The 280,616-nt window shown below is 43.6% G+C and overlaps 21 protein-coding genes, 2 long non-coding RNA genes and 7 other non-coding genes across 37 annotated transcripts; 20 read left to right on the plus strand and 10 right to left on the minus strand.

The window, feature by feature from the left end:
• The first annotated feature begins 517 nt into the window (after positions 1-517).
• lim2.1 (lens intrinsic membrane protein 2.1) lies at positions 518-5,299 on the plus strand. Its single transcript, XM_088940007.1, has 5 exons — positions 518-540; positions 1,237-1,412; positions 2,380-2,529; positions 3,641-3,775; positions 5,238-5,299. The coding sequence occupies exons 2-5, from the start codon at positions 1,238-1,240 to the stop codon at positions 5,297-5,299; spliced, it is 522 nt and encodes a 173-aa protein (XP_088796133.1). The 5' UTR covers positions 518-540; position 1,237.
• A 7,230-nt stretch (positions 5,300-12,529) lies between these two features.
• On the plus strand, positions 12,530-14,412 carry bsx (brain specific homeobox). Its single transcript, XM_088939886.1, has 3 exons — positions 12,530-12,803; positions 13,739-13,929; positions 14,147-14,412. Exons 1-3 carry the CDS (start codon positions 12,530-12,532, stop codon positions 14,393-14,395), a joined length of 714 nt encoding a protein of 237 aa, XP_088796012.1. The 3' UTR covers positions 14,396-14,412.
• A 7,932-nt stretch (positions 14,413-22,344) lies between these two features.
• Positions 22,345-46,471, minus strand: jhy (junctional cadherin complex regulator). The gene is made up of 8 exons (XM_088939331.1): positions 46,065-46,471; positions 40,810-41,605; positions 32,597-32,701; positions 28,924-29,591; positions 28,227-28,521; positions 24,156-24,242; positions 22,896-23,030; positions 22,345-22,554 (listed from the first exon to the last, which is right to left on the minus strand). The coding sequence occupies exons 1-8, from the start codon at positions 46,469-46,471 to the stop codon at positions 22,345-22,347; spliced, it is 2,703 nt and encodes a 900-aa protein (XP_088795457.1).
• A 2,193-nt stretch (positions 46,472-48,664) lies between these two features.
• On the minus strand, positions 48,665-53,888 carry hspa8 (heat shock protein 8). The gene is made up of 9 exons (XM_088939333.1): positions 53,738-53,888; positions 52,456-52,665; positions 52,049-52,254; positions 51,609-51,761; positions 50,738-51,293; positions 50,243-50,445; positions 49,780-49,978; positions 49,461-49,693; positions 48,665-49,246 (listed from the first exon to the last, which is right to left on the minus strand). Exons 2-9 carry the CDS (start codon positions 52,658-52,660, stop codon positions 49,052-49,054), a joined length of 1,950 nt encoding a protein of 649 aa, XP_088795459.1. The 5' UTR covers positions 52,661-52,665; positions 53,738-53,888; the 3' UTR covers positions 48,665-49,051.
• On the minus strand, positions 50,109-50,205 carry LOC148816869 (small nucleolar RNA SNORD14). Its single transcript, XR_016094739.1, has one exon. It is a non-coding gene; the product is annotated as a small nucleolar RNA SNORD14 (small nucleolar RNA).
• LOC148816870 (small nucleolar RNA SNORD14) lies at positions 50,522-50,618 on the minus strand. The gene has a single exon (XR_016094740.1). It is a non-coding gene; the product is annotated as a small nucleolar RNA SNORD14 (small nucleolar RNA).
• LOC148816871 (small nucleolar RNA SNORD14) lies at positions 51,367-51,463 on the minus strand. The gene has a single exon (XR_016094730.1). It is a non-coding gene; the product is annotated as a small nucleolar RNA SNORD14 (small nucleolar RNA).
• Positions 53,889-55,555: 1,667 nt separating the features above from the next.
• On the minus strand, positions 55,556-68,149 carry crtam (cytotoxic and regulatory T cell molecule). Its single transcript, XM_088939335.1, has 12 exons — positions 67,994-68,149; positions 65,251-65,391; positions 63,952-64,104; positions 63,421-63,540; positions 62,678-62,845; positions 61,296-61,403; positions 60,779-60,886; positions 59,202-59,303; positions 58,216-58,293; positions 56,748-56,888; positions 56,404-56,490; positions 55,556-56,061 (listed from the first exon to the last, which is right to left on the minus strand). The coding sequence occupies exons 1-12, from the start codon at positions 68,046-68,048 to the stop codon at positions 55,901-55,903; spliced, it is 1,422 nt and encodes a 473-aa protein (XP_088795461.1). The 5' UTR covers positions 68,049-68,149; the 3' UTR covers positions 55,556-55,900.
• Positions 68,150-73,712: 5,563 nt separating this feature from the next.
• Positions 73,713-80,113, plus strand: LOC148816873 (heat shock cognate 71 kDa protein). Its single transcript, XM_088939334.1, has 9 exons — positions 73,713-74,175; positions 75,717-75,926; positions 76,292-76,497; positions 76,854-77,006; positions 77,472-78,027; positions 78,317-78,519; positions 78,784-78,982; positions 79,069-79,301; positions 79,709-80,113. Exons 2-9 carry the CDS (start codon positions 75,722-75,724, stop codon positions 79,886-79,888), a joined length of 1,935 nt encoding a protein of 644 aa, XP_088795460.1. The 5' UTR covers positions 73,713-74,175; positions 75,717-75,721; the 3' UTR covers positions 79,889-80,113.
• On the plus strand, positions 76,105-76,201 carry LOC148816874 (small nucleolar RNA SNORD14). The gene has a single exon (XR_016094732.1). It is a non-coding gene; the product is annotated as a small nucleolar RNA SNORD14 (small nucleolar RNA).
• On the plus strand, positions 77,302-77,398 carry LOC148816875 (small nucleolar RNA SNORD14). Its single transcript, XR_016094741.1, has one exon. It is a non-coding gene; the product is annotated as a small nucleolar RNA SNORD14 (small nucleolar RNA).
• On the plus strand, positions 78,144-78,240 carry LOC148816876 (small nucleolar RNA SNORD14). The gene has a single exon (XR_016094742.1). It is a non-coding gene; the product is annotated as a small nucleolar RNA SNORD14 (small nucleolar RNA).
• Positions 78,557-78,653, plus strand: LOC148816877 (small nucleolar RNA SNORD14). Its single transcript, XR_016094731.1, has one exon. It is a non-coding gene; the product is annotated as a small nucleolar RNA SNORD14 (small nucleolar RNA).
• Positions 80,114-85,574: 5,461 nt separating the features above from the next.
• On the plus strand, positions 85,575-90,558 carry LOC148816878 (hepatic and glial cell adhesion molecule-like). 3 transcript variants are annotated; one of them, XM_088939337.1, is made up of 7 exons: positions 85,575-85,598; positions 85,681-85,765; positions 86,413-86,532; positions 87,670-88,008; positions 88,154-88,441; positions 88,983-89,108; positions 89,433-90,558. In XM_088939337.1, the coding sequence occupies exons 3-7, from the start codon at positions 86,478-86,480 to the stop codon at positions 89,489-89,491; spliced, it is 867 nt and encodes a 288-aa protein (XP_088795463.1). In that variant the 5' UTR covers positions 85,575-85,598; positions 85,681-85,765; positions 86,413-86,477; the 3' UTR covers positions 89,492-90,558. The 3 variants fall into 3 exon arrangements, with proteins under 3 accessions (XP_088795463.1, XP_088795462.1, XP_088795464.1); XM_088939336.1 differs by lacking the exon at positions 85,575-85,598 and adding an exon at positions 85,865-85,910 and having other exon boundaries at positions 85,613-85,765; XM_088939338.1 differs by lacking the exons at positions 85,575-85,598; positions 86,413-86,532 and having other exon boundaries at positions 85,720-85,765.
• A 1,000-nt stretch (positions 90,559-91,558) lies between these two features.
• zpr1 (ZPR1 zinc finger) lies at positions 91,559-100,442 on the plus strand. Its single transcript, XM_088939970.1, has 14 exons — positions 91,559-91,852; positions 92,377-92,538; positions 92,993-93,083; positions 93,569-93,639; positions 93,997-94,083; positions 94,870-94,992; positions 95,200-95,259; positions 95,699-95,765; positions 96,183-96,253; positions 96,575-96,664; positions 97,227-97,337; positions 98,013-98,102; positions 98,495-98,560; positions 99,502-100,442. The coding sequence occupies exons 1-14, from the start codon at positions 91,730-91,732 to the stop codon at positions 99,631-99,633; spliced, it is 1,344 nt and encodes a 447-aa protein (XP_088796096.1). The 5' UTR covers positions 91,559-91,729; the 3' UTR covers positions 99,634-100,442.
• Positions 100,443-101,109: 667 nt separating this feature from the next.
• On the minus strand, positions 101,110-102,368 carry h2ax1 (H2A.X variant histone family member 1). The gene has a single exon (XM_088939339.1). It carries the CDS (start codon positions 102,366-102,368, stop codon positions 101,982-101,984), a length of 387 nt encoding a protein of 128 aa, XP_088795465.1. The 3' UTR covers positions 101,110-101,981.
• Positions 102,369-102,770: 402 nt separating this feature from the next.
• hist2h2l (histone 2, H2, like) lies at positions 102,771-103,319 on the plus strand. The gene has a single exon (XM_088939341.1). The coding sequence runs from the start codon at positions 102,771-102,773 to the stop codon at positions 103,149-103,151; it is 381 nt and encodes a 126-aa protein (XP_088795467.1). The 3' UTR covers positions 103,152-103,319.
• A 5,255-nt stretch (positions 103,320-108,574) lies between these two features.
• LOC148816882 (zona pellucida-like domain-containing protein 1) lies at positions 108,575-118,107 on the plus strand. Its single transcript, XM_088939342.1, has 12 exons — positions 108,575-108,647; positions 109,188-109,308; positions 110,461-110,687; positions 111,208-111,392; positions 111,495-111,567; positions 112,122-112,219; positions 112,812-112,892; positions 113,301-113,472; positions 114,004-114,115; positions 115,058-115,084; positions 115,323-115,379; positions 116,976-118,107. Exons 2-12 carry the CDS (start codon positions 109,215-109,217, stop codon positions 117,122-117,124), a joined length of 1,275 nt encoding a protein of 424 aa, XP_088795468.1. The 5' UTR covers positions 108,575-108,647; positions 109,188-109,214; the 3' UTR covers positions 117,125-118,107.
• A 1,499-nt stretch (positions 118,108-119,606) lies between these two features.
• hyou1 (hypoxia up-regulated 1) lies at positions 119,607-136,012 on the minus strand. Of its 2 annotated transcripts, none has more exons than XM_088939343.1 (25): positions 135,180-136,012; positions 132,952-133,027; positions 132,220-132,313; positions 131,516-131,594; positions 130,703-130,857; positions 130,304-130,380; positions 129,847-130,028; positions 128,938-129,053; positions 128,292-128,478; positions 127,595-127,729; positions 127,405-127,487; positions 126,753-126,885; positions 126,454-126,641; positions 126,002-126,140; positions 125,782-125,839; positions 125,390-125,466; positions 125,029-125,205; positions 124,538-124,737; positions 124,143-124,230; positions 123,555-123,811; positions 123,207-123,291; positions 122,653-122,926; positions 122,372-122,503; positions 122,027-122,098; positions 119,607-120,930 (listed from the first exon to the last, which is right to left on the minus strand). In XM_088939343.1, the coding sequence occupies exons 1-24, from the start codon at positions 135,180-135,182 to the stop codon at positions 122,049-122,051; spliced, it is 3,045 nt and encodes a 1,014-aa protein (XP_088795469.1). In that variant the 5' UTR covers positions 135,183-136,012; the 3' UTR covers positions 119,607-120,930; positions 122,027-122,048. The 2 variants fall into 2 exon arrangements, with proteins under 2 accessions (XP_088795469.1, XP_088795470.1); XM_088939344.1 differs by having other exon boundaries at positions 135,019-135,245.
• Positions 136,013-136,532: 520 nt separating this feature from the next.
• Positions 136,533-147,308, plus strand: vps11 (VPS11 core subunit of CORVET and HOPS complexes). Its single transcript, XM_088939345.1, has 16 exons — positions 136,533-136,704; positions 137,684-137,832; positions 138,433-138,568; positions 138,952-139,115; positions 139,303-139,550; positions 139,665-139,866; positions 140,024-140,175; positions 140,671-140,857; positions 141,357-141,500; positions 142,140-142,325; positions 142,805-142,966; positions 143,877-144,010; positions 144,149-144,351; positions 144,926-145,097; positions 145,331-145,553; positions 146,169-147,308. Exons 1-16 carry the CDS (start codon positions 136,563-136,565, stop codon positions 146,340-146,342), a joined length of 2,778 nt encoding a protein of 925 aa, XP_088795471.1. The 5' UTR covers positions 136,533-136,562; the 3' UTR covers positions 146,343-147,308.
• An 833-nt stretch (positions 147,309-148,141) lies between these two features.
• On the plus strand, positions 148,142-158,863 carry ift46 (intraflagellar transport 46 homolog (Chlamydomonas)). Its single transcript, XM_088939732.1, has 12 exons — positions 148,142-148,190; positions 149,756-149,852; positions 150,317-150,393; positions 150,705-150,835; positions 152,323-152,397; positions 152,559-152,652; positions 153,538-153,666; positions 154,425-154,543; positions 155,223-155,289; positions 155,717-155,777; positions 155,956-156,041; positions 157,219-158,863. The coding sequence occupies exons 1-12, from the start codon at positions 148,161-148,163 to the stop codon at positions 157,309-157,311; spliced, it is 1,059 nt and encodes a 352-aa protein (XP_088795858.1). The 5' UTR covers positions 148,142-148,160; the 3' UTR covers positions 157,312-158,863.
• Positions 158,864-168,269: 9,406 nt separating this feature from the next.
• Positions 168,270-176,573, plus strand: LOC148816886 (hepatic and glial cell adhesion molecule-like). 3 transcript variants are annotated; one of them, XM_088939348.1, is made up of 9 exons: positions 168,270-168,638; positions 171,202-171,537; positions 171,900-172,163; positions 173,389-173,523; positions 173,619-173,643; positions 173,773-173,811; positions 174,116-174,154; positions 174,446-174,480; positions 175,195-176,573. In XM_088939348.1, exons 1-8 carry the CDS (start codon positions 168,512-168,514, stop codon positions 174,459-174,461), a joined length of 981 nt encoding a protein of 326 aa, XP_088795474.1. In that variant the 5' UTR covers positions 168,270-168,511; the 3' UTR covers positions 174,462-174,480; positions 175,195-176,573. The 3 variants fall into 3 exon arrangements, with proteins under 3 accessions (XP_088795474.1, XP_088795473.1, XP_088795472.1); XM_088939347.1 differs by having other exon boundaries at positions 173,623-173,643; XM_088939346.1 differs by having other exon boundaries at positions 173,623-173,643; positions 173,773-173,810; positions 174,106-174,154.
• A 6,332-nt stretch (positions 176,574-182,905) lies between these two features.
• Positions 182,906-191,750, plus strand: LOC148816887 (basement membrane-specific heparan sulfate proteoglycan core protein-like). The gene is made up of 8 exons (XM_088939637.1): positions 182,906-183,145; positions 183,428-183,539; positions 184,538-185,670; positions 185,899-186,225; positions 186,867-187,115; positions 189,079-189,204; positions 190,503-190,534; positions 191,304-191,750. Exons 3-8 carry the CDS (start codon positions 185,514-185,516, stop codon positions 191,442-191,444), a joined length of 1,032 nt encoding a protein of 343 aa, XP_088795763.1. The 5' UTR covers positions 182,906-183,145; positions 183,428-183,539; positions 184,538-185,513; the 3' UTR covers positions 191,445-191,750.
• A 984-nt stretch (positions 191,751-192,734) lies between these two features.
• Positions 192,735-195,723, plus strand: c1qa (complement C1q A chain). Of its 2 annotated transcripts, none has more exons than XM_088939639.1 (3): positions 192,735-192,845; positions 193,379-193,691; positions 194,539-195,723. In XM_088939639.1, exons 2-3 carry the CDS (start codon positions 193,520-193,522, stop codon positions 195,126-195,128), a joined length of 762 nt encoding a protein of 253 aa, XP_088795765.1. In that variant the 5' UTR covers positions 192,735-192,845; positions 193,379-193,519; the 3' UTR covers positions 195,129-195,723. The 2 variants fall into 2 exon arrangements, with proteins under 2 accessions (XP_088795765.1, XP_088795764.1); XM_088939638.1 differs by having other exon boundaries at positions 193,518-193,691.
• Positions 195,724-197,143: 1,420 nt separating this feature from the next.
• c1qc (complement C1q C chain) lies at positions 197,144-200,772 on the plus strand. 2 transcript variants are annotated; one of them, XM_088939409.1, is made up of 3 exons: positions 197,144-197,264; positions 198,034-198,286; positions 199,281-200,772. In XM_088939409.1, the coding sequence occupies exons 2-3, from the start codon at positions 198,127-198,129 to the stop codon at positions 199,835-199,837; spliced, it is 717 nt and encodes a 238-aa protein (XP_088795535.1). In that variant the 5' UTR covers positions 197,144-197,264; positions 198,034-198,126; the 3' UTR covers positions 199,838-200,772. The 2 variants fall into 2 exon arrangements, with proteins under 2 accessions (XP_088795535.1, XP_088795536.1); XM_088939410.1 differs by having other exon boundaries at positions 197,145-197,264; positions 198,119-198,286.
• A 533-nt stretch (positions 200,773-201,305) lies between these two features.
• Positions 201,306-203,946, plus strand: c1qb (complement C1q B chain). The gene is made up of 3 exons (XM_088939411.1): positions 201,306-201,403; positions 201,937-202,114; positions 202,691-203,946. The coding sequence occupies exons 2-3, from the start codon at positions 201,949-201,951 to the stop codon at positions 203,227-203,229; spliced, it is 705 nt and encodes a 234-aa protein (XP_088795537.1). The 5' UTR covers positions 201,306-201,403; positions 201,937-201,948; the 3' UTR covers positions 203,230-203,946.
• ttc36 (tetratricopeptide repeat domain 36) lies at positions 203,944-206,835 on the minus strand. The gene is made up of 3 exons (XM_088939412.1): positions 206,681-206,835; positions 205,642-205,830; positions 203,944-204,573 (listed from the first exon to the last, which is right to left on the minus strand). Exons 1-3 carry the CDS (start codon positions 206,781-206,783, stop codon positions 204,299-204,301), a joined length of 567 nt encoding a protein of 188 aa, XP_088795538.1. The 5' UTR covers positions 206,784-206,835; the 3' UTR covers positions 203,944-204,298.
• Positions 206,836-217,352: 10,517 nt separating this feature from the next.
• LOC148816892 (uncharacterized) lies at positions 217,353-220,103 on the plus strand. The gene is made up of 4 exons (XM_088939466.1): positions 217,353-217,404; positions 218,238-218,596; positions 219,398-219,518; positions 220,063-220,103. Exons 1-4 carry the CDS (start codon positions 217,353-217,355, stop codon positions 220,101-220,103), a joined length of 573 nt encoding a protein of 190 aa, XP_088795592.1.
• Positions 220,104-220,155: 52 nt separating this feature from the next.
• Positions 220,156-221,754, plus strand: LOC148816893 (uncharacterized). Its single transcript, XR_016094642.1, has 2 exons — positions 220,156-220,268; positions 221,266-221,754. It is a non-coding gene; the product is annotated as an uncharacterized LOC148816893 (long non-coding RNA).
• A 3,892-nt stretch (positions 221,755-225,646) lies between these two features.
• Positions 225,647-227,031, minus strand: LOC148816894 (uncharacterized). Its single transcript, XR_016094726.1, has 4 exons — positions 227,003-227,031; positions 226,783-226,863; positions 226,514-226,568; positions 225,647-226,113 (listed from the first exon to the last, which is right to left on the minus strand). It is a non-coding gene; the product is annotated as an uncharacterized LOC148816894 (long non-coding RNA).
• Between the last annotated feature and the right edge of the window lie 53,585 nt (positions 227,032-280,616).

Consider the following 280,616-nt stretch of genomic DNA (forward strand, 5'->3'; position numbering starts at 1 on the left):
GTTTAAATGCTAAAGAGAAGGGTAATTTTGAGCTTTGAAAAACAAAGACAGGGGATGTCAATGAATCAGGTTATGGGTGATTTGTTTCATGCGTCATGACACAGTTCACTTACAAGAACACACAACAATAAACAGAATGCATTTCTTTCTGTCATATATCTGTCTTCATTACTTTGTTACGCTTATTTTGCTGACAGTTGGGTAAGCACTTTCTTGGGACTGGACTAAACAAATAAGAAACACCCTGCATTTCAATCGCTTTGCATGTACATAAAGCCAGTTAGATTTACAACATTCACCAAACAGTAATTTCTTACTGAAGAAATGTATGCATCCATATTCTAATCCCCTTATCCAGCGCTCATTAGGGAAGCCTAATTTTAAATCAGTCGACGAGATGCTCAAGAACAGGAATTTACAGCAAGCGACTGGGAGGAAGAGCAGCTGTCCGATCCAGCAATCGCCTCTTCCTCCTCCACATAACTAAGAGACAAGACTTCCCCTCCCAGCGAACTCCGCTGCGCCCCCGTCTCGCCACCGGTCCTGCTGCCCTCTCCTCACAACTGGGCTGCCACCCCTCTCCCCCAGCAGGTGAAAGCCACAGTCACGCTGCGGACCTAGTCTGCCATCAGCTGAATAACCCACAGTGAGCACCAAGCTTGAACCTGCTTTGCCCGAACCTTAACGGCAAACAGCCACGGGCTCGGTCTTGGGCACCGGCGGGTTTCGACACGGGAAGATAGCATCGCCACCTGCTGGTCGTCACAAAACACATAACGGCTGCCATATATCAGACATTATGGGTTTCTTTGCCATGAGGAGAAGTCATAGTATAGCTCTTTCTGGTCTGCTTTTTAAGCATTTTTTTTTTTAAATGGATGTATGTCGGTTTTGATTTTGTCCTCAAAGGGTTTCGTTTTTTAACTTGCAGATAGGAAATTTAACATCTAGAAAAACATTTATTTAGTATAAGCTTCTACCCTCCATATCCTTTGAGACTGAAGTTCATTACCTAGATATCTGACTGCGAATTAACTTATTTTCATTCTTATTATGTATTTGGCTGATTCTCTTATCCAAACAGCAGCCGACTGGGCCTTTCCCAGGGGCCCTGTGAATGCAGTACCTTGATCAGGGGTTTACAGGAGCCGTGTCCCACCTAGGGGTTGAGTGATCAATCTGTTGCTGCTGTTTGCTTCTGTCCCTGACTCGCTGGTTCTGTCTGTCTTGATGCAGGATGTACAGTTTTATGGGAGGTGGGCTGTTCTGCGCTGGAGTGGGGAACATTCTCCTGATCGTTTCCACAGCAACAGATTATTGGATGCAGTACCGCCACTCAGGCAACTACATGCATCAGGGTTTATGGCGGTACTGTGTACCAGGAAAATGCTACTCGCACACTGAAAGCATCGGTAAGGCAGTCTGCGAACGCAGCCCTTCTCCCGCCGATCCTGTTCAATAGGAAACACAAATGCGGCCTCCCGAGATGCGTCTGCGATATTGCAAAAGGGTCTGGACAGGAAGTGAAAGTGCCCGTGAATTCAAATTTGAAACCTCAATTTTAAAAGAAGAGGTATTTCGTCAAAGCTGCGGTGCTTGTGCCCCTCACAGCTGCCTCTCCACATTGAAACAGTGCCAACAGCAGTATGAGACGGATTACATTCTGCATCAGAACCAGAAGCTCCTTAAGTTTCACTGTATGAATATGACATGGAAGTAAAACCTAAAATCTTGGACTAAAGTCAAAGTGGATTTTAAGCAATTTACCTAGTAGAAAATTACACGTCACACTATCACCACAGGCTAACAAGGTGATATAGCTTTAGCCACTGTATTTGTTACTTGTTCAATTCACCTTCTAACAATATTTTAATGCAAGCATTTAGTAAGGAGGAAAAACTATCTTATAAGCTGCATTAACAGATGGATTGAAACTGAAAAATAGGTAGTGAGACAATGTGTGCAAATGACAGATTAATTCTCCACTCCAGTGTCAATTTAAATTATGAAGCAAGGAGTGACTGGCTCTCACTATAGAGGCTATTTCTAAAACCTCTTGTGCTTGACCCTTATCCAGGCATTACAATATCTTAAACTGAATGTATCTGTGGCTCATATTACATGTTAATTCCAGTATCTACCAGATTGATCACTTGCACTGTACTTCCATCAGGTGTGACTGGGTAATTTACTGTTAATAGAGGAACAGAAAAATACAAAGATTTAACAGTGGGCAAATGCAAGCTCTTGACTTATATGGGACTGATAAGACAGACATGTTAAAGAGGCTTGTAGAAAGGCAAGCTAACTGTTTTATGTCTAATGTGTGAATCCAAGATCTGGATGTTTTTCTTTAACATGAAACTCCGCCTGTTCCAGCGTACTGGGATGCTACCCGCGCCTTCATGATTCTCTCCTTGCTGGCCTGTTTCATTGGCATCATCATCGGCATCATGGCTTTTGTCCACTACTCCTCCTTTGACAGATTTGACAAAACGTTCGCTGCAGGCATTCTCTTTTTCATCTCATGTGAGTTATTTCTCATGTATTTCCTGGCTTCTGTCATTGTGCCTACAGGGAACAAACAGCCATAGTACTTTTCAGAACAGCAAAAAGAACTGAAAAAGTTCTGTGTGCATTCAGTCCAGTTCTACAGTGTATGTAAAATCAGATAGTAATATATCTTACATTTAATGAGCATAAAAAGCTTATAAACTTGCTCTAAAAGTAGGAATCCTGCTGTTGCTATCAAAACAAATGGCACATGTTAGATGGGACAAATGATCTCTTCTTGCTGGTATTTTTTCCTGTAAACTGCAAAATTTGTAACATGACCAAAATGATATTTTTAGGCAAATTTTGTTTTTTCTAAGCAGTGCAATTGACGGCGAGTGCAATGAGGGTGACAGGAATGCAGTGGGGAATTGTGAATGTTTATTCCTTCGGAAAAAAGATGTGGGGGAGGAACTAAAAGCATTTTGATCCAGCTATTTCAAAGTTCTCCATGTTTGTTGGTAGGGGCTGGAGCTCATCACCTCCATGACCTCATCAGCATCAGTCAAACTCATCCTCTGGCCGTTGTCGGGGGACCTTTCAGCTGAAATATAGCAAAAATCTGAACTTCATGTAACTCTGAGAGACGTGCAAAGACATGAAGAAGTCATTCTAATGCAGTGGTCTTCCCTCCTGCTCCTGCCATTCAATCCAGTTAGTCATACAGCTCACCTGTTTCTTAAGATTACCAACACCTCCACATTGCTGAGGAATTAAGACAGTAGCCTGTTCAGTTTAGAGATCTCTGACTCCTTAAAGGCTGCAAGGTCATGGGATTTGGGGCCCAGATGATCTCTAAATTACTTAATTTAACACGTCCCGCACTTAAAAGATCACAAGGAAATTGCTCACGTTAATTAGGAATTAACGGTGATCTCGACATCCTGCTAAATATGGGTTCCTCGGTACCAGGACAGGAGAATCCGTTTCTAGGTCCCTGTATTGGCCAGGAAGATGCAGGGGAGTTAAAGGGAAATAAAAAGGAAAATATTTCAGGACATTCAGAACCAACAAGTCTGAAGATAGCTGCTCTTTTCATATTCTGTAATAATCACTAGCAGACGGTGTGTCTATTTTGTATTTTCAGGCCTGTTTGTCCTGCTGGCGATGGCTGTTTACACTGGAGTCACAGTGAACTACTACGGTAAAAGATATGGAAACTGGAGATTTTCCTGGTCTTACATCATTGGATGGGTGGCTGTAGTTCTCACTTTCTTTTCAGGTGGGTTTTTTGTAAGAGAACTCTATCAAAAATAGACTTCAACTATATTTCCATTCTATCCTTAATGTTGCACTAGGCTTTTTCATCTTCAGGTTGTTTCTCATTGCCAGCACGCTACATTTGCAATAACAGTATTTTGTCTGTTTTGTGAATTCTTCTGGCTAAATTTAACTGGGTAGCGCTATTTTAAGTTGGTTTTGTTACTAACGTACTGCTTCTTGATTGGGAAGAAATAATAATATATACATAATGCTGCATTAATTCAGAAAAAAAAACATAAAAATCAAATAGGGGAAAAAGCTTCATCTGACAGAAAACCAGTATATCCTTTTTCTAGTCGATTTACTTGAACCTCATTAACTGTTCTCAGAAGAAATGATAAAAACCAATCAATTGCTCATTTGTTGCTTAAAAATATAATTCAGTCTTTTTCAGTGTGTTGTTGGCAATGCTTTATCTTATATGGTATAAATTAATCTTAAATTGATGTGCAATTGCATATTAAATACTTGATGCCTTAATGCTTGCAATTAACATTTGACAAATTACAGAATCTGTAGGATAAGAATAGAAATAATGACATTGCTAGATCTAAGACCTCAATTACTCTAATATTCCCACTACACATTTTTGTGAGAGGATATTAATTGTGTCAAACACAAGGCTACAAACCTAAAGGAGACTTTTAACCACATAAAAGTTAATAATTAAAATTGAATGTATTACCTTTTTTAAAATAGCATCAAATTTGGACATTAAATGTAAGTTATAATGTATGATTTAATGTGAGATTAATTTGCAACTGCTTATTAATTTAATGTAGTTTATTGACGCAACAATAATAAAGTGTTGCCTAATTGCTTAGTGTTACAGAACACACAAGCAAAACTGAACATAAGATGCTACACTGACTGGATTTTTGCTGGATTTCAGTTATCAGATGACACAAACAGGAATTGTTTTCTCTTACTTATCAGTGAGGCAAAATGAATACCATACTGTATAGCTAAAGAGTCAACATATCATTTGAAAGTGATAGAGGTTCATTTATTAGTTGATGGTGATAAAACGTTTTTGAATGGCTTTGCTCAGGACAATACAGTACATGCTAAGACAGTTCTCACCTGTTGCAAGGCCAGTGGGTACTAAGGAAATCATCTTTAAAGACATTATTAGTTCAGTTCAAGACAGTTAGAATACCTCATGAATATCTTAAACAGCTAACTGGCATGCAATTTTTAAAATCAGTGTTTTACGATTTTCTGACCACTGGGAGGCATTTAATGCATAGCAGTCCCCACATCTGAACACTACAATTCACGGAAACTGTGGGCAAAAACGATTTACTGGTGCTAATGATCGACAGTGTTGATAGTTCATCTTTTAATTTTCTCTTGTTGAACAGGTCATCTCTCAGCTATTGTCGTTTTGTTTAATGAAATACGTATTTCATTTCTTCAAGGTATTTTCTACATGTGTGCCTATCGTATGCATGAATGCCCAAGAAGCTCCCATCCTCACTAGTAGAAGACACCATGAAAATCCCAATCTTTCTCCTGTGATAATGAACTAATTATGAACTTGTGCCCTGAACTGTAAGTCAAGGAACAAGTTTCCTAATTCCCCCCAGGAAACTGAATTCAGTAACTATTCAGTAACTAGAATAAAGAACTGTGAGAATAAATCTCTTCTCCTTTTTTTAAACTTAAAAAATTGAAAGGTCTAAAATAATGGATGTTTGGCTCACCGGTCTTTCTGCTGCTATTACTGTTAATTGTACACCACATAGTATAGAAACATCATGAAAATGTCAGTGTGACCTGAACCTAATTGAGATGCGTGGGAAGAAATATCTGTCGACCCAGGCCTGAATCTTCCTTTCTTGCATCATCACCTGAGCTGTCTGTTCACAAGATCAATGGAGCTAAACAAAACAGTAATCTGTGTAGTTTAACTGGTTTTTCAAATTCGTCAGAAAAAGACAGGAACAATATTTGATTGCCATATTTATCTAACATTTGATCCCAATGGAAACCCAGTACATGAATTACTTCCACTGGTCAGACGTTTTGATGAGACTGCAAAAGCTGGTGATAGAAAATGCTTCAAAAGGTCAGTACAGGATCTGCATTGCATTTGGAACACCTTTCAAAGTGCAAACGTTTATAAGATTTCTCAAGGTCTGCCCTATTATACTTCAATTTTTTTATACTGATATTTATTTTAATTCTGCAACGACTACTAGTTTTGGTTTAAAAATAAGGTCTAAATTAGATTCTAGCCTTAAAACTGTAACACAAAACATATTCAATTTACAGGTCAGGAGTAATTTTGACTTACAGTAATTCACATATTGGGGGTAGTTTATGAAGGATATCAAGTTTAAGGCAATTTCGCAGTGGACAACATCATCCAAGAACGGGATGCTTTGTGGATGTTTGGAACACTTGGTGAGAGAAGTCTGGCTTAGCCAGCCTCCTGGCCACAGAGTGAGGAGGCTCCAACCCCACTCAGACAGGAGAGGATGCCTGAGACAAATACAAGTTCAGCTTATGGAGCTGGATTACTGATGATGCTGATTGCTGTAGGTGCAGCTGTGTGAGACTGACTTGCGTGTGTTATCCCTCCCAAACTGCACTTAATAACTTTCATTTTGTGCCAAGAAAAACGTCTCCATTTTGAAGCTACAAGGAGAATGATTATTTCTGATTTTTACTGGTGTCATGTCTGTAATTGCTTCCTTTGAAACAATACCATAAACTGTTTAACAACACATATAAATTTAGGCCTAATCCTTAAAAAGGAAACATTATTAAACCTCACCCTGCCATTTAATGCTCATTTTGACCTCGTCACATACAGGACATTTTATAGCTAAAACCACATCTTTCAAGGTATTACGGATGCTTGCTTTTGTGTTAGGACTATGAATATGTTCCAAAAAAATGAAGAAAAATAAACCAACATAAATTTGTTGGCTTATTTTAGCAATGAAAGTATGATTTGTAAAAGAAAAGGGATTCCGAAGTTAAACGGGTAAGAAACACGGCTTCGAAGTACCGTATAAGGTTTCACAAGAGGGTTCAAAATCGATAAATCAATTACATATAAATACAACACTTAAACGGAGAGACGAAAGGGCAATAACATCTCCGTTTACTTCCAGAAACAGAGTCGGGCTTGCCTGTTCTCTGTTGTACACCTCTCAGAGCTGGGACAAGGGGTCACTGCTGTCTCTAAACTGCGTGTGTGCCGGCGACCCGTTCAAGAAGCCGTCCTGCGTTGCAACCGAGGCTTCTGCATCAGGCTACACCTTTCCGAGACGTCCGCTTGCAACGCAATGGCGAAGGGGGCTCAACAGCAACAAACACTGAACCGAAAATAGCAGTGCTGCTGCATTAGGTTTAAGAACCCTTCTAGAAGATGGTGCGACTGTTAAAGGTATTGGTCTACCCAGTAAATGTGTACGATCTTATAAAGTCACATTTACCATTAAAGCGGCAGGGATCCATTATTCCGTTTCAGTGTTGCTCCTTGCACTTTCTCAGCAGTTGGTCCACCATGTAAACGCAAGATATACTGTGATATAAATAAATACCCTTCCCAGGTGCTTGTGAACTAGTTGCATGGACTGACTTTTTGCTTCGGAGTCCCCTAGACTGTGAAAGCTGATTTTTTTTTTTTTCCCCCAACGCATTCTTCTCAGGAACGAGCATTTAACAGGCGTTTTTTTAGGATAATTAAATACGAGCCTCTGCACCTGTTTGCTCGTGTCACCTGATCTGGAGTTTCTTCCACGACGTCGTGCATTTGTGTCAAAGAGGTGTTTTTCGCCTCTTGCAGAATTTGCACGATACGAGCGCGGAACGTTTTGCATTGTCAGATGCTTAGCTGCGCCCCGTTTTGTTGTGTTAGGAAAGACTTCTTCTGCAACGCGACTCCTTAGGCTTTTCTTGATAATGAATGGTTAAATGTGCTTTTTGATGCTTAAAGAATGTTTACTGATTGTAAAATCAAATGAAAAGGGGGTTTCAATGGTTTGTGCATTTCATAAGAAAATATCAGACAGCTGGCCCTCTCAGTTTTCAGTACAAAGCAACAACCGTAGACACACACATCCTGTAGTTACTGTACAGTATGCGTAAACTGCACTCTCAAACACTGTACAGTAGGTCGCAATGTAGATGTCTCCCAGTTCTTGTGTTGCGAATGTAGATAAATAATAAAAAAACAGTTAAGATCCTGCTCTTTGGGAATGTCACCTCTGTTGATTTTTAGATGAGTTCGTATAACTTCCATAATGCAGATAATAAATGCTAATAAGACTATAAGAAAAATGTCGGAAAAAATCTCACCGTTCGCTTTATTTTAATATTTTCTTAAAAGCTGCTATTACGTGTGATATTACGGGTTTTTACATGCAGAAATGAACAGGTCGTTTATTATGGTGACGCTTTTCATTGCAGTACATGAACGTGTAGGTTAAAATGATTTGCGGCGCTTCGGAAGACACCCAAACTACACGTTCAAATGAATCGTTAATCGTTAAAATGTTATGCAAGTCGTTAGCATGTTGAAAATCACTTTGTCTGCGACCTGGAAGATTCCCAGCAAATCACTCTGGCTTTCACTGCTAACGCTCTTAGGATGAGCCGATTTCGCCGCGGTCGCTGAGCTCCTTGGCCACTCATCCCGCCCATCGCCCGAGACGAGCCCAGCGAGTTTGCGTCTGGTCGGGATTAGCGCGTCCCCTCTCCCCCGCTGCGCTACCCCTCCAGTTCACCTCCGAGCCTGCCCGGACCGCGGCCCCCTCGCCCCGCCGCGTCCTCTGACTCCCCTCGGGGGGTATATCTCCACAACTGCCCTCAGATCTCTTCAAAGGTGCCCCATCTCCTGAAATAACCTCACCACCTAAAAATAAAACTCAGGTGAATTATGAAAAGCCCACATAAAACATTTTCTGCTTTTTGATAAGGTTTACTACAACTTCTAATAAAATGGCAGTTGTATATATACCCTTTGATGTTTTATCCCTCGAGTGTTTATTTGTTTTTAAATTAAGCAATATGTTAATTGTACGTTTTACTCATTTCTTAATATGTACTTACTTTTAAACGTAATATACTGGCTGTACGTCTACGCATGATTTAAAATGTCATTGAAGGTTGGGAGCGTTTTAATAGTTTGCATTCAATATCGTTATTTTTTTTTTTTACACATTTGTGTCATTCATATAAAAATCGTCTCAAAAACTCGTACGCCGCTGTTTGAATACCCAAAAAAACAGTCGCTTCGCAGAAACAAAGAGGTATCAGAAAATACACGGAGAATTAATGCGACTTCAACTGTCAATTACACAGAAGTGAATAAGCTATTATTGCAAAACAAGAAAGGAAAGTCTAATCATTCCAGAATCTTTATTTAACATGATTATTCAGACCCACTTGAACTAAATCATGTTGTCAGATCAACAGTAATATTATGAAGTTAAAAGAAAAAGCTCTTTGTCAGCGTCCTAGGTGATTATTTATCAAAAGTATTTAAAATAAAAGAAACGTAATTAGAGTCAGTTTCGTGAGCTTCGGATCTCATAGGCGAACTGCCTTAAAGAGATCCGTCTATTCAAGACAATAAAGAACAAGCGCTTATTCAGAGCCGGATCAGACAAAGAATCTAAAAAAGGCTTCAAAAGAACAGATAAAAAGCCTTTATGTGCTTTAAAACCACAACATTACAAAACCACGGAAAACCTCAAAAACATATACGGTAATTACAGTATGTCTCTTCTTTTCTGCGTCTTATTAAGGAAAATGTTTCAGTGTACCACATATTAGCCCATATTCTCTAAGACAAAATGCTAGACACTGAATAATAACCTATTTTGAGCATTTGGAAATATATTCTTGGGCTTGTCTAAGGTCTTCTAATCATCTCTGTCGTTTTAAAGTTGTGTAAGGAGTTTTAAATTCTGATGAAAATTGTTTGATCTAAGCCTAGCGATCGGACCATTAGGGATAAATGTAGTTCGATTTCTGTCGTGTCTATTAAGTTTTACAAGCTAGATAAATGCTGGCAAAGAATCGAAGAAAGAGCGACATCACTGTTTTGTGGGGTTTGTTTGTGAATTAAGTTGCAAATTAGCTGAAACTAACGGGAGTCTTGCAGATATAAAAGTTGCATTTAATCCTTCAAGCTCCTTAGAAACGTGTCACTTAAAAAGTGACGCTGCTCGGTCGCTGCGCCGAATTTCACTTGATGAAATTGCTATTCAAAAAGCGGCTTATCTCTCCCTCTCGTACCATACACTGCGGCCGACAGGATTGATTCTCCTGACTGTCGGAGCTCTAAGACAATTTCATCACCATTAATTCATTTATTTTCCCATTTGCTCCTAAAAGCAACTAGTTACCCTGTTGTGACATTAATCTGCCTCCAAGGGAACAGATGCCGCACTCACTTCTAAACAGAGGTGTCGATTAATTTGACGGAATTGTACAAACAAGTATGAAATCTAATTAAAAAAAAATAAAAATAACAGGCATAAACACTTAAGCCCGCAGGCAACGTTTGACACAACAGCGTCATGTTAATAACGACAATGACAAATCTCTATGCTTTTAAGTCCCATTTGTTACGATATTTATGTTTATCGAAGATAGGAAGGTTGTGAATTCGGATTGAAGGTGTGCTAATATCTACAGTGCGTTTCCCAGTAACATTTGCACCAAGCAAAAGCGTGTTTTTTTTTATAAATGACATGTGCGAAATCATGTCTGTCATCTATTTCAGTGGCGCCCTTTGGAATGGGATAGTTTAGTGCTCTAATTATCAAGGCCGTCCTTTACAATCCCAGGCACGACATCCGAGGTCTTCAGAGGTCGCATATCAGCACTTCACCAATGGTGGTGAAAATAAAAAAACCTGAAGACGTACCCAACCACCGCTTAAGAACTGAGAGACGACACGTCACTGGTCAGTTTTCAGAACTGACAGAGAAGCGTGATGACCAGCACCTCCGAGAAGCGGTGTGGATTGAAGGCGACGTGAAAGGTTCTAACCACCTGTTTCACTGCGAGTGAGGGTTTTGTCCTGTGACGGTCTACGAGAGACACCTACACCCCTTCACCTCTTCTCACTGTGCTGAGACGTTCAGACAGATGCGCTCCGGCTTCTCTCTTGATCTTGATCTTGATCTTTTTTTTTTTCCACGCTTGGCACTAACTTGAACGCAAGCTTGGCAAGGCGAGAGAAAGAAACACAATTACAAAAATCTACTCCCTCCCTCTTTCAACCCCCCCACCCACAATTTTCGTGTTCATTAAAGCAGAGGCAGCACTGCCATTTGTAGTCACTTGAAGGTGCTCATCTATTTACCTTATACTCGCTCATACATATGGAACACATGTCTTACACTTGCTGGAGTAATGCACTTTTAAGACTAATTGAATCCAGTAATTAATTTGTTCTACCTGCCTGATCGAATGGAAATCCTGTCCTCGTGCCCAAGGATTAGCACTTGCCGGTCTAACATCTTCCCTAATTATCTAATAGCATTGCTGCGAGAATTCTGGCTGTATTAAAACACTTTCGGCATTAACTGCAGTGATTGGAAATGTGATGACAACTCGATTTCAACAAATTACGGCCCCAAACATGGAGATGGAACAGAAGTACCTACTTGTAATTTCCCAGAGTTTAATATCAATAATTAGAGCCAATTTAGCGGAAAATGAGCTGAAATTATCTCTTGGTATGTTTTAGTACAATGTAATAATGCCGGAAAACATACCCTCCCGGAGGAGAACACCGGACTGCGGGGGAAAAAAAAAAGTTTAACTTAAAGACCTTGGAGCGAAATGTGAAGGCCGCCGTGGCAGGGAATGATATGTGTCATTTATCGGTTCGTATGTATTTATTAGTTTATTTGATTCAGATTAAGTTTCGTGCAGCAATTGAATTTCCAAACTGCGGTACTCTGTAAACATATCAGAACGCTTAAAAGCTGAAGTCGCCTATAAAACAGACCGTGTAGTTTCGATAATTCGAAACAACAGTACTACTACTCCTCACTGATAATAATCCAACAGAAATGCTGTAATTACACCGTCTTTCAAAGAGTTTCATGTAGGTTACAGCGATATAAACATTAATATTTATATATAGTCAACTGTTTCAAGTACGTTATTAAACGCCAACTGGACAAGGATGATTATGAGTAGTGTAAACTCTGAGGCAGAAGCAGTGGCGTTCTCAAGGGTAGCTGTGTGTTGAGAAGGAAGGGAAAAAGAAGAAATAATGAAATGGCAATGTCTTAATTCACAGCGACTGCCGGAAAAAAAGGGGGGACTGTTTCATAAACAGGAGATAGTTTTTAAGCGTGCTGAGGTTCAAAGCGGTTTAAGAGGCTCCTCAGAATCGCTCGGGCTCCTCATGAAAGTCCGTTTCAGCACCATGGCGAGCGACCCGCCCTCTGCTGCCGTCAGTATAATTAATCCATATAGAACTAATTCAATCCCCGACCACGCCGTCGTGCCATTGGCTAATCGCAAATCTGTTCCACAATTTGTTGCCGTCGGTCCTCTACAATAAATACTAATCTACCTGGCTCTATCTACTCTGTTTCTTCACAGACGGTAAACTATAGCGTCCTCAAATTTAGAAGAACCTGGCTCGTTTTTTCGAACCCAGCTGCCGCGAGTGCAAGTAATATTCATCTCCGAACCCAAACACACTCAGGAACTGACAGTTTATTGCATGCTCGGATTGGATATGAATCTAAATTTTACATCGCCCGTCCATCAAATGCCCGCTCAGAGGCCGACGTCGTTCTTCATTGAAGATATTTTGCTGCACAAGCCCAAACCCCTGAGAGATGTGTTTCCTTCGCCCTTCACAAGTTCACTGGCATCCCGGGTGCCGCTTTTGGAGTATGGATACCCTCTGATGCCAACCCCTACTATACTGGCACCCCATCCTCATCATCCCCTGCATAAACCAGACCATCACCCCTATTTCCTCACCACCTCTGGTAAGTACAGAAACGGGCCTCAGAACGAGTGAGCTGTACATAAGTCAGATTCAGAAATAGCCTAGACAGTTAATGCTGTTATTAATGTTATTACGTGAAAATCGTCATCAGGTAACAGTATTTGTATCAACATTAATTTTGCCATCTGACTGTAAGACCTGCGGGGGGGGGGGGGGAAGTCAACTTAATAGTTCAGTAACACGGAAAACGTCCGCTCCACAACTTCTGTATGTGAAAATTATAAAACGCCATGTTACTTTTTCGGAAATGCACATTTTAACAATGCACGTATAAAAAAAACTAGGCACTGCAATAACAGAGAATGGGATTTAACTTTTTAAACTTTTTCTTTGCAAAACAAGAGTGAGGGAACATTACTATGGCGCCATCCTAATTAAATAATGGTTGAATGGAATTGTTTAATGATATTAACTGCATCGTTATTACTTTAATGGCTTGATCAAGCAAAAAAGTTCACAGTTAAAAAAAAAGTAAAATATGCGTTTTCCTTTATGTTCGGCCTAGCCATCCTGCATACAGTATCGTGATTGTGACAAATATCCTAAGAGCAAGCGGAAAGTTCAGTTAATCTTTGATCGCCAACATTATTTTTTATTGAACAATTTAAAACGAACTGCAGGCCATCTGTCTTTATGCTGCTTCGACTCTCGGGATGTCATTATTCTTAGGTCTGAATTGTCACACCACGAATGTATCGAAGAGAGCTTTTCATTTTTCCTTTTTTCATCGTTTTGCGACAACTCTCGACGTGATGTTTTTTTTTATTTGTATATTTTAAAATGAAAAGATTAAAAATGTTTCGAAATCATTTAAGCATCCACTGTTTGTTTTTTCGTTTTTATGAAAAGCTACGTTATCAGACCAGATTATAATAAATTCTTATTAACTAATCTTTTTTTATTTTATTTACTCAGGTATGCAGGTCCCGGCATTATTTCAACACCACCCGGAGTTGCCGGGAAAGCACTGCAGACGCAGAAAAGCCCGAACAGTGTTTTCCGACTCTCAGCTATCGGGTTTGGAAAAGAGATTTGAAATCCAGCGGTATCTGTCGACTCCAGAGCGAGTTGAGTTGGCAACAGCCCTCAGCCTTTCGGAAACACAGGTAAGAAAGCTGTCCTTCACTGTTCTTTTTTCTGAACCTACGTCGTTTATATGAAATAATTGCTAGTGTAATAATTATATGTTATTATCCATACTATTAATATGATAGGGGCTACCAATAGATATTTTTTTTAAGTGACACATCCTTACGCCGCGCCTATTCAAACATAACTAAATCAGATAAAACACATGTGTATTGAACCTCCTTTGTTACATAGGTAAAAACGTGGTTTCAGAACAGAAGGATGAAGCACAAAAAGCAACTTAGAAAAACGCAAGACGACCAGAAAAGTCCAAATGACTTGGATCAGTCTCTAGAGAACAACTCCAGCGAAAACGAAGGCAACGAGAAGATCTCTCTGGATGTCAAGACTGCGAGCGCCCAGAACACCTACATCCTGGAGGAAAACGAAGACGACGTCGATATTGAAGACGACGACATTTGTTCCCCTGAACACTTAATATAAGCGACTTTTATGTCAAGTTTTTGAACACTTTGCAGAATACCAAACAACACATTGTGACGACTTGGAAGAAGACAAAGGGGGGTTTATATTCCTAATAGTGGTGTAAGGTGCGATCTCAGCAAAAAAAAAAACAACAACATTTAAGCACTTCTGTGAAATATCCATATGATAAAATAGTACTTATTGTAAATTTCATAACGGAATATGAATAACACTTATGGAAATAGGTGAAATAGAGCACAGAAGCCGTGTCATCTTCTGGAGTCCCAAACTAATATAGTTTAAAATGTTTTTTTTAATATATTTTTCATGTCGACTTTTACAAAATGCAGGAACTGCCCTGCTATTGGTGATAATGACAATAGTTTAATGAACATCGAAACAAAAAGACGACTTTTTTTGTTGTTGAAAACAAGCAGGACAAGTTTCGAAATGGTGCAATTTAAATTGAGACCTTGAAACTTTTGTACTAATATTCCATTATTTTAACACAAACTGGCGTTGTACCTCATTGCACACAAATTTTCTCCTCTTTTTTGGGGGTGGTGTATTGATTAGGGTAGGGGGAGATTGAAATGTCTTTAAAAAATATTTTTTAAATCGCCGAAATTTTGTTCCCATGCTAAAGTATTGTGATACAAGTAAAATCATTTTGCAATAGTCTAAAATCAAGTAAGAATAATAAATGTCCAAGGAAACAGATAGTGTATTGCTTCTGCGCTTTAAATGTGATGTTAAGTCTCGTACGATGACTCAACACTCCTATACATTGTAAAGACAATCTGTAAAATATTATTTTTATGTTGTATATAAAACTTAACGGACATTTAACGCTCTGACAAAGTCTTGTGTTTAATTATAGAGCAATTTTATAGGTATCTTCTGTTGGTCTGTTGGCACTCGCATTGTAAGAAAGTGCATGCTTTCGCAAGACTTGTTTATGCTAGCTATGCAGTTAATTTAATGATTTGATTTTCATGTGCATTTTTATTTAATGTTTCGTTTTAATTAAAATTAAGAGCACGTGTTTTACATTTTGTTGTTTTTTGCGCTCGTATGTTTCTCCTGCCAAGTGTATTACTGTTAGATTTCTAACACCGTTATATAACTAAACTGAAATACGTAACGTATATATATGTACGTTAACTCTATTTACATACACACTGTTATATACATATGTTTCTCGGTAGAAATACCAATGATTAAAAATGTTTTACAAAGAGCAGGTCGGGCTAGATCTGTTTTCAAATCGTATAAAACAATGAGGAACTGTTTGCTTGCACAATTATAAAAAACACAAATATGCTACAGGTTTTCTTCCTAAACCGATCAAATGTTTTACATTCGCTTTCGTTCATTTGCGAGTACCCTTTGCTTAAAAAAAAAACATCGTTAATGTTTAACGTAGACGACGTTTCCTTTCCAGTGCAGTTTGGAAATAAAAAAGAAATTATGGTAATAATTTTAACTCCGAAACTGACACTTCGAACAACGTTTTATCTTCTCCTTTTCAGTAGTCGAAAATGCAAAAAAAGCTTCAGTGAAGCGACCGAGAATTAGCCTGTCAAACGTGGAGTAATGCAGTATTTATTTATATAGTGAAATCTTATATAAAGAAATAATTATGCGAAAAATAATGGAAAAAAATAATTAGGTACTGTATCTCATACAATCAACAAAAAATTCAATAGTTCCACTCCAAACAAAACAAAACAAAACTTTTTTATAGGAAACTATTTTGATTAAAAAAAATAAGTAAGTTATTTTCTGTTATTAACTAAACTAATTTACGGAAACATGCTTTTCAATCTCGGGGAGGATATTCTTAAACTTTCATCTTCGAGGGCCCATATCTTACCGGTTCCCAAGCTTCGTTAACCCACCTACGAAGCGACTTCAATTAAAATGATGTCGTGAGACCAGTTTTTGTTTTTGCTCGGTATGTTTTTAGTTGTTTTTTTGGGGGGGGGTGGGTCTTAAGATAAATGCGCAGGAATGAAAAGCAGTCACCAGGCCCCCAGTCACTGTTATTAAGCCGTGCGGAATTTTAAAACATCAGCCGTCGAATATTCATTAAGCTTTGCTGTACCTCCGGAAAGCAACATTTGTTACTCTCAGCGCTAACATCCGTATGATACTCCTTAACCTTTGATTCACGATCACGTTATGCTGCATCGCCGGGCTTTGATATAATGATTTAACCAATTTCAACGCCTTCGACAAGCCGCGGTTTATCGTATCGTACTTTATAACACAATGTCCCGAGCTTAATGTCGCCGGAGCCCCTTTTGGTCATGCTGTCAGACCCATAATTACAATGATACTTCAGTGGCAACTAACTACGGGATACCAGATGGTGTCTAAATATGCTCGACAGTCTCTTTAGAAATAATATCATTGGAAGTAGGGAAAAAAAACATATATGCATGTTGTAATCAAGCCCTTGAAAGAGAGGGGGTATCTGGGGTCCTTGGTGCATGTAACTAACGCTAGGCTGTACAGTCTGCTACCTGTTTTAATTGGAATCGCATAGCCATGCGGTCGCAACGTGAACACAACCAAGAGAAAGATATACCTCTTACCTGTAGTCTACTCTTTACATATTACGCCAATTCAGAAAACCAGCCGCGTTTCACGAGTCCTTGCTTTGATTGCGTTATGAAAGATTCCTGCACGTTTTTATTGTGTGCTGCCTGGTTTGATGGGTACAGTTGGTTTCTGGCGAGTCGTAGGCGCAGGGGGCTAGTTCAAGCCCGGGTCACGCTGAGCGGTTTGCGGTTCTCTCTGGTTTGCGCGCCTATAGCTGGTTTTGCACCGCAGCGGCCTGGCTGGGCGAAATCGTCTGAGCATTGGCGAAAGCAACACCGCTTCATTTTTTAGAAGGGACTGGCAAGACAGTGGCACTGAATCAAGCAGAGACGATCCTCCTCAGTTACACATTACTCCGTTGTTTAATGCAAATTTACTGTTAAAGTTATATGGATAACATTTCCCATATATGCGAACCGGAAAGCTCAAGATTGAAATTGGTCATTTTTTGTTCCATGCTTTTTTTTTTTTTACCTTGCAATTACTGTATTCATAATCTAAGTGCAAAAGTTTAAAAGCTTATACCTCGTTAAAAAGTTTAATCTATTTTAAAATTGGGGTGGAGAAAATTTGAATTAACAATAATTTCCAGACTTCTGAATTAATACTTCTCTCTTTGCCATTGTTATAATTTGCGTGTTGATGAAGTATTTATAACGTTTTCATGTGCTGACTTTCTTCCCTCCCTTGCAAACCGCTTCATGCTGAACTTTAGAGCTTATTCTCAGAATAACTTCAATTGTCCTAAACATTCTAAAAATATAGACACGTAAAAATGGTTAGAAAGTGATCAGAATAGAAGTCACAGCCAATTTAATTGAATACATTTCAGCAGGATCTGGATGAGCATGTTTAAAGGTTCATCTAGAAGCACGACAGGGAATTCTTTTAAAGAAAAGCCTAGGAAATGTGCTGCAAGACTCCATCCACAAAGAACTAAATAGAAACCTGTCTGGGATTTTACACCCAGCCCGAGCCTTAAGCTTTACCCTCCTTCTTCAGAAGATCAGTACACCTGTGCTGTTCCCTCACTGGAATGCTTGTGCTCATTGTTGTCACCTGAGTTGGTTTAGGAAACCTATTAACTGTTAATTGCAGAGAGGGGGGGTTTACAATTAAAGGGGAATAGGTAAAGCATGATTGTACTCATATCATTCCCTGTATGGTGTCTGATTTCAATATAGAACCTAGCCAATATTTCATAGTAGAATTTGTTTTCATGCTTTATTATCTTTTTATTTGCATATTACATTTGTCAGTTACATAGTCTACGAACAGGAGGAGAGTACGTCTAACTGTGAGTCTAACAGTATAATTTTTTGCAATGCTTCTACCAGTAGCCATCAGCCTGAAAGTAGAACACATTGTTAATACTTGCCCTTAATTTTCAGAGGGAAACTAAATATACCATTGGTTAGCTAATTATGCAATAAAAGGTGCTAAATCGCTTTTCTAAATTCTTCCTAAATGGACAAATGGGAATTTGTCTGAATTGTTATAATCATTAGTGAGGTACAGAATTTAAAATGATAGCACTAATAAACCATTATATATCTTTTTGACAATACTTTTTTGTCTACTTGCAAGTTCTATGAAACATTTGTAATTTTTTATTTAAAAATGAACATTTTCTTCCATTTACACTACACAGTACAGACTCCATCCTTGAATAACATGAGCTTTTAAGATGTTATATAACTTTATTTTGTGCAACTCTATTTTTGTTTTCCGCTTGTGTCTACACATGAATACACAGCCTGAGACATAATAAAGTACTGTACAGCTACAGGTTACATTTTGCTTCTATACAGGTAACATTTCTGCATTGAGATGGCAAACAAACTAAATTACATCACATTTTCTCCTGAACATCATCTTTATGAGACAATGTAGCCTCTTCTAAACACTGTAAGTGTCCCCTGTCCACAAGGAATCCCATGACCAAAGAAGAGTGAGACTCCTCTGTCCTGGTGTCCAGACAGTGAACCTCTGAAGCAGTGGACACAGCTTCTCTCTAGGCTTCACAGACACAAAACACAGAAGATATTGCAGTGGTGATTGGAAACAGGACATTCAAACTTTAAATGTACATGTCTGTATTGCAGTGATATAAGCCTTTATTCATATTACCCAGGTAATCTCAAAGGCTTTATTGTAGTTAATAAGAAAAGGATCTAAATCCAGTATTTGTTATAAAATATCTTTCAGCAGTGATACAAAAATGGGGTAATGCTGACACTGTTCTTTACTCATTACCTTTTATATATTCATTCATATTTAATTAAAATATTTAATGTCACAATTATAGAGAGACACCGACATTTATTTGATTCACTTAAATATAATTAGTGGGATGTGGCACACATTCATGTAAACATACTGTACCATGTAAACATTTATATTAACTGCACATTAGAAAATGTTTTTTTTATGAAACCAGTGAACTGTATTATTAGAAGACATTAGAAAAAAAAAACTTCAGGTTTATGGATAAATGACGAATGTTAATATTCTGTTTTTTATTAGGGTTACATAAGAGTGTTCCTGTGCAAACATATTCTAGCATCCTGTAAGAAAGAAATTCAATTGATGAGAATTACCATCTGGCTTTAGAAGATATTATTCTGGATTTAAAATACAACTATATCTGCAAATCTAGTACATTACATACAAATATATTAATTTACGCATTCTAAGGGTGGGAACTGCAAAGTTATTCTGGGGGAAAGAAAAAAACATATCAGACTCTTATCTTAATGAGTCCACCTGTACATTTTGTATTTTCTCCACACTGTCTATTTACAAGGCATCATCAAAAGCAGACTTGGTACCAAAACCAGAGATTTCAAACTTTTTTTTCTCTCACAGCAAACAGGTCTGTTAGATGTTTATCCCTTTCCTGCCTCATGAAATTTGTTTTGAGACCTTTATTGCTGCAGATGGAAGCTTGTAATTTTCTTCTATCTTTCTTTTTGTGTAAATTGTACCCTTTCAGCTTGTGAACAAAAAGAAGGAAAAGGGAAGCATTTGCATTAGTATTTAGCAAGAAGATCAAACGATCTTCAGTCCTTCTAGGTAGACAGCCTATACACATCTTTTGAAATTTCACCTTAGAAAAACACACACGCACAAAATGTATTCTTTTATAAGTAAATGGCAATGATTATGGAGCTTATATAGTCATTTAAATGTGTACCAGGAAGGCAGTTCACATTAATTTGGGAGGTTTACATTAATAGGTCTGATTTTTTCTTTCAAAGAGGATGTGCATTACTTTTCCCCTTTGAAAAGCAATTCATTTAATTTCAAAACGTGATTCTGATTTACTGAGAAAATAAAAAGCAGGGAGAGAATAGACAGTGCGGAAGGTGATCAATTAAGAGATTAAGCATTTTGCAACACATGGACGCATCTGCATTTTATTCTAATAGCAAGGCCATCAGCTCATTTTCAGGGGACTGCCGCCTACTTCAGCACAGTCCTCAGATCAAAGTGAGCACGTCTGCCCGCACTTTCTAATCTGAAAAAGGGATGCTAATTTAGCCTCCTTAATGTGTGGTGGTGAGAGACTCCTTCAATTAACTGAATTCTATAGCTAGGGGAAAATAAAAAGATGCAGAGAGAGTTGGTCTGGAAAGGCAGCATTTCTCATTAAATCAAAAGGTCCAGTATTCATTACCTCACGCATCTGAGGCTAAACACTAAAAACATAGAGCATCAAAGGAGGCCATGATGGGTTAAATAGAGACTATAATCTAATTAAAATATTACATATGAGTAAATAGCTCTTTGATATTCATCTAAAGGTTCCATTAAAGAAATAGGTGCTTGAGATTTGTATTATGGGGGGGATTATCACTTTTAAGTATGGAAAACAAGTTTGGGGGCTCTAATCAGAACTGCTTCAAAGTGTCATCATGTTTGTGATCCATTTTTTGTTTGTCTCGGGACCAGTAGAGCAAAAAAATAGGAAATATTGAGGAAGGTCATCAGGAACTGAAAAGATACTGGATTATTTGAGTTTAACCGTGGCACCAGGTGCAAGCAAAGGGAAGGAGAAGTGGAAAATGTAATTTAATTAATTGCTACCTCTTAAACGGAGACCAGCATACACTTCCCTCCATCCTTCAGATGTTGCAGTGGCTTCGTATATTGTCCACATCTTAATTTTGTGGATATACAGGGTATTTATGATATACACAACTAAATATAGTGGGACAAGAATAAATGTCCTGAGATTTGCGGATACTTTAATAACGTTATGAATTTCTTGTCTCTTTTCATCTTGTTTTTTAAGTGAGTGGCTCACTGCTATTCTTTCAAACTCAGAACTGTCATGCATCTTGGCTTGAAAATAGGACCACAAATGTCGGAAAATCAATGTAAATTTAATTTGAAAACTGGAAATCGAAAACTTCAGGATGGGAAGAGTGAATTAATTTGTACTGCACACTTATAAGTGGATTTCTTTGATAAGCAACTTTCTGCAATTTAAAACCATTTCATCATCTTAAATATACAATGCAATGTGCTGCTTCAATCTCAGAAGAATTTCAACTAATTAGACGAAAAATTGCAAATGTACCCATCACACAACATCCAAAGAAAAGCATTTTATATTTCCCCTAAAGTTGTATGATTATACAAATGGATTCTCATATGCAGTATACACTCATAATAAGAGAGCACAATAACATGGTGTGATCTGCTTGATATCCAATAGCTAACATGATGCTAATGTATTCACCCAGTGCAGAAAATTGAAGAGAGAGCTACTGTGTTTTTAAATATTCACTTTTCTGTTTTGTTTCTCACATACAGGACCTGTAGGCTTCAGGGGGCTGTCACTTCTAAAAGAAAGGCAATCAGTCTAACAACAACCAGCAGACAGAAGGAACGCATGCTCGACACTGCCACTTCACCGGATAGCTAAGAAAGTCATATGCTATTCTGTAGCCCAGGAGAAATCTTCCAGATCCTTTTACTTTATCATTATTCCCCAACACTTACACGGAAAACCCATGTATCTTACAAAGGTTATGCTGTATCACAAGGCACATCATAATTCCTGTATTTTTTAAAAATCTCAATCTGTACATGTAGTATACAACATTTGAAAGACCTACACGCAGTATATAATTTAGAACTCAGTAAATATTTAATTATACATCAACAAATCAGGACTTAATAATCAACACCAAGGTAGTGAGTTTACTGGTGCCATTGTCTGTGTGTTCTAGGACTGCAAAAAGTGCCTTCACTTCAAATAAGTGCTTAGTAATGTTGCCTCAGCATCTTGAAGAAGGATATTTAATGTGCAGTTCCTGTAAAAAACATCCTGATTTCAAATCCCAGATTGATTAAATGACATGTAAGGCTCTGAAATTGGCTACAACTTGTTTTTCCTCCTCATGCCTCTTCTGTAGCATCTCCAGTCTTGCCAGCTGTGACAGATCTACATCCTCCAGGTACAGAGCATGCTCATCATAGTCTTCCTTAGCTACTTTCTGGTTAGTCTTCGGCTGTGGAGGAGGTTTGGGTTTCGGGATGTTTTTGGCGTATTCCAAAGCCTGCAATATAGAGATAGCAGTGTCATTAATTATTCCAGGTTCACTGCATTGCTTTCAGATGTTAGACATAAAATTTCCTATATTTAAACAACTTAGCTGCTTTTATCACATGAGAGACCTAAGTGTTGGGAATATAGCAGGGCTGGATGTCCATATTCAATGGTATCTGTCCTGTAATTCCTGTTCATATGAGTAATGCGAAGTCATATCATCCTAAGCAAGCTTCCACATGCAGTTCCCCATCTACAGGAACTCATCTTACAGTGAATTAAGGCACTGAAGCGGACAGGTGTTAAGGCGACTGATTCCAGCTTTTTATTCTGTGTTGAGCAATATTTCACCTTTCTCCGGGGAGCTGCATCCTTCTTTCCACTAGCCACAGCGTTCTGCGTCGGGAAAGGGGGATTTTGACTCATCTTCTTGTTCTGTTCCCTGACCAGATCCGAATACTGCTTCTGCCGTTTCATTTTCCCAGCCTGGCGTCGTAAAAAAAAAAACAGAAAGCAAGCAGTCGAAGATGACAAAGGGATTTAATTAGCAAGACCATATTCTCTCACAAGGGTCTTCTCATTGTGTGATCTCTAGTACACCCAAAACAAAAATGTTCTCTGTGTTCTCATTATTTACACATTCACTTTGAGTCAACCCTTTTGAGACACAAAATTTCAGAAACAAAAACTGTTCCCAGACACATTATTTTTTTGAAACTCAAACTGAGGTCACACACTGGCAGATTAATAGGGGACTCTGTTCCATTTCACAATGCCCCACTCTCATTTGTGTTGTAAATTAATTGCAATTCACAGGGGATAATAATAATAATTATACAAAACTGTTTTCTTTAAATTCATTCAAAAAGTACTTGCATTGCGGTTACCTGCACCATTTAGACCATTTCATAACCTATTCACTGAGGACTGGATGAAATGGGAAACAGGTGGAAAATAAAATGAATACTATGCCAAACTTTTTATCTTTCATCTAAAATTATGTGATTGAACCTTTAGATGCAGCTGTTCACAAACCTTTTTTTTAATGAATACATGCTGTACTGTGCTCTTTAACTCTGGATTTTATTTCAATGAAAGTTTTCAATTCTGAATCCTTTTCCCTAGTATTTGCACTCCAGAAGGCCTAGGATACTAACACATGGCAAAACTGCACAGAGATTCATTAAACCGAGGTCAAGATGAAATCAAAACTTTTTAAATAATCTGGCTCAATTGCTTGAAAGTGGCTTTATCACACACTTCTTCATGGTTTTACCCAGTGGCATGAGAAAATGGGTCTGGCCACAAACTAAATCCAGTCCTAAATGGTGACTCTGCAGTCTCACTGTCCTCCAAGCCATTCAGTTTTCTCATCACCCTGCACGTCACCCGTCTGGAGAAACTCAATACACACTAGATCTGAGACACGAAGGAACGTAATGAGCAGTTATCAATATTATATTCATCATTACCATCATGAACATTTCTGAATGATGAGAGAGGTGACAGAAATGCCTTTCTACTCTCATAAACCTCACGAAGACCTTTTATGGCCTTTGTTGCATTAAATAAATCACAGGTGTTGGTTTAAATTCATGATACTGTACTTACAGTCTCTTCGGACACCAGGTTACTTGGTCCAAGGCCTCCCAGCTTAACGTCCTGCTTGAGAGTTCTGTAGTCCTTTAATGTGTAAGCCTTTAAGAAATTAAATCCAGAAAGTAAGTCAATAAATTGTATTTAAGGGGATATTATTAGTTATTTCTTGCATGCTGCATAGAATCATGTTGCATTTCAGAGCACATCACCCTTTATTTTTTTGTTTTATTGATTTTTCACATATTTGTTTTTTTACACAAGGCATGTTGCTCATAATTATAAATGTATCACCCGGACTGACTTTTTAACGTCTTCAACTGCAAAGCAAAAACAAAATGTTGATTGAAAACGTTTCTTCACAAATAGATCTCTGGGCTCTTAACTGAATAACTGGACATCACTAAAGTATGAGAAACAGCAAATTCAAAAAACAATATTTCGTGACATGGCTATTGATCAAGGAAGACTCGGTTATTTCATTTCCAGAGTTGTAAGACATGGTGCAATCTGTCATGTGCTGGACTGAGCAGTACCTCTGGACAGACCGATCACTAATCCCTTGTGTTAGCCTGCAGAGCACTGAGGCTGCAATACACAAGCAGTACAAAACAAAGGGGGTAATTATTTTAGATCAGACTGTCTCCTTTAGGGTTTTAACAAGGCCCCTGAATCGGCCATTGGTCACGGATACTGTAAGATTTGTGTTACTCTGAGCTGTTACCCCTACGGTTCCAATGCTGTTAGTGTATAAATGCATCCTTAAATCTCGTCAGACACAATGTTGGGGAATCTCAGTTAGAAAGCTCCAGACGCCCAAAGCAAAAATGGCTTAAAAGTTTTGAAGTGCCGTGGGGACAAATTCAATTATTTTATCAACTGACATGAAAAAAATGCGCTACATTTAAGTATTGGAAAAGTAAAAAACGAAACACTTAAAACATTTTTAAAAAAAGGACAAAAAAGGACTGTTTTTTATGTGTTATGGTTAAAAATCAAAACAAGTGAATTATACACTGCCCTTTATACCATAATTACTGATTTGTTAATAATCTCTGAATTAAAAGAATAGTATAGTATGTAAAGATGTTTGCATTTTACAAATTATTCAATTTAAAGACTTAAAAAGTTATGGATATTTATATTCTATATTGAAATAATCAGAAGCTTCACAACATTTACTGAAAATATATATATAATATATCATCTATAAATAAAATATTGAAAAAACACACTGAATGTTGAATTAGGTTATTGAGAAATGAACTGTGAGATGAACAGATTCAGAAAGGAGTGTTCAGTGTGTCACCTTTGTTCCAGTTCCACATCAAGGAGAAACAATACCCCAGTCAACGAATCAACCTTTTTTTATTTCATAATTACCAAATAACAAAATTTAGTCTTGATTTCAAATTTCAGATAGATTGGGATCATAGCTCTTAATCTACAGGGGTGTCGTGTGATCTAAAATATACACTGGAAACCTCAAGACCAAAATATTTATGTACGTCTCAGCTGTTGAAGTACAAGAACTGCAGTGTGAAATTTTTAGACTGCTCAGGAAGTCCAGCAAATGGCAAAAATAGTCACATTACAAGCACGTTTGCATCTTAGGAGCCTTGCACTTGAAAGACAGGGCTTTCTTCTAATCATATTATCATCTAATGCCGTCAGGATAATCTGCAGTGGCTACATCTTATGTCGTCACTTTATAGCAATTAACTACATCTTACATTACTCGTACAATTAACTTAGTTCACGCGTGGAAAAAAAAACTGTCAGCATGGTTGTTATATAAGTAGATACATTTCTGAATGGGTCACATTTTAGATCCATCTGAATGAAATGAAAACATTTATTTTTCTTCCCTAAACTGTTCCTTTTTCTTTGGTGCTTGATCAGATTTGCATTGCTCGTCCACAGAGAGCCTGATTAGTGGCACTTGGCCACCATGGACTTTGGTCAATGGTCTTTGTTGTGTTTTTCACTGGATTAGGATGTGCCATGCAAAAAGGGCCATCTCCTACCTCTTTGTATTGTGCTCAAATTACTTAATCCAAAGCTTAGAAAAGTCATTACTTGTTCTGAATCCTTCTGCTAGGATTTTTTCTCATTTTTGTTTGCTTTGTCATTTACAAAGACGAAGTTACTCAAACAAGAGTGAGTTGTCTGCAATCCTGACTATTGCAAAAATACTGCAAGCTTGACTAAGGAACAAAGAAGCCGAAGATGTGTGAAAGCTAGCACATCTGTGGCATATCATGAATCACAATAAGAACAAGCGTCAGTTTGTACCACCTTGTATCAACGTATAGTGATGGAAATTGAATCAGCAGGAGCAGCACAGGAGCAACTTCCAGATAGTGCTACATGTACTGTATAACAGGGGACCAACAACTCCTCATTCATATAGATAAATTATTAAAATTATGCTCTTGTGGGGAGGAAACTGTGTGGTATACCACACCAATTACAATGTGTCCTGTATGGTCTCGGGAATATTGTAACACAGTGGGCAACTCTCTCTTGTCTCATAAATGGTGAGCTGTGGGTCTGAATCCCCACTCTTGTACCCGTGAGCGAGGTGCTCCAGTGCTCCCAGCTGCGCAAACGGGGTCCTGTTTGGGGGTAGGCCCTGCGATGGATCAGTGGGGGGAGGTACTACACAATCAAATACAGGCTTGCGGGAGAGCCGGCGCCTATCTCGACTGCCAACAGGCACAAGGCAGGATCCACCCTGGACAGTGTCCCTGTCCACCTGGGCCAGTTTCCCAAGAAGCCAGTTAACTTACCAGCATGGCTCTGGACAGTGGGAAGGAACCGGAGCACCCTGGGGGGAGCCCAGACAAACACAGGGAGAACGTACAAACCCCACGCAGACAGACAGCACCCCAGGAACTGAAGCCAGGGCCCCAGTCCTGCCAGGCAGCCATGTGAGCCACCGCTCCAACACGCTGTCCCTTCACCCATGCTGCCAAATAAACTGTAACGCTGTATCTGCTGCAGGCTGTCCCCTTCTCTTTCAAATGCACACCATACATTTAGTACGATAGAGAGAATTAAGCTCAATAAAATAATCAACAAGATATATTCAGAGGCATTATTTACAGCATTAATTCGATGAGTAACTAGCCCAGTAAGAGTGCAGTTTTAATTTACCAGGAATATGTATGTAAATTAAGTAGCTATTAATTTTAGTGATGCTTCGAAAGCTTCTCATCTAACTCTGGCACTGCAACAGTCCCTTAATCACTGCGGCAGCAACTTTGTTAGATTATTAAATCAAGCTCTTTCTTAATTTATCACAGCGACTAAACAGCATCTAATTAGGGAAAGGCACATGGTGATCAAATGTAACTGTCACTTTCTGATGTGTTTGTGTAACTGCAAGAGTTACATTATCCCGCTGGAGGTTGGTTAGACTTCACAGACAGAACAAAATTAGTTTGGAATTGATTTCAGTCTCCTTCCCGCTGACTCACACTGCTTTACGCTACCTTTAGCTCACACTGGCTCAGAGGTGTGTTTTACTACAACGGAGCAGCATGCTGATGCAGTGGTCCGCATTGCTGCCTCGCAGCCCTGGGGCCCTGGGTTCGGAACCTGGGGTGCTGTCTGTGTGGAGTCCGTCTGCTCCCCTCATGTTCGCGGGGGTTTCCTTCAGGCGCTCCGGTTTCCTCCCACAGTCCAAAGACATGCCTCTGGGAAAACCGGCCCCCTGTGTGCGGGTGTGCCTGGTTCAGTGTCATGTGCTGGCGAGCAAACAACAGGTTGCTTATTGTGGTCTTACTGAAAATACAGACTGAGTGTAGGTAAACTGGGAGTCACAGGCCAGTGGCAATCTATCTGGCACAGGTATACAGTAAGGCAAATTGAAATCAGACTAATGAGACGGACTGAAACCTAACTTTCAGGCATGGTTAACAGCAACAACTCATCACTGCCACAGGTCAACAGTGTCAAAGAAAATAACACATCAATTTCCCTACGGGATTAATAAAGTATTATCTATCTATCTAAACCTCATTACTAAGCAAGATGGTCACTCCAAACATCCCACTTGAATAAATACACACACAGACTCACTTTGTAGTTTGCTCTCTCCCTCAGCTGCCTCTGTTTCTCCATCTGCGCCAGGTAGCCCTCGGAGCTGCTGCGGTGCATGGAGCTTTTCTGCTCCTCTGCAGCTTGGCCAGCGAGCTCAGAGTCCCTTCTTGTCGTTTGCCCAATAGGGGGCAGGACTGCACAGGACTTTGACCTCTGGGACCCTGGAGTAAAAGCAGGCCCCTCGGCTTCTTGACCAATCTGCTCTATCCACCAGTCGCCTGGAGAGAAGGCTGGGCATTGCCCATGAGGCGGCAGCAGTTGTCTGGGTACGGGTCTGCAACACAGAGAAAATAGCTCTTACTGCATCACAATATGAGCCTTCACAGTTGTTAAGGCACCATGAGACGGACTGAAACCTAACTTTCAGGCATGGTTAACACCAACAACTCATCACTGTCAGAGGTCAACAGTGTTACAGTGAAACAGTGAAAATTATTAGCTTTTAATCAATGCACTGTATAAAAATAAAAAAACTAAACATACATAACTGCACCACACAAAACATGTGTCTGACTCATAAAAAATGCAGGTAATTTTGTACTATGGTTTAGTTCCATGACAAATGATTCTCTAACTCACATCTGAGCTCAGTGCAGAACCCTTTAGCCTGCTCTCTGCACTGAAAATCAAACCAGCCACTTTTCCGTGCTCCTGCACACCTACAAGAAAAACCCACCTCGCTCCGTCCATCCTTGTGTCACCGGAGTCCTGCTGATACCAGGGAGCTTCCCCCTTCCTTGGCCAGTGGTTTCCATGTTCCTGCAGGAACGCAGGGCTGTGGAGTCTGGGGCGGCCCAGGGACTTGTTGTAAGGAGGAAATGGTGGAAGCAGTGCAGCCCTGGGAGACCAGGAGTACTGCTGAGGACTGTGGCTGGAGAACATCTCAGCCGGATTCGTTTGGTCTCCGAAACAAGCACCGACCTGCGGCCTGTCTTTCCCTGGGTAGCGGTGGGGGGAAGTCAGGTTGACGTTCATGTGCGGGTGATCCTGATTCGCAAAAGGCACAAAATCAGCAGACGTGTTGAGGTTGATGTTCAAGTTCACCGTAGGGGCCGCCTGGGAGAGGGGAGTTCTGCTGGACCAGTGTGCAGCAGACACCACGGAGGAGTGGGAACTGCCTGTTTTCAGCGTCCTGTCAAGCTCATCAATACGTAAAACACCTGCATGACCCATATCAGGGGGGATTTCACGTATTTCTGGGACAAATCGCTCTTCGGGTACCTTCAGCAGTGTCTTCTGGCTCTGTCTTCCACTGGGGATCTGGAAGCCAGGCTTGTACGGGGCCTTTGCACTGGCATCGTGATGCTTTCCTTGCTTCTCTGACATTCTTTTGTTTTTGTATCCCTAAGAAAGACAATATCTGATCAACACACAACGTGGTGAAGATGGACACACACATCAGGTAAGATTTGAAAGCCATATCTGCAGTTCTCAGGTTGAAATAAGACATTGTCATATGGTTTGTCTTCAAAAGCAATATGTAGAAGGAACTTTTAGAAGATAACGAATGTGTATATTTACCGCAAGACATATGTATTATTTGTTGTCACTAAAGCAGACCAAGCTCTTTCTTCACCAGAACGTTATCAGTTTAAGTATTTTGGGGTTAGCACTGTGGCAAAACTGTTCCTGAGTAGGAGGATTAAGGAACCCAGTCTCTGCTCATTTTGGAAAATTCTGATTCAGCATATCCGGTTAATCTATAAGCACATCTTTGGAGGTGCAAGGAAACCAGAGCAAGAGGGAAACAAACATGCAAATATGGGAGCACATGCAAACTCAACATAGAAGGTGCCACAGTCCAGAACCAAATTCAGGACTGGGGCTGTGAAGCAACAGCTTTAATTGCTACCATCCTGCACACAAAAATACACTCATCTGAATTTTTTTAAAACATGAAAAAGACTTACTTTTTGTGGTGGGGGATGTAATATATATATTTAGTAGTGAAATTAAAGCTTTTAAAAAATGCAATCAAATCATGATCTGTAATTTATACAGTGTTTAGATTGCTTTTGTTAAGAGCCTGTAAAACAAACTACCAGCACTGGTACTTCCATTAGCATGATTAGCTAAAGAAGTCTCAATTTATTTCATATGCAGGATGATAAGCAAAATAATGGAAACTCAAGAGAAGATAACTGAATCTTATTATGAGCAGACATGAGACAGAGCTGCTCTGTGCAGGTTAGTAAACAGGAATAGGTCAGTGCTAATAGGATAAAGGTTCATGCACTCATATAAATATAGCCGAGGGTGGCAACTGAAGAAGATGACTCGATCAGAGCAAAGCATGTTTACAAAATAATAATTCCGAAGAGACTATTGTACGGTATGGTCGCTAATATTCCCTAACTTTCAGGATTGTCAAAACCTCCCCAAAAGGTGTAGCTGTGCAGTGTACCATTACTTTAATCTCTGATTCCACCACCCTCCACCCAACTATACAATTTCTTAAAATAATTCTTCATTCCTCTCTTTTGTGGAGCTGTCCACAAAACAGCTACAGTCAAATGAACTTCTTGACTCCAAGACTGTAACCCGTAATGCTGGAGGGTGCTAGGAGTTTGGAAATCTTGGCCATTATCCTGATTACTTTGAATTACGGGTGCTTGGATATTTACCTACCACATGCTGTCATATGAAATATGTTGTAGACCCGTTGTTTGTTGGGTCAGATTATTCAGTATCAAGGACTTGGATTTCACTGCTGTGCATACATCTCGATCTATATACTGACCAGATTAGATTCAACTGCTGTGGTTCCTCCACTTTCCAAGTACAGTATCTGTCTGATATTAAGCTATGGATGTAACAGAAAAAGAAGCATGCTTTGATAAGACCAAGGTTATGCTCATAGGTTACCACACCAACTTTGTAAAGTTGCTGACTTCAGTGTTGTTGTTGACAGTGCTATAATCAAACCTGGGAAGTTACAAACTTTGAATGATGTGCTAGGAATCTCTTTCTTATATCTGCATGACATTGCTTGATGGATCTTTCTGTCTGATGTTTAACGTTTGTAAGTGTCTTTATTTTATCAAGATTAGACTCCTGTAACACCTTACTTTCTGAAGTACTGTATACTCTAAGGTACTAAACAGTTGTCTGTATGTCCATAAAACCAACTCAGTGGCCTGCGTCCTATGTAAAAATTTCCAACTCTGCATCAGCACATTACTCCAATCCTCTGTAAATTGCTCTAGCTCCCAGTGAAATTTAGAGTGGACTTTAAGGTTCTTCTGCTCACATACTTTAAAAGGCAGTGATTGGACTTGCTTACATATAATGGCACTGAATTGTCTAGCTCCAGACTATCTTAAGCACTTATTGCTTGAGTGTAGGCCAGCTCTTAACCTCACTCAGCTGAAGACCAGGCTCAGCACAATGGGCAGTAGAGATTCTCATGTGCAACACCATGTCAATAGAGCTCAAATCAGAGACTCTGGGATGGCTGACCGGATCTTTCTCTTTATTAAAGTGTTTAATATATCATTTAGTCTTACTCTTAGTTTCACCAAGTCAAATTCCCATACTTTTTTCTTTCGCTTCCATTTCGCTTCTTTTGTGTATTACATTTATTTGTGCTTTTTGGTCCCTGTTGTAACAGCATTAATACTGACATTACCACGGCCACAAAAATTAAATACATAAAATGTATTACATGTATGCACATAAAGCTTACAATACAATGTAAGCTTGTATGTACAAATACCTGCATTGCATTCTATAGTATTCTATAGTATGAAACAAATCTGCAATTTATTTGAATAACAGCCAATTCTGCCATTTAAGAGGACAAACACTTACACTCTTTTCATTGGATATGCATGGATTGCTCAGCATCTTCAAAACAATGATGCATTTTCATTCCCTCTTATCGGCAAAATAAGATATTATTCTGAGACATGGGAGATTCCATTGTTTTCTGTGATGAAAATGGGTAGATAAAGCGTTCTTTTCTTGGACAGTCACAAACAGGTCAAAAACTGAGAGCCGTCCGTCCAGCTCGTCTAGCCCATTGGACAGCTTGTAGTTAAATGATTCAAGAATTTCTCCCCGATTATGTGCTTCGACGACACTGCCCAGGCAGCTTGTCCCACACCCCACAGCCCGAGAGGTAGAGGAGTGCCTCCTGAGCGCGGTTTTAAACGCAGGTCCCGAGTCAGCCAGGCACACGCATGAAACCTGTGGTGAACTCAACGGCGCCTGGCCTCAATGCGTGAATTTAAAATATGGCAGAAAGAATAATTAACAAGAAAAGTCATTAAGGCAATGCCACAGTGGGGGTGTAAAGGTATATGGTTTGCCCAATAAGAAAAGTTGGAATGAAGTCATTTAAACTTTACCACCAGCTTCTGTGTTCTTTGTTGCCACATTTGCTCAGGGTCAAAGATGTCTTCATGGCTCTGCTGACTGCTGATGCTGCTGAGCTCTTCTGCAACTCCAGGTTCCTGTAAAAGGAACAACACATAATTCCTGTGAGAGACTGTTTTCTCTCTGAGAAAAGAGATCCTGTTTCAACCCCAGTCTTATTTTTAAAATATTTTGCCGTTGCGACATTTAGGTTTAAGCAATACACTTTGTCCTGCATCCCATGACCAATATTTGAAATCACATGAGTACTACTGTAAAAAAATAAAAATAAAAATGTGTAAGGATAGATTGAAACTAAGGTTCCCTGAATTTAAAAGGATGAAACGTACATTAGGTCAATGTCTTTGAATTCTAAGAGAAAAGATTCTGCTTTCCTAGGTATTTTTTTTCTGCACTATTCAATGCAAAAAAAAAGATTCCACTCAAAAGCAAGGAACCTCTTTTCTGAAAGCACATACTGTATAGTGTTTTACAATGCATCTCAGCTCACAAAGAAGATTGCAAAATAATGTTCTTTTATCTCTGGAAGGGGAAAAACTGACTATCAGTAGAAGTTAAATGAGTGATATAACAAATGTAGGCCTATAGCTTGTTTATGTACTGTAAATTATCTTGCCTCTCAGCTGCCACACCAAAAAGCTGCTTAAAGAAGAAAATGTTGTAAAATAAAGTCACAAAATAACTGACTTAGAACATAACACATATTGTACAATATATATATTCCTATCATTTGTACTATATATATATATTTCTATCATTTTTTTCTATTTCTACAGGGATCAATAAAAAAAAAACACATCTGTGCTTTGATAGTTTTTATTCTTATGTGTTGGCTGCTTTTTTAACACCACAGATCAAAGCACTTGACAACATTTGCTTTTAATGCTGTAATGAAAATCATTTAGTTAACTTCTGGTCCCTTTGGTTGCTAAGAACTATCTGAGTTCAATCGATGATATTGACAGCTTGAAGAGTTCTTCAGTGAATACTACTAATTCTAAAAGTGCCTGTGAATAGGCTAAGGTCACAGAAAATCATGCTGTAGTGAGTGAATTAAGCTGTAATATATCCATCAATAAAGGGTTTGCCATGCTGATCTATCTATTTACTGAAAGGGCAGTTAGGCAGGGGACTAGGTTCACTGTGGGGCTAAAATCTTCAAATCAAGTGTGTACAGATGAGAGGAAAAACCCTTTATTTGTCCTTTTGGTCATTCTTGGATAAAACAAGACGGTTTGTACTGTATTTAGTGTGGAGTCCAGCATTTTAAATTTCATGCATGTTTAAAATTAGGAATGTACAAAATTCTTGACTTCAAGTGTGTACATACACAAATCACACTGGTTTGCATTGAAGAGCTTCAGTTAAAAGTTAAAACATTTTGTTTTATCCTACAAAATTATATAAGAGATAATACATTCCATATTTTCACAAAATATCCCCAGCGATCCACAAATACCACCTAAATCACACACATGCACAGTTATAGATTGTTTGACGTTGTTTAGAAAATCAACACAATCTGAAGGTTAGTCCTTTTCATACTTTCCAGACTTTATTGCTGCCGTACAAATGCCACACAAGTCAAATAAAATAAAAATACTAAGAAATGTATCTGGTGTAACATCTCTATACTTGATAGTTATTGTAGGTGTAATCTAGTCTAGTTGTACCACAAAGGTTACTTGTACTGTCTTACTGCATAACAAGGACCCAGACATACCATTACACTTAGTATTAGAATTATTAAAATTGTATTACTCACTTACTGTACGTGACAGTCATATAAAATAGAATTTGAATTTTGAAAAAAGAATTTATTAAGACTTTTTTTTTAAATCACTCTAAAAACATATCAATATTCTCTACTAGCAAAATTAGTGGGTTAAAAACCCCAACCTGCTAGCCAGACAGGCACAGCTCCCCCGCGGCCCTGTATTGAATAAAATGGATGGATGAGCCACATAGTGGTGGTGTGGTTAGCATAGCTGCATCGCAGCGCTGGGGCCCTGGGTTCAATTCCTGGGGTACCGTCTGTGTGGAGGTTGTATGTTCTCCCCATGTTCATGTGGGTTTCCTCTGGGTGCTCCAGTTTTCTCCCACGTCTTCAACCGTGGACCTTGGCACAAGTCGCTCATGCCCCTAACCAGGTGGGCTTCACCTCTCCGTGCCGCCCTGCGGCTGCACAGAGGCAGCTCCGGGCACAGCGCAGGGCGGCCAGGCTGCCGCGGCAGGTGTTGATGGCTTAGTGGCGGGCACCGCACACCTCCTCATTATCTCTTCGAAAGTGAAACAGGGCTCAACCTCTGCCCACGCTCCTGCGCGCGGCTTTTGTGAACCATTTTAATAATCCCAATCAAATTGAGAAAATGATCAAATGAAATTGCATTTCGAGCATCATAAGCTGTGTAATGTCTATTCTGCTGAATTGAGGCCCATAATTGCTTCTCCACAGACAAGACACAACAAAGCCGGCAATCATGGCATGTCATTCTCCCCTGGACTTGGAAACACAGCTTTGCAATGAAGACTTCAAAGGCTTGTGGTTCTTGAATTGCATTTGGCTGCTATTGTTGCAGCCCAGGCAATCCTGATTAGGTGTTTACACTGAGGGAAGGCGTACAGTAGCGGAGAGCCCGAGAGCCTTGGTCTAGAGCTATTAAGAAATTGTACATTATGTTCCTAGCTTTGAAGTGAGGGTCTGAGGGATGGCAAGGAACTCAGGCTGAGTGCAGTGGCAGAAGATTGCTCCACTACTTCTGTCTTTATCAAAGGAGCTTGACAGGATCTCATCATGACTTTGGACCCACTGGCAAAAGTTGGAGCATTATGAGATTGTGTACGTTTAATAACATCCCTAATTATCAGGGTGTAATGAGCCAGAAACTCCTGCCAAGGACCAAATAGTGCTTCTCCATAACCCAAAGAGCTCAGTCAGATGTGGTCTCTAAAACCATTAGAAGTAGTGATGACTTCTATAAAATCGATTTGATTGTTTCCAATATTTTTGCCTTCGTCTACTGCTTTTTAAGATCACGGTTCAAATATCAAACTAAATGAAACATGGATAATAAGAGAATAAGAGAAAACTGGAATGTTACTTAGAGAAATTGAAGACACTTAAGTGCGCTTTTTTTAGAAATTAAAAAAAGGATCACAAATTGTGATGACTTCCTAGCACCTTTTATAGTATTTCTAGTCACCTGGCTACAGTTAAGTGTCTATGAAAACAAGTATCACAGGTCATTCAGTCTTTAGAAATGCTGACGTTATAAGTTAACCTTGATTGCCTTGAATTCTCCTGAGACAGGAGGCCAGTCTTTTGGTGTAGCAAATCCAATGTGCTTTAGACACATGTTAGATTTGGGAGGAAGTCTCTCTTTCTCTTTGGGAACCCCTAGGCCTGCTATATCACCCTACGTTAACTTTAGAATGGAAGACAAAAACATTCATTCACATGCCATTGAAGTGGGATTTTTATATGTGCTCATTTCATGTCCTTCTTAACCTGTAAAAACCCCTTGCTTGGTGTGTTTTTCTACCTACAGTGTATATACACAACAGAATTCAGCTGCCCGGGGATCAGTCTGCTTTTAACACTCTTTAGCTGGCTCACCGGGTCTTGAGTGGCCTAGCTCCAATGTACTGTATTTGACAGATCTGCTTGAGGGCCAAGACTGCTCGATATTTACAATTGACCCTAAATCACTTTGCACCCTCAAATCCAGACGGAATTCGGCGGGACAGTGGGAAGTTCACTGCTACACGCCAGTCCCAAGGAAAGGTGTGTCAGTATGCAGTAGTTCTGGCAGCAGGAGTGCGGGTTCAGATTTCCACTAGGGATGCTGTTGCTGCTGCTTGCGAACCTTGAAATTGATTGCCCAGAACTCCTTCAACAAGCTCCTCCATCTCTCTACAGTAGTATATTAGTACCAGAAGTATCCATTCTATCTCATTTTTATTTATTTTTTTTAGTTTTTTTTTGTTTGATATACATTGCTTTGGGACTCGTTTGTTAGAGGTGCAACATAAAATACATCAAAATGTATTACTACCATGTGCTGCCATTGCAAATGCAATATAAACTAATGATTGTATGATCACTGTATACCTATACACTCAAAGCATTTAGGCTTCAATATTTAGGCTTGGCAATAGATAGCAATAGGAATTCAAGAAAATTTGATTTTGAAAGATTCTGAAAGATTTGAAAATAGGGTACTGTAGAAATGCATTATTCCATTCTACGGAATGGACTGGGGTTTTAAAAGGCAGAGTTTTTTATCAATGATCAAGCTGTATTTACAGCTTTTATATTTCTAAATAAGAAAGGCAAAAGCCTTTTTTCCTCTAAAACATTGTTCATTGTGTTTTATTGATGATAAAAATGTGTACTTTATTGCCCTATTCAATGTAAGGGTTATGTTCAATTGCAAAAAGTTTCATAAAGTCTACTTTTTACTAATCCTAATAGCCTTCTCTTATAGTTTACAGATTTGAGCTCTATCTTGTACATCTGGTTTTCAAGATCTCAAACATCTATTTGGCGCTAAACAGAATGGGACATGGTGATGCTTGTGAAATGACAAGAGGTATAGTTGCTGTGTGATGAGTAAACAGATTTACCACGTATTGCACTGAAGTACAAATCTATTGGTATTAAACACAGAAGTGGCCTATTCAGCAATGCAATTTCATTCCACAATATAAGAGGCCAATTAAATACATCAGGTTGTTGCTCAAAGAACATAATTATGTATTTAAGTTCCAAGTGTTCACCGTAGTTTGATAAGCATGTTAATTTACCATTTCTGCAGAAATAATTCTTCAACCTTGTCTTGCAGAAAAACAAGATACTCACAGTCTCTGTAGGTTTTTGTTTTTGCATCTCCTTGGAACATTTAGTACAAGTGCTCTGGGCAATTGAAAGCACCATCACTTAAACCAATATATCACTTACTTTTTGAGCAGTGGCGAGAGCTGGCAGCAGCCTGGGTAATGCCGTTTTCCGATGTACATGATCCACAATCATTGGTACGTTAATGCGCTGAAGAAGCCTTTTCTAAATGTGAATGGGTGACAGGAGGCCTCCTCCAGAACACTCCGTCTGTCTAAAAGACTATGCTTGGACGCTGGAGAGGGAAAGCTCTGAAAGCAGAGATCAATTAGAGACTGCAGGATACACAGTCTGGGAGTGGGAAGCTGTGTTGTTCTTTCAATACGGCAGCATAAGCACTACTTGAATATGTAAATGCGAACAGTAAGAAGCATTATGACACTGCAGAGCTCAGATGGGTTGGCAGATATTGAAAATGTGGCAAACATACATGCAATATACAACTATAGAAGCTCCTAGTCAACTACACCGCCCTGCGCCAGGTGCTCAGATATCTAAGAGGCTATTGCTAACCATGTTACTCTATTTTGTTTAATAGTTGCCATTATTAAAAACAATCAATTCATAATGGGTACAGTATTGCCAGAGATATGTCATTTTCACTTGCCTTAGAAGGTATTATTAAAGGTATCAGGAGGTACCGCGTATAAATTATAAAGTGCCACTTTAAATCTAATTTTCCAATATACAGTAACTCAAAGATCAACTCATTTCAGTGAGGGGGGGAGGGGATAACAACATTACATTTAAATAAAGCATGTAACTGTAAACCTTTTGATACAAGCCTAAAATACTGCCTTGTCTTCATTGATTACTATTGAAGAGTGAATGTCTTTCCTGATCAGACAAGTACGCTGTATATAATAAAAAGGTAAATAAAGAGCTTCATCTACAAGGACTTTCACCTCAAAAGCACTTTCAAGAAAAGCAGTCCAATGTCTGCTCAATTATTATTTCTAGTTATAAAACAGAATAATTATAACAATTTAACACTGAAATTAAAGAGCTTGTTTTGTTAAATTTCATAAAGTAGAACAATCCAACTTTGTTGCTTGATCATACACATTTCTGAAACTAGAAATATTTTCCTCAGGGAAATTACTTTTTATCAAAAATTCAAGAAATGAGTGAGAAGGATTCTCACTTCTTCAACTGGACACACCTTAAAAATGGTTAAAAATAAATATCTGGATGATGTCAGAAATAGAAAAAGATGGGTAGACATTAAGATTCGAGCGAAATGTGTACGAATGTGTAAAATACCTTAAAGCAGACTCCAAACACTTAAAATGATTTAGTGGAGGAATCATCCAAAATACTAACCAATAAATCACCACATTATTATTTTAAGGAAATTCAGATAGACGTATTGTGACTAGATTGAGATTATATCAGCATCCCAGTGAGAGGGTAATAAATTTATTTTCCTTCACAAATGCACACCAACGTCATCAACCTGTAGAAATATATCAACTGAAGCAGTTTTGGAAATCAACCAAGCATCTTGAACAGGCTTTTGAATTTCTGTACAAAGACTGTCCATCAGTACTGTGACACTATAGCAGTATGACAATCTTTCCTTTCGATTATCCAAATACTGTATCTGATGTGATTACATGCCTTATTGTGCCAAATGTCCTTGTGTAAGTCAAATGCACCCATAAAAGTGCTTACTCAAAACAAATCAGACCGATATAATTTAAGTTACATATCTGTGGGGCAAACAAATTTCTTTTGTTTCTTCACTTTCCACACTCAACAGACCGTGAATGCAGGAGATTGGAGTGGGTTTTGTAATCTTTGCACGCCACCTAGTGCTTACGAAGAAGGACAAAAGCTCATCAAGGATTTTTGCTCATGTCAATTTGTCAACAGGCCTACCTGTGAAATAACTCAAGTTTTTTATTCCTCTGCTCATTAAACACAGTGATAGTATTTAAATAATTTAAAGACGATACTCCAAATTAGTATGTGAATGACCTTTAAAAACAGATAATCCACACCCAGTCTGAAAATGTGTTCATCATACCCCTCACTGTGTGCAGTTCCAAATGCAAGCATAAATTCAACGGTACACTCCGAAGCTTGTCAAGTGAAAGTAAATAAACTTCTCATTCACCTGGGGCCTTGAACTCCTGAGGAGTTCTCACGTTAGCCTGAAATACTAGTATTTATTCTACTATAATAACAAGTCAGATGAAGTTAAGTCACCCTGTATGCTGGGACAATACAACCAATTAGTCAGATTACCTGCAGTAATAAGATAAGATACATTTCTTAGTAGAGGGTGCCGTCACTGTCAGATGTGTACATTATTCATGAACAACTGGATCTAGTGGTACTTTCTAAACTGTATTGGTCAGTGTTTTGTGTACTTTGTCTTGTTTACAAATAAAACTTTGTGCAGTTTAAAAATACAACATCCATTTCACAGAACTTTAATGGCAGGAAATATAGTCCTAAAGATATAACTTCCTGCAGTTTTCTGTTTCGGAGTACCTATTGACCACCCTTAGAAAGCTAAATAAAAAGCCCAAAACATCTGCCAACAATGGCTGTTGTCATAACAATACTGTGAAAAGCTTTGAGAGACTGCAGTGTATTTTATTTGAAGTGGGTGCATATGTAAAGGAATCATAGGTGAAGTAATCCCAGTCCTGTCCTTCCAGGTTTATAAATAAATAGCAGATTTACTGCAATTGTTATGGGCTTTTCTGTGTACAATTATTACTTAATAGCGCAGTAATAAGAAGGTAATTATGACATAAGTGTTCATTGTCATTTAACACATTATTTTGATGACATTAACATTAGTTTGATATGATTACTGACCATTAAAAGACTGAGATTGCCAGTAATTGCACCCAGTGCTTTTTTCCTGTACACTATTGTTCAAAGTGCAGTAGAAATTTGCTCAGCATTTACGATTGTTCTGCTGTCTCTCAAATTATTTTCAATGTCCACAGAGTACCTACTATATTAAATAGTCACCAAAGCAGACTTCATACCTACCTGCTAATATGCAAATCCTATTACTGCTGTAAAGTCTATTCTACATTAGGAAAAAAGACTGAATTTTGAACAAACACTGAATTTTGAACCACTGATGAGAATTTAAATAACATTTTGATTACCGATTTCTGAGTGTCATACTTAGCTAGTATTTCCATATTTTATCAAGAAGAGAGGTAAAAATAAATAGTGTAAGGGAAGTTCCAAAACTCAATGGACTTTTAGTATACTGTGCAGAACGTTTTGCTCTACCCAGTATATATTTTTGTGACCCACCTGTCTTTTGCTGCCTTGCTCTGTCTTCTGACTGTGCGCCTGCAGGTATGATCTTTGATGTGCTGGCCTGACACCCAGGGTAAGCTTGTTCTGCTCCACAAAATCCTCTTGGGGTCTTGATTGCTTCGGATGGGAGTGGTGAGAACTGCGATTTGCCTTCCTGCGGTTGCTGTACTGCTGCCGATCTGTAACATCGCTGCTGCGTGCAGAGTCGTGCTGCAAGAAGCGCTCATACTCTTTCCTGTATCGCTCGTTCATGGCTTCATAACGCTCCTCTCCTCCAGCCAAGGACTCTTCGCCTTCGCCCGGTGGCTCTGCTTGTCCTTGTTTGTACAGGACTCTGTTTGCCTCGGGTCTCGTCGTGGAGCGCTGGCTCTCCTTTTCGTTGGACGGTCTGGGAGACCGTGGCCCATCTTCTCGTGCTTGTGCTTCTTCTAGTGATGACCCCTGTTGAAGAGCCTTATTGTGGTGCAGATGTTTCTGGTGGTGTGGTGTTGCTGGGTGCTTCAGTCTGGTGTCAGGAAGCTTTTCTGCCACCTTTCCAGACAAACTTACTGTAGGAGCTTTTTTGCCATTTATAGCATATTCCTTGGCTGTGATCTGACCCCTGTCTTCCTCCTCCCAGGGTTTATGAAGACGGTCCTCAGAGATTTCATAAGAATCTAGGAATAAATCTTCCTCTGGCTCCTGTGAAAGCTGGTTCCCGACGGCACCAAACGTCTGTGCTCCTTTCACATTCTCCCTCCAGTTAGGATCATAACGAAGCTCGGCATACTCATCCTCCAAATGGGCCTTCCTGCAGAAAAACAGAAACAGCAATGCAATATCACAGCAGAAAAATTAGGAATTTCACTTGGATGGAAAACAGGCAAAAAATAGATCATGTCGTCAGAATTACTAACATTGCAGAAAGAAAGATGGCTAAGTAAAACACTAAAAAGCAGCAACAGAATAAAGCTGCTTAATTACTGAAGGTTAAGATAAAATCCAAACACTACAGTGGCTCTGTGGCAGCCAGGCAATCTTAATGATGGCCTGTGAGCCTACAGCTTCTATCTTTGTGTTTCTCAATAGCAGGAAACTCGAGAGACAATTTTATTAAATCCTAATGCCCTAAGAGGGTGACCAAAGCCTATGCCTAAGAAATAAGATTTTTAACCTGCAATTTTCAGCTAATGAAACTGAATTAAAGCATTGATGTCCCTGAATTGAAATTGCTACCTAATGTGCTGCCTTTAACATCACAGAAAAGATCTCATTAAAATAATTAGTGGAGTAGTCCTTTGTTGTCCTGCTCTGAATCCGATGAGATGCACTTCTTGGCTTATATTGCCATATGTAGAAATACCTGGGTACAAAACACTTAAGTAAATGAGGGTAAAAGGGTAGGGAATTGGTTCATAATGACTGAATTAAAATGAGCCTGACACATTTTTAATTGACATACAGCTGTGTGCATGTCATAAATGTGCAATAAAACACAATAATTATTGATCTCAATTTCAGTTCTTTTCATCTAAATGCGAACAATCACACAGATGGATAGAAGGGTTTCACAGGAGGCTGAACGTAAAACAAAAAATAAAACTGAAACATGTTTTGGTGCTGTACACAGTACGAGGCATACGGTTCTGCTTCTCCTTCTGCACATCTGAAGGGCTTCTGTCCGTGAGGTCCTGAAATCCATGGTGTTTTCAAAATCATTTTAAACCTCGTGTACAACACAAAAACTTTTTTTTTGTCTTTTTTTAGTCTTACAGAAGTGAGACAGAAAGGAAGACCGCGGGCTGGCTCGCTGATGGGTCATTCCAGACTCCTAGAAAGGAGGGACTGACGGACACACGGGTGGACACATGGCAGCGCTCTTCAACGAGCTGTCGGCTAAACCCACAAAAAAAAAAACCGCACAGACACAAAAAAAAGCTCGATATGAAGCCTACAGGTCTCAGAGTTGTTGTCTGCGGAGCAGTGAGGTGTCCCAGTGGGTCCTCTGGAGTAAACTCAGCGATGGGGCAGTGAGAATATGAGTCTGGAGAGGCCCGTTGTGCCGCGCTGTGTGCAAGTGGGCCCCGTGGTGTGTGTGCGCCGGGGGTCACTGCGTCGGGACAAAACGAGTGTGGAGTGCCCCTCCAGGAGCTATCATCCACGCACAAAAAACCCCCCAACGAATGTCTCTTTATTCTGTTTGGAAATAAATGTTGTGCGGACAATAGATACTTCTATTAAGGGACTGGAAACAGATGTGGGGTCCTCACTTCAGATTCCAGAGAGGGTCTCGGCTGCTTATGCAAAAAAAAATAGACGTGCGCGTGTTAATGGACCGCGCCACGAGTGCTTGCTGTGATCACATCAAACAAAATGAAATCAAATTTCCATTAAATGGAGCCGGCCTCACAGAACGGACTAAAATTAGAGTTCTCTTCCCGTACAATTATGTCGCTTGCACTTACCACATATTCAATCGCTGGCCCTTGCGATGGTCGAGTAGGTGAATAAAAGCCTGCTGTTAATCATTTATGCTTTGTTTGTTATTAAGCAACAAATGCCACATTATTTTAAGAGTGTTCTGTAGTTAATTAAAAAAAAACCACCATCGTATTATCGGTTTAGCCCTCATTAAATTCCTCCAACAGAAACATTATTCTCAGTTTATAATTCATTAGCCCCATAAATATGAAGAAGTACACTTCTATTACAGCTAAAGTTAAGGCTTTTCCCCATATAATTGTACTGTAAAATTGGTTTCAGTTATTTCATTCTAGAACAATTACAAAACAGCTTCAGTTTGTTCATTAGGAACAGCATGCTGCTGAGCCTGTCTGAATGCTGAGGCTATACATTTTGAACAAAGACTTTATTTTTTGCTATTTTTCTGCTAGAAACAATTACTGTAATTTTGCGGTACAGCCTCTGTCATAAATATGTATGTGAGCTGAATCATAAACATTGAGCACTTTTAAAAGCATCCAATTTAAATTTCCTTTGCAATATTATATTTTAAAGTCCCACTTTATCTTTGCTTTGGCTACTTAAGAAACATACAATTCCTTGGTGTGTTATACATAAAATAAAATATGTACAGAAGGATCATTATATAACTATAACAGAGAGACTGTATAAGAAGCTGCAGTATATGCAACATTGAATGAAATAGTCAATAGTATTATGCTAACTGCTAACTTTGAAGGTACATTTGACAGAATAACAAGACTGGATAACAGCCACAAAGCATACCCAAATCTGAATCTGGCACAACTAACTGCACTGACGTTGAAATAAAACAGGAATGAAGAAAAACAAACATCTACAGTACCCCTCCTCTTTCTCGTACACTAATCACATCCTGATAGAAATATCACACTGGGATATCACACATCAGGATCTTTTGGCAGAGCAGCTATTTTCAGATGTTTTAACAGCCTCTCTAAGAAGCAATAACCATCCATCCACACGCACAAGCCAGCAGAACAAAAATCAACAACCAATAAGGACACAACTGTCTGCACAAATGAAGGACGACACAAACAACTGCAAATTGATACTGTCTGCATAAAAGGTGCTCTTTTACAGTGAAATACCGAAATCTGTAAGGTTTTTCTAACTCTGCATAAACTAAGCTTATGTACAAAATGTACTTTGCTGGTTGTACCCCAGGAAGAGACCAAACAAAACCCAGTGCATGTACTTATAATACGGTTCATCCCAGTACCCAGAAACAGTAGGGTGTACACAACAGGCTCCGTTGCTTAAGAAGGATGCAGTCTACATTTGCACGTATCATTTCTTATTTAACTCGCGTGAAATGAAAAGAAAATCAAATTAATAAATAAAATGTCCCCGCTGGGGCTCCCGGGGCCGAGTGACTGCAGAGTCCTGCCGGGGAATCAATACCTACAGATTGGGAAGCAGAGGGAGGCGGCTAGCGACGTTCCTCAGCGGAGCCACGAGCAGGAGCCCGGCTCCACTGAAGTGTGCTTTTACGCAGGTTTAACAGGCACGGTTCACGCTGTGCATTAGGCAACACATCACAGCTGGTACTGTTAGGGCTTCAGCAGCGGCCTGTCAATTCAGCGCTCGGTGGATTGAGGAAGGCAGAGACTGTTACCTATGAGCCACTTTGCACAGTCTCAGACGCAATCAGCCAGGAGATGAACTGCGCAGGAACACCGTCTGCTTTCTTTCACTCGGTTCACACAGGCAAAGGAGTAATAAGTGTGTGTTGAGATAAATGATACAGAAGCAACTCAATGGCAACTGTAACATACAGTGTATACAGAACACATACTGTATACAGCTTTGCAGATATTTTAGGCATATTACATTATTCTACCCTTTTAACTTAATGCTTTTTTCTGAAACTGAAATAGAAGGGGGGGAACCTCAGGAAACCTTATAAAAGGGTACAGCAGTACTATAATAATATGTTTAATTCACTTGTTTTTTAAAAAGTATTCAAGTGATTTTACACCAAGTTGATTTAAAGCACCCAATATTGCCAAAATGCGAAAGCAAATGGAACTGGTTTCATCACATCAGCCCTGATATTCATTAATAACGGGGGCAGCATTGTTTTCAACCTGATGTACAGAATCTCATCATGGTCCAAAAATCTTTTTTATCTTCTTTTAATAAAAAAACATTTCAGCTTCTTCATTGGAAGAATATTCATTAATATAGATTTTGTCCCGTTAACTTTAAAGATTGGACAGTTTATGAGCATTGTACAAACGATACGAAGACACATTGCACAGTAAAAAACAAGCAGCCCCACTTCAGCCACAAGACAGTACTCAGAGATTTCACATCACGACTTGAAGTTTAAAGTCACGATGGTGTCATCTAGTGGCCAAATGCATTATTACCACTATGAGCTAAGAGATTGCCCTGAAAAGGTGTGCACAAGAAAAAAATGCTTATATTGATAAGAGAACAACGCAGAAAATTGTGTTCCCACTTAATAGTGTTATTCCTAATCCTGTACTACTGGTAATGCTAACCACTGTGACACTGTGTTCCCTGGTTTGCTGTGTATTAAACAATTTTCATCATCACGCCATGTTGAATGCATGGAAACATGTTACGATGTCTTATGAGGTTGCTTTAATACATATTTACTCTCCAGCATTCAACTTAGACTTAAAAGTTATGTTTATTTATTTTTAACTCTTTCGTGTTAAATCTATGCTAGGTGTGTTTCATACTGTAAGTCATTTTTACAGAGGTTCCCCAGGAGAAGGGATGTTAATTGACTGTACCTGGGCTTGGGATTGCCTCTCTTCAAGGGGAAATCAGGTGCTTGGGTTCTGTCTGGAGCTGCTTTTCCCACTTTCTGCCGAAACGCAGCTTCATCAAGACTGTCGATCACAGAGCACTCCTCTTCCTCTTCCTCCTCCCTCTCCCCGCTATGATCGTGTCCTCCTGGGCCCCCACTCTCCTCCGCAAAGTTGGGGTTCACCACCTCCTCGTTCTCACGGATCCTCTTCTCAAGCTCCGACTGGTACTGCCTCTCCCGGGCTAAGCTCTCCGTGTCAGAGTCCAGGGAGTCCCAGAAGCTCAGGCGGACGCTGTCCTCGAAAGACGAAGGGCCTTCGGGCACCTCCTCCAGTCTGGCCCTGGGGTGCCCTGGCCTGGGCAGCTTCCTCCGACTGGCGCCGACACTCATCTCCAAACCTCCAGGAGCTGCAACCCCGGCCGTAATCCTTAATTACACCAGGAACGTAGGGAACGTTTCCTGAGAACCAAGAAGGCAAACAGCATTTGGGGGAGACTATCACATGAAAACCCATGGAGGAAGGGGTTTTGGCAACAGTACTGTGTTCTATTGTCGTATTATTGTATCATTTTGTTACACTGTACTGTGTTGACTTTGCCTGGCTGCTGTTGCACTGCAATTTCCCTCACAGGATTAATAACGTATCCATCTAGCTATCTACCAGTTTTGTTGGCAAATCTTACAAATTGAGGCCAATTTGCCAAAAAGGGGTGTGTGACCCCACTACCTGATTTAACACATTCTTCCCATCAGGCAAGGTGAAGCTAGATAGCACATGCAAAATCTATTAAATGTGAACTTGTCTCAGTAGATAACAGACCAACATCAAGACCTAGGTGGTTGGAAAGGTTCTGCTTATAGTTGAGAAAGCTGATCCAGAGCTACAGTGTCTTGCAAAGGCATTCAGACCCTTGATCAATTCTCTCATTTTACTGAATTACAAATCCTACATTGAAATTTAGATCTCTGTGATATTTTTATTTCTAGGCACTGGAATTCAAAAAATTAATTATTTTAATGCGACATTGTTTTATGTTAGAAAATATTCTTAAACATTCTTATTCTGAGGACAAAAAAAAAACTGAAATACGCTGTTTGCATAAGAATTAAATCCCCACATTTTAATATTTTGTAGAGACACCTTCTGCAGCATTAACAGCTTTAAGTCTTTTGGGGTAAGCATGCACCAGCTTTGCACACTGTCCAGGAGTGATTTTGGCCTATTCTTCCAGGCAGATTTGCTCCAGGTTGTTAGGGTTAGTCGGATGGCGCTTGTGCACCGTAATTTCCCATTAGTGTCTGAATAATACCCGAATAACTATCCATTTCTGCGTTCCGATAAAAGCGACATGTTGACGTTAATCCAGTTTAGGATAAACCCGAGGAAAACCGTCTTTAAAATGAATTACAAGTCACGAATACAAATTCCCTGCGCTGTCAGAGATGCCCTAGCCGAGACTCCTTGCATAAAGATCGGAAGTTGTCAACTTGTTTGCTACCTAATGCAACACATAAAACGGTTAATTCAGGCAAATCAAGGTCGGGGGATCTTAAAAATCAGTCATTTTCAATCTGGCAAGTAAGTTTGCAGAGTGCCGCATCAACTTCCTTTCCTCCGATACTGCAATTGTCCAGTAATATAGCTTTTGAAATACTCACCAGAACTGCGGGCAACATGGCGCAGAGGTGTCAACAGCGCCGCAACCATGGCAACGCGTAATCGTCATCACGTACAGCGCCGTGTGACGCGGCAGCCATGTTGGTGAGGGAAACATTCGATTCCCACGTGGTTCTGCAGCAGCTGGGTTGCTGGAAGCCTTTCAGTATCTCCCAGCTGATATCATGTTGCTTTAGCGCACACATCCTGGTTGACCAGCCTGTCCTGAACAGCGTGGCCTTTTGTAGAACATTTGATGCGAGATTTTCACTTCGTAAAAGACTTTGTGGAAGCTATGTTTGGTGAAACCTCCAATAAGGAATAGCAAAATTCCTTATAGTACTGCTGATTCCATGGTATTCAAGATGGATATTATATCCAGTGTCTTAAATGGGTTGTGTAAATATCAGAAGATGAGTGCTTTCAAACAGATTTTCCCCTCTAATTACACTGTTCCAATTCATTTGCCTTATTTAAAAATAGGTTGTAGCACCAAGAGTTACAGTTGTGTATTAAATGGGAGTTTTGTAGTACTTTGGTTCTTTAACATATATTCCCAGAGTGAAACGTGAATGTGAGCCTCATTTACCCTTCAAGGCAAATCCCAGAACACTCCAACCTTTGCTAGAGCAGTACTTTGGTTTCCCAGCTAGCTTCCAGAAGTCCATTCTGGCTGACCTTCACTCACCAGGTTACCTATTCCTAGTAGGACCATGGACAAATGCAAGGCAAGGGCAAACTCCAGGATGCCAATTTAAAAGAACCTTTTGAAAACTGGGAGTAAAAATAACACCCCCACCCTCAAAAAAAGTTTACAACTCAGTCATTCATCCCAAACCTGACCCAGACCTACTGGGTGTCCCCTTAATATCAAATGCTACCTTAAACAGTTAATGTGAAGCAAACATGAGAAAAAGACAAGTAACTTCAATATATACTCTTTATTTCAGAAACAGGCAATTTACTTTCAAGGCATTGAAACAGTGGGGGTGCAAATGCAACATCAGCCATTACCCATCAACATAAAAAAATGGACTGCTCAGGTACAGTACTTAAGGTAAACAGAGTGTCGAACAAACACATTGTATACAGTAATTTCAGTACTGATACAAAAATGCCCATGTCTTATTTGTCCTTTTGTGAATACTGTGGCACATGACACCTTTAAAGAACAATTAAGTGCTCTACCATCGGAAAACATCCGGACCGCCAAGCTCCCACATGTACGTTTAAAGACACCTGTACCACAGACAGCTCAAGTATCCTGCTCTCGTCAAAATAAAGAGGTAGTGGAAAACGGACAGTGGAGTGGCTTAATCCACTTCCTCAATGGTGGGTCCAGACGATCCTCCTCCGGAAGCTGCCCCTGCTCCTGGGAAACCGCCAGGCATTCCCTCGGGCATCCCCCCTGGCATGCCCCCGGCGCTCTGGTACAGCTTGGTGATGATGGGGTTGCACACCTTCTCCAGCTCCTTCTGCTGGTGCTCGTACTCCTCCTTCTCGGCCGTCTGGACACGAAAGGAAAATTGACAGATCAGAAACTAAATGCCATTCTGAGCTACTATGACCTCCACACCGTTCTTACAAACGCCTGCAAGAGTAATGAAGTGCTAACCAATTCAGTTAACATATGGGGGCAATAACTGCTCCCATTTATTTTTGAGAGCCTCTACATGCACTATACAGTGAGCCAAGTGATCAACTGAAGAGGCAAAACATTACCTGGTTCTTATCCAGCCAGCTGATGACTTCATTGCACTTGTCCAGGATCTTCTGCTTGTCCTCATCGCTGATCTTGCCCTTCAGCTTCTCGTCCTCAACGGTGGACTTCATGTTGAAGGCATAGGACTCCAGGGCGTTCTTGGATGAGACCTTGTCGCGCTGCACATCATCCTCAGCCTTGTACTTCTCGGCCTCCTGCACCATGCGCTCAATATCCTCCTTGCTCAGACGACCTGCATCCAGAAAAACAGCCCATGAAGTCAGACTGCTTTCATCACGGACAGCCTCACACTGAGCTGCAGGCTACTGAACCAAGTACCTTTGTCGTTGGTGATGGTGATCTTGTTCTCCTTGCCAGTGCTCTTGTCAACCGCAGACACGTTCATGATGCCGTTGGCATCGATGTCAAAAGTGACCTCGATCTGAGGAACACCACGGGGAGCTGGAGGGATGCCGGTCAGTTCAAACTTGCCCAGCAAGTTGTTGTCCTTGGTCATCGCTCTCTCACCTTCATAAACCTGTCAAGACATCCAGTAGCAATGTTACTACACTCAGTCATCAAAAACACCAACCTAAACAAGGTCGACCTCTGGAAATAAATAGGGAGGGGGAGCTCACAGGCGTCTCCAAGTAAATTTTAAAGAGGGTTCGCTCAGACATCCAAGGAAGGTACTTGGGCCATCTTTGGTCTCTCAACCTCTGGTGGAAACTACGAATGGCTTAGGAATAGACTTCATCACAGCGAACACTGACAGGGCTCCCATAAGCTGCAGTGTCCTTACCTGGATGAGAACACCTGGCTGGTTGTCAGAGTAGGTGGTGAAGGTCTGCGTCTGCTTGGTGGGGATGGTAGTGTTGCGCTTGATCAGGACAGTCATGACACCACCAGCAGTCTCGATACCCAGGGACAGAGGGGTGACGTCCAGCAGCAGCAGGTCCTGCACGTTCTCAGACTTGTCCCCAGACAGGATAGCAGCCTGGACAGCTGTACAGGGGACACAAAGTAGGTCGTTATTAACCAGGCAAGCTTTTACAAGAGAGGCTGACGCATTACTGTGCACTCGCTCAGACATCCAAGGAAGGTACTTGGGCCATCTTTGGTCTCTCAACCTCTGGTGGAAACTACGAATGGCTTAGGAATAGACTTCATCACAGCGAGATCCATTAGCGATTAATGACAACCGACAACCCGAACTGACATTGCTTCATGTAAAGTTTAAACAACCCGACCAAGGAGCTACAATTACAAACACTAGTCGGGTTTCTATTTTTATTACCTGCGCCATAAGCAACAGCCTCGTCAGGGTTGATGCTCTTGTTGAGCTCCTTGCCGTTGAAGAAGTCCTGTAGCAGCTTCTGGATCTTGGGGATGCGGGTGGAGCCGCCCACCAGCACGATGTCGTGGATCTGGGCCTTGTCCAGCTTGGCGTCGCGGAGGGACTTCTCCACCGGGTCCAGGGTGCCGCGGAACAGGTCCGCGTTCAGCTCCTCGAAGCGAGCCCGGGTGATGGAGGTGTAGAAGTCGATGCCCTCGTAGAGGGAGTCGATCTCGATACTGGCCTGGGTGCTGGAAGACAGGGTGCGCTTGGCTCTTTCGCAGGCGGTGCGGAGACGCCGGACAGCTCTCTTGTTGTCGCTGATGTCCTTCTTGTACTTGCGCTTGAACTCGGCGATGAAATGGTTGACCATGCGGTTGTCGAAGTCTTCTCCACCCAGATGGGTGTCTCCGGCAGTAGACTTCACTTCAAAGATCCCGTCCTCAATGGTCAGGATGGAGACGTCGAAGGTGCCCCCACCAAGATCGAAGATGAGGACATTTCTCTCTGCACCAACCTAACAAAAACCAGAAGACTTTATACTCGCAGTTCGGGGGCAGCATTTCAAGACGGGATTTTCAGATCAGTGTTCGCTCAGACATCCAAGGAAGGTACTTGGGCAATCTTTGGTCTCTCAACCTCTGGTGGAAACTACGAATGGCTTAGGAATAGACTTCATCACAGCGAACACACTCAATGTGGGCATAGGTTAAATCCGAGATTTTTTAAAATACAGGTCAAAATTACCCACTTTACATAGCATTACTACAATTTAAACAAAAGCACACTGTCAGTTTGTGTTGAAATGCACACAGCAGGGTTATGTAAATACCTTCTTGTCCAAGCCATAGGCAATAGCAGCAGCAGTTGGCTCATTAATGATCCGGAGCACATTAAGCCCAGAAATGGTGCCAGCATCCTTTGTAGCCTGGCGCTGAGAGTCGTTGAAGTATGCTGGCACAGTGATGACAGCATTGGTGACAGTCTGCATACAAAATAAAAGTTTGGTAAGATTGTGCAAGAACAGTCATTTAGCAGTTTTAGAGTATAGATGGAACTACCCAAAATGTGCTGCTGAAGCTAATGCACCATTTTAAAAAGTAGTAGGGTGAAATCCTAGATTGGCACCATGTAACTAATCAGACATGATAACTAAAATTGTATTTAGAAAATCTGTTTTACAACTATTCTCCTTAGCAATATTCACAGAAAAATCCAAGGAACTTCAAATATTTATCACCCCATTCCCTTGTGAAGTCACACAAAACTTACCTTCCCAAGATAAGCTTCCGCAATTTCCTTCATTTTGGTCAGCACCATGGAAGAGACTTCCTCGGGGTAGAAGGATTTGGTCTCGCCCTTGTACTCCACTTGAACCTTGGGACGGGTGGAGTCGTTGATGACTGTGAATGGCCAGTGCTTCATGTCCGATTGTACAACCGCATCGTCAAACCTGCGACCAATCAGTCTCTTGGCATCTGAAACAAACAAGCACTTTAAGCATAAGCAGCAGGCCTGGCGTAAAACACTTGGGCATTAAACTTTCTATTAACTATAGAAACCACACAAGGTAGGCCAGTGACTTGCACCATTAGTTTACTACCACTTCGACTCCAATGAAGCAAAAAGGGCAAAATTAACTTGTCTTCTACATACATCAGGAAATGTGCTTTGCTTACCAAATACAGTGTTCGTGGGGTTCATTGCAACCTGGTTCTTTGCTGCATCACCGATCAACCTCTCGGTGTCGGTGAAGGCAACATAACTGGGTGTGGTCCTGTTGCCCTGGTCATTGGCAATGATCTCCACTTTGCCATGTTGGAAGACACCTACACAGGAGTAGGTTGTGCCCAGATCGATTCCAACTGCTGGTCCCTTAGACATGATGCCTAAAAAAAAAAAAATATGCAACACTTAGGAAAGGACAGGCATCTCGGTTGACTTCCGCCTCTACAAAACCGCGATCTCGCTTCACGGAGGACACGGCGAGCAGACCGCCTCTGCCCTGCTCAACAGCTTCCAACCCGAACACGTGGGAGGAACATGGCGTCTCCACATGCGCTGCGGCAAACCGGAGGGATCCTCCCCTACCGCCCAGTCAAGCCTCCGGGGCCTCGGCGCCCGCACGCAGAGGGGGGGGGGGAAACCCCGCCCCGCCCCGGTTGCGTCACGGCTCGACGCGTCACGTCACCTTCTGGAAGCTTCCCGGCTCTCGGGAGCACGTGCCCTGCCCGCGGCTGCGCTTCCGCCTCCCGCTCCCCGGCTACAGCCGCCTCATCGCCCGCTTCGCTTAACCCCCCCAGACCGAGGCCGCCCCGGGCGCAGGCACGGCCCTCGGCAGGCGCTCCGACCGCGGCTTTCCACGCAGCTAGCCCTCGTTTTATTACAGTACAGACTTTAAGACATTTTGCCGCCCCTCCACCACCACACCAATCTCCCGAGTGTAAAAAAAAAAATAAAAGCCCCTCGTCTTTTCCTTAAGACGGCAGTTTTCTTGACGGCACAGGAGAGGTCCTGCTCCTCTCTGACAGGAGAGGAAGCAGCGGGACACACTTCACTCTTCCCGGGAGGAGTCGTCACCCACTCCCGGCGCTGGGAGCAACACCCGGCTGGTCCAACACGCAGAGGGCAGAGCCCGACCGAGCCGGCGGCCTGCGCCCGAAACAGGACGGCTCGCTCACGGGACCTTCAGCCAACCCGCCGAAGTGACAGGCGATAAAACAGCGCGACGTGTCTTTTTTTTTTGTTTGTTTGTTTGTTTGTTTTTGAGCTCCGGCTACTCGGCGATCGCTCGTACGAGGGGGGAAAAATGAAAGACACGGTTCCCTCCCCACCCTGCTCAAAAAGCTCCCGTTTCTAAACGCAGTCACCCGGCAGTTTCACAAGGCTGGGGGGAAAAAAAAAAATCGCACAGCCTAGAAAGGCCCTATCTAGTATTTTAGGCCGCCCGTGTGCTCTTACCGGTCGCAGGTGCTGATGGTCCGTTGAATTGAGCAAGCGGCCGCGGACTGGCCCCTGCGAGCCTTATAACCAGCGGGAAGGGAGCCTGCGGAACCTTCTAGAAGGGCACGCCAACCGCCCAGCCAATCGCACGACGCGGCCGGCGGTGACTGACAGGCGGCGTCCACCAGTCACCGCCCGGCGCGGCGGTGGCCCCGCCTCCCCCGCCCTCCTCCTTCCGGGGAGGAAGGGCGAGCAGATGGCCGCCCGGGCAACAGCAGAGGGAGTCGACGGGCCGGTTTGCGAGAAATTAATGGGGGGGGGTTAGCAGCCTATCCCTGGCGTGCCGGGAGGTTGTGTAACCAAGTTTGGGCGGTTCTAATAATATTGTTCAATGATGCAGAGGGAGTAAGAGGGGCGGGAGAAGAGGATGTCTTTGACAGTATTTTTTACTTTACGACACCGGCAATGTGTCCCAACAATGTGCCGCAAGGTATGGCTGGCCAGAATTATTTCTTAATCTATCTTCTTTTTTTTTTCTTCCACCCCCCAAACTCAGCCTACGAGTGTCCTGCCAGTACATAAGCCAACAGTGTATAATTAACAGGTATTGGTGTCGTTGCCCTCAGTCATGCCGCGGCGTGTCCGGGCCAGAGCCTCAGAAATGTCCCGTTTCCGGTTTCCTGGGCGTAAGCTCTGCGCAAGTCTCGGCTCCCGTGTCCCTCAACTGCATGAAGCCAATTTAGCCGATACAACAGATCCTGAAATTGTCCAGACGCGTTAAAGAATAAGACTAGCTGTTGTACCGCAGCTCGGTTGTTTTTCTTGCATTAGGAATGAAATCTCCCCCCCCCCCCAATTAACTGAAGTAATTTCTCCCCTGTCTAAACTCTTAGTAACAAATCCACTTATCCTTCTTAACCCTTCCGCTGAAGTCTTTTCGGTTTCATTTAACCACGAAAGCTTCACTTCCGCTTTGGGAAGTCTAGCACATTCGAGATTCAGTTTAACTTCGGATAACTGGTTTTACCCCCAGGCAGAAAAAAAAACCCAATGAAAAATGCACTGCCGTCTCTAAACAGTACTAACCGTCTGCGTTTCTTTTACAAGAAGCATAACACGGGGGCTGGAAATGGTTTTAACGAAAGGGGCGCCTTTAAAGGGAAACGTGAAATTACATTTTTTTAACCGACGTGGAGCCTCGCAAAAGTATGCGAAATACACTTCGGGAGAGCATCGCGAATCGTAAGAACCCGTAGGGAGGGGACGATGTACTGGGGCTGCTTTCCAGTGCAGGGTTTTGGCAAAGCGCTGCCGTTTCTCAAAACTGCATCCCTGTGCTGCTGCTGCAGGCGCCAGATTGTCATTCACTGCCGCTCTTAAACCATTTTCAACTGCGAGTTATGCCCATGGAGGATGTCCAAAAGAAAACAGCCCTTTCTAGGGCCGTCCAGCAGTTATGTACAGGTATGTTTCGGGTCAGTATTGGCTCATGAGTCATTGAAGCCGAATCTCTTGCTGCTACATGCATCAGGAATCCCCCACCACCACAACTGGGTGGTGAACTTTGAGCTCCTGACCTTTCATGATCGCTAAAATAGTTCTCAAACGATTTTGGCTTTGCTGCTGCTAAAAGATTGTGGTTGATACTTTTAGTATTATTCTAACTAATCACAGCATAGAAATAGAGGGCAATACCTATTAAACAATCATTAACAGGGCACCCCCCCCAGGAGCCTAAGAAACTGATTATAGTTCTAGGGGCCTCTTACTTCCAATAATATCAAAATTGGGCTTCCAGGGACTGATACCCTTCAAGGACAATTGGTAAACCAGGTAGGAAAATATGAATTTATTCTTTTCATGTAAAGAATACAATAAATATTACATATAAAACACCATTTACAAATTGACAAAACCATTTACAAAATGGTCCATACAGACTTGGTCCCATCATCAAGAAGACCAATACAATGTTAAGGGAGGATTAGTGAACAGCAGGCCAGGCCAACTGATCCCCGATCCCTTAAAATAGTTTGCGATAGCAGCCGATTCGTTAAGGCGGGGCTCTGGACACTGAACCGCTCCCGCAGTTCCAGGAAGCCACTCCTGCCTCTTCACAGTATCTGGCCCAGTGCAAAGTGCTCTGTGCAGTCAGCGTACAGGAGAACACGTCCCACAGTCCTACACTGCCGTCTCCCTTACAGTGTCCAAGCTGGCAGGGGGCGCCGGTTCCTCCACCGGTTCTGGGGTTTCCAGAATCTGGGGTGCTGCCTGTTCTGCGTCTTTCTCCGTTTCCGTGTGCACCTCAACGGTGTACTTCATGAAGGTGGTATTGTAAGGAACTGGGGAAAAAAAAAAGGCATAAATTAAATTTCCTTGTCTGCATACCAATTTAAACCCATAAGATGCGAGTATAGTGTATATACCCATAATATTTAAAATTTAATGGGACTTTGAGGGTTCCCTGAAGATGAGACTGCAAATTAAACTGTGGTACTTGCATGAAAGGAAATTCCCCCCCACCAATACAAGAAATAGTATATGGCCAATAAAGTGATCTCAAACTCAAAGTATAATTTAAAAATTTTCCAGATCACAGGGCCAAAAGCTCATGTTCTTAGTAGGTTTTTTTGCCTTCAATCATTTTCCCCAAATAAGAGCATTGACCTCTCACGAGGCATTACCTTGACCATTCTTCCTTTCTTGCACTTTGTCGTCGTTGCTCGATTTCGACTTGTTGCTCTCCAGGGACTGATCCCAGTCTTCATTTTCTGAATATGAAAGGGAACAGCAACAAAGAGGTGAACAACAGCATCACCCATGAATGAGCAGTCAGCCGGCTTTCGCTTACAGATCGACTACAGTTTGTCAGCTAGCATGTTGACGAGGTCCACCTGAGATGTCGGTGGTGCTTGACCTTAATTACTGAAATGCATTACTTTGAAAGATGCATTTCCTGCCAAGGCATTCCACCTCTGTACGAGATCCCTGTTGGAATGGGTGGTGCCACAACGGGGTAGTCCCTCACCTTTTTTCCACTGGGCGTGAGCTTTCCTCAACTTCGTCACGAAGAAAAGGACGACGACCAGCAGGCAGGCGATCAGGACTGTGACCAGGACGATGAGCACGGTGCCGTTCTTGCTCCGTCTCGTGCCATCGTGGCCTTCCGCTGGAAGGAAGCGCAGAGTCAGGGCGTTATTCACTGCAGAGCGGTCTTCCTTCGCGACCAGAAGCGCTGGACACGTTCAGTTACCCCCCCCCCCTTAGATCCCCACATGAGCACTCCTGGAGGACAGAGCGCCTTGTACTACTGAGGTTAATAGTTAATGGCTCAAGTTGAAATCTTCATTTTTAAGGCGTTTCCCCATTTGGAAGTGTATTATGCCACCAGGGCACGTTATTTAAACTAACATTTCAAAGGAGTTGACTTTTTCCATAATGAAAGTATGGGGTCATAGTAGTTGTGCACTGCATCTGTGGTTTGATCATATTTTTTTTTCCTCCCTCTTGAATCCCTGCAGCTTTAACATGCCATGGATCACACTGGTCCTTGAGTCAACAGCGCACTACAGCAGCCGTCTCCTTGAAGCATCATTCTGCATCACGCGACTGCCTTGGACCGGTGGAACACAGTAAGTGCGTGTCCGAGCACAATCAAACGATGGAACCAGAATGAGAATAAATTAAGTAGCATGGTCAACTTCTATAAAGTTTACAACTAAATACGTTTCCTTTGCATCAATACACGTGAATAGACCTTAATACCAAAATTTCACTTAAAATACAGGAAGCTAAACCACAAAGCAAGAACTGAGGACAGCTCACAAAAAAATGGGAGCAGCTGTTAAAGATCTAAAGTCATTTTAAACAAGAATAAAAAAAGTGGGAAATACGGTGAAGTTGCTTGCACCTTACGCCCAGTGATGAGCAGGGCAGTGCATCTCTTCTGCCTACTTAATTTTTTTCCACTGGTTTCCAACTTAAAAGCAGGTTTCCCCATTTCAGAATAAAATCCCATTGCAGTAACCGTGTCAATCACCAGTGAAGAAACACCATTTCCTTACAGGTGAGTTTTGGGAAATGTTTTACTCAAAGTTTGCAACTAAATCTAAAATGTCCCACTTGGACCGCTGTATGCTCAACTGAGATGTGCAAAAAAATCCTAAGCCGCCAGAAAGCCAGATCACTTTTAAATCAGATGCAACCAATGCTATTGTGATTAACCAAGTTATTACAAACAGTTATGGGAGGCGACATTCTTGATGTGCTGGGAAGAGCATTTCAGACCCATTAATTGACAGAGGAGCACAGAAAGATGAGGGCAACTTTTCACCCTGTGTGCAGGGAGTGTAGGAAGGGAAGAAGGGTCATTAAAATCACAGCCCCATAATCCCCACAGACTTTCTAGATGGACCAGGAGCATAAGTACAATTGCATGCATTGGTAATTAGACAAAAAGTCACAAAAAAAAAGCAAGAAATAATGGCTCTTCCTACCTTCCCCACTGGAGTTGGTGGTGGCATTTCCTTCTGCTAGTTCTGTTGCTGCAGGTACCGAGGATGTGTAGGTTTCATCTGAAAAGAGGATTTTAGAGTTTGAATAGAACATTAAGAAGTGCAGATTTAGGCAGTCCATTGTCCTTATGAATGGAAGTTAAAACGATATAGAATGAGCTTGTAGATCACACGACTGTTACACAAAGCCTTCGTTATAAATCATTTTTATTCAGCGGCAGTCTAAATACCACCCAGTCTTCCAGTTTAATGCTTCAGCCTTTTCTTGCCATACAGGCAGAAAAGCTTTAGCTTCGAGAAAGATTGTGAACGTAAGAAAAACAGGCTTATGAATATTGTGATGCAACTAGGGGCTGGCGAGAGGTAATGATAATCACTCAATGTAGCTCCGAGAAATAACCACAGCTTTTGATTTCTCTTAGTGTGGGATAAGCCCAGTCTTTCAGGAACGAGCTGCAATTCCAAATCCTCTCTGCCCGAGTCGGTTTCCGACCAGCAACTCCTACAACCAGCAGCGTAAACAAGTCGTGTGACTAAAACTATAAATCAAATCCGTGAGACAACCCGGGATCAACAACGAAAAGGTTACTTTTCCTCCTCTCACCGTCTTCTTCCAAACGCCCTCCACGCTTTCACAGAGATGATTTGCACAGTATCGGCTGCTCAGGGTGCGACTTATATAGCCTGGCGCGGAGCGCAGGTGTATCGGATTGTCTTGATGAGAGGTAGACCGTTTTCTTGGAACCTCCATTTTGAAAGTCCGGTCGGCCATCTTGTTAGAGGCCAGCTTTATATCAAATACCCGTAGCATATAATTAGGAAAATACCGTCCCCCTATAACTCTGCCCCTGTTGATCTTGCAATACCCATTTACTGCTTCTAGGGACAATTTCTAAAGGTGAAAATTATGACTATTGCATTTTAATTTGCAAAGTGACTTGTTTGGCTAGATGGCTCTGGTAACTTACTTGTGGCTGCAGTATAGGTGTAGTTTCTTGTTATTTCACGAATGTCTGTCTCAGGTGTTTGATGGTTTGATGTGCTGGTAAAATCAGTAGACAATGCTGCTGCTGAAAAAAGAGAAAATATTTTTATTAACTTATTTTTGTTTCTTTAGTGTAATCAAAAATAGCACAGACCTGCATAGCATGTTTTCATTACAAGTAAAGTAATGAAAGCAGTAAACAACCTAAATAAACTTCTTGTGACATATTTAACCAGGTACAAATGAGATCTTCAGGTGCTGCAACTTTAAAATAAAACCTAGAAAACCTTCAGAGACATCAGACCTCCAATTTCAGGACTGGACAGCACTGCAATGAAGTATTGAAATATTTAAAACACTGCTCTTAGGATCAGATCTGAACTATCATGATCTTTCTGTCTAATAAAAGAGTACTGTACACTCCGGCAACATCCCGTTACAGACATTGGCCAAAAAGGCAATTTTCTGGAATAAAACTGTTGTCCAGTTTGTGAGTCATTTCATAATATTTACAAATGAACAAATGATTGACTCCTTTAATATGTAACTCAGAGTGAAATGTATAATTGGTCTTCGAACTAGATGGGATTCTGGGATACACCAGATGAATCAGAATAATACTTTAATATTATTATTAATATCACCAAATTATTATCCTTGGAATTTTAATCTATAGGCAATTGTCTGATCTTGTAATGAATAATTATTCATGATGTGAAACAGAGGCAGAGTGGATGTGTCCTTTAGCTTTAGTTTGAAGACAAGAAAATTCTTCCTTGTGAAATGGGATATCTTTTTAAAAAACAGTTCATACTTATTAAATACAGTACATGTTTTTTTTTCCCATGCGAACAGAGAGACGAGAATGAGTAAGCAATCACTGGAACATGGGGTGCAGCTAATTTCACGATTGAGAGATGGAGAGATTGTGTTTCAGGAGGCGGTTGTGGATGTACAATACGGAACAAACTGCTAAGCAAACAGTCCTGTTGCGGATGCTGACTCATTCATTTCCTGAGTGCTGAACCTACCTACGTTTAATTTGTAGTCTTGCGTTGGAGATTTACACTTTTGCCACTAGGTGTCAATATGACACATATATTCAAGTAGGAGGCAATGAGGGCTTAAGGCTCTGTATTGAGTAGGTTGAAAGCCAGATTTTAATTATAATAGGGTGCGTTTAACTAAAACATTTAAAGAACAGGTTCAATATTAGATGTTTGTATGCTTTTTTGGTAATCCACATGTGTGTAAATTGTCCACTAGGTGCACCTCAGAATTGTACACAGTACTTTAACAGAAGTAACACTCTTTGTGCTAAGGTACAAGAACAATTCTATAAATGTCTATAGAAAGAGCATGTAAATTAGAGTTGAATATCTACTGTTTCTTTCAGAGGCTGCATTTAATGTTACTTATGCTGTTCACACAATAATATACTGAATTTAAAAAAAGAAACAGGCTTGAGTTCTGGCGCAGATATCGAATCTGTTCTTAAATGCAGCTTGCAACTTCTTTTTAGCTTGCAGAGCTGGTTCATTGTTTAATTTTGGTACTCACTCGCAGTTTCAGGAAGTCGGGTTGTTGTTTCCTGTGTGAGTGCAGACGGCGGCGAGGAGCCCCTACTGTACTCTTCAGTTGATGTCGAGCTGAGGCCTTTTTCTTCAGCTAAATAAGACACAAAATACTGTATGTAAGACTTGCTTCAGATGCCCTTTATCCCCTGGTGCAAAAAAGCTTGCTTAACCCAATAAATGTAACTTTATTCACCCAGCTATCTAATTCACTCCTCAAAGATGTTTTTTTTCTTCAGATTTTATTCATCTTTCTGTCTGTCTGGATGTGAGTAACACCCAAGACATTATACTGTCTGCTTTGTTGATGGATGAGGGCTCCTAATTCTAAAATGACTGCAAGAGAACGAGTGTGGTGTGGCCTGGCATATGCGCAGACCAAACAGACCACAGTCAGATCAGATTGCCACGTTCCGATGCTTATAACAATGAAACAATAGTACAATCTTGACAGTAATGTTCAACATCCCAAATGAAGCAGTACTTGTCTGCTTGAAACGTACTTTCTGTGCTGGAAGATAAGACTGTGGTTGTCTCTGACAGCGTCGCTGCAGTAGCTGCTGTGCTAGTGGAATAGCCGACTGTTGATGTTGAGAGTAGTCCTCTGTCATCTAAAAAAATGCATACACATGTGAAAACATATTTACTGTACAGGAACACAATATTAGTGCGTATTAAAGAATTCAAAACATCGAGAACATAGAGAGGCATAGTAAACTACTCTGGGCCACCTTATCCAAATTTTCACAAGAGTTTGTAGTGTTTTGCCTCTAAAACAAAGCAAAGTACCAGTACATTAAGCACTTTTTGCTTAGACTACTCATGCGGCTAATAGGAACACTGTCGGACACAGTTGAAAAAACGTTTTATTTGGTTTTTGTGTACAAAAGCCTCATCTACACGTAGAATATACTGTAAGTTTAGATGAAGCTAACGGAAGCAGTGGTGTACAGTTGTTAAGGAGGTGTGCTGCCTTGAGGTGAGGAAACCTGGCAGAACGATCCCCAAACAGCAGGCCACTTGCATCAGAGGAGCTGGCCTCAGTTTAAAATGCACAATAAACTAAAGTGAAAGTGCCATCAAAATTCTCCCCTTGCAACTTGACATTTCACACATGACACTGACTACAACTCATCAGAAGTCTCTCCTATTAGAAATCACGAGGTACAACTTTTTTTTTTCCCTTGACAGATGAAGTGCCCTGTGGCTGTCACCACACTGTTGTCATTACGAAATCTTAGACTGGCTGGAGGGAAAACACAGTCCAAATAAGGCGCACACAAGACAGCTCCGTCATCCCCATACACTAACCGCAATCCCCTGGCCCTCTTTCCTTCCCTCTGCAGCTCACCGCCCACTGGATGGCGAACATAATGAATTTATTGGAAACGCTGGTGCTTTCTCAGCTTTGGAACAACTTTGAACAACAGGAACAAGTTTGAATAAAGCTCTAGAAACTACATGACACAAGATACACTGTCCTGCCAAAAAAAGTCCGTTCATTTCTTTGTGTTTTTGATCTTCGTACGGCAGCTGAAGTAGCTGAAGTAGATAAGGAAACGCTGTGGGAGTATCAGAGAACACAGCAACAGAGAACACAGTTCATCCCAGTATCAGGTTTCGCACTGTTACCTTGACTAACCTTTCCAAATCGCCTGACCTGGTGTCCGCTGCCACTCTCTAATTCCATGATTGACACACACTGTGAAATCAGGAGCTATAAACTCTTGTTTTCTTGTAGGTTTACTTTGCCTGAAATAACGCAGGTTTATAACCTGCGAAGAACATGAATGTAAAGGCTTTTGCTGGGCCGTCCCCTAGTACAGAGATAAATATGTGTATGAGAAAATGTAAGAAATTCTGAGCGACCAACAGGAATACTTACAGCTCTTCTCCACAGTGAGGGAGGCCTTCAGATATGCCTGTGGATTATTCAGAGCTCCGTGCCGAACGATACATTCCACTGTCACTCTGCTCTTCTGAGATCTGATCACCAAGGTGCCCATTGAAGTGCATTTTGCGGTCTTTTCAACACAGTGATCCTGGGAGTATGCTAAATCAAATGAGGGAAACACAAACAAGCCGTCAGTTAGTTCAAGCCCACAGATCTACGTACATGTGGTATAATTTTATATCATAATCTACACTAATACAAAAACTGCTGTATGTTATTCTTAAATAGGACGTTTCACGCCAGAAATGAGACGCGTCAGTTTGAAATTTCATGATTCCTTTTACAAAACTTTAATTGATTATTTTTTACTACAGACAAGAACAACAAACACCATGAGCAGAAGCTAATCAGAGGGGAAATACAAAACTTTCACTTCATTTAATTTTGGTAGAGAGAATTGGATTCCAATTCCAGGGGAATTTACAGCATTTGGTATTTCACTGCCTCATTTCTGCATTTTGTGACCTTAGCCATTTTCCATGAGTGTGAGAAGTGCCCAAGAATTGTTATTATTTTTATCACAAGTCAGATTGAAACTTCTGAGTTTTCAAGGAAAACAACTTTTCTTATTTTTCAGAAATCATACAGTTCTCGTCCCGGTTAAAATCCCTTAAGCAAACGTGGAAAGTTAGAACATCCCAGGGCAGAAAGGAGGAAAATCACACAGTGCTTACTGTCCAGTTCTAATCCACCCTCAATCAGCCATGATATTCTGTGAGGAGAATAGCTTGCTTCTGCAGTGCACTTTATTATCTTTCTGCCTTTATCTTCGCTCATTTCCAGTGCTGGGCGACCTTGGGGGGTTATTGAGAAAGACAAATTAGTGCAAGATCCATCGAATTTCTTTTTTTTTTCAAAACAAAAATCTTTCCATAAATTAACTATATGAGTACCAGGACAGATTTTGAAACTTTTAGCAACAGAGTGGTGTCTGATTTACAAACCAGAGAATATACTGTGGCTTGATTCCTCACAATTGGAGAAGAAAATAGTTCTGATGCCAAGAAGAGAGTCTTAGTGCTCATGTTTTTTTAATATCAAAATGATTTCTAAGAATATGTAGATTTAAAGGTGTTTAAAAAGGCAATGTCAAAAAAGAGAAAACGTGAGGCAATGCAGATAATTTTGAAGTAGTTCCCTTTTCTACTCAAACTAGTCGTGGGGAGAAGTGTTTTAATGAGCAAACAGACAAATCAGTTAGTTACCTACAACCGTGACATTGACTGCCTTCGTTGTGACAGGATGAATGTAGTGTAGACACGTGTACAGGCCTCCATCTCCTGTGGTGACATTCGACAGAGTTACGGTAAACTCTGAGGGTGACCAGGTGGCAATTTTGTAGCGTTTGTCTCTGAGACCTACAAAACAAGAGTGAACATATGCACTTACGTTACTAATCTGAAAAGAAAAAATCAACAGCAGTCATTTTAAAGTACACACCACTGACATATTTTGAATATTGAATTAATGATGTCCTTTCTACCTTGCAAATATTTGATCCTAGACAGCTTTGCCTATGAGAGATCGGGAATTCTGCTTAAATCTTACTAGTTTTGTGCCTGTTCTGAGTAACCTAAGGCCTGCCAAGGCAAAATGCAAACGTTTTCATTGCCAGAAATTCTATCTCACTTCTACAGGCGACTGACACCTTCGGCGTCCATGAATGATCATGTCAATCCACTGGAACCTAAGTCTCGTGCTGAACCGCCCTGCACAAGAAAGATTACAAAGGAGAGCAGGCCTTCAGGCCCGTCTGAATGATTTGATGGTGAGCCACGAATTGATCCCATGATCTCATCCAGCCAGTTCTTGAAAGTAGCCAACACATCAGATTCCACAACATGGCAGGGTCACTTGTTCCAGGCCCCCACCATCCTTTGTGTAAAGAAGTAAGACTCAATCCATAACGGCCCAGAAGCACACCTCTGTAATTGACAGCGTGTGTGTTTGTGTGCTTTTTCCCAAAAATATCCAACTGACCATATTTTCTTTAAATTAAATGCACTCTCTGGGGTCTTTGATTTTCATAAAGAGCAGCTGGATTCGTTTTCTTCTTATTTGCATTTGCAGGTACTGGGCTCGGCGTCTTAAAGAGGTCATTTCTGGTCTTCTGGGCTTACTTTTCGCCATTGCCTTAACTGAAGGGGTGTGTGGACAGGAACCCCCTGCACAGGACTGTTCTTGTTTTCAGATACCGCAGAGGGGGCCTCGCTTAAAAAAGGTTCCACAGAGACTGGCCGATGTGGAAAGTTGACTGATTTAGAATAAGGGCGTCAGGGCCGAGAGTCTAGGGTAGTCAAACCATAGCTGACACAGAGCCCTGTCTGGTTTCCCACCATGCACAGGAAGCACGTAGGTACAGTAGATAAAAGACTGTCTGCTGCCGCAACAGTGGGCAACATTCGTGTGGGGGCATTTGATTACGTTTTCTGTAAGTGAAGGTGTCAACTGGACAATTTGCTATTAACCTTTATAGCGGAGAGACAGAGCTGTTACTCACTCACCTGTCATATTGTTAAAAAACACCACAAAGCCACGTGGGTTCTTCCACTCCAGGTGTGACCTGTCTTCAGAATCAATAGTGCAATTCAAAACGAGAGTCTCCCCCTCCATCACTGTCACATTCTCCGCCACCATAGAGCTCCCTGGGAAAAAGGAAGGAGGTTCTGTTCAATCTCTGGGCGGAGGAGAAGATGGCTCGGCTTTTTAAAAACAATGATTTATTAAGATGTGGCTCAGCCCAATCCTGGGCCAGGATTTCATTATCTTCTAACATGATGGGAGAAAAATTTCCTCTTAATCCAAGCTTCAGATTAGTCCAAAGCTTTCTATAAAATCAGATCCCATATACTGCCACTGCAAATCAACGGTCCCAGTGCATCCGCGTGCAGTATAATAAATATCAGCATACTGTACTGTGAACATGGAGTAGACGATCAATGTCAATATATACTGTACTGTACATAGGCTGCCCCTGCCAGAATAAATGTCATGTGTAATGTGTAAAGGTAACATAAAGAAGCACCATTGGGAAAACATCTTTAAAAGGTGAAGCCTTCTTCGAGAAGGCAGTTGCCAGTGGGTCAGTGGAGGCAGCAGCAGTGTGTGATTTAGGCCAAGTGTCTCCCACTCAGCTGGTTCAGAAACTGGGCCCAGTGTTGGAAAGTGAGCGCGGCGGAGAGCTAACCGTCCGCAGCCCTGTGGGCTACAGCTACACGCATCACACCCGCGAGTGTGGGGTCGGGGGGATGGGGACTTTTAGCTTTGCTGGTTTGGCTCGAGTGGCTGTCTTCACAGCAGGATGCCATGTGGTGGCACTACGAGCTAGAAAAGTCACGTGCAGAAATAATGTGAGAAACAATGCTTCCACCGCCTTGTGCGGCCATTAATTATAAGGGCTTTTCTTTTTTCTTGTAAATGGTGTGGTGGGCTTAGGGGATAAGGGGGCTAATTCACACCTTTTGCTGGTGGGCTGGGGAAAGTTTGCAGTGGAAAGGTCACAGGCATTTCTGCACCCCCTCTCTGTCTGAGACCACACTAATGTCCTGAAATTGCCACTCTTGTCTGACTCACAATGCAGAAAATACTTCTGCGTTCCACGGTCTTTGTTACTTGCCGAAGTACTAATTTTTACTGTCAACAACTACTGTAGGTGGCAAGAATCAAAGCCGACACCATGTAGCTGGATGGATTTCAGACAGAAATGAAGATATTTATAAAGAGTTTTGCACGTTGGAAAAGCCAAATTCAAGCAGCTGTGGTAGAATACAGTAGAATTTGCTTTCCGCTGTATACTGTATATTTCACATTTCCCTTTTCTCAAAGCGATGTTTACGTGAAAATAAATTGTTTAATCTGACAAATAATTCAAAATGAAAAGCTTACGTAATCCAAACTAGGCATCTGTCTATCTAATCAGTGCAGAGATCCCAGATGTGCAGTTTAATGCCTACCAAAGCTAGGGAAATCACGACACCCCTTCCGGACAGTGGTCAAGCTTCACACTGGGGTCAGAAGAGTCAGTAGACAAAGTGAGTCACTCGTTACTATTCAAAGCCAGCCTGTAGACAAATACTGTATTACATTCTGTAGTACTATCACCTTTCATGGCTTCTCTGTCTCTTCAGCTAGCAAGTGTCTTTCCCCACAGAATGTAATAATCAATGGGGAAAAAAGTCCTGGACTTTTTTCTCGGATTCTGTAACAGATTGCACATTTTGACAATTGTTTAATCATACATTATCATTATTATTTTTGTTGTGTTGTTATGGATACGTTAGGGCCGTTACACCGATAGAAGGTTTTTTGAATATACACAGTACAGGTAGATATATGCCGGGCTCTACTTTACTATAAGTGCTCTGAGTTTGGTTAAGGAAATCGCTGTTATCAATACTGTGAAATCTTCTGTTCAGGATGTGGGTTAATCTTTATCAATCCTATTGTACTGAACCACAAACACAGGAGAGAATTTACTTTTCTGTTTCAGACCACAGTTAGTTTTTGTGTCTGTATTGCCCCAATCGACCCTGAAACATAGGACACAGTTGTCCAGTGCGGTGAATTACTGGTTCCATTGCATGATTGTGTACTGGGAACAACAAGTGTGAAAATGTCTCAGCGGACAAAAACCGTTACCATTCTGACATATGGTATTTGCCTTGAGAATCTTACAGAATCTTACAGAGCTTACAGAATATCACTTGAATATCTAATTGTAAGTATTAACCAGTGCTGCCTTGTACTGTAAAAGAACTCGTAGTATTTTCTATATGAGTTAAGTGTGTTAATATTGTTGGAACTTGTTCCAAGTCCGAGGTGGTCACAGGTTCAGAATATCATGTGAATACTGTACAGGTAAACAGTCCAAGAGTACAAGAATCCACATAGCTTTTGGCAAAGTCCGTTGCAAGTTGCCCCAAAACAAAATCTTGGTTTCTGTTTACACAGCTGACCTCCTAGAAAACGTAGAGAAAAGCGTCTCTTATCCAGGATACAGGTGTAATAACCACTCTGGGACATGGACCAAAGACCCCTTGGTTAAGGGGTCTGAAATGATTCAGACCCTGAATCACTCCACACTGCTTTCTGTTTGACAAGGGGTACTGCAGAACTATTCCAATTAAATAAATACCATGAGTGGCATGTGTTTTACTCTATAGAATCACTATTCCTTATATCATACAGTACCTAGCTACAGTACATCAAGAAATTGCTTTTCAAAAATGAAGAATTGTTTCTACTTACCCTTTGCAGTCAGAAAAGCGAGACAGAGAGACAGCAGCCTCAGAGCCATGTTCATGCTGTGTGCAACAATCCCACAACATCAAATGCACTTCCTCTGTCTGCAGAGCTGTGAGAAGACTTAAAAAATGAGGGGGCTTCCGTGACATCATGAGCTCAACTGAGGTAACGGGTTTTCCGAATGACACTACAGACAAGTCCACACTCAAGTATGAGGGAGTAATGTTTTTATTTATGTCTTGTGCGCAAGTGAAGTCTCACCTTTTTACACTAGAGTGATCATTTAACCAGATTTCACATTAAACCTGATTTTTTCCTGATTGTTCTGTTTTGTTTTGTTTTTGTAACCAGAAATACTAATAAATATAACTGCTACACAATGGCAGTTTCACTGCAGCTGATTCAGTCACTCCTGTAATGTAAGTGTTGAGAATAATCACTTTACCAGAGCTACGTACTGTACATATCAAATTAGATTCTTACAGGGATGATATGTCCACTACTTTATGAAACAGAAGACAAACCTCACAGTCAAAAAGCCATGAAAACAAAAACGAAAGAAATATATTTCTATATATATTTACACGCCACTAGTTCATACAGGTTTTGTACAATGCAAATCTGGATAATTTAGTTTATGATCTATCATCAGTGAGAAGGACTGTTTTCTCTGCAGACAGGTACAGGACTTATCAATTATTAAATTACTTCACTGGCCTTTCACAGCAGTTATTCGAGGTGCCCCTGCTCTCTGATCAAACCCTTCTTCGTCTGTCTGTCCAGAAACAGACCCTACCCAGAGTAGGGGGTCAGGGAGTTGTCACCCCTGCTTCGGTCAGGACTGGGAAAACCAGTGGAGAGGCAGACCCCAAACACACAGCAGGCCTGATGGCCACAGCACCTTTCATCACGCGTTCCTTGCCAGCCGTGTTGATTGATTAACGAGGCAGCGCAGCGGCGACATGGTGGAGTGAGGGAAGGGAAGTGAGTATGTTTTATGTGGTCTGAGGAGAAGAAGAAAAACAATTCCATGCTTGAACCATCACTTTACTAGACTGCTGGTGTGTTAACACACTACATTTACAGTTAATTACTTTGGACTGTAAAATAACTCACCGGATGTATCGCTAAGACATGTCCTAGCTACATAATTTAGAAAAAAATGTTTTTAGAACGTTACTTGTACCCTAATTCTCAGAAGAGTAGAAATTAAAGGCAGAGGCTGATTTAATATTTAATATTTTAATATTTGTTAAAACAAGAAACAAAATCACACTGGGTTTAGCATAGCCTATTTTCTGTAGAGCCTGGCCTAAACATAACTAATAAGGAAAGAATAAGACAACAATACTTAATGTGCAGAATTTTTACTATTGACTTCCTCAAATGTATTCAGAGAACCAGGGAGGAGATACTGAGTTTATTGGGACTTTCCATTGTAGAAAGTGTTGTTTCACCTTCCTCCAAAAAGTGGGAAAAGCCCGAGTCACACAGCGAAAACTACAAGACAAGCAGGCACAACTCAAAAAGATGAGGACGGGCATTCAACCCTGAGTGTGGACACCCAGGTGACACAACGGGATTCACCAGACCAGTCGTCCACAAGCAGGGATGTGTCAGGCAAGTATCGAGACAGACCACCTTCTGACAAAAAGTGTTACAAGATTTGACAAGTTCATAAGTTAATTGATCTTGCATAATAAAATTAACTTTAACATATGTAGTGCTTAAAAATGCAGTCTCTATAAATTCATTCTGAAATAGTTATTACTTGAACAAAATTAAATTGTTACTAATTTTAACAAGTCTTATAGATACAATGTCCTTCAGAGTGCAAGTACGTGCAAGTACAAGACATTAACAGATATTCGTTCCCTCTGACCTGTTGGGTGGAGAAGAAAAATCAACAGACAAAAATGGAAAATGGCTGCATATCTTCAAATCAAGGGCTAGCAATCACAAATGGCTGCCTCACCTCTGTCCCCTGATCATGGGAACACCTAGTGTAAAACAGTCAGCCAAGTAATGTGCCCACACTGGAGTCCTGAAATTAAAATGTCACATTTAAGATTTGCCTGCAACCTTAACCCACTGCTACTAGTTTTGTTTCTGGAGGGACGGAGTGCAACAGCTAATGTCATTGTAGATGAAAGACTCAGTGAGGTGCAAATGAACAGCACAGCTAAAAGTACAGATAACCTGGGTATCAGAAATTCAATAGACAGTAGACCAGAGCAACCTACAGCCTTCGAGCATCAGTGTGGGAGCTCCATACTGGATTACATTAAAGCCAAAAGCTGAAAAGATTTAGAAGTAGACTTGTGTCTGGCCTCCATTAATGGAAGAGGTACAGTATGTATTATACTGTATTGCTTCCCAACTCCAGTCCTGGGCAATGTCCTTCTTTTTGAACCAGGGAGGGACATTAGAGGCGAGTTTGTAACTGAACCTTTCATCGACAGGAAAGGTGGAACAATGGAAAATGCGGATACCTGTGAACCTCTGCTGGAAATAAGGAGTTACAAGGCGTTTGGTTCCAGAGGACAGGATGGCAGCTCGTCACAAGGTAGACAAAGATTCTATCACACACACACTCACACCAGCGCCGGGTTTTCCAGAAGCCAGTTAAGCTACCAGTATGTTTTTGAACTGTCAGAAGAAACCAGATCGCCTGGAGGAAACATAGAAGAACATACCAATCCCATGCAGATAGCACACTAGGTCCAGAATTGAATCCAGGGCTTGAGCATTGTGAGGCAGCAGTATTAACAACTGTGCCACCATGCTGTCTGCAGCTGTCTACAGCTACTTAAAGCAAAAAAAAAAAGATAACCGTTTATTATATATATTTTTTAACAGGAAAATTGAGAATGGACAATTTATTTAATAATGTTTTGGGCAAAGGATCTTTAAACACATCCTGCCACGGGTGGTCAAGTGCTTTACTGTTCAATCAGTGGAAATGGCATGCTGGCTCGACATCACTGCAAATGCAAAGCCACAGTCCCAAGTCACACGTTTAAAAGGGTCTAATTTCCACCAGCGCTTACATGGCCTTTTGCAACCAAGGGCAGAGAAATATTGCGCCTCCTAAAAAGATTTGCTGTCGCTCCCCCTGGTGGCCCAAAGCACACACACGCGGTTTAAAACTGCCAGCCCCTCATTTCCTCATTCCTCCTTGAGCACTTACCCAGGAGTGACTTTCAGTCTAGAAAGAGCTGGATGAGATCCTTGGATCACTTGACTACAAACTACCAATGAGCTTAATGGACTAAATGGCCTCCTATTGTTTGTAGTTGTTCTTACGTTCTTATAAGGGTATATTAGAGCAGAAATCAGACAGGAGGTTTCAAAAACCCCCCTTGTCCTTCAGCCTGCCCAAGAATCTTCTTTTTCCAGGCAAATGGCTTCTTTTGCCAGAGGTATCGGCTAAGACATGGCCTTAGCTAAGCACGTTTGGAAGGGCGATACGGTTTCTGATTACAAAAGACTTTTATTACTAATGACTTATTTTTTACAACACAGAAAAACGGTCACTTACAGATCAGATTTCCGACACTCAGTTCTGAAATACAAATCAAACTTGGACACAGCTTGAAGCAGGTCAGAGACTCATATTTGCCCAAAATCAAAATGAGACCTCGAGGCTTGGAAGAAAACAGATTTAAGATGACTCGGGTGGCTTCCAGGTGTTGTCTATGGCCCCAGACAAAAACTCATGATGGAAAATAGACAAATATTTTGGGGAGCCAAATTTTTTTTTTGGGGGGGGGGCTTCATTAGTCTGTATAGTTTAATACAGAAAGTATCCCGGAAGTTTAGGTACGCACCTATGAAATATCAGATGAATAATCAAGTCACCTGAATACCCAGGTATTCTGTATCCTTCTGTTTCTGGCAGAGTTATCCTATACGCAGTTGCAGGATAGCTGGACCCTTTTCTGGCAAACAATAGGTGCAAGGCAGGATATGCCCTGGACACAGGCTGACCACAGGGCACACACACACCAGGGACAGCTTTCCCAGAAGACAGTTATCCTCCCAGAATGTCACTTGACTGTAAGAGGAAACCCCTGCGAACACTGGGAGAACATACAAACTCCACACAGATAGTGCCCCAGGAATCGAACCCAGGGCTCCAGGTCTGCCAGGCCCCTGGTGGGGATAGAACTAGCGATTGTTAAAAGCTCGCTTTTCACATTGAAAGTCAAGTACGCGAACTATAGAACTGTTCATATAACCGTCACACATACACTTACAAGAAAACGTTTGTGAACCCTTTGGATTTCTGCATTAATTACTCATAAAAAACTGAATCCCGGAAGGCCTGGATTAGGGTTGCTATGTCTTGTACAGTTGCACGAAAAAGTTTATGGACCCTTTGGAGTTACCTGGATTTCTGCATTAATTACTCATAAAAATGTGGTCTGATCTTCAACTAAGTCACAATAATAGACAAACACAATCTGCTTAAACTAATAACACTCAAACAATTGTACTTCTTCTTGTCAGTACTGAACACGCCGTTTAAACATTCACAGTCTAGGCTGGAAAACGTATGTGAACCTCTAGGCTAATGACCTCTCCAAAAGCTAATTGGAGTCAGGTGTTCCAATCAGTGAGATGAGATTGGAGGTGTGGGCTGGAGGTGCCCTGCCCTATAAAATAGGCACACAAAGGGTGGGATTTAACAGAGTCTGTGCTTCTCAAGAAAGAGAAGTGTTCATGTGAACCATGGCCCTATCAAAAGGAATATCAGAGGACCTTAGAAGAATTGTAGAGATGCATAAAGCTGGAAAAGGCTACAAAAGCACTTTTAAAGGCCTGTGAGTTCATCAATCCACAGTAAGACAAATTGTCTACAAAGGGAAGACATTCAGTGTCCTGGAATGGACAAGTCAGAGTCCAGACCTCAAACCAATTAAATTGCTGTGGCATGAGCTGAAGAGAGCTGTTTATTCAAGGAATCCTAAAAATACCAATGAACTGAAATGGATTTGTAAGGAGGAGTGGTCTAAAATTCCTCCAAACTGTTGTGTGAGTCTTATCAGCAGCTACAGCTGCATGTTTGGTGGAGGTTATTGCTGCTAAATGAGGTTCTACCAGTTACTAAATACAAGGGTTCACATACTTTTTCCAGCCTGGACTGTGAATGTTTAAACTGTTTAATATTGATAATTACAATTGTGTCATTAGTTTAAGCAGATTCTGTTTGTCTATTATTGTGACTTGGTTGAAGATCAGACCACATTTTTAAGTAATTAATGCCTTTGAAATCCAGGTAATTCCAAAGGGGTTCACAAATTTTCTTGCAACTGTAATAGAAGATCTTTCATCTAAAGACAATATACTTGAATTAATCACCCAGGTGGTCTCTGGTACAGGAGAATGGTTATGGGGTGTGTGACACTAGCTGGAAGAAACCCCAAAGCAGAGTTTCAGGGGTTTTCTGTTAGTTACTTTTGTTACATTTTTGGAGACGCCAACTGATTAACCAGAATATTCTGAGATGGTAACTGTATATGATTACGTAAGACTAACTGATACCTCCACTCACATTTCTGCATCAATGTTTTAGGAGCCCAGGGCTCAAACAGACACCTATCCGATTAGCAAGAGATCAGGTACCCTGAGAGGGCCAGACCCCTCTTCCTTTCCCCCAGTTTGGGCTCTTCTAAATCTTTTAGAGGTGAGTGGTTGAAACTTTTAACCCACGGATCCCGGGAGTGACGTTTTAAGTCGGATGCACGTACAGGGAAGGTGGCTGCAGGCTAAAAACTCGTTTTCTAATACTGACCGGTGATCTAATTTAAAGAAACCCGTGCGTCCCGGGTTTAGCCTTTTGCAACACGCATTTTAGGGGAGATATGGGAGACGGTCTCCAGGTGCCCGCACTGCATCTGCAGATCAGATGTATTGCTGAGGCCAAACCATTTTTTTTTTCTTCCTCCAGCGAATAGCGGGCCGGGTGTTATTTCTCGCGTCAGACGGTGCAGGCGACTGGGCCTGCGTGGAGGAAGGCGCTCCTTCTCCTGCCGGCGAGGAGCCTGATTGGTGCAGCCTGCGCCCGGAGATGCGGGCGGCGAGGTACTTAGCAAGACGCCGGTGTTGAAGTCGCTCTCAGTGTGCAGCTCAGGACGCAGGGTAGCAGCTCGGAAAGCGGTGCCAGACAGCAGCCCACGCAGGTAATTCTACTTCTGATCGTGCTCGGTCGGGGGGGGGGGACACCCTTCGTGGTCTTTCCCACTCCCGGATTTACTCTTTCCCATCAATCGATCGGTGAGATTTGGAGACCTATTTGGGGAGCTCTCGTGCTAATTAATTATTTTTTTTTGACCGTAATGGATGAGATGATCGGCCCAGCCGCAGTAACCTTTGTTCAGGTTGATGCAAACCCTGGACAAGCCAGGCGCTTAGGGAACTGGAGACAATGCCTCTACCCTGTGGTCCTTTTGCGGGGGTGGCGCGTCGTGCATAGTCCTCTTATCTTTCGGGGGGGAGGGTTAAAATATTCATGGTCGATGCTGCTGCTGCTGATCTTTGTTTGAAGGAGCAGTCGCTTCTCCCTGGCGATCACGCGGGACAGTGGGGTATCCCACAGCGGTCCGCAGAGAGGGTCACCCCCGTGCGCTTCCTCCGGGGGGGTTTAGGAAAGGAAGAGGGAGAGTCGGCGTCCTGCGGCACCTTCCCCGCGTGTCCTTGGTGGGGGGCACCGGGGATGAGCGCTGGTAATCGCATTATGTCTTTCTGCAGGTCCGCGGGCAGTCCGGGATGTGCAGTGTGCAGCCTTTTTTTTTTACACCGCCCTTTAAGAAGTCCCCCTCCCCATCCTCCATCCCCCATCCCCCCCACATGCGGTCTCGCACGTTGCGCAGGCTTTCAGCCGGGCGGTGCGCAAATGCGGCTGTGTCTGCTGACCCACGCAGGAAAAGCCGGTTACGGGTTTAAAAGGGTTTCGCCTTTTTTTATTTTGGTAGCGAAAACCGTCCACCCGCTCTCGTGACCACGTTGTACGAGTTGTCAGAAAAAAAAAAGAAGTATTATGCATTTTTTTTTATAAACGCAATGGGGGTTCGCAGGGGTTCGTCTCGTCTCCAGGAACCCTCGTGGAGTGCCGCGGGCTTCGTAACCCACGCAGTCACGATCAGCAAAAAAAAAAAATAGTTACAGTAACAATATTTGCGAGGTTCACTTTCTCTCAGGCTGTAGCAGATTGCGAATCGGCATCCCAGCTCTGTTCGGATAATTCCTCCTTCACCTGCTGGGGCGTTCGCTCTTTTAATTCTGGCATGGGGGGAAATGCAGTGATGTGATCTGGTTTGGGGTACAGGCTCTTTGCACGTCAGCGGGGAGGACTGGCTGGTTATGTGACCTTGTGTGACAACGAAGCCAGTTACATCATGGTTAACAATTTAACCCCATTGGGTGTACTTGCACCTTCAGAGTACTTCTTTAAGGGCTCAATACAAAGTATCGTGTTAAAGAAATGTAAAATTGTGTATAATCATAATTCTAGGCTTTTAGCGGTTTGTCTGGCCTGCAAAGGTAGGGGTATTGTATGCAGACTGCATGGTTTCAGAGAGCTTTTGTTGGGTAGGAAAATGATTTCTAATCTATTCGTTGTCCACCAGGGGGAGGTCTAACGCTTAGACTTCTGTGAGCAGGTAGGCGGTATCGCCCCCTATAGGCAATGTGGTGAATGTAGCTCTGTGTTTTCTTGTCTCAGAAACCATGTCTAAAGGAACAGCAGTTGGAATCGATCTGGGCACAACCTACTCCTGTGTAGGTGTCTTCCAGCATGGCAAAGTGGAGATCATTGCCAATGACCAGGGCAACAGGACCACACCCAGTTATGTTGCCTTCACCGACTCCGAGAGGCTGATCGGTGATGCAGCAAAGAACCAGGTTGCAATGAACCCCACGAACACTGTATTTGGTAAGTCTGGATTTCCGTTCAGTCTTGTACGATTGAAAGTGCAAAAAACACACTTGGTCCCTGATAACAAATTAAAATCTCGTATTTCATTTATTGGAGAAACTTCAGTTTTTCAGAAACAAAATTGAGTGCAATGCATGTGACTTCCAAATGAGAAGTTGCACCTCTTCCTCAGTGTTCACTGTGATGAAGTCTATTCCTAAGCCATTCGTAGTTTCCACCGGAGGTTGAGAGACCAAAGATGGCCCAAGTACCTTCCTTGGATGTCTGAGCGAGCACCTTTCTAGGTCCTTGTAGAGCAGAATTGTTTTTTTGTTTCTGGAAGTTGTTTTTTTCTGACTTGAATGTCACTTGATTTTTGACAGATGCTAAGCGCTTGATTGGCCGGAGGTTTGAGGATGCCGTGGTCCAGTCGGACATGAAGCACTGGCCGTTCACTGTGATCAGCGACAACGGGCGTCCCAAGGTGGAGGTTGAATACAAAGGGGAGACCAAGAGCTTCTACCCTGAGGAAGTCTCCTCCATGGTGCTAACCAAGATGAAGGAAATTGCAGAGGCTTACCTTGGAAAAGTGAGACATCATCCATTTTCTAACTGCTATATCCAGTACAGGTTTGCAGGGGAGCCGGCGCCTATCCCAGCAAGCAACAGGCACAAGGCAGGGTACACCCTGGACAGGACACCAGTCCATCGCAGGGCACAGGCACACAGCCACACACCCTCACACCAGGGCCAGTTATCCCACCAGCATGTCTTTGGGGTGTAGAAGGAAAACGGAGCACCTGGAGGAATCCCAAGGGAACATGGGGAGACCATACAAACTCCGTGCAGAAAGTGACATAATTGGATGAAAGTCTTTTAGAGGAGGTAATGAAACGTCTCTCCTCCAGTTTGAATTAAAAATGTATTGCCTCTTTTTTTTTCCAGACTGTCACCAACGCTGTCATAACTGTGCCAGCTTACTTCAACGATTCCCAGCGCCAGGCTACAAAGGATTCTGGGACTATTGCTGGCCTCAATGTACTGCGCATCATCAACGAACCCACCGCTGCTGCTATTGCCTATGGCTTGGACAAGAAGGTAGGTGTTTGCCCCATGGAGAGGCATTCAAGGTGAAAACTTCATTGACAGCTCTTCCCCTGATTGCTGTTATTGCAGTTGCCTTCTCTAAAAGTTCAGATTGTCGTGTGGAGTCTTCATTGAAAAAACTATCTTTAAATTTACTTATTCCTTTCTCTCAAAGTGACAAAAATACTCATTAATATGCACTACAAGCAAATAGAAAATAATTAAGCCTATAATTATTTGAGACCACAGGCTGACATACGTAAGAAGTTATAAAAAGAGGCTTTCTCATTCCCCCTCGCAAAGATGTTCGCTGTGATGAAGTCTATTCCTAAGCCATTCGTAGTTTCCACCAGAGGTTGAGAGACCAAAGATGGCCCAAGTACCTTCCTTGGATGTCTGAGCGAACACTGATCTGAAAATCCCGTCTTGAAATGCTGCCCCCGAACTGCGAGTATAAAGTCTTCTGGTTTTTGTTAGGTTGGTGCAGAGAGAAATGTCCTCATCTTCGATCTTGGCGGAGGCACCTTCGACGTCTCCATCCTGACCATTGAGGACGGGATCTTTGAAGTGAAGTCTACTGCCGGAGACACCCATCTGGGCGGAGAAGACTTCGACAACCGCATGGTCAACCATTTCATCGCCGAGTTCAAGCGCAAGTACAAGAAGGACATCAGCGACAACAAGAGAGCTGTCCGTCGTCTCCGCACCGCCTGCGAAAGAGCCAAGCGCACCCTGTCTTCCAGCACCCAGGCCAGTATCGAGATCGACTCCCTCTACGAGGGTATCGACTTCTACACCTCCATCACCCGGGCTCGCTTCGAGGAGCTGAACGCCGACCTGTTCCGCGGCACCCTGGACCCGGTGGAGAAGTCCCTCCGCGACGCCAAGCTGGACAAGGCCCAGATCCACGACATCGTGCTGGTGGGCGGCTCCACCCGCATCCCCAAGATCCAGAAGCTGCTACAGGACTTCTTCAACGGCAAGGAGCTCAACAAGAGCATCAACCCTGACGAGGCTGTTGCTTATGGTGCAGGTAATAAAAATAACCTGACTAGTGTTTGTAATTGTAGCTCCTTGGTCGGGTTGTTTAAACTTTACATGAAGCAATGTCAGTTCGGGTTGTCAGTTGTCATTAATCGCTAATGGATCTCGCTGTGATGAAGTCTATTCCTAAGCCATTCGTAGTTTCCACCAGAGGTTGAGAGACCAAAGATGGCCCAAGTACCTTCCTTGGATGTCTGAGCGAGTGCACAGTAATGCGTCAGCCTCTCTTGTAAAAGCTTGCCTGGTTAATAACGACCTACTTTGTGTCCCCTGTACAGCTGTCCAGGCTGCTATCCTGTCTGGGGACAAGTCTGAGAACGTGCAGGACCTGCTGCTGCTGGACGTCACCCCTCTGTCCCTGGGTATCGAGACTGCTGGTGGTGTCATGACTGTCCTGATCAAGCGCAACACTACCATCCCCACCAAGCAGACGCAGACCTTCACCACCTACTCTGACAACCAGCCAGGTGTGCTCATCCAGGTAAGGACGCTGCAGCTTATGGGAGCCCTGTCAGTGTTCGCTGTGATGAAGTCTATTCCTAAGCCATTCGTAGTTTCCACCAGAGGTTGAGAGACCAAAGATGGCCCAAGTACCTTCCTTGGATGTCTGAGCGAACCCTCTTTAAAATTTACTTGGAGACGCCTATGAGCTCCCCCTCCCTATTTATTTCCAGAGGTCGACCTTGTTTAGGTTGGTGTTTTTGATGACTGAGTGTAGTAACATTGCTACTGGATGTCTTGACAGGTTTATGAAGGTGAGAGAGCGATGACCAAGGACAACAACTTGCTGGGCAAGTTTGAACTGACCGGCATCCCTCCAGCTCCCCGTGGTGTTCCTCAGATCGAGGTCACTTTTGACATCGATGCCAACGGCATCCTGAACGTCTCTGCGGTCGACAAGAGCACTGGCAAGGAGAACAAGATCACCATCACCAACGACAAAGGTACTTGGTTCAGTAGCCTGCAGCTCAGTGTGAGGCTGTCCGTGATGAAAGCAGTCTGATTTCATGGGCGGTTTTTCTGGATGCAGGTCGTCTGAGCAAGGAGGATATTGAGCGCATGGTGCAGGAGGCCGAGAAGTACAAGGCTGAGGATGATGTGCAGCGCGACAAGGTCTCATCCAAGAACGCCCTGGAGTCCTATGCCTTCAACATGAAGTCCACCATCGAGGATGACAAACTGCAGGGCAAGATCAGCGATGAGGACAAGCAGAAGATCCTGGACAAGTGCAATGAAGTCATCAGCTGGCTGGACAAGAACCAGGTATGGACTCCTCCATGGAACTGAATCATTTTTATTGTAGCTTCTTAACTGAAACTCAACTGACCTGTACATGGGTCCTAGTTATTGGATTTAAAGGTGTATGTTGGGGATTGATAGGATTCCCCTGGGAACGAGCCTTTATCTTGTGTTCAGTTGAACCTAGTGGAAGAGCAAGTTCACATATTGCTCTACACCGCAGCAAAACGTTCTAAAAGTTATGCATGGCTTTCTGATGTACTTTCCCTCATTTCTGAAACATGCGATTGCTTTACATTGTGTTCCATTTAAAAAAAAAAAACTTGAAAACCTTTTAGTTCTTAATTTCTTCACCCCCCTCCCCCCGTTTCGAAAGTAGAATAAAGCCATTTGAACGCTGCGAACCTGTGACTTTTTTTTTTTTCCCCCAGACGGCCGAGAAGGAGGAGTACGAGCACCAGCAGCAGGAGTTGGAGAAGGTGTGCAACCCCATCATCACCAAGCTGTACCAGAGCGCCGGGGGCATGCCGGGGGGGTTCCCAGGGGCTGGGGCAGCTCCCTCTGGTGGCGGCGGCAGCTCTTCGGGTCCCACCATCGAGGAGGTGGATTAATGTTAAGAGAGCGATTGTACTGTAACCCCAAGGACTCCGATCGCAAGCCAAGGCTGGTCATTGGCTGTCCACTACTCGTACCGTTGTAAGCTGCTATGATTGAATTGCTGAAGCACTAGAACCGCTGCACTGCAGCTGGCAGTGTGGTCAATGTAACGCTGAAACTAGTTCACACTGGCCATACGTTTTAAATCCTGGAAAATTAAAAATTCTACCTGAAATCTACCATATCTGGGGTGCTTTTATTTTTCCTCGTCCTCCTTTATATTTTTCTGCGTGCCTCTTTCATGGCCTGCTACCCCACCCTGTAACGCCCTCATCTCGGGCTTGTCCTGCATAGGGTCTGAGAGTGTCCGCTCGGGTCGGGGCAGCTGTCTGAAAGACGTTTTTGGGAAGGATTAAACTAAGTTTAATTGGTCAAATTAATCAGTTTTCAGCTTTGTCATAGGACTAGCTAGTGCTGTCCTGCGTTCTCTTACTTTAGTTTTTATTACTGGGACAAAGGTCATTTGTTGTAGCTAATGATTTGTTAAAGGGGTGAGGTTGGAGAATAATGTAGTAGTGAGGGTTAATCACATTCAGCCTTGGAAGCAATGAGGAAATAACATTGCAGTGAAAAATGCAAGATGTTCCTTCGGGGCATTCCAAAGGTCAGTTGGGACCAGTTCATCTACATTTTATCTTCAGAAAATAATAAACACTTTCCTCCTGTTGTCGTGTATCTTGAGCATAAGCCTATTGTCATCAGCATCACAGAAATAAATCTACAGAAAAATGATCTACTAAACCTTTTTAAAGCCCTACAGGTGAAATTGTGGAGACTGTGACTACTGAGGACTGCTGGGAGACAGGTTTGACACACGAGTCTGCCTCTCAAAGGCCACAGTACGCGGGTGTAGACACTGGGTTTGTTTCAAACCATTGAAGAAACAATGAAAGAAAGATTCGGGTAATGAGAGTGAGACAACGTCCTCGGTTCCCTTCCTCTAGGCTATAACGATGCTCAAGCACCCTGAGCACCCATGTAAATCACAAAGCGGCAGTATTTACGTCCTTTTTCTATCCGCTTTGCTCAGTGAGGGGCACAGGAGGGAGCCGCAGCCTATCTCTGTAAACAACAGGTGCCTGCAGAAGGCAGCCATCGCAGGGGCATACACAGGCACGCCTTCACTCACACCAGAACCCAGTTCACCTACCAGAATGTCTTCAGTCTGGGAGGAAACCCATGCAAACATGGAGAACATGCAAACTCCCCACAGACAGCACCCCAGGAAGTGGACCCAGGACACCAGTGCTGCGAGGCAGCAATAATAATTGTGCTGTGCCACCCCTCTTAGTAACATTTTATCATTTGAAATACATGGAGCATTTTCCATGTGTTTCCATGGGATTCAATGTCATGAGGTTCTCTTGGAATGCCATGTGTGTGGACTGGTGAAGGTCTCTTCCTCATGCATGTACAGTGCTGCAGTGAGGGTGTGAGGTGAAAAAAGTCACACAGTCACAGTCAGGATCTTGTCTTGTTCCGAATAATGATTTAGGAATACTGATAACACACATGCTTCAGATTAGCACTGGTCAATTTATTTTTGTTCTAATGAAATTAATTAAAATACATTCAGTGTGACTGATTGTATTTAATGAGCTCTTCATTACCAGGAAATAGACTGAGGGACTTCACAAGTCTGATTAAGCACATTGAAATGCTCCAAAACTAGTTTCCTTTTTCCAGAAACTGTTCCTCCTACAAGAGTTTCCTTTTAATAATCAGGACAAAGAGACAGTAAACATGCAGATGTGTATACTATATTTTGACATAAGAATCAAAAGAATTAAAAATTTAAGATTTCTACAGTTATCGCTCATTAACACAGAGAAGGCATTGATTCGTATCCTGAAACTTGCCTAACAGGTGTTTATTATTTTTATTGGGTTTAATCCACTTCTAAGGGTTCCTTAATTGTTAGGATTACTTCATATCTTTTTGTTGTTCTTAAATATTGATTCATTAGGTCTGTTTTTTTTCCTTTAAGGGAGTGCATTGAACAAGTGTCAGTAACATCTTTTATAAATTCAAGAACAAATTTGCCACAATAAAAAACTGAATCCCGGAGGGCCTGGATTAGGGTTGCTATGTCTCGTACAGTTGCACAAAAAAGTTTGTGGACCCTTTGGAGTTACCTGGATTTCTGCATTAATTACTCATAAAAATGTGGTCTGATCTTCAACTAAGTCACAATAATAGACAAACACAATCTGCTTAAACTAATGACACAATTGTACTTATCAATATTAAACAGTTTAAACATTCACAGTCTAGGCTGGAAAACGTATGTGAACCTCTAGGCTAATGACCTCTCCAAAAGCTAATTGGAGTCAGGTGTTCCAATCAGTGAGATGAGATTGGAGGTGTGAGCTGGAGGTGCCCTGCCCTATAAAATAGGCACACAAAGGGTGGGATTTAACAGAGTCTGTGCTTCTCAAGAAAGAGAAGTGTTTATGTGAACCATGGCCTTATCAAAAGGAATATTAGAGGACCTTAGAAGAATTGTAGAGATGCATAAAGCTGGAACAGGCTACAAAAGCATTTCTGAAGTTTCTGACTTCAGCAGAAGTAAATTTGTGTTCCAGAATGGCCAAGTCTGAGTCCAGACCTCAACCCAATTGAGTTACAGTGGTATGACCTGAATGAAGAGAGCTGTTTATTCAAGGAATCCCAGAAATAGCAATAAACTGAAAGGGATTTGTAAGGAGGAATAGTCTAAAATTCCTCCTAACTGTTGTGTAAGTCTCATCGGCAGCTAAAGGGAACATCTGGTGGGGGTTGTTGCTGTTAAAGGAGGTCCTACCAGTTACTAAATACAAGGGTTCACATACTTTTTCCAGCCTGGACTGTGAATGTTTAAACAATGTGTTCAATATTGACAAGAAGTACAATTGTTTGTGTTAGTCTATTGTGACTTAATTAAAGATCAGATGACATTACTCATAAAAATGCAGAAATCCAGGGTATTCCAAAGGGTTCACAAACCTTCTTGCCACTGTATGTGTTTTATCTGAGTTTAACCTCACAAGTATTTCACTTTTGACCACTACCTGCATGTGATGTGCCCTAACCATTTCCTGAAATTAAAATGTCACTTTCTCAGCCACTCCCAGAAGCTGAGTGGGGAACAGTCGCCACTTGCCAAGGACTTGAGAGGACGATCCACAGGGACACAGCTTGACTACAGAGCGATCATGGGTAAGTGTGAAAGGGAGTCATGATCCAGATGGGTTTTTGTAGAAAAGATTAAGTTCTGTAGCTTTTTCGAATGGTTTGTCTTGCCTTTGTAAATGTATTGAACTAAATCCTGGATCCAACAGTATAGTTGGTTTCTTACAGATTCTTTTTCCTGTGTCTAGGTCACTTTTTGTAATGTCTGTCCCTCCCTTTGCTCTGCTTTAAATGTGCCCTCTATCTCTTTCCTTCACTTCTACTCTTGGCTTTCAGTTAAATCATTTGCATTTTAGTCATATCTGTCAATGTATTTGGTGTTTCTGTAATTCATGGGGACATGGATCATTTGTTGTAAGGTAAGCAAGATCATGTAATTTAGTACTCGGTTATTGCTGGAAGACCTTCATAGGTTGCTCTCAGGGGCTTTCATAGGTTATACGAAATATTGACCCTTTGGATGAAGTATAATTCACAAAACCTTTCAGAAGTCACAGCAGTTGAATGTAATCACAGGAGAAGCACACTGAGTGTTTGAGGGCCTTTGAGATTCCCTTGGACTTGTGCAGTAAAAACAAAAGTAGAAAAATTACATTTCAGCTGTTGAGCCCCCTTCAGCTGTGGAAACTTTTTTTCTAGTTCAAGTAGGGAGCTGTCAGCATGTGTAGGTTGCAAAGGAACAAGTAAAGGTTTATTCCAATGCCGAAAAGGGAATTAAAGAAACGTGATTTTTTTTTTACATTTTGTACGTGGCTTTTGTTTGATAGCTGGCATTAAAGGAGGGTTTAAGATCTTTATTTAAACTTTTGGCATTTTCAGTTTGTGAGATCTGGAAGGTTGTGGTTTTGATCTCTCTGAGAAACAGAACTTCTTTATATAAAAAGGGGAAATGCACATCAAAATAGAAATTTGGTGAGCCTTTTGTGTATATTCCATTGTAGTTGATTTCTCATTTTCAGTGATGGTGATGTCACCTGCCATGAATACACTGGAATTTCACCTCACATGCTTGCATGGAGAAGCAGATACTGTACAGTACCTCCATTGCTGAAACTACACCTGGCTGTGTTTTAACAGTTGCGTTTCTTTAGGCACCAGAGTCCTGCTTTGTAATCGCATTGAAATTATAGGATTTTACCTGAAACTGAGATGCAAAACACCTTTAAAATGGGCAAAAGTGGGATCCTACATCCTGTTTAACAAGGATCCTGTTGAGGACTAAATTACTCTTTAAAATGTATGCTAAATAAATGGGTATCGCTAGCCAGAAAAGACAAAAACAAGATTTCAGGGTAACAGTTAAAGCGGCTGGGTTTTAAAAGGAGGGAAAAAAAAGTGATAAAGTTTGACCATGCCAATCAAAAGAATAATGACTCCATGAGATTCCAGCTTTTAACAGGATAAATTACATAAACTCTGAATAAACAGTCTTCATTTTCTGTTAAAATGCCTAGTTAACTTTATTATGGCATTGAACTGGATAACTGGACAGTTATTGCTCTAAATTCATCTAGAGTAGAATTAATTGAAAGTCTGATTTTTGTTCACCTTACAATAATATCCTCTGAGTTCTGTCAAGTTATACTGTCAAGAATCTAACAAAAAGCATAAGCCAGGATTTTCAAAACACTTGTGACTATCTTGAGATGCTTTGTCTTGTTGAGATGGGTGTTTGTTTTGTGGCTCTTTACTGCATGGATCACCATGGGTTAAAACATGGATCCTTCTATAGGGTTTAATATGAAGATAATACTGCATATTTGATGCAATCTTTCATGAGATCAAACATTTTTATTTGCAATCCTGTAGAAAATGGACCTCAAGCTTTTGGCAAAATTCTTCCCTGATCCTATGAACAGATCTTTGACAGTTTGAGATAAGACTGCAGGTTAGGATAAATGAGAAATCGGTCTGAATGAGCAAGGGGTCTGGAGCAGTGGATAACACAGCTGTTCAGTGAGTAGCACTATGTACTGTAAAAATGTGGTAATCTTCCACTCTGACATTTCCTTTTCACACTGGGGTAATGAACTAAAACATCACATGAGATTATTCCACTAAAGCCAATTAGCTAGTGGAAGACGCTGTCCTTTCTAGACAAAAGGAATAAACCATGTTTAGGATCACCATCACTGTAGCAAACAACACAGATGGTCAAGTACAACCTAAAATTGTTATGCACCTGTTTCTATATGTTGGCTAACACAGGTGGTCAAATTCTTTCCAGGGCTGGTTTTCATTTTCAGATTTTAGTTCTTTGTTTTGTATGTTCTGCTTCTACCTACTTCCAACTTTTTAGGGGTATTTCTTATCTGCATCTACATAACCTAGCTCCTTCTACACAAGTGTAATGTGAATAATGGCAGCATTGTGATCTGGCAGCGATTGTGGTACTGTATGCATTTCTGCTGGTTTCTGTCACGCCTCCCGACGCACCTTGATTATCCTGTCAGTTAAGTTGTAGAGCTTGCTTCTGAATGAAAACCGAAACAGGTAAAGCTGGTCGAAATAGTCAAGCTGATTTCTGGGTCACTCAGGTGACAAATTAACGTAGGATTTCTTTTTCTTGTTTAAGTCTGAGGCACTGCCTTGCCATGAAGTGGAAAGCTTGAGGAAAGAAGATTCCACATCTGAAAACACCTACAGCCTGGGCTCTTAAAGTAAGTAACTGGGACGTTACTTTTCTGTAAGGAGCTGGTGGCTGCCTTCATTTATGACTTGTTTTAGAGTTTGATTTCATTTTCTACACTGTACTATAGGGCAAAGTGTGTGGATGAGGGATTAAAAAGCCTTTTACATGACAAGGCAAGTATGTTTTTGTATTTGAAGGGGTACACTGCACAGGAACCAGTTAGTTTTTACAGTATGTTTTAACTTCTTTCTGTGCACTTAGTGAAGCAAAAGTGCACATTTTCTGAATACCAGAACTATCAACTGGAACTGGAACTTCTTTTACCCTGTTTTTTTATTAGTATAAGATATGAAAAAATGAGATCTACAAACAACTCTATCAATATAATGTACAAAAATGTATTGGCATGTCAGGTTCTAAGAAAACAATAACTAAGCTAACAAACTCTCACTGAACTAATAGTCTTCATCTGAATGTCTTTCACAATATTTGCTGTGACAGATGGGGAAAGTAGAAAGGTGGTCTTCACCAGAACTGGAGTCAGCCCACAACAAACCTCTATCCTCGTGTTTTTATTTCCTAGTACATGACTACTGAAGTATGAAAAAAGCAGTTTGGTTTTTAAAAAGCAATGTAACACTTCCTTTTCTTTCTTGTCGCTTGCACCTGTTCCAGCAATTGATATTTTAGCCAACCTGCCAGGTCGGTCTTCCTTGTTTGACAAATGCAGACGTCCGCAAATGATTACTTTGTGCTTCGTGTTGTGGCTGTCGTTCTTCTCCTTAGTTTCCCCAGGTAAGCAAGTCCCTTTTTTGGTTCTTAAACGATTAGGAAAGATCACTCAGTCAGCATTTCTTCTGTGTTCACACTGACTTAGAAACGGGTTCAGAGTCCTTCAGGACGAGCTTTGACACGCACTGGTGTAGCTGGTGACTGGCTTTTTCTTTCGGATTCTTCTGCCGCGTGTTGTCAAGGATGCGATGAGAGAACATGAGCTTCTGTGCTCCGTTTCAGATTTCTCTTACCACAGCTTTTAGCTGTAAACTTTCTGTTCAGGTTCTCCAAGCGACCTGTCACCACATTCTCCAAAACTAGACCTAAATAAGATAAGGTACCGTTACTTCTTTTCCATGCTATGTAAAAACATAAGACACGTTTTTAAGTACCTAATATTTGTGTTCTTCGAATTAAACTCTTTGCATAATGTCCGTTCATTTTACTCTCTTCTGCCCATTTGTAAGTTGAAGGGAAGTTCACAGATAGTATTTTAAAACTAAAAGTGTCAATTGGGATTACAACTCGTCTCTGTTTTACTTGTGGCACCTGACCTGTGAGTTCAGTGATCGGTGAGAGACGCCTGTTACCAACAAGTCGGTAGCAAGAGACTGAACTGCAGAACACCCCTTATCAAACGGCGTGATCACCTCTGTGTTTGCAGTGACAACACATCCTTGCAAAGCGAAACTCAAAGGGCTTGTGAAGTGTAATTATGGTTTTGCTTCCTTTTTTGGTCACAAGATTTCTTTATAGTCTATGGCCAAGCCTGGTGATAAATTTTAATTTATTGTGATTAGGACAACTGCTTCAAGAGAGGCTATTTCTCTGGGCTTCTTAGATTAAGTTGTTTTTGGTTATCTGTGGTTACTGGTCATTTGTTGAGGCTTTTATTATTGTTGTATGATTTTTGCAGTTACAAGAATAGTCGTCGTCCCCCCCCCCAATGACGCCAAAATGTGCCTTCTCTTGATCACAGGCCAAGTACTTCAACATTGCTTGGCAGCTTGTTAAAACTCCCACAACTCTTTGTGTAAAGTGCCTCCTGTTCTTGGTTTGTAATGCACTTACAATCCAGAACAGGACCCAGTGAAATCCCACTGCCAGTCGTTTGCAGGGTTACACTTTTCAGACGCATCTTCTTCATTGGTTTTTCAGTGCCTACAGGAGAAGCCTTCCATGTTGGAAGTGAACGCAGTGCAGTCTGTGGGGAGCTGGGCAAATCGGTTTTCCTCTCCGTGAATTACACTCTAACCAGTGGAAAACAGCTGCTGGACCTTTCGTGGGACTTTAAAAAAGACACGGAATACTGGAAGATTTACACATTTAACGGCAAAAGCAAGTTTTTCAAGGACTACGAGAGCAGAGTGCAGGCATTTCAGAACGGCTCCCTGCTCCTGGAAGCACTCAGGTACTCAGACGCAGGTCGATACATCTTCACCGTGGCCGAGGAAGGAGGAGCTGAAAAGGAGACGACTGTGGAGCTCTGCGTGGAAGGTTTGTGCTGAAGGGTTTGGCGATCAGATCGTTTTCTTTAAAAAAACATGTTTCTGGCAATTGTATTGGAAGTAATGTGCACCTCAAAAAGGACTTTGGGGTTCTTTTTACGTGTTGAATTTCTTTTATCTTTCACCTTCAATAGATGCTGTACAAGAACCAACAATTGAACAGACTCCGGGAACGGCACATTCTGGGGAGACGGTGTCCTTAGTATGCAGGGCTCCTAACGTAGGAAACATGCAGTTGTACTGGCAGGGAGTCAATTTGTCATCGGCGTCATCAGAGACCAAGTTCTCGGAGGGGTTTCAGTACACTGATATTCAGATCACGGCTCACAGGTGCGATACATTCATCTGTGTGGCTCGGAACAGTGTGAGCCAGAAGCTGGCACAGCACAAGCTGAATGGATCCGAGGAACTTTGTGAAAATTGTGAGTTTTATTTTCCAATGTTACAGTTTCAATTGAGCTGTACCTTAATCTTTCGTGATTTTAAAATGTTTTGCTTGCATGTCAAGTGTAATTATTTGAAATTGAAGTAGTTACATCATACTAAACAGTATGTGTGCACTTGAAATCTTTTTGTTTAACACTGGCATAGGACTGGCTTCTCATCCATGGTGTAACCTGCCTTATATCTGCTGTCTGTGGGTCACTGTGACCCTGTATGGGAATAAACTGCTCTTCTAAATTATAGATGGGTGTTGTGTAACAATGCAGAGGGTTATTGATATTGCAAAATGATTTTTTTAAGTCTAAAGAATAAATCAGCAGGGAGAATGAATCATATTCTAGAGAAAGAATACAGTACATCCATGATGAGAGTCGAGGGCTGTGCTGCGTGCATTGGGTTCAGTCATAAACATAATTTCATAATTGCACTTAACATCAGTGAGAATAATGCAGCGTGCCAGATGAAGCCAGTTTTGTGTACCCTTGCGAGTGTAATGGATGCCTTTTCTCTGCATCACAGGTGATCCTCTGTGCACCGAACCCAAGCCGTTGGGTATAGAGCTTGTAGCTCTGCCCTTTTTCCTGGTGGTCTTCTTCGTGACCATTGTGGGTATTGGAATCTGCTGCTGCCGCAAAAGGAAGTCTGGTAGGTTAATGTAAAGCCATATTGGACTGATTTAAGAGCAGCAAAGAAGTAAGCACACTCTAAAACTGGCAGATGGACACGATTAAATGACTTTCTAAACTTTGTGAAGAACTGCATTCCTATCTTTTTATCACCAAAAGGACATTAAATTGCACATAAAAATCAAGTTTTCATTGCTGTAGATTTTAATTCAAGAGTGAATGAGAACTCTGAGGAGGGCTGTAATGCTCATCTACTTAACTTAAAAAAACCTTTCTGCTAAGAACTGAGCCTCGGCAGATACTCGAGACCATGCGTCTAAATCTTTGTGTATTTTTTTTTCAGACAACAGAAGATGTAAGGAAAAGGACAACTATTTAAAAGATGGCAATCCTATGATTTAAGAAGACTGTTAAAAAACAAATACCCATCTGGAACAGAAATGTCCATCTGCATTGATATAAAGTTGAAGAAATGATCTGTATGTCAGTTCTGTGGCCATTGCGTTGTCAGATTTCACCATGGATCACATTTAAAGGATATAAAAGATGGAACAGGAGGGTGACTACGGTCTGACTATAACTAAATCCATCCATCTATGGATGAAGGACAACCGAAATACCACCATAACGCAATTCATACGATACAAGTCTGTTCCCTTCCAATAAGACACTACTATAACGTCCCATATTGGGTCCAGGAGTACTTGTGATTTGGCGAGCCCGTGCTCTGAAGTGTCTGGAAAATGTGAAATCCGTTTCTGTAATTGAAGTACAGCAAAATAATATTTTTCCCCAATCTCAATGGCCATAAAATGACAGGGAAATGAACACTGTAGAGGAATAAACAATGAACTTGGGTTTTACTAATTACATTAACTGTGAAAATTTCTTTGACATTATACAGTACACAGTCATCTTTACTGTTTTACACTAGATTAAAACTGTTTATCGTGTGCGAGATTCTAAACGCCTTTTTTCATTTGGCGTGTTGACACGCCCTCTAATGGTTAATTCTGGAGAGCTCTTTTATCCACAGGATACCGGAGCATTTCTATTCATCGTAGGACCCGATAGGGTCATTCAGAACAATGCTATAATCATACAGACGCTATAGTTGACTGTAGATTTATAGTAATGTCTTCAATACGTTCCTATAACTTTTTTTTATGAAACCCTTTTTTCAACTGCTGAAACCTTTTGATAGAACCTGCCAGTTGAATGTCTATTGGACAGAGCCCACCTCCCCTACCCCCCCCCCTACAAAAGAGCGTGTATCAATACCTTCCTATTACTACATACTATTACTTCAATATTGCTGTTCTACCTATGTGTACTTCTTAATTGTTTTTGTCTTGTATGTTGCACCGCTCGCTGCTTAAATTGTCCTCCGGGGATGAATAAACTTTTGAATTGAATAGTTATACTGATATACTGAGGGACTTCATCAATAAAAAATTTTTTGCACGAAAGTAACGGTTGTCTTACATTTTCCATGTGTCGGTAAGCTTAGTTTTCCGTTTACTTTAATCTCCTTTTTATATCTTCCTATATTGTGTGAAATGATGCATCATATGCATATTTCACGGTTATATTAAAACAATTTTAAGAAAGGCACCCTAAACTTTTGTAGCTTCCTCCCTAATATCCTGGTTGGATTTAAAGCGGTCTTCAAACAAAGAGGTACAGGTATATCACTGTATGTTTTTTTTTTGTGCAGAGTATGAAAATTAAACAACTTGAAACGTAACTCCGTGCATTTTCTAATACAGGCACAGTTATTGAAAACAAATGCGTACTGTAGCCCAGAAGTACAGAAGAATGCGCTTTCGTGTGAAGTATATCGCTTAAAGATTTCAACCTCGGTCTTTCAGAGCTCAGTACTCTGCCCCTACGGCACATCTCCCCTTTATAAAAGGAAGTTTCCTCTTGCTAAGCGAAGTACAAAGAAATGTTCCTTTTCTAAGAAAGTTTAATTAGTGTTTTCCGATCCCAGTTGCACCTTGCGACTCCAGGTTGTTGACAACTTTTCTGGGGTGCAGTATGAGCTCTGCAGTCGACAGCTAATACAGCAGCAGAGAGGTACAGCTACGCTTATGATATGACGCAAGAGACTAGAATTTAGCCATCAAAGACGGGCCAGTTAGATAAAGTAACATTCAATGAAAAACAGTGTAAAAGCTGCAGTGGGAGAGTTCATAACAAATCGATGCACGAGGGTGGTGATGCTAATCTGGGGGTTTTGTACAATCATCTCTCTAACGCCAGACAGGTGAAAAAGTTCTGTATTCATAAAAACGTCAAACGTCACAAAATACGAAGAATCCTTTTTTTTATTAGAATTTCTACGACAAATGTTAACGTAACATTAATGTAGACAGGCAAAGAACCACTCTCCCCCACCTACTAAAAATAGCATTTAGCCACAGCTGGGCTGACTGCAATGGAGAAGCAGATGAAAAAGATGACACGTGGGGCGGGGTCAGAGGACAAATTACTTCCGGGTGAAGCGGAACAACGTGGTTTGTGCAGCGAGCTTAGGAAACGTCTAGAAGTTGTTGGAGTTAGGAGGGCACAGCCTTTGAAATAGCAGGTGGCGTGCTCTGTTTTAGTTAAGCTGCTCGAAACTGCGGTGTAGGCACAATGTCTGTAATCGCCGAAGAAGAAGTGCGGGGTGGAAGAGTCGTTTTTAAGGAGATAAGCGCGGAGGACGAGGACCAACAGCCCACGGAGATAGAGAGCCTGTGTATGAACTGTTATCAGAATGTATGTTAACGTGGACCTTTTTTTTTAAGTGTTCACTAGTCCCAGACACAAGCCATTGAATATATCTTTACCTCTTTTACAGAAACAAATAAAAGTGTGGGTTTTTTTTTGTTTTCCATCCGTGTTCGGTTTGGTTAATCGCTTGTTGTACCATCACTGTAAGTCCAAGTGACACGTGATTTTAGGTACCAACTGTGCACCGTTGGATAGTACAGTTAATGACAGTTTTCTCTCCCTCCTTTTTTTTCATGAATCAAAACCGAAGGTCGGAGCAGTTAAACGAAAATCACAGCAGTGGAGATGTAAAGACAGATTCTTGCGGCTCCTTAAAATAGTGCAAAGCAAGAGCTGTCATGCTATCGGATTTTGTGGAGTGTGGTAGTGAGACAGCATGCTGCAGCTATTTTAGAAGAGCTCCTTTAGCGATTTTTAAGCGTCATGCATCCTGACCGAGCGCTTTGGGCGTATTGTAAATCATTGACCAGGAGGCATTGACTTAAACGCTTGTCCCTTTTCTCCTGCAGGGGACCACCCGCCTTCTGCTGACGAAGATTCCGTTCTTTAAAGAAGTCATCCTCAGCTCCTTCACTTGTCCCAACTGCAACTGGTCCAACACTGAAATCCAGTCAGCCGGGCGCATCCAGGAGGAGGGGGTGTCATACACTCTCCTCGTCCGATCCAAACAGGTGCGCCTCCATTTTAAACCTTACCTGAAGCCTGGAGACGCCACCCGTTGCACGATGTGAACAATCCCCAGCCTCCCAAGAAGTGACAGGCATTTGGGCGTAATGTAAAAGGTGTTGTGAGCCTTCTCCTTATGTTCTATTACGTCTTACATTTCCTTAGGTTCTTTTGTTTTAGGCAGTAAATCAGAAGTCTCCCCCCTGAGTGTTACTGAATGGGAGGCTGTGTAGAAACTGATTTAGAATTGCAAGATAAAAGTTTCCAGAACGAGTTAGACAAACACGTGGCTACATTGGGGTATGTGGATATAGATGATGAATTATATGTAATCCTGGACTTTTAAGCAAATTTAATTTTTAAGAAATATCATGTATCTAGGGGAAAAAAATGACTGCAAACGTGATGACTAGCTCTTTGCAGTGGTAGCTGAGCTCTTGTTTTTTTTTTAAACTGCAGGATATGAACCGTGAAGTGGTTAAAGCTGACTGTGCCACAACACGGATACCAGAGCTCGATTTCGAGATTCCAGCATTCACACAGAAGGGAGGTGAGTATTGCATGTCCTGTGATCCTGAGCTACGAGGTTTTGCATGGTCTTATCTATGTATGATAATAAAATAGGTGGCTTCCTAAAAGCGAAAAGATGCATGATTTTACGGGACTCTTTGAATACTTTCCATTTTGTAATGTAAGGACAGAGTTGTGGAGTTTTACTTGCCTTGTAATGCGCCCTGAATTTCGTGTGCATGTACTTCATAGTGGTGAAAAGCTTGAGTATCCTCGCAGCCTTTAAAATGAATGAAGGTGACTTTGGTTTTGAGTGTACAATATCCTGGGAAATGCTCAGTACCATGTAAAGAGAAAAATGAGGTCAGTTGATTGAGACCACACAGACCACTGAGCTGTGTGAAGGGGTGAATAACGGCGCCACAGGTATATACTTACAAAAGAGGTTGCTGGCATGCTGATTGTATGGCATCAACCAGTGCTCCACATCCTGGATGATTTGCTCCTTTTGTGTTACTTTACTAGCACTGTCCACTATCGAGGGTCTCATTGACAGGGCAGTGGCAGGACTGGAGCAAGACCAACCCACGAGAAAGGTAAACCCGCAAACCTACTGCACTGGTGTAGTGTACCACATTCTCTTCTCTCCCTTGCGTTCTTACCCCCTGCTGCAGAATTGTTAAAGGGTAAGAAAACCTTTAATTTTCACACTGGGCCCAAAGCAAGAAGTCTCTGTGAGGTTTTCTTTTAAAACCGGTCCTTTTGGAGCGTTTTGTGATTGTAATATCCGCAGGGTCGTTTACAATCTTGCCTTTTCACCTCTCAACCTTTATGAGTCTCAGTGCAGTGTCACCCAACCCCACACAGTTGTTATTATTATTATAATTGTCATTGCTTTGCCTTGTTAAAACACGTTTGTGTGCAGTTAAACACTCTGTGTCATTTCCTCTTAGGCAACAGCGCCAGAAGTCGCCTCAAAAATAGATGAGTTCATCGAGAAGTTGAAGAAGCTGAAAGATGTGGAAAGTCCTTTTACCCTGGTGAGTAGCTCTCACGAGCAGGACTGTGTTTTCCGGAACCTGTTTTTTCTGCCTATATTTTGGTCCACCAGTCTCGAAACGTCAAAGGCAAGTAATGAGTAATTGGTAAACAAGGAGATGATTGTTGCTTTCATCTACTTTAATTTGATCTTCCAACAATTACGAAATATGTAGTAAGACAGTAGCAAAACATCTGTTTTATGTTTCAGTCACTGGTAAAACTGTAGCAATGTTTTATTTGGAGGTATTGTTGTCTTGGGCAGCTTGGTGATTGAATTTCACTCTCTAACCCATTTTATTACTATAAGGTCTTAACATAATTAGCATTAATAATTTTAATATCCTTGACTTTCGTTCTGTTTTTTATATAAAATATTATTTCACAGATGTCAATCCCGTGGCATTTTAGTCTTTAGTATGTCCAAAAGTAAATTGCAGTTTGTGATTTACAGAGATGGATAACATGCCAGAAATTTGTCTAAAAAATGTACTAAAAATGAAATGACCCTTTATACTTCCCTGTAATGTGTCTGTAGTTTATTTTCTAAAGAGATGGTATAATAGATTGATGAAATTAGGTGAATCTGAATGCCTACATGCGAACATGGACTGTATAGCAGTTTCAAAAAAAGATGAGAAGAAACGAGGTTTGTGCGCAATCACCTGAACATGCTGTATGACTTTATTCTATGCTGCTCTTTGTTACTTGTGCAAAACATTTTTGCTGTATTTTGTAATGTGTTTTTGCTCTTTGTTATTGAAATGAGTTATTTTTGTGTCGTCTAGATAATTGATGACCCTTCAGGGAACAGTTTTGTGGAGAACCCGTTTGTGCCACAAAAAGATGAAGCACTCACCGTCGCCCATTATAAGAGGACAACTCAACAGGATATACAGTTGGGGTTAAAGGTGAGATGGCGTGCTGAGCTGTTTGGAAAGTAATTTGGAGGTAGCAATATAGTTTCCCAGCTCTGTGGCACTGGGCCTGTTTCCTGTTAGGGGCACCTGGATGTGTGGAGCTGGGAGTTTTGGAATTCTGCCTGGTGTTCAGATTTGCAGTTTTTTTTTCAAATAGTAAGTGATAAAGACACTTAAATTACTTTTACTTTATTGCAGGCAGACAACGAGGATGAAGAGGAGAAACCTGGAAATGACATTGAAACCTTGCGAAATGAGGTGTGTGAGGTTCCTTGACAAGGGGTTGCATTCTGTGAGCTATGCATCATCACTTCCAAACAGTCCTGACCCAGCAAGGCCATCACCACCTCAAAATAAGAATGGCAGAGTTTTTCTTGAAACCAACAGCGACATCTTGCTGTACTTGCACAAGTTCATCAGTACCTTGCTGGCTGTAGTGTTGATTTTTTTTTTTTAAATGCACAAAGATGTGATATTGTTCACCCGCTGTAAGCTAAAATATGATCACGCATCTTCTTTAAAAATGTTCTATATTTAAATACGGTTACATGTTACATATGTACATTTTTAGGCTATTTCTCTGCACCTCCCGGTGTGTGTTGCTTTATCATTTTTTTCAAAATAGTTTATTGTACTTATGCTTTCATCTAGGAAATTGTGATGAATTATGCTATTGGATGTCTGTTTTGTTTTGTAGGTTTTGAAGTTTGATACCAACTGCCCAGAGTGCAACGCTCCAGCCTCCACTAATATGAAGTTAGTGCGTATCCTTCTGAGAAGCAAAACTGAGATCTTGAAATGCTTTTTAAGTTGCTGAACCAGCAGTGCCAGTAATTCAGAACATGCATTCTTGCCCTGTAGCCCATACATTCTTTTTTTTAATGAGGACGATGGTTCCTTGTTTAACCTGCGGCAGATTGCTCAGACAAACACGTGTATTTGTATAAAAAAATAACCTACAAAGTGCACATCCTCTTGAGCTGGTGCAGTGCTTGCCAGGTGACTAGCTGGTCAATTAGAAGTTTAAGGTCAGGGCAATCTTTGATTTCATTAAATCAGTAAAGCTTAGATCTAAGACTCTGAACTTGCAGCCTGAGCTGTGCTTGGGGTTACCCCTTTCTATACAGGATTTCTATCCCAAGTGAAAACGTTGGGTGTCTGTTCCTTAACAGTCTTGCTAGAAATTCCACATTTCAAGGAAGTGATTATTATGGCGACCAACTGTGACAGCTGTGGACATCGGACCAATGAAGTAAGACTCTCTCACTAATTTTAAGATATCACCCTTCACAGTTAATTCTTACTCCCAAGTATCTATCATTTACTTTTTCCTACAACGTTTCTATTTTCTCAGAATATGAGATTGGATGCCTTGTTTCTTCGGCAAGTCCACGCTTATTCTAATGATGAATTTAGGCCAACGTTGGCTTATTTTTAAGAAGGCTCATGAGAGGTGATTTGAGTGATGCAGGCACAGAACGTGAGACTGGAACCAGTTCTTTGCTTTGGTGCCTTGTACCTGCAGTGCATTTACTGTTGTAAATCAGTCACTAATATTCATTTCATTGTAAAGGTGAAATCAGGTGGAGCCACAGAAGAACTGGGAACTAGAATAACACTACACCTCACAGACCCCTCCGACATGTCCCGAGACCTGCTCAAGGTAAGATCCTCGGACTTTTATTTCGGAGGGTCAATCCCAAAAGGACGATTGGAGCGACGTGCTCCTTAGGGTCTCTCTGACTCTTGGGAGGTTAAGCCTGCTACATCAACGTGTTGCATTAGGTAACCCTCTGCTGAATCTGTAGCACTTTGATTATTTTACTGCTCTTTTACACAGATGCATTCAGTTCACATCGACTGAACTGGGAGTGAATGCGAGTCCATTTTTCTTTTGTGGTTTAAGTTAGTTCATAAAAAATAAGAGGGACGGAACCGTTTCCGTTCCCCGAGGGTAAAATTAACATGCTGTAGTGTCCTTGAAAGCTCGGCGGTGGAATGGTTTAGGATCACGCTTATTTGGCTTGTGTCATCAACACCCTTTTGCGAACGTACCAGTCAAAGAGATCTGGACATCGCACGGATCCAGCGCACGTGCCTGGATGTTGTGTACTTCACTGTGATGCGTGAAGCAGCTCACCCTTGCATGCAGAGGAGTTCCCGGATTACTGTGTGCTCCTCGTGTCCTGAGCTTGCTCTTCTGTGTGTGTGTGTGCCGAGGGCAGTCGGAGACGTGCAGCGTCCACATTCCCGAGCTGGAGTTTGAGCTGGGTATGGCCGCGGTGGGGGGCAAGTTCACCACTGTGGAGGGGCTTCTCAAAGACGTCAAAGAGCTGGTAAGTGTCTGCCCACGCACCTTGCGTCGCTCTGTCCTGGAGCAGTTACCATCTGTCTTCCTCCGAAACACTTTTGTCACGTGTTGTTTTATAAAGGAACAGGGTCAGACACCTAACACCTGAAAAGAAGGTTTCAGCGTTACCTTCTTTGACCTGTTCCCTTTACCCATTCCCTTTCACTGGCTGATACAGCTCCCTTCTCAAATGTTTATTTTAAGCTCTCAGTTTAGAAATGCCAGTTATTTCTTTTTTTACGCAATGTCCGCTGAAGTAACTGTTGTGCTGCACAGGAAGAAAGCAGATGTGCTTCTCCATCCTGTCCTTCCATAATTCGGTTTTGCGCTTCTGACACACCTTTAATGCCTTAGAGGAGTGTTAGTTTTGACTGGAAGGTGTGGTGAGCCTCTCGCATTAGGAGCCAAAGTCTCTTCGTACAGTGTGAAAATGTCAAACTTGTTTTTATTAATCATGGAGGCCATCCTGCATCATTTTAAAGCTTCACAACACAGTCTTGAAAAATTCATTTAGACTTAGAAATGTGTTCTGAAAATAAACCAGAACTGTGAATTGTGTAAGACATAATGTGTACATAATTCAATTTTAAAAAGTCATTTATGCTATTAACCTTTTTGTGCTGCTCTATTTCAGTTGTCAATTTTTTTACATTTTCTTTAGATTGTTGATAAAAACCCCTTCACATGTGGAGACAGCTCCACTCCAGAAAGAACCAAGAAACTGGAGCTTTTTGGCAAAAAGATCGACCAGGTGGGTTCTTTTTAAAGTGTTGCCTTTGACACAGGTCAAAGTTTTAGCTGGAGACGATGAGGTGCTGTTGTGATCAGTGTGCTTGAAAACAAAGCGAGTCCAGGTGACAGGAGGGCTTCCTCTGCAGCTGTATGTGTTCCTCATCTCAAGAAAGATTTTGTGTTTATAATGCACTTCCCTGCTGTTTCAAGGCCAAATGAGCTGGCTTTTAAATGTCATTTGTGTGTGATTACCGAGTTGTGTGTGTGACTACTCTGTTCATTATAAGTCAATATTTATCTGTGTTTTTCATGGAAGTAAATTAGAAAGGGAACTGTGTGCTCTTTGTCAATCCTTTCTGCTTTAAGACAGTCCTTTGCTTTGTGTTGATGTGCAAAGTGTTCTCTCTCTAGATCATTGCTGGAGAGATGGAGGCCCATATCATTCTTGATGACCCTGCAGGGAACAGCTATCTACAGGTAACGTTAACATTGGTTACTAACCCACATAAAATATTTATCTAAGTTGGTCGCATCTGGCTTGGAAAGTGTACCTACTGTTTGTGTTCCATGTTGACCCTTACAGTAGGTAGATCCGACACTAGCTCTAAATATTTCAATTCGGCTAAACCTATTTTACATCCCATTTTGATCATTTATTTGGCAGTGTGAGGGTGTTTACAGAAAATTATTTAAATGAATGTGAGTATTTGGCATTGTTAATATTAAAGGAGAGTAATTCTGCATTGGGAATAGGAACACCTAAGAATGAAGTGCATTGAAAGGTTTGTGGAGTGTTTTAGTCCCAGTAAAACTGGCCTTAACCCGCCTGGCTGGGGGCTGACCTCCTGGCTGGGACCCCTGCAGAGTGAGGAGAGACCCAGGGGCAGCTGCAGAGGGGGAGGAGGGCTGCAGGAGATGTATGCAAGGGAGAGAAGGGGATTAGGTTTGGTATTGATGATGTTTTAAGTGAGGAAATGATGGCAGGAGTGATTACGAATTACTGACAGCTGAGGCTGACCGAACTTGGCTGTTGTCATCCCTCCCAAACGTTTGTTACGAAACTCCATTTGATAGTTGTACTGTTTCTAAATGGCTACCAGGTCTCCAAACTTGTAAAAATCGTCATATTCAGCATTCTGTTTTTAAGAGGTGACATTTCTGTTGCCTTGTGAGGTAGCATGCTGGTGCTGTCCAGTTTTGACAACTGACTTGATAGAACATTTAACCGCAGAGACACAGAGTTTTGGCAAATGCAATGATATTCCCCCACAGCATAAGTTAATTTATATCCATTACTCATTTGTATACATCCTCTGAAGATCCTGTGTAAAGCAGCCTGTGTACAAAGTAAGAAGGGGATGAAACCGTAGCTCGTTTTTCCCCATGTCCAACGGTTTGGAAATTATTTGTTTCTGTAGAACGTGTACGCGCCCGAGCCAGACCCCGAGATGAAGACAGAGAAGTACGAGCGAACCTTCGAGCAAAACGAGGAGCTGGGCCTGAACGACATGAAGACTGAGGGCTACCATGATCAGAGTGCCGATCGGTAGCATGACGAGGGCAGACAGAGACCACCCGCATGGAGAAGATCAGGGAGGTTAAGGAGAGAGAGCAGTGCTGGTAGATATTTAAATTGATTTATTGTATAGCTGGGAAATATTGTTCCTAAGAGTGAGATCAAAGAATTTACGTTTTCAACATGGATGGACAAAGGCCAAGCACTCACAATTTTTGCTGCCTGAACTCTTCAGCACTTTACAACAGTTATTTTTGGGAAGACCTTTGTGTTCCTGCGTTTGCTGGGCTTGAAGGCTTTTAAAGAGCTCTCCCAGGCTTATTTATAGGAGATACATTTTGTTTATGTTTTTGTACCATGTTTGACTTATGTTTCCAAAACATGTTCTTGCTTTCACATGTTTATCATAAGTTTAAGAAAATTAAGAGAATGTTAAGTTTGAAACTGTGCTGTATATAGCTAGAATTATGTTAATTTCTTAATTTGGAAAGGGAATCTTTTATGATTATCTACCTTTAAAATTTTGAAAACAATTTAATCAAGAAGTTTGTTTTTTTTCCATGTAGGAAACACCCAAAAGGCTCCAATATTTTCCCCTTACGATACTTTAACAAGCCAAATTAGTTTTGAGTTTGTTATACATTTTTAATCTGCTACATTTTAGGATGTGTAGTGAAAGTATTTTTAAGTTGATTGTATTGCACAGTATGTGAGAAACTACAGAATTGGTCCAAGATAATTAGTTGGAAAGTAGAAAGCTTTGGCTTTAACATCCACATTTTGTTTGATGGGTTTGTTTGGGTAAATCCTTAATAAAGATACTGGAGGAATTATTGAACTAAACTATATTTGTCATCACTTATCAAAGGTGCAGTGTGAACTTCAGTTGGTCCCGAGATAATAGCTATCATAAAAAGACACCACTGATTTTCAGTTACTAGTGTCCAGTAAGACCTGCTGATAAAACATCACAGGGTTTCGCAATATTCTGGTCCTCTTAAACTCGGAACAGGCGTTGCTTGCTCTCAAATATCGCAACACAGCAGCCTCTCCAACAGGCCCCCCTTCAAGGTGTTGCTCATTTTGTTTTGGTAGAGCAGTGTGCGATACCTTTCGAGTTGCTTGGGTAGTTGTTTTAACAAAGCAGGTACAGTGCGTTTCTCACCAGAAATATTTCAGTCTGCTTTTGTGAGATTAACATACAAGGTGAGAATCCAAAAGATTCTTCAGCTGCCACTTAGGGATAAAATCAGCATATATATATATGGATGCTGGTTTTAGATGGAGTACGACTGAACTGTGGATAATGCTCTCATTTGATTTGTAGAGTTGGGAGCAGATTGAGCGATGTAGGATAAGGGTGACGGGCATTTAAATGAACACTACCGCGCTGGCGCGCATGCGTTGTTTGCGCTCTTTGTTTCTTCCTCTAAAAGAGGACCCCGGCGGTTTAGTGACTTTTTCTGCGGCAGAACAAAAAAAAAAAAAACACGAAATAAGCCCCGTGTCCGTTTAAAACTTCACAAAATGTCGGCTTCGTTTTTATTTACGAAATAGAACACCATTGTAAGCTTCTTGATATTACAACATTAAATCGACACAGTAAAACAGATGATGGGTCCATAACGTCACCAAGGTACACCTCCCCCCGTCCCCCTGCAGCCACCCCTCACAACTCAAAACAAACCCGATGGGGGAACAAAAGCGCCCCACTATGAGAAAACCGTCAGGCTGCTCGGAGCAGGGCGACAGCTGCGCTCTTCGCCTCGGTGCGTCTCGCAGGAGAGGGCAGATCTCCGGGTGGCGGATCTGCGTAGCGCCGCGCTTGTGTTGCGCAGGGATGCGCCACCATTTTGGAAGAAGTCTGTCAGGGTTTTTCTCCTCTTCTCTTTTTAAAAGAACGCATTTTAGAAAAAAAAATAGGAGAAGGGGGGGAAAAAAAAACCACCCCGCACAAAAACATCGCGTTGTAATTTTCAGATCCACAGGCGGACGCCACAACCCCTCCAGATCTGTACAATTTAGAGACACGGCCTCTTCCCACGCTTGAACCCCCTTCTTATTGCGAAACCTCTGCTCCCCCCTTTGGGACAACGACGGTCACGTAGTGCGAAGGGGCGGGTGGTGGAGGTCGATCAAACCGAAATGGGCGACTTACAAAGCCAAGCAAGTCTGCGTAAAAAAAACCAAGCCGTTTCACCCAGGCCCCAAAACCAGTTTAGGCTCCCCGGGCTCTCTCGTCGCGTCTACACCCATTTAAATAACGAAAAAGAAGCTCTTTAAATAAAAGTGGGCGGCTCTTAAAAGAGCCTTTGGAAGGGAGAGGGGGGGGGGTTGTTCTCGGATCCGGAGTCCGGGGTGGGGGGGTCGAGAGTGCCCCCTTTACTTGCTCTTGGCCGGCTTCTCGGTTTTCTTGGGCAGCAGCACCGCCTGGATGTTGGGCAGCACGCCGCCCTGCGCGATGGTCACGCCGCCCAGCAGCTTGTTCAGCTCCTCGTCGTTGCGGACGGCGAGCTGCAGGTGCCGGGGGATGATGCGGGTCTTCTTGTTGTCGCGGGCGGCGTTGCCAGCCAGCTCCAGGATCTCGGCGGTCAGGTACTCCAGCACCGCGGCCAGGTACACCGGGGCCCCGGCGCCGACCCGCTCGGCGTAGTTCCCCTTGCGCAGCAGCCGGTGGACACGGCCCACAGGGAACTGCAGCCCGGCCCTGGAGGAACGGGACTTCGCCTTGGCTCTGGCCTTACCGCCGGTCTTCCCCCTGCCGGACATAGTCTGGGAACAGATGCGCGAATTACAAGGCTACACCAACCTGGGCAAAACAAATTGAACTATCCTACCACTTGCAGATGCTTTCTAGCGTTATATAAGGGGAAACAGGACGGTTTTGATCCTTTATACCCCGTGTTTCGCTCCTATTGGGTAAAGACTGTAGCAAAGAAGTAACCAATTGATGTGGCCAAACGTGTGATTGACGGGGCCGGAGAGACGAATAAAAAGCCGCCTGGCTTACACGCGTATTTGCATAGCGATCCTATAAATACGGGTTCCGAGGGCGTTGCCTTTTCATTGTTTTTCTGCGCGGATTGTTCATTTTATTGGTGTTTGCGAAAGAAAAGGAAGAGATTAACGAAAGTCTGTAAAAAAAAACACATAGCGAGAGGAAAAACAAAAATGCCCGAGCCCGCAAAATCTGCACCTGCACCGAAAAAGGGATCCAAAAAGGCCGTGACGAAGACGCAGAAGAAAGGAGACAAGAAGCGGCGGAAGACCAGGAAGGAGAGCTACGCTATTTACGTCTACAAAGTGCTGAAGCAAGTCCACCCGGATACTGGCATTTCCTCCAAAGCCATGGGCATCATGAACTCGTTTGTAAATGACATTTTCGAGCGCATCGCCGGCGAGGCGTCCCGCCTGGCGCACTACAACAAGCGCTCCACCATCACCTCCCGGGAGATCCAGACCGCCGTGCGCCTGCTGCTGCCCGGGGAGCTGGCCAAGCACGCCGTGTCCGAGGGCACCAAGGCCGTCACCAAGTACACCAGCTCCAAGTGAGCCGCACACCAGACGAACTGCCTACTTGCAGTACTCCTTAAGCTCTTGCCAGGGGCTTTTCGTGACTTGCGTGGCGAGAGCGGCCAATGACCCATGCACAACAAATATGCCCAGCTCGAAAGAAATTCCTATTGAGTGTCAAAATGATTAAAGGTTATATTTTAATTCAGCTTTAGAGTATTTTGTCTTTTTTATCTCTCTCTCTCGTGCGTTCAAAACTGTTCCAATAAACGTTTGAGATATGTTGCGTTACAATGTTATTCCTGCGCGCTTCTTAGCGTTCGAGTAGCACGTTTTAAAGTTTTTGGTGTCATCGACTTTTTTCGACTCTTGCCATTAGTTCTGACGTGCTACACTTTTAATAGGTCTCATGCCTACTTGTGGTCTACACGTTTTGTAAAAAAAAAAGTATTGCATAATAGCAGCGTGATGCGTTTTACAGACGCAAGATGGCACTGGATTCGTAGTTTGGAGCGCATAAGTTTCCATTTAATCACACTCGTGGAAAAAAAACACCACAAGGCAGCAAAATAAATCCATGGTTCTTTTCTACTTCTCTGTACAAGAAACGTACAAGGCAATTTAGAGTGAATTACCTTATTACAGGCTGGCTGGCTGTGTGGACAGGTTGACAAGAGTCGGTAATGGGAAGGTTTGGATCTGCTGAGCTGATCGTCAAAACCTCCCAAGTGCCTTTGATGGTGGTTAAGTGAGTGCCATGTGGGGAATGTGTACAATCATACACACCAGTTCTTGGGCTGTCGAGCAGCATTCTGATTTGCTAGAGCAAGTTGGTAAAATATTTTAGTGTTTGTGTAAAGCTATTTTGAGTGTTCATATGTGCAAGTAACATTTCAGATTGTCCTTTAGTGTTCCCAAGATGGAAATCTCTATTGCCTGTTGCAGTGACATCGAAGTTGACAGATACACATATATTAAGTCTGACAGCATACAAAATATTAATGATTTTTACTTGTTTTTATCCTGCAATGTTACATTGTAACAGTTCTATGATTCTCTGTGACCAGTTTGCTATTTGCCTGGGTTATGTTGTGGCATTTGGCATGAAATATGCATGTAGTAAACTTTCCCCCTAGGAATCCCCGTGATTAAAGAAGAAATGCACAGTGTTTTTTCACGCATGTTCCTTTTGAAAAGAATTTAAAAAGGGTGTGAAGATACTGTGATCAAATATCCTTGAAATGAGGACAGTTAAGTCCTACAATAGGCAATTTGTTCTCAGTGATTTCAGTCTGAGTATCCTCCCTATGAAAGAAGTATGAGATGCCATTGTGCCTTCTCAAAATGTTGAGGGATCTTGCCTGCAGCAAGCAAGAAGGATCCAAATATGAGAGATTCTGGAAGGAGGGGATACAACAAACTTAATATGTATACTGAGCACGTTAGGTTGAATGTTCTTAGTGTCCAAACTTTGAGGTTTATATGGACACTTATCTGTATATGTCTTTAAAGAGTGACCAGTCTGTATGTTTTTTCTTTATAAAGAGAAATACTGAACACTAGGGTGTCCCAAGTAAATAAGGTATTCCATCAGTCCATTCATTTTCTAACCGCTATGAGGCAGCAATAGTAACCACTGTGCCAACACGCAGCCCAAAAATTATTCCCACAAACAAAATGTGATGCTTTATTATTATTAATTAAAAATATAGTCAGTACATGGGAGATAAAATGTACTGATGGTTATGTAATCCAACCCTTGTAGTGCTATCTTAAATGAGTTAAAATGACGTCTGTTTCCTTTCTGTTACACAGTGTACTGTGATTCTGTCAGCACCTATCAGGATTAGTGTTATGTCCCAGAAGAAATGTATCCTGCTGTTGCCTTAAAAAATTAATGAACAATAAAGTATACACTGCCTGGAAAGAAACGATGGAGATGCAATAAATACTAAGAAACTATGATCTTCATGAATAGAACCAATATTGATTACATCCTCAGCTTTCATTGTTTATAGAAAAGGCAGTTGAAAGTGAAATTAGAGGTATAGTTCTGTTTTTCTGGAAAAATGTCAACCTTTGTACACCATCTTCCTTCTAATTAAAACGAGACAGAGCTCAGATTATGTACGGTATCTGCTTTTAGGAGCCCAGTGGAACCTGCTAATCTAGCCTTGAATTTCCCAACAGTGCTTGCTGGTCTTTGGTATCTACCAAAAAGTGAGGTTTTCTGCAAGGGAAAGATTCTTATATTGATTTAAGTGGCTTGGACATAGTGCTTATTTTATTTTATATTGTCTGAAGTAGTGGGAATGTCCCAGTGCGATTCCTCCAGATCGTGCCGTGTTGTAGTTTTCTACTCGATGTGATTTATTGTGGACAAGAAGATGGATGCAGGCGGCCTCAGGAGGCTCATGGCCCCTCTAGGCAGCAGAGTGGCGTAGTGGTCACAGCAGGGCGCTGGGCTCACCCTTGCGAGGCGCGTCGATCAGATTGCTCAAGTACTTGCCTAGCTGTATGAACGAGTCTCCAGGATATCACTGTCAGAAATTCTTCTCTATTGACTTAACAGATAATATGGTAAAAAAAAAAATAGGAGGGCAGTAAACTATAAAAGCTCAAATGTTAATGTTTCATTTCATTCAAGTATAGTGAACAAGTGGGATAAATACTGATTACACAAGTCAATTGTAGTCTGAAGTGCATAAGAAAGGTTATACCTTACCGATTCTTATATTATGGATTTATGGTACGAACCTAAGAAAAAGTCATGGTATTGCTGTGGATGTGTTCACTAGAAACCAGTATTGTGCCAAACCGTAAAATCAGGAGGATTAATTACATAATGTGGCTTTGTGCTCTTTATTCCATCTTCACAGTTAGGTACACCTCTCTGTGGCTTCGCCAAATCTTCTCGATGACAATACCATCTCTGTGTGATGCAAAACTCTGGTTCCAGTGAAATGTGTCTGGTTAATATGTCAGTGAAAAAGAAGCTCCTTGAAATGAAATGTCTCTCTTTTTCAGATTTAGAAATGCATCCCACTCGTTTTGTGTGAGGGACACAATGTGAATTCATGAACATTTCAGAAATGTGAGTGTGCCCTGTGGTTCCCGCGCAGGAAAACGTATGTGGAAATGAAATGCATGCTATATTTATATGTCTGGGTGTCACGGGTTGGGTCATGGGTTCAGTTCATGCCTCAGGTGGCGCTCTATGTAGAATTTGCATGTTCTCCTCATGTTTACACACGAATTGTGTCTAATCTCAGTGCAAAGGGGTGAAGGCAAATCCTGCAGTAATCCACCCTGTCTGAGCACTTCTGCTCTGACTCGTGATATAGGGACTGATCACATATACCAATAATTCTGTGTGGATTAGAAATCAAAACAAATTTTCTGTCCTTAACTGGATGCATAACCCATTATTATGCATTATTTTTGATTATCTTATTACATAAAAAGTATGTTTTTATCCTCACAATAACTACTCAGTGGATTGAAATTATTTCTACATACACAGTGTCCTCCGTCCTGAACTAGCTCCACCTTTGATGTTTTAGGTGAGCACTGTAACCAGACAGATTTCATGTTTATATTGCGTGTACATGATTTTTGGTTCACATCTCTTGGGTTTTCCACGAAATCACACCCTGTAACATAATAGAAACATCCAATTATGTCCATGTGTAATAGAAAAGACTTGAGTATTTTGTTTGATTGGGCGTTTCCATTCTCTCTTTACAACAGAGATCCTGGGATAGGGGCAGAGAGACCTCATTTTTTAGAAAGACTTACCGCTGGGAGCACAAATGAAATGTGATCTGGAGTTATGAAAAAGATTAAAAGATAGAAGGACCCTTTTTCCACAACTTCTCAGTTTTAGACTTATTTGAAATGAATGAGAAACTCAGGTCACTCAAATTCTCTTTTTCCTATCAGTATATTACATTCTCTCTCTTATCTTAACCACAGGTGACAGGGCAGTGATCTGAAGTAAACATGTACAAATATGTACACGATCTTATTGTTCACATAATAGATGCATTTATTTGTCCCAGATCGTAATCTGGTGTTAGTGAGTAGAATGCCATAAAGTGTTACAGACAGATTATCCTTAAGATAGTTTTGACTATGTGCTTTCATATAAGTGTTGTTGGCAAAAGAAAAAGTACATTTTACAAATATGTATTGTTGGGGACAATATATTTAGTACTGTTATTTCTTTGCAGTATTTTGTGGCAGGAATTTGACCTGAGGTTAAATTGACCTGGTGCTTTTGTGAAACTGGCATTGGGAGATGTGGTTAATAATTGATTTCTTACTAGGCTGACAGTGCATCTAGCCTCCCTTCATTTGTAACATTTCTGTTGTTCTCAACACCTAAATGAAGCAGGGACCTACTCCCACCTATTGGAAAAAATTATGTTAAATAGAAGACTTGTATATGGCCATGAGGGCACAATTTTCTTCAGTCAGCTTGGAGCAGAAATTGCATTATTCCTCCTTTCCAAATTCGTTGTTAATATAAGCATATATGACCTTATTAATCCAGAGTGTTGTACACACAGAAAAGAAATGTGTGGAATTTGACTCAATCAAAAAGAAATGTTGAGCTGTTGCACAACAGACCCTCCTGTTCATCTGCCTGATTGTGTCTTAACCTCAGTATCCCATGCAGTTTTCGAGCTGACTGCTCCATCTAAGAAGGTGAATGGTAATTTATAGGATTGTTATAAAATCTTGCAAACACCTCCATGAAAAATCTCTCTGTAACCAATCCCTGCAGTATATGCCAGTCAGTCGCTCCTTTTTCCTATGTCTCTTCATATGCCCATGGTCCCTTAGGTCTGTCCTGGAAAACTGGAGCAAACTGCATGAATGGTGTCAGCAGTATTGTTTTCAAATTGATCAGTTGATTGGAAGGCTTTGTAACTTCCCTGTCGATTAGTGTGCTGTTTTATTGATCCGGAAACTTTTGTTCTTTTCCTTCATTTCATGCACGGATGAGTGCTGGCGAGTTATTGTCTGCCCCAAACCATAAATACTCTTCTTCATCATTACTGTTTGCAAATTGGCTAAACCTATTCTTATACAATATGTGTGCAAAAAAATGAACACAAATAATCAGATGCTAATTTGAAAAAAAAAATGGAAATGCACTGGTGCACTTGTTCACCAAGAGAAACTTCATTATGAACCTATTAGGCATCAAGGGGTTTTAAGCTAATTTTTTTTTACTTTCAAGAAACACGTGTAGCGTTTATCAGATAGTGAGATATACTGTAACTCCTGTGTTTGTCAACAGCACACGATGCTGCTCGAGTTGCATTTTTGGCTGTGCTGTGGTTATGCCTCTTTCCCCTGATCTGCCTTTTGTGTTTGCCATGTCCTCCTTCTTAGCCAATTACCACAAAGGAAGGTGGTATAAATAGGAGGAGAACAGACTGGGACAGTGAAGTGAGAGACGTGAAGCCGTTCAGCAAGCGTCTCATTCACACCTGCTTGTGTCCGGCCGCCTCCCATCTGTCAAAGGTAATCCGAAACTGCCGTCGGTCTGAGTACCGAAGGAAAAGTCAGGATCAGAATCTTCTTGCAGGAACATTTCCTAACAGTCTCTGACTTTGTCTCGTACTATAAATATTGATATTAACATTTTAAGTCATTGATAAACTGTATAACTACAGCAATGGGCTTTTAGGCAGGATGTTTTTGAAAACACAGTATTTTGTTTATCAGTTATATTGGATGTTTCTCCAGGAAACAGAAAGTTTGTTATGTTATGTTATGTTATGTTACGTTACGTTGTGCTATGTTATGTTATGTTATGTTATGTTATGTTATGTTATGTTATGTTAACAGTATAGCAGTTTGTTCATCTGTGTCCTTCTAAAGTAGCGACACCTTTAGTGGGTTTCCACTCTGCGCATTCAGAAGATCAGAGCAGGAAGAGATCATAAAGGTTCTGCAGAAAAGAACTGATTCTTAATATCCACTCATTGTTTATACAGGGAAAGTTCCAGGTGAGTTAGTGTGTTTTAATGAGAGTATGGTGCACTTGTGTGTTTTTATCAGAGTCTCCTTCGGTCCAGCTTGAACACAATGTGCCTGCCGGCGCTGGTGTGTCTACTTGGCCTGTTTCTCCGTGGAGAAGCTGTGATTGATTGTACCACACACCCCACCTTCAGAGCACCAAGTCAGTGCCTTTCTTTCTCTCTGTCGGCAGAGGGAATATTTCTGTTTCTTGTCTGTCTTACATTCCGCTCTGGAAACCCAATACGTCTCCAGGGATCATCTGTCTTCCTCACCCCACCCCTGTGCCCCGTACGGTATTTCTGCTCCCCTCCTCTCCCACACACCTGCAGAAGGTTCTGCTTTTTTCTTTTTACTTATCAGCGTGGAGTTAACCTCTTCTTGTTCTTGTAGAGGTTATACAGGGCAGCAGAGTAGCATTGTATTTCAGCTCTTGGGTCCTGGTTTTTATTCTCTTTATTCCGGACTTGGGCTACGTTCGGTGTACAGTATGCACATCCTGCCCATGCTGGGTTTTCTCTCGTTACTCCAGTTTCTTCCCACAATCCAACGCCATGCACTGCGGGTTAAGTGGCGTCACCTTGTGTGATGGCATGCCATGTGCCATGTGTGTTTTTGAGCATGTGGCTTGAGGTGGACTGGTGTCCCATCAAGGCTGTAGGTCCACCTGTGCCCTGTTCAGGCTCTGACTCTCCACGATCCAAAAGCAGTTTCTAATGATTTACATTTGAGATTGCTGATGTGTAGGTGCTAAACCTGATGTAATGAGCAAAGATAAAATTTCCGTTGCCAGAGTCATCACAGTACTTTCAATCTTTAACACAGAAAGAAACTTTAAGTGTGGTTCAGTGAGCTCCTGGATCAGAAACCTAAATACAGCACAATATTTCTTCCTTTTTTTCTCTATTGATTGTTTGTTTCCAGTATTGAAACAAAATAATCAAGAAATCAATTTGGATTTTTCAAAGTGACTTGGAATTTCATGGATAGTGAACACACAGAAGCAACAGTCATGGTGTCCAGCTACTTCTGATTCAAGGTTAAAATTCCTGATTGATAATAAGTGTATAATGAATTCCAAATAAAATTATTTCTGATTTATTTTTAGGTTTGAACTTTTTAGCCTGGTTTGTAACTATTTACAGTGTCATCACCGCATAATTCTGATTAAATAATATTTTTTTCTTTAATAATTATTACATTGGGTAAACATGTTATAAATTACATGAATGACTCCCTTAGAGGATCTATAAGACCTGTGGCAAACCTTTCCTAATCCCTGCCTTTCTTCTCACCGTGTGTCCCTGTCTCACAGGAAACACCGACATCACTGTGATGTGCGGCACTCAGAGACTGGAGCTGTGCATCCTGCTGTGCCCCGTGTACTTTGCTGGCTACAACGAGTCGCTGATGGCTCTCAACTCGCAGCACGGCAGCCTGGACTGTCACGGTACTCCCGACTGGTCTGTGGACCCACCCACCTTGAAGTTCAATTTCACCATCAGCGAAAGCTCCATTTCCACCTGCAACAACAAGCTGAAGGTACCTGCTTCCGTGTGATGCTAAGCCGCATTGAAGTGAGAGTACAATCGATCAATTAATCAATTAAACAATCGATTGATCAGTCGCAACCGAGAGTCTCAGGCTGTGAGGCAGGAACACACCCTGGCGAAGACGCCAGCCCATCACAGTCATTTGATAATAAAAACATTCAAAACATTCAAGCCTGAATGTTAACGAAAACCTTGTCATCTTTCTAAAACAACACACATTCCAGGAATTCAGTGCGAAAGGACCTTGCTTCACAGGGCAGGGTCGTGATTTTAGGGGTTGTATTGTTTTTCTGAAACCCTGTTGGTTTTTTTGCCTTGCTACGTCTGTCCCTCACAAGATTATTGCCCCTTTTCCAGCCAGCGTCAGGATGTAGCGGCCTGTGAGCTTGGGAACGCCAGTGAGAGAGAACTCAAGGGATACTCTCCTACTGTAGCTTCCCAAGCTCGCCTGAATGCTGAAATTCTGTGGCGATGCTGGACGCAGACACCCCTCATTCTCTCTGCCACAGATCACTCAGGAGGTGGGCTCGGGGCTCTTCTCTGACTATTCCAGCATTCAGGCTGTCAACATCTCTGGGATAATCAGCTCCCTGGACCCCAGTGCCGGCACCATCACCTACCGCCAGGAGATGACCTACATGTACTCCTGTCGGTACCCTCTGCAGTACCTCATCAACAACACAGAGATGAGTGTGTAAGTGCCAAGTTGCTGTCCACATTTATCAGCCCATCCTTACTGCTTCTGGCCTCCTCTCAGCCAGTAGTGTCTGCTAACACTTCTCCTGCTGCTGTGCAGGACTGGCGTGAGCCTGGCTATCAAGGATAACAATGGCAGTTTCATCAGCACTTTGAGCATGCAGCTCTATGAGGTAAGAGTTCAGAATTTCCTCTTCTCTCCTCTACAGTGTCAGCCTTGGACTGTGCCACAGTCCTTTACTACAAACATATCAATACAAGTCTGTCTTGAACAATGGGGCTGACTCTTATGAACAGTTCTGCGGAAATATCCATAATCAAGCAGTCAGGACCCCAGTTTAATCAAGGTATCATCTGTAGGATGACACCTACTAGAGCACAGGATCCCATCAATGTGCAGGACATTAGTAAGGACATTCAGGTCCAGTGGGAAGAGTGCCACCTAATCGTCCCTTTAAGTAGGATTGATTTATGCCTTTCTTCTCAATTTTCATTTATAAATCTCATGTTTAAATCATCATTTAAATAATAAATTCCTACTGTAGCTGTCAAGATAACTACACCGTATATCCTTGTCTAAGATGTGAATGTGTGTAGGTTTACAATGAAATCATTGCTTAGCAGTTTTTTTGTTAAAGAGATTAAAACAGATTCCCAGATTCCTTTTGCTTCTCACACTCTTCAAAGCTTTGAGGTTTTGACCTTTGTCATTTCTCTGTTCCTCCAGGATCGTTTTTACAAAGTGCCGCTGGTCATCCCATCTTTCGGCCTGCAGCTGAAGAAGAGGATCTTTGTGGAAGTCAAAGCCACAAACCTCACTGACAGGTACAGACTAGAACTAGCGGGGTTCACAGCTTCCTGGTCCCACAGCGCATGTGTGATCACCTGGCAATGAGCTGCCACTGCAGCAGAATCCCTAGGCATGTCTGCCTTTTACACCCGGAGCCACTTTTGATATGCTTTTTTCCTTTGTCAGGTTAGGCCCTAATTAATGAAAGATCACCATTTGGTAACATCCATCCTTGGTCTGAAAATAGTCATGCAGGAAACATGCAGACAGACGCTGTACCAGCTGGTGGTTTCACTTGTACAGACAGCTACTGCTCACCTGCATGGCTTGGAGAAAATACTTTTGGTTATGTGACTTATCCATTCCTCCGGTTCAAGGCATTGAGCTAGAGCTTTGCAGGGCACACACGAGCACAGACACTTAACACAAGCCACAAGCCAATTAACCTACAGGTGTGTCTTTGGGAAACCAGAGCGCCCGGCGAGAACCCTCATGAACATACAAACTCCACGCAGACAGCACTGTGTTGAACCCAGGGCCTCAGCGCTGTGAAGCAGCAGTGCTGACTACTGTTCCCATATTTAACTGATCATCATCACTTAGATTGGACTGTCTTGTGTTCTTAAGGTTTCATGTGCTGCTGGACCGATGTTATGCCACGACTACTCCCTTTCCAGTCAACAGCTCCTATTATGATCTTTTTGTAGGGTAAGAAATCTGTCTTTCTATTGTCCAACCTCTATTTTAATATAGAAACTAAAAGGAAACATTTTGGAATCTTATCTAAAGAGTGCATCGCCTAGAATGAGTACAAGCCACTGGACAAGTACAAGGGTCTGTTCTCGCAGAGAATAAACCATAAAGAGCACAGTACTGGAGTTTTGGTACTTTGGTATAAGAAGAGCAAAGCTTTCCTTTTCTTGGCCAACCAGTATTAGCATCTATTGCCATCAGAGCTGTAGGCTACATGAAGTCTTTTTTCTTCTGTGCAAGAAAATGACTTATCTAGAAGTCAGAAGGAGGAAAGTTTTAGACTAAAGCATGCGAAGGAAAACACTGTTATTCCAAGCGTGGATAAAACACGGGGACTTCCTGGGATTCCCTCTGGCTCCGCAGCTGTACCCGCGACGGGCAGACGGTGATGGGTGCGAACGGGGAGCGGCAGAGCGCTCAGTTCTCGTTCGAGGCCTTCCGCTTCGTGGAGCACAAGAACATGACCGTCTCCACCTTCTACCTGCACTGTGCCACCCGGCTCTGCGAGAGGACAGCCTGCGCTGCCGTCCGGCCGGTAAGCCTGCCCTCGTCTCCCCGAGCCCCACTCCCAGCCTGGCGAAGCTCGGCGCACACAGCAGCTCTAACCTTTCAAAGCCTGCCGTTCACTTTGATAAAGGAAAAAAACAACAACTTTATTGTGTATTTTCTGTACACTCCTACACGAAACATCAGCATTTCATTCAGATTAAATCAATATTTCTAAGAATCTGAATTTTAAAAAGCCAACAGTGATCCTTTATTTATTGGGTCAGTTTCAATTTAATACAGGCCTAAGCCCTAATGTGTAAAGAATCTTTAATCTCATTTAATCTTTTTTTTCTTTTAACTCTGGCAAAATAATTAGAGTGGTTCTTCTTTCTCTCGATGATTGCTGTAATAGCAGTACTGATGGTGATAGGTTATGACCAACATTAGTACAAACACTGCCCTCAGGACAGAGATGCTGTGGCTTTAGGCGGAGTACTGCCAGGCCCAGGGTGAGACCAGCTGTTTCTCTGCGTCGTTTCGGCCCTACGTGCTTACGAGCCCCCCTCTCCCGCTGCAGAACTGCACGGGGAGCGCCCGCAGGAGGAGGGAGGCGCCGTCGAGCCCGGGCACCGCCGTGAGCGAGGCAGCCACCGTCACCTCGGGGCCCATCATCACCAGGGTGGACAGCGGTGAGACGCCCGTTCCCAGCACTCCTGGGAAACCTGGGAAAGCCTCGCCAAGAGAGCTGCCTTCCTTTCTCAGAAGAGATGCTGTAGTTTCAAAATTATGATTATTGTTTTTTCATCACAAACGGGCTTTCAGAGGATTTCACTGTTCGATGAGGAAGGTATATGATAAAGTCCATTCTGTGACGTTTTACTGTCACAGAGGCAGAAGCAGTAATTATCCTCCTTATTGCATTTACATGCAGAACTTTTAGTATCATTGAAGGTACTGTATAATGTATGTGGGCAGAACAAGTTTCACTGTGTTGCTGCAGGTGTGCCAGGAGAGGAGCCTTATTTTGTATTTTTTTATTTCTGATTTACACTCGAGTACAGAGCTCCTCCCATGTGGGTCTGCCTGGGGGACATAACCTCCTTGGTTACACTGCTCTTGCTGTGGGATGCAGTGGAGGAGCTTAGGGAGGTGGAGTGTAACACTGCTCCTTCAGTGTGGGCTTGTTATAGAGGACCTCTGGACTCTGGAAGAGTTTACCAACCTGCTAGGACCCCACGAGACCGGACTTTTGCCTGTCGGGATTTCTGTGACACGCTGTTGCCCTGGCGCTTCAGAGGTGTGGGAGCTGTGAGATATTCAACAGGCCGTACTCTGAACTGGTTCAGGTGGGCAGCTGCGTCAGCACGCGTAGGCTGCAAAGGTACTGCAAACAAGTAATTGGTGTATTCCACACTGCAAAGAAAAGAGAAGAGAGAAAACACAGACCACACTCCGGCCGCAGACAAACCAGAAACGCAACACTTGCCCAAGCTCATGCGTCATTTTTAAAGCAGCTGCCAAGCTCATGTGTATTTCTGAAAGTGTATGGAAGTGTAGTGTATGGAAACTTGTCTACAGCAGTCCAAGGGAACAGATCTTACTGGCTTTTCTTTTACTTTCTCCCACTATAGGTATTCCTGAGGCATCATCTTTCGCAGGTACGAATATTTCTTTTTTTCTGTTTTCTCCTTTCCCGTGAGTCACACTTGGTGGATAGAAAGTTCACCTCTTCACTGCCTATTATGGTTCGGCTTCGTTTTCAAACAACCTGGATAAACAACAACGCATCCAGATAATTTTCACGTGCAGCTACACTGGGTGGGGGGGGACAAAGATGGGGAAGTAAATTGCTAGTTTCTTTTTTTAGGATCAGAATATTGCACTTTTGTGTTTCAGAGGAAAGATCTCAACAAATTCTTCCAATGAATGGTGGACAGGCGATTGACAGAAATGGTAGGCAAACACTAAAGCTGTAGGGTTTACACAAAATTAAATGGAGTTTTCTTGAAGTGCTTTAACAATGTGAAAAGACAGAAGATAAGAGTGTTACAGTTACTGTAGAAACATCTTAGCACCTGGTTATTAACACACACATTGTATCTGAGTGGTTGTGATCATGGAAGAATGAAACTACCGAACTGTTGCTTCTCCTTTGGTCTGTGGTTTAGTTTGCAGCGGACTCCAGCTCAGCTACTTTGTTAAGAATGGCCTCCTCGATGGTGTAGTGTTATAACGAAACGCTGTACATCCTGTAAGGAATGTGTTGAAATGATAGGGGGAGAGCATATACTGAATGCTGAAGTTAAAAGTCCAAGTGGTCTGTTGTTGCCAGGCCATGTTGTTTAATGTTCCTGGAATTAATAAGTTAATATACTGTACTTGCTTACTCTGTTTGCCTGCCTCCGGTATGCTCTGGCTTTCCAGAGTCCGTCTAGAATCATGCCAGGTGAGAGCTGCACTCTTACGCGCCATGCCTCACTTACTGTAGGTGGGAACTGCTTCCGCTTCAGTGATGGATGGATGCTATATGTACAGCACTGCAGATGCAACAGAGGCTGATTGTCATTGTTACTGTCCTGGTGTACAGGTGTGACTGTTCACCACTGTTGTCATCAGAGCCTGATGCACAGCTAGGCTTGTCTCTGTTACTTGTGCTGCTTACAAAATGCTGTATGAAAAAAGCCCTGACTTGCTCATGTCAAGGGGTTGTGTTAATATTCCTGATTTAGCGTTTTCCTATCCAAAACATTTGAGAAGTTCTTCACCTTTTAAAACTACTAACACTGACTCTGTGACAACCACCCCCCCATCTTTTTTTACAGGATAAAAACATGCAACTCTCCTGCTGTCATTAAGCTGGGTGATTCAAGTCAGATTTAATTTTAAGATTAATTCACACACCTACAAAAAATCCACAGACATGGCATGAAAAGGAGGTATTCTGCTCAGACCAAGAAAGTGATTAGCAGGTGTTAAATACTGCCGAAGCCAAACAATTTGCTTTTAAAAGTTAAGTGCTTTCTTACAGTGGTCCGCACTCAGGAAAAATATAAAAATCAAAAAGTACAGAGCTTAAACAGAGCTCCCAGCAGCAAAATTCCCAGGATTTAAAGCTGGAACTTTAAATAGGGATTCATCACTTCACATTCTCACTAACCATCTGGGACCAGGACAGGAGACAGGAGAAGCAGCAGAGACCAACCACCACGTTCAGAAAAGCCAGCGTGTCTGGCAATAGGAGCGCAAGCACCCTGAAAGCTATCCCAAAACCTAGCTGTTTTCTGTTTTCTGGGGTGTGCACAATGCAGATTCTTTTCGCTGGGTAGCATTTAACCCCCCATAGCACTCCCTCCCCATTCTAATCACGCCACTGTAATCACAACACAGGGCGCAGCCAGGAAGACCTGTGACTCTTTCGCCTCCTTCACCACCCCAGGAGATACGGCGCGCTGAGAAGCGGCTGGTGGAGCGAGCCGAGTCCCAGACTCCTCCCCACTGCCTGGAGCGCCTCCCGTCCTCCCTCTCGTAACCCTTTCCCCTCTCTCGCAGGGACGACCTCGCTGGCCTCCAGCCGCTCCCTGGCCGGCGTGGCCATCGCCACCGGAGCCCTGGGCGTGATCTGCGTGTCCTTGGTCGGATTCATCATCTTCAAGATCCGCTCGTCCAAGCTGAAGCCGGGAGGCGCGGCCGGCAAGTGAGCTCGAGAGCTGCGGGCAGGGCGAGGAGTGGGAGAGAATGAGGGGGTGAGGTGTCCAAGACTAGGTGAGAACCTGCTGACTGGGATCAGTCAAACACTTTAAAACGTGACCTGCTTGGGAGAGGGATTCATAAAGGCTGTTTACTCCAAATCTATGCTTGGGCTACCTGTTCTGTCTCAAAAAAGCAGAGGCACAGGGATCACGTCACGGGGAATAGGGCTGATTCTTCATGTTTCTTTGTGTCTAGACGGGGTGTTAATAGTTTCTTTGTAAACTTCAATGGATGACGTTGAGATCTGTCTCCAATTTGGTTATAGATTAAAGAGCTTTGTGAATTTCTCCTGTTCTCTTTTTATCTCATGTACATAAACATGACTGGATACTGGTTTTAAATTCTTTATAATGGGACTAGATCATACTCATATGATGTCTTTGTGGGGGTTGGTGGTGACAAAACATTTTATAGAGGTTTGATAATACTTCATGGATATCCTTAAGAGGATTTCAGAGTGGACTTACTTATGTTTTACTTATATTTGCTACTGATTACCAGTAATAACTGCCTATTTGGTGCAAAACACTGTATAGAGTATTTACAACCTTCCAGCAATAAGCATTGTTGAAAATTCATACGCAGTTTTACTTTAATGAAAGGAAAGAGGAAAAATCTGCCAACCTCCACCTTTTCAAGTCAAAATGTTGCGTTCTCATGACTTGGCTTTTAAAAAACACTCTTTAAATTTACCTTTAAAACTTGTGTTGTTTAGCATCTGGTTAGATCAACATCCAGTCAGTACTTACAAATGTACCGCCTTGTTTAAGGACTCTTGAATTGGATCCTTAAAAGATCCATGACAACGTGACAGCTTGAAAATGTCAATGTGTCTGACTGATACATATTGTCTGTGTGTTGCTGCGAATGGTTTCGAGTGACTGTAAACCAATCCTGTTTGAATATAAGCATTAAAAACATATTTTGAATAAAATAACAGCTGTGCATTTGCAATTTACTGTTTGAACTGTATTATGCACTTAGATTTTTTCACTAAAGGAACAAATGAGCATTGAAACCGACAGCATTTGTTGCCTTTTTAGTGCCCAACCCCACAAGATGCCAAATCATACCTTAAGAATTGTTAGTCGACTCTAAATTACATTTGCCACCCGAAAAGTGAACTGACTGCAAGTAAAGTCCATCAGGCAGTTCTGATGAGAAAATTGAGAACTGGCCACTGCAGAACGTGACGGGCAGACTTGTCTGCACATCCTCATACTTCTGTTGTCCTGTGAAGTCTGGAAAAGTGTAGATTTTCCCACTTACCTTTACTGCATATAGCCTATGTAATACCTTCATAATACCTTCCAAGTCTTCATATCATATTACAATACACGGTAGCTCTTTGTGACCATATACGTACGGTACGTGGTAAGTACATGTAAGTTTTCATGACCCAACCACTACCCCGACCCATAGCTCCAAACCTAAAATATTCTCTCATGTGAACTTTGACAACTACTCTGAACACCTGTATCGCTGTTGAGAGTTTGGAAAACAAGCCCTAGGAGTTAAAAAGTTGTTCTAACATGTAATGTAGCCTCTAAGAGTGAGGTATTCTGATGTATTTTGTGGTGGAAATGACTATGAAACATTTTGGTGGTAATTAAAGTGATGACAAGCAAAAATAACCCACAGCAGCCCCCAAGATTAAACTTCCAGCTTCAATGTATCTGCAAGAGTACAGTGATGTTGCTTGTAAAACAAGATGTCTTCTGCTTCCTAACTATACCATTGCTAGTGTTAAGATCACTACTTTATTTTTTTTTCCATGAAAGCCTGTAAAGCTAAAAGATGTATTCAATTAGTTCTCCTACTGCTATATCTGTAGAAAATCACCATCCAGGTAATTGTGCTGGCCTTGAACACAGAAAGTGAGAGGCCATGCTCGACGGTGATTGGACATATTGTATGCTTCTATGCAGGTATTTCATGAATTCTCTTCCATGAGAATTTGTAATGAAGAGTTCTCAACCAATTTTAAAAATAAGATTTTGAACTATAAAGAAATTTAAGAAAAGTGCCCATTTAAATTAGATTTAAAATAAAAAAAAACACAAAACAACAAGATCCTGGCGATAAAAGAGAAGGCTTAAAATTTCAGATTTCAGAAAGAAATTTCTTTAAAACTGTCCCTTTTGTTTGATCTCTGGATGCAATTATAAGATAAGATCACTTTATTAGCTATATACAATTTCTTGTATTAGGAATTCATCTTTTTCGCATACCCCAGCTTGCTCTCCATGAGACACAGACAGGGAGAGAAGCTGGGGGTCAGAGCGCAGGGTCAGCCATTTATACAGCGCCCCTGGAGCAGCTGGGGTGAAGGGCCTTGCTCAGGAGCCCAACGGAGGAGGATTCCTCATGCTACCTCACTGTTTACCAAGAATGCCATTTCATAAAACAAACTAATCAGAACAAAAAAAAAACATTAAAAAATCTTTATTAACATTTTAGAAAAAAACATTTAACCCTTCAGTCAAAATATGATGATATCCCTTTCTAACCCATTCAGTTCCCAAACAATATTTGCTGAAGTATACGGACGTGTTCTCCAAAATACAGGACAGAGCATTTTCCTTTTTATGAGTTGTTTGCAATGGGAAATAAAGCTGCAGTCTTATGAAGTCCAGTGCAAAGTCTATTATTCGGGGGTGGAAAGTCTTTTGAGTTCAAAGACAATACCACAGTCAGACAAATCCTAAATGGATGCAGAAAGTGTTTGATCATTAGAAGAATACCTTTGATAGTACTGGTAAACACAAAAAAACAAAATCATTACAATTTATTTTGTTATAACTATTTTCCTGATACAGAGGAGAAAAACAGAGGGACTGCTCTACACGCATGTATCACATTGGAGGAGGCCCTTTCTGAATTCAACAAAGAAAGCCATAAAGCAATCTAATTTCGACCGCAGGCCCACTTTTGTCACCCATTTTCAACAGACTGAAAACAGTATTTAAAAAAAAGTTTAATCCTAATTACTTTTATGACATTGTAGAATGAATGCATTAAATGTTTAGCTTCCAGCTAGGTCATTTCAAACAGTATTTTGCAATACAGGCGGTATTGAAGAAAGAAAAACGTGTCTGGGATCGACACCACAAGCACGGGAAAAGAAGTCTGTGAAACACAAATCGACATATTCCAGCATTTACAGTATCTCCAAAAACATTTTAAAACTAGAACACAAAAGATTCCTAGTTTAAAATCTGTATGACAATAAAACCCATGTACTGTGGTATGAATTTGGAAGAAAAGCAAATTCTTCAAACAAAACAAATAAAGTCATCCCTCTGTTATTTAAGGCTTCTAAGTAGATCAGTGATGCAGAAAACATTTTGACTTAAGTCAATAACTCACCTTGACCGTACACAACACCAGGCTTTCCCAGTCCTGATTCTAGGCACCCACACCTTTATGTCAATGAATTTAACCAAGAAGATACTGTTCAGAGTTATTAAACTGAGCGCTTAGAAGCACCAACCAGCAGACGCTTGAGTTCCCAGGACCAGGAGTGAGGGCTCTTGTATTATACCAGTTTCTTAAAATACCAACAATGTATGTACAGCCACTATGTTTCATACGCTTCTGCACTGCTGGGAGGTGCTCTTTAAACATCATACAGCACTCGGACTCAGGTTTCTCAGTGGGATTGTTAACGCAGGGGAGAAATCTTCTAGGGACTCCACAAGATGATAATTTTACAACAATCCTGCCCTTGTAATTCTGAGCCTGCCCAGCTTCACTAAAAAAAAAGAAGAAATTTCTGTAAGCTGGGATCCTAAAGGTACAATATCGTATCACGAGTTAAAGAAAGTGAGTGCTCAAAGACATGCAACACTGATGAGGTTGTACATTACTCCTACACATCAAAGGAGGAAAAAAAAAACCGTAGAACATCGGCCACTAAATTCAGAATGTGACTGATAAAACAGCATCCGATTCTGAATCGGACCATTAAAACTCCTCATTGCCACCAAATAAAACAAAAAAAACAAAAGATGCTAGCAACTCTTCCAGTTTCCTCTGACATGAACAGAGGGATCCTCCCCTCGTTGGTAGCAAGCACATGTGGTATCAAGCCTCCCTGGGTCAAGAGATCGGACCCTATTCTACCACTGGGAATATTCCTAAGGATTTATTTAAAAATAAACCGAACAACAAAAAGATGAGAAAGGAAGTCGAGTCCTACAAGGATCTATGATGTAGATATCGGGTGTTGTCAATTCCAGAGGCCTAGATTAAATAGCTCCCGACACTCCTTCAGATCATGACTCCAAATTCAAGCCTCAGCCACAAAAAAAAACAACAAGGTCTCCAAAAATTCCCGACAAAATGACCACGTTTGAATGAGCTCCAGATCAAACTCAGCTTTCCTCAGGTAATTCCTCCCAATGAGCACCACACTCAGAACTGAAACTGAACCTGAAATGAGTTCTAATCCTAACCATACTGACACCTGCTGTACTGGTTTGCAAGCATTCCCAATTCTGCTTTCCTGCACACACCTTATTCAGAATATAGCTACAACCAAAAATGGAAGACTGAGTGACTGAGCAAAGCCAGTTTCAGAATCCATTTCTGTGTGCTTGAAATTTTTTACATGTTACTTTTGCTGATCAAACTGATTTTTGGGTGGGTGGGGGTGGGGGGCAAGCAGCAGATTTCACAGTCATGGTAAAAATAGGATTTGTCCATATGAAAGAGGGGACAAAACAAACAAAATGTACACCTATAGTTTTCTTGATGATGATCCACTGATGCAATCCGGTTTAAATTAATAGAAAAAAAACTAAAACAATAAAACATTACAAAAATTAATGTCAATAAATACACTGAACTGTTTTTCAGGAATTCCAGATGTTATAATTCGTCTTCTATGTGGTTTTCCAGTTTACTGCTTTCTGTTGGTTCTGTAAATACAAAAATGAAATGTTTTAATGTTTAATGTATCTGTACTCCTCTAGGTTAGTCAAAAGTTCACTTTGCTCACCCTGTTTATTACATATGCATCTTAAAATTGCAGATTTTCAATTGAGTATGTTGAAATCAATTGGAAATGACAAAACTAGTAATTTGAGATGTCTGCAGTTCAACAAAATAAGATTGTCTGATATGACATCTTTTCAATATTTAAGCAGTTTCCACATTGATCAGTTTTGTAAGAATACGAGCTTGAGATGTACCTGGTTTCCCTTCTAGCTCTGGGGTTTCTGAAGGCTCTTGCTGGCTGTTGGTCTCGCTCTCCTTCCCAGAATTCTCATCAGTGGGCGGCTCTTCTGCAGGTTTCACCTCCTCTGTGGGCTCGACTGTGGGAACTAAAATAAAATAATAATACACAAGAGATAAAATCAGCTAGACTTTGCGTGTCTTGAGATAAAGACTTTGTCCAATAATTTGTAAAACCAAAAATAGCTTACAAACGTACAGGATGTCATCACATACAAGAGTCAAGAGACAGACTTGCCTTCCATTTTCTCAGAGGAGGGCTCTTCCTTAGGAGGGATAACTTTCTCAGAATCTGCAGCAGTGCTGTTTGTTTTTTCGGCCTCGGAGCTGGTGGCGTTCTTGTCCTTGGGTTTGGGCTTGGGCTTGGGCTTGGCGAACTTGGCCTTGTTGAGCAGGTACTTCACTTCGCGGTCCAGCAGAGCCAGTTTGGCCTCGATATCCTTGGACAGCAGGACGGGCTTCTCAGTTGGAGACTTCTGCTCTTGCTCTGCCACGGTCTCGTTCTTCCAGTTCTGGAAAGGTAGAGGGAGACGTGGTAATAGTTATCTTCTCAATGCATTAGAAAACTGAAACCTTAAGGCAAATTACATGTTTATATTTTTTATTTTTTTCTAAAAGAGCTTAGTGTGAATGTTGTTGTTTGAATTAGGTAAAGGTCCTGAAATTTCATTTGTGAATAGTTATCCATAAATAAAACCTGCATATAAAATTTATTCAGAGCTTTGAAACCACAACAGCTCTATAGACAAGACTTTCTACAATGCCCTGTTCCATTTTGTTTAGTTTAGTTACCGTTGTCTCATTGATGACTTTCTCCAGAGTGTTCAGTTCCACCTCTGTGAAGATCTGGTCATCTTCAGGAATGAGTCTGGCGCTCCTAGACAACAGAATATGGGTACAAGTGTGAAGATAGCTCACATTTTCTTTTTTTTTTTTTATGGAGGATGTTATTTATATCAGCTATCGAACAGATTGTGATCGGCATTGGTGGATAGGTGTTTTCACATTCTAAGGTTAAGTTAATACTTTAACTTCAATTTAAAACTGAAAATAAGACCCTGCACTAGCATCAGTCCCACTCACTTCTAAAGCTTTCTGCGATTAATCAAAAGGCTCCCCTCTCCTGGTGCACAGACTCACTTGAGGAAAAAGCTGGAATGGTTGAGCATGCTGTCGAGAGCAGCTAGCCGGTCCGGCCACTTCCTGCGCTCATCCACCCTGAAGAACATGGCCTTGCAGAGCTTCTTCAGCTCCGCCAGCTTCTCCTGGAGCTCCTTGGTGCCGGCAGTGTAGCCCTCCTCGTCCATCCAGCTGGAGGCTTCTCCCAGCTTCCCCATGATCTGCTCCTTCTCCTCTTCCGTCACCACGGCCTGATACTCCTCCTGGTACAGCTTGTCCTGCAGGGCAGCACAGAGCCAATGGTAGCGCCCGGTTTGGGGACTTCTAGTGTGACCTCCTGAACAAGGATACTTGGAGCTATGAAGTGATCTGCCTCATACATTTAACAGACCATCTTTAAGAGATGATTAATTCAGAAGGAACAGGAGCTCTTCTTTTGTATTTCATGTAGGGTATTCAAATTTCTTCAAAGCACCATCTCTTTCCCCCCAGTAGGTTTTGAAGGTCCATTACTACGTAATGGAATTCATCAACCAGTATACTCATATCCACATCAATAAGACGATCCGGACATTGACAATGAGCCTCAGCACATGGGCCGTTTCGTACCTGCGTCTCAAAAATGAAGGCTTCCAGGCTGTTCAGGGCCTTCTCCCTCTCTTGTTTCTCCAGATCCCGATCGGTCAGGTCCTGAAGCCTGAGGAAAAGAAACCAACTTTAAATTACAAGTTCTGCACATGGCGTCTTGTGTTGTCTGGGGATGACAGTAACAAAAGCAGATGCTGTCCTGTGATGAAACAGGTACATTTTTTAAACATCCTATTTCTAAACTCCGCATATAAAACAACCACATCCAACCGTTTGGTCTGGACTTGGCCATCAAGCCATCAGTTATAGACATGTCTCCTAAGGTTTACCTAAGCAGTCCATCTGTCTACATTTCATAGTTATTTATGAACCAGGTGTCGGTTATCAATATTTCGGGTTCTCATCGGCTTGCTTACTTCTTTTTGGAGGAGGCAATCTGATCTTGGCTGGGGTTCAAGATGTCGTTGATCTGCAGCTCCACTCCAATGTCCTCTGAAATCTTGGACTTCTTCTGGGATTTGACTTTTTTTTCCTCCTCCTTGTCCTCGGTTTTCCCTCCATCTTCCTCTGGCTTTTTATCTTCTGCTTTCCCAACATTCTCTCCTTCCGTTTTGGCCTGCCACAGGAAGAGAACATTTTATCAACTAAAAACTGAACTGGTGGTAGGCGTATGATTTTTTTGGTGTGGAAACAAATGTATTGCTAAATGGGTGACAGAATCAGATTAGCACATCCAAAAGGTGCACACCCAACCTTTAGAACTGTATTTGATAAAACATTACATATTTTCATTTAATTGATTTCTGCAAAGATATGACAAATAGAAATGTCATCTTTATTTTCTGTAATCTATGAGCATTATAAGGTTTTGAAACTGAATCTTGCTACGCAGGAAACGTCTAATTACCTGGGAATCCGTTTTCTCCTCAGACGTCTCGCCCTCGGCCTTCTCCTTGTTCTCAGCCTGGGGCTCTCCTTCAACCTTCTCCCCAGTCTCCTGCTTCTCCTCTTGGGGACCATTTTCTCCTTTCTGCTCCGGCTCCTCTTCCTCTTTCCCAGCCTCCGCAGTACTTTCATCCTCATCCTTATGCCATTTAAAATAAAAAAGAAACGTGTGAACCAGGGGGAAAAAAAAACAACCATTCAAATTCTGAGCTGTTGCAGGGAAAGCACCCCCAATATCCATTCTTAATCTACGTGTGGCAGTCACCTTCCAGCTCTGTTGTTCTGTGAAGCCACACTGCAAAGAACACAAACGCTGTCTTTACCTGGACAGGCTCGGATACATTTGCCTTGGGTTCAGAGCTCCCTCCTCCAAACAGGCTGGAGATTGTGTTTCCGAGTTCTTAAAAGATGTTATCGACAAAGGAAACAAAGATCATTGTAAGCGTCAAGTCAAAACCAGCTGACAGCGCACCATGACAAGCTCAGACAATCTGGAATTTGCACAAAAGATATTTTCCTTTTTAACCGATGAAAAAAAATGATGCTTCACAATGTGCTTGCAGTTCAGATTATGCACAAAAGTTAGCACCATTCTAAGACTTTCTAGATCCAACCAGGCCGTAGGTTAAAAAAAAAGTATGCACACAACAAGCAATGTACTTATTTAAGAGATCACGTAGCACGTATTATTTTCCCAGCTCACTGGTGTACTCACTTGTAAGAGTTGATTCTTCCTCTCTCTCCTCCACCATGGTCTCGAACACCGATTCCACCTGCAAGAACAGATCCAAACCTCTCTTCATTCATTCCTGCACTCGTTCACAAATCCCTCTTTGCAAACCTCGAATGCAAATGGCTTCCTTTTCAAATTTAAGAAGCTCAGTCACACTCTCCCAGACCAGTTGCAAAAGCAGAGGGCGGGAGGGTTTACTCACCCTGTCTAGTGTCAGAACGCCACTCTCGTCCATGTTGAAATGCGCCTTGATGCCCTTCGACTCGGCCTCTGCGTGCTTCTTGAAACTGCTGCCCACTCCCGTGAGCGCGACTGTGGTCAGATTGAGGGAGCCAAACACTCTGAACAGGGAGGAAGGTTTAAAGAAAGGAACACTAAGTACCGCAGACACGACGACCTGCTTGGCTGTTTCACCTCCACGTGTCTGAACCTTATCTCATGTAGGAGGCAAGGAAAGCTCAAGGCTTCAAGTACGAATACAGGATTTTCCAGCTTGTTCTAGACGAAGGACCTCTTTTCAAGAGCCCCTCTCCATAAGGACCTGTGTGCCATGCATTGTTGATAAGGGGAGGGCTTGGCGATTCTCGATGCAAGGCAGGACCGAACGGGAGTGGCCGGGACGGCACAGCTGTGCTGGCAGCAGTGAGGACACACCTGAGGTCCTCAGGACTGAGGAAGCTGAGGTCGCCATAGTTGACGTAGAAGACGAAGTCATCAGAGTAGCGGTTGAAGGTGATGACCTTGCGCTGGGGGTAGGGGGCCATCCTCTGGAACAGGACACGCTTGTTGTGCTTTAGGCTCTTCACCCCGTCCTCCTCCTCCATCTCACGGGTGAACTCCACCTGGCCAGAAGGACAGGAAACAGCGGTAAGAGACGGGAAGGACCTCCACCAACCCAGGCTTTTGGAATCAACCCCGGGCAAAGGTTGAAGGTCATTCGTCCTCTCGGTCACCTGGATGGGGTAGAGAGCGGCGTCGCGGACCAGGAACGGCTTGACCTTGAAGGCCTTGCTGAGGGCGGCGGCCTGGTACACCGCGCCCATGGCTGCCGCCTCGTCTGCGTTGATGTTCTTCCCCAGTTCCTCCCTGCAACGGGACAGTTCACAACCTCAGGGAGAAGGGGAGGGCACGGGGCGCATTATTTTTGCCTGTTAATCTCTTCTTCAGCTTGGGTTGAAAAAAAAAACCTATCGGTATAAAGGTGGAGGCTAAATTGGGCAAACGTTAAGCGTTAAGCAGAGCTGCTCGACAGTTTCATGTTGAGGCAATAAAACAATATTGCAATTAAGATCTGTCTTGGCTGTTTTCATTAACAAAGCGGGGCAGCTTGAAAGCTTAAAGCAATGCCACCTAATCCACTCAAAACTGACATACAAAAGAAAAAAAAATTACGGAAGCCCATATGATAAGGTATGAAGTCTGTGGATTGACTTCATATTGGAACAAGAACAAGCCAGCCTGAGTGCCAGAGTTGCAGGAGTGAAAACCTGCTGTTTGTTTCTGCGGACCTCCTTGCCAGACACCGCCTGACCCCTGAAACCCAATCCTGCACTCACACCGCAGGCCACGGCGAACAGTGGTACAGGAACCACACCCGTCACTCACTTGCCCACTGCGTTCAGCAGCACCTCCTGGACCTTGGGCACTCGAGTGGCCCCCCCTACCAGGATCACCTGCTCGATCTCATCCTGGAGAGACGGAGAGAAAGCGCAGCACATCAGGACACGTCAGCCGGAAGGAGAGGCACTTCTCTGTGAGACGGCGACTACGGCACCGGCGGGGGCAGTGAAGTCACCATGGACATCTCCGCGGCGCTCAGGGCCTGCTGCACGGGGCCCGGCACTCGTGCAAACAGGTCGGCGCACATCTCTTCGAACTCCGCGCGCGTCACCCGCGCCTTGAAATCGATGTCATCGAGCAGCCCCTCAACCTGCGGAGGACACGGTCATTCCGGGATGGAAGAGAAAGGAGAGCTTGAGTACTCGAGCACTAAGAAGTCCTATTACACACAGCACGTATGTGCTGGTGCTCCTTGACTTAACAGAACAATGATTTTCAGGTGGATGTTTAAATTGGATTTTGCAAACTTTATGGCTGCTTAGTAATCCAAAATGCTCTTTACACTTTATTTCCAAAGCTGTGGAGCATTACAATGTGCATGTTAAAATTATTAAAAAGCATACCTCTCTCGCACAGAGATTAGGTTTAAGTGCTTCAAGGCAGATTTCATTTTATATTGAATCCACACGCTGTTATAAACAGCTCATTTAATTGCACACGTGCTGGCGAGACTGAGAAAGCAATTAGCATGTGTCCAAGCTGGCTTCAACGACGCAACTAACTTCAAAGGTGAGTGCTACAAGATTGGATCTTGCAAGTCGCAACAACCAAACTGACAGATTGTGCTGAAAAACGTCCCTCATCTGGCTGGTCCCTCACCCACCGTCCATTAACCCACACCCCTCCTCGCCCACTGTCAGCCCATCTGTTACCTGGGAGATGTGGTCGGCGTTGGCGCTCAGCACGGTCTTCAGGCGCTGGGCCTCCTTCAGCAGCTTGGCCATGGCTCTCTGGTTCTCCCGCACGTCCTTCTTGGTCTTCTTCTGCTCGTTGAACAGCTTGGCCAGGTGGTCGCGCAAGCGGAGCTCCATCTCGAACCCCCCCAGCGTGCGGTCAAACCTGGGCCAGGTGACAGAGGGAGAGAGGCTGGAACGCTCGTGGCAGTGTGGGACCGGGTTCGAGTTACACATTTCTGGGCATGAAGCGGTGTAGCCATGGATTCAGGTTCATCCTCATCTAACCTTTGAAGCTTTTCATCCATGTTCTAGCAGGACCCATAATTCTATCATTTACTGAGAGTTGTTCTCTAATTCTTTTGTATATTCAAAAGATTTTCTCAAGGTCTGAAACTTTCAGAAAAGCAAAGCGTTACTTTAATGTACATTGGGACCTCTGCTGCTACACTACGTGAGGCAGAATATTCAAGATTCATTCAAACACGTTAAGAACTCATTTAATATTCAGAGGAATGTTAAAACAGCACCTTCGATCAAGGGGAGGCAAATCCAGTGTCATACAGGGAGAGTACTCGGGCGCTGGTCAGATTTACGCCAGCCTGGGAGAGAGACCTCCACTTACCCCACCCCCCGGACTTGGAGCTGGGGCTGAACACCGGTGTCCTTGGTCTTCACGGTCTGGTATGTGACAATGGTGGCCACGGTGCTGCCTGAGCCCATGTCGAAAAACATCACGTTCTGCGGGAGCACACAAGTTACGGCTTATTTCAGCAGGGGCACTTCCGGCATGAGGCGGCGGCCATTTTGGGACAGCACTGAAGAACATGCATACACGCAGTGTGCCTGCCCCACAGCATCCCAAACTCCAGCGGCGTGACAGAGTTTCATAGCCCGCGTACAGCTATAGTCACCCTAAGTTGTTGTTGTGGATGGAAGTTTATGAGTGACCAGTGCCTATGTATCGGAACTACAGAAGAAACATCCACACACGACCCTGTGGCTTTTCCTCATTGTTATCTGTGCCTTGCAGTTATTTCTGAAATGTCACATACAACAGGAGTTTGTCTAAAATGCTTCAAAGCCAGGTCAGAGGAACGACCCCAGGCCAGAATCAGGTTTCTACCATCTTCAATTCAATAACAGGTAACAAAAAACGTCAGGTGGGCAGCTGCGTCAGCATGCGTGGGCTGCAAAGGAACAAGTAAAGGTTTATTCCAGGCTGAAAAGAGGTTGTGGAGGCTGTGGAGCCTTCTTCGGGTGTACTACTTGTATTTGGCAATTTTAAGACATTTTGAAGTCTTCCTTTTACTCACAAATGTAGTGCTTATACTCTCCCATAATATACAGTATATGTATAATATATATACACACACACACACACCTGTGCACATAGAATCACAGATAGGTCTCCACCCTTCAACCTTTTTACATTGCCTAGACAACATCGCTGGCGCTCTTACTTTACAATGAAATAAAACAGCTCAGCATGGTGCCGTTGTTGTCTGAATTGAAGAAAGACATTAAAGGGCACCTGAGCCGTGCTGTTGATGTCCTTCCTTCTAAAGACCCCGTAGTTCAAGGCCACTGCCGTGTTATCGTTGATAAGCTGAAGGACCTTCAGGTCAGCCATCTGTGCGGCCTGCAGGACTGCCCTGCGCTCTGCCTGATTGAAAAAGGCCGGAACGGTGATCACGACATCTTTGATTGCCTGCTCTGTGGAGAAGGGAACACCTCCATATTACTAAAAGGAACATCAGTAGTGAATCAATTGACAAGACAATAGAAGATTATGACTCAATTAATGAAGCCCCATGTTATTTTATCTAAAATGAAAGAGCCAAGTTTGTGATTCTTGGGCGCATATCAGTAATTCATGGTTTTAAAGGTTAACTTCTGAAATGATAAAAAGACAATTAGCATGCCTGTGCAGCAGTACTAACTGCAGTAAACCTCAGAAACTGGAGATGCTCCATTGTTTAAGAGCTCACCTGCAAAATCCTGAGCCAGGCTGCGTGAGTAGTTCAACACCATACCCAGGATCTCTTCGGGAGAGTACTTCAGCTCCCTGTAACGACCAGAGAGAGAGGGAACTATTACAACAACAAAGCATTTTAGATTAGAAGTTGGTTGGAAAAACTTTCAGGCAAAAAGATTCCATTTGAACTAGAAGAAAAAAAGTCATCTTCTCTCCTCTCTAAAAGAAAAGTGATAGGTACATTTACTTACGACAGAGAAAAAGTTTTTTCTAAACATGGATGTTTTTATGCTTAAAACATGGTCATTCAGAATACAACCGCTGGACAACTCCTATTCGTTATGCTTCAGTATTCTGAATATGCTACGTGGGACAGGGGATGTGGACAGTGAAAATGAAAGACGAGACTCACTCCGTGTTTTGGAAAAGCACCGTTCCCCGGCTCTTGTCCTCCTCCAGCTGGTGCTCGGGGAAGCGTTTCCGATACAGCGCCACCTGGGGGTTATCGAGCCTCTTTCCCAACAGGTCTTGGAGATACCGGTAGACCTGCCTGGGGTTCTTCACGGACTGGGGAAGGAGAGGACAGGGGCGAGAGTAAGCGACAGCCGCAGACACAGATCTCGATTTCCACAGCAGCTGCGTTCCTGAAAAATGCTACTTAAAGCCCACGTGAAAAACTGAGAAAGTATGTAAACAGGTGGGATGCATCTCGAGTTCACTCACAGCTGCAGGGTTGCGATTACAAGTCCCTAAATACTACATATACCTGTTCACTTAAGATGTCCATACAGTTGTGCTACAAGACTCTTTTAAGCTAAATGTTTGTGAAAGATTAATCAATTTCAAGTAAAATGTGACAGGAAGAGTGAGGTTAAAAGTGGGAAGTGAACACCCATAGATGAATCCTAACTGCTCAGCTTTTAAAACGGCAGTCATACGGAGTATTACAAATAGGTTTTCAGCTGATTGTTAATAGCACACTGTTTAATTGATTCATTCAGTGAACAAAAGTGATTATGATTTTTTAAAATCATTTTTTTCCAAAAAAATATTTTGGAATTTTGAAGATAACAGACTGACAGAGGCTCACTTTATGTGTAGCAACATATCATCAGATTGATCATCACTTCTCTCTTTAGGGTCTTTCAGAGAGAGGCATCACTGTCTGAAGCAAGAGAAGCAAGGGGTATTTCAGACTGCCGGTGAGACAACACATCGTCCTTACCACTCCCAGTGCCCCATCCCCAAACACACGCTCGTTCTCCTTCAAGCAGACAGCCACTGGAGTTTTCCTCCTGGACTCCCTGTGCCACACAAAGCAGGCATCAGAGCAAGTCAACAACTTCCATCTAACCCAAAGCAGAAAAAATGCAAACAAAGAACTGTTTTTGCACAGTCTAATCGAACTCCTTTTCCCTCGTGATTTTTTTTATACATATTTTTACAGAAAAAAAGCCAGGGCAGATTCAGATGTGAGCTGTGGCATGTTTTCCTGGGAAGCCCTACCTACCTCAGAGGGAATTCAGTTCTGTGCTGGGCAGAACCTGCAAGTGAGGTACCTAAACACCACCCCGAAATATGGAGATCTACAGATAATGTCCATTCACGTCAGAGTGCGAGTTACAGAAGAACAACTAAATGACATCTACAAGTTGGTCTATTCCACTATTCCATCGTGCGTTATGTATTCAGATTAGATAAACTGAAAATAATTATCATCCTCAAATGAATGACTTGTATGAAATGTTTGACTTCAAATGAGTCAATGGTCTAATTATAATGCCAAGGGTATAAAGGGGATAACCCAGCCTTAATTTACGAACACGGCACCAGCTGAATAATTTACATTCCTGTCACGAGCAGGGCAGATCAACTCTTTGTTTTACATACCTTTGTAAATCTAAGTTTAGAACTGAAAGAACATCTTACTTGTTCAGAACAATCTCCATTGGCACACCAGGTTTAACTATTGCTATCTTCATCCACTCACTGCCCAGGTCCACTGACATAACTGCTACAGAATCTGCATTAAAACACAAAATAACAATTTACAGCCACAACATCTTGGTCATTCAACGTCCTCAGCACAAGTGCCTGTAATAGACGAATAAAAGAACACACAGTGACCATATCACTTCCAACATCAAGACTGCTCTAAAGAGATCTACTGAAAGAGTTACTGTTGCATTTGCCAATAAACAGCAGTCATCAGTTCATGTATTAACACTTTTCTTTTCTTTCTCATGTCTTCCGGAACTAATGTCAGTGGTTATACAGGACTTCTCCACACAGGGCAAAAGCCAAACACTAGAAATGTCAATTTCATTTGCATTATTAATTTAGCAGTTAAATATTTAGAAAGTCTGTTAATCTAAGAGAAGGCAGATGGACAGTACCAACAGTGTCCAAAGACCTCCAGAACTAGACTTTGCTGCCCTTAAGCTAAAGCATGGAGAGCAATTCCAGTTCAGAGGGCTGAAAAGTTCTACCTCCTTATTAGCTCCACTAATTTCATTACGAAGTCATCTGCTTCCTCTTTACTCAAGTGGTAACTGAGAGATTTCCAGAATGCCCGCAGGAAGCCAGCTCTCAAAGAGTGCTGTTGCCGGCCTCTGATCTGAGCTCAGGCAGCAACGGTGTAGCGCAGTAACATGTCCATACCGGTGTGAGAGGGCAGGTGTGCCACCAGGAGGCAGGAGAGAGCCCAGAGAGTCAGCTTTCCACCCATGGTCCCCTCCTGAAGGAAAGCAGCCCATTAGCAATGCAACCCTTTAGAAGTGTCACATCCTTTAGAAACTGAAGGTTTGACTCAAAAGAACGTCCCGAAGACCCAAGGCTGATGTCTGCCTATGCTTATGGCAGATGTCTGCTTGGAGTGACGGAGAAATCATAAATTGTTATCAAGCAGATGGTCTCTGACGATACATCACCCGATATCTTCCGTGCGTCATGGGGCTTGCTTATTTATTGGAGGGAGAAAGGTGAAAGAACATGATTAATGAAACAACACACATTTTCCAGCGATTTACTTGTAATTCAAAATGCTGTGGCCAGACGCTGCTGGAAATCCTCCCTCGATATTTGACTCTTCGAGTGTGGCAGAATTTGGTGCAGGAGCAGGCGGACATTCACTTAGGGCTTGTTTTTGTCCAGGGGAACAAAATCATGTGAAAGCAAACTAAATTATTTAGATAAATAAGGCATATTTTCCAAAACAATGCACAGCAATGTACCTTACCTTTAACAGAAGAGCTATAAATTATGAGAGGATAAAAACTACATATTATCAATCTGAGTTGTTTTGGCAACTGTCCTGTTCTTTCAGAAGTGCTTGATACACCGTGCATTCAGCCCTGAATTACAAATCGCAGGAAGAGATGCCTCAAAAAAAAGGAAACGGGCCGATGCCAAATGACTTGTAAGTGCTGTGAGGTTGCCTAATGAATAGCAAACATGCATGAAGGTGTCCTTCAGCTCTCACGGTGTGAAAAAGATTTCAAATTCATTCCGTTCCTCAGCTGCCAAGTCTATTTGAAATGTGTCCTTTCTCATTTGCACATGTCCAATAACATTGGAGATTTGCATGTGTCCACGGTGTTTTATCACAGCACTTTCCACATAGGCCACTGCGCGTTAAAGATCTGTCTGACAGGACAGTAGGGACGTGGGCAGCTGTCTGGGACAGAGGCTTGAGTTCTGGGCTCCTGGCTGTAAACGCTACAGCTGTGCCACTGAACAGAGAGCTTTACACAGTACAAGTGGAACAACATTAGTCACTTTGAACACAACTGTCATCCATTTTAATAACAGTAAGCAGACATTTTACGGACTCATGGGCTGAGGTTTAGAAGCACGGCACTGATGGTCTGTAGAGGAGCAAAAAACCCAGTATATCAGGCATACAAAACAGGGACTTGATTTCAACAAGCAATGCAATTCAAGTCACAGTCTAGCCAAGTAAGTCACAGAACGTATATTTATTATGATTTATTTGAGTTGTTAATACTCCGAAGATCCTGGTTTATAATCAGGTGCTCTGATCTACAACCTACGCTTTAATGACACGTTTCTCTCTATTAAACACTAATGCCAAGTACAGCACTAAGACTAACAACAGGAAGTTCAACATCCTGTTTTACTCGGATGTTGCGTCTCTAAAACGTAATGCGTTTAAATACGATAAAACAGGGTCAGAAACGCACCGCTTATTGTAGCTATCACTGAAGTGAACGGGGCTGATTAATTATTTACGACTGAAATCCTCATCCTATGTGCACCTGCATCAAGACAGTCATTCAAAGCCTACAAACGTGGAAACTTCCAGCCCCCAATTCTGACCTGCGCGTCTGAGCGGAGACCAAATTTATCGACCACATGTTTCAATGGATGCAACGGTTTGGCAGGTTAGGAAGCAGGAACCGGTCTGCCAAAAAGCAGGTCATCTCTAAACAGATTAACGTTGGGGATTGTCTTTACTTGTTTTGATCTCTGCCATGACAGAATGTAAATAAGTTTAACGCGATCGACAGGCGAGTCTTCCACATCTCCCGAAAGCACAAAAGAAGAGACATAGTTGACAGAAACGGACAAAATAAGCAATTTCGAGCGACGAGCCTCCTCGATTGCTTTTCTCGCTAAATGCCGGGCACAGTACGGTCAATGCCTGTGCACTCTCTCACACATATCACAAACCTCACATTCATACAGAGATGACATTGCCCAACTTACCTTGGTAATTTTTAAAAGTGTTTGCTTGTAACTCAGCTAGAACGATGCAGCTTCAACGGAAGAACTAAAACCCTCCTATAACGACTACGATTTCAGTGCATGAAGCCTCTCTCTCTCTGTTCGTCACTGGCTTCTTATTGCCCTGTGCAGATTACACTCACCATATCCCCTCTATATTATATTTCTGGATTTTTTCCCTTTGCATTCGCCGGTTGATTTCTCAGCTCAAGGCCCAGGACGCGGCGTGATCTCATTGGGTCTCCCGGCCCGCTGTTCCGCAAGCCATTTCGTCACAACTGACATCACGGGCCCCGCCCCCTCAACCCCGACGGGCAGCTTCTGATTGGTCCACGTCCCAGGCCTCCCACCACGAGGATCGCCACAGCGTGCGTTTGGCGTGTTCTGATTGCTCCACGTCCAGAATGGATGGGCGGGGCTATGTGGCCTCGAAGTCGAGTGCAGATCTGTGACGTCAACAGGGTGCGACGCCTTTGTAGTACTTTGCAACTGCCTGAGACTTGTGGCCTCAGCTATGGGGGGAAAAACGATCGCCTCGTCATACTGAAAAATAATCATTCATAGGTGAAGTGGATGCCAGAGCAAAGTCACTCATCCATCAACTCCCATAACGTCAATTGGACTGAGAACATGTAACCCCCCTCCCCCGGGTGAGACGGTGCCCTATCGCAGGGTCACCCACATATTTTCGTCCCCAGTTACAGCTGGGTGGAGTGTCTGGGGGAAAGTACCTCTTCGCTTAAGGGTGTAAGAGATGTGTCCGCAGGGGTGACTTAAGCCCATAACCTGTCACTTATGAAATCAGACTCTCTTACTCCACGGCTGTACTATGACTATGCTGTCGCCCCAGTGACTACTGCTCACATTAACACTACAGCGGAACAAGTCATAGGTTTATTCCATGCTGAAAAAAAAGGCACCTGAAGAAGGCTCCACGGCCGAAACGTTGTGTTCTCTTTCTTCTTTTTTTCAGCATGGAATAAACCTATTACTTGTTCCTTTGCAGCCTACGCATGCTGACGCAGCTACCCACCTGAACTATTAACACTACAGCGCCTGCAGCGTCAACCTAATCAAAACTTCAATCCCATACTGCTAGCCCTTACCAAAGATGTTCTGATTTATCTGCACACTAGTGCCTGAAGGTCTTTTTTATCGATCTCGTCAATTTCCTCTGGTCTCGAAAATGGAAACATATAATAAAACAACGAGTTGTAACGCGGCCGAACACTAGAAAGTCTAAACTGCTAAGCCGAGGATGATGCACATCTCCATCCGAAATCAAAGGCGAGCATAATTAAAAAGTCAGGCCGAGTGATCAAATGCCGTTTAAGGACGTCATAAAACAGATGAGCAGTGAAGTGCAACATGACCACTTGGACAAAGAAAACTGTTCCTCCAGCCTAAAGCACGCAAACCGACCAGCCAGCAGGCTAAAACAACACCCGTCACGTGTTCCCCCGGCCTCGGTCACATGACGCGGCTCGGTCACATGACCCCCCCAGCTGCAGAGTGACAGGGGGAAAATGGCAGCGTTCTTGCAGTGGCGAAGATTTGTATTTTTCGACAAAGAAACGGTAAAGGATCCTGCGGACAATGGGAAAAATTTCGCGCTCCCGGTCGGTATCTGTGCCTGCGACTCCGGCCGAGGTCACATCGTGCTGGGAGATATCCTTTACGAGCCTCGGTCTCAAAGGCGATCGTGGGTCGGTCCCGTCCTCCTTTTATTTAGAACGTATTTATTTTTGGGCGCATTGCATAAGAATGAATAGCGCGTTTTACAAACAGTGTTGAATGTGATAAGAGAAAAGTCGTAACCTGTTTTGTGCTGAAACAGGTGTTCCGGCGATATAATGATTTATATCACGCTTATTCTCCCTGCTACCTAGGTGTAAGTGAAGCGTCTTCATCTTCCCTAAAGTACGATGAAGTCAGTAATATTGATTCTGTTCCGCATTGTATTCGTAGCGTAGAAGCAGCGCATTGAAACAAGGAACGAGAAGAGCAGATCCCAGCCTCCAGCCGTGATTAGTGTTCCCGGCGCAGATGTCTTATTAACAAGAGCGGTGCTGAAGTTCGTGCTTTCTCGTCATGTACCGGGCCCACCAACCGAGCCTTCTCACTCCCCGCAGTCTCTTCCAGTGCCGGGAGCAGTCTGATTCCGAAACCCCGACAGCAGAAAGTGACTCACTTGCCAATCCGTACTAAATTGGTTCATATTATTGTCATTCATTGTTATATAGTTGTTTCACCGCATCTAATAAAAAAGAAAATAGAAGTGATTAAAAAAAACGTGACATTGGGATACAGCGCTACTGATACATATTATTTGCATCTTGTATGCAGGGGTTCTGGCTGGTTTCCCCTTCCCAAAATATTACAACAATGCCACAACATATATTAGTAAATATAAGAATCGATGGGGCATAATAACATTTTGGGGTCTCCCTTATTTTTGTATAATACTCTCCCTGCCGATATGAATATACAATAGGGTATTTGACCTGTAAAATGTAACGTAGATAAGGTTTTGATGTTTTTTAAGGAAGCCGTCATTTTCCTGCTATAGCAGTTAGAAAGGAACAACCGCAGTAACGTAGCCACTGTTGATAAGACACGATCATCATCCTTAAGTCATTGTCATCACATCTGGAGGGTCAGATCTGGTTCCTGACGCGCTCCCTGCAGCTGACGTCCTTTCAGGCATACAAACTGCAAGTGACCCACCTGTACCAGCTGAAACAGCACAGCATCCTGGTGTCGGTGGGATTGGACGAGCACGGAATCAACCCACTAGTAAGGACACAGCCACACACGTGTGTTTCTGTGGTCATCTGCTCCACGATGATCTCATGCATTAGTCCTCCGATGCATATTGAGCAGATGCATTCATCTAATGCTTATTGTCACACATGAATTTATTATAAGACAAGGGCAAACAGTAAAAAAGGACTCTTTGTAGCTGTTATTGTGATGGAGCGGTGAGACGTTCCTGTATTTGTATTTGTCTAAAGCATATTCGGACGTGCTAAGATGTGATGAATAGAAATGCACAAAAATCACCTTGTCAGTCTGTGAGGACTGTGCTCAGCTGTGGAAACAATTGCATTAGTTTTGGGGATAGTTAAATTGCCCATTGCCATTCAGTCTTTAAGCTTTTCCCCACTAACAGTGGATTCTGCATTTCTAAAAAGACTGTCTAAATTTCTCAGTATAATAAGAATCATTACTGTTGCTTTTGCCTCAAATGATATAGAAAGGTTTTTGGTTGCAAAATACCGTGATGAAACATGTGACCTTTTCATCTAAAGCTGCTTAAGTTAATCTGCTTCAGTATAGCAGCGCACTAAGAAATTCCAAAACCTTCCCCACGGTTTACAAGTTGCGGTGTTTCAGGTCAAGGTGTGGAACCTGGACAAGCGCGACAGCGGGAACCCTCTCTGCACTCGGATCTTCCCGGCCATCCCAGGGAACAAACCCACGGAGGTGTCCTGCCTCAGCGTGCACGAGAACCTCAACTTCATGGCCATCGGTGCGTCCGGCGCCGTCGCCCTCGCCCTCGCCCTCGCCCTGAGAGCCTCACTCCGTTTCTCCTCCCATCATGCCCACAGGACAACGGTGGACGTTGTGGGCCCTGCCAGATTTAACCTGGAAAAGCAGTCCACGTATAACCAACAAATCTGCTCATTCGATGCATGTGTTTTAGATCTCTACAGTGCATTTTGACTGAGAGGTCAAACTGGGACATTACTTGCCGGACAGCCTTGGTGCATATCAGATTATAGCTTGTAGACTTGAAGCAGCTGTAATTGGTTTTGATGAGAAAATGAAGTCAAGGCACTGTTATTACGGTCACCGAGACGCCAGTTTGTGACTGAATTGTCAAAGCAGGCCTTGATGTCTCCTGTCTTGCAGGCTTCACAGACGGCAGCGTGGTTCTGACCAAGGGCGACATCACCAGAGATCGCCACAGCAAAACCCTCACCCTGCACGAGGGCACCTGCCCCATCACCGGGCTTGCTTTCCGGCAGGCGGGCAAGGTCACGCACCTGTTTGTCGCCACCCTGGAGAAAGTCCAGGTAGCCCGGCCGCGGCCCTTCCGCCTGGGGGAATAGAGTGTGCATGGTGGAGCGTGTCGTACTCGTCGTGCTCGGCTCGCAGTGTTCTGGGACAGGGAAGGAACGGCCCAGCCTGGGCCTTGTCGGGTTGTGTGCAGTGCTCTGACCCGCCCCCCCCCCCCCCCCCTCTGTGTGCGCCCATGGGCAGTGCTACACCCTCTCCGTGAAGGAGTACCCGCACCTGGAGCTGGACACTCACGGCTGTGCCCTGCGCTGCGCCGCGCTGACCGACCCCTCCCAGGACTCCCAGTTCATCGTGGCGGGCGACGAGTGTGTGTACCTCTACCAGCCTGACGAGAGGGGCCCCTGCTTCGCCTTCGAGGGGCACAAGCTGCTGGTGCACTGGCACCGCGGGTATCTGGTGCTGCTCACACGCGACGCCAAGTCGCCGAACAAGTAAGAGCAGCCGCCGCCGGCCTGGGCCCCTGTATACAGCTATCTGACGGCTGGGACACCGGAGGTGTGCGGGTGTCTGTCCCAGGTGTACCCGAGCTCTCTCTACACACGCAGGCCCGAGTTTCCGAGCCGGGAGGCCTCCCCCACAGAGAAGCAGGTCCTGACCGTCTACGACTTGGACAACAAGTTCATTGCGTACAGCGCTGCGTTCAACGACATCGTCGATGTGCTGGCGGAGTGGGGCTCGCTGTACATCCTGACCCAGGACCGCAAGATGTACGTCCTGCAGGAGAAAGACACTCAGACCAAGCTGGAGGTGGGCCCCTTTTCTGACTTCTCTCTCAACTTGCAGCGTATCTATGTATGCTTTCTTCACTTGCTAATCAAAACGCGAGATAAGCCTGCGTGTTTAGTTCAGTATTCATCAGTATCTGGCAGGCCAGTAACTTGCTGCTTTGCTCCTGGATCTTCAGATGCTCTTCAAGAAGAACCTGTTTGTAATGGCCATTAACCTGGCCAAGAGCCACCACTTAGACAGCGACGGGCTGTCCGAGATCTTCCGTCAGTACGGGGACCACCTGTATGTCAAGGGAGACCACGATGGAGCCATTCAGCAGTACATCCGGTAGGGTTTCTGATGGCAGGAAGCAGTCAGTCAGCAGGTAGCACTCAGACTTTTGGAAAGATATCTAGCTGTTACAGTTCCAGGTTATTGAAAGTTGAATGGTATATTCAACTATATATATGGTATATAATGTATATTTCTTATCAGTGGAGTAGGTTTTTTGGAGTGTTTTGTGGCATGTGTGGTTAAAATTGATCTTTTAATTTCAGTTCAGTTCATGAAAATGAAAATGTGGATTGAGTTTGTTGTTCATTCCTGTGTCCAGTCACTGTTTTATAGACTGCTCTGTAGTAGACTTTAACTCAAGATGATCATGATCATTAAGTATTAGTGTGGAATCTGCCAACGTAGAGACAAATCGAAAAGAAAACAGAAATTGCAGCAGCATGCATTTATTTCCTATTTGGATTTTTTTGCAGTATTGCACTGAAGACTTAAAGGTTGAGTGATCTACAGAGTTACTACTGACTCATCTCTCCTTTCCCTCTTTCCCAGCACCATTGGGAAGCTGGAGCCCTCCTATGTGATTCGGAAGTTCTTGGATGCTCAGAGGATCCACAACCTGACAGCATACCTGCAGGCCCTGCACAGGCAGTCCCTGGCAAATGCTGACCACACCACCCTGCTGCTCAACTGCTACACCAAGCTGAAGGACAGCTCCAAACTGGAGGAGTTCATCAAGGTGAGCCCCCTCATAGCGACAGTCTGAGCATTGTGAAACAGGCGCCAGGAAAACCCGACGCAAAATCGACTTCATCATCATGATGCAATCATGTATTAACATAATACTAATTTATAATAATAATAATATCCCTAAGGATATCGGAGAGTCACCTTCCCTCAACTCCTTCAAATCTAGACTCTAAACCTTTTTCTTTAGAAGGTCCTTTACTTAACTGATTCTGTTGTTTGCTCCTGTTGTATTCAGTACCCCCATCCACTGTCTCCTCTCATTGAGTATATCTTATGTATTTGTTTATTGTTGTCGTCATTCTGTAAAGCGCTTTGAGAAGCCACCTTTAAAGGCACAATATAAAATAAAGGTTATTATTATTAAATAATAATAATGCCTGAATGTTGTGCATTGGCATTTCTTTGAGAATTACACAGAAAAGAACGGACCGAGTACTCTAAAGGTGTAATCCCCATGTTGACCAGTGCTTTTTCCTGTGTCGTCTCAGAGCAGCGAGAGTGAGGTGCATTTCGACGTGGAGATCGCCATTAAGGTTCTCCGGCAGGCTGGCTACCACAGCCACGCGGTCTTCCTGGCGGAGAAGCACGCGCACCATGAGTGGTACCTCAAGATCCAGCTTGAAGACCTCAAGGTCAGGGGAGACACAAATCAAAACGGCATGCGTCTTTGTGTAGGCCACGGAGAAGACGCGTTACGCCACTGCTGGCTCACTGCGAACAGGCAGCAGGGATCTTTCCCTGATACTGCAATTTCTGTTCATTGAGAAGATCAGCATATAAGTGAATAAAAGTATTGGTGCGTGTATTGTATTTTCTATAAAAAAAACCCATAAAGACTACAGAATGAGAGGAAGCTTTTCAGCTCGTCTAGCTCATTTGGTTGCTAGTCGGTGATTAATCCAATAATTGATAACTGATCAATCATGTGTAATCATATATAATCGAGCTCCTCCAGCTCTGTGTTGATGAGGATCGTCTTGACAAGACTGTGCGGTGGGCGTGGTTTGTGTATTGTACAGTATTCTAGTGGGCAGCTGCTCCCTGCGCTGGCTGCAAACGAAGTAGTCAAGGTTAACGCCACCCTGTAAATCAGGAAGACGTTTTGGCCGTCGGGCCTTCTTCTGATGTCCAGGCTGAGCCGCCTTCACGCCTGAAGAAGTCAGCAGCCGAAACGTTGCGTTTCTCCTCTCTGCTGCTCAGCGAGGAAACAGCCTTGGCTTGTTGCTCGTGCAGGATTCCGTTGCTCACGGAGGTCTGTGTTCGCGTTGCAGAACTACCAGGAGGCCCTGCGGTACATCGGGCGGCTGCCCTTCGAGCAGGCGGAGAGCAACATGAAGCGCTATGGGAAGACGCTGATGCACCACGTCCCCGAGGAGACCACCCTGCTGCTGAAGGGTCTGTGCACCGACTACCAGCCACGCCGGGACTCCGCCGACAGAGACAGCCTGGGCAGCAAGGTACCAGCCCGTCTGAGAACGAGAACGATAGCCTTCCGTACCCTGGCACAAAGAAGGGGCATCAAGGCACCGAGCCCCTTCCGATCCTGCTCTGTGCTCCTGATCCCCAGGTCTGCAGCGGTGGCTGAGAACAGAATCCCCTTGGCTAGGCTGGAGGCGTGCGCGAAGTCTCATAAACGTGGAGATTAGTTCTGTCACAGATCTGTAATTCATGAAGCGTCTAGTTACCAGTTGCCCTACAGATTGAAACAAGTGACTCGAACTAAAACAGTGGTCTCTCATCCGTAAGTCTGTATTACATTTATCACAGGGCAAGCAAACAAACTCTGAATTCCGTTGTGTTTGATAAGATTAAACAAATTACCCAGCCTCAGTCAGAGACATTCCTCTGTTTCTGTGTTTTGAGTAAAATGAAAGGTTCCAGGCAAATCTTTGGGCGTCAGCTTCAACCCCCGCTCCTCCCCTCCTTGGTTTTGCAGGCAAACTCGGAGGAGTTCATCCCCATCTTTGCCAACAACCCTCACGAGCTGCGGGCCTTCCTGGAGCACATGATCGAAGTGGAGCCACGGTCTCCCCAAGGGGTCTATGACACCCTGCTGGAGCTCCGGCTGCAGGACTGGGCACATGAGCAAGACCCGCAGGTGACCGGCTGGCGTCCACGCGCCGTGCAGAAATCCGTGCGTGCGCACTCAGGCCAGTGCACAGAGCATCCCCACTGCCAACATCAGCGTGCATCAGCAGACACTGGCACGCACAGCCACTCCAGTACCGACGTGCACAGTCACACACATAGCTGTGTGTGTATTCCCTTACTGTAGTGAGCAAACGTTTAGGAGAACGGCGAAAAAAAGACTTGCAAAAATAAAATTCTGAAGGGCGCCCAAATGACTCCGTCAGTGAAGGTGCTACCCAGAGAGCAGCTGGAGCTCTGTGATCTGGTGGATTAATTGGCCACCCCCCTCCGAGACTCCCTGGGTGCTTGCACACGATCAGCACCTCACGGTGAGACTGAGTCACATTTTCGGACAGAACGGAGGAGCCTGTCTGCTCTTCCTCATTGCCCCCTGTGCTTTGAGATGTGCAATTTTAAAGTGTCTGTTGTTTTTTCTTTTCATGTGCAAATGAGTTTAGTTGATTTGGGAATATCTCTGTGCTGCAGAGTGTGCTGGTGAGATTATATTGTGAATGTGTTAGACAGCTCTCAGGAGGCTTGCAGAAATAATACAGGGTAGTTAGAGAGTACCTCTGATGCTCTGTTTATCTAGATGGCTATGTTGCTTATGCATTTCACACATTCCACTATAATCTTAGTTGTAAAATAGAAGCCATTTCTCAAATGACCTAATTGTGTAAAATATTTTGCAGTGATTGAAATTAATCTTGATACCTTGAGTTACAATATCAATTAATAATCATCAGCCCTAATGCAGTATTGAAAATGTAGTCGTCAAACGTGAATTCTGTTTGTTCTTTTTTGATGAATTTGTCCTTTCAGATGTGGTTAATGTGTCTGTAAACACGCTGGCTTTGTCTTTCCTGTGATTGCTGTAGAAGAAGAGTGCCCTGCAGGACGCTGCGCTGTGTTTGTTGAAGAGTGACTACACGGTGTTTGACAAGGCTCTTGTCCTGTGCCAGATGCACAACTTCAAAGAGGGGGTGCTGTATCTGTACGAGAAGGGCAAACTGTGAGTCACGGCACAATATGTCATGCATGGGCACACACGTGCTGGGATGTGGAAGCACGCATGGACACACCGAGAGCATGGGCAATGGCTGTGGGCTCTGTGGTCCCTGTCTGATTTTCTGTCTCGCGTGTTCTGCAGCTACCAGCAGATCATGCATTACCACATGCAGAATGAAGAGTATGCGAAGGTGGTGGAGGCCTGCAAACGCTATGGGGAGCAGGAGGCCTGTCTGTGGGAGCAGGCCCTGGGGTACTTCGCACGCAAAGAGGAGGACTGCAAGACCTACATCAGCCAAGTGCTGCATCACATCGACCGCAATAACCTCATGCCTCCGCTGCTAGGTGAGCCACAATGTCTGACCTACGAGAACAAAACTGGAGAAATCGCTCCTGGAGAGATTGTCTTCTTGTCTCGTAGTTTGTCGTACTCTGGTATTTCAGTTATTTTTCTACACAACCATGGTGCTTCATAGCCTTTAACAGTGAGATAAGTGAGACTAGGGGGCATGTCTTTACCCAAAGGTTTGTGGAAGTATGGAACAAGGCAGGGTGAGATCCTTAGATCATAACTATTAGCTACAAAACGGGACAGGCAGGTCGAATGTCCTTCTCTCGTTTGTAACCATTCTTATGTTCTTATGAACTATTCGCCTTCCTTACCGATGTAACCTTCACAGTTTTTCTCACTCTTAACCTCACGGCCGTCGTGTATCCAGTGTCTGTTAAACCGCTGTCTTCGACCTTCCTGTGAAGAATCTTTTTCAGGTGTAACCAGTTGTGAAACAGTCGTCTGGTACTTGTGGTAGAAGCGACAACAGTGAAAATCCAGTGGCAAACACTGACGAGAAAAGTACGAGAGAGCCTTGCTCTGATGTACGTGATCTTTGAACCGCTGCGGGCTGTGTGTGTCTCGCAGTGGTCCAGACGCTGGCGCACAACTCCTCGGCGACGCTGTCGGTGATCAAGGACTACCTCATCAGCAAGCTGCAGCGGGAGAGCGAGCAGATCGAGGACGACGAGAGGAAGATCCGCCAGTACCGCGAGGACACCGCGCAGCTGCGCACGGAGATCCAGGAGCTGAAGAACAGGTCAGACCCGCCCACGCGCGCACGGCACCCGTTACTGCCCCCCACGGGCAGCGCGTGAAGAAGTCATTCTCACTTGTTCGTATGAGCTGATTAAAAAAAAAAAAACACTTGTTTTCACTTGTGCCCTGTTGATGCAGCTGTGGCTCTGCCCTCGCGCTGCGCTGTCTTTCTCTCTTCCTTTGTCTCGCTCCGGTTTTGACTCGGCCCCTTTCCCTGCCCCCCCTGCTCTGCAGCGCCAAGATATTCCAGAAGACGAAGTGCAGCATGTGCAACAGCCCGCTGGAGCTGCCCAGCGTGCACTTCCTGTGCGGCCACTCCTTCCACCAGCACTGCTTCGAGAGCTACGCCGAGAGCGAGGCCGAGTGCCCCACCTGCACCCCCGACAACCGCAAGGTGATGGACATGCTGCGCGCCCAGGACCAGAAACGGGACCTGCACGAGAACTTCGCCAGACAGGTCAGCCCCCGGCTCGCCCTGGCCTTGCTCCGTTTTTCCCTCCCCTGCCGGAGACCTTTTTTTCTTAGGATCTGTTCCGTGCCTTTCCACTTTGGCCATGTTGAAGCTCACACTCCACCATTTAGCTGTTTCATCGAATCTGCCAAAAACTCGTAAGTAGCAGGCGAACAGCATCACCTTTATAGGTAATTGCCAGTGCTGACGATTACCGTTCTGCTGGATTGTTTGGCCTGATAGAAGGGAATCCCTGACCCTGGCGTTTGTAAAGGGCTGTGAGGACCAGTATACAGGTCCCTTTGAGTGAGAGCTGTTCCGAATGATACCCGGGAGGGGTGTCTAAGCAGGTTTTAGTTTGGCACACCTCCTGCTGCGTTCCAGTTTTTTTTCTCGTTGTGGCTTGGGATTTCCTGTGGGATTTACTGCTTCCGTCCGCAGTGGTGCAGCGAGGGTTTCAGTGTTTCTGCACCGCCGCCCTCCTGTCTATCCCTCTTAACCAAGCTCGCAGATAAGGCATTTCATCGCCGACAACGCTGCGGTATGCTGTACTGTTCGCACATTGACAAGTGAACCTTGACTGATTGATCGCTGTGAGTGACGCTGAGTTTGGATTGACAGCTGCGCTGCTCGAACGACGGCTTCTCGGTGGTGGCGGACTACTTCGGCCGGGGGGTGTTCAACAAGCTGACGCTGATCACGGACCTGCCCGGGGGGAAGCCCGGGGGCGGCGGCGGCGGGCTGGAGGCCGACCTCCAGCGAGACCTGCTCATCCACACCAAGAGGAACGCCTGAGACCCGGCCCAGACCCTGCTGGACACGGAGAGCCGCGGCCAGAGCCACAGCGACCTTCTGCAGAGAGAGCGCAAGGGAAGACGCACCTGACCTGTGTTAGACATGCAGGGGATGGGCAGATTCGGCAATCGGCACTGATGCACTGAGAAGAACTGCACACTCCTGTAGTGGAGACGCTAAGCATCATGTATTTGTACAGCCATCTTAATCTAATGCATTGGGTGTCATGGGCGCTGTGATGAGCTTAATCTAATTATGATGCAGCATGCCTCAAGATTTCTGCTACAGCTGCTGTGACCAAGAAGTGCAAGGTTAAAAAACGAGCACGTGGTGAACAAAGTGGTTTGAGGAATGTACTCACTCAACAACTTAAGCTGGTTGTCAGTAGGTATTTTTTTTTTCTTGTAAAAAGCGCATTCACATATTTCAAAAGCCTTTCTTCTCTTCGTCTTTCGTCTTCAGATTTCTTGAATTTCACCATCAGATAGCAGTGAGTTATTTTTTAACCTTACAAAATGGAACAAAAGTATTTTAAAAAAGCTCACAAACATGACAACAATAACAACACTTTTAACAAACAACTACATTTCGGCTCCTGGCCTTATTAAAGTTTTTATGGATTGATGTTTTCCATAGCAGTGGTTGTACTGATAACGGTTAGTGTGATTAAATGAGCTTTGTTGAGAAGCACTTGGAATCTTTTTCCACCTCCAATGGGAAGTCACAGATGGTTCTTATTTTTCCCAGTTTTGTTGTAGCAGCTCAAAACAGAACATCCTTTTGACCTTTCCCCCTTGTTTAGACAGTGAAGGAAAGATGGCACGCGATAGGTTATAGAGAAATCAATTTCTCTTCGTAAGAAAAGCTTTTTGATTACTGTACTTTGTAATTCTAATATATATGCCAGTATGTAAATGTTAAAAGAACAACTGGAAATAAAGTGTTCTGAAGGGTGTTTCTATAAAATCTCTTGCTTTTTTCTGCAGTCTGTCATAATTTTTGGCAGGATCACCTGAAGCGTAACTTTTTCAGGTAGCAGTATCTGGAACCCAACATGCAGGGAGAGGACAAGATGATGGAAGTAGGTCAGGTCTATGACCTGGTGCTCGGAGTGTAAGTGGGCCTGTCGCAGAAACAGCAGACGTATGCAATGTGTCAAAGGGAACAGTGCTGAAAACCGTGATGGTATTCCAAGGATTGTAGCTTTTCTGAAGACAAAGGGCAGCTCAGTTCCTTATGAGTTAATATTCATACAGTGCTTGGTGTTTTTATTATTTTGCCTGCTCGCTGTACAGCAATAATTGGAACCATCTTATTGAATGAATACGCAGTGAGTGTTTATACACTGATTTAACATATAATACATTGAAAATGGATCAAATGTTTAATTCCCATTCAGTTTACTTTGAACACGTTTTCCAATGCAAAATGTGTAGATTTTATTTTTCAATTCTGTAGTAATGCTTATTGCAAATACTTAAAACTAAAGAAACTACATATGTTCACCATAAATTAAAAACTGGACAGGGAGTCAGGTTTTTTTTTTTCCTTGCAATACTTAAAGTCACTTAAATAGCTATGGAGATGTCTTGGGTGGAATGGGTTTATCGCACGGAGACTTTTCTAGAAAGAGAAAGGCTGCTAAGCATGGTAAAACAGTACAATTGAAAGAAGAGCTTCATTTTCAAACCCACCGTGTATTAAATGGGATATATGTCCAGTGTGCAGCCAATCAGCAGTTTACGCTGCTGTACGGAAATGACGTTTCGTTATCGCGAGATTTGGTCGCCCTTAGTGACTGTAAACAACTTCGTTTTAATGGAGGAGACAGACGCTGATCGCCATACGGTAATTAAAACAAATGTTGTTTTTTTTTGGTCCAGTAAATTACCGTTTACGTTTCACAATTCATGCAATTTACATGGATTAACGTAAACGTAATATCTGTGATTGTCTCTCTTAACTGTGCTTTATATTTAAAAACACGAAGCAAATGATTCTTCATCGTGTGCACAGTTAGCCAATCCTAATACGCTAAAAAATACATATGCACGTGTTCTCTTGTTTTACTTAAAATGCTATATTATGGAACACGGTGGCGTGTGGTTTTCATGTTAGAAGGCAGTTTATTGTTGGTTTATTTTCTGGAGGAGGTATTGTAGAAGAGAGGAGGTTGCTTATAGTTATGGAGCCCCAGATTAGGCTATCACCTGTTAGAAATCTTCGGATCGAGGTTTTTGAGAATTAAATGAGTCATTTTCTGTTGTTACTGTGCAGTTGCTAACAATCATGAGCACAGTGTTGGAGTCCTTCACTTGAAATTGATGATGATTTCTGATTTTAATTTAATAAATATTTTAAATTACACGTATTTATTGGTACTCTATGTTTAAGTTTTAACATCGACTTATGCTAACTATATAGATTCCACTTAAAATGATTTAAGTTTAGACTGGTGCCTACAGCGATATCTATGTCACAGGTGTGGCACGAAATATCAACAGCTAAAATGTTAGTGTAGTGTGAAATGAATGCTTAGGTCTCAAAATGATTGATATTTAGTTAAGTTTGCTTTTTTTATAACCGTGTAATGTACTGATTTTGAAGTAGACCTAAGTCATTCTAAATTTATGAAATTGTAAATATTCTTTCTGAATACTTATATATTGTACCTGCTGATTAATTAAGCTTTTCTTAATAAAATACATTCGATGCTTGGTCACATTTTGTTATAAATTCAGATTTATTACAGTTTTGATGAGTTATATTTTAAGCAGAAATTGCTAATGTATTAGAAGTTGCAAAGTCACTGTGTGAATTCTGAATAAACTAAAAGCTGTTACTGAATAAACTAAAATACTGAACTAGATGTCCACTGCTCGGGCTTGAGAGTGACAGATCTGCTTATTATAACTGTACTTCTAAAAACTTCATGATTATAAATCATTCTGGTCAATAATCACCAGTTTAATGGAAGTATAATGAGGTGTAAAAATATTTTTAAAAAGATGCCATCTTTGACTATCCCTGGTTCTGGAGACCTGTAGTCCAGTACTTTGTATGTATCATTTATAAATGATCAATGATTAAAGACTTGGATCACGTGGGCTTTGATCAGTTCAGTAATTGTTAAATGAACTCAGGAGTGGTCATCTCCCACTTTTTTTGATGCCCTTACTTGAATAGATCACCAGCTCCAATGGTCAAAATAAACCGTTCCAAGTGTTTGAAAATGGCTAACTTTAAACCTGCTGGAGTGGGAGCCTTCGGCACCGCCGCTGGACCTAAGTGTTAATTGGCACAGCGCACTGTCAGAGCAGTCCTCTTTATTAGAGTTATCCAAGTCCAGTCAGAGCTCCTGCAGTCCCTACCGTCCAGCTGAGACTGTTTCTCCTTCTCTGCCCTGGTGTCAGACCAAGCTGATTACAAACCAGCCGTACGACGAGAGTCTGGAGGTGAACGACTCGGAGGAGGTGGCCAGTCTGTACACCCCCACTCCACGAGTGCCAGGTGAGCAGCCTCAGACCTGCTGTTGATATTAAAGATGAGAGTAGTGTGTTCAGACTCTGAATATTAATAAATTGAACATGCTGAATACTTTTTAAGTATTTTTTTCAGTCGGTATAATATAGAATGAATCCTAAATTGTTTGAGGTTTGATTGTGTTCCAATTTTATCTTTCCTAAAACATACATTTTTAGATATGTATTAAAGTTAGTCTACTAATCCAAGGCAGTGCCATTTTTTAAAACAATTTTGGGAAGCAAGGACTTAGAGATGAGCAGCATGTATATGTGGTAAATCTTCAATCACAGATGGAGTGTAGCTTTACTGAGACTGTTCACGAACAAGGTCTCAATCTGCATTTCAAAATATTTGGAAAAGATGAGTGAAGGTGGAGAGTTGAAAATAAAATGAGCCTGGGAGTCACTGCACAAGATCCTTGTCCATGTTGTTGTTTTTTTGTGTTCCAGGATTCAAGAAGGCTCGAGGACAACTGCAGGCCATGGCCAACAACAGCAGTGATGAGTTTGAGGAGGACACCAACAAGGTACTAATGTTAAAAAAAGGTTCTTATATACCCTTTGAGCACAACTCAGTACATGCCACATGGTTAAAATGAATTCCAGCTGCATTGACTGTTGCTTAATGTCTGACGTGTAATCAGCATGCATTTGCATGTTACATTTGCAGTACAACCTCCTTAAATTACTATCTGCAAGAATTGTGGCAGATATAAGTGGTGGTATTAAAAAGCACCTCTGTCACGTCTGAAGGGCAGTGCTCATCCTCTGTACTGAGACTGAGGTACAGTGTGTCTTGAAGAATGTGTAAACAGAATATTTGCCTATTAAACTGCAGGGAAAGAAGATCCCTCAGCCTCCTGGACAGCTTGGCTTAAGTGAGAACGAGGAGGAGGAGGAAGATGAGGATGATTCCGATGAAACGGAGTCCGATGAAGAAGAAGGGGAGCATGGATCTGCCCCTGAAGGGTGAGCGGAGGAGCAGTTGTTTTTAAACACAGTGTCACAAAGAGATTCTGCCTGCTACTTTACAGGCGGAAAACCAACACCAGCCCCAGAGGAATTCACTTGATCAGTTTCTTATAAAAGCATTTCATGCATTGTACTTTATAGAAGTGACCACATTTGACAACTCTGCTACCAATGATGAGCTATTTTGGCAATTCATTATCATTTAAAAAATGCTTCTAGCTGAATTAGAAGAGTACAAAACGTGTGCCATTTTGTGAGAACTTTAGCCCTTAGCCTACCAAGCCTACCACTTGACATCAGGTCACCTGAGCCACAGATATTTTTCAGGAACCTTCCTGTCATCTTGAGGTGCCTTGACACTTGCCCAGCGCTGTATTCTTGTGCTCTCTGAGTCTTGCAGACCCCCTGCAGGATCACAGGGGTCTTGGGGAGGTCCCCTTCTAGGGCAGTATCTGCTCAGTCTTTTCTGCTCTCGATTCTCCCCTTCTCTTGCCGCCTTTACCCTTCCCCTCGTGATATTTCTCTATAGTTTACTCCATGAGGAAGACACTTTTCAGACCAACTGTTTTTTTTACAGTCTTACACTATTTATCTCAAAGAGCCCCTCTTTCTGTTATTACAGAGTTTATGTTAGGATTTACTTTGTGCCATCGACACTTTTAACTTTCTTACTAGTGCTGCTTTTGGCTTTGTTTGCTCAGCTGGACCACAGCTACAACACACTCTGTCTATCCTTAATCGACGACTCGCCTCACTATTGTATCCTTTGCTTCTTGATCTCAAGCTGCCACAGGTCCTCAGGCCAGTTAGCCCACCAGCACCATTAGGAATCCCTTCTCAGCTTACCTTCTGCTTTCTCTTGCCACTGGGCCTGGCAAACAAGGCCTCTGTATGGCTCATCTGTCACTGTTCCTGCATTCTTCACTGTTTTCAGTCTGATAGCCAGTCAGATAACCACACTGAGAGTTTTTCTCTCTTAGTTTCACAGTCTTGATCCCATTTGGTCAGAGACTCATCTTCCCAATCAAGACCTGCAGTATGAGTCTAGACATAGACTGAACTTTGTTCTAAGATGTTCTTTTATCAGTCTCTGTTGTTCCAGGGATGTGACTAATAGCACGGTAACTTAGCCTAACAGCTCCTTTACTTCCTGGGCAGTTTTCTGAGTGCCCCATGCCCTAAGCCCAGGTGTGTCTAATTTATTACCTGCTTTCAGTCATTCTGCATTCAGCAGCCGCCCTGGGGCAAGGCTATACCAGGGTCCAGTTTTGAGGCAAGATGGTGGTTTTCTAAGAAAGCCTTCTTATTCTATCATACAGCCAAATAAAACACCTTAAGCAAATATACTGTTATTAAAAAATAATTATGTTCTTTAAATGCATCTCATGCTAAATGTAGAATTAAATGTCGAGTTACCATTGCATTTTAAAACCCTCAACTTTTTAAATTAAATGTTCAACTCCCAGTGATGTCCTTAATTTTAGAGCTTATGACCCTGCTGATTTTGACCATCTTCCCGTGACTACAGAGATCAAGGAGCTCTTCCAGTACATCACTCGGTGAGTAAAGCAGAATTTAGTGACTTTTACTTTTATATTCAGTTGGTCCTGTGTCTTTTAATAAAATGAATGTTCTTGGTCATACAACTGTGAAAAGCTGTAAGGAAATTAGTGAAATTCAAAATCGCAAAACAAGCTGTTTTCTCTTTCTTCATATATAGTTATACTCCCCAGACTATTGAACTGGATCACAAGCTGAAGCCTTTCATCCCTGACTTCATCCCGGCTGTGGGGGACATTGATGCTTATCTCAAGGTAAACTGAGCAGTCAGCTCTTAGACACTTGTGATGGCTTAGATTAGTTATAAATATACTGTATACTCATCCTGGCATAACCTTGTTTCAAACAGCTCAAAGAGCTTTGGTGAAAACCAGCCTAAATTGCACTCCTCACCTCCTCTGTTAGGTTCCAAAACCAAGAGCTTGATCAGGACACAAGTATGCTCTCTTGTCTGAGAACCATCTTAATACAATACAATACTACTGAGAATTAGACTGAGATGAGTTGGTCATTCTGGCTCACTTCAAGAGAGCCGAGCAGATAAAGCAGTCTATAAATACATCATCCTTTTAGAGTGGGATGCTCTTCTTGGAATCTCTGCCTTGGCATCCTGTCTTGATTTGTCTTTTTTGGAACTTCGTGCCATTGTGGTCCGTGATGCTGGGGACGGTCAACAGTGAAGGCTTGGAATAAACCAGTGTTGCACAGTGCCTTCTTTGTCATAGCTGTGTGATTTGTGCCTGGGTTGCCCTTGGTAGAAATACCTCCCTCTGGTGGTATGATGCTGATTTTTTACGCTGCCATTACTGTGAGCCTGCAAGCACCTGGGAGGTTGCATGGTCCCTTCTTCACAGGCTGACTAGTCTCAGGCCCGAGCTCGGGAAACCAATTTGTTTTTAATATCTGCAATTAACTGAGAAATGTGGGGAATCTAAAAATACATGCAAGAGTTTAGAATAATTGTAATTATTCTATTACATATATATTGAGTTGCTGAATGTTCTGCATCGCTTCTTATTTCCGACTCTCTAGTTGCAAAGAACCCCTTTTAAAGCAGTGCATCAATCTGAGGCTGAGCTCTGTGTCTTTAGTCACGGACTAAAGAAAGTGAATGTAACCCAGTTCTGTTTAACCATTAGGTACCACGTCCTGATGGCAAGCCAGACAACTTAGGCCTGCTGGTTCTGGACGAGCCCTGCACCAAGCAGTCCGACCCCACTGTTCTGTCCCTTTGGCTGTCGGAAAACACCAAGCAGCACAACATCACGGTACTGATCACCTTTTGCACTTTCTCTGCACTGTCCACCATATCACTATCACAGATTCGACACACTCGAGAAGCTGTACAGCTGACCCAGATTATGCATTCAAGGGGAACTGCAGTCCCAGTTTCTCCAATTATTAACTCCCAGTAAAAGAGTCAACTGGGTGAGAGCGAGAGTTGCAAGAACTGTGACGTGAGGCGGCCCTTCTTGCTCACTAGTCCCTGTACTGACTGATGTACTGTGATGGACGAGCGAATAAGTACAGGTTGTGCAGCTGACATTTCACTGCAGAACTGTTCCAACGTGCTCTGCGTGCAGAGTTAACAAGTAAGTTGTGTTTATCAGCAAAACCATCTTCAGGTTGAGAGCAATATTTCTATTGGATTAAAAGAGATGTATCCACAAGCCTGCCTGTTTCCAATGTAAGGAGCCCAGTTCATGTCACCAGAAGTGTTGTTGCCTTGTCTGATTCGCAAACAATGACGGCAACATGGTGCTGCACATACACGGCATTTTAGTCTATTGTGTGATGTAAATTGGAGATTTTACATGTTACTGTGTACTTTATACTTTCATTATGGTGTGAAATGTGCTCATCAATTCCAATTCTTTCTAACCCCAAAATATAAAAAACTAAATTTAGATCATAAATTGGTGCTGAAACAAACGCAGCCCTTTTTTTTTAAAGATGTATGAAAGCGTCACCGCTTCAGTGGACATCAGGTTTGACAGGCTGTTGTGTCTGTGTTTGTTGTCATCAGCAAATGAAGGTGAAGAGCTTGGAGAACCCGGAAAAAAACCCGAAGGCAGTTGATAACTGGATTGAGAGCATCGGTGAACTGCATCGTTCCAAGCCCCCAGCCACTGTGCACTACACCAGGTGTGTGCAGCGATCACCCCTTCCAGTCACAGCGCACTGGGAAAGGCCTCTGTGCTCGGCGTATCGCCTCCCAGCTATGAATTTAGCAGTAGCTGAATTTGAAATATGTTAAACTGTTGGTCTACAGGTAAATGTGCACACACAAAAAATGTTCTTTTATTCATCAAACACGTTTATGAATTCCAGAGATCAGTGGCTATATGAGCTCAATTTTACTCGATCTTGCTGTGAAAAATAATTTGTGTGTTTTAAGGTTTTCTTTTGTTTATTCAGTTGATGTAAAAGAAACCTACCATGCAGTTATATTTTAATGGCTTCCTAATTTTAATTTTATTTGAGAGTTATTTCAGAAAGGATACTTATTCAGGTTGTGTTCATGATGGGTTTTTTTTTTCTAGACATTACCTTGTTTATTTTTTAGCTCTTTGTTTACCGGTTTTCTTATTTATATTTTCCTGTTATTATAGACCGTCCAAAATAAAAAAGACATAGACTGTTCTATCGTAAAGCATAATATTGAGCCCTTAATTCAATAAATAAACACAAACAACATAAATAAATGTATTATTTACATCAGTTGTAATTGTTTTATAATAATGTTTGATAACGTTTCTCCAGTGGTGTACTGTGGGGCACATTCCATGCGCTCCATGACTATAATGCTGTGTGCTATGTGCAGGCCTATGCCAGACATTGACTCTTTGATGCAAGAGTGGCCTCCGGAGTTTGAGGAGTTATTAGGAAAGGTAAGACAGTCACCAGACTTGCCTCCCTTAAACTTTGCTCAGTTGTTGTTTCTGTTTGACCTTTGCCACCTTTTCCCTTATCCATTAGCAAGAGTGATCTGCTTAGACATATACACAGTACATAAACAATCAGGTTTATAGTGTCTTTTCAACCAGTGATTTATTTAGGTTAAATATTTCTGTTCTTGTGTTCTGCTAATCTCTTTAAGACTGACTGCTGTTATTGTAAAATAATTCTGGGATGTGAAATGTCATGGGTTAATATGTCAGCAATGATGCTATACATTCTTAATGAACTTCTAGTATAATATTTTAACAGTTTTGTGGAAATAAAATTTGAGTTTCACATGCTGGATAGTTCTGACTCATACACATTATTTCTGCAGCTAAGAAACGGGCTTACAGATTTTTTTTTGTCTTTCTTAAGGTCAGTCTTCCCACAGCTGACATTAACTGTGACCTGGGAGAGTATATTGACATGATCTGTGGTGAGACACGGCTTTCTTAAAAAGATTAACTTAGAACATTTGATGTTTGAGCTACACTTTTGACAGTATGTTCAGTATAACACCCTTCACTGCATGTGTTTTCTCATACTGCATTGACTTTGTTAATCTGTGGTTTTATGAGTGCTGCTGAAATGATTTTGTTTCGTGTTTCTCACAGCTGTCCTTGACATCCCTGTGTATCAGAACCGAATTCAGTCCCTTCACGTGCTGTTCACACTGTACTCCGAGTTCAAGAACTCTCAGGTGCTCACTCTACTGTAGCTTTATTAAGGCTTGTGTAGAATAAGTAACAGATTTTCAACTGCAGCCATGCACTTAATTTTATGGTGAACTTAACAGCCTTTCAGGCTACTGAATACTATTCTTAGTGAATACTAAGAATTCTTTAGAGAGTATGTATACTTGCTCTTCCAGACAAGTAACAGGTTCGAGTTAAAGCTGCTTTGAAAGATATTAAGCTTCTTTTTAGACCTGGGTTTTCCAAAGTTTTCCAAAGTGAGAACTTTTCAATGGAGAATTAGGCAAATGATTTTGTCTAATATGCAGTTCATGTCTGGTATGTAAATATCTAGAGGACGTACTTTTTAGGTTTTGTGTACTGTACTTTTTCACCAATTGTCAGAATATTTATTACAGTTTTTTTTTCTTACAGAGGGTAGTATTACACAGTACATTCATATATATAGTTTCCTCAAAGTGTGTACCAGCAGGTAGTGCTCTTTTGTGTAGTCCAGATTTTTAAACCCAACGTCCCCGTATAGTGACCAGCAACACTGCTGTAGGATGTACTGTTCCTCTGGACTTTTGATTACTATTTTTATGACTGTTTAAGTAATGGACTTGGTTATTAAAGATCCATGGCAGCGTTCGCAGATATAAGGATGTTAACCCAGGTCCTGGCCTACCCAAATTTTCCCAATTAATTAAAGTGAAGCAGTTTCTGGCTTCTCTGCCTGTTTTACTCTGCTGGGTGCTGCACGACAGTGGTGATGAAGTGGACCAACCCCTAGTGAAGAGCACTACCCAAATGTGGTCCATTAATATTAATTATGAATCTCAAAGATCTGGAAACACTGTGTACAGGGAGGCTAGGATAGAGAGGAGTACTGCTGAGTTTGTCATGGTCTTCAGAATCGCTGTTTGAGGGAAGCAGTGTGTGTACGGTGGGTGTGTGTTACCCGATTTCGTGAGGTTCAAGTGGGGAGCTGTGGCAGAGGAACAGAAACGTGCTAATTCAACACTGAGAATTGGAAAAAACGATCAGCGTTTTGAAGAATTACATTTTACTGCTTAGTGATTCATCATTTCAGCGTACAGATTTGATATGAAATGTAGGTTTGGGCAAGACTGCACTTTCTTTTAATTATTAGTCATTAATCATTTAATTGTTGTCGTTAACCTTTAATTTCGTTGTCTGCAGCACTTCAAGACATTGGCAGAGGGCAAGAAATCCAGCACCCCCTCAGTACCCCGCTCGGGCACAGGGGACCCCGAGACACTGACCTTTGAATAAGGACACTCCCTCCATTCTGCTTTGTTTTTTGGGGGGTTTGTTTTTTCTCTTTGGATTCTAGGCCCCTTTATCACAATATAAAGCATTTCACTGCAGACAGACTGTGATTGGACTGGACTTCCTGGCTCCTGTGTTTTGAGCTTGTTATAAGATCCTGGCCTGTTGGACCCTGGGGGTCTCTGTCTCCTCTTGCACTCCTCTTCATCCCTCCGTCTGTGCTGGCCTTAACGCAGGACTCTAACCAGCACTGGTGACTAACCACGACTACCCACCCTTCCACACGAAGAGACAGAGCCCCTTTGACATCAGAGGGTATTCTCAGTTCCTTCAGAGATTCTCAGGGTTGGTTCAGATCCAAAAAACAGGAATTTGCTTTTCGGGAGCAGAAGAAGTGCTATTAAAATGAACAGGTGAACACTGGTATGTGGGTGTTGAAGAGCTAAGCCAGCGTTGATCCGTTATTTTAATTGCAGTGGGAAGTTGTGAGTTTATTTGTTTTTGTCAGGAGAGGAAAAATGAGATTTTGAGATTAATAAATCTGAAAACGGATTTCGGCTTTTAAGCACTCATTTTTTAAGCGTCTGATTTCTGCTTGGTTTTAAGATTTTTTTTTTCTTTGCTCAATAATGATGTTGTGCTTAGGTGTAAACATTATAATAAGACAGGCCTGTAATGTTTGTTGGTTTCAGTTGAACGTGGGATGTGTGGTTTTGTGTGCTGTCACTTAAAAACACTCACATAAATATTTATTGATACACATTTACTTAGCAACTGAACAGTTATTTCCACGTTGTTCTCACAGGAAGCTCCTCAATGTTTGAGCTCTTTGTCACACATGCACATTTTTATGCGGCACTTGGCTAAGTGTTTTATACTGACAATATTTCCACATTTTAAATAAAAAACAGATCTTCTAATGCTTTAAATGTACCTGATTTTGTGACTTGTCTATTAATCATATAGTATTTAGAGACCAGACTTTCCTCTTTGCAGTACAATAGTGTAGAAGTTCTTATTATTACATGTGTGTTTAATATTTTCCACCAAATGAGGGGAGTATCTGCTGAAAGTGGTTTAAATGTTCTGGCATTCAGTGTGTTCTCAGTTTGCAGGTTTGGGTCTTGTTTTCTTATTTCATCCAAAAGCCCAGAGCAGATGTTGATAAATGCTTCTCTTTTTAAATATTGTACTTCCATATGCTTCCATATATTTTTTATATTTTTATATATACCTTTATAAAAATATTGTTCAGAATGCATTTTCTGTATAGAGGGTTAATATTCTGATTAATGTCCAGAAACTGTTAATTTAATGTGAATATGTTTTGTAATATATTAATCAAAATAAAAGTCACTTCAGAGCCATACTTAAAATTAGGTGACATAACATTTAAAATGTTATGCAAAACCTAAGATTAATATTCCTATAAGGAAAAAAAATGGGGTTGTTCTTTCTTCTGAATCTTAGTTGGTTTCATTCGGGTCAGATATTAAACCTCTGAAACCCGCTGTAATAAGCACAGTGTAATAAAATAAATGGAATGGTGACAAAAGCCTGTTCTCTCTCCTGGATGAAGTTCCTTTGCAAGTGCATGTAAATGTAAGATATAATCTTCCAACTGCTTCCTTTCTGCATAATGCTACTGTTTAATGTTCGTCTTGGCCATCCGCTGGAGAAGCAGGACTCAGTAACTCGATTTGTTTTTTTTCTGTTCTTCAATATCGGCGGATAAAGTCACGGTTTTACTTATGTAAAATATGTATGTGTATATGAGTGTAAAAAAGTATGTGTATATGAGTCGCCAAAACAGTTTTTGACTAGAAAAGATTCTCATGCTTAGTGTAATACGCTTAAGTATTCTCCTCAAATTGGAGCACAATCCTGCGTGCTTTGAAATTCATATTTTCTTTATTAGTTCAGTTTATTAAAATGCCTACTTGCCCTACACATACATAATTCTTATTAACATACGTTAATCATTATTGTTAAGGTTTAATCCATAATCTTTAAGGTTTTAATTATTAAATTATTTTATCAGAAAACTTTTCAAAGACACCTTTCAAAACAGAACGATGGGTGCATATATTAAAGACATGAAAAGTCAATTTCCCTACTAGAGAGATTGCCACAGTGGGCCTGTCACACCTGACACTGCTCTCTTTGTGTATCAGACTGTAGAGGAACTGGGAAGGAAAAAAGCGAATCAGTTAATCTAATTTGATTGAAATAACATCCTGACAAGTACCACGGATGGGAAGATTCTGTACAATAAAAAGCTGCTCAGTCTCCTGGAAAAAAAGCCGCGTTTTGCCTGTATTTCCACCTGTGTATTAAATAGGAGGGAATATTATGGGAAGGCACTGCCATAACGCTTCAGTGGGTAAGAGTCTGTTTTGTTGTGAAAGATTTTAATTAGCTCTAAGCTCTGATGGTTCTGTATATTCCTGCAAATAGTTTGTATTTGCAGTTTGTATGGAAACTGAAATGTCCTGCTTGTTCAATTACGCTGGATTGCTTTTGCCGGACTTTATGTTGGAATGGGAGGTTGTCGGCGCCGTGTTGTTTGTGATCTTGCTGTGTCGTCTTGATTGGCAGCTGTGGTGTTGCTCGCAGTGCTTGTTGCTGAGGTATCGTGGACTCGGCCCACGAGCCTGCACGACGGGCTCCTGTTGAAGAGGAAGAATGTCCTCGCAAACCGATGGTTGGGGTTTCTGGGCACAAAGAAAAGGTGAGTCTGCTAACACTTGGTACCTAATACCTCTTACTGTGCTCCCTACAGAGGCTACCCTTCTTCTTTCAGAGACTTTGAAGATTTGTTAGAAAAATATAATCACTATTTTTGTCATTTTTATTTCTGTTTTTTTCTTATGCTTTTTATAGCGCTCTGTACGGTTCCTATAATCTAAACCTAAAATGGGTAACTTGCACTTCCTGAACATCTCACACATTTGCTTGTGTTTTGCCCAGTGTTTTAAGTGTTGCCTTTTTTATCTAGTTGGAACCCTGGAACTTATCGTTTTCTATACAACTGCAGTATTCCTTGCTTTTGAGCTCCAGCGCTGCACACGTACTGTAGTACTTGTAGTACTTGTCTTGCGTGAGAGTTCGGAAGTCTGACAGAGGTTAGGACGAGGTGTGGGTTAGTGCTTTGAGCTGGAAATTTGTACTTATGGCTGAAGGAGAGGTTTTGTAGTAGTGCCTGTCTTACTACTGTCTGTGGGAGAAAACCGGAGCACACAGAGTTTGTATGTTCACCCCAGAACATGGGGAGAACGTACAGACACCACCCTCAGGGCCAGAATCGAACCCAGGGCCCCAGCGTTGCGAGACAGCATTACTAACCACTGCGCCACTGTGCTGCCTGAAACAGCAAGTACAGCTTAGTTCCATGCTGCAGAAAAACAGAAAAGGCATTAACCTTTACCTTCTGCCTTTGTACCCAACACATGCTTATGCATCTCCCCTCTCTACCATAACATGCTGATGTTAAATTAAAGAAATTGCCAGGCTTGTTTCTCCTGTTTCTCCCTGTTGCAGGTGCACCTGCTCCTTCTATTCACTGGGCAAGCAATCGGCAGTGCGGATTCACTCTTTTCAGACTGTGAAGACGAGCCCCACGCTGCAGTGCACCAGCTGGATGGAACAGCACTGCACCTCTGCCTGCATTTCCCAGGCCATGGAGCTCGTCCGCAGCAACTCCTGCCTCGCCAGCTTCTTCTGCAGCCGCCTGGGCACCCTGACTGAGCCTGTTGTCGTAAGGCACTGTCCTAACTGCACAATTCAATTGTGTTTCAGCCCCAAAGTTCATAGACAACTGTGCCGAGGGTCTAGGTGTTGTCAAGACTCGTAAAATCGTCAATTGCAAGCCCAGTCCTCTACTGCAAAGACTGATTCTCATATCTTTTATTTCGTACAGCAGTGTATTGTGTATGTCATCAAATGTCTTAGAAATCAGGAAATTCCAAATATCTTATCAGCATCAGCAATTTCCTCGAAACCTCCACTAGGGTTTTGTACTCTTACGACAGCTTCTCTTCAATTAACCTTAAACAGAATTTTGAAAATTTTAATCACAACAGCTGCAGGTACGTTATACATTAGTAGTGCATATCTACTAGCCGATAGGAAGTGTTACCAGTCTAATCTAACTAACGCATTGTCAGGTGCTCCTTGTCATTATTATTTGTTGCTCTCTGCAGCATAGTTGAGCATGCATGCAGGGTGCCATGCAAGGTGTTGCTGTCTTTAATTTATATATTTTATTACCTGCAGAACGGGTTGTGAGTGCCGTGCATCAGCCCAAAGTTTTCTGTAGTGACAAACGATGCCACTAGATCTGATCATCATAATGACATCCTGTTTTCCATTTCTTGGTGTGCTAATTCTGGGTTCATTGTTAATTATCACACCTTTGCACCAGTCCGAAATGCATTCCCCTATCCATTTTCCATTTTTACCACTGAATCATCCAGTTTAGGTTTGTGGGGGACAACGGTGGCGAGGCAGGGTACACCCTGGGCAGGACACCAGTCCATCGCAGGGCACACACACAAACTCACACCAGGGCCATTTTCCCCAGACCAACCTACTAACCTCCCAGTAAGTCCTGGGACTGTGGGGGAATACTGGAGAACCCAGGGGAAACCCACATGGACATGGGGAGAACATACAGACCCCGAGCTGATAGGAGCTCCAGGATTGAACCCAAGAGCTCCCAGGCAGCAATGCTAACCACAGCACCACCATCCCGCCCTGCCTAGATATATATGCCTAGGACATAGTGTTACATATTAGAAAGGGCTGATCTGTAGCCCTGCATTGCGCCCCTGTCTGTCTGTTGCAGGTGGGCCTGGTCATCCAGAACAGGCAGTGCTTCCAGCCCCAGATGATCTGGCACACTGAGTACAAGCTGATGTGTGAGAACGGCACCTTCACTGGCTCTGGGCTGCAGGACTGAGATCACAGCCCGCCATGGGACTCCACGTCTCCCTGTGATGGCGCTGTGAGGCTCCTCTTCTTGCGTCTTGAACTCGTGTTTCATCCCATCTCTGTAAAACCGCTGTCGGAAAGATCTCTCTTCCCCAGTCGCTCTCCCTCCCTTGCGTTGGATGAGGTGCGTTGAGGCCAAATGAACCCCCCGCTGCTCTTTAAAAAGCATCGCAGGACTGATGTGCTGTGTTTTTGTGCGTTGCTGTGTACTTTGCTTATGGGTGAGTCAGTTCTTGCCAGCTCCCATTTTGTGCCCAGTGAATGAATAACTGTTATTTCACTTTATTGTGTCTCAAAATAATAGAAAAGCTTAGCGCCCCATTACACTTCATGAAGAGTTGAGGAGTGCCTGCTTGTTTATTATTTTAAAATTTAGAACAGCTTGCACCCTTGTGTTAAAAAAAGGTCTAGTGATTTTGTAAATCCCTCTATTAAAATGAACCTAACGTAATAAGACTAGGATACTAGAAGATCTGGATGGTTGTGTGCAGGAAAACATTCAGTATGAACATTTTTGATGTTCTTCAGAGTAAAAGCATGAGTTAGTCTTGTGTCCCATGTTCTAGACAGCTGTATGACAATGTTTTGCTTTGGGGTGGTGTAGGTGACTTCTGTAGGCGACTTAACTGAATGCTAGGCAGAACAAAATGGCACTTTCCAGTCTTTAGTTTATTGCAGTGCTGTTTCTCAATACAGTCACCTATAGCTACCATTTACAGGAAGTATACATTAGTTTATGATGGAAAAAATATAGACTGAGCACCAGCTTCATAAATTAACATTTAACCAGCAGTAAAGGCTACTATGTATTTTTTGCCACAAGCTATTAATGCTGTTTCAGACTGGTCTTTTTTATAAAAGATTTACAGAACCAAAATCAGAAAAATGTAAAACTGCATATTTTGACAACATTTCTCCAGCTCGGGAAGTAGAATGCTTTTTAACACAGCACCAAAATATTTTATGAGGCATTAAAATTAATAAAAATGTATTCCCTACAAAACTACTGAAATAGCACGTGGTTTCATTTGTAGCTCTTCTCTTGTTCTCTTTAGAGCTGCTGGGAGATTCTGTCGGAAACACTGTAGGTCACTGCACAACAGTGAAGTGAGATGAGTATTTAACTCATTATACAAGTTACATCTGTATAATGTGCTAGTGAGGGGTCATTTAGAATAAGGTGTACAATGAAATTCAGGTTAATCAGCATTGCTGGAGTTATATTCTGGAGCCAAAAATATTGACTACAGCCTTTATAACTGTGCCCTTTGGTCTTCTTAGTTTCATTATCTTCAGACAAGCTAAATCAAATTGGTATTCATACAAATTAGTTTCTCATTTTTAAGGCTGTAATAATTGTCTGGTTGTTTTGTGTCTTGCAAAACAAATACCCACTGGTTTTTAAAAACACACACACTCAGGAGGAATAAATGTTCCCATGATCCTGAACTTCATTTCTAGCTATACATTCAGCAGGTTTTAGAAAATAGTGTTTTGTTTATTAGCTCCTATCTACTTCATGCTACTTTCTTAACCATTGTGCTTTCATCATGTGTCCCTGACCGGAGAGACAGTAGAAGGACAGTCATTGTTTTTCTGCAGGAGCTGATTTGCCTGGCTGTTCACCAGAGCTTCCCTATCAGAGAACTGCTTTACCTGCTGCCCCTGTTAGTGCATCAGAAATAGTGCCGTAACACTGGAAACCATATCTGATTGGACCTACTGGCCTTTTCTCATTAGACGCAATGGTTCGGTGGCGACGTGTAGTCAGAATCCAAGTTTGAGGGGCTGTCTCAATTTCAACTTGTGTTTTACGTGATTGTACGGATGTTTAAGGACAGGATATGATGGGGAAAAGTCGTCACTTAATCTTAACAGGTATGGAGGAGTTTTCTTTGTCGTCTAATATCTCTTAATGTTCCGTTTCCTTCAGCAGGATGTTGTCTTCAGAGAAATGCTCACACAATCCTAGCAAATGAAAAGATCATTGCTTTGAAATGGAAATAGGTTGTTCATTATTATAATGAACAATTTGTTGAAAAGCTTGAAATTTAGATTTATAGTTCTGTTCTGCGTTTCTTTTCTTTGTGTGGTTCTTGTGCATGGATTTTTTTTTTGAAAATTTAAACATCATCCCTTCGTTGTGCCTCTTAAATCTTACTAAGAAATCAGATATATGCTGAGAGTAACTTTAAGATATGATTGTGTATGTATTGTGGACATGTTAGTCAGCCATAAACATAACTGGAGCTACATCAAACCCGCAGTGTTTTCCTCTGGTGATTTCACTACAGCAGGCTGGAAGAATTACATAATTAATTAGTGCTTGCAATAATCGCTTAATGCAAAAAGAATAGCTCCCTATTTTCCAGTAGTACTGTATACACATTCTGTATGCAATAGTTTAAATATCTTCATACACTACAGTAAGATTTCTGTGGCAGAATGCATACAGTGTTTATATAGAGAGAGGTCCAGTACACCTGTAGTGTGCATGCTACATGATGTTCTTCCAAAATCTTTTTACATACAGTATATTAGTTTGCACATCAAAAAAGCCAATACTTGGAAGTATAGATAAATAAACAGAGTTAGAGAAAAGGGAAAAGTAGATATTTTATTCTGCTTATCGCTCAGTGAGTAAAATCCGTTCGTCTTGATGGCTGAGCTCTCTCGCACTACTCTCCTCCTCGGGGATGGACAGGGCTGGCCGTAGCCACCTTCATCTTGGCCCTGGACGCTGGGTCTCAATCCAAGGCACTAGACGCAGAGATGACGGTGAGCAGGAGGAAAGATCTGAAGAACCGCTGGCTGGACTTCTTTGGTACGAAGAAAAGGTGAGCAGATTTGTACCCGAGGTGACCTTCTGATTCGCAGGCTTCTCCTGTTGTGAGACATCTGGTGGGGAGTAAAGGGGGGGCTAGTTTGAGCTGAGGCACTGGTGAACAGGAACAGACAGGAGACTGTGGTTTGAATTAAGACACTTTAGACACTCAAATAACCTACCTGTGCTGTTAGGCTTGTGATGGAGTGAAGTACAGAACTGTGGGGAGGGGGATGATCATGGTGCACTTGCAGTGAGGTGTGGGTGAGAATTACCCTGATGAATGTTTGCCTTGGTGATGTCAGGGTAGCATTTTTGCATTTTTACTGTGGCTTTACTGGAGTGTTTCCTGTAGTTTGCTATGGCTTTAGCACAGTTGTGCTCCACTAGGGCAGGTATGAGGACAAAACCAAGGTAAAAATATACCTGATATTCTGCTCCAGGATGTGCTGAAGCCACACCGAATTCATGCTCGATGGTTGGGATGAGGCTCTGCTGTTGGAAGAACAGAAGGGCTCTCTTCTCTGACTGGCGGCTTCCTTTCCCTGTGCTGCAGGTGCACCTGCTCGTTTTACGTGCTGGACGAAGGCTCCCGGCCCAAAACGCGGATTCACTCCTTCGAGACGGTGAAAACGCGCCGCATGCTGCACTGCTCCGACACGGTGGAGCAGCTCTGCACCTCGACCTGCTTCTCTCATGCCATGAGGTTCCTGCGCAGCACGCCCTGCCTGGCCAGCTTCTTCTGCAGCCAGCTGGGCACCGTGCCATGGGCCACCCAAGTAAGACAGCTTCACCGTCACCCCCCGTCAGGCAGCACCTGCTAATCCCATGACTGACGCTGCTCGCTCCCTCAAGCTTTGTGAACTTTTTGATCCATTGCTATTAAATCTTTGTCCTTCTCATACTCAAGCAATGCATCAGACACCCCTCTGAGGTTCTGTGGCCATTGCTTGTCGAGCAATCGCACCATCATCAGACACCGCAGAATTTCATCATCAGGAGAAGCGCGGCGGATTTCGCTTTTCCCGTCTATCTCTTCTTTCCTGCTTTTCCAGCAGGTTTTGTTTCGAGTTCAGGGCACCTTATGGGATCTCCCCTTAAACCATCTGGCTTGTCTGAAGTATCACGGTCTTTAGACTGCATGTTGGTTTCTTTGTGATTGAATTTTTTTTAAAAGTAAAGTTGCTGCTCAGTAATTGCGCAACAAATGTTTTCTAGTTTCCCCCTAATGCCAGCGGCTGCGTGCTGCTTGTGTTAGTGACAATGCTGCGGTTTGAAAGGCCGAAGTGCAGCTTGAAGCCTGCATGTCTGCCTGCTGCTCACAGGCCTGCTGTATTACACTCTGACTCTCCTTGGTTGGCTCTCTCTTCCCTTTCGATTCTTACATGAAGAGACATTATTTGCTGAGTTTCATGGCAGTTTCGGTGTGGAAACAGAATATTTTTGGTGGGACTGTGCGCATTTCTTTGATTTTACAGTGTTTTCTGCAATTCTTTTTCTTCCCCGTTTTGAATTGTGTGCTTGCATGTACAGTACGCATACTGTATTATACAACTGTGAGCACCGCATCTTTTATTGTTGCACAATCATCAAGCAATCTAAACGTAGCGCAGAATGTGTAGGAGCAGGGTTGTGGCTCTGGTCCTGTATGTCAGCCCTGTACTGTATGTCTGTCCACAGGTTGGACTTGTGATCTGGAGTCCGCAGTGTTTTCCAGCCCGTCTTGTCTGGCGCACGAAGTACAAGCTAACGTGTGAGAAGGGAAGCTATATCAGCTCATAGAGACTGTACCCTGGCATACTCCCCATGACTCTCCTAGTCTTCTAGCCTGTGCAGATTGGTGTTTCTGGGTCTTATTTTTCCTAATTTCTTTGGTTTAATGAAATATCCCACTCAAACATCTGCTTTAATCCAGACGGTATGTTTTCAGAAAATATTTATGCGGCTTTCAATGCTTTTGTATGAATCTCCCTCTTTTTCACTTTTAATGCTATTCAGGGAATCTATTAAGTGTTTTAACTAGTGAGTTTGGAACACTTTATAAAGAAATGCAATGTTAGAGAGGCTGTATTTTGGTGAAGTTTCCTGTTTTTATTCAGCAGTGAGTGTTGGAGGTATCAGTTCTAACGAAATATGTTTTTCTTTAATCTTCAAATGTCATTGCTTGTGTTGGGTGCACAGAGGAAGAGCCTGAAAGATCATGTCTTATTTTCTAAACTCATGGCCAACACTGATGCTGTCATTTCTTTGTGACCCAGAACATGTGGAATAAAATCATTCCCGCCTGATTTCTTTATTTTTTTGCCTCTTTGAATCAGGCATACGTCTGTTACCTGGTTTGTTCACACTTCAGGCTAGTACTGTGTGGTAGTCCTGCCAAGTCAAGTCAGAAAGCAGCCAACAGATTCCTTTCCATACTTCTGATGGTAATTAAATAAGATGCACTCAGTCTGGGAATGTGAACTCACTGGCATGAAAGAGACTAGCAGGCTAATAGGGCTGTGGGTTTCTAAGGGCCTGTAAATCTTAGAAGGTCTTTGGTGACTGCGAGGTGCACACATTTCAAGTTAACTACTTGGCGCCTGGCTGTGGAAAATACATGTTATACTGGAGGGTGTTGAAGATGACACTTGCAAAAGACTAGCAACTGTCTTGCAACAGATTCTCCTGAGAATGGACTGCACAGAAGACAGACCAGTGCTGACTGACAGTGGCTTTACATAAATTACAAAGATTAAGGCACAATATTGGCTCCCTAAAGATGGGGTTGCAAATAATCTTCATAGGGGCAGGTCACCTGATGTTAATAAATTTGTCAAGAGAATGGAGGAAACACAGGAAAGCGCAAAGGTGTCTGTGTTCTGAACTCGTACAGTAAGAAGCAGACTGTGTGTTGCAGCATGAGCAAAAATAAGCATTTGCAATTTAAAGTGCTTAATCTTCTGACCTGTTTGTTTCATTCAGCACAATTGCAAAACCCTTGCTCTGTCTCAGACCAGTTGCAAAGATCTAGAAGCACGATTTAATGTGCACTCGTTCTTAAGGAAAATAGACTATTTGTCTGCTGTGTTCAAACAAGAGCCAACCCAGAGCCTCTCTGAATTTAGGCCACCACTGAGAAGGTGACCTTCAGACAGAAGGCGGTATAGTGTGGAAAAAGATGGGCAGCATTTTTTCATTGATCTTTCAGTTCAAAACGCTAGCGCTTTACTGCTTTTCCTTCCTGTTTGCGGCGTGCTGTGGTTTTTTAATCAGCAGGCGGAAAACTGCGTCTCACCGGGTTTTGCAGCCTGTTGCTTTCAGCGGGGCGTCACGAACTGGAGATTCATGTAGGAGCCAGATTCCGTTGAAGAGCCTCGCGCATCCCTCCAGCTGCTAGGTTCTGCCATGGATTCGGGGGGTGTCCGGCAGGCCTGGGGGGGACATCTGAGCAGGCTGCAGCAGAGGGACTGTCCTGAGCCAGCTTGTCTGCTGCTGCTTCTGCCTCTGCTGTTGTCCTGCATGGGGAAAACAGGTCAGACAACTCAACTACCTTCCAGGGTTTTCTGTAGAGACAATCAGAAGTTAGTTCAGCATATTAGGCACCATACAGTATATAGTACTGTAACTAAAGCGTATTATTAGTGATTAAGGGTACTTGGAAAAACAACCCCAAATTAACGTTGTAGGATAAAATCAATAAACGTTAAGAATATGTTAACTAAAGTCAAATCAGAATTAGTGGGATACCATTGCCGTATTTTGTATCCTCAAAACTTTTCTTTTTTTAATTGGTTGTTATCTCCTTTATCTGTGCACAGAATACTTTCATGAATGTGTTAATGTGTGATTGCGCCCTAAAACATTTCAAACATGTTTTGAAAGTTAGCCATCATCTTCAAAATTAAACACCTAAAATTTCTAATGCTCAGTTTATCTTTTAATTTGCCTTGCAAAATAATGTCTCACTCTGCGTATTTTGTCACAGAGTACTGAAGTTGCCAGCTTTGTGATTTGCTATATAAAGATATGGAAATTTCGCTTCATGTCGATAGCCTTTACGTTCTAAATAGGTAATATAATCCTGTACAAGAAAATACACCTCCACACCTTTCTTTTTATTTTCATGCTCATTACTTTCAGTCTTTTTTGTGGATTCGAATTTGTTAACATTACCAAAATCATTTTTTTTTTGCTAGCTCAACATCTTATTACAGCTGCCCAATGAATCACTGTTTTTTTGAGGATTGAAATTTAGGAATCTGTCATCAAATTTTGAGTTTTCACTGAAATTGCCCTACAGTTCTTTGCCATTTCCCAACACAGCCCCTCGATATAAGATTGTACAGTTTCCAGATGACACTTCTTGATCTGAGCTGTCAGTGTCATTGGATTTTGAAGCAGTCCTTCGATATGTGCAGTATATTGGTGTGCTGGCTATCAGCTTTCAGTAATAAGAGGGAAAGCTAGAAAGAAAAGCTCCCACTTATATTTTAATGTAATATGAATACAGTACCACATAGAAATAAATAGCCTACCTTACGTAATTATCATATTTAGAAAAGCGTTTGTGCCTTGTTACCTCCAAAAATAACAACCACTGTAATTATTTAACATTTTACTTGTTTTATTCAATGTTTTGCATCACTCAAAATAGCTTCTCCCACATGATACAGGCAGTTGTGAAAATGCACAGTGATCTCGTAAAATTGGACCTGAATTGTTGTGGAATTTTCTCCTGAAACAAGTGCCTCTGCCTTGTTTCTGAAGACTCCAGTAGTACAAAGAGAAAGACATGCTTTTCTCCATACCGATATTTACACAACGTAGTTTTAATTCCTCATTTTGACCAGAAAGGTGTATTTGTTTCAGCAATACAGCAATACAGACATTGCACAGGCTTATTTCATTCTTAGGCAGGAATTTGTCTGTCATCAAGAGTTAAATAAGCTGTTAACTTTTCTCTGTTGTAAACATTTTAAGATTGTACATTTAGAGCAAATATGATGGCTTAATTTAAATTCAAATACAACCAACAAAAAAGAAAAACAAAAATGCAGTCATTTATAGCGAAGTGTATTAAAATATGACTTTAAACATGCACTCTCTAGTTAAGCTTTTAAGTTGTTCACACATAAAATAGAATAATTCTTTACATTTTTTAAATATATACAGTATAGATGCCATTTTCATATTGTGGACATATGGATAAATAGCTTTCTGAACTTTAGGAAGTTGGCAATGTGCTGTGTGGCACAAGAAATTGAACTTGGGTCATTTATTTCTTTCACACAGAAAGGCTTTACTTATCCCTTTTATTTTCCCCAATTTTAATTGGCCACTTTATACTCAGTTCAGACTGATATACGTTTTAGTTCTTTAAACATTTGTGTGTGAAAATGTTTTTCTTGACTAGTATGTTCATCACACTTAGCGTTAACTTTGTGATGAGGCACTGGGAGATTTTCGTCTTGGAGTGAAAATGAATCAAACATTTCTACGTGTGAAACACCTTAATATTTGAAAAACAGTAATACTTTTAAATTGTCCAAAAATTATTATTATTTTTTAAATAAACAAAGGAATAAAATAAACGTAGGAATTTAAATTTAAAATAAACATAGGAAATCACGAGCTGAGAATCATATGCAACTACGTCAACAGATGTTCAGCTCACTCGTACAAAGACATGCAAGTTTTTAGATTTATAATTGGCACAGAAAAACAAAATGCAGTTTTGTATTAAACGAGTGTGTAGTCACAGTTCATCAAGGGAATTGAATAATCCACATTCTGGATCTCCACTCCACTTAGTTTCTGTTAACTTTTTGTTTTCCTCAATCTTCCCCTCCCCAAAAATCTGCTTAGAGCCCGAATTCTGGTATTTACCAAGTTCATTGAGACCAGCGTGTGACGCTCACAGTCAATCATTCAGCACAGAACGCTGACGCTCCGGTGAATAGCTGACCTCCCTCCTGCGGAGGAGTGCTTTCTGCTTTATCATGACCTGGAATTGGAGTTGTAATGTGACCTCTAGAACTGCTCTGAGGACTACAGTTGGACTGGTTGCTTGAATTAACCTCTGTGCTCTTTTTCAGCCTGGACCCTGCCTCTCCAAGAAAGGTTTTATGCTGAACTGCACACAACTACTGCTCTGACTGCTGTCCGTCTCCATGCCCAGAATAACCCAGTTGCTTCTGTGACCTGGAAGAAGATCAATATGACTGGGAGCAATGCAGTCAATATTCTAATGCATATCTCCCAGTCTGACCCAATTATTTTTGGACAGTACAAAACAAGGATACAGCACTATTTTGATAACAGTACTCTGGTGTTGAAGGATGTGACAGACGAGGATGAGGGTCTCTATGAGGTCACCTGGGAGCTACAGAATTCAAACCTGATTAGAATTAATACGAGTTTGTCCATAATTCGTAAGTATTTCTTTTTTTATTTTTCTCTGTCAGTTTTATAGAAGAACATCAAGACATTTTTACAGAGATAAATAATTAAAAAAGTGCAATTAGTAAGATATATTTTGTTTTAGTGATACCTTATGTTTTTTTTGTAAACTGGGTGTATGTCTCAAGTAGTATATTTGTTTCATGACCATTAGAGACAAACGCAATCATACTAATGGGATTTATAAGTAAACTTTTATGTATCTTGTTCAATTGCCTTGACACATTACGGAGTATTGCTTATTTTTACCCAGAAGCAAGTATTATTCAAGTCAGAAAATCATTCTGCCACATAACGTCAACCTGTGCTGAGAGCTGTTTCTGTCTCCCTGCAGCCCCCCTCTCAGAGCCCAGAATCTCAGTTTCCTCGCCCAGCTCTCAGGCTGGGCTGACCCTGACTTGCCAGGTCACGGACGGATCCGGGGCTCCCTATTGGTGGCTGAGGGATGGCAGAGCCCTTCCCCAGGACGGCCGGCACTCTGTGAGTGACAGGAACACGTCTCTGCAGATCGGCAACCTGACGACAGCGGACTGTGTGTCCTACAGCTGTGTGGCAGCCAACATCCTGAGGAGCAGAGAAGCTCGCATACAGCTCACTGGTGAGCATCACACTGGTGGAGGCTGTGGTATGTGCTGCTATGTCCTGTAGGTGTCACTACAACCTGATTTATTTCAAAGAGGACAATATGGACACTAAATCAGTCTGGTCATTCCTGTTCCTGTTCTCATCCTGTTTACTTCAGAGTAGAGTGCAGAGTGCTGAGTTTATGTGAACAGAGGGCACATCATAGCTACTGTAGCAATAGAGAACATCAGCTAAACTGCACCTCTGCTAAATGGGATCACCTTTTTAAGCGAAGTCCATGCTCGTTGAAGGACACTCACTCAACCTTGAAGGATCTATCACTCTTATAAATAAAAGCCACGTGATGTCTACGTCTGCCTCATCCCATGTACTGTATGTTAAGGCTGTAAGAAACTGAGAATGCATGCTTTGTAAAATGGCCATTAAAAATAATCCCAGATTCTTTATGGTACTTTTTTGGATAATGTTATATTTAAATGCTTAAGTCTTTTTTTATTACTTTATCTAAGGGCTTTAGGGAGTGTCATTCGTTGTTGTTTAGTTTTTTATTTTTGATTTCCAGAAACATTTTGACAAACATAGCCTAGATCTTAGAGATTACTTGCACACATCTTTCTGAACATGTTACCTAGCAGGGCCCCCCTATCGGTGATTTTCTTTTAATTGTGATGCCACTTTGATCATTTCTAGAACTGTCATAGGCTCCAAGAGGTATTCTTTCAATAATAATTTGCCCCAGTAATAAAAAAGCTGATCTGTGGACTATTCTGGGGGATTGACTTAGGTTAGTTCAAGACAGAGTCCTGAGCTGGCGTGTACTCTACACATAGAGCTCCCTTCTGGATATCAGGTAAACTGATGAAACCCTTTATTCCCTTTTTAAACTCACGACACAATTTATTTTGTTCCAGCTTTACTGAGTGTATTTTTCTGACAGTGCCCTGACTTGGTCTATAATTATAACTCATTAGAATTATTTTTTCTTTTTTAATTTCAAAAACCACTGTGGGATTCTGTGACAGGTATAGAAGACTCTGTAAAAGTAAACATATTAGTTTTGAATTCTGGAGTTTCCTGGTTGTCCTTGTGCCTGCCTCAGTGTACCATTGTACAGATGCTGTCTGCAAAATCCTCAGAGCCTGTTTCCAAAGGAAGAGAACGCCGAGCAATCACGCTTCTGCTTAGCCTTTAGTAAATTCTTGAACTAGAATAATGAAATATTTTTCTTCTCTTCTCAGGTGAGAACTTCCCATTCTGTTCCCAAGCCTCAGGAGTGGCCCTGCAGCCCAGATTTATCCTGTCGATAGCAGCTGGATCCTTCTGTTTGTTGGGTTTGTGTGTTGTTGTCTTCTGTGTGAGAAAATTCCACCAAGGTAAGACTCACAAGCTTCTGCAGACGCCACGTTTCAATCCGTGTCATTTTTGTCAGTGATTCTGGTTTGACAATGATTTTTTTTCTTTTGGCAAGGTAGAAATACTGCATTGGCTCAGAGGTAAGAGAGACTGGGATTTTCACCTTTTCTGTTTGCAATTTGCAAGAACTGCTTGTAAGAAATGTGTAGTTTTTTTTATCTGTCACAGGAATGTAAATGTCCTTTCCTTAAACTCTGAATTCCTTATAGATCTTTGGAACAAAGACTCAATCAAACTAAGCAGAGGAGGTAAGAGCACAGACAGCTGGGGGGCAGAATGATTTGTTTAAATGTTTTGGTATCACATTAATGAAAAAAATAACAACTCTCTGAACATGTTCAGAATATGGGTAATTTTTTATGCTTGACTGTTTTTTAAAGTAGGGAACTGTTGATCAGTTTGATTTTTAAAGAGATTTAAAGTTTTTTTTTACTTGTTCTATGTTATTTTATTTTTGTTTTCCTTATCCAATAGAAGTTTATTCTGTGCTGTTTTTTTAAATCAAAGCTTGAGTGCTTTATGTTGGTTGTCTTTGTGCTGCTGTTTCTGCAGGGAGGAGGCTCAGAGAAAACCAGGGGCTCGAGATGATGGGTAGGAACACTCACAGGGAATGACATCAAATTATTTTGTAATTTAACTCCAGCTGAAAGAGAGATTAAAAATTAAAGCACCTGCATCCTGTTGATCAGCACCTGCAGAGATGCAGTAGGATCATCAGTTATAAACCTGTGAAGATTTATTGCTGCAAACAAGCGCAATATTATCTAGGTGTTGTTTGTCAATCAGTACCGTTTTGTGCTTAATAGAGATTGATGCTCTGTTTATGCCTGCTAGTCTGTTTTTCATCATTCATGTTAAATTTCCCATTTTTTCCCCTCACAGAGGAACACGTTTCTAACGAAGTGATTGACGAGCAGGTAATTAACTCTTAATTAAATTTCAGCCCGTATGGGAGTTATTAACAAATAACACTATGTCCTTTTTTACCTGAAGACTGCAGCAAATTTGGTCATTCACAGTGACACCCATAAATTACACACTACAGCTAAATTTATTTTGTTTTGAAGTCATACTGGTTCAGTGGTTACTTCGTATTTGTTGCACAGTCACATCACCCGTCATTTACTATGAGCTGTGAGCACCAGCTACAGAAATTCCAGGAGCTCATTCAATAAAGCAGAACGCTGGGCTTTAGAGCTGTCGGATGGCTCAAACTGTAGAGGAGCCCTCTGAGCCCGCGTGTCGTTAGTGTGTGTGCTTGGGTGTCATTGGGAGGAATTCCCCATGGAGCTCATGTGCAGCTGTGTCAGGCAGGGTGGGCATTAATCTGGCAGGACTCTCTCAGCTCTTCGCACAGCAGCAGCAGCAGCAGCAGCTTGAGAAAGTTGCCCTGCGCCCGCAGGCTCACAGCGATGACAGTGTCAGATGCGTTGCTTCTCAGTGCCACCTGTTCAGACACCGTGAAGCTCGGAGAGTGTCAAAAGATGAAAAGAGCGAGAGGCATGTTTACAGGTTCTTGGCATGCTCCTGGCCCTGCGATAGCACCTCAGAGTCAGGGCTCAGGGGGTGCAGAGAAAGCGCAGAGCGGGTGATGACCCCTTGAGCACCCCTGTGGTCTCTTTGCACTGCAGGGTGCAGCTGACCCCGAGCTCCATGCGCAGTACGTCTACCTGGGCTTCATGCCCTGCAGCGAGCGGCAGCGCTCCAGGCCCCTCGGACAGCAGCTCGACGATCTCGGCTATTCAACGATCGGACCGGCTCCTGGAGCAGCGCCGTCTCTGGACAGCAACACTGCCACATGGCCTGCACCCGAAGGCTTCAGTGAAACTGGAGCGAAGCTCCACTGCTCGAGGAAGTAAGCGACTGGAAAGGGACCCCTGAATGGCACAGATCCACAGGCTCCTGTATTAATGTTCTTGTTTCCCTCAACATACACGTGAGAGGTGCTTGGAAACGCCATCAGATGAGGCTTACGCGTCTATTTCTGATGTCATGTATAGTCAGTGGTTTGCTGCAAATGGCAGAAGGGCACCGTGACTTTCAAAGCTGCCATAACGCACAAGAGGCCACTGTTGTTACTGATATTTGCCACACTGCAGTGCCCTTTGGAAACATTGCTGTGATCAACACTCTGCCCAGGAAATCCAAATCCCCTGACGGGAAATTGGTGATTTTATTGCACTGTGCACCTGACACACACCCTGTGTACTGTATGTCACAGACCAATTGCAGTATAAGGCAACGGGCAAGGCAGGACCGAGCCTGCAATGACAATGCAGGGAGACACGCTGGTATTCCACTCTTTGCTCTGAACACTCTGAAGTAAATGGAAACAAATTCTGCAAAAACATATAACCCCATGTACTGTATGCTAGCTAACATAGTTTGAAATGGTATGTTTTACACGAGGCGTCTGGGGAGATTAGCCCTGGTGTGAGAGCGTTTGTGTCTGGGCGTGTCCAGCTCTGGACCAATGTCCTGTCCAGGCTGTACCCTGCCTTGTGCCTGTTGCTTGCTCACCTGCGACCCTGTGTGGGACAAAGAGGCTAGAAAATAAAGGGATGGATGTTGTCCTGTTCATGCGTAACTTGTTTGCTGGTGGTATTATTATTTAACAGTTTACATGAAAAGCAAATGTTCAATCCTTGTTTGCCCCTGGGTAGTATGATACTGTTAGTTATCTTTCCTTATTTTCTTGTCTTGTTTTCGGGATTTTTGAAACTTCTGTTGAAACCAAACTAGATTAAACAGCTATGCAGGACTAGCTAGGGAAATTGTAACAGCTTTGACCATTTCACTGTATGAGAAACTCTATCTGAAAACACGGCTTATGTATAATACAGGTGATTTCACAATGCTCAGAAATGGATTATGGAGCATGGATTGCATGTTTTTTATGGGAATAATTTGTAGCTTTGTAGATATGTCTTCTTTAGTTATTACGTGAAACAGATTAATGTGATAATCACAATGTAAGATATTTATACATAAACCTAATACTTTTTAAACATGGTGTTCTGTTATTTATTTTTCCTAATTTCTTCCGACATTGCGTGATGATAACTAAATCTAAATAAGTGGGTGCAGAATTAAGAATATGTACTTCTGACAGTTTGGGGTGTAACAATGTCTTAGCAACCTGTGGCTCTTTCCCTGAAAGTTAACTCAATGGATTTACTTTCGGTACAAAAACATTACAACATCATGGATTTACATTGAGAAGGAAACCGCATAAACTAACAGCTGCTGGATTAATACTACAATGCTGGCTTAATCCACACATTTACAGCACTGGACACCACACCTAGGCTCGACTCTATTAGATAAACTGCATTATGCACCACTCTCTGGATTTACCATAGTACACACCTGTATTAAAGACCCACTGGTATAGCTGCACCTAGGTTCTTTATCAGTATAGCGGTGAATTCCCCAGGAAAAGAGAAAAGTTCCGTCTGACTATCTACTGAGGTGGTAAAAGTAACACACTCACCTCCGTTTCAGGAGATCTTTCCCAGTTTCTGTAGCACCGGCATCACCCTGCTAGCAAAACATTGGTAAGGAAAAAGCTCCTCTTATTCCAAAGAAGATCTGAACTCTACCGATAGCTAAATACTTAATTTCACAGAGGTCTCAGGAGACTCAGTCCTTACGATAGCAAGCCACTTTCCTGTCTGTCTAGACGAGAAAGAGTCTCTACCTAAATCGCCTGTATCTTATGTCCCAGGTTTGGCCAGCCAGTCACCAGTTGCTCCATACACAGAATCGTGCCAAAAACATACTCAAATAACAACTCCGAAGGGCATTTCTGGAGAGAATAATACGCCACATGTCCGCCTTAAAAGTTCCAGTACTGAACTAAGAAAACACTTATTGAGCAACGTTATCACAAAGAAACAGCAAGATCTGCACAGGACACACTTCAAAAATCTTTTTGTCGTTTTGTTTAATTGTTTTTGTTTTATGATTATTCCAAGCCGCATATAGCATCCTGAAATTGCATGTTTAATCATGGTAAAATAGCTCGCTTACGAGTCGTGGAAAACTGTTGATAGCTGATGTGCCTTTCTCCTCAAGTAAGAAAATGGCTGTCAGAAGGTGACATTCATGTTCACATCAGCAGCATGAAAAAGACAGTTGCTTTTTTTTTCCCATCTCTTTCGGTGCACTTGGTGCTCAAGCTCCTCGCCAGCGATCTGTGGTGTCTGACCTCTTGTATCTGCGGTCGGAAGGAGCCTGTGCTTTGCCACACAGCAGCAGCTTCAGACACAAGTGTGGCCCCACGCACCTCGCTCTCACGGCGACAGCGGGCATGGTCTCCGTGGCTCAGCACAGACTGCAGGGCAAAGGAGCGCCCAGGTCACCGAGTGAAACCTGCTCTCAGCCTGCGCTGCTGCTGCTGTCCTGCCTGGTGAAAACAGGTGGGTGAGTCTCTGGGTTTCCACCAGTCAGCGGGCGAACCAGTCATAGGACTAGAAATACATCTCAGGTATGAACCTCTGACAAAACAGAATACTTTGATTGAAGAGCAGAACATTGTTGAAGCAAAACACAGGACACTATTAAAGAACGCTTTCCAGCGGCATGTTATTAGCCTCATGGCTGCAGTTTTGCCACTGTTCATTTTTTTTTAATGGCATTTTATTGTTCGCAGCAGCATTCAGGTTGACTGCACGTTGAAAGATCGTGTTGCACGGAGCTCTGCGGCCGGCGAGGACAAAGCTGTTGTGTGAAAACTGAATCCTCACGTTTTATGGCCTTGAAAACCGCAAGGAGTTAAAATTAAATTACACGTCGTATGGCAAGATTTCTAGATTAAAATTCAAATGTCTGCGTTTTTTTCTTTGAAAGTGTTCTGTATTCCTTACATTTACAAGAATGTTTTAGCCCCGGAGGGATGGATGTCTATTATATTATTAATATTATAATAATATGATAATATTAATCATTAATACATTTTATTTATAATATCATTAATATGTTAATAATCTGTTATTATTTGAGCTGCTTTCTAACTAAGCACATTCCTTTCCATCCTACTGTGTTCAAGGGTACAGGGTTCATCAGATCATCAGCTTATCTGAACTCGCAGAATTGAGTTTCCTTTAAAGCCAATTAATGACTTTAGATCTGGACACACAAGAAGTTCCACGGTTTAACGCACAGTGAATTGCACACTCCCCCTGTTAGATCCCTGGTTCGGTAGTTCCTTTGACAAAGCTGTGAGGTCAGAGATGGAAGGAAGATTTTTTGGACCATAATTTCGTAAATCGACAAAAGGGGACACTGTGCTGTATGTGGAGACCTTAACTGGATTTTAGTTATAAAGATACCCATGGAACTCTTTTAAAAAGCATAGGTACTAATGGTTGATGCATTCCAGAATTTATCAGACTGCCTTGCCTAAATTTATTATTTTATTTGAACTAATTCCTCACTCCTCTGAACTTGAAAGGAGAATGGATACAATTAGTTACAGCTCCTGCCTTAAAAACTGCATGGGATATGTAGTTAATATATGCTTATATAGAGCACAGCAAAGAGCAAAGTTATTTTACAAAGCTGTTTTGTTGTGTTTTCTACACATAAATTCACCTTTTTGTTTGAATGAGTGAGTCAGTAGGTGTGACACTTTGTTTAAATGTACCTTAGATTATTTTTTTATTTCTGTCTTTGTATTTATTTATGTTCTCCTTTGCTTGTGTACAAGATTTTACATGCATGCCTAAATGTTTGCATTGCCAGTGTGCATGACTTTGTCATCTGTCGTGCTTTGTGTAGCACTATTTATTGTTTCTTTGTTTCTTCTTTAGGAGAAGACTCCTGTCTGTGGCCCCACTGAGACAGACTGAGACAGTCCCTGGCTTTTTGGATTTTTCCTTGGACTCTGTCTTTTTTCTTCTTTGCAAAACATTGTGAGCAGGGTAAGAATGATCCTCATCAGACATTAGTGAGCAGCAATGACTGATCAACAAAACTTGTGAAATGATTTAGCTGTGTTTTTCTAACCTGTCTCAGACTTTAACCTGACTTTTGAATAATTAAGAATATCAGATGCAATCTCATAAAATAAGATTAGTTTAGAAATTATTTAAATATGTCCACCAAACTAAAATTATTTTATGAAAACAGCAATAACCAAGAGATACTTTAGTGTAGTCCTCAAAAACACTTACAAAATCAGGGATATTGAAAAACACAATTCACTAATGCAGCCTGGTATAACTGGAAACTCCAGTTTACAGTAAAAATTAAAGCCATACCTGTTCAACAAGCCTTTAGGTTTTCGTTGTTGTGGGCATTTTCAGTCAGCTAAGGTGCTTTTTCCTGTCTTGCATTTTTGAGTCTGTGCTGTGGTATATTTGTCTCTACATTCATTTTATACATTTATCTGAAAACCATTTGCAATTTTTTTCCTGCCCAATATTTGTCCTATTGCAATGTATACACATGTCTATGAAATGATGTGTACTGTATATCCGTTTGGAATTGGTATATTCCAATCAGCTTGGATTCACCACTGGTCCAGCAAGGGATGCATTCAATCAAACCTTATATGCTATTGTGCAAATTGTGAGTCTCGCGGTGCTCATGGTGCCATCAGGAGATGTGATGAGGCTCTCACTGACAGCATTGAAATTTCAAAGGTAATTTCTGAGATACAGCAATGCTAACATACCCTGGCTAACTGGAGCCCACCCAAATCCCTACAGCACTCCTTGACTAGGGCACTGCTTCTGTAGCAATGCTGGTCACAGTAAACTAATGACACCTAGCCGGCATGACACACGAAAGCTTGTTCACACAGCGGTGAACACCCATGGCTTCTGACCAGATAATTAATTTATTACTCTTTAGACTACTGTGCTACGCATCAAACATTATACATAAACAATGACAAAAAAATATCATGATTTATGATTTCTCAGTTTGCAGCCTGATCTTTTTTCTTCCTTTCTCCGAACCAGAAATGTTGCTGTGGATCAGAAGTGTTTATCTATTCACTTGCCATATAAAAACTGGGAGATCAACAGCAGCAAGTGGGAACAGTTGCAGAAAACTGGCCTGGCCACAGCAAACCTGATTTTAGTTTCCCAGTTCACCAGTGAACAAAGCAGCAACTAAATAGTTGACAGCGAATCGAACACATCTCTAAAGAGCTATGCAATGGCACAAAAGCAGAATGTGCAGCATTCTAAGCATGGTGGTGCTGCCTCTGCACCAGAGATTTATTTCATGTTATTGCCACTGTACTCCTTTACGGTGTGCTAAGATGGCTTTTTTTCTGCAGGAAGAAAAGCAGAATCAAAACAAGTGGACTCCAAAAGCACAGGTCAAACATTTTGCTTAGTCTTGCATCCAGCTTTGCATCATAGCTTAATATTGCCCAATAGTTTTTTTTATTCTGAGAAATGCAGTGTTGATTTGTCCTTTGTCTTTGTGTAATACTCTGCACCTACGTCCTCCTCTCACCTCTGCACGTTTCCAGTGTTGCACAATATTACCATGTAGGAGGGAAGTCCTGCAGCAGTGGAACATTCTGAGTATTTTTATATCATCTGAGTCGTACTGCTGAGACATCACAAGTCTCTCTGCCAAAAACCGGTTTAAAGGACAGAACACTCTTCTTGAGCTGTTTTCTGAATTGTGCAATGTCTGCACTTTAGATCAAGCTAGCAATGTGTGATTATACCCTCAAATTGTGATTTCTGACGTGCGATAATTTGAAATATCCTTGAAGTTATGAAGAAAATGCTCACTGTTGTTTAGAAAATCTGTTTCAGATGTTTACCGATGAGGTTTCTGGAATTTCATACAGTATGTCTTAAATATCATGACCACACTTCCAGTTTAGTTCCAGTATAGTGCTGTAGCTGTTTCTGTGTCTGCACTTCATGCTGCTGTGGTCTAATGCCCTCTCTACTATTGCTACAGTCAAGTTCATGAACATTTCATTTTCCATTAAGCTGAACATCAGGTACAAGCTCAGCTTTACATGAAAGGTCACCGTCAAAATTCTCTGCATCTCTTTCACTACTATCTTATTTTTAAATGTGCTGCCTGTGGCTTCATTTATATGTTTACTTTTCGTCATGATGACCTTTTTCTTTCAGGATGTTGTGACTGAAACACCTTACCTACATTTTCTTGAACTTTACTGTGTTTTTGAATTTTTTTTGCTACCTGAATAACTTTGCTTTTACAACGCCTTACAATGCCTTCACTGTGCTTTTTAATAACCTTCTCCATGCAGTGATGACATGAACAACGCTACCATAAAATTTGTCTTGCTGTGTAAAATGAAACAAGAGCATAGATGTTCAGTTCTTTCTTTGTTTTTTGTTTCCCTTCAGAGTACAAAAGTGTAATATAAAAAAAATATGTTGAGTAATTTTGAGGGACATTCCAGCAGATATACAACCTTAAAAGGGCCATATCTGTAAAGTACATAAAATAATAAACTTGTTTATAACCCATTTATATCTTTCCTTTGCAGCTTCCTTGAAAGATGGTCAATGAACCTTCAGGTTTTGGAACAGGGGGCTCACATCAGCTTCATAAAATTTTAATACCTATTGCTAAGGAAGAACTTAGCAATTATCATGTAGAATCATCAGTTCTCATTAGAATTCTCCCTCATTTGGCTGTTTTTTCACCAGAGTCCTCTAATTCTAGATAATGTTAGATAAAACTTGATTCCATGGATTTGTTTTAATTCAGATGATTCAAAAACAGCTCTTGTTAGGATGTTTAGATAGTAGTAGATGATACTGAAGACATTTTTTTTTTGCAGGAACAGTGTGTGCTCTTGCTATTTTTTTTGTATTAGCTTAGTTGTTGCAGTGTTAATATGATGAGTGGAATACATAAAGGCTTAAAAAAACTTAAGTTTTAATGATAATTTAAAAACGTTACAAAGGACGCAAACAAGAGAAGGATGTTCAGGTTATTTCAACTCTGTGGTTGCTACACACTTCTTTATCTGATTATCTCACCATACTTCTTTCATTTAGCAGATGCATATCGTCTTCAACTATAAGGCTGGGCAGCTTTTTCCAGACTCCCACAACCCTTTGTGTAAAAAAAAACTTCCTCCTGTTCTCAGCTTTAAATGCAATTCTGAGTAGTTTCCGTCTGTATTCTCTGGTTCGTGCTGCATGGTTATTTCTGATTTTACCAGTGCATTAGGGGATTTTCGATACTTAAATCAGGTCTCCTCTTTTCTGTTCGTGACTAAAGATATGTCGTTTTGTAGCCTGTTAGATTATGACATTCCTTTAAACCCAGGATTGTATGTTGTTACTCTTTGTTGACTAATTCCAGAACAACAGTAACTTTTTTGTAGCGTGGCAGCCAAAATGGTACACAATATTCTAAATTAAGGCTTGCTAATGCATTGTACAATTTTATCATATGCTCATTTAAATTCTTATCTTTTCTTGGCATATCCTACTACTGTGACTGCCTTTTCCATTGTTATCTCACATAGTCCAGGGGAGGAGAATGTCAACGTAGATCTTCAAGTCTTTTTCAGCAGTAGTTTCTTCAAGCTCTTCAAGAGTTTCACGTTCTATTTTTATAGTACGTCTTGTTCAGCTCTTGTGTACACTAAATGTCACTCTGCCCCTGTCTACATTAAATGTCACCTGCCAGATACTCAGTTTGGAATTTTGTCTGAGTAATTTTCGATTTCCTTTGCTGCATCTGCTGTGCAAATGAGATTTCTCCTCGTTTGTTATCATCCGATGTGTGCTTAACAGCCTAAAGCTTTGTTGAGTCCATCGTTCATTTTTGGTAAAACAGTGACATGCATATGCCATTATTTGTCCTTTTAAAATTGTTTTATCTTCATTTGATTTGCAGGAACGTTGGAGGTACAAACTCCCTTCATAGCGTGGCATCTCGGTGATGGGCATTCGTGCTGTGATATCCCCTGACTCCTTCTCGCAGAATCCCTGCCCTGCTGAGGGCCAAGGTGACCCAGAGACCCAGAGGCAGGGCTTGGGGCACAAGCCTGAACTCGCCCTGGGCACAATGGCAGTCCATTGTAGGGCCACACAGAAAGGGACTATTTGGAATAAATCAGATGCAGGCGAGCTGGCATGTTTTGGGGAGGCAGTGAAAACCCACACAAGCATGGAGAGAACGTATAAACTCCGCACTGAAGGCACCCCAGGAGCTGTGAGGCAGCTGTACTTCCAAGCTCCAAAATGAGAGCCAGTGCAACTTTCCATTGTTCATTTCATCACTTTCTAATTAGGCCCAAGTGGTTTTTTATAGTTTTTATAATCCCCACCTGTCTACAACAGACACATTCCATCGCTGAGCTGTGCTCAGAGCTGTTGGTGTCTGAACGCATGTCTCCTTAAGCCTTGATCTCGTTCTCATGATGGCAGTGATAGGATTAGATCAATGGCTGACCGTGATGCGTGAGACGTTCTCGTCACCACAGTCTCTGTAGTTTAAACCTATCTGTCTGTTGTGGAGAAGAATGGACATTGTTCTTCGAGTGGACATGCACACATTTGCATAATCTCACAACGCCTCGTCAGCTTGTGGTTTTGTGGAGGTGCAAAGAATAGAAAATATGGGCTCAGTGTTTTTCACACCTCTGGATCTTATCTCTGTTCACAGCACTTCCTGTTGCAATGTGATGTGAAATGCATGTAATTCTCCTGTAAATGGAGATTATTTCTAGCTCCTATATGAGCTATTATGAATAATGAGCTAGAAAAAACACCAGCTAAGGAGTAAGTACTAACTCACCAGATTCGTGTCTGAGTCATACTTACAGTAGCAGTGACGTGATGCAGGGCCAAATGTAAAAATGAAGTGCAATATGTAGTTCATTTGCCTTTAATATCGTGAACCATAATTCATAAATCTATGCTTAAAAAAATGCTAAGTGGCAGTCTTTGCGATCTGCTTCAGTGAATCTCTTAGAGAAACTCTTAACATGTTCTTTTCTCTCAGTACAGAAAGAGTCGTGAAAGTTGAAGGATGAAGATGTCTAGAGCTCCACATTTTCAGTTCCTGTGTTGTTGGCTGTGGCGTATGTAGGTGCAGTGGGAGTTATTTCTGCTCTTTGAAGTGTGAAATGAATAGGCTGAAAGTTTTGTGAATGTGTTCATCTTGCAACTGGGACACATAGATCTGGGCTCCTAATATATTTTATCGAGTTCTTGTTTTGGCCGTTTAGTCCAGTGCTTTTATTGCTATAGATACTCCTATTAAAGACTTGGTGCTGAACCGTCACACTTGGTCACTCTAGTCTAAATCAAATGACGTGTTAATGAAATGCGATGTTGAGAATAAAAACATTTGGGAAGGCTCACCCTTACTCCTGCGGCATGCTCAGTCGTGAACATGAGGGGCAGTGCCAGTATTTGTTGAAGAGATGGGCTTTCTTCTGTTTGGGACTATTGAGGAAAGGGTTAGCAAGTAGTTTGTCACAATTTCCTTTTAAAACCCTAAGTTGAACAAAAGCTATATCCCAGATATTGGTAAAATGAGAAGAAAAAGTTTTGTTTCTCAAGTCTTCTGCATATATTGTTCAAGAGTGGGGACTGGCAAAACAGGATAACTGTTACAATCATTGTTAAACCTGTAGGACATCTGTCAGGTACATCTAAATGGACATTTTCATTTTTTATTATTGATGAAGGAATTACATTCAGAAGACTAAAGAGAGGGCTTTAAAACATGTTTCATATTTCATGGTGGCACAAACACTGGTATCTTTGTTCGATCAGTTTCCTTTCCATTTTTACCTTTGATTTAAGGCCTTTTTTTCATTTTACATAAATGCGTCAGACAGCTTCTTACAAAACATTTTTTTCCTCACCTTCCACAGTCGAGAATCTTTTCTGTGCTGTTGGGTGTATGCAATTTCCTGTTGTCAAAGTTAGTCATTGTTTATTGTGAAGATGAGCCCAGTTGCATCTGAAGAATGAAAAAAAGGCCTGAAACGTGGCTCAGGAGTCAGTCTCTGAAAGAGGGGAGGAATGTATCCTACAGCTCAAAATTCAAACGCAACTCAAGGTCGCCCTTGATTCAAGGAAGCATGGCGGTATCTCTGAGTTGGCTTGTCTTTGCTGCTGTGGGCGGTAAGTAGCGCTTCTTTTTCTGAAAGCCAATAAGCAGTATTGATCATCTTAAGTTTTGCAGTGCAGTGTGAACTTGTGTTCATGCAGAGCAGACATTGTTTTAAAAACGTCGTGCGTCCTGAGGTGTGGCCAAAACAGGTTAAATTGTAAGAATGAAAATGTTCATTGAAAAGGAAAGATATCCAACAGACAAATGTATTTTGACTTTACTGTATTTTGTCAATGCAGGTGTCACGCGTGCTCTTGGATCTGCAACGAAGGACACCAGAGCACACGGCCTGCTTGGAGAGTCCGTACTGCTGGCCGTCAGCTACAACATCACACCTGGCTCATCAATCAAGTGGGTAGTGGAGAAGGCAAACTCTTCCCGCGACAGGCTGGTTGAGGGTAGCCTGGTGAATCCTGGTGTCTACAGTAATCGGGTGGAAAGGCTGTGGGAAAACGGCTCCCTCTCATTGACTAACCTGTCGCTGGCAGATAGCGGCATCTACACGATGATAGTAACTGACGCGCAAGGCAATCATGATGAAAGAGTGATTAACTTGACAGTCAGCGGTAAGTCAGAATTGTGTGGCTTTAAGTGTTTCTTTTATCAGAATTGTCAAACTAATTAAAAAAAACATTAAAAATGTATCAGACAAGGTATTATTTCCAGCATTTCTTGTTAAATCTGTTAATTCCTATGATGAATGGTTTTCAGACTAATTCACGTCCTCAGCCTCCTCCTTTCCATTATTTTGGTTCAATCACATCCTCTACAGTAGGATCACTGGTATTTAATTAAAACAAACTTATGAGTGTTTTTATTGAATTAATTAGAAGATTGATCATTTCTACTGGTTTTATTGCAGATTTATAGAAGCAATTCGTTGCTTTCCAAGTGGAAACAAATGAAACAAAGTACTAAATCTTGCACTGTAGATGTACCGTTTCATCTACATTATTTGCCATGGTACAGTAAATGGCACTTGCATGATTAGAAGAGAAACTCTTCTGTGACAATTGCTAGAAACATTTGATTTGTCTTTGAAAATTTCACCTCAGTGTATTTGCGTGCACTTGGATGACTTTAAAATGCCGCCGTCTTCTTAGGAGGAAAACCGGGTTTAGACCCTGCAGAGGTGGTGAAGGTTTTAGCACGGCCAGCAGTCAGCGGTCCGGCCACTGACTTTGAGTTCGTCCCCCTCTGTGTGCAGCGCCTGTGCGAGTGAGCTCGTTCTCCGTCTCTCCTCATCCTCCCCTTGTGGGGTGCCCCGTCAATCTCACCTGCGTCCTGTCTGGAGGGGTGAGCCCCCAGGTCTTCTGGCAGAAGGAGCAGTCCCCCGACTTCAACAGCAGCCAGGCCGTGCTGTCTATCCCAGCCCTGGAGCCCTTGGCGTGTGGGTGGTACACTTGCTGGGCATGGGATAACTACAGTTCCCACCAAGACAGCTACCGCTTGACAGGTAAGGACAAGCACACAGAACGATCTGTCCTGACTGGGGGGCGCACCAGCAGATACCCTTTATTCATCTATACAGGTAATTGAAAGCTTTACACCATGTCAATATCAACATTTAGATATCTATTTCAGATTTTAAATAGCTGAGATAAAATGCCTGGAAATGTTTATAATTATAGATATGACAGTGATGAGACAACAGATGCCATTTTCGATTTTGCATTTACTACAATAAATGTACGCTGATCAGTTGTGTAACTGACTTCAGGATTACTGCGAAGTAATGCCACGTCAACCAAAACGTTTGTTGCTTTTGAAACCCCTTCCCCAGTTAATTAATGTAATGTAACAACGTAAATTTCAGCTTCGAAACTTAGCAAATACACAGTAAAACATTTTTAATAGCGTCTTTATGGAGTCATTACTTCAATTAAAGGTGCCGATAGTGCACTCTTAGTCACTGTGGTGTGAGGGGCTCCTTTTTCGGTGTGCTATATAGTGACACATTATCCCAAAACAAGAAAGAGATCAAAATGTTTCCTTTGTATTTTCTTCAGGTACAGTAGGTTCTAAAAACTACAAATATGGAAAGTATCCAGCTTCATTCTTACTTAAATTAGCTTCTCAAGCCTAAATGTTTTCAACCTTTGTAGGGTGTACCATAAAAATGAAATGGGATTTCATTTAACATTCAAATGCAAGTATTTTTTTTCCAAACATGAGTTTGACAATAAACATTAAGTACTTCTCATACTACTACTAATAATAATCATCATCATCATCATCATCCCATCCTAATATCCTACCCTTCTTCTTGGGACCTGGCTCCCCATGACCCTGTATTGAACAGAACAGTGTGAAAAACGGATGGACAAGAAGATAAAAAAGAAAAAAAGATGAGAACAAAAACAGCCATTTTTACTGTGGTTGCAAATTATTGACAGCACATCTTACGCTTATTTTTCAGTTTGGTGTGGGATGAAGTCTTTGAGTTGGAGTTTTGTCCTGAATGATTTGCAATGTTTCTAACTTATCACACAAGATGTAGATTCTCACGGTCCACGCTGAGCTGCGACGCAGGAAGAATTCTCCTTAAAGCTTCTGTTGAAGCTGGAAACTGGCATTTATTATTTTTCATTTGTGCATTTGTGCCACTCCTGTGGCTGTCTCAAAACACTTCAAATTATTCCAAACAGCACCTCAATGGACACTCACTAAAGGTGCATTATTTGTTAAATAGAAGTTCACAGAACGTTTGTATCTTTGCAGATTTTGTATGCAGTGAAAATGTCAATACAAACATGTTATGCAGAGAACAAATGTTGTGTAAATATCGGTGGTCACTTTTACACAGTATATAAAACAGAAATATTAACAAAACATCAATAGCAATTATATACATTTGTTTGGTTTTGGCAACCTGTTTAAAGGACACAGATTTGTTATTGTATTACTTCTATTAATAATATTATTACTTAATAATGTTAATTAATAATCTATGTTACCATTGATAATGATTAATGATATGATTGAAATGTAGATTAATCAGGAAATATAGTCACTGTATGAGAACTCAGACATGCCTGGTATACAATCCCAGTTCTAGCCTCCTCTGTGGAGGAAGACATCCAGTGCATTAATAGATCCTTTCTGTTTTGATCGGCAAGTACTCTTTCCTGGCCTGGGATGTGCAGCATTCCGATAAAGACTTTCATTTCTGAATCACAGATGTAGTTTCGTGTAATGTGGAAAATCCTGTGAACTGAGCGTGCTGACTCACAGTAGAAATTAGTTTTTATCAGCACATCAGACAAGAAAGACAGTGGGTGAACACGATGAATGAATACGTCCCTTTTATTCCTAGCATTTCCCCAGTACTTTATTTTAGTGCCATTTACACTATAGTGTAAATGTATTTAGTAAAAATCATGCTGATTTTTTTTTTGTTCTGTGTTTTGATCTTTTAGTTCCAAGCTGCGAAAATGATTTCATTTCTGTCGTCATACCTATAATTGTGAGTGCCTTTCTACTTGTTGTGCTGGGGTTTCTAATCAAGAAGTGTTGTCACTTAAAACATCATAGCACGATCTCAGGTAAGACGTGTCAGGATTTTGTGTACTTTTATTTTTGCGCCTTGAAGAGAAATCTGTTCTGTTAGCACGGGGAGGAGCCGCCCGCAGTGGGCACTGAAATCAAATTTCTCCACGACATATCACTTACAACAGTTCTCTACTCCTCTTTCTGAATCTTCCAAATTAACTTTTGCAGTCTCTTGCACCCTTTATAGTTATTTCTACAAATCTGGGTACACAATTAACTTTTCTGCAAAAGCTTTGAAAAACATCCATCCCACTGACTCCTCTCCCCTCCTTCAGAAATGATTTTTTTAGATCAGTCTGACAGCTTTTAAAAAAAGAAAAAAATACAGATGATTTTGCTGCTCTTCTTGTACCTTGGAACCTCTTGATTTTCTCACCTTGACTGTTTGTTTGTTTGCAATACCTTGTGGTTAATTTCACACCTTTATGAGAAGTTCCAACAATTCACAAGCAATTATAAGCAGAGTACCACATTTCCTCTTCAGTAAATATTAGCTTTTTTTTCTCAGGGCATGTGCTTTGGATATATAACTCATAACAGATAAGATAAAAAATGTTTGCGAAAAGTAGTTATTGGTAAACATCTATTTGTTAAAAATCGCATAATCTGTTAAGTGATATGGGGTAATGGCACTGCATTTATGCATAAACAATAATTAGAGACAATTCTTGTCTGTATCCTGATCTACATATATGTGTGTATTTAGTGTCCAACATATTATTTATTGCCCACAATTTCCCTGTAGGTTTACTGCTGTATCTCCATTTAACTGTCAGCAGAATATTGTGCCGACAATATTTTAAAATGAGGGAAACTTGTTTTGTGGCATTATACTGTTACACTGGGAATCGATACAGAAGCTCCATGACAAGTTTATTTTAGAATACTTTTGAAAAGCATGGCTTAAAACAAAGCTCGCAAGGAATAATGAGATCCAAGAACATCCAAGACGCTTTGTGAATGTTGGAGTATTTTCTGGTTGGATAGTTTGGGTTTAGCTTGCCTGGTTAAGAGGCAGCCCGCTGGTCACAGGACGAGGAGTCTTGAGGGTTCCTGCAAAAGCATACAGTATACATACAGTATACATATAGCAGAAGCCAGTGATGATTTGATTTTGAAACAGCTGGGTGAATATTGGCTTTGTCTGTCGTTATCCCTCCTGAGCTTAATCCCATGGAGTCAGGATTTAGAAGTCCAAAGTGATGCATTCATTACCTTTATTTTTTTTATGCTTTCTTATATCGGTACAAAATCTGTTTGAAAATTAAAATGACCACATTTTTTTTAACAGAATGCAAGAGGAGAACGGATCCTACAACTATGGTAATGTTAATTATTTTTGTGAATATTGTTATACTAATGGTAGTAGAAATCTGAAAAGTGAAACTTTTCGGCTATTCAAGTTGAAGGCTCTGGGTTTACTAGAGGTTTGTCTTACAAATTTTACACACAAGTACAAAGTACAGCAAAAATTTAGCATATTTCTAGGACATCATTCTTATACTTTACAGATTGTCTCAGATGAAACATTATACAGGGTATTTGCTTTCTAGTGCATGAGTGAAGAAACAGAAACGTTGTGCAGTATCTAATGGTATAAAACAGTTTTAAAATGTGATGAGGAGAATGCATCCAAAAAGAGCAGAAGAACGTCACTGAGCAGTTGAGGCTGCGTGTCTCTGGTTAGATTCTGACATTACTGGACGGTAGCGGGTTCGAACCCCGGGTGAGATACCTGCTGTTATACAGTATGAGCGCGGAACTTCGAAGGATACTGTTGGTGTGAAGCTTCGGATAAAGGCATCAACCAGATCAATTAGTAATTTCTGATGGAATGCCACTGCACTGTTTCTCAAGTCGCCTTAGCTGTGACTGAGATAGCGGCGACAGCAGCTGTGCACCCACACTGTGGAACGCTTTAGCACTTTAAAGAGTGGGGTCCTGTGTCTATTTAAACTTAGTACGTTTGGCGAACTGGCTCATGATTTCCCCTTTTAGCTCTGTGTGTTTTTCGGTTCCTATCTTCATGTTCATGGGAAAGCCACGAGGAGACCCTTTATTAATCAGTTTCCCCCCCTCTGTGCGCCGACAGGCTCCGTCCCCGCTGAGTGACACGGTCACAGATGTCCACTATGCTGAGCTGAGTTTTCAGGCCCGTGGAAGGAAGCCTCCTGCCTCCAGCGTGTGCACGCCTGCCGACCCCTGCGTTATCTACTCTGAGGGCAGGGTGTGAGCCCAGCCCAGACAGAACTGCCAATCTCTGCCTTGGTCTGTATACACTAGACTGTACTGCTACTGATGATGGAAGACCTGGACTCCACATCTGTTTTTCAAGAATTTGGGATGTTTTTTCTATTTTTGGTGGAATTCCTGGTTTGAAATCCGCTGGAATTATTTTTATCATCATTATTGTTTTTTCAGCAGTCTCCATTTGTACCATATACTGGTTATTTTACAGTAGAATTACTGTCAAATGTCTTAGCCCTATTGATTCTTTTTATTACCTGTACTTAAGACAGCGAAATAAAAAATGCAAAACTATATGGTTCTTGATAGGTTTACCACTGCACACAGTATTTAGTGATAAAGAAACAGTCAAACGTTATGAATTCATTCAGGGAAAATGGAAGAAAGCCATTGGCTCTTGCTGATGAATTTTGTTAGAAACGGATTTTGGTTTGGGGACTGCTTCTACTGCTACTAATTCCTGTAGTAAAAAGAAATAATAATCCCTTTTGTTTCATGGAACATGTGTAAAAATAGCTCCCACATCGATTAGGACCCTAGCTGTGACAGAATACGAAACGACAAAAAAAATGACCTCGCGGGTTTCTTGTGACAGAATTTGCAACAAAGGTACATTACTTTTTTTTCAGAATTTTATAGTGCTTTGCCATTACAACGTAGATTACACAAGCGGTTACAATTGAGTAGAGGCAATCCAGCCCTTCTGGCACATTCGGTACTGGCAAATAGTATCTTATTGATCTAATATGATTTCCTTTGTGGGTGGCATGGTGGCACATGGTGGCCCAGTGGTTAACATTGCCGCTTCCCAGCGCTGGGTCCCTGGGCTCCTTTCTGAACCTGGGGTGCTGTCTGTGTGGAGTTTGCGTGTTCTCCCTGTATCCGTGTGGGCTTCCTGAAGGTGCGCTAGTTTCCATCCCCGGTTCAAAGACATGCTGGTATGTCAGCTGGGTTCTCGGAAAACTGGCCCTGGTGTGAGTGTGTGTGCCCTGGTGTGATGGACTGGCGTACACAACCTTGAATCAGAAGTGGTTAGAAAATGGGTGGACATGTTCCTTGTACTGATGACCCAAAGATAGCGGTCAGGGAGTTTCAGTCTCTGCTAAGCTTCGTGTTTTTGATATGAGTAAACTTTGTTAGCCTTTTTTCTGGCTCCAGATGTCTGCTCCAATCTCAAAAAGGTTTCACAACCATGGCCCTTCATGTTGCATATGTTTTAATATAAATATGCAAGAGAAATGAAACTTGTCATGTCGACAATTTTGTCCCAAACGTCCATTTATTCTTAGTCCTCAGAGGATTGTGGTTCTTGTCTTCCCCTTTTTCTGGATCACAGAAAATCAGTCACCAATTTCTCTCTCTGCTTTGCAAGCGAAGATCGGACCTGGTGAGTCTTGCCCCTTATTTCATATTGTTTTCTCTTATAACTGCTGGATAATATTAACATTTGACAGCCAACGAGTGTTTTTTTTATTATAATAATGCTGTGCTCGATCAGAGTGCTTACGTTAAGGTTGGATTGTACTGTTGATAGTAAAACTGTACAGTTAATTAAGACTAGAATGCCACTGCTTAGGGCTCATAATGAAGTTTTTCAGTGTATTAAAACGAGATCAGAATCATTTAGTTAAAATATTAATATCCTTTAATAATATTGTTTCTTTTGCAATATCATTATTAAGAACCGAGTTCTTTTGTGGCCGATTATAGATTATAAACCTTGTAACCAGGGATTGAAAGCTTATTTCCTGAATAAAAGTACCCCTAAGAGAGAGTAGAGATCTGCTGTATTGCTGGGATTTTTGTTGAAACTGACAAAGAAGCTCTTTAGAGGTGAAGAATATTTCTGTCATTTTCAAAGCTGCACAACAAATACTGTACGTGTGCGCTTACCCGGAGCCGTTTGTTTTGTTCGAGGAGAATGATAGTGTTGCAGTGGTACAACGGTTTTGGACCCCTGGCCTGCGAGCGAGGAGGGCTGGTTCAGGCTGGTGTGTTCCCAGAGTGATCACCGCTGGTGCAGCGACTGTCTGACTGGCCTCTCTCTGCATCCTTGCAGTCATGTCCCGCTGCTCTCCGGCGGGGCTGGTGCTGGTGTGGCTGGCTGTGCTGCTGCTCTCGGGGCTGTGCCAGGAGCAGGACGGCTGTCGGGTTCACGATGGGACAGCGGGTGAGCCGGGGACCCCAGGACGAGATGCCCGCCCGGGACAGAAGGGACAGAAAGGAGAGCCAGGTATGCAAGGTGCAACAGCCTGTGGCTTTTATTAAACATGAATCTTCTCATACGAAACTGCCCTGCAAAAAGGCACACTAAAATTCCTGAATATAGAAAGAAGATATAAAGGCAATATTCTGAAAGTGTTTTCCAACACCCCTTTGCTTTTACAGCCTTGGCGTCGCTATGCAAAATCCTCCAAAGCCGTCAAAAGCAGTTCTCCTGCCACTGGCTTCTTCCTGAAAGAAGCGCAGATATTGTTGAACGAATTGATTTTATTTCCATTGCTTTGGCCATCCGAAATGGCGGAACAAATCTCTCTAGTGGCTCTCGCAGCTCCTTACAGAACAGCCCCGTCGATTTTCAGCCCAGTGCTCTGATTGAGACACATTCTTTAATGACATAAGTGACCGTGCGTTGTGTTGACATAATGACATAAGTGACCGTGTGTTGCTCATGCAGCTGCATTAATGCAACCCCTGGGGGATTCTAATCTAAAGTGGTTTACAAGGACAGAGTCACGCATCTCCTTCAAGGTGTTTTAATGCACTGATACTGCAGAAAAACAGCATCCACAAATAAGTGACTGCTTGCTCCTCATCTTCTCATATTAATGGTGCTTATGAAACATGAACATTTTCATGGTTCACAGGCACTTACTTAAAGACTGCAGTGGTGAAGTAGCGGTTAATGCACTATATACACAACCTACTCCACACAATCAAAGCAAAAAACCAAAAGGATGAAGAACATCGTATCCAGGGTGGTTTGTGTTTGTGATGGAGCTCTGCTGCTCGTGCTGAAGCCACACCACGAGCTTCTTGTTGAATCACGCAGTGGTGCTCTGGCCCCTCTCTCTCCCCAGCGCCTCAGAGTGACCTCTCCACGGTGACGGGCAGCAAGGGCAGCCAGGGAGACAGGGGACCTCCAGGCCTCATGGGGCCTAAGGGGTACAGGGGCGACCTGGGAGACCTGGGGCCTGGGGGACGCCCCGGCCCGCCCGGACCCAAGGCTGACGCAAGCAGTTCTGTCGAGCTGGACCGCTCGGCCTTCTCCGCGACCCGCACCGTGCCTGGGCTCCCGCGGACGGGCTCGCCCATCGTCTTCGACAACGTCATCAGCAACGTCAACAACGACTACAGCGGAGCCACAGGGCGCTTCAAGTGCTCTGTCGACGGCGTGTACTACTTTGTCTTCCACGCGGTGTCCTCGGGGGACCTCTGCCTGGCCCTGAGAAGCAGCGCCCTCGTCGTGCAGGACGGGGAGAGGCTGGGCTTCTGCGATTACAACTCCGGCGGTCAGGCCCAGGTGCTGTCAGGGGGCGTGGTGCTGCAGCTCAAGAGAAATCAGGAGGTCTGGGTGGAGGCAGTCAGAGAGCAAAACGTCGCCTTTAACAACATCGCCCCGGATTCACCCAGCATCTTCAGCGGCTTCCTGATCTTTTCCACATCCTAGTAGCTGGCAGAAGCTGTGATCCCTGTTGTTGGATCTGTGCTTTATGTATTTTATCTTATAAAATCTGTCTGCCTCTGTGCTATTCTGCTTTTTCTAAGCCCTTCGATGAATTCCACAAGAGATCGCCTAGTACTTCTCCCCTTCAGGAGACCTGCACGCTCTGGTTGATGGATGCCAGCCGTTGTTGTCTCTCGGTTCTGATTCCAGCATCGCTGTCGGAAGCCCAGGGGAAGACATCTACCTGTTCTGCCAAATAAGACGGCCCATTGAAACACAACACACAACCTTTTATCACCACGAGTGAGGAAAACGTTAATCACGTTGAGTCTTCGAAGTTCTCCCAGAGGGTTTGACAGCTGTAACCTTGTTTGTTTTGTGTGGGAGCTTTATCTGATTTTATGATAACTTGTTTTTACAGATAAAAGACAAAGCAGTGCCCTTCATCTGACAGATGTTAAATAATCTGCTTCTCATCATTTGTACACTTTGTTAACAAAGCTCCTTGTGTTTTCTCTCAGAACTTAACATTGCTTGTATTTTAGAATTGCCAGCACGAGATTTTTTTTTATGACCACAATAAAAATAAAAGACTAAAGCTCCTGTGTTTTGTGTGCAATATTTCTGGTTGTTAAGAAGATCAAATCATAGGATGGAGGAATCCTGTGGCCCTGTGTCTGGGTTTAATTCTAGACCTGGGGGGCTGTCTGCATGGAGGTTGCATGTTCTCGCTGTGCTCATGTGGATTTCCTCCAGGTGCTCTGAATTCCTAGCACAGTCCAATAACTTACCGGTAGGTAAGTAGGTTATTTAGCTGCTGAGATAATTGGTCCTGTTGTGAGTGTGTGTGTCTGCCTTGCTATAGCCCAGGGTGTACCACACCTTGTACCCATTGCTTGTTGGGACAGGCTCCAGCACCCCTGCAGCTCTGAATTGGAAGGAAGACGTTTTTAAAGAGATGGATGTGAAAGATGGGTGAAGGCTTTTTCTTATGTTTTTTTTGTTGACAGCTGATAGTATATTCACCTTATTAAATGTGTGGTAAAATATGTAACACCTCAGAGCCTGGACGGAACTGTTGCAGTTATGACTTTGACTTAAAAAAAAAAACAAGAAACTATGTACTGTAAGTGAGAGCTCAGAGGGAGCAAGAATCAGAAGACACCAGGCCCAGGACCTGGGCTGGAGACCCCTACTCTTGAAATGAATTTTGGGAATTTGCCATTCCCTAAAGCTTATATCAATCCCAACTAAGGATCTTTGCAAAATAGCATTTTGCAAAACAATTTCTTTGCCTCAGTTCATGCAGATTCCCTTAGAAGTAATCTCCACCTCAAAGCACTTACAAGGTTGGGGTCATTTGTAAGTATTGCAACAATTCTAACACAGAAACATAGCACGAAAGGAAAAAAATACCACTGTTCGAAAGTGAACTCTGAAAAATCGTAACGTATCTCAGATGAACAGCTCCATCTTTTTTCTTTTTCTGCTTTTTATGCTATTATACGAGAGCAACGTAGTGTAGTAGGTACAGTAAGTCCCTGGACGGATGGCGGGTGTGGGCTCAGTACTGTCGTACAGTACGGTAGCTTGAGGGAGCTGCTTGACCCATTCAGTCCTCCCAGCGGTGTGACTGGGGGCCAGTGTCGACAGTGGACTGGCATCCCATTCAGTTTGCTGCTTGCCGTGGAAATCCGAATGAACACTGTTGTGGCTCGAGTAGAGAGCTGCCCATCGCTACTGAATGAACCAATGTTTGTTTAGAGGTCCAGGTAAAACACAGGTCGCATTTTGTTTTGGAAAGCACCCCCTGATTTTGGGTCCCATGCGATTCCTGCTTCCAAGCACATGGAAAAAAAAAGCAGTCTTTGCAAAGGTAGAGAAAAATAGAAATATTGCTGCACGTGAAGAAATGTTTTGAAATGCAGATGTGAAACCTACAGAGGCTGCAAAACACTCAGACGGCACTTTGTGTGGTTTGGCAGGGCTCCATTCCAGCTCCTTTCCTTTCTCGACTTCCTCTTTGAGCAGCCAGCCAGCAGATGAGACTCGCGAACTGACGCTGTGCCACTTCGCCACGGAATTGTCTCAGTGCTCAATACCATCACACCTGGACACAGACGCCAGCGCGATCCGAACGTAAGTCAAGCATTAAAACTCTCGGATTGCTCAGGTCATATCAGCACTTTTCATAGATCTCGAGGTTTGGGATTAGCTGGAGGGCTGGAAGGTTTATTACAGGCGTACAGTACGTCTTGCTTAGAAGCTAAATTTGATGTCTGCTTTCATTCATAAAAATAAGAGTTTTCAGTGCGTACTCATTGAAACTTGTTTTGAAAAAAATCTGGCTCCACTAAGTTATATAGCAGAACATTTTACTTTGCAGAGGTTGATTTGGATTGGTGTGCGTCAGGTTGTAATTTCTTTTTTTTTTAAGTATTTTTCCGTTTATTAATTGTTTGAAGCTGAAGAAACTGAAAAAACCCAAAAAGTCACAGTGAAAATGAAGAAGACTCATGGATTGGAATCGTTAGTTTTTAACTGAAATGTGGGTGCTTTAAATGTATTGCTATTGCTTGACTGATTCCTTTTTCAGTGATGATTAACAAGGGTCAGTAATAAGCATCAAGAGTTTATAACAAGCAGCACATCAGACGTTATTACAGTGTATGGAAACACGTTTCTTTTAAAGAAGAGTACCGGAGTGAGCCATGAGTAATACAGTAATACCACCGTAATACAAGTTTGCATAGCTGATGAAATCATGAAATGCAACAACTAGAGAGCACTTGAAAATGCAATTAATATAGAGATGCAATGAAATGGATAGCAGAGCAGAAAGCAGTCATCGAGACACAGATAGAGAGTACAGGTTGTAAAACCTCCAGCATGTCTCTTCATGTTTCAGGACCGGGTGCTCTCCACACATTTGCCCTCGTCTGTTGCCAGAGGGTTTTAAACGCACACGCTGCTGTGTGCTTGTGCCGATACAGCTCCAGCGATGCCGGCTCTCTGGGTAGGGCTCGTTGCCCTGGCTCTCTCACCTCTGGTCTTATCCGACACCTGCCCCACCCAGCCCGGGACCCCTGGACTGCCAGGAATTCCTGGGATGCCAGGCCGGGACGGACGAGATGGGGAAAAGGGAGAGAAAGGAGCACCAGGTGAGGACCAAGAGTCTCCACCCGGACTTGAAAGATTTAATTTGTGTCGTGTCCCCCTGAGACGTTGAATATTGTGTTTCAGCCCACGCATATACTTAATTCCAGTATGGTGTTTAGTGCGAATGTTTATGAAAATAGCAGAAGACTGCACACTTTCATTATCTCACTCTCCCGTTTCCTGTGATGTAAAAACTCCTCACAGGTACAGTATTTTCCCCTTTTCTTCTCCACTTTTGAGAAATAAGAGATAAAGGGTCTTGTTTCCCCATTGTGCAGCGTGTGCCTGTGGTGATCACTGGAGAGAAAATTCATCTGTATATAAAATACCTCTCTATTCATAATTCAATCGATTTCAGGGGTAAAAAAGAGATCAGCTTCCTGTGCTTATGTGTTTTATTCATAATCTGCATGTGTCCAGATACGGTTAAGTTTCAGAAAGTTGGTTTCTTCTGCTTTGCTTTATTCTGGGTGAATGTTAACTCCAGTCTTCCCGCAGAAGGAGACTAAACACCTGCAGGTTCTCTTTTGGGAGACGCCAGCTCTCTGCCCCTGGTCTCCTAGGACCCTGGTCTGTCTTGTCATTATTCATATGGAGCTCTGCTGCTCAGACGCAGGGTGACAAATGGCCAAATGATAAAGGTGAAGGCCTTGATTACAGCTATTGATCTGGTCAAAGCCTTATTGCATGGTATGCCTGGATTATCTGTCTGATTATCAGGACAACAGAGGATGACACAGGTGTTGAGTTGTTTAGTTGTGTTTGTGGAAAATGAAAAAATAAATATTGTTTCACAAGCAAAAAGAAAAGAATGTCTCTGAGCACAGCTGGAATATTCTAAAGCTGCCAGTTTGTGCTTTTCACTGCTCTCGGTGACGTGCTGTGTGCAAGCGATCATTGAAAACGGCAGGTTTCTGCATTGTTCCAACTAATTCGAACAGCGTGGCAGGACAAGGGGAGGGTACGCGGTGTGCTCACTGCTCTTCTGTGTCTCAGGTGAGCCGCTCCAGCCCGGGCTGGTGGGTGAGAAGGGACAGAAAGGAGAGCCGGGGCCCCAGGGGGTACCTGGGAAGATTGGCCGCACGGGGCCAAAGGGCCCACAGGGTGCTTTCGGCCCTCCTGGCGAGCCGGGAGAGAAGGGGAAGTCCGGCTACTACGATCTGGCCCTGCAGTCAGCCTTCAGCGTCACACGCCGCACGACTCACCCCCCCAGAGAAGGGGAACCCGTCCTCTTCACCACGGTCATCACCAACATCAACGGGCACTTCGACACCCAGACGGGCAAGTTCCGCTGCAGGATCCCCGGCACCTATTACTTCGTATACCACGCCTCCTCCAAAGACCACCTCTGTGTCAACCTGATGGCGGCGGGCAAGAAGATGGCCAGCTTCTGCGACCACAAGATCAACACATACCAGGTGAACTCGGGCGGGCTGGCCGTGAGGCTCCGGAAAGACGAGGAGGTGTGGCTGGAGACCACCTTGTACAACCAAATGGTTGGGACAGCGGGGAAAGAGAGCGTCTTCTCTGGGTTCCTGCTGTACCCCGAATGAAAGCAGCACCCGTCCATGATGCACAGCGCCCCTGCGTGTATTCAGGGACCTGGTTTCTGATCCATGTTCCTTTTCCTGTTTCCTAAACTGTTTCTTTCTTAATCACATTCTTCTTACGAATACAGCATGTGCATGCTCTGACAATTCAGGGTGGTGATGTTTTATGCATACGTGAAGATCATGTCCCCTACGAGCTCTTTAACAAGCAAAGCCAACAGCCAGCATAAGTAAAATAAGCAAAACCTTTGCATGGTTTCCTTTGTGCTAGTACAGCACTGAAGCAGGTCTTACTCACAACCCCCATCAGCCAGGCTCTTTGGATGAAGAACCGCACAAGGACTTGTGTAAGGTCACACAAAAACACATCTAGGTTCATTTCATCTTATAGTCTGGGACTAAGTGTGCTGTGCTCAAAGTTCAGATTGCTTTTATTGAAAAGGGAAAAAATATCCCAGAATCAAAATGAAAGCTGTGAACTAGGAGGGACTCTTGAGCTATGATTGTACAAGGTTTACACCTTACAATGTCATTGTTTTGTTTCCTTATTAACAGAATGTTGAGATTGGTCGTTTATTGCCATGTGTACCTAGAATCTACTCCCTTTTGTTGTCAAACTGGTCTGTGATTGAGCTGTGCAGCCTCCTGATGCAAAGCCGCTGCCACTATCCCTCTTGCACTTAGGAATGGTCACTGGAGCTTTATTGAAAGAAAACTTTGAAATCTTTGTCTGTGTTGTAAAGGGTTCTGCAAATGTGAGTTGCTATAAGGCTTATCTGAGCAATGGGCAATGGATTTTTTGGTATTCAGTAGTGTGCTGTGCTTTGATGCACCCACTGCAAAATGTATTATTTCTATCTTAAAAAGTGGATGCAATTACAGAATTATTTCTTAGTCTTGGATTCATCAGAGCAATAAAAGCAATCTTTTTACACTGTCTTGGATTCCTGTTTCTTTTTGTATGGTCTAAGAATTTGAACTGTGTAGAAATGAGAGGAAACAGCTGCTTTTTGTTTTTTTCTAAATTGCTACCTGTAAGTGGATAAATCTGTATAGCGACTAGCCCCCAGATCAGAAATAAAATACCAATGCAGTACTCAAGCATTTGTTATGTGATTGTCTGGAGAAGATGTGACTGGTCATCGCTAGCAAACTAGTTATAACTGTCCAAAACGAGTGATGTCATTTTTATATATACACACAATCTCTCTCTCTCACACACACACACACACAAGTGCCAACTATTTCAGAGTTTAGATCTGTGAAGAAATATCTGGATACAATCCAACATCTGGAACCACATCTTTTTAAAATAAAGGGATGTGAAAATTGCTTCAAGAGGCAAAAACGTGCAAGAACTCTTTGGTGTCCCCTGCACATGGAGACACTTGGCTGTGCCTTCATTATCGCTTTTTTTCCATTCACTTCCTCAAATGAACAAGCTTGTTCTCCACTTCTGTGTTTTTAGATCTTTATTTGTCCTGAGCACGTCTTCAAGAGGACCCTGACAGACGAAACCCCTCTCGCGCATCGCTGCACGCACACTGAAGAAGAGGACGATAGGCAAAGGTACAGTACATATCATGCCAAATTTAATTAAATCATTTATTAGTGATACAAAAGGCATCCAGCTGAGGGGTTTAATTAATTTGTAATTACCCGTTCCATTATTACTTAAAAGATGATTCTTACATTGATTTTGTAAGGTGGCATAATCTATGTAAGGAAAAAGGTCATGCCTTTCTTGTTTCTTTTTGTCCTTTTTGTTACAGTATGTCATTCTCTTTTCTAACAGAAATCTGTGCACTGCCATGGAGTTAAAACGACTTCATTGGCCCCTGAGAGAAAGCAGGTTTCTGTCAGCTAGTAGCCTCATCAACATTTCCAGTTTGTAAAAGAACACAAATCTTAATGCTTCAGTTTTTGAGATCTAGATTTTTATTGATCCATTTTCCTTAGACGTTTGTTGCTGAAAAAGCACTTTGAACTCTGATCAGTAGGAGTCGGGATCCTGTTCTCTCAGCTCTTGTGTTCTTTTTGCGCGGACTGGAAGGAAGAGTTTTACAGCCCGAGACCCAGGTTGATTTCCGCTTCTCGCCCAGGCCTGCGACATCATGGCATGTAAGGCAGTGGTCCTGGTCATCGTCCTGACCTCCACCGTGACGTTATCAGCGGCAGACACCTGCAGCAAATACCGCGGCTATCCCGGAATCCCGGGAAAGCCAGGAGCTCACGGCGCCCATGGGAAAGATGGGGTCCCAGGGGAGAAGGGAGAAAAAGGTACCTGAGGCAGAGCAGCAGTTGTAATGAATTGTAATGCGGGCAATGGCTAATGTTGCCACGCTCTAATAAGATCGCTCTCCCTCAAGAACGGTTGTGCTGCAGCAGAAGTATAAGGAGTAAATGTGAGGGCAGAGGAAAAGAGCACAAGCCGGGGGGAATTCAGCAGTATGCAGCAGAGGTACGAGAAGAATTTGCCTTCTCCGTCCCTCCTTGATGCAATTGCAATGAATGCTCAAGCGATATCCATGCTCTTGGAAAGCTACTTTTTCTTACACATTCCTGATATCCCTCTTCGATCGTTTCTCAGCTCAAGACTGGCTCAGCAAATGTTTTCAAGGAAACCTTGATCTCGCGAGAGCTTGCGGCTGCCCCAGGCGAATTCTTCTCATTCTTTTACTCTCCCCTAATTATTTATTATGCCAGATGCTATTCTTTTGTCTCATAATAATAATTGAATTTCCATTAGTAATTATCGATCTCATCTCTATGATTTCTGTTTGAATCCGAGGCCCGTGGCAGGGCTGTCTTCTACAGAACAGGATTCAGCATCTCTGCCATGTCGCACTTGCACAGGTGATGACGGGCGCCTTGTGAAGGGACAGAAGGGGGAGCCGGGTCCCATGGGGAGCCCAGGGAGGGCTGGCCTGCAGGGGGACCCCGGGGAACAGGGGCTGCCGGGGCCAGCGGGCCCCAAGGGGGCGATGGGGTCCCCCGTGGCCATCAACACCACGGAGAAGTCGGTTTTCTCCTTCGGCAAGACCTCCAACATGCCGCCGAGGAGCTATCAGCCCATCCGGTTCGAGAGGGCCAACCTTGCTGGGGACCCCCTGCTGGGGGGCAGGTTCACCTGCGAGGTGAAGGGCACGTACTATTTCACCTACCACGTCACCGCGCGGGGGCCCGTCTGCGTCGGCATCCACAAGGGCGCTGACAGGGTGGTGGTCTTCTGCGACTCCGTGTACCAGGGCTACCTGGTGACCTCGGGCTCCGTGGTGCTCCAGCTGGACAAGGGCGACGTCGTCTCCCTGCAGCCCACCGAGAAGAATTCTGTCCTGGGTTCGGATGGAGCTGACAGTATCTTTACAGGCTTTCTGCTTTTCCCCATGAAATAGCGGGGCCCCCCACCCTCCGTGGAAACAAAGGTGTTGGAAACTGCCCCGAAAACCTGCAGACTGTCACATTAACAACTCTTTCACTCTGCTCTTGTTCCTCTTGTGCCATGGGGCTGCAGATTATCTTTCTGATGGATGCATCATAAAGTAGGTTAAGTAGATTCATTTTGTTTTCAAAAAGGAACCAGGAATGTGTCCATCTTTGGTGAAAAGACAAGGTGAAACACACTGTGCCTGCTTTGCTCTCTGTTCAAGCCATCTGTTTTTTAATCCACACCGTAATCTCAGTCCTAAAACAATATTTCATACTGTGTTTACTAAACTTTTTTGTCTAGATTGGCATTGTTAGAGAAAATGCGTGCATAGAGAATTAGAGTTTCAGCTGCAAAGACATGCTTTTGCAAGTAAATGACAACACTGTGTATTTATTAGCATGTCAAAATGCAAAACAATTACCGGTACATGAAAATCTGATTTACACCACTTGTATGATGGGAATGCAAACAAGTGAAAACTAACAAAGGGAACCTTTATTCAACTGAAATAAAGTTAAATATAACTTTTAAATATAGAAGTTAATAACTTTTGACGTTTGGATACATACTTAAAGGTAAATATTGTGTGAAATGTGTACAGTTTTGCTCTGTTGAAGTTGTTTAACAGCCCTGCTTCTTTACGAAACATTGAAATACAAATAAAAAGGACACAAATCTCTGCTTATCGTGAGAAGTTTATTCACTGTGCCTTGAACCCCCCCATAATCCTTTTACGCCTGGAGTTACACACAGTTCACCATCCCGAAGAGGTGTGTCTGTCTTGCACTCAAGAGCCGTGACCTTCATCAACTCCCACCACCATGGTAGAAACACAAACCAGAGGGCACAAGAGGAAGCTGTAGTACAGAAGATTTAAAACCAAGAACAGGAGGCATGTCTTTACCCAAAGAGTAATGGGAGCATGGAACAAGCTACCCAGCCATGTTGATCTTTGCATCGATGGGCTAGATGGGTTGAACGTCTTCCTGTCGTTTGTAGTGTTGATGAAGGTCTCGGCCATCTTTGTCCTGGCCCTACACGGCCTGCGATTCGGCTGCGTCGGGGTTGCGCAGTTTGCGGATGACCTGCGCCAGCATGCGGTTGCACAGGGCAGCGTAGGGATTGAGGAGCACGGCCTGCTGCCTGGCGAAGGGGCTGCCCAGGGCGGCCGCCCTCTGGAAGTCCTCTGCAGCCTCCTTGTCGCGCCCCGCCAGCCTGTGCAGCAGCCCCCTCTGAACCAGAGCCTGGCACCCCGCGCGCCCGGCGGCCCCGCTCAGAGAGACGGCGCGGTCCAGATCCTCCCGCGCTCCTGCGGGAGGAAGAGCAGGAAACGGGGAGCAGGGGGAAACACAGGATCAAGGGGTTAATCCAGTCCTCTGTGAACGGCTGCCCAGTGTGGCTCTGCACACACCAGGTCTTTTTAAACCCGCGGAAAAACAAAGAGCTGGGTCAAGTGAAACAGAGAGATACTGGTGAACTGATTAGGGTACAGCTGGGCAGAAGGCCTGTAGGTATACCAGCCCTCCAGAACAAGCATGTGATAGCCTGATACATGTGAATAAAGGGGGAGGTTAGACTGCAATAGGATTCTGCTCGGATCATTAGTCTCACTGGAAACTAGGTGCTCGTGGATCCTGACTGAACCGCTCCTGTCACTTCTAGATCTGGAGAGCAGGGATGATTCCTGGATCCCCCAGAGTCATACAGCAATATCACTCAACATATTATTGTTTCACACACTTGTGATTGCTTGCATAAAGAACTACCTTCTAAAATGTAAAAGTCCCGTGCTTATGCTTATGTGAGGCACGTCTCAGATTGCAACTCTGTAGGGCAGAATTTAATTTAAACTAACAAGGAAAATAATAGGACATAAGCCTGAATTTCCTACAAGTTTAGCCAACAATTTTAGAGTCTGTCTGCTCTTATAAGCATTGATGTGGCTCCCCCTAGTGATCAGCCATCCTAGTGCGTCTCTGCATATTTTCTTGACTATGCTTTCGCCTAGATCATTTAAAGAAACATTTATACCACATAATTTCTGTAGTGTTCTAGTGCTGATTTGCTGTAAGAGACAGAGCTCACCTAATCCTCCAACATGAACGGTAAAAATCAGAGGTACCTGCTCCTCATTCTTTACCATTTCTGTACAATCTTAGACCTGGAACCTGGTGCGTTCAGTTCTGAGTTTTTCATGTGTGAGTTTTTCAGCTGGTGGTCAGTGTTATACTGGGGATCCAGCAGCTGTGAAGCAGTTTGTTGCTGGGGCTGATGTGTGTCAAAAAGGCCAAATGTATGCAAAGACACCCTCTGCTGGTGGAGGCTGGGGTCTCCTGCTCTCAGACACTAGACGTGAGACTGTGCAAGACGGCAGTACCGGCGGTGTCCCCCTGGATCCGTCGGGCCTGGGCGCGGTTGTTATAAGCCGAGGATCTCAGGGGCAGCAGCGCGATGGCCTGGTCGAAGAGCTCCAGCGCGGCGCCCAGATCCCCGCGCTCCGCCGCCGACACCCCCTGCCACTCCAGCCCTCGCACCCGCGCCAGGGGCTCCGCATCGAAGCGTTCGTCTGCAGGAGGAGACAGAGAGAGCCGGTCTGAGTGGGACAGAGGAGAGTGACAGGGCCTGGGGGGGAAACTGGAGGTCAGTCCCAGGGTGGAGAAAAAGGGTGCTGCCATTTCATTCAACACGCACGGCTCTGGAGCAAAACAAGATGCCCAGCAGAGCTGCTACTCTCCCCTGCTTTGAGAGAAAAGAGGCTACGAACATCCTGCTTGACGTGAGCAAACATCAAAAGTGATGATGAAGGGTGGATTGAGAGAAATAACAGGAGGAGATACAGTGTAATATGAGAAAGTCAGCAAACGTAAAGAGGCCATTTAGCTCATCTAACCAGTCTGCTATTGAGAAGCTCATGAAGCTGTTAAGTTTGTTGCTAGAAGGAGAGCAGGCAAGGTCACGCTATGAAAAAAGAGGCTGAAGGAAGCTGTGAGATAAATGTGGCAGATGAAGGAGAGGTGATTTAACTGAGAGGTTTTCAGGACAGATGATGAGGAAGTGGGGCAAAATTAAAACCAGAACAAAAATGTACTATTGTGCTCAGTATCCTAATTAATTTGTTCTTTTGTGTGTGGTTTTCAGATTTTGAAAACATTTTTCTGATTATTGAAAGTTTTTAACTGATAACTGAACTGACAGAAACTTAATGAGAGACCCAGAATGACAGAAATAAAGAAAAGCATAGCATGGAAAGGAATTTCAGAAGTATTGTTTGTGACAGCATTGAACATTTTGCACATCAAATTCTATTGAATAAAAATCTTCAGAAATACACCGTGCGTGATCTATCCTTGTAGAGGAATAACTGAATAAAATGGTAATAGTCTTAAAGGAAAATCACAAATAAAGATTAATTTTACCATCATCCTTCAGCTCTTCCTCGTTTAAGCAAGGCAAGTCTCCAAAAGGGCTGGCAGGACTGAATATAGCCTCCAGGACAGCCTTGTCATTGGCAGTGGCCATTAATTACAATCGCAGATGGAATCCAGTGGATCGTAGAACATGTAAGACACAAAATGTGAGAACTTTGATTTCAGCAGAGGCTAAAAGTTTGCCCACCTCTCTCAATATTCCTCCAACCAATCAGGGAGGGGGTGGAGCTGTGGCACGTGGACTTTGGAATAGCTCCTGGGAGCTCACATCTGTTCCTGCTTACTGCTGCACAGCCAGCCTCAGGGCTGTTACACAAACTGCTCCAGTGGAGCAGCTGCTAAGAACACCATCCTGCAGAATTACACCAGAGTCTGCGTAACTGTCTTGAAATATTGTCTTAAAACATTGGTGTATTTTTCCATGCAGACAGCAAGAGGACAGGTGACTTACAACAGTCTTTATGTGTGCTTCTGAAAAGGAAAGGTTGTCCTTCTGTTTATTTGTAGTTCATAGATGCCCCATATGAATTATTGCAGCACACTAATAAAACAATACATTTAACGTCTCTTTAACTTTATATTTAAATAAAAGCATGTTCGTGAACTTACATACTATTTATTTAGTGTTTTATCTTAAATTTAAGTTTGTTATATACTTTTTCAGTTCACTCAACATGAAACATTGCTGTATTTTCTTTGGCAGAAATGTTATCGATAGACTCCGAGCTTTAACAAACACACTGAGTAAGAATCAATTTCCGATTACAGATTATAGTTATTATAGTTACAAGGCTAAGCATCCTTGCTAATATCATAGTTTATATGTACATTTCGATTTTAAAGACTTTTTTTTTCCTTTTGATCTTTGTTAACAATTGTTATCCTTTGAAAGTAGAAGCGGAGTTTTGATACTTTGGGCAGTATTTCTCCTAGTCAAGTCGGACACTACTCTGAGACTCTGGGGAAAGCAGACCTGTCACAGTGTGTTTCATCAGTTCTAAGAGTCAACTACAGGTACAGCTGACATGCCACTAGAGGTAGCTATATGAATGCTTATCTTTGTAAATAATTAGTGGGGGACTAAAGTTTTAATATAGAATTATTGCTTAATTGGTGAAGGGTTTAGAATTTCACATTCTCACAAGGGTGCAATCAAGTTTTGTTTGGTATATACAGGGTGTGCACAGTACTAGTGGTAGTTCGATATTTTTCTGAAGGTGGGTTTTCTGTTTGCCCTGCACTCTTCATGTTGATCAGTCATTGTGCTTGTGGAAGTCTTGGTAAGAGTAGGGCCTCTCACACGTTTTTGGTCCTTAGGCAGAAAACGTTTGGACCGTGACGGTTTCAGCCTGCTGCTCGACAAAGTTTGTGATGAACCTGGAGATGGGCTCAAGGGAGGATTTAGGGAAGTCTGAGGGGCGTACAGTCTGCGGTTTGTGTGCTGTTTTGGGAGTTGGAGGTGGAGAAGATAAGCAGCCCGGTACTGTATGTGCATCCAGAACTGTCCTGCAGTTTGGGGTCCTGACGAGCCCCGTGATCCTCGAAGGACACGCGGCAGTTCTCCGAGAGCAGGCCGTTCGTCTTGCTGTCCGGCGTTGAGGAGGCCGGACAGCCCCTGATGTGGCTCCCAGCACACCGACCGCAGCGTGATCGACTCCTGACGAGCCACAGCTCTTCTCTACCGGGTGACTTTTTGAGTGTGTGTGTGTGTGTGTGTGTGTGTGTGTGTGTGTGTGTGTGTGCCCTTTATTTTTATCCCGCCTCAAAAGAAGTCAGGGCTTTAATGTTTTGGGGGGTTAACCCCTGTTTGACCTGAATCAAGGCAGCATCTAGACGTTTATTATTGTCGTCTCTACCAGTTTTTTAACCCTCGCTCGGGCCTTCACTGCTTGCCTGGGCACAGCTGGGTGTGCCTCGTGAGGCAGCAGCAGGAGGCTGCCTCGGCCTGGGCGGGCGTCTGTTTGGGCCGGTCCTCTCTTCTCTCTCTTCCTTCTTGCCGGTGGGCCAGCATGACGGCGACCGAGGCTGCTGCTCTGTGACAGTGGCAGTGACAAAAACACACTGAGACCTGAGCTTTAGTTTATAATGGACAATACAAGGCGTACAGGATATTGGGATATGGAGATATGTGAAAATCACTTTGACTCCCCTTATACAACTCTTTCTACTTATAAGTAATTGCCAGGCACTCCTGGATTGTTCTCTCTCTCTCTATAGTTTCGCAACACATCTGCAAAGATAATCAACACAGAGTGAGTGAACCTATTTCCCACTACTTTAAACTCTGAGTAACTTCATGTTTAACCCACAACGTTCAGTTCTCAGACTCTATTATGCCATTGAAAAATCGTCTTGAAACAGGCAAAATAATAAAAAACTGTCCGGAAAAAATGAATGACCAAAGTATTTCATGAGTTACTACTGTACATGAAAACCAAGCGATCTGGATAATAAAAGTATAATCTGTCAATGTTGGTGTTGCTGTAGAAGTAATAAGAGTTGGAAGTAATCTCTGCTTTTTTTCCCTGGGTGGTCTGGTGGCTCTGGGGGCAACACAACTGACTACTCATGCAGTTTTGAGAAACTCTGTAGAGGTGCTTGTAGCAGCTGGCTATTCTGTATTGCACTGGCCATTAGGAGGTGCGATGCCAGCTTGGCAATGGGACACATCTTCACAGTGTGCATGTACTCTAGCTCTGAGCTGCAAAGCAATGAATCAGACGACTGTCACGCAAAGAACAAACACCTTGTTTCTTTTCTTCAATCGTCCCCAGTAGCTCTTCTGGCATTTAAAGTCAAACACACATTCAGTCCGCTCACCCAGGGTAGTATGAAAGAGGAGGCAAACCTGGTGATGAAGCACCAGAGACCTGCAGGGTTTAAGGGCCTCTGTAAGTCTATATCTATACTAAAGCTGAAAGGCTCATTGAAATCGTTAAGACAATTTCGCAGTGGACAACAGCATCCAAGAACGGGATGCTTTGTGGATGTTTAAAACACTTGGTGAGAGAAGTCTGGCTTAGCCAGCCTCCTGGCCACAGAGTGAGGAGGCTCCAACCCCACTCAGACAGGAGAGGATGGCTGAGACAAATACAAGTTCAGCTTATGGAGCTGGATTACTGATGATGCTGATTGCTGTAGGTGCAGCTGTGTGAGACTGACTTGCGTGTGTTATCCCTCCCAAACTGCACTTAATAACTTTCATTAAGCAGAATGAATACCAGAAGAATGGCTACCTAACCCTGCAACAGTGTGTTCTCGCTGTACTGATTTTTAAACGGGCTTAGAAACATGTCAGTGGAGACAGGAATTGTCAGATGAACAACAAAACTAATTTAAAAACCTACAGTATATTTCAGGGTGCAGAGATTTAAAAGAAAAAAAAAACTTGCTGCAGCTGATAAACCAGTCTTAAAAAGAATTACTCTGAAGAAGCTTTGAAGATCCGCAACTGATCTTTCTTTAATAACATGAAAAAGAATAATAAAAGGTCTGTTACACTCCATCGTTGCCACCTGAAAACAAACATAACATGGTAAGAATGTAAAGTAATAGCATACCTAATATTAAACATTATAGTTAATATGTGGTATGACTTCCAAACTGTTCTGGAGTCTGAACGAGCAAATTTAAATGCAGAGAATCTAAGAGAAAAAGTGGTTTTTTTTTGTCTACAGCTCATGAATCTCCTGAGCTAGGTGAAAACTGTCAAGACAAAACAAACAAACAAATGAACTCCCATGAGAGGGACAGTATAACAACGGTGAAAGGCACTAAAACGCGGAACAGCTGAACAAAGACCATGGACGATTTCAATAAAAGCAAAATGCGAAGTAAATAAGAATAATCTGGGGGGGAAATGATGATTATATCAATCGTAAATGTCACATTATATGTTGCAAACGTTTCCCCTGAAGTTTGTTCCTAGGGAGTGTCCGTCTGTACTGTATATGATAGCTACCAGTGCTTTTAAACTGGCGTCTGGGGGTGTCGGTTGTCAAGGCTGCAGCCGCGACCGATACAGCAAGCACCGAATTGGAAGCACGGGCCTCCAGCAGCTATGAAGTCGGAATACAAGTTTAAATTCATGTTATCAAGCTAATGTGCCGCGCAGTAGTCACATCCCGGACTATACTGTCCATGCCCGAGATGTTTCTACGAGATGTTAAGTGATTGGAAGGAAAGGTAAGACTCTTAATAAGAGCAGTGCGGGTAATCGGATGAAACGGCTACACGGGTCTCCTCAATTTGCAGCCCAGATTAAGAGAAAGTGTATTGCATCTCTCCACAATACGGTGCATTACTCCTGACCAATCGAAACTACGAACTGAGATCAAAGCAATCGCGTTTGCAGATCAGACCATTTGATCTCCTCTTCTGGAAACTCACGCGGCTTAAAAACGGTAATGTGTATTTTTTCACAATAAAAGGTATCAGCTTGTAACCTAAGCGTTTTCCTCCCAGTTTGTCTTAACCCAGTGCACCTCGCACTGTGCCTGCACTTTCGTTTGCTTTGAAGGCTATTGCATGAAGGACTCGCATGCAACACTGCAACCGAATGAGTAAAAACATATTCGCGTTTTGCGAGTCTTCAGACTCGTGTGGTTGATTAACATTGCAAGAAATATACTAAATATACTCATTCCTACATAAAAAAACAACCTGGCCGAGTGTTACAGCAGTGTATGGTGTGCTCCTGAAGCACGAAGAAAATGTTACTGTAAACGTAAACATTTATGTTTTGCGAGTCTTCAAACTCGTGTGGTTGACTAACATTGCAAGAGATATAATAAATATATTCGTTCCTAGATAAAAAAACAAACAAACTGCCCGAGTGTCGCAGCAGTGTATCCTATGCAGCGCTCCTAAAGCTCGAAGAAACTGAATATTGATCATTTGACAGCTGTTAATCTTGATGTGCCATCACTATTATGGCATAAAAACCGGCAGATCAATGGCGCTATTAAATTAAGGGGATGATATAATTGGGGAGGTGAGATCTTATTGTGTACTGGGGTGACTCGGCTCTGTCGATTGGCGCTGGTGCCCACCTTGTCCCTCTGGTGGCATGCCGTAGGCCTTGAACTCCAGACTGCATCCGCATGGCGCTATATCCTCTCCTGCCCCGGCCGAGGCGTCATGCCCTGCTGTGAGCCGCCCGGCCCGCCTATACGCACCGCTGGGGGTCCCCGACTTCGGGCGGGGTTCTCCAGCGCCTGCGGAGGCCCTGGCCCCGAGTGTCGCCACACTCAGGGGGCAGCTGTGCCAGCTCTGTGCCCCCTGGCCCCCGGCCTGCTGTCGTTCTCTCAGAGCTGTTCAGAAGGGGACAGACTAGTGCTCCACGCTGGTTCTCTGTCCACGGACATGCACAGCTCAGGGGTTCCTCCTTTGCGGCTCCAAGCATGTGCAGGGAGGGGTAGAAAGCTCAGGAATGTAGTCTTGGCTGTCTAGCTCCTTGCTAATTTTTCAATTTAGGAACACGTTTATTTTCCTTTGTTTGTAAACAAACAAACTTCTCCATGACCGGAATCACCAGTAGAAACTGATTAAATCCTCTGTATTTTCCGCTCTATTCTGCATCTTCTTCCTCATTTTATGTTCCACGTCTGCTCCGGATTAAAGATGTTTCTCAATAGAAATTTGTTCGTCTTTTTTTAGACCTTTGATGGCGCTGAAGAAGGTAGAAAAAAGCTGGCCGGAGCTGCAAGAAAGGTGAACCTGTTTGACATCACCATTGTCTACCTCAATGGCACACCTCTGGGACCTGTACTTTGCAGGAATCTGTGTCTTTCCTCCTAATATCTGTGCCTCCATTTGCGTTGCTTGTTTGTTACAGGAGAGTGTAATACAGAACCTCGTCATGCTATTTTTGTCACTTTTGCTTAGCTTTGCCTCCTGTGGGAAAAGAATTGAAAAGCAACAGGGTTACAGTACTGTATGCATGTCTGCTTGGGCAGCGCTTGGTGCCTGAAACCTGGTGTGTGTCTCTCTCAGCGTGACGCGGATTCGGCAGAAGCTCAGCACAGTGGCCAGCACAGGTGAGAGCAGTTTCATCTCCGCGTCCCCCTCAGCCAACCAGAAAGACAGAAGGAAACACGGCACCCCCACATACCTGCCCAGGTAACCATTACCTGCAAATCAAAGTCTGGAAGGCTTGCTTCCAGAAAATAATGTAAAAAAATATTCAAATGAATAAATCGGTGCTTTTCAGTTTTATTGTAATGAAGCACTGTATTCCATATGATTGCCCAAATTATAATTTGCCATATTGTACATGTATGTGCTTTATGCTGTATGATATTTAGACTTCTGTGCTAGTATAGGACTAAAAAGTTAACAGTCTTACTCACCCTCATTAGTAAGGCCAATTAATGACCAAACATATTTAGAAACTCAGTGATAAGTGGTTGTTTCTTCTGAGTTTTTTTAGAAGGGTTTGAAAAAAATTTGTTTCAAAGTACAGTGGCTGCTCAAGCAGGTCTGTGGGGTAACTGAGCTACAAAACACCACCTAATATCCGAACCTATTCTGTTCACTGTCCCCCAGCCTGAGAGACCAGAGGAGGAAGGCGAGAAGCCGAGATCCTCATCTTCCTGGAGATGGCAGGTAAAGTTGTTGGGACATCCTGACTGCTTTGCGTTTTATTGGCCAAAAACTGTGCATCAGGTGTTGTTCTAAACTGTTTCAGAGTTTATTTTCAGAAAATAATGGCATTTGTATGCTATTACTTTCTAGGGTAGAATATTATTAATCCACAGGAATCATCCAGGAAAACAATATTGTTAATATCACTTTTTGTACTAAAAAGAAATGAAGGCATGGAAGAATACATGAATGAATGAATAAGAATCGTAAATTTGTGTTTCAGTCATTATAAATGAATCGTTATGGATTAACAGCTATTGATACCATCCTATGATAAGTGATAAACAGAAAAGTTTAAGCACAGTGTGCAATTCAGGATCAAAACCTAGATATTTAATAAAACCCAGACTGACAATTTTGTTGTCAGATTATTTTCCCCAAAATACTATAAGTCAATATATTACATTATAGTAAATATATTAAAATTGTTTGCAGACAAGGGGAGGATATTTGGCGCATCTGATTTGTTTGGTTTGTAGCAGCCAGTTGGTCTGAGGACTTCATCCAGCTGGTGGTGGGATAGTCTTTGAAGAGGGTAATTTGTTCCAGACTCCCACAGTCATTTGAGTACAGAAGTGCCTCCTCATTTGCTTTCTCTTATGGCTTAAAAAGGCAGTGTTCATTTTCTGGTTTTGATGTTTTATAAAAAGGACACAGAGTGCTTTTACTCAGTTCAAGCCTAAATAATATTTTCTCCAAGTCTAACAAAAGTGTGACTGATATATATTGTTTCCAAATTACAAATACACAATATACACTATTTTACAGCCATACAGATATTTATAAATTCTGTGAGAAACAGATCTGTACTTTGATATTCTGCTGAATTCCCTGTGTAACTGTGGCACAAACACCATCAAGAGAACAGAGAGACCCTTTGTCTTATTCAAAAAACGATCCTACTCAGGAAAAAGTATTCCCTAAATGGATTCTAAACAAATGGGGACATTTTTACCAGCTGCTAACAATGGGTTACAAAACAAAATGCGGGATTTCTTATAGCCTGGCCAATGCCACAGACAGGAGATCAGTATTTCTACAAACATAAAACAACAGATCCTTTTACAGGAACAAAGTTGGTCCCTTTAGTATGTGTTCCTTAGTCCCAGTCTAAGAAGGAAGCAATTCTGTTATGCCTTCTGTCTTCTGTTCCTCTCACTTTTATTATATTTGTTCTGCAGTTTCTGTCTGCTCTATTTATCCCGTCTTTGGGCCTAAATTTCCCATGAGAGATGACTTAATGATTCATTGGCAATTTGTTTAATCCCAGTCAAAAATTAGTAGAATCGTTTGACTGTTTCAAAAACCACAGGCAGTTGTGAAAACACTCAAAAAGTACCCTTTGTTTACAATAGGGTACTGTGATGTGAAATCACATAACATAAACATTTTGATGCCCCTGAGCTGTAACAATTATAGATCTTATCTTAAGACTGGTAGCTTTTTTTTTTTTTTACTCTTTCTTTTCTGTCAGCCAGAGCTTGACAACGGGAGAATGATGTGGTCCTGTCCCGACAGAAAACTGATGTTTTCTTGTTAGCAGGAGCAAACACGAAGCTGCAGCTGCACGTGTCACTGAGAGACCCAGCCCAGAGCACGCTCAGAGTGAAACGGAGAAACGACGGGGAGACCTGGCACTTTCCACTCTGCGGCAGCGAGCACAGCGGGAGAGGCAGGTAGGCTGTAGCAGAAACCTGGATATGAGCGGGTTAACTTCAGCCCAGAGCCGGATCAAGCCTTTACTACAGGGGTTAAATGTGGCCGAAAAAAACATGAATAATGTATCTCTGAAAATGCCATTCCTGCCTTGGGGGCGGATGTTTTTGTGGGGAACATGTTGGTCTGCTCTTCATCCTTTTGCAGCAGATCAAGGACTCCGGACACAGGCGACAGGATCACGAATGTCAAATGGAGAATGAATTCCTGTAAGGGCACTCTGTTTCTTAAGCCGTACTGGACGTCTGGAGGGGGTAGAAAATAACTTCACTTTCGCTTGGAAACCCTGCAGATGGAGCAGTTTGTCCTGTTCGACCAAGGCCACCTTGCTTGTTTGGCGGCCGAGTTGCTGGTCCGTCTCAGAATCCCTCCTGACTGTTCGTCGGGACAGGAAAGAGCGAGCAGTTCCAGACACCCAGCTCCTTTGTGAAGAGAGGGTGCTTTCTTGTTACCAGTGCGCGTGTGCGCTCTGAATTTCCACCTTCAGGGTCGCCTGCAGCGATGATTGTTTTAGTGTTACTGGGGGAGGTAAAAGACAAAAATCCGCCCTGAACATTTGGGGTGACGTTGCGTTGGCTCAGCTCAGCCCTCTCTTGCTCTTGCTCTTGCTCTTGGTCTTTAAAGCACTTTTTGTCTTTATTTCGTTTCAGGATCACGCTGCAGCCTTGCACTTCATGGAGAATAAGGCCTTTGCCCAGCAGTTTGTGAATTCCCTCATCCGAGAGCTGCTGTGTGATGAGCTGATCCCAGACCTGCTGATTGAGGTGTTTTCAAGGGAGTCTGTACAGGTGTTGGACACGATCTCTGGTTCCTCAGTATTTTCTCCCCTTGCTGCTGCAGTGGCCGCAGTCAGGTCCCTAGCTGCACAATACCCTGCGGCGTTGTCATTTCTTTGCCTCTCAGCTGTTATCTCAAGCACCACGCTGCTCTGCACCTCCAAACCCAGGTCAGATCGTACACACCTTTTGTCTCACTGTGGTCTACTGCAGGTCAGCTTTTCAGGCACATTTTCTTCACATCTGTGACCTTTTTATTTGCTATGAGGGTCTTTAATCTCTATTTTACAAACTAACTGAAATGTGTAGAATGTGCATTTTATTTTCTTCCCCATGTTTCCCTTATTGGTCCATACAGTGTCCTGCTCCCTGTTTTTGACTTGTCATTGCTTCATTCAAGTTGCTCATACAGTATTTCATCTACAGAGGCGTGTTTTTGTGTATGAAAGAATAGAGCCATCCTGGAATTAACTCATGGTTTGGCCAGCGCTTGACTTTCTCTCTTCATGCTTTGTCTCCAGGGCTCTTCTGTGAAACACGCTGCTAAAGACACTGCAAAGAGAAGCAGACATGTAGGGTAAGTTTCTTTTTCTTTTTCTTTTTTAAAAGCAGTTTATAATTATAGGAAGGTGTACAACAACAAACATTTGTGTGTGATTCCCAGTTTGACGCCTATAGCTGCACACAAAATATCATTTTTAATTCACAAACTCATATCGTTGTAAGGGAAATTCTGATTCCTGTCGCTGAAAAGCCATACAGAACTGTGGTCATTCTTGTCACCTCTGTACAATGACACTCCTTTGGAAAACAGGCTAGGCTGCCCACCAGTACCCTTCACAGAGATACAAAGAAGGAAGCCAGGAACAATCAGACCATCATCCTAGAGCACACTGTAGGAACCATGAGTGGCAGCTCTGCTTCTATTACTGACGCATCTCAGACTCTTCTTCTGTGCTAATTCTTAAACTTTAGATCTTGCTTCTGGGACTGTAAATTCTGTTTTTGGGAACATAGTGACCTCCTGAGGCCATGCCTGCAAAAGAAATAAAGGTGAAAAAGTGTTGTGAATCTGTAAAACCCCCTTCAGGCCTTGTCATCACGGCTGATTTACCTTGAAGAGCTTGCTTGTGAAGGAGCAGTTGAAAGTGATTTGCACCTGTGCTAAAAAGGGGTTAAATGGCCTCCGTAGTTTACACATAGTGCAAAGCCAGATAGTCACAGTGAAGTTACTATTATACCAGATGGCGAGGCGATACCCAGACTGGCTCTCCATGTCCTTCGAGGTCCAGGGGCAGTGCGACTGCAGTGGAAAGCCTAATGCCGCTGTCCGGTTGGGTGCTCGATGAGCTTCTGGAGGAAGTGCTGCACGACGTGTCCGCAGAAGTGATCCGGACCTCAGTGAAGGACTTGGTGGACACTCACCTGGCCCAGGCAGCTGTCCACCACTGCGCCTCGGACGTCCTGTCTGAGACACTGGCTCTGCTCCTCCCGGAAGTGGTAAGCCCCCGCTGACCGACCTCATGTGGTGGGGGGACCCGGAGAAGTCGAACGATTTCCCCCTGGCGCTTCTCTGTGAGTCAGCCGAGGACAGCTGTCCAGGATAAATCGTCGTCTCTGATTTCACTGACTCGCTTTCAGCTAAAGGAAACAGTTGACACTACTGTTAATGCACATATAGTGCCAGAATATTGACAGAAGAAACGCAGAGCTTTTTTTAGCAATGTGTGTTTGAGACAATTAAATTAACATGAATAATATGTATAACATGCAGCTTATTTTTGGGTAATTCTATATATAGATTTGTTTATGTTGGAACAGATACATTGCGTTCAGCCCTGTGATTTCTGTTGATTCTAAGTTAATTGCAGAGTGGAAAAGTCAGTATTTGGTTGTACATGCCTCTGAGGCATAACTGCATTAAGTCTGTGAGCCGCTGAGGTTAATAAACTGCACAATCATTTGAGGCGCTCTGCGAAGCTTTTGCTGCAGCCACTTTGTGTAAATTGTGTTTTGGGATCCTTTAGGATGAAAAACACTAGACAAATGCAAGGTGTTCATAATTATTATATATCCTGAAAACATAAGTTCAAACGATTAGAAGTTTAAATGCTTCAACTTCCTTTGTTCATTCATTCTTGAATAAAAAACAAAACTTTCAGAAAATAGCAGAGGGCAATCTGCTGTGTCCCATCTCGAGAGGCGAAGGCATAGGACCTTCTTGAGCTTCACTGGCCCCATCTCTCTCAATGAAGAAACAAACATATTGTGACACGTCATGCAATACTGTGTTATTCCATCTCTGTTCTGGAAGGAGGAGGCATGGAGACATGGCAGCTAGTGCCTCACAGTTCTGAGGTTGCGGGTTCGATTCCCCCTTGTGCTTGTGCTTTCTCCTGGTGCTCCAGGTTTCCTCACGCTGCTCAAAGCTGTTCTGGTCCACGAAAAAAAACACACACATCTGTCATTTGGACTGGTGTGTGCTTTGCGATGGGCTGGTGTCGCCTGGACAGGCTCCAGCTTTGCCACGAATAAGCTTCTCTCTGATGATGGGTCGATATTGCGGAGGTCGAGCAGGAATTGGGCTGGTAATGTGGCGTCTGTGCTCGGTCTGCTTAAGGCGAGGGCGGCCCAGGAGGAGGCAGAGCTGGAGGCCGAGCTGGAGGAAGAGCTGCTCCCTGAGGTGGTGGCCCAGGAGGCCAGGGAGGTCGCCCTGTCAGTGCTGGCCGAACACGACTCCGAGACCGCTGCCTGCCAGCTCGCCCAGGTACAGCGCACGGACGCTTATATCCGGCTTTCTATTCTGTGTAGCTTTCTAAAGAGTGAAAGGCATTATAATACCAGTTCGAAATGGATTAGACACGAGTGTAGTGGTTGCAAGTAACTGTTTAAATACACACACACTCTGTATGATTAATTAATGATTACATCCTGACACTTGTTAAAAAAAAGCCAGCAACATGGTAGAGGTCAATTCCAACCAGTTTCTGTCACTGATAATACAGATGATGAAGAACTTAAAGATTGATTTTGCTACCTCTAAAATGTCCTCCGAGTATGAATACTAATATTTTGTGCTTTTTAGCACATCCGTTTTATCTCCTTTACTAAAAAGAGCAAGCTATGTGTCCTGTACTGGGTTTTGTAGATATGGTAGTGACGTACTGTAACATAATATGTCCAGTTGGCATCAGGATAGCTTCACTCTGAACCTCTGATTCGTTAAATACCGTGGATTATCTGTGACATATTCAGAACTATGTGGAAAATAAATCAAAATATATCAGTTTTAGACATGAAAGTGCCGAGGTTTTAAAACCTTGACATTCATAATTATTATGAAGCCTGAAAACATTAGTTCAAATGCTCAGGGTGAGTGGAATGGAAAAGAAACCTGAGGGTGCAGGTTAATGCAACCAGGCACTCTGCTTTTCATAATCTGTTTTCGTGAAAGTTAGTAAAAATAAGCATGTTCCCGTTCCTGTCTTTCCAGTCTGCTTGTAGATGTAAATGTGGAGGTCCTCTGTACCTGCTGCAGTGTGTGCTTTCTTGCGGCTTTACTCTGCAGGTCAGCCATTATGCAACCAGAAGGCTGCTGGACGTGTTCCTGATGGGTCACTTGGTGGAGCTGGCAGCCAGCCAGGGACAGTGCTTTCTGGAAAAGGAACTGTCAGGGAGGCTCTTGGACAGTAGGTGTCATCTATATAGCTGGATATGTCCCCTCCACATGTATTCAACAAAAAGGACATGGAGTTTTTATGATTTATTAAAGGCAACATTTATTTAAGGGACATGGAATGTCATTACCTTAGGTGATCTCTCACCACACACAGCCCCTGTTCTAAAACTTTCAACCGCCTAAAGCATGAGAGATGCATGTACTGTAGTAACATCTGGGGTGAAGGCAGTCTGCGAACAGACTGGAACAGTTAACTAATGTATTTACAGTTACAGTTACATTTACTTTACCGTCCACATGTGTGACTTATTTAAGTGTGTGGAAGAGTTCTCTTTATAGGAAAGCAAAGGCCGTTTACGTTTTGACTTAAATGCTCTTACTGCAGTACTGTATACTATACAGATGGCTGCAACAGTAGTGCTTCTCATAACAGTTTAGTGCATTGATAGACGTTATATTCAGAAGTGGACTTTTATACTTAATATCAGACTATTTAGAAGGACGACAGCCTTATCCAAACATTTAGAAACACCCTCAAACTGACACTTTTGCAGCACATGACTTTCAAGATGCTCGTCTTCAGGTAAAGAGGTAAAACACGCATGTACAGTACTACTTTCCAGTCTGTTCTCTCGTTTCTTTTGCAGGCTGGATGATAGAGATCTTCATCCACCAGTTGTTCAGTGTCCAGAGGCTCCGAGAGCAGACCCTGCAGAGCGCGCCTGTCCGGAGTCACCACCAGCAGATCGTTACTGATGTGGTGAGGGTCTGGCCTGAAAGACCAATCTGAGGCCATTCCGATCCGAGGGTCTCAAGGCAGTCGCGCGTTTGTGTCTCGGGCTGTGATTCTGTTTGTTACATGGTTTAGAAAGTGGGTCCTAGATTTCAGGGCTTTTGTGTAGCAGTGATGTTCAAGTTTCTGATGTATTTGTCCAGGGCACTGGAGTATTTCACCTTGAGTGATCTACGGCACATTTTCTGTGACTGTTGGGGATTCTTCCAATGGCGAAATGGAAAGATGCACAAACATGGAAAGGTTGAAATGTTTTATAAAGGAAGTCTTTATTATGAAATGAAATGTTTATCTGTTTTTCCTTCTTTGGTACAATAACTGTAATGAGATATAAGGGGAATGGGAAATGCGTAGTTTTCCCACATTAGATTCAGCTTAGTTTGTAAATACTCCTGTAAGGCTTAACCTGATACTTTGTTCAAGCTTGATATAAAGAAATTGTAAAAACAAAATGCCTAACACCTCTGCTCTAAGCAACAGTGTAGCTGGGGAAGAGTAGAGTAGAGGAGCTTATTGCCATACGTACATGTACACAGGAATTCTTATTCGCGCTGATCTCTTGGAACATGCACAGTACATCAGACAACACCACGCAAACCAGACATAACAAAAACATACAAACATGATAAATAATAGCAACACGAACAATACATACGTTGTAGTAGTACCTGGTAGACTATGCAAAAACTGCATAGTGCAGAGGTGAATTGGGCCACTGAGGCACTGCTGTTGAGAATGCACACTGCAGCAGGTGGAAGCTGTTCTTAAGCCTTGTGGTCCATTTTGTAGTTCCAGAGCACAGGGGAGAGAACAGCCTCCTTAACACAGCTCAGCCAGGTAGGATTGCAGAGTTTTCTGCAGTAAGCTGTTGCTCTCCCTGACCCAACACACACACACACGAAAGGGGGTCAAGCTCCGAGCCGTCACCCAGCCTTGTGACAGTTTTGCGTTTGTGTTCCACCAGATCCTGGATGTGATCCTGTCTGAGCTGACCGAGTCCGTGGATGAGGACATGGGAGACCTGCTGGAATACGAGCAGCTGATGGAGGAAGGGACTCCTCTCTGAAAGCTGGTCAGGAAACAGAACTGGGGGGTTAGAATGCAGGAGGAATTAATACCTTTTTCTTTGTACCCGTATTTATTATGAAAGGGAATGGGCCGATCCTTTTGAAAACATAGCAATTTCATCACCTATCAATTATCCTAGGACAGGAAATGATAGAGATAATTATTTAGTAAAAAATTAGAAAAAGGATTTATCTGAGCTGCAGGTCTGAGGTTTTGATTTCTAAGTTGCCTGTTTGTTGTTCATGATATTGAAAACTGGAAGGAAAGGATAGGAACCTCTTTTATTAAAGCATTTCACCTGTAAGGATTTTCACTGCATATTTGCAATAACTTAATGGGACGGTATGTTGTACAGTGTGTAACAGAAACAAATAAAATTTTAAGTACACTTTTTTGGCCTTTGTCCTCTTTTTTTTAGGATCATGATCATTTAGGCATCAAAACATTCTCAAAGTCATAATGCAGTTCAGGGAAAGTAAAAGTACCTTATTACATATCTGTTTTTTATAAGTTGCAGCTTGTACAAACTGCTGTGGAAATGCAAAACATATTTTAATATTAGATACAAATTGAATATCTTATTTAATATCTCTAATGACTCTGACAATGCATTTTAACACAAATAGACTGAAAACATTTAATATTACTTGCCTTATAACCAAAGACCATACACTCTGTGAAAACCTGACATGGATCATACTCCAAATGCAATGCAAGCCACTGCCTGTGTGGGACTCAAAACAAAGACCAGGTGTACCGCAGCCCAGAGGAAGTGGGAAACAGGATCCAGTTCAGTGTGTTCTCTCTGTGTTTAGTCTTGGTGCTCTTGGAGCTGTGTGGAGTGGAGCTGGCAGAGCAACCACAGCCCCAGCTTGAGCAAACAGCCAGCCCTCAGCCTTACCCCCTGGTGTGAAGTAGCAGACAGGACTTATTGTTCCTCAGGCTCTCTTTTAAATCCCCACTGTTGAGCACAGAAGAATGGAGGAGCCATAGTAACCAGCATAAACCACAACTCTGGACTTGCCTGTTCTGTCAGTGCACACCACAGGAAAAAATACTGCGTTCCTCAATTTATGGCTACTTTTCCTAAATCTGCTTTTACTGGTTGTTTGTCCCTTTCTTTCAGAGACCATTCATAATGTGACATTTGGGGCAGGAGTCAGTTTCAGCTCCAGATCCCTCAAGTCCTCTGAAAGTGGTACGTCTTGGTTTTGCAGACATCTGAGACAGATACAAGAAGTCTGTAAGGAGGGTTTAGAATCCCTACACTTCTACCTCCACAAGTAACTCATGAGTGTGGAGAGGAGTAAACTGCACCCCCTTGTAGAGTATAGCTCTATGCATGTGTTGTTCTTTTCAAGGTGGCTCTTATTGAAAACCCCAAATCAAGCTACTGCTTGAAGCTGAGTAACTTGGCTTGTGGGGTGAACAGATACTGCAGACCTGTCATTGATAGCAGGTGTGGCACTGAAGACAGCTTCTGGAGTTCCTGGTGTATGTCGTGTTTTTGTTTCTTCAATTTCCAGGAAAACGCCCAGCTGTGTAAATGGGTGCAAATGTTTCTTGCATATAACACATCTAATAATAATCAATCATAATAAATTAGTGTATTTACAGTATGCAGCACTTTTTCTGGACACTCCACTCAAAGTGCAAGTAGGGACTCAGTGTGCAGCCCCACCTGGATGATGCTCCAGTCCGCTCCCCACACACCAGCTCTCAGTGGGGAGGAGAGCAGAGTGATGAGGCCAGTTCAGAGACGGGGGGTATTAGGTCATGGCCAGGGGTAAATTTGCCCAGGAAACCAAATAGCTACATGGATTGAATGCCTTGTCTCCATCACAGCCTTTTGTTTTCCAAGTTAAACACATTAGCTGCTTAGATTAATAATAAGTACAGAGGCAGTAAATTGAGCAGTGTGTGATAAACGTGTACAGATGAGATGTCACATATCTGTGGTGCAACACTGGGGCAAACCGGATAGTAGAATAGGGAGTGTCCTGGTGAGAAGTGAGCACCTACGTATTTTTAAACATTTAGCTCCAGTATATTTCAAAAGCAGAAAAAAAGCTACCTGTGGCGTCAGTCTGTGCCCACGCCCACATGAATGACATCCCTCGCAGGCCACGCCCCGTCTACCTGTTCGCCAGGTGCTGCTGGAGAGAAGAGAGCTGAGTGAGTTTGTTCTGCGACTTTTATTTTTTTTTTTACTCGTATGTAGACAAATAATTATATAATTTTCAATTATGTAGTCCAAATCTCCCAGAAGAATGCATGTGTTTTCTTTGGGAAATAGCGGTTTTTCTAATGTTATTCGTTTGGTTGCGGTTTGGTATTGACGATATAGGTTCTTATATTAGTGGTAAAAATCGCTGATAGCAACCAGTACTCCTACTTTTAAATGGTCTTTGAGTTCTAAATTCCTAAACTCTTTTTGTGTTTTCAGTTTGGTGGCTTTTGGCAGGACAAGGTTGGCTTTTAACTACCCGGAGTATAAACGTAAGTATAAACCCTTGTTTCTTAGTCCATACGTATGTCTTGAAAACTATCCTGAAAACAGAGCGTTGAGAAGCAACTTTACAAACGAAAATTCAAATTAGAAAACACCTAGACAGTTTTGTGTTAATTATTCCTCGGTACAAGTCTTGCTGACCAGAAGCAAAAAAGTGAACCTGCTGCCTATAGCACACACGTTTTGCTAAAACTAGGATGATTGTTTTTAATCTGGCGGTGGTGTGCGTGAAACCGTTTTCGCTTCCAAAATTGTATCACAAATGTTTGTGTTACAAGGAAGATTTAAAACTTGAATGTACCGCCATTAACCTGATAGAGTTTACAATGTATTGTTCACGTGTTAATTTGTTGCAAAAAATACTAATGAAGCTAAACGTCGTGGAAATAGTTCATACTTCATTGATAGATATGTAGCCTGCTTTAGGTACTTGCACACATTCAATTTAGAAGTTTAAATCCTTCTAAGCCGGAGCATTTTGGGGCACCCAAAGCTACTGTGAACTGGCAACTACGCTTTTTTAACTGATAACGTATTATTCGCGCAAGGTCGATCTTTCTAGCTAGGAGAATTTCGAGATCCTATCTGTAACAGAAAGCTCTTCCACCTGAGCACAACTAATACCGATTTCTTTTGTTTTACAGGAAATGCAGAGAAGTTCAAATCTTCGTTCTGGTCACTGCCTCGACAGATCCCTTGGAGAAACAGTAATGTGTTGTATGTATCTGTGCTTTTCTGTATAGTTGCATGCAAATCGTTTTGTATTCTGCTTGCTTGTAAACTTCAATGTAGCGTTTAAATACCCAGCTGTGTTTTAACACTTTGTCATTTAAATGCATGCTAATTTTCATTTAAAACCTGTGCATCTGTCATATTGGAATGCTTTATGTTGTATGCAATTTTCGCTCAATAAATTGTTGATTGAACCTTGATTTTGTTCTTTCATTTCTTGTGCAGAGTTCTGTACCCCCTTGACCCCGAAAAACCCCGATGTTGGTGAGTTTTTTGGCGGAGAAATTTTGGTAACAGTTTGTGGCCGCAAGGGGACGCCCTATCGCTTTTTGACTTGAAAAGGTCAAAGGCTCCCCCCTTTTTAAGCGTGTCCAGATTTTCCCGCCAAAAAACTTAGTATCTGGGGTCTTTTTCAGGGTGTGGTAGCAATCAAGCCGAGCCTCACCCACCCCCCCTCATTGGAGTGGGGTAGGCGGGGGCTGGCTGATTGACCGCAGCTCTAGCCAAGCCCACTCGCTCCCGGCAGGAGAGGATGGCAGGTTGGTGGTGGCTTTGGTCCCTGCAGTGAGGCAGGTCTCCTGGTGTGGACTTAGAAGTCTGTCAGTTGCAAGCTGTGACTGATAGGCTGAGTCCGCCCTGGGTGCCTCCTCTCTCTCGGGCCGAGGCCATCTCCAGCCTGCCTTCCCCTCCTGCTGGGAGTGAGGGGGCTTGGCTAGAGCTATCCTCAGTTCTCCTCCCCCCAGGGCTATACCCACGCTCCCTCCTAGGGACCCTTTCCCCCCCCCATAGTCTATCTAAAAAGGCGGGAGTCTTCGCACTTTTCCAAGTCAAAGAAGTGCGGTCCGTGGCGCACGCTGCAAGACAACCCTTCGCACCTTCAAAAATACAGGACAATGCAGACAATGAAATCAAGAGTTTTTATTGCAGAATTCACAGCAAATACATTAGCAGCAGTCAACAGAAAACATGCAGGTCAACAATCAGATACAGCACTGAATCGGGATATTACAGATCAAGCCACTGGTAACAAAAATAAAATGTAAGAAAAAGCACACATTGTCAAGAATAAATTGCCGGAGATCGTCGGAGTGCAGAGAACCAGGAGCCGCAGCATATACAATAGCAGCAGTCAACAGAAAACATGCAGGTCAAGAATAAAATACAGCACTGAATCGGGACATTACAGATCAAGCCACTGGTAACAAAAATCAAATGTAACAAAAAGCACACATTGTCAAGAATAAATTGCCGGAGATCGTCGGAGTGCAGAGAACCAGGAGCCGCAGCACATACAATAGCAGCAGTCAACAGGAAACATGCAGGTTAAGAACAAGATAAATCGGTACATAAAGGGTACACTACAGTTCAAGCCACTGGTATCAAAAATCAAATGTAAGAAAAAGCACACATTGTCGAGAAGAACTTGCCAACGCTCGTCGAGTGGCTGGAGTGGATTGGAAAGGAGATCGTCGGAGCGCAGAGAAGCAGGAGCCGCTGAAACTGAAGGCAAAAGAAAAAGGATCAAGTCAACAGGATATCGGACTTGCAGAATCGATTAACTTGAAGTTCTGAAGTCTTTTAACTTTAATAAACTGCCCCAATAAAGAAACATACAAACACGCTCAAATTCAACAAGAAACCAATAGGTAACAGCATGAGAAATCACAGATACATCCCAGTCCCACCACTCCAATATTTAGAAAGTAGGTTATGAAGAAATAACCCTAAAAAAGAACCAGCGCTTTAGTGTTTCCTATTTGTATTCAGCAAAAGCACAACTAAACGAAAAGAATTGATAACATTAGTATAAAACCGTTCTGGTGTTAACATGCTGTGAAATACGTGTCGTCTTTAATACACGAATATAAATAGTATAGCGTAAGATAAGAATAAAATTTACCTCGGAAAAAAACACTTTAATAACTGGAGGCCGGTTTTTGAAATCCTTTTGTCACCTGGAGAAATAAGAAAACATACGAATTAGTACATTTAATCTTTGCAAAAGTTTATCATTTCGGAACGGAAAGCGAAAAGAGATTCCGAAAAGCAGAGATACTAACAGATACACAGTTACTAACTTTATACAGTAAATGATTCAAGATAAATTACAGCTTTTTCTCGTTAAACGAAAAAGAGCTAGAGATACCATGTCTTCAAAAAAATACTTACATGAAAGGTAGTATAAGAACGCTGAATGCAGACTTCCAGAACTTGGAGAGCACGCTCAAACAGAAGACTCATTTCGGCGTCCTAAAACACAAATTAAACAGGAACGAATGCAATTAACAAAAGTTGCAACAACAATACATTTTCGTCCAACTTTCCTCAAAGTGAAATTTGATTGTTTTGCATTTAAAATAAGAAAATTAGAAATAAAACGCAAACGCACCTAACGCCGCAGAACCTCGCCCCGCCGCCATCTCGCCGGACGCACCTGTGGAACAGGTGGACGGGGCGTGTCCGCTGGTGAAGGTCACTCTGGGGGCGGGCTCGGCTCCTGAATGACAGCTGTGCACTCGGCTACAAGGGCTCAACACTGACGTTACTGAAGATAAATAGAAACTTGAACTCGCCAAATCATAAATTTAGTATTTAACGGCTAAGGATTTTCAGAGAACCCGATTCAGTGACATTCCCCTACAAAACTGCTCGCCAGACTTGTTTAGCTTGCGGCCGGTTGATCGTATCAAGAGAAACGTGCTGGAGAGAGACCCCTGTCGCTCCTAGTTAGAACTGCACCTCTCTCTCACTGCTAGTGCCACACCTGTCCTGAAGGTGTCACAGTGGTATAAGGGGCTGCTTTTTCGAATTGAATTCCGATCTATGCATTTATAAAGGTCTTAAACCCCCACTTTGCCCTGTTTTGGAAGGCCCCGAAAATGGAGCCCCCCAAAACGGCCGGCGTGGTAGAGAACAGCCACTTGCACAAACTCACCCCGACAGCATGAGAGCTTCACCTGGGGCTTAGATCTCGAACTGACGGGGAGGCTCGGGGCTCGACTGCAACTCACACGACTCTCCGGGAGTCGACCTGCTCTCTGAACTTTAGACGTGTCCGATGGTTCAGCCCGCGGAGCCACCAGGCCGGCCACACAAAATACCGCCCATGTACATCTCTTATTCAGCCTAAAGCCAAGAGAGCTTGCAATACGCAATACGCAATACGCAATACGCATTGCAATACGCATTGGCTTAAAGTACAGCAAACACGTTTAATTTGATATAAATTATATATAATATTATTATATAATATAAAGTCAGTAAGATAGGGTGTTAAAATCTACAGTAGGGACTCAGCACGCTGTATGTCATTGATCACACGTGACGTTGTGTGACTATACAAGACGACTCGGATGATTCAAAAGTTTTTTTTTCTAACTGCATGAACAATGAAATTTATGTAAATGTTTTAGAATAATAAACTTTATTTTATATAGTGTTTTACAGAACGAAAAAAAATACAATATATACACAATGAGAGGAGACAGTAGATGATGAGCTGTGGTAGCAGCAAAGGGGTGTAGAACAGCACCGGTTACAGTAAATAAAGACCCTTCTAAAGAAAAATGTTTTGAGACCGGATTTGAAAGAGTTTAGGGAAGGAGCCTCTGATATCAGGTGGGGAGCATGACAATAGCAGCTCAGACAGGTACTGAGGAGCCAATGCAGAGCCTTGTAGGCGAGCATGAGGATATTGAAGCCGACACGAAACTTGACAGGAAGCCAGTGCAGGGACTCCAGGACAGGAGTAAAACTGTATGATCACTTTGGGTCAGTTCGGGTGAAAACAAATGCGTTGACCAGCTTTTCAGCAACAGTTAAGCGATAACATAGAACGAAGTCTGGCAATATTTCAAACGCCAAACGTCAAGCCTGAATCAAATATCACCCCCACTTTTTTCAATTGTGACTGCAGCTCAAGTACAGTACCATCCACAGAAAGGGTACAGCTTTGGCTTAACAAGTAAATAGGGGTGCCGATAAGCATGACATCAGTCTTGTCACAGTTTAGATGAAGGAAGTTTGGGGTCATCCATAGTTTTTTTGCAACTTAATTTTTATTATTTTTTTCTTTCCATTTGCAAGCCCACCAACAAAAACAATATACAAGGATTTCTAAAACATTCTGGTGAACATATATTTACAGATATCTCACATTAAATTCTCGTGTATGTACATCATCGTCCATGTTTTTATGGCACAATACGGGAGAACAGAGACGGCCACGTCAGTGTCAGGTTATGCTGCTGGTGGTGTCTGGGCTGAGTTTCCTTTTAGTTCCTTTGTAACAGCAGGTGTCAAGGCAGGATACATTTCCAGAAGTGTTTAATATGTTCCACATAGAAGTTTTATCCACCGGATAAAAATATGTACAAATCAAATGCAATGTACCTAAATAGAATGTGAACGTATTGTGTACACTTATTTTATATGTGTATTATAATACACTTATTGTGTATTAATAGAAAACACAAAAAAGAATGTAAGAATGTAATAACTAGTTATGAAATAAATGGAGAATAATCATTTATTTAAGATACTATTATTTAACGTAGCACTAGACACTGAATAAAGTTATTGTAGCCAAGTGCAAAGAGCACAGGAGGTGAAAATGTCCTCTACAAATATCAGACGGTTGGCACTGAAGACGTGGAAACAGTGTAACAGGTATCTCAGAGTTTGTCGTTGTGATCTCCTACACAGTGGAGAAGCAATTTAAAAAGTCGTCAAAATGCTGGGTTACACCTGAAGAAGGCTTCACAGCCGAAACGTTGTGTTCCTGTGTAGAACGTCCATCAATAGTAGTTGATTCAAGTCCTCAGACCCTTGAGAGGTACTGACAGTCAACCACTGTCAAATAGTCATGTACAGTAATCACAGGTGAGGCTCCCTATCAGGCACTAGCAGAGTCATTCTTACTGCTTGATCCAAACCAGAAAAACGGGACTTACGTAACCCGTTTCTGGCACAGGATTAACGCTAATTTCTAACAGTGTACTATTTGTGATCTGAATCGTTTTTGAAAAAAAAGTTTCAATAAATTACTTCACCATCGGCTCAATTAGTTGTAAATTAATGTCCCTGATTAAATGACAGAGTACGGAGTGGGAGTTTCCTCCACATGGGTTACCCGTGCCTTTGAAAGGCTGTGTTTACAAAGCGTGCGAAGCGCACACGGCCAACTTCATCACCCAATTCCGCGTTTTAGCCGTTTTTAGGTAATTTGAAGCCACACCAAGCCAGGCCTGATAGAACCTCGATGACTATTCAATTAATCTTCCAAATTAATCTTCAATTAGCTGCCTGGAATATTTTTCCAGCAACTGGGTGGGCGTCTTTGCCTTTAAATAGCGGGTTCACGGGTTTTGCGGACACCTAAGCGCATACGTGCCCAGAAGGACAACGGCGGCGACAGGTTCGAGAGGGGAAGGTGCATTTTGTGTTTGTAGGGACAGTTAAGCTGCAGGAGGCTAATTCAGGGCAAGACCTGGGTGACCAAACGCGTAAAACTCGTTTGGGAGATGAGCGCTATAGAAGGCGGTCTCGAAGCGTGTGTAACCTTTAAGGTTCAATTATGCAGCTCCCCAGGTGCGAGAAGGACTTGAAAAGCGTGCTGCCTTTTCTGCCCCCCACCCCCACCCTTAATAAAAAGTTTTAAAAAAACAGCTGATGAGACGTATCTTGTTTTGCAATAAAGCGGTTTTCTTTGGGTACAAACCCCGAGAGCGTGAGTATGTGTGACAGGTGAGACTCATCGGCGTGAATCACACCGGCTCTGCAGCTCCTCCAGAGCCAGTCAGCGGAACGAAACCGAAAGGCTTTGAAACAGCAGTTTAAGCACTTGTCCCGGGCGTCACCTAGCGACCATAGAGCGAAATACCTCTCATCTTTATCTTTTTTTAAGTTAAAAAATACGCTGAATTAAGAGAAGTGCATTAATGCATTAACCTCCAACATAAGACACACTGACCTATCGTCCGGAGCCAGGACTGGACGCCGGTGTCTCTCCTCTCCTGTCTTCCCCTTCAGAGCTCAACCACCTCTTTAACAAATTACCGACCCGACCCGCGGGGTCCCCTCAGGCGGCCTCTCGCAGGCAGCACGCAGGTGCGGGCTCATTAAAACGGTGCGAGCTGGAGGTCCGCTCTGGCTTTGAGCTCAATTGCAGCGAAAGAACAAAGTTGGAGACGAGCTGGACTTCGCGGTCAGCGCGAACTGCAGGGACTCTGCATCAGCAGCGCGTTTCAATTAATCGGGTAACTGCGTTAATGTGTAATTACGCTGTCTGTGTCGTGTTTATCTGTAACTGAATATCCCCGACAACTTAATGTTCGTTTTTAATCTCGCAACGGCATTTAATGGTCAAATATACTAGATAAGGGTACGCAGCTACTACTGCGATACTCAGTTGCAATTAAGTCACAAAACAAACCCGAACAGCAGCCGCGGGTTTGAGTTTAAAGATGGATCGTGTTTTAGCGGTTTTTATTCGGGTTGATAAATGATATCGATTCACCCGGAGATCCTTCCCGGAGATACATGCAGCTATTTCGTGTGTAGATTGACAACAGCAACAGACGTGTGAATGTGCGTCACGCGTTGCATGCGCTGCCCTTCATCTAAGAGTTTTTTTTTAATGTCTGTACATCTTCTTGGCTTGAGGTGGCGGGTTAGATCAGTAAATTACGGGTATGTACTGCATATGCCTTAAAGCAGAGTTTGGCATTTGACCCTCATCGCTGGATGCAGGTGCTGCACAGTACAGGAAACATTCATTTCAACTGGAGGTGAATCTGAGCCCATCGGTTCCCCATACAGTACAGTCGTGTATATTCGCCTTCATCTCCAAAACCTCACGAAGAGAGCAGGTCTACTGTACTGCTTCCTAATGGCAGTTGTGACGAGCCTCGTGTTTATGAGTGACTTTACTATTGACTTCCTCTCCCAGTTTGTCACTGAAGTAGCTCATTGAGTCCTCTCAGTCTCAGTCTCACCGAGCGACTGCACCTGCTCCCTCTCAAGCTCCGCAGTCAAAGGAGTCAAACCCGGGACCCAGAGCAGCACAGCAGTAATTTTAACCACCGTGTCACTCCAGATCATATTATATATGAATAAAAAGAATACATTTACGCTTACTAACTTTCAGGTTTAATGCCATCCAAGAATGATGAACTTGTGTCTCTGGCATCCCCAATTGTCAAACAGACTTCCTGGGTCAGCAAATTAATTCTCTCCATCGGAAATGCTGAAAAAACCCGGTATAGTCATTCCCTTCACCACCCAGGCTGCTGTCCTTGTGTCAGAGGGGCAGGACTGTGGTCTGTGCTCCATGAGCTGGAACCTGCTGCTGCCAGCCCACCTCAGAAGGAATATCAGGAGACCCTTCTGGATACTTGGTTGACATTACCTGTTACCTATTAGCAGATTAACCTGCCCAGTATTAATATGAATAGAATCAGAAAACCCCTTCCAAAAGATCACAGCACGGGAACAGAAAAAACAAAAACAAATAAATATACAGTATTATACAGTGTCTTGTTTAGGTTTCTATATTTTGCAATGAGAAAGCGAGTTGGATACATTTTATGTAAAAGTTACTGTATGTAAACTTTTGAATCGTATTTCTCAAATTCTTGAGGGTAAACAATATGTATGAGATTAACCAGGCTGTATCCCACATGTATTCCTTTAGAAAAACATTTTTCTTCTTCAGTGCCGCTCTGGGGACTGTGTTGTCCCAATCTTTATCGTTTAGGTGTGTTCCCTCTGTAGGAAGGCTGCTGACAGCCTTCACTCTTTCCCATATTGTAAATGATGTTTTATTCATGACATTAAACCTACTGGGATGGCCTGTCTTATGACACAAATTATTTTAAGGAAATGGGAAGTATAGATCGTAGGCGAGCACGACCCTCTCATAAATGACTCAATTCCCTCATTTATCAAACGATGACCCTTCCAGAACCTTCCGGAGCGGGCGCGAGACAGGGAGCGGGCGCGAGACAGCGCGCAGGCGCGGCAGCTCGAGGAGGCGCGCGGGCAGCCGAAGGGCGCGGCGGCAGGGCGAGGAGCGCGAGGAGGGCGAGGAGCGCTTCCCGCCCGGCGCCGAGCGTCGAGCCTGAGGGCTGCCTCGCCGCCGCCACACCCGCTCGGCTCCCGGGGGAAGCCCTCGTCGTCCTGAGCCGGGTTTAACCCCTGGAAAGCAACGGAACAGGTAAAGACAGTTCCGAAAAAAAAAAACCCCGCCTTTCCTCACGTTCGCGTTTGCGACAGTGAACGGAAAACATTCATCAGCGGGTTATTAGTCATTTTCCTTTCAAATTTTTGTTTCGCTACACATTAAAATCGGTATGAAAGAACCTTCATATACAATTAATCTATTAAAAAAAATCGACATCTTTTTGAAAGATATTTTGTCATTTTGGAAACAGGTTTGAGATGAAACGTTAAAGCGGCAGTTTTGTTTTTCTTTCGCGCGAAATGTCGTTCCTGATCAGTTTGCTTTGCCCTGTGCCCGAGTGCCCTCCCGCCACACGAGAACAGGGCACTAAATCATATTCAGCCGTGGCTCAACATTTGAAATAATTGACGTTTGTGTTCCAGAGTAATTTTAAATATCTTACATTGTTCTATCCAGATGATTTTTGCACGTAAAAAGAAACGAAATTCGGGTCTAGGGGACAATAGTAGTAAGCAGTAGCACGATTTAAGTATTTGAAACGTGTTCCCGATGTGTGAAGAGCGCTGTTTCTGAGGCGAGCGGGTTCGCTGGTGAAGCTCAAGTCAGGAGCTGCGTCACTTTATTCCTTTCTGAACAGAAAAGAGACGCAACGTTTCGGCTGCGGAGCCTTCTTCAGGGGCGACAAGTTGTGTCTTTTAGCTTTGCTTCTCAGCGCGGAATAAACCTTTGCAGCTCCGTTATCGGTCAGTCGTGTTTCCTCTCGCCTCCGCCTCCCCCCTGCCGGCCCGGGCTAGATGTGCATCTGCTCCAGGTACTTGTAGGTGGGGTTCTCGTAACCGTGGTTCTGCATCTTGCTCAGGTGACGCTCCTCGGGGGTCGGCATGGGGTCCACCTGTCGGGGAGCAGAACAGATTGGAGGATCATGGCCACTCGCCATGGACTGTGTCCACCTCGATCTCCACACCACCCACGTCCTCTCGCCTTCCACTCACACAGCAAAGCAGATCCGTGCAGCTGACGCGTGAGTAAAAAAGCTTACTGTATATCACAGTTTTATGATGACTCTGTGATATCAAGTCAACACCTTAACTTCTTCTTCAAAATCCTGGTAAAGTACCTCAATCTCACAGAGGGATATAACATTGAGGGGAAATCGTTGCAGTGTGTGATTCTGCATGATCTGGTATTAAAAACACCACAACCTGATGGTCTGAATAAAGAATAGGCTGATCTTGTTTTGTTACTTACTGGTTTGAGGGACAAAAAAGTGTCCAACAGTGTGTTTTTCACAACTCCTCCAACTGGCCCACCTTCCAGCCACTCATCACAGGCAGCACAGCCCTGTACCGGAGCAGCAGTGCTGATTGGAGGAGAGGCACATCCCTCCTTCACAGCCACCTACTGGAGGAGCAGATCTTGATCACAGCATGGAGCCCTCAGCACAGCACAGAACCCTCAGGACAGAGCAAGTGATCTCAGAGTCAACGCACAGCCCTCAGGATGGTGCTGGTGATCTCAGACACAGCGCAAAGCCCTTAGGACAGTGGTGATGATCTCAGAGACAGTGCAAAGCCTTTAGGACTTTGCTGGTGATCTGAGAGACAGTTCACTGTCCTAAGAATGCTGCTGGTGAGATGCCACAAAACCCTCAGAACAAACTTTGTGAAAGTACTGTAAATCACCACGTGATCGCAAACCCCTGGTCTCACCACGAGCCAGAGGGCAGGTTCCCACGAATTAGGGCATGAAGCATTTGGACCTTACAGGCAGACTGAGACATTAGTAATGGTATTGTTCTCTAAAACACAGAGTTTTGGGAAATAAAGGTCCAGTGAGTTTGTTTTTTTCTACATTTGATTTTTTATTCAGGATGTATTAATCCTGTAGTAAGTCCTTCAGCAGGCAGCCCAAAGTTTATACTTTAATTCCAAGGTGCACTATAGTTAACACAGAGGAACAAAGGAGCGGCCATGTATAAGCTTTATTTTAGTTATTTAGTGAACCTTACATAAAGTGTGATTTAGGGAATATGGTAAGGTTTATACAGTTTTAATATGTTTTCATTGGTATTTTGCATTACATTTTGTTATTGATATTTATGTATAGATGTAGAAACAGGACCCAGTGTCCACACCAAATTCAATACAAATCGATAAGGTACACCAATGCTGATTATAAGGATGCCACGAATAGGACAAAAAATATTTTTGATTTTAGTTAACAAGGTCATTGATTGTTGTTGTATAAATATTTCTGGGGAATAACGACTATTAATATTACTGTAAATTGAAGAAGTTAAAACTGGGATCTTTGTTGCCACAGGTAGGAAAGTAATAATTACAACATGCATATGAATAGACTCTGTGGTGAAGTGTAACAGATCAGACGAGGTCAATATCTGTAGATTTACAAAAGCTTAAATAAGGTCCGACAGCACAGAGCAAGAGAGAAGCACTTGAAAATCAGTGGAAAGGAGACAAAACTGAGATACAAGGTATGATATTTTTTATTTTATGCTTTTGAGTTTAGCTCACACCCTGGTACTCATCTTAGACACAAAGCTGACCATCGCTGCCTCCTGTGCCATGCTCATGCCCAGAACACGGTACCCAAAACAGCACCGCGACCTACTGGACCCGGTTTCTGCATTCTCCGCTAAAACTCTGACTTCAGAAAAAAAAAAGCTTTCAACTGTGATCGTGTGGGAACCACAATGCCCCCACGAATGTAGACATGCAGAAAGCTGAACATAGAAACTGGACACTTGGCAAACCTAGCTGATCTCTGGCTGTCCAGAGACGGCATGCTCAGTGGTGTAACACTTCGCACATAAACTGGACACAGGCAGCCCTGATTATCCAGAAATGAGAGAATCAGTTACTAAAGTGTGGACATAGAAGCTGGAGACAGGCAGCCCTGACTGTCCAGAAACTAGAGGCTTTGTTTAAGCACAGACTGGAAAAACAACTGGGCAAAGGCAAACCTGGCTGCTCAGAGACGACATGCTCGGTGGTTTAACACTGGACATGGAAACTGGACACAGGCATCCCTGATTGTCTAGAAACGAGAGACTCAATTAGAATAGTGTGACAGAGGAGGCTGTCACGGGGTACAGGTAGCACAGAAAATACAACATTCATACACCTTCCATTGAGCGGTTGCTAGATAAGTTCCTGAGGGTGCACACTCAGGGCTTGACTAGTAACTGCTATTACCTAATTTCATATACATTCACGTACATAAACGTACCTAAGTTCATACACATTCATATAGTTAAAACAGGTATGAGTGAGTATTTTGGTGTGAATGGAGAGCGCTCTCAAAATGTCTGTTATTCACGGTTTGTTGGTTGTTGGCGGTTAGGTAGTGGCATATCAACAGAGAGAGAGAGAACAGGTAGATAAGGAGGATTTACCTTTATTTGAATAGTTTTGTTTCTTTTTTGGGGGTTTTGTTTTCTGGTGTGGGGGACTGGGAGCACTGTGAATAGACTGCATTTGTTTTGCTTGGGTGCTTTTGAGGCGGAGCCAGTCTGAGATAAAATGGACCTACTTTGGCCTTGCTCAGGCCATTGTGTGACACATAATCTGGACAAAGAAACTGGACACAGGCAGCCCTGATTGTCCAGAATTCACAGGCGCAGATACCACAGTCTGGGCAAAAAATACTGGACACAGGCAGCCCTGACTGTCCAGAAACGAGAGGCTCAGTTACCACAGTGTGGACATAGAAACTGGACACAGGCAGACCTAACTGTCCAGAAACGAGATGCTCAGTTACCACAATATGGACAAAGAAACTGGACCCAGGCAGCCCTGACTGTCCAGAATTCACAGGCGCAGATACCACAGTCTGGGCAAAAAATACTGGACACAGGCAGCCCTGACTGTCCAGAAACGAGAGGCTCAGTTACCAAAATGTGGACAAAGAGACTGGACACAGGCAGCCCTGACTGTCCAGAATTCACAGGCGCAGATACCACAGTCTGGGCAAAAAATACTGGACACAGGCAGCCCTGACTGTCCAGAAACGAGAGGCTCAGTTACCAAAATGTGGACAAAGAGACTGGACACAGGCAGCCCTGACTGTCCAGAATTCACAGGCGCAGATACCACAGTCTGGGCAAAAAATACTGGACACAGGCAGCCCTGACTGTCCAGAAACGAGAGGCTCAGTTACCAAAATGTGGACAAAGAGACTGGACACAGGCAGCCCTGACTGTCCAGAATTCACAAGCGCAGATACCACAGTCTGGGCAAAAAATACTGGAAACAGGTAGCCCTGACTGTCCAGAAACAAGAAGCTCAGTTACCACAGTGTGGACATAGAAACTGGACACAGGCAGCCCTGACTGTCCAGAAACGAGAGAATCAGTTTTCAGAGTCTGGACATAGAATATGGACACAAGCAGCCCTGACTGTCCAGAAACGAGCGGCTCACTTACCACAGTGTGGGCATAGAAATTGGACACAGGCAGCCCTGACTGTCCAGAAACGAGCGGCTCAGTAACAACAGTGTGGACATAGAAATTGGACACAGGCAGCCCTGACTGTCCAGAAATTCCAGGCACAGATACCACAGTGTGGACAAAGAAACTGGACACAGGTAGCCCTGACTGTCCAGAAATAAGAGGCTCAGTTACCACAGTGTGGACAAGAAATACTGGACACAGGCAGACCTGACTGTCCAGAAACGAGAGAATCATTTTCCAGAGTCTGGACATAGAAATTGGACACAAGCAGCCCTGACTGTCCAGAAACGAGAGCCTCAGTTACCAAAGTGTGGACATAGAAACTGGACACAGGCAGCCCTGACTGTCCAGAAATGAGAGGCTCAGTTACCACACTGTGGACATAGAAACTGGACACAGGCAGCCCCGACTGTCCAGAATTCACAGGCGCAGATGCCACAGTCTGGGCAAAAAATACTGGACACAGGCAGCCCTGACTGTCCAGAAACGAGAGAATCAGTTTCCAGAGTCTGGACATAGAAAATGGACACAGGCAGCCCTGACTGTCCAGGAACGAGAGAATCAGTTTCCAGAGTCTGGACGTAGAATCTGGACACAGGCAGCCATGACTGTCCAGAAATCACAGGCGCAGATACCACAGTGTGGACATAGAAGTTACACACAGGCAGCCCTGACTGTCCAGAAACGAGAGAATCATTTTGCAGAGTCTGGACATAGAATCTGGACACAGGCAGCCCTGACTGTCCAGAAACGAGAGAATCAGTTTCCAGTCTGGATATAGAAACTGGACACAGGCAGCCCTGACTGTCCAGAAATGAAAGGCTCAGTTACCACAGTGTGGACAAGAAATACTGGACACAGGCAGACCTGACTGTCCAGAAACGAGAGAATCAGTTTCCAGAGTCTGAACATAGAAAATGGACACAGGCAGCCCTGACTGTCCAGGAACGAGAGAATCAGTTTCCAGAGTCTGGACATAGAATCTGGACACAGGCAGCCATGACTGTCCAGAAATCACAGGCGCAGATACCACAGTGTGGACATAGAAGTTACACACAGGCAGCCCTGACTGTCCAGAAACGAGAGAATCATTTTGCAGAGTCTGGACATAGAATCTGGACACAGACAGCCCTGACTGTCCAGAAACGAGAGAATCAGTTTCCAGTCTGGATATAGAAACTGGACACAGGCAGCCCTGACTGTCCAGAAATGAAAGGCTCAGTTACCACAGTGTGGACAAGAAATACTGGACACAGGCAGACCTGACTGTCCAGAAACGAGAGAATCATTTTCCAGAGTCTGGACATAGAAATTGGACACAAGCAGCCCTGACTGTCCAGAAACGAGAGCCTCAGTTACCAAAGTGTGGACATAGAAACTGGACACAGGCAGCCCTGACTGTCCAGAAATGAGAGGCTTAGTTACCACAATGTGGACAAAGAAACTGGACACAGGCAGCCCTGACTGTCCAGAAATCACAGGCGGAAATACCACAGTCTGAACAAGAAATACTGGACACAGGCAGCCCTGACTGTCCAGAAACGAGAGAATCAGTGTCCAGAGTCTGGACATAGAATCTGGACACAGGCAGCCCTGACTGTCCAGAAATGAGAGGCTCAGTTACCACACTGTGGACATAGAAACTGGACACAGGCAGCCCCGACTGTCCAGAATTTACAGGCGCAGATGCCACAGTCTGGGCCAAAAATACTGGACACAGGCAGCCCTGACTGTCCAGAAACGAGAGAATCAGTTTCCGGAGTCTGGACATAGAAAATGGACACAGGCAGCCCTGACTGTCCAGAAACGAGAGAATCAGTTTCCAGAGTCTGGACATAGAATCTGGACACAGGCAGCCCTGACTGTCCAGAAATCACAGGTGCAGATACCACAGTGTGGACATAGAATTTACACACAGGCAGCCCTGACTGTCCAGAAACGAGAGAATCAGTTTCCAGAGTCTGGACATAGAATCTGGACACAGGCAGCCCTGACTGTCCAGAAACGAGATAATCAGTTTCCAGTCTGGATATAGAAACTGGACACAGGCAGCCCTGACTGTCCAGAAATGAGAGGCTCAGTTACCACAGTGTGGACAAAGAAACTGGACACAGGCAGCCCTGACTGTCCAGAAATAAGAGGCTCAGTTACCACAGTGTGGACAAAAAATATTGGACACAGGCAGCCCTGACTGTCCAGAAACAAGAGGCTCAGTTACCACAGTGTGGACATAGAAACTGGACACAGGCAGACCTGACTGTCCAGAAACGAGAGGCTCAGTTACCACAATGTGGAAAAAGAAACTGGACACAGGCAGCCCTGACTGTCCAGAATTCACAGGCGCAGATACCACAGTCTGGGCAAAAAATACTGAACACAGGCAGCCCTGACTCTCCAGAAACGAGAGGCTCAGTTAACACAGTGTGGACAAAGAAACTGGACACAGGCAGCCCTGACTGTCCAGAAACGAGAGAATCAGTTTCCAGAGTCTGGACATAGAATCTGGACACAGGCAGCCCTGACTGTCCAGAAATAAGAGGCTCAGTTACCACAGTGTGGACAAAGAAATTGGACACAGGCAGCCCTGACTGTCCAGATATAAGAGGCTCAGTTACCACAGTGTGGACAAAAAATATTGGACACAGGCAGCCCTGACTGTCCAGAAACGAGAGGCTCAGTTACCACAGTGTGGACATAGAAACTGGACACAGGCAGACCTGACTGTCCAGAAACGAGAGGCTCAGTTACCACAATGTGGACAAAGAAACTGGACACAGGCAGCCCTGACTGTCCAGAATTCACAGGCGCAGATACCACAGTCTGGGCAAAAAATACTGGACACAGGCAGCCCTGACTGTCCAGAAACGAGAGAATCAGTTTCCAGTCTGGATATAGAAACTGGACACAGGCAGCCCTGACTGTCCAGAAACGAGAGGCTCAGTTAACACAGTGTGGACAAAAAATACTGGAAACTGGCAGCCCTGACTGTCCAGAAACGAGAGAATCATTTTCCAGAGTCTGGACATAGAATCTGGACACAGGCAGCCCTGACTGTCCAGAAACGAGAGAATCAGTTTCCAGTCTGGATATAGAAACTGGACACAGGCAGCCCTGACTGTCCAGAAATGAGAGGCACAGTTACCACAGTGTGGACATAGAAACTGGACGCAGGCAGCCCTGACTGTCCAGAAAGGAGAATCTCAGGTACCACAGTGTGGACATAGAATCTGGACACAGGCAGCCCTGACTGTCCAGAAATAAGAGGCTCAGTTACCACAGTGTGGACAAAGAAACTGGACACAGGCAGCCCTGACTGTCCAGAAACGAGAGAATCAGTTTCCAGAGTCTGGACATAGAATCTGGACACAGGCAGCCCTGACTGTCCAGAAATAAGAGGCTCAGTTACCACAGTGTGGACAAAGAAACTGGACACAGGCAGCCCTGACTGTCCAGAAACGAGAGGCTCAGTTACCACAGTGTGGACATAGAAACTGGACACAGGCCGACCTGACTGTCCAGAAACGAGAGGCTCAGTTACCACAATGCGGACAAAGAAACTGGACACAGGCAGCCCTGACTGTCCAGAATTCACAGGCGCAGATACCACAGTCTGGGCAAAAAATACTGGACACAGGCAGCCCTGACTGTCCAGAAACGAGAGAATCAGTTTCCAGTCTGGATATAGAAACTGGACACAGGTAGCCCTGACTGTCCAGAAACGAGAGACTCAGTTACCACAGTGTGGACAAAAAATACTGGAAACTGGCAGCCCTGACTGTCCAGAAACGAAAGAATCATTTTCCAGAGTCTGGACATAGAAACTGGACACAGGCAGCCCTGACTGTCCAGAAATCACAGGCGCAGATACCACAGTCTGGACAAGAAATATTGGACACAGGCAGCCCTGACTGTCCAGAAACGAGAAGCTCAGTTACCACAGTATGCACAAGAAACTGGACACAGGCATACCTGGTTGTCCTGAAACAAGAGAATCAGTTTCTTGAGTCTGGACATAGAAACTGGACACAGGTAGCCCTGACTGTCCAGAAACGAGAAGCTCAGTTACCACAGTGTGGATATAGAAACTGGACACAGGTAGCCCTGACTGTCCAGAAACGACAGAATCAGTTTCCAGAGTCTGGACATAGAATCTGGACACAGGCAGCCCTGACTGTCCAGAAACGAGAGAATCAGTTTCCAGTCTGGATATAGAAACTGGACACAGGCAGCCCTGACTGTCCAGAAATGAGAGGCTCAGTTACCACAGTGTGGACAAGAAATACTGGACACAGGCAGACCTGACTGTCCAGAAACGAGACAATCATTTTCCAGAGTCTGGACATAGAATTTGGGCACAAGCAGCCCTGACTGTCCAGAAACGAAAGCCTCAGTTACCAAAGTGTGGACATAGAAACTGGACACAGGCAGCCCTGACTGTCCAGAAATGAGAGGCTTAGTTACCACAATGTGGACAAAGAAACTGGATACAGGCAGCCCTGACTGTCCAGAAATCACAGGCGGAAATACAACAGTCTGAACAAGAAATACTGGACACAGGCAGCCCTGACTGTCCAGAAACGAGAGAATCAGTGTCCAGAGTCTGGACATAGAATCTGGACACAGGCAGCCCTGACTGTCCAGAAATGAGAGGCTCAGTTACCACACTGTGGACATAGAAACTGGACACAGGCAGCCCCGACTGTCCAGAATTCACAGGCGCAGATGCCACAGTCTGGGCCAAAAATACTGGACACAGGCAGCCCTGACTGTCCAGAAACGAGAGAATCAGTTTCCAGAGTCTGGACATAGAAAATGGACACAGGCAGCCCTGACTGTCCAGAAACGAGAGAATCAGTTTCCAGAGTCTGTACATAGAATCTGGACACAGGCAGCCCTGACTGTCCAGAAATCACAGGCGCAGATACCACAGTGTGGACATAGAAGTTACAAACAGGCAGCCCTGACTGTCCAGAAACGAGAGAATCAGTTTCCAGAGTCTGGACATAGAATCTGGACACAGGCAGCCCTGACTGTCCAGAAATGAGAGGCTCAGTTACCACAGTGTGGACATAGATACTGGACACAGGCAGCCCTGACTGTCCAGAAATAAGAGGCTCAGTTACCACAGTGTGGACAAAGAAACTGGACACAGGCAGCCCTGACTGTCCAGAAATAAGAGGCTCAGTTACCACAGTGTGGACAAAGAAACTGGACACAGGCAGCCCTGACTGTCCAGAAACGAGAGGCTCAGTTACCACAATGTGGACAAAGAAACTGGACACAGGTAGCCCTGACTGTCCAGAATTCACAGGCGTAGATACCACAGTCTGGGCAAAAAATACTGGACACAGGCAGCCCTGACTGTCCAGAAACGAGAGAATCAGTTTCCAGTCTGGATATAGAAACTGGACACAGGTAGCCCTGACTGTCCAGAAACGAGAGGCTCAGTTACCACAGTGTGGACAAAAAATACTGGAAACTGGCAGCCCTGACTGTCCAGAAACGAGAGAATCATTTTCCAGAGTCTGGACATAGAAACTGGACACAGGCGGCCCTGACTGTCCAGAAATAAGAGGCTCAGTTACCACAGTGTGGACAAAGAAACTGGACACAGGCAGCCCTGACTGTCCAGAAACGAGAGAATCAGTTTCCAGAGTCTGGACATAGAATCTGGACACAGGCAGCCCTGACTGTCCAGAAATAAGAGGCTCAGTTACCACAGTGTGGACAAAGAAACTGGACACAGGCAGCCCTGACTGTCCAGAAACGAGAGGCTCAGTTACCACAGTGTGGACATAGAAGCTAGACACAGGCAGACCTGACTGTCCAGAAACGAGAGGCTCAGTTACCACAATGTGGACAAAGAAACTGGACACAGGTAGCCCTGACTGTCCAGAATTCACAGGCGTAGATACCACAGTCTGGGCAAAAAATACTGGACACAGGCAGCCCTGACTGTCCAGAAACGAGAGAATCAGTTTCCAGTCTGGATATAGAAACTGGACACAGGTAGCCCTGACTGTCCAGAAACGAGAGGCTCAGTTACCACAGTGTGGACAAAAAATACTGGAAACTGGCAGCCCTGACTGTCCAGAAACGAGAGAATCATTTTCCAGAGTCTGGACATAGAAACTGGACACAGGCAGCCCTGACTGTCCAGAAACGAGAAGCTCAGTTACCACAGTATGCACAAGAAACTGGACACAGGCATACCTGGTTGTCCTGAAACAAGAGAATCAGTTTCCTGAGTCTGGACATAGAAACTGGACACAGGCAGCCCTGACTGTCCAGAAACGACAGAATCAGTTTCGAGTCTGGATATAGAAACTGGACACAGGCAGCCCTGACTGTCCAAAAATGAGAGGCTCAGTTACCACAGTGTGGACATAGAAACTTGACACAGGCAGCCCTGATTGTCCAGAAATAAGAGGCTCAGTTACCACAGTGTGGACAAAAAATACTGGACACAGGCAGCCCTGACTGTCCAGAAACGAGAGGCTCAGTTACCACAGTGTGGACATAGAAACTGGACACAGGCAGACCTGACTGTCCAGAAACGAGAGGCTCAGTTACCACAATGTGGACAAAGAAACTGGACACAGGCAGCCCTGACTGTCCAGAAGCAACAGAATCAGTTTCCAGAGTCTGGACAAAAAATACTGGAAACTGGGAGCCCTGACTGTCCAGAAACGAGAGAATCATTTTCCAGAGTCTGGACATAGAAACTGGACACAGGCAGCCCTGACTGTCCAGAAATCACAGGCGCAGATACCACAGTGTGGACAAGAAATATTGGACACAGGCAGCCCTGACTGTCCAGAAATGAGAGAATGAGTTTTCAGTGTCTGGACATAGAAACTGGACACAGGCAGCCCTGACTGTCCAGAAACGAGAAGCTCAGTTACCACAGTATGCACAAGAAACTGGACACAGGCATACCTGGTTGTCCTGAAACAAGAGAATCAGTTTCCTGAGTCTGGACATAGAAACTGGACACAGGTAGCCCTGACTGTCCAGAAACGAGAAGCTCAGTTATCACAGTGTGGACATAGAAACTGGACACAGGCAGCCCTGACTGTCCAGAAACGACAGAATCAGTTTCGAGTCTGGATATAGAAACTGGACACAGGCAGCCCTGACTGTCCAGAAATGAGAGGCTCAGTTACCACAGTGTGGACATAGAATCTGGACACAGGCAGACCTGACTGTCCAGAAATAAGAGGCTCATTTACCACAGTGTGGACAAAGAAACTGGACACAGGTAGCCCTGACTGTCCAGATATAAGAGGCTCAGTTACCACAGTGTGGACAAAATATACTGGACACAGGCAGCCCTGACTGTCCAGAAACGAGAGGCTCAGTTGTCCAAGTGTGGACATAGAAGCTGGAGACAGGCAGCCCTGACTGTCCAGAAACTAGAGGCTTTGTTTAAACACAGACTGGATAAACAACTGGGCAAAGGTAAACCTGGCTGCTCAGAGACGACATGCTCGGTGGTTTAACACTGGACATGGAAACTGGACACAGGCATCCCTGATTGTCTAGAAACGAGAGACTCAATTAGCATAGTGTGACAGAGGAGGCTGTCACGGGGTACAGGTAGCACCGAAAATACAACATTCATACACCTTCCATTGAGCGGTTGCTAGATAAGTTCCTGAGGGTGCACACTCAGGGCTTGACTAGTAACTGCTATTACCTAATTTCATATACATTCACGTACATAAACGTACCTAAGTTCATACACATTCATATACTCGAAACAGGTATGAGTGAGTATTTTGGTGTGAATGGAGAGCGCTCTCAAAATGTCTGTTATTCACGGTTTGTTGGTTGTTGGCGGTTAGGTAGTGGCATATCAACAGAGAGAGAGAGAACAGGTAGATAAGGAGGATTTACCTTTATTTGAATAGTTTTGTTTCTTTTTTGGGGGTTTTGTTTTCTGGTGTGGGGGACTGGGAGCACTGTGAATAGACTGCATTTGTTTTGCTTGGGTGCTTTTGAGGCGGAGCCAGTCTGAGATAAAATGGACCTACTTTGGCCTTGCTCAGGCCATTGTGTGACACATAATCTGGACAAAGAAACTGGACACAGGCAGCCCTGACTGTCCAGAATTCACAGGCGCAGATACCACAGTCTGGGCAAAAAATACTGGACACAGGCAGCCCTGACTGTCCAGAAACGAGAGGCTCAGTTACCACAGTGTGGACATAGAAACTGGACACAGGCAGACCTAACTGTCCAGAAACGAGATGCTCAGTTACCACAATATGGACAAAGAAACTGGACCCAGGCAGCCCTGACTGTCCAGAATTCACAGGCGCAGATACCACAGTCTGGGCAAAAAATACTGGACACAGGCAGCCCTGACTGTCCAGAAACGAGAGGCTCAGTTACCAAAATGTGGACAAAGAGACTGGACACAGGCAGCCCTGACTGTCCAGAATTCACAGGCGCAGATACCACAGTCTGGGCAAAAAATACTGGACACAGGCAGCCCTGACTGTCCAGAAACGAGAGAATCAGTTTTCAGAGTCTGGACATAGAATATGGACACAAGCAGCTCTGACTGTCCAGAAACGAGCGGCTCACTTACCACAGTGTGGACATAGAAATTGGACACAGGCAGCCCTGACTGTCCAGAAACGAGCGGCTCAGTAACAACAGTGTGGACATAGAAATTGGACACAGGCAGCCCCGACTGTCCAGAAATTACAGCCACAGATACCACAGTGTGGACAAAGAAACTGGACACAGGTAGCCCTGACTGTCCAGAAATAAGAGGCTCAGTTACCACAGTGTGGACAAGAAATACTGGACACAGGCAGACCTGACTGTCCAGAAACGAGAGAATCATTTTCCAGAGTCTGGACATAGAAATTGGACACAAGCAGCCCTGACTGTCCAGAAACGAGAGCCTCAGTTACCAAAGTGTGGACATAGAAACTGGACACAGGCAGCCCTGACTGTCCAGAAACGAGAGGCTCACTTACCAAAGTGTGGACATAGAAACTGGACACAGGCAGCCCTGACTGTCCAGAAATGAGAGGCTTAGTTACCACAATGTGGACAAAGAACCTGGACACAGGCAGCCCTGACTGTCCAGAAATCACAGGCGGAAATACCACAGTCTGGACAATAAATACTGGACACAGGCAGCCCTGACTGTCCATAAACGAGAGAATTAGTGTCCAGAGTCTGGACATAGAATCTGGACACAGGCAGCCCTGACTGTCCAGAAATGAGAGGCTCAGTTACCACACTGTGGACATAGATACTGGACACAGGCAGCCCCGACTGTCCAGAATTCACAGGCGCAGATGCCACAGTCTGGGCCAAAAATACTGGACACAGGCAGCCCTGACTGTCCAGAAACGAGAGGCTCAGTTAACACAGTGTGGACAAAAAATACTGGAAACTGGCAGCCCTGACTGTCCAGAAACGAGAGAATCAGTTTCCAGAGTCTGGACATAGAATCTGGACACAGGCAGCCCTGACTGTCCAGAAACGAGAGAATCAGTTTCCAGTCTGGATATAGAAACTGGACACAGGCAGCCCTGACTGTCCAGAAATAAGAGGCTCAGTTACCACAGTGTGGACAAATAAGACTGGACACAGGCAGCCCTGACTGTCCAGAAACGACAGAATCAGTTTCCAGAGTCTGGACATTGAATCTGGACACAGGCAGCCCTGACTGTCCAGAAACGAGAGGCTCAGTTACCACAGTGTGGACAGAGAATCTGGTCACAGGCAGCCCTGACTGTCCAGAAACGAGAAGCTCAGTTACCACAGTATGGACAAGAAACTGGACACAGGCATACCTGGTTGTCCTGAAACAAGAAAATCCGTTTCCTGAGTCTGGACATAGAATCTGGACACAGGCAGCCCTGACTGTCCTGAAAGGAGAATCTCAGGTACCACAGTGTGGACCTAGAATCTGGACACAGGCAGCCCTGACTGTCCAGAAACGAGAGAATCAGTTTCCAGTCTGGATATAGAAACTGGACACAGGCAGCCCTGACTGTCCAGAAATGAGAGGCACAGTAACCACAGTGTGGACATAGAAACTGGACACAGGCAGCCCTGACTGTCCAGAAAGGAGAGAATCATTTTCCAGAGTCTGGACATAGAATTTGGACACAAGCAGCCCTGACTGTCCAGAAACGAGAGCCTCAGTTACCAAAGTGTGGACATGGAAACTGGACACAGGCAGCCCTGACTGTCCAGAAACGAGAGGCTCCGTTACCAAAGTGTGGACATAGAAACTGGACACAGGCAGCCCTGACTGTCCAGAAATGAGAGGCTTAGTTACCACAATGTGGACAAAGAAACTGGATACAGGCAGCCCTGACTGTCCAGAAATCACAGGCGGAAATACCACAGTCTGAACAAGAAATACTGGACACAGGCAGCCCTGACTGTCCAGAAACGAGAGAATCAGTGTCCAGAGTCTGGACATAGAATCTGGACACAGGCAGCCCTGACTGTCCAGAAATGAGAGGCTCAGTTACCACACTGTGGACATAGAAACTGGACACAGGCAGCCCCGACTGTCCAGAATTCACAGGCGCAGATGCCACAGTCTTGGCCAAAAATACTGGACACAGGCAGCCCTGACTGTCCAGAAACGAGAGAATCAGTTTCCTGAGTCTGGACATAGAAAATGGACACAGGCAGCCCTGACTGTCCAGAAACGAGAGAATCAGTTTCCAGAGTCTGGACATAGAATCTGGACACAGGCAGCCCTGACTGTCCAGAAATCACAGGCGCAGATACCACAGTGTGGACATAGAAGTTACACACAGGCAGCCCTGACTGTCCAGAAACGAGAGAATCAGTTTCCAGAGTCTGGACATAGAATCTGGACACAGGCAGCCCTGACTGTCCAGAAACGAGAGAATCAGTTTCCAGTCTGGATATAGAAACTGGATACAGGGAGCCCTGACTGTCCAGAAAGGAGAATCTCAGGTACCACAGTGTGGACAAAGAAACTGGACACAGGCAGCCCTGACTGTCCAGATATAAGAGGCTCAGTTACCACAGTGTGGACAAAAAATATTGGACACAGGCAGCCCTGACTGTCCAGAAACGAGAGGCTCAGTTACCACAGTGTGGACATAGAAACTGGACACAGGCAGACCTGACTGTCCAGAAATAAGAGGCTCAGTTACCACAGTGTGGACAAAGAAACTGGACACAGGCAGCCCTGACTGTCCAGATATAAGAGGCTCAGTTACCACAGTGTGGACAAAAAATATTGGACACAGGCAGCCCTGACTGTCCAGAAACGAGAGGCTCAGTTACCACAGTGTGGACATAGAAACTGGACACAGGCAGACCTGACTGTCCAGAAACGAGAGGCTCAGTTACCACAATGTGGAGAAAGAAACTGGACACAGGCAGCCCTGACTGTCCAGAATTCACAGGCGCAGATACCACAGTCTGGGCAAAAAATACTGGACACAGGCAGCCCTGACTGTCCAGAAATGAGAGAATCAGTTTCCAGTCTGGATATAGAAACTGGACACAGGCAGCCCTGACTGTCCAGAAACGAGAGGCTCAGTTAACACAGTGTGGACAAAAAATACTGGAAACTGGCAGCCCTGACTGTCCAGAAACGAGAGAATCATTTTCCAGAGTCTGGACACAGAATCTGGACACAGGCAGACCTGACTGTCCAGAAACGAGAGAATCAGTTTCCAGTCTGGATATAGAAACTGGACACAGGCAGCCCTGACTGTCCAGAAACGAGAGGCTCAGTTAACACAGTGTGGACAAAAAATACTGGAAACTGGCAGCCCTGACTGTCCAGAAACGAGAGAATCATTTTCCAGAGTCTGGACACAGAATCTGGACACAGGCAGACCTGACTGTCCAGAAACGAGAGAATCAGTTTCCAGTCTGGATATAGAAACTGGACACAGGCAGCCCTGACTATCCAGAAATGAGAGGCTCAGTTACCACAGTGTGGACATAGAAACTGGACACGGGCAGCCCTGACTGTCCAGAAATAAGAGGCTCAGTTACCACAGTGTGGACATAGAAACTGGACACAGGCAGCCCTGACTGTCCAGAAACGAGAGGCTCAGTTACCACAGTGTGGACATAGAAACTGGACACAGGCAGACCTGACTGTCCAGAAACGAGAGGCTCAGTTACCACTAGTGGACAAAGATACTGGACACAGGCAGCCCTGACTGTCCAGAATTCACAGGCGCGGATACCACAGTCTGGGCAAAAAATACTGGACACAGGCAGCCCTGACTGTCCAGAAACGAGAGAATTAGTGTCCAGTCTGGATAAAGAAACTGGACACAGGCAGCCCTGACTGTCCAGAAATGAGAGAATCAGTTTCCAGTCTGGATATAGAAACTGGACACAGGCAGCCCTGACTGTCCAGAAATGAGAGAATCAGTTTCCAGTCTGGATATAGAAACTGGACACAGGTAGCCCTGACTGTCCAGAAATGAGAGGCTCAGTTACCACAGTGTGGACATAGATACTGGACACAGGCAGCCCTGACTGTCCAGAAATAAGAGGCTCAGTTACCACAGTCTGAGCAAGAAATACTGGACACAGGCAGACCTGACTGTCCAGAAACGAGAGGCTCAGTTACCACTAGTGGACAAAGATACTGGACACAGGCAGCCCTGACTGTCCAGAATTCACAGGCGCGGATACCACAGTCTGGGCAAAAAATACTGGACACAGGCAGCCCTGACTGTCCAGAAACGAGAGAATTAGTGTCCAGTCTGGATAAAGAAACTGGACACAGGCAGCCCTGACTGTCCAGAAATGAGAGAATCAGTTTCCAGTCTGGATATAGAAACTGGACACAGGCAGCCCTGACTGTCCAGAAATGAGAGAATCAGTTTCCAGTCTGGAAATAGAAACTGGACACAGGTAGCCCTGACTGTCCAGAAATGAGAGGCTCAGTTACCACAGTGTGGACATAGATACTGGACACAGGCAGCCCTGACTGTCCAGAAATAAGAGGCTCAGTTACCACAGTCTGAGCAAGAAATACTGGACACAGGCAGCCCTGACTGTCCAGAAACGAGAGAATCAGTGTCCAGAGTCTGGACATAGAATCTGGACACAGGCAGCCCTGACTGTCCAGAAATGAGAGGCTCAGTTACCACACTGTGGACATAGAAACTGGACACAGGCAGCCCCGACTGTCCAGAATTCACAGGCGCAGATGCCACAGTCTGGGCCAAAAATACTGGACACAGGCAGCCCTGACTGTCCAGAAACGAGAGAATCAGTTTCCAGAGTCTGGACATAGAAAATGGACACAGGCAGCCCTGACTGTCCAGAAACGAGAGAATCAGTTTCCAGAGTCTGGACATAGAATCTGGACACAGGCAGCCCTGACTGTCCAGAAATCACAGGCGCAGATACCACAGTGTGGACATAGAAGTTACACACAGGCAGCCCTGACTGTCCAGAAACGAGAGAATCAGTTTCCAGAGTCTGGACATAGAATCTGGACACAGGCAGCCCTGACTGTCCAGAAATCACAGGCGCAGATACCACAGTGTGGACATAGATGTTACACACAGGCAGCCCTGACTGTCCAGAAACGAGAGAATCAGTTTCCAGTCTGGATATAGAAACTGGACACAGGCAGCCCTGACTGTCCAGAAAGGAGAATCTCAGGTACCACAGTGTGGACATAGAAACTGGATACAGGCAGCCCTGACTGTCCAGAAATAAGAGGCTCAGTTACCACAGTGTGGACAAAGAAACTGGACACAGGCAGCCCTGACTGTCCAGATATAAGAGGCTCAGTTACCACAGTGTGGACAAAAAATATTGGACACAGGCAGCCCTGACTGTACAGAAACGAGAGGCTCAGTTACCACAGTGTGGACATAGAAACTGGACACAGGCAGACCTGACTGTCCAGAAAGGAGAATCTCAGGTACCACAGTGTGGACATAGAAACTGGATACAGGCAGCCCTGACTGTCCAGAAATAAGAGGCTCAGTTACCACAGTGTGGACAAAGAAACTGGACACAGGCAGCCCTGACTGTCCAGATATAAGAGGCTCAGTTACCACAGTGTGGACAAAAAATATTGGACACAGGCAGCCCTGACTGTACAGAAACGAGAGGCTCAGTTACCACAGTGTGGACATAGAAACTGGACACAGGCAGACCTGACTGTCCAGAAACGAGAGGCTCAGTTACCACAATGTGGAGAAAGAAACTGGACACAGGCAGCCCTGACTGTCCAGAATTCACAGGCGCAGATACCACAGTCTGGGCAAAAAATACTGGACACAGGCAGCCCTGACTGTCCAGAAATGAGAGAATCAGTTTCCAGTCTGGATATAGAAACTGGACACAGGCAGCCCTGACTGTCCAGAAACGAGAGGCTCAGTTAACACAGTGTGGACAAAAAATACTGGAAACTGGCAGCCCTGACCGTCCAGAAACGAGAGAATCATTTTCCAGAGTCTGGACACAGAATCTGGACACAGGCAGCCCTGACTGTCCAGAAACGAGAGAATCAGTTTCCAGTCTGGATATAGAAACTGGACACAGGCAGCCCTGACTATCCAGAAATGAGAGGCTCAGTTACCACAGTGTGGACATAGAAACTGGACACGGGCAGCCCTGACTGTCCAGAAATAAGAGGCTCAGTTACCACAGTGTGGACAAAGAAACTGGACACAGGCAGCCCTGACTGTCCAGAAACGAGAGGCTCAGTTACCACAGTGTGGACATAGAAACTGGACACAGGCAGACCTGACTGTCCAGAAACGAGAGGCTCAGTTACCACAATGTGGAGAAAGAAACTGGACACAGGCAGACCTGACTGTCCAGAAACGAGAGGCTCAGTTACCACAATGTGGACAAAGAAACTGGACACAGGTAGCCCTGACTGTCCAGAATTCACAGGCGTAGATACCACAGTCTGGGCAAAAAATACTGGACACAGGCAGCCCTGACTGTCCAGAAACGAGAGAATCAGTTTCCAGTCTGGATATAGAAACTGGACACAGGTAGCCCTGACTGTCCAGAAACGAGAGGCTCAGTTACCACAGTGTGGACAAAAAATACTGGAAACTGGCAGCCCTGACTGTCCAGAAACGAGAGAATCATTTTCCAGAGTCTGGACATAGAAACTGGACACAGGCAGCCCTGACTGTCCAGAAACGAGAAGCTCAGTTACCACAGTATGCACAAGAAACTGGACACAGGCATACCTGGTTGTCCTGAAACAAGAGAATCAGTTTCCTGAGTCTGGACATAGAAACTGGACACAGGCAGCCCTGACTGTCCAGAAACGACAGAATCAGTTTCGAGTCTGGATATAGAAACTGGACACAGGCAGCCCTGACTGTCCAAAAATGAGAGGCTCAGTTACCACAGTGTGGACATAGAAACTTGACACAGGCAGCCCTGATTGTCCAGAAATAAGAGGCTCAGTTACCACAGTGTGGACAAAAAATACTGGACACAGGCAGCCCTGACTGTCCAGAAACGAGAGGCTCAGTTACCACAGTGTGGACATAGAAACTGGACACAGGCAGACCTGACTGTCCAGAAACGAGAGGCTCAGTTACCACAATGTGGACAAAGAAACTGGACACAGGCAGCCCTGACTGTCCAGAAGCAACAGAATCAGTTTCCAGAGTCTGGACAAAAAATACTGGAAACTGGGAGCCCTGACTGTCCAGAAACGAGAGAATCATTTTCCAGAGTCTGGACATAGAAACTGGACACAGGCAGCCCTGACTGTCCAGAAATCACAGGCGCAGATACCACAGTGTGGACAAGAAATATTGGACACAGGCAGCCCTGACTGTCCAGAAATGAGAGAATGAGTTTTCAGTGTCTGGACATAGAAACTGGACACAGGCAGCCCTGACTGTCCAGAAACGAGAAGCTCAGTTACCACAGTATGCACAAGAAACTGGACACAGGCATACCTGGTTGTCCTGAAACAAGAGAATCAGTTTCCTGAGTCTGGACATAGAAACTGGACACAGGTAGCCCTGACTGTCCAGAAACGAGAAGCTCAGTTATCACAGTGTGGACATAGAAACTGGACACAGGCAGCCCTGACTGTCCAGAAACGACAGAATCAGTTTCGAGTCTGGATATAGAAACTGGACACAGGCAGCCCTGACTGTCCAGAAATGAGAGGCTCAGTTACCACAGTGTGGACATAGAATCTGGACACAGGCAGACCTGACTGTCCAGAAATGAGAGGCACATTTACCACAGTGTGGACAAAGAAACTGGACACAGGTAGCCCTGACTGTCCAGATATAAGAGGCTCAGTTACCACAGTGTGGACAAAATATACTGGACACAGGCAGCCCTGACTGTCCAGAAACGAGAGGCTCAGTTGTCCAAGTGTGGACATAGAAGCTGGAGACAGGCAGCCCTGACTGTCCAGAAACTAGAGGCTTTGTTTAAACACAGACTGGATAAACAACTGGGCAAAGGTAAACCTGGCTGCTCAGAGACGACATGCTCGGTGGTTTAACACTGGACATGGAAACTGGACACAGGCATCCCTGATTGTCTAGAAACGAGAGACTCAATTAGCATAGTGTGACAGAGGAGGCTGTCACGGGGTACAGGTAGCACCGAAAATACAACATTCATACACCTTCCATTGAGCGGTTGCTAGATAAGTTCCTGAGGGTGCACACTCAGGGCTTGACTAGTAACTGCTATTACCTAATTTCATATACATTCACGTACATAAACGTACCTAAGTTCATACACATTCATATACTCGAAACAGGTATGAGTGAGTATTTTGGTGTGAATGGAGAGCGCTCTCAAAATGTCTGTTATTCACGGTTTGTTGGTTGTTGGCGGTTAGGTAGTGGCATATCAACAGAGAGAGAGAGAACAGGTAGATAAGGAGGATTTACCTTTATTTGAATAGTTTTGTTTCTTTTTTGGGGGTTTTGTTTTCTGGTGTGGGGGACTGGGAGCACTGTGAATAGACTGCATTTGTTTTGCTTGGGTGCTTTTGAGGCGGAGCCAGTCTGAGATAAAATGGACCTACTTTGGCCTTGCTCAGGCCATTGTGTGACACATAATCTGGACAAAGAAACTGGACACAGGCAGCCCTGATTGTCCAGAATTCACAGGCGCAGATACCACAGTCTGGGCAAAAAATACTGGACACAGGCAGCCCTGACTGTCCAGAAACGAGAGGCTCAGTTACCACAGTGTGGACATAGAAACTGGACACAGGCAGACCTAACTGTCCAGAAACGAGATGCTCAGTTACCACAATATGGACAAAGAAACTGGACCCAGGCAGCCCTGACTGTCCAGAATTCACAGGCGCAGATACCACAGTCTGGGCAAAAAATACTGGACACAGGCAGCCCTGACTGTCCAGAAACGAGAGGCTCAGTTACCAAAATGTGGACAAAGAGACTGGACACAGGCAGCCCTGACTGTCCAGAATTCACAGGCGCAGATACCACAGTCTGGGCAAAAAATACTGGACACAGGCAGCCCTGACTGTCCAGAAACGAGAGAATCAGTTTTCAGAGTCTGGACATAGAATATGGACACAAGCAGCTCTGACTGTCCAGAAACGAGCGGCTCACTTACCACAGTGTGGACATAGAAATTGGACACAGGCAGCCCTGACTGTCCAGAAACGAGCGGCTCAGTAACAACAGTGTGGACATAGAAATTGGACACAGGCAGCCCCGACTGTCCAGAAATTACAGCCACAGATACCACAGTGTGGACAAAGAAACTGGACACAGGTAGCCCTGACTGTCCAGAAATAAGAGGCTCAGTTACCACAGTGTGGACAAGAAATACTGGACACAGGCAGACCTGACTGTCCAGAAACGAGAGAATCATTTTCCAGAGTCTGGACATAGAAATTGGACACAAGCAGCCCTGACTGTCCAGAAACGAGAGCCTCAGTTACCAAAGTGTGGACATAGAAACTGGACACAGGCAGCCCTGACTGTCCAGAAACGAGAGGCTCACTTACCAAAGTGTGGACATAGAAACTGGACACAGGCAGCCCTGACTGTCCAGAAATGAGAGGCTTAGTTACCACAATGTGGACAAAGAACCTGGACACAGGCAGCCCTGACTGTCCAGAAATCACAGGCGGAAATACCACAGTCTGGACAATAAATACTGGACACAGGCAGCCCTGACTGTCCATAAACGAGAGAATTAGTGTCCAGAGTCTGGACATAGAATCTGGACACAGGCAGCCCTGACTGTCCAGAAATGAGAGGCTCAGTTACCACACTGTGGACATAGATACTGGACACAGGCATCCCCGACTGTCCAGAATTCACAGGCGCAGATGCCACAGTCTGGGCCAAAAATACTGGACACAGGCAGCCCTGACTGTCCAGAAACGAGAGGCTCAGTTAACACAGTGTGGACAAAAAATACTGGAAACTGGCAGCCCTGACTGTCCAGAAACGAGAGAATCAGTTTCCAGAGTCTGGACATAGAATCTGGACACAGGCAGCCCTGACTGTCCAGAAACGAGAGAATCAGTTTCCAGTCTGGATATAGAAACTGGACACAGGCAGCCCTGACTGTCCAGAAATAAGAGGCTCAGTTACCACAGTGTGGACAAATAAGACTGGACACAGGCAGCCCTGACTGTCCAGAAACGACAGAATCAGTTTCCAGAGTCTGGACATTGAATCTGGACACAGGCAGCCCTGACTGTCCAGAAACGAGAGGCTCAGTTACCACAGTGTGGACAGAGAATCTGGTCACAGGCAGCCCTGACTGTCCAGAAACGAGAAGCTCAGTTACCACAGTATGGACAAGAAACTGGACACAGGCATACCTGGTTGTCCTGAAACAAGAAAATCCGTTTCCTGAGTCTGGACATAGAATCTGGACACAGGCAGCCCTGACTGTCCTGAAAGGAGAATCTCAGGTACCACAGTGTGGACCTAGAATCTGGACACAGGCAGCCCTGACTGTCCAGAAACGAGAGAATCAGTTTCCAGTCTGGATATAGAAACTGGACACAGGCAGCCCTGACTGTCCAGAAATGAGAGGCACAGTAACCACAGTGTGGACATAGAAACTGGACACAGGCAGCCCTGACTGTCCAGAAAGGAGAGAATCATTTTCCAGAGTCTGGACATAGAATTTGGACACAAGCAGCCCTGACTGTCCAGAAACGAGAGCCTCAGTTACCAAAGTGTGGACATGGAAACTGGACACAGGCAGCCCTGACTGTCCAGAAACGAGAGGCTCCGTTACCAAAGTGTGGACATAGAAACTGGACACAGGCAGCCCTGACTGTCCAGAAATGAGAGGCTTAGTTACCACAATGTGGACAAAGAAACTGGATACAGGCAGCCCTGACTGTCCAGAAATCACAGGCGGAAATACCACAGTCTGAACAAGAAATACTGGACACAGGCAGCCCTGACTGTCCAGAAACGAGAGAATCAGTGTCCAGAGTCTGGACATAGAATCTGGACACAGGCAGCCCTGACTGTCCAGAAATGAGAGGCTCAGTTACCACACTGTGGACATAGAAACTGGACACAGGCAGCCCCGACTGTCCAGAATTCACAGGCGCAGATGCCACAGTCTGGGCCAAAAATACTGGACACAGGCAGCCCTGACTGTCCAGAAACAAGAGAATCAGTTTCCAGAGTCTGGACATAGAATCTGGACACAGGCAGCCCTGACTGTCCAGAAATCACAGGCGCAGATACCACAGTGTGGACATAGAAGTTACACACAGGCAGCCCTGACTGTCCAGAAACGAGAGAATCAGTTTCCAGAGTCTGGACATAGAATCTGGACACAGGCAGCCCTGACTGTCCAGAAATCACAGGCGCAGATACCACAGTGTGGACATAGAAGTTACACACAGGCAGCCCTGACTGTCCAGAAACGAGAGAATCAGTTTCCAGAGTCTGGACATAGAATCTGGACACAGGCAGCCCTGACTGTCCAGAAACGAGAGAATCAGTTTCCAGTCTGGATATAGAAACTGGATACAGGGAGCCCTGACTGTCCAGAAAGGAGAATCTCAGGTACCACAGTGTGGACATAGAAACTGGATACAGGCAGCCCTGACTGTCCAGAAATAAGAGGCTCAGTTACCACAGTGTGGACAAAGAAACTGGACACAGGCAGCCCTGACTGTCCAGATATAAGAGGCTCAGTTACCACAGTGTGGACAAAGAAACTGGACACAGGCAGCCCTGACTGTCCAGAATTCACAGGCGCAGATACCACAGTCTGGGCAAAAAATACTGGACACAGGCAGCCCTGACTGTCCAGAAATGAGAGAATCAGTTTCCAGTCTGGATATAGAAACTGGACACAGGCAGCCCTGACTGTCCAGAAACGAGAGGCTCAGTTAACACAGTGTGGACAAAAAATACTGGAAACTGGCAGCCCTGACTGTCCAGAAACGAGAGAATCATTTTCCAGAGTCTGGACACAGAATCTGGACACAGGCAGCCCTGACTGTCCAGAAACGAGAGAATCAGTTTCCAGTCTGGATATAGAAACTGGACACAGGCAGCCCTGACTATCCAGAAATGAGAGGCTCAGTTACCACAGTGTGGACATAGAAACTGGACACGGGCAGCCCTGACTGTCCAGAAATAAGAGGCTCAGTTACCACAGTGTGGACAAAGAAACTGGACACAGACAGCCCTGACTGTCCAGAAACGAGAGGCTCAGTTACCACAGTGTGGACATAGAAACTGGACACAGGCAGACCTGACTGTCCAGAAACGAGAGGCTCAGTTACCACAATGTGGACAAAGATACTGGACACAGGCAGCCCTGACTGTCCAGAATTCACAGGCGCGGATACCACAGTCTGGGCAAAAAATACTGGACACAGGCAGCCCTGACTGTCCAGAAACGAGAGAATTAGTGTCCAGTCTGGATAAAGAAACTGGACACAGGCAGCCCTGACTGTCCAGAAATGAGAGAATCAGTTTCCAGTCTGGATATAGAAACTGGACACAGGCAGCCCTGACTGTCCAGAAATGAGAGAATCAGTTTCCAGTCTGGATATAGAAACTGGACACAGGTAGCCCTGACTGTCCAGAAATGAGAGGCTCAGTTACCACAGTGTGGACATAGATACTGGACACAGGCAGCCCTGACTGTCCAGAAATAAGAGGCTCAGTTACCACAGTCTGAACAAGAAATACTGGACACAGGCAGCCCTGACTGTCCAGAAACGAGAGAATCAGTGTCCAGAGTCTGGACATAGAATCTGGACACAGGCAGCCCTGACTGTCCAGAAATGAGAGGCTCAGTTACCACACTGTGGACATAGAAACTGGACACAGGCAGCCCCGACTGTCCAGAATTCACAGGCGCAGATGCCACAGTCTGGGCCAAAAATACTGGACACAGGCAGCCCTGACTGTCCAGAAACGAGAGAATCAGTTTCCAGAGTCTGGACATAGAAAATGGACACAGGCAGCCCTGACTGTCCAGAAACGAGAGAATCAGTTTCCAGAGTCTGGACATAGAATTTGGACACAGGCAGCCCTGACTGTCCAGAAATCACAGGCGCAGATACCACAGTGTGGACATAGAAGTTACACACAGGCAGCCCTGACTGTCCAGAAACGAGAGAATCAGTTTCCAGAGTCTGGACATAGAATCTGGACACAGGCAGCCCTGACTGTCCAGAAATCACAGGCGCAGATACCACAGTGTGGACATAGATGTTACACACAGGCAGCCCTGACTGTCCAGAAACGAGAGAATCAGTTTCCAGTCTGGATATAGAAACTGGACACAGGCAGCCCTGACTGTCCAGAAAGGAGAATCTCAGGTACCACAGTGTGGACATAGAAACTGGATACAGGCAGCCCTGACTGTCCAGAAATAAGAGGCTCAGTTACCACAGTGTGGACAAAGAAACTGGACACAGGCAGCCCTGACTGTCCAGATATAAGAGGCTCAGTTACCACAGTGTGGACAAAAAATATTGGACACAGGCAGCCCTGACTGTACAGAAACGAGAGGCTCAGTTACCACAGTGTGGACATAGAAACTGGACACAGGCAGACCTGACTGTCCAGAAAGGAGAATCTCAGGTACCACAGTGTGGACATAGAAACTGGATACAGGCAGCCCTGACTGTCCAGAAATAAGAGGCTCAGTTACCACAGTGTGGACAAAGAAACTGGACACAGGCAGCCCTGACTGTCCAGATATAAGAGGCTCAGTTACCACAGTGTGGACAAAAAATATTGGACACAGGCAGCCCTGACTGTACAGAAACGAGAGGCTCAGTTACCACAGTGTGGACATAGAAACTGGACACAGGCAGACCTGACTGTCCAGAAACGAGAGGCTCAGTTACCACAATGTGGAGAAAGAAACTGGACACAGGCAGCCCTGACTGTCCAGAATTCACAGGCGCAGATACCACAGTCTGGGCAAAAAATACTGGACACAGGCAGCCCTGACTGTCCAGAAATGAGAGAATCAGTTTCCAGTCTGGATATAGAAACTGGACACAGGCAGCCCTGACTGTCCAGAAACGAGAGGCTCAGTTAACACAGTGTGGACAAAAAATACTGGAAACTGGCAGCCCTGACTGTCCAGAAACGAGAGAATCATTTTCCAGAGTCTGGACACAGAATCTGGACACAGGCAGCCCTGACTGTCCAGAAACGAGAGAATCAGTTTCCAGTCTGGATATAGAAACTGGACACAGGCAGCCCTGACTATCCAGAAATGAGAGGCTCAGTTACCACAGTGTGGACATAGAAACTGGACACGGGCAGCCCTGACTGTCCAGAAATAAGAGGCTCAGTTACCACAGTGTGGACAAAGAAACTGGACACAGGCAGCCCTGACTGTCCAGAAACGAGAGGCTCAGTTACCACAGTGTGGACATAGAAACTGGACACAGGCAGACCTGACTGTCCAGAAACGAGAGGGTTTGTTTAAGCACAGACTGGAAAAACAACTGGGCAAAGGCAAAACTGGCTGCTCAGAGACGACATGCTCGGTGGTTTAACACTGGACATGGAAACTGGACACAGGCATCCCTGATTGTCTAGAAACGAGAGACTCATTTAGCATAGTGTGACAGAGGAGGCTGTCACGGGGTACAGGTAGCACAGAAAATACAACATTCATACACCTTCCATTGAGCGGTTGCTAGATAAGTTCCTGAGGGTGCACACTCAGGGCTTGACTAGTAACTGCTATTACCTAATTTCATATACATTCACGTACATAAACGTACCTAAGTTCATACACATTCATATACTTGAAACAGGTATGAGTGAGTATTGTGGTGTGAATGGAGAGCGCTCTCAAAATGTCTGTTATTTACGGTTTGTTGTTTGTTGGCGGTTAGGTAGTGGCATATCAACAGAGAGAGAGAACAGGTAGATAAGGAGGATTTACCTTTATTTGAATAATTAGTTTTGTTTCTTTTTTGGGGGTTTTGTTTTCTGGTGTGGGGGACTGGGAGCACTGTGAATAGACTGCATTTGTTTTGCTTGGGTGCTTTTGAGGCGGAGCCAGTCTGAGATAAAATGGACCTACTTTGGCCTTGCTCAGGCCATTGTGTGACACATAATCTGGACAAAGAAACTGGACACAGGCAGCCCTGACTGTCCAGAATTCACAGGCGCAGATACCACAGTCTGGGCAAAAAATACTGGAAACAGGCAGCCCTGACTGTCCAGAAACGAGAGAATCAGTTTCCAGTCTGGATATAGAAACTGGACACAGGCAGCCCTGACTGTCCAGAAACGAGATGCTCAGTTACCACAGTGTGGACAAAAAATACTGGAAACTGGCAGCCCTGACTGTCCAGAAACGAGAGAATCATTTTCCAGAGTCTGGACACAGAATCTGGACACAGGCAGCCCTGACTGTCCAGAAACGAGAGAATCAGTTTCCAGTCTGGATATAGAAACTGGACACAGGCAGCCCTGACTATCCAGAAATGAGAGGCTCAGTTACCACAGTGTGGACATAGAAACTGGACACGGGCAGCCCTGACTGTCCAGAAATAAGAGGCTCAGTTACCACAGTGTGGACAAAGAAACTGGACACAGGCAGCCCTGACTGTCCAGAAACGAGAGGCTCAGTTACCACAGTGTGGACATAGAAACTGGACACAGGCAGACCTGACTGTCCAGAAACGAGAGGCTCAGTTACCACAATGTGGACAAAGATACTGGACACAGGCAGCCCTGACTGTCCAGAATTCACAGGCGCAGATACCACAGTCTGGGCAAAAAATACTGGACACAGGCAGCCCTGACTGTCCAGAAACGAGAGAATTAGTGTCCAGTCTGGATAAAGAAACTGGACACAGGCAGCCCTGACTGTCCAGAAATGAGAGAATCAGTTTCCAGTCTGGATATAGAAACTGGACACAGGCAGCCCTGACTGTCCAGAAATGAGAGAATCAGTTTCCAGTCTGGATATAGAAACTGGACACAGGTAGCCCTGACTGTCCAGAAATGAGAGGCTCAGTTACCACAGTGTGGACATAGATACTGGACACAGGCAGCCCTGACTGTCCAGAAATAAGAGGCTCATTTACCACAGTCTGAACAAGAAATACTGGACACAGGCAGCCCTGACTGTCCAGAAACGAGAGAATCAGTGTCCAGAGTCTGGACATAGAATCTGGACACAGGCAGCCCTGACTGTCCAGAAATGAGATGCTCAGTTACCACACTGTGGACATAGAAACTGGACACAGGCAGCCCCGACTGTCCAGAATTCACAGGCGCAGATGCCACAGTCTGGGCCAAAAATACTGGACACAGGCAGCCCTGACTGTCCAGAAACGAGAGAATCAGTTTCCAGAGTCTGGACATAGAAAATGGACACAGGCAGCCCTGACTGTCCAGAAACGAGAGAATCAGTTTCCAGAGTCTGGACATAGAATCTGGACACAGGCAGCCCTGACTGTCCAGAAATCACAGGCGCAGATACCACAGTGTGGACATAGAAGTTACACACAGGCAGCCCTGACTGTCCAGAAACGAGAGAATCAGTTTCCAGAGTCTGGACATAGAATCTGGACACAGGCAGCCCTGACTGTCCAGAAATCACAGGCGCAGATACCACAGTGTGGACATAGATGTTACACACAGGCAGCCCTGACTGTCCAGAAACGAGAGAATCAGTTTCCAGTCTGGATATAGAAACTGGACACAGGCGGCCCTGACTGTCCAGAAAGGAGAATCTCAGGTACCACAGTGTGGACATAGAAACTGGATACAGGCAGCCCTGACTGTCCAGAAATAAGAGGCTCAGTTACCACAGTGTGGACAAAGAAACTGGACACAGGCAGCCCTGACTGTCCAGATATAAGAGGCTCAGTTACCACAGTGTGGACAAAAAATATTGGACACAGGCAGCCCTGACTGTACAGAAACGAGAGGCTCAGTTACCACAGTGTGGACATAGAAACTGGACACAGGCAGACCTGACTGTCCAGAAAGGAGAATCTCAGGTACCACAGTGTGGACATAGAAACTGGATACAGGCAGCCCTGACTGTCCAGAAATAAGAGGCTCAGTTACCACAGTGTGGACAAAGAAACTGGACACAGGCAGCCCTGACTGTCCAGATATAAGAGGCTCAGTTACCACAGTGTGGACAAAAAATATTGGACACAGGCAGCCCTGACTGTACAGAAACGAGAGGCTCAGTTACCACAGTGTGGACATAGAAACTGGACACAGGCAGACCTGACTGTCCAGAAACGAGAGGCTCAGTTACCACAATGTGGAGAAAGAAACTGGACACAGGCAGCCCTGACTGTCCAGAATTCACAGGCGCAGATACCACAGTCTGGGCAAAAAATACTGGACACAGGCAGCCCTGACTGTCCAGAAATGAGAGAATCAGTTTCCAGTCTGGATATAGAAACTGGACACAGGCAGCCCTGACTGTCCAGAAACGAGAGGCTCAGTTAACACAGTGTGGACAAAAAATACTGGAAACTGGCAGCCCTGACTGTCCAGAAACGAGAGAATCATTTTCCAGAGTCTGGACACAGAATCTGGACACAGGCAGCCCTGACTGTCCAGAAACGAGAGAATCAGTTTCCAGTCTGGATATAGAAACTGGACACAGGCAGCCCTGACTATCCAGAAATGAGAGGCTCAGTTACCACAGTGTGGACATAGAAACTGGACACGGGCAGCCCTGACTGTCCAGAAATAAGAGGCTCAGTTACCACAGTGTGGACAAAGAAACTGGACACAGGCAGCCCTGACTGTCCAGAAACGAGAGGCTCAGTTACCACAGTGTGGACATAGAAACTGGACACAGGCAGACCTGACTGTCCAGAAACGAGAGGCTCAGTTACCACAATGTGGAGAAAGAAACTGGACACAGGCAGCCCTGACTGTCCAGAATTCACAGGCGCAGATACCACAGTCTGGGCAAAAAATACTGGACACAGGCAGCCCTGACTGTCCAGAAATGAGAGAATCAGTTTCCAGTCTGGATATAGAAACTGGACACAGGCAGCCCTGACTGTCCAGAAACGAGAGGCTCAGTTAACACAGTGTGGACAAAAAATACTGGAAACTGGCAGCCCTGACTGTCCAGAAACGAGAGAATCATTTTCCAGAGTCTGGACACAGAATCTGGACACAGGCAGCCCTGACTGTCCAGAAACGAGAGAATCAGTTTCCAGTCTGGATATAGAAACTGGACACAGGCAGCCCTGACTATCCAGAAATGAGAGGCTCAGTTACCACAGTGTGGACATAGAAACTGGACACAGGCAGCCCTGACTGTCCAGAAATAAGAGGCTCAGTTACCACAGTGTGGACAAAGAAACTGGACACAGGCAGCCCTGACTGTGCAGAAACGAGAGGCTCAGTTACCACAGTGTGGACATAGAAACTGGACACAGGCAGACCTGACTGTCCAGAAACAAGAGGCTCAGTTACCACAATGTGGACAAAGATACTGGACACAGGCAGCCCTGACTGTCCAGAATTCACAGGCGCAGATACCACAGTCTGGGCAAAAAATACTGGACACAGGCAGCCCTGACTGTCCAGAAACGAGAGAATTAGTGTCCAGTCTGGATAAAGAAACTGGACACAGGCAGCCCTGACTGTCCAGAAATGAGAGAATCAGTTTCCAGTCTGGATATAGAAACTGGACACAGGCAGCCCTGACTGTCCAGAAATGAGAGGCTCAGTTACCACAGTGTGGACATTGATACTGGACACAGGCAGCCCTGACTGTCCAGAAATAAGAGGCTCAGTTACCACAGTGTGGACAAAGAAACTGGACACAGGCAGCCCTGACTGTCCAGAAATAAGAGGCTCAGTTACCACAGTGTGGACAACAAATATTGGACACAGGCAGCCCTGACTGTCCAGAAATAAGAGGCTCAGTTACCACAGTGTGGACAAAGAAACTGGACACAGGCAGCCCTGACTGTCCAGAAATAAGAGGCTCAGTTACCACAGTGTGGACAAAAAATATTGGACACAGGCAGCCCTGACTGTCCAGAAACGAGACGCTCAGTTACCACAGTGTGGACATAGAAACTGGACACAGGCAGACCTGACTGTCCAGAAACGAGAGGGTTTGTTTAAGCACAGACTGGAAAAACAACTGGGCAAAGGCAAAACTGGCTGCTCAGAGACGACATGCTCGGTGGTTTAACACTGGACATGGAAACTGGACACAGGCATCCCTGATTGTCTAGAAACGAGAGACTCATTTAGCATAGTGTGACAGAGGAGGCTGTCACGGGGTACAGGTACAGTAGCACAGAAAATACAACATTCATACACCTTCCATTGAGCGGTTGCTAGATAAGTTCCTGAGGGTGCACACTCAGGGCTTGACTAGTAACTGCTATTACCTAATTTCATATACATTCACGTACATAAACGTACCTAAGTTCATACACATTCATATACTTGAAACAGGTATGAGTGAGTATTGTGGTGTGAATGGAGAGCGCTCTCAAAATGTCTGTTATTTACGGTTTGTTGTTTGTTGGCGGTTAGGTAGTGGCATATCAACAGAGAGAGAGAACAGGTAGATAAGGAGGATTTACCTTTATTTGAATAATTAGTTTTGTTTCTTTTTTGGGGGTTTTGTTTTCTGGTGTGGGGGACTGGGAGCACTGTGAATAGACTGCATTTGTTTTGCTTGGGTGCTTTTGAGGCGGAGCCAGTCTGAGATAAAATGGACCTACTTTGGCCTTGCTCAGGCCATTGTGTGACACATAATCTGGACAAAGAAACTGGACACAGGCAGCCCTGACTGTCCAGAATTCACAGGCGCAGATACCACAGTCTGGGCAAAAAATACTGGAAACAGGCAGCCCTGACTGTCCAGAAACGAGAGAATCAGTTTCCAGTCTGGATATAGAAACTGGACACAGGCAGCCCTGACTGTCCAGAAACGAGATGCTCAGTTACCACAGTGTGGACAAAAAATACTGGAAACTGGCAGCCCTGACTGTCCAGAAACGAGAGAATCATTTTCCAGAGTCTGGACACAGAATCTGGACACAGGCAGCCCTGACTGTCCAGAAACGAGAGAATCAGTTTCCAGTCTGGATATAGAAACTGGACACAGGCAGCCCTGACTATCCAGAAATGAGAGGCTCAGTTACCACAGTGTGGACATAGAAACTGGACACGGGCAGCCCTGACTGTCCAGAAATAAGAGGCTCAGTTACCACAGTGTGGACAAAGAAACTGGACACAGGCAGCCCTGACTGTCCAGAAACGAGAGGCTCAGTTACCACAGTGTGGACATAGAAACTGGACACAGGCAGACCTGACTGTCCAGAAACGAGAGGCTCAGTTACCACAATGTGGACAAAGATACTGGACACAGGCAGCCCTGACTGTCCAGAATTCACAGGCGCAGATACCACAGTCTGGGCAAAAAATACTGGACACAGGCAGCCCTGACTGTCCAGAAACGAGAGAATTAGTGTCCAGTCTGGATAAAGAAACTGGACACAGGCAGCCCTGACTGTCCAGAAATGAGAGAATCAGTTTCCAGTCTGGATATAGAAACTGGACACAGGCAGCCCTGACTGTCCAGAAATGAGAGAATCAGTTTCCAGTCTGGATATAGAAACTGGACACAGGTAGCCCTGACTGTCCAGAAATGAGAGGCTCAGTTACCACAGTGTGGACATAGATACTGGACACAGGCAGCCCTGACTGTCCAGAAATAAGAGGCTCATTTACCACAGTCTGAACAAGAAATACTGGACACAGGCAGCCCTGACTGTCCAGAAACGAGAGAATCAGTGTCCAGAGTCTGGACATAGAATCTGGACACAGGCAGCCCTGACTGTCCAGAAATGAGATGCTCAGTTACCACACTGTGGACATAGAAACTGGACACAGGCAGCCCCGACTGTCCAGAATTCACAGGCGCAGATGCCACAGTCTGGGCCAAAAATACTGGACACAGGCAGCCCTGACTGTCCAGAAACGAGAGAATCAGTTTCCAGAGTCTGGACATAGAAAATGGACACAGGCAGCCCTGACTGTCCAGAAACGAGAGAATCAGTTTCCAGAGTCTGGACATAGAATCTGGACACAGGCAGCCCTGACTGTCCAGAAATCACAGGCGCAGATACCACAGTGTGGACATAGAAGTTACACACAGGCAGCCCTGACTGTCCAGAAACGAGAGAATCAGTTTCCAGAGTCTGGACATAGAATCTGGACACAGGCAGCCCTGACTGTCCAGAAATCACAGGCGCAGATACCACAGTGTGGACATAGATGTTACACACAGGCAGCCCTGACTGTCCAGAAACGAGAGAATCAGTTTCCAGTCTGGATATAGAAACTGGACACAGGCAGCCCTGACTGTCCAGAAAGGAGAATCTCAGGTACCACAGTGTGGACATAGAAACTGGATACAGGCAGCCCTGACTGTCCAGAAATAAGAGGCTCAGTTACCACAGTGTGGACAAAGAAACTGGACACAGGCAGCCCTGACTGTCCAGATATAAGAGGCTCAGTTACCACAGTGTGGACAAAAAATATTGGACACAGGCAGCCCTGACTGTACAGAAACGAGAGGCTCAGTTACCACAGTGTGGACATAGAAACTGGACACAGGCAGACCTGACTGTCCAGAAAGGAGAATCTCAGGTACCACAGTGTGGACATAGAAACTGGATACAGGCAGCCCTGACTGTCCAGAAATAAGAGGCTCAGTTACCACAGTGTGGACAAAGAAACTGGACACAGGCAGCCCTGACTGTCCAGATATAAGAGGCTCAGTTACCACAGTGTGGACAAAAAATATTGGACACAGGCAGCCCTGACTGTACAGAAACGAGAGGCTCAGTTACCACAGTGTGGACATAGAAACTGGACACAGGCAGACCTGACTGTCCAGAAACGAGAGGCTCAGTTACCACAATGTGGAGAAAGAAACTGGACACAGGCAGCCCTGACTGTCCAGAATTCACAGGCGCAGATACCACAGTCTGGGCAAAAAATACTGGACACAGGCAGCCCTGACTGTCCAGAAATGAGAGAATCAGTTTCCAGTCTGGATATAGAAACTGGACACAGGCAGCCCTGACTGTCCAGAAACGAGAGGCTCAGTTAACACAGTGTGGACAAAAAATACTGGAAACTGGCAGCCCTGACTGTCCAGAAACGAGAGAATCATTTTCCAGAGTCTGGACACAGAATCTGGACACAGGCAGCCCTGACTGTCCAGAAACGAGAGAATCAGTTTCCAGTCTGGATATAGAAACTGGACACAGGCAGCCCTGACTATCCAGAAATGAGAGGCTCAGTTACCACAGTGTGGACATAGAAACTGGACACGGGCAGCCCTGACTGTCCAGAAATAAGAGGCTCAGTTACCACAGTGTGGACAAAGAAACTGGACACAGGCAGCCCTGACTGTCCAGAAACGAGAGGCTCAGTTACCACAGTGTGGACATAGAAACTGGACACAGGCAGACCTGACTGTCCAGAAACGAGAGGCTCAGTTACCACAATGTGGAGAAAGAAACTGGACACAGGCAGCCCTGACTGTCCAGAATTCACAGGCGCAGATACCACAGTCTGGGCAAAAAATACTGGACACAGGCAGCCCTGACTGTCCAGAAATGAGAGAATCAGTTTCCAGTCTGGATATAGAAACTGGACACAGGCAGCCCTGACTGTCCAGAAACGAGAGGCTCAGTTAACACAGTGTGGACAAAAAATACTGGAAACTGGCAGCCCTGACTGTCCAGAAACGAGAGAATCATTTTCCAGAGTCTGGACACAGAATCTGGACACAGGCAGCCCTGACTGTCCAGAAACGAGAGAATCAGTTTCCAGTCTGGATATAGAAACTGGACACAGGCAGCCCTGACTATCCAGAAATGAGAGGCTCAGTTACCACAGTGTGGACATAGAAACTGGACACAGGCAGCCCTGACTGTCCAGAAATAAGAGGCTCAGTTACCACAGTGTGGACAAAGAAACTGGACACAGGCAGCCCTGACTGTGCAGAAACGAGAGGCTCAGTTACCACAGTGTGGACATAGAAACTGGACACAGGCAGACCTGACTGTCCAGAAACAAGAGGCTCAGTTACCACAATGTGGACAAAGATACTGGACACAGGCAGCCCTGACTGTCCAGAATTCACAGGCGCAGATACCACAGTCTGGGCAAAAAATACTGGACACAGGCAGCCCTGACTGTCCAGAAACGAGAGAATTAGTGTCCAGTCTGGATAAAGAAACTGGACACAGGCAGCCCTGACTGTCCAGAAATGAGAGAATCAGTTTCCAGTCTGGATATAGAAACTGGACACAGGCAGCCCTGACTGTCCAGAAATGAGAGGCTCAGTTACCACAGTGTGGACATTGATACTGGACACAGGCAGCCCTGACTGTCCAGAAATAAGAGGCTCAGTTACCACAGTGTGGACAAAGAAACTGGACACAGGCAGCCCTGACTGTCCAGAAATAAGAGGCTCAGTTACCACAGTGTGGACAACAAATATTGGACACAGGCAGCCCTGACTGTCCAGAAATAAGAGGCTCAGTTACCACAGTGTGGACAAAGAAACTGGACACAGGCAGCCCTGACTGTCCAGAAATAAGAGGCTCAGTTACCACAGTGTGGACAAAAAATATTGGACACAGGCAGCCCTGACTGTCCAGAAACGAGACGCTCAGTTACCACAGTGTGGACATAGAAACTGGACACAGGCAGACCTGACTGTCCAGAAACGAGAGGGTTTGTTTAAGCACAGACTGGAAAAACAACTGGGCAAAGGCAAAACTGGCTGCTCAGAGACGACATGCTCGGTGGTTTAACACTGGACATGGAAACTGGACACAGGCATCCCTGATTGTCTAGAAACGAGAGACTCATTTAGCATAGTGTGACAGAGGAGGCTGTCACGGGGTACAGGTAGCACAGAAAATACAACATTCATACACCTTCCATTGAGCGGTTGCTAGATAAGTTCCTGAGGGTGCACACTCAGGGCTTGACTAGTAACTGCTATTACCTAATTTCATATACATTCACGTACATAAACGTACCTAAGTTCATACACATTCATATACTTGAAACAGGTATGAGTGAGTATTGTGGTGTGAATGGAGAGCGCTCTCAAAATGTCTGTTATTTACGGTTTGTTGTTTGTTGGCGGTTAGGTAGTGGCATATCAACAGAGAGAGAGAACAGGTAGATAAGGAGGATTTACCTTTATTTGAATAATTAGTTTTGTTTCTTTTTTGGGGGTTTTGTTTTCTGGTGTGGGGGACTGGGAGCACTGTGAATAGACTGCATTTGTTTTGCTTGGGTGCTTTTGAGGCGGAGCCAGTCTGAGATAAAATGGACCTACTTTGGCCTTGCTCAGGCCATTGTGTGACACATAATCTGGACAAAGAAACTGGACACAGGCAGCCCTGACTGTCCAGAATTCACAGGCGCAGATACCACAGTCTGGGCAAAAAATACTGGAAACAGGCAGCCCTGACTGTCCAGAAACGAGAGAATCAGTTTCCAGTCTGGATATAGAAACTGGACACAGGCAGCCCTGACTGTCCAGAAACGAGATGCTCAGTTACCACAGTGTGGACAAAAAATACTGGAAACTGGCAGCCCTGACTGTCCAGAAACGAGAGAATCATTTTCCAGAGTCTGGACACAGAATCTGGACACAGGCAGCCCTGACTGTCCAGAAACGAGAGAATCAGTTTCCAGTCTGGATATAGAAACTGGACACAGGCAGCCCTGACTATCCAGAAATGAGAGGCTCAGTTACCACAGTGTGGACATAGAAACTGGACACGGGCAGCCCTGACTGTCCAGAAATAAGAGGCTCAGTTACCACAGTGTGGACAAAGAAACTGGACACAGGCAGCCCTGACTGTCCAGAAACGAGAGGCTCAGTTACCACAGTGTGGACATAGAAACTGGACACAGGCAGACCTGACTGTCCAGAAACGAGAGGCTCAGTTACCACAATGTGGACAAAGATACTGGACACAGGCAGCCCTGACTGTCCAGAATTCACAGGCGCAGATACCACAGTCTGGGCAAAAAATACTGGACACAGGCAGCCCTGACTGTCCAGAAACGAGAGAATTAGTGTCCAGTCTGGATAAAGAAACTGGACACAGGCAGCCCTGACTGTCCAGAAATGAGAGAATCAGTTTCCAGTCTGGATATAGAAACTGGACACAGGCAGCCCTGACTGTCCAGAAATGAGAGAATCAGTTTCCAGTCTGGATATAGAAACTGGACACAGGTAGCCCTGACTGTCCAGAAATGAGAGGCTCAGTTACCACAGTGTGGACATAGATACTGGACACAGGCAGCCCTGACTGTCCAGAAATAAGAGGCTCATTTACCACAGTCTGAACAAGAAATACTGGACACAGGCAGCCCTGACTGTCCAGAAACGAGAGAATCAGTGTCCAGAGTCTGGACATAGAATCTGGACACAGGCAGCCCTGACTGTCCAGAAATGAGATGCTCAGTTACCACACTGTGGACATAGAAACTGGACACAGGCAGCCCCGACTGTCCAGAATTCACAGGCGCAGATGCCACAGTCTGGGCCAAAAATACTGGACACAGGCAGCCCTGACTGTCCAGAAACGAGAGAATCAGTTTCCAGAGTCTGGACATAGAAAATGGACACAGGCAGCCCTGACTGTCCAGAAACGAGAGAATCAGTTTCCAGAGTCTGGACATAGAATCTGGACACAGGCAGCCCTGACTGTCCAGAAATCACAGGCGCAGATACCACAGTGTGGACATAGAAGTTACACACAGGCAGCCCTGACTGTCCAGAAACGAGAGAATCAGTTTCCAGAGTCTGGACATAGAATCTGGACACAGGCAGCCCTGACTGTCCAGAAATCACAGGCGCAGATACCACAGTGTGGACATAGATGTTACACACAGGCAGCCCTGACTGTCCAGAAACGAGAGAATCAGTTTCCAGTCTGGATATAGAAACTGGACACAGGCAGCCCTGACTGTCCAGAAAGGAGAATCTCAGGTACCACAGTGTGGACATAGAAACTGGATACAGGCAGCCCTGACTGTCCAGAAATAAGAGGCTCAGTTACCACAGTGTGGACAAAGAAACTGGACACAGGCAGCCCTGACTGTCCAGATATAAGAGGCTCAGTTACCACAGTGTGGACAAAAAATATTGGACACAGGCAGCCCTGACTGTACAGAAACGAGAGGCTCAGTTACCACAGTGTGGACATAGAAACTGGACACAGGCAGACCTGACTGTCCAGAAAGGAGAATCTCAGGTACCACAGTGTGGACATAGAAACTGGATACAGGCAGCCCTGACTGTCCAGAAATAAGAGGCTCAGTTACCACAGTGTGGACAAAGAAACTGGACACAGGCAGCCCTGACTGTCCAGATATAAGAGGCTCAGTTACCACAGTGTGGACAAAAAATATTGGACACAGGCAGCCCTGACTGTACAGAAACGAGAGGCTCAGTTACCACAGTGTGGACATAGAAACTGGACACAGGCAGACCTGACTGTCCAGAATTCACAGGCGCAGATACCACAGTCTGGGCAAAAAATACTGGACACAGGCAGCCCTGACTGTCCAGAAATGAGAGAATCAGTTTCCAGTCTGGATATAGAAACTGGACACAGGCAGCCCTGACTGTCCAGAAACGAGAGGCTCATTTAACACAGTGTGGACAAAAAATACTGGAAACTGGCAGCCCTGACTGTCCAGAAACGAGAGAATCATTTTCCAGAGTCTGGACACAGAATCTGGACACAGGCAGCCCTGACTGTCCAGAAACGAGAGAATCAGTTTCCAGTCTGGATATAGAAACTGGACACAGGCAGCCCTGACTATCCAGAAATGAGAGGCTCAGTTACCACAGTGTGGACATAGAAACTGGACACGGGCAGCCCTGACTGTCCAGAAATAAGAGGCTCAGTTACCACAGTGTGGACAAAGAAACTGGACACAGGCAGCCCTGACTGTCCAGAAACGAGAGGCTCAGTTACCACAGTGTGGACATAGAAACTGGACACAGGCAGACCTGACTGTCCAGAAACGAGAGGCTCAGTTACCACAATGTGGAGAAAGAAACTGGACACAGGCAGCCCTGACTGTCCAGAATTCACAGGCGCAGATACCACAGTCTGGGCAAAAAATACTGGACACAGGCAGCCCTGACTGTCCAGAAATGAGAGAATCAGTTTCCAGTCTGGATATAGAAACTGGACACAGGCAGCCCTGACTGTCCAGAAACGAGAGGCTCAGTTAACACAGTGTGGACAAAAAATACTGGAAACTGGCAGCCCTGACTGTCCAGAAACGAGAGAATCATTTTCCAGAGTCTGGACACAGAATCTGGACACAGGCAGCCCTGACTGTCCAGAAACGAGAGAATCAGTTTCCAGTCTGGATATAGAAACTGGACACAGGCAGCCCTGACTATCCAGAAATGAGAGGCTCAGTTACCACAGTGTGGACATAGAAACTGGACACAGGCAGCCCTGACTGTCCAGAAATAAGAGGCTCAGTTACCACAGTGTGGACAAAGAAACTGGACACAGGCAGCCCTGACTGTGCAGAAACGAGAGGCTCAGTTACCACAGTGTGGACATAGAAACTGGACACAGGCAGACCTGACTGTCCAGAAACAAGAGGCTCAGTTACCACAATGTGGACAAAGATACTGGACACAGGCAGCCCTGACTGTCCAGAATTCACAGGCGCAGATACCACAGTCTGGGCAAAAAATACTGGACACAGGCAGCCCTGACTGTCCAGAAACGAGAGAATTAGTGTCCAGTCTGGATAAAGAAACTGGACACAGGCAGCCCTGACTGTCCAGAAATGAGAGAATCAGTTTCCAGTCTGGATATAGAAACTGGACACAGGCAGCCCTGACTGTCCAGAAATGAGAGGCTCAGTTACCACAGTGTGGACATTGATACTGGACACAGGCAGCCCTGACTGTCCAGAAATAAGAGGCTCAGTTACCACAGTGTGGACAAAGAAACTGGACACAGGCAGCCCTGACTGTCCAGAAATAAGAGGCTCAGTTACCACAGTGTGGACAGCAAATATTGGACACAGGCAGCCCTGACTGTCCAGAAACGAGAGGCTCAGTTACCACAGTGTGGACATAGAAACTGGACACAGGCAGCCCTGACTGTCCAGAAATAAGAGGCTCAGTTACCACAGTGTGGACAAAGAAACTGGACACAGGCAGCCCTGACTGTCCAGAAATAAGAGGCTCAGTTACCACAGTGTGGACAAAAAATATTGGACACAGGCAGCCCTGACTGTCCAGAAACGAGACGCTCAGTTACCACAGTGTGGACATAGAAACTGGACACAGGCAGACCTGACTGTCCAGAAACGAGAGGGTTTGTTTAAGCACAGACTGGAAAAACAACTGGGCAAAGGCAAAACTGGCTGCTCAGAGACGACATGCTCGGTGGTTTAACACTGGACATGGAAACTGGACACAGGCATCCCTGATTGTCTAGAAACGAGAGACTCATTTAGCATAGTGTGACAGAGGAGGCTGTCACGGGGTACAGGTAGCACAGAAAATACAACATTCATACACCTTCCATTGAGCGGTTGCTAGATAAGTTCCTGAGGGTGCACACTCAGGGCTTGACTAGTAACTGCTATTACCTAATTTCATATACATTCACGTACATAAACGTACCTAAGTTCATACACATTCATATACTTGAAACAGGTATGAGTGAGTATTGTGGTGTGAATGGAGAGCGCTCTCAAAATGTCTGTTATTTACGGTTTGTTGTTTGTTGGCGGTTAGGTAGTGGCATATCAACAGAGAGAGAGAACAGGTAGATAAGGAGGATTTACCTTTATTTGAATAATTAGTTTTGTTTCTTTTTTGGGGGTTTTGTTTTCTGGTGTGGGGGACTGGGAGCACTGTGAATAGACTGCATTTGTTTTGCTTGGGTGCTTTTGAGGCGGAGCCAGTCTGAGATAAAATGGACCTACTTTGGCCTTGCTCAGGCCATTGTGTGACACATAATCTGGACAAAGAAACTGGACACAGGCAGCCCTGACTGTCCAGAATTCACAGGCGCAGATACCACAGTCTGGGCAAAAAATACTGGAAACAGGCAGCCCTGACTGTCCAGAAACGAGAGAATCAGTTTCCAGTCTGGATATAGAAACTGGACACAGGCAGCCCTGACTGTCCAGAAACGAGATGCTCAGTTACCACAGTGTGGACAAAAAATACTGGAAACTGGCAGCCCTGACTGTCCAGAAACGAGAGAATCATTTTCCAGAGTCTGGACATAGAAACTGGACACAGGCAGCACTCACTGTCCAGATATCACAAGCGCAGATACCACAGTCTGGGCAAAAAATACTGGAAACAGGCAGCCCTGACTGTCCAGAAACGAGAGAATCAGTTTCCAGTCTGGATATAGAAACTGGACACAGGCAGCCCTGACTGTCCAGAAACGAGATGCTCAGTTACCACAGTGTGGACAAAAAATACTGGAAACTGGCAGCCCTGACTGTCCAGAAATGAGAGAATGAGTTTTCAGAGTCTGGACATAGAAACTGGACATAGGCAGCCCTGACTGTCCAGAAACGAGAAGCTCAGTTACCACAGTATGCACAAGAAACTGGACACAGGCATACCTGGTTGTCCTGAAACAAGAGAATCAGTTTCCTGAGTCTGGACATAGAATCTGGACACAGGCAGCCCTGACTGTCCAGAAAGGAGAATCTCAGGTACCACAGTGTGGACATAGAATCTGGACACAGGCAGCCCTGACTGTCCAGAAATGAGAGGCTCAGTTACCACAGTGTTAACAAAGAAACTGGACACAGGCAGCCCTGACTGTCCAGAAACGAGAGAATCAGTTTCCAGAGTCTGGATATAGAAACTGGACACAGGCAGCCCTGACTGTCCAGAAATAAGAGGTTCAGTTACCACACTGTGGACAAAGAAACTGGACACAGGCAGCCCTGACTGTCCAGATATAAGAGGCTCAGTTACCACAGTGTGGACAAAAAATACTGGACACAGGCAGCCCTGACTGTCCAGAAACGAGAGGCTCAGTTACCACAATGTGGAAAAAGAAACTGGACACAGGCAGCCCTGACTGTCCAGAATTCACAAGCGCAGATACCACAGTCTGGGCAAAAAATACTGGACACAGGCAGCCCTGACTGTCCAGATACGAATGAATCAGTTTCCAGAATCTGGACATAGAATCTAGACACAAGCAGCCCTGACTGTCCAGAAAGGAGAATCTCAGGTACCCCAGTGTGGACAGAGAAACTGGACACAGGCAGCCCTGACTGTCCAGAAAAGAAAGAATCAGTTTCCAGAATCTGGATATAGAAACTGGACACAGGCAGCCCTGACTGTCCAGAAACGAGAGGCTCAGTTACCACAGTGTGGACAAAAAATACTGGAAACTGGCAGCCCTGACTGTGCAGAAACGAGTGAATCATTTTGCAGAGTCTGGACATAGAATCTGGACACAGGCAGCCCTGACTGTCCAGAAACGAGAGAATCAGTTTCCAGAGTCTGGACATAGAATCTGGACACAGGCAGCCCTGACTGTCCAGAAAGGAGAATCTCAGTTACCACAGTGTGGACAAAGAAACTGGACACAGGCAGCCCTGACTGTCCAGAAACGAAAGAATCAGTTTCCAGAATCTGGACATAGAATCTGGACACAGGCAGTCCTGACTGTCCAGAAATGAGTGAATCAGTTTCCAGTCTGGTTATAGAAACTGGACACAGGCAGCCCTGGCTGTCCAGACATGAGAGGCTCAGTTACCACAGTGTGGACATAGAAACTGGACACATGCAGCCCTGACTGTCCAGAAAGGAGAATCTCAGGTACCACAGTGTGGACATAGAAACTGGACACAGGCAGCCCTGACTGTCCAGAAATAAGAGGCTCAGTTACCACAGTGTGGACAAAGAAACTGGACACAGGCAGCCCTGTCTGCCCAGAAACGAGAGAATCAGTTTCCAGAGTCTGGACATAGAATCTGGACACAGGCAGCCCTGACTGTCCAGAAATAAGAGGCTCAGTTACCACAGTGTGGACATAGATACTGGACACAGGCAGCCCTGACTGTCCAGAAACGAGAGGCTCAGTTACCACAGTGTGGACAAAGAAACTGGACACAGGCAGCCCTGACTGTCCAGAAACGAGAGGCTCAGTTACCACAGTGTGGACAAAGAAACTGGACACAGGCAGCCCTGACTGTCCAGAAACGAGAGGCTCAGTTACCACAGTGTGGACATAGAAACTGGACACAGGCAGCCCTGACTGTCCAGAAATGACAGGCTCAGATACCACAGTGTGGACATAGAAACTGGACACAGGCAGCTCTGACTGTCCAGAAACGAGAGGCTCAGTTACCACAGTGTGGACATAGAAACTGGACACAGGCAGCTCTGACTGTCCAGAAACGAGAGGCTCAGTTACCACAGTGTGGACATAGAAGTTACACACAGGCAGCCCTGACTGTCCAGAAACGAGAGAATCAGTTTCCAGAGTCTGGACATAGAATCTGGACACAGGCAGCCCTGACTGTCCAGAAAGGAGAATCTCAGTTACCACAATGTGGACAAAGAAACTGGACACAGGCAGCCCTGACTGTCCAGAATTCACAAGCGCAGATACCACAGTCTGGGCAAAAAATACTGGACACAGGCAGCCCTGACTTTCCAGAAAGGAGAATCTCAGGTACCACAGTGTGGACATAGAAACTGGACACAGGCAGCCCTGACTGTCCAGAAATAAGAGGCTCAGTTACCATAGTGTGGACAAAGAAACTGGACACAGGCAGCCCTGACTGTCCAGAAATGAGAGAATCAGTCTCCAGAGTCTGGACATAGAATCTGGACACAGGCAGCCCTGACTGTCCAGAAATAAGAGGTTCAGTTACCACAGTGTGGACAAGAAAACTGGACAGAGGCAAACCTGGCTGTCTAGAGACTACATGCTCAGTGGTGTAACACTGCTAATAGAAACTGGACACAGGCAGCCCTGACTGTCCAGAAATGACAGGCTCAGTTACCACAGTGTGGACAAATAAGACTGGACACAGGCAGCCCTGACTGTCCAGAAACGAGAGAATCAGTTTCCAGAGTCTGGACATTGAATCTGGACACAGGCAGCCCTGACTGTCCAGAAACGAGAAGCTCAGTTACCACAGTATGGACAAGAAACTGGACACAGGCATACCTGGTTGTCCTGAAACAAGAAAATCAGTTTCCTGAGTCTGGACATAGAATCTGGACACAGGCAGCCCTGACTGTCCAGAAAGGAGAATCTCAGGTACCACAGTGTGGACATAGAATCTGGACACAGGCAGCCCTGACTGTCCAGAAACGAGAGAATCAGTTTCCAGTCTGGATATAGAAACTGGACACAGGCAGCCCTGACTGTCCAGAAATGAGAGGCTCAGTTACCACAGTGTTGACAAAGAAACTGGACACAGGCAGCCCTGACTGTCCAGAAACGAGAGAATCAGTTTCCAGAGTCTGGATATAGAAACTGGACACAGGCAGCCCTGACTGTCCAGAAATAAGAGGTTCAGTTACCACACTGTGGACAAAGAAACTGGACACAGGCAGCCCTGACTGTCCAGATATCAGAGGCTCAGTTACCACAGTGTGGACAAAAAATACTGGACACAGGCAGCCCTGACTGTCCAGAAACGAGAGGCTCAGTTACCACAGTGTGGACATAGAAACTGGACACAGGCAGCCCTGACTGTCCAGAAACGAGAGGCTCAGTTACCACAATGTGGACAAAGAAACTGGACACAGTCAGCCCTGACTGTCCAGAATTCACAAGCGCAGATGCCACAGTCTGGGCCAAAAATACTGGACACAGGCAGCCCTGACTGTCCAGAAACGAGAGAATCAGTTTCCAGTCTGGATATAGAAACTGGACACAGGCAGCCCTGACTGTCCAGAAATGAGAGGCTCAGTTACCACAGTGTGGACATAGATACTGGACAGAGGCAGCCCTGACTGTCCAGAAATAAGTGGCTCAGTTACCACAGTGTGGACAAAGAAACTGGACACAGGCAGCCCTGACTGTCCAGAAATGACAGGTTTAGATACCACAGTGTGGACATAGAAACTGGACACAGGCAGCTCTGACTGTCCAGAAACGAGAGGCTCAGTTACCACAGTGTGGACATAGAAACTGGACACAGGCAGCCCTGACTGTCCAGAAATCACAGGCGCAGATACCACAGTGTGGACATAGAAGTTACACACAGGCAGCCCTGACTGTCCAGAAACGAGAGAATCAGTTTCCAGAGTCTGGACATAGAATCTGGACACAGGCAGCCCTGACTGTCCAGAAAGGAGAATCTCAGTTACCACAATGTGGACAAAGAAACTGGACACAGGCATACCTGGTTGTCCTGAAACAAGAAAATCAGTTTCCTGAGTCTGGACACAGGCAGCCCTGACTGTCCAGAAAGGAGAATCTCAGGTACCACAGTGTGGACATAGAATCTGGACACAGGGAGCCCTGACTGTCCAGAAACGAGAGAATCAGTTTCCAGTCTGGATATAGAAATTGGACACAGGCAGCCCTGACTGTCCAGAAACGAGAGGCTCAGTTACCACAGTGTGGACATAGAATCTGGACACAGGCAGCCCTGACTGTCCAGAAATGAGAGGCTCAGTTACCACAGTGTTGACAAAGAAACTGGACACAGGCAGCCCTGACTGTCCAGAAACGAGAGAATCAGTTTCCAGAGTCTGGACATGGAAACTGGACACAGGCAGCCCTGACTGTCCAGAAATGAGAGGCTCAGTTACCACAGTGTTGACAAAGAAACTGGACACAGGCAGCCCTGACTGTCCAGAAACGAGAGAATCAGTTTCCAGAGTCTGGACATGGAAACTGGACACAGGCAGCCCTGACTGTCCAGATATAAGAGGCTCAGTTACCACAGTGTGGACAAAAAATACTGGACACAGGCAGCCCTGACTGTCCAGAAACGAGAGGCTCAGTTACCACAGTGTGGACATAGAAACTGGACACAGGCAGCCCTGACTGTCCAGAAATCACAGGCGCAGATACCACAGTGTGGACAAAAAATATTGGACACAGGCAGCCTTGACTGTCTAGAAATGAGTGAATGAGTTTTCAGAGTCTGGACATAGAAACTGGACACAGGCAGCCCTGACTGTCCAGAAACGAGAAGCTCAGTTACCACAGTATGCACAAGAAACTGGACACAGGCATACCTGGTTGTCCTGAAACAAGAGAATCAGTTTCCTGAGTCTGGACATAGAAACTGGACACAGGTAGCCCTGACTGTCCAGAAACGAGAAGCTCAGTTACCACAGTGTGGACATAGAAACTGGACACAGGCAGCCCTGACTGTCCAGAAACGAGAGGCTCAGTTACCACAGTGTGGACAAAAAATACTGGAAACTGGCAGCCCTGACTGTCCAGAAACGAGAGAATCATTTTGCAGAGTCTGGACATAGAATCTGGACACAGGCAGCCCTGACTGTCCAGAAACGAGAGAATCAGTTTCCAGTCTGGATATAGAAACTGGACACAGGCAGCCCTGACTGTCCAGAAATGAGAGGCTCAGTTACCACAGTGTGGACATAGAAACTGGACACATGCAGCCCTGACTGTCCAGAATGGAGAATCTCAGGTACCACAGTGTGGACATAGAAACTGGACACAGGCAGCCCTGACTGTCCAGAAAGGAGAATCTCAGTTACCACAGTGTGGACAAAGAAACTGGACACAGGCAGCCCTGACTGTCCAGAAATGAGAGGCTCAGTTACCACAGTGTGGACATAGAAACT

This window comes from Atractosteus spatula, chromosome 22 (genome assembly GCF_055471065.1).
Source record: "Atractosteus spatula isolate fAtrSpa1 chromosome 22, fAtrSpa1.hap1, whole genome shotgun sequence".
NCBI classification, from domain to species: Eukaryota; Metazoa; Chordata; class Actinopteri; order Semionotiformes; family Lepisosteidae; genus Atractosteus; species Atractosteus spatula.

What these genes read in the sequence shown, in the direction of transcription:
- LOC148816887 (XM_088939637.1), top strand. Translation starts at nt 185,514, where the DNA reads ATGAAAAAAAGGCCTGAAACGTGGCTCAGGAGTCAGTCTCTGAAAGAG. An exon ending in GATTAACTTGACAGTCAGCG is followed by an intron (nt 186,226 to 186,866) that starts GTAAGTCAGAAT and finishes CTCTGTGTGCAG; the next exon opens with CGCCTGTGCGAGTGAGCTCG. An exon ending in ACATCATAGCACGATCTCAG is followed by an intron (nt 189,205 to 190,502) that starts GTAAGACGTGTC and finishes TTTTTTTAACAG; the next exon opens with AATGCAAGAGGAGAACGGAT.
- LOC148816873 (XM_088939334.1), top strand. Translation starts at nt 75,722, where the DNA reads ATGTCTAAAGGAACAGCAGTTGGAATCGATCTGGGCACAACCTACTCC. An exon ending in CAGAGGCTTACCTTGGAAAA is followed by an intron (nt 76,498 to 76,853) that starts GTGAGACATCAT and finishes TTTTTTTTCCAG; the next exon opens with ACTGTCACCAACGCTGTCAT. An exon ending in CCTATGGCTTGGACAAGAAG is followed by an intron (nt 77,007 to 77,471) that starts GTAGGTGTTTGC and finishes GGTTTTTGTTAG; the next exon opens with GTTGGTGCAGAGAGAAATGT.
- crtam (XM_088939335.1), bottom strand. Translation starts at nt 68,048, where the DNA reads ATGAACATGGCTCTGAGGCTGCTGTCTCTCTGTCTCGCTTTTCTGACT. An exon ending in GTTTTTTAACAATATGACAG is followed by an intron (nt 64,105 to 65,250) that starts GTGAGTGAGTAA and finishes CTTGTTTTGTAG; the next exon opens with GTCTCAGAGACAAACGCTAC. An exon ending in CACCTATACTGCAGCCACAA is followed by an intron (nt 58,294 to 59,201) that starts GTAAGTTACCAG and finishes TCCTCTTTTCAG; the next exon opens with ATGAAACCTACACATCCTCG.
- ttc36 (XM_088939412.1), bottom strand. Translation starts at nt 206,783, where the DNA reads ATGGCCACTGCCAATGACAAGGCTGTCCTGGAGGCTATATTCAGTCCT. An exon ending in GGAAGAGCTGAAGGATGATG is followed by an intron (nt 205,831 to 206,680) that starts GTAAAATTAATC and finishes CTCCTCCTGCAG; the next exon opens with ACGAACGCTTCGATGCGGAG. An exon ending in GATCCAGGGGGACACCGCCG is followed by an intron (nt 204,574 to 205,641) that starts GTACTGCCGTCT and finishes TTCCTCCCGCAG; the next exon opens with GAGCGCGGGAGGATCTGGAC.
- lim2.1 (XM_088940007.1), top strand. Translation starts at nt 1,238, where the DNA reads ATGTACAGTTTTATGGGAGGTGGGCTGTTCTGCGCTGGAGTGGGGAAC. An exon ending in CTCGCACACTGAAAGCATCG is followed by an intron (nt 1,413 to 2,379) that starts GTAAGGCAGTCT and finishes CGCCTGTTCCAG; the next exon opens with CGTACTGGGATGCTACCCGC. An exon ending in AGTTCTCACTTTCTTTTCAG is followed by an intron (nt 3,776 to 5,237) that starts GTGGGTTTTTTG and finishes CATTTCTTCAAG; the next exon opens with GTATTTTCTACATGTGTGCC.
- c1qa (XM_088939639.1), top strand. Translation starts at nt 193,520, where the DNA reads ATGTCCCGCTGCTCTCCGGCGGGGCTGGTGCTGGTGTGGCTGGCTGTG. An exon ending in GGGACAGAAAGGAGAGCCAG is followed by an intron (nt 193,692 to 194,538) that starts GTATGCAAGGTG and finishes CTCTCTCCCCAG; the next exon opens with CGCCTCAGAGTGACCTCTCC.
- LOC148816878 (XM_088939337.1), top strand. Translation starts at nt 86,478, where the DNA reads ATGATTACTTTGTGCTTCGTGTTGTGGCTGTCGTTCTTCTCCTTAGTT. An exon ending in CTTCTCCTTAGTTTCCCCAG is followed by an intron (nt 86,533 to 87,669) that starts GTAAGCAAGTCC and finishes TTGGTTTTTCAG; the next exon opens with TGCCTACAGGAGAAGCCTTC. An exon ending in CTGCCGCAAAAGGAAGTCTG is followed by an intron (nt 89,109 to 89,432) that starts GTAGGTTAATGT and finishes TTTTTTTTTCAG; the next exon opens with ACAACAGAAGATGTAAGGAA.
- c1qc (XM_088939409.1), top strand. Translation starts at nt 198,127, where the DNA reads ATGCCGGCTCTCTGGGTAGGGCTCGTTGCCCTGGCTCTCTCACCTCTG. An exon ending in GGGAGAGAAAGGAGCACCAG is followed by an intron (nt 198,287 to 199,280) that starts GTGAGGACCAAG and finishes TCTGTGTCTCAG; the next exon opens with GTGAGCCGCTCCAGCCCGGG.
- h2ax1 (XM_088939339.1), bottom strand. Translation starts at nt 102,368, where the DNA reads ATGTCCGGCAGGGGGAAGACCGGCGGTAAGGCCAGAGCCAAGGCGAAG.
- hyou1 (XM_088939343.1), bottom strand. An exon ending in GGGATGGGGCACTGGGAGTG is followed by an intron (nt 130,858 to 131,515) that starts GTAAGGACGATG and finishes CTCCTTCCCCAG; the next exon opens with TCCGTGAAGAACCCCAGGCA. An exon ending in GTGCTTTTCCAAAACACGGA is followed by an intron (nt 130,381 to 130,702) that starts GTGAGTCTCGTC and finishes TGGTCGTTACAG; the next exon opens with GGAGCTGAAGTACTCTCCCG.
- c1qb (XM_088939411.1), top strand. Translation starts at nt 201,949, where the DNA reads ATGGCATGTAAGGCAGTGGTCCTGGTCATCGTCCTGACCTCCACCGTG. An exon ending in AGGGGAGAAGGGAGAAAAAG is followed by an intron (nt 202,115 to 202,690) that starts GTACCTGAGGCA and finishes GCACTTGCACAG; the next exon opens with GTGATGACGGGCGCCTTGTG.
- LOC148816892 (XM_088939466.1), top strand. Translation starts at nt 217,353, where the DNA reads ATGTGGTGGGGGGACCCGGAGAAGTCGAACGATTTCCCCCTGGCGCTT. An exon ending in TTTCCCCCTGGCGCTTCTCT is followed by an intron (nt 217,405 to 218,237) that starts GTGAGTCAGCCG and finishes CTGGTGCTCCAG; the next exon opens with GTTTCCTCACGCTGCTCAAA. An exon ending in GTCAGGGAGGCTCTTGGACA is followed by an intron (nt 219,519 to 220,062) that starts GTAGGTGTCATC and finishes ACACTTTTGCAG; the next exon opens with CACATGACTTTCAAGATGCT.
- bsx (XM_088939886.1), top strand. Translation starts at nt 12,530, where the DNA reads ATGCTCGGATTGGATATGAATCTAAATTTTACATCGCCCGTCCATCAA. An exon ending in CTATTTCCTCACCACCTCTG is followed by an intron (nt 12,804 to 13,738) that starts GTAAGTACAGAA and finishes TTATTTACTCAG; the next exon opens with GTATGCAGGTCCCGGCATTA. An exon ending in TCAGCCTTTCGGAAACACAG is followed by an intron (nt 13,930 to 14,146) that starts GTAAGAAAGCTG and finishes TTTGTTACATAG; the next exon opens with GTAAAAACGTGGTTTCAGAA.
- vps11 (XM_088939345.1), top strand. Translation starts at nt 136,563, where the DNA reads ATGGCAGCGTTCTTGCAGTGGCGAAGATTTGTATTTTTCGACAAAGAA. An exon ending in AGGTCACATCGTGCTGGGAG is followed by an intron (nt 136,705 to 137,683) that starts ATATCCTTTACG and finishes CATTGTCATCAC; the next exon opens with ATCTGGAGGGTCAGATCTGG. An exon ending in ATCCAGGAGCTGAAGAACAG is followed by an intron (nt 145,098 to 145,330) that starts GTCAGACCCGCC and finishes CCTGCTCTGCAG; the next exon opens with CGCCAAGATATTCCAGAAGA.
- hist2h2l (XM_088939341.1), top strand. Translation starts at nt 102,771, where the DNA reads ATGCCCGAGCCCGCAAAATCTGCACCTGCACCGAAAAAGGGATCCAAA.
- LOC148816886 (XM_088939346.1), top strand. Translation starts at nt 168,512, where the DNA reads ATGGATTCGGGGGGTGTCCGGCAGGCCTGGGGGGGACATCTGAGCAGG. An exon ending in TACGAGTTTGTCCATAATTC is followed by an intron (nt 171,538 to 171,899) that starts GTAAGTATTTCT and finishes GTCTCCCTGCAG; the next exon opens with CCCCCCTCTCAGAGCCCAGA. An exon ending in CAATCAAACTAAGCAGAGGA is followed by an intron (nt 173,811 to 174,105) that starts GGTAAGAGCACA and finishes CTTTGTGCTGCT; the next exon opens with GTTTCTGCAGGGAGGAGGCT.
- jhy (XM_088939331.1), bottom strand. Translation starts at nt 46,471, where the DNA reads ATGAGTGTCGGCGCCAGTCGGAGGAAGCTGCCCAGGCCAGGGCACCCC. An exon ending in AAAGAACACAGAAGCTGGTG is followed by an intron (nt 29,592 to 32,596) that starts GTAAAGTTTAAA and finishes TGTCTTTCTTAG; the next exon opens with GGATACAAAAACAAAAGAAT. An exon ending in GGGAGAGAGCAAACTACAAA is followed by an intron (nt 24,243 to 28,226) that starts GTGAGTCTGTGT and finishes AATTTCTTAAAG; the next exon opens with GCTTACACATTAAAGGACTA.
- zpr1 (XM_088939970.1), top strand. Translation starts at nt 91,730, where the DNA reads ATGTCTGTAATCGCCGAAGAAGAAGTGCGGGGTGGAAGAGTCGTTTTT. An exon ending in GTATGAACTGTTATCAGAAT is followed by an intron (nt 91,853 to 92,376) that starts GTATGTTAACGT and finishes TTTCTCCTGCAG; the next exon opens with GGGACCACCCGCCTTCTGCT. An exon ending in ATATACAGTTGGGGTTAAAG is followed by an intron (nt 94,993 to 95,199) that starts GTGAGATGGCGT and finishes ACTTTATTGCAG; the next exon opens with GCAGACAACGAGGATGAAGA.
- ift46 (XM_088939732.1), top strand. Translation starts at nt 148,161, where the DNA reads ATGGAGGAGACAGACGCTGATCGCCATACG. An exon ending in CAGACGCTGATCGCCATACG is followed by an intron (nt 148,191 to 149,755) that starts GTAATTAAAACA and finishes CCCTGGTGTCAG; the next exon opens with ACCAAGCTGATTACAAACCA. An exon ending in GTATATTGACATGATCTGTG is followed by an intron (nt 155,778 to 155,955) that starts GTGAGACACGGC and finishes TGTTTCTCACAG; the next exon opens with CTGTCCTTGACATCCCTGTG.
- hspa8 (XM_088939333.1), bottom strand. Translation starts at nt 52,660, where the DNA reads ATGTCTAAGGGACCAGCAGTTGGAATCGATCTGGGCACAACCTACTCC. An exon ending in CCCCACGAACACTGTATTTG is followed by an intron (nt 52,255 to 52,455) that starts GTAAGCAAAGCA and finishes TGTTTGTTTCAG; the next exon opens with ATGCCAAGAGACTGATTGGT. An exon ending in CACCATCACCAACGACAAAG is followed by an intron (nt 49,694 to 49,779) that starts GTACTTGGTTCA and finishes TTCTGGATGCAG; the next exon opens with GTCGTCTGAGCAAGGAGGAT.
- LOC148816882 (XM_088939342.1), top strand. Translation starts at nt 109,215, where the DNA reads ATGTGCCTGCCGGCGCTGGTGTGTCTACTTGGCCTGTTTCTCCGTGGA. An exon ending in TGAGCATGCAGCTCTATGAG is followed by an intron (nt 111,568 to 112,121) that starts GTAAGAGTTCAG and finishes CTGTTCCTCCAG; the next exon opens with GATCGTTTTTACAAAGTGCC. An exon ending in ACAGGCGATTGACAGAAATG is followed by an intron (nt 115,380 to 116,975) that starts GTAGGCAAACAC and finishes CCTCTCTCGCAG; the next exon opens with GGACGACCTCGCTGGCCTCC.